Source organism: Diabrotica undecimpunctata, chromosome 9 (assembly GCF_040954645.1).
Source record: "Diabrotica undecimpunctata isolate CICGRU chromosome 9, icDiaUnde3, whole genome shotgun sequence".
Taxonomy (NCBI): domain Eukaryota; kingdom Metazoa; phylum Arthropoda; class Insecta; order Coleoptera; family Chrysomelidae; genus Diabrotica; species Diabrotica undecimpunctata.
In genome coordinates, this window is record NC_092811.1 from 135,098,582 (window position 1) to 135,379,683 (window position 281,102).

Genomic DNA, 281,102 nt, shown 5'->3' on the forward strand with positions numbered 1-281,102 from the left:
AAAATTTGAATTCGGTTTCGCTAGGTAGAAATCGTTTGATTTCTCTTTTTGTTTAATAAAATTATTATATACAAAACACTGCTGGGGTTGGTCCTCACATACGGGGCGGAAACATGGACTCTAACGCAGAAGGATGAAAGACTTCTGGGAATATACAAACGATCAAGGGCAGTGACGCAAAAGATTCTATTTCGAATTATATACACTCTAAAAAGACCAGATGTCATAACGTTCATTAAAATACAGCGACTTAGATAGCCGGACACATAATACGAATGTCTGACAATATCATTACTAAAAAGGTAACGACAGGGACCCCTATAAGAAGAAAAAGCAGAAGCCGACTGCAAATTAGGTGGTTAGATGGAGTTAAGATCGACTTAGGGATACTAGAGATCAGAATATGGCAACACGTTGCTAGAAACCGAACAGATTGGCGACTAATCTTGGAGCAGGCCAGGATCCACAGAGAATTGTTGAGCCTAAGAATTTATTGCTGACTATCCCTCACCTAACAGGACAATGTAAGGTGGAGGCCTACGCGGGTATTCACGGCACCTTAAGAAGAAGATTTTCGTATCATTCGAGTATCACTGTATTTTTCTCGTTGACTATTGGATTTTTAAATAGCAAAATACAAACGATATGGAGATCAGAAGAAAAAAAAAATAATTTATATTATTTACCTTGTATTTTTAGAACGATTTCCGAACTGGAAATCGAACCTTCATAATAAATATATTTTCAACTAAAATTTAGTACACGAATAGCTTCAGAATTATATACGTTATTTAAGTGCGGTAAAATTGGAATTATGGTAAAGTTTAAATGTATTTTACACTCATTTCGGTCAAAATAATTTATTAACTACATCTGAAAGCTTCATCATATTATCTTGACAAAGTAAATGCACAGTTAATAATCTAAATGGCGATTCTATACATACAAGCGTCGTGTGCTTTCACTCAAATTACATTATTATTTATATCTACTAGTTTCTTTCTACGATCAATGTCTTGCAGTAAAAATAATAACACAAAATCACACCGATATTAAATAATTACTGTCACTTTATATGATTTAAAAGTTGGAGGAAGTTATTGATAAATTTCTCTGTAGAACTTAATTTGACATACTGGTTAGTAATATATTAAGAGAGAACATGTTTTGTTTGTTAAAGTAGACAACAAGATTATATGAAAACAAAAACATTTAAAAACAAATTAGGTTTTCTTCCTTTACGTTATTTATAAAGAAACCAATTGTGTATTCCTCGCACATATATCTCATAAACAATTCTGTCAAATTGGTTGAATTACATGAAAAAAAAATGTTTGTCATTAATATATCTCTCTGATTTTCTATAAATTTATGCAGTTGCAAGGATATTGTCAGTATGTATTAATATAATAAGATTTATTCAGAATTCTAATTAACTAGAGTTAAAAAGGAAATAACATTTTTTGAATTAAAAGTATAATTTTGTTTTCCGGATTGATTTTCTAATTACCAACATCCTTTGCTTTAAGTAAGAAACAACTTAGTTGTTTGTATTCGTTATTTATTCTGACCTCGTACATGTAGGAAATTGTGTTAGTGGTATAAATAAAATCATACGAATATCATAAAAAAATTAAAAAGCGATAAATACAGCCTTTGTTGCAATTCGAGCGTCATTACTTCTTGTTTTGCCATAAATTGTCTACCATGACTTCCTTGGTCTTTCTTTTTATTTGTCACTTGGAGATACATTTTTAATTTTTCATTGCTAAATTAATAAGAAACAAAGTAAAAAAAGGCTAAGGAAAAGTGAATGATGGAAACATGCATTGAAATGGAGGAATTGCAGAAAAACATGATCATTATAATATACATAAATAAAAAAGTTAGTATGAACTAAATATATTACAGATCTTTTCATGGACACAATAATGGAACCATCAAAAATTGATAGCGAGGAAGCTCCATTAATATTAAAATCTGTAGTTCAACATGCTATGAACAACTTAAAATCTGACAGAGCCCCTGGGCCAGATAAAGTTTACATCGAGCTGACTAAGCTTATAAATAAAGACAATTTAAGCGCAATAACTATCCTCTTTAGCAACATAATACAAATCTGGTAATATACCTACAAAAGTCTAGTATTGACCTTTGTTAAGCTACCAAAAACCAAGAATCCCAAACATTGTAATGCTTATAGAGTAATCAGCTTAATGTCACAACTATTGAAAACATTTTTAAAGGTGATACTTGCAAGAATATTCAGAAACTGTGAAGCGGATATGAGTAATAGACAGTTTGGCTTTTTTTCAATGTAGTTAATGTATGTGGTTCTCTATAGTAAAGCAACAATTTTAATATTTTCCTGGGCATGATATCTCAAGACTATCATAGAACAAATTCAGGAGGAACCGCTATCCTAGTGAGAAAGGAATAAATCATATCCAGTAAATAACACTATGAAAGCAACGTCAATAAAAGTTCGAATGAGACAAGAAAGAATAAAAATCAGTTCAGCACGTCTAAGGCCCAGAGATCCTCTAAAGACAACGGCCTAGATGCGTTCCTGAACATAGAAGAACCGTCCATAATTATAGGAGACCTAAATTTCGGATCCCTAACTGGAATTATTGAGCTACGAACAAAAATGGAAGATTACTTAATAATTTTCTAGTTCAGTGGCAATTTGACTCATCAAACCAACTTATTTTCAGGAGGAGATGCTCTAGCCACACATCTGGATATAGTAGTAGCTAAAAACCTTGGACTACGCACAGAAATCTAAATTGTTATGAAGTATTAGGAGACCACAACCCAGAAATAGATACATGAAAAGAAGATCAAACAACAGCAAAAAAAAAGAGAGAAACAAAGTGTTTCAGAAAAGAGTTCAAAGAGTTCAAAATCATCATAAACTTATATACACAACTTATATGCAAGGGTTAAGAGATATCAACTAGGAATTAGGAGAAATGATAAGGAAAAATAACAGAGCCAGAAGAACAAGAAGCCTGGAAAACATAAATAGACAAACCAACTAAATTAACTTAAGTCAAATAGACACTAATTGGGGCCAGGATATGCAAGAAATCTGGAGGCTCTAAAGTATATTAAGAGCTGATAGGAGAAAATGGAATCGTTACTTCGTAGAAGAAAAAGAGAAGCGACGATGAGGACTCCCTCTCGAGAGAGAGTGCACACTGAACTATCACCAAGAAAAAGATATCGACTTTAACGAAGAAGAAATGTTCGAAGATCAAGAGGAAATAGTCACTTTCACGTCATCAAGAGAGATAACTGAGCTAATCAGAAAAGCTCACAAAAAAAAGCACCTGGATCAAATAAAATAACAGAAAGAGCTCTGAAGTATCTCTCAACGAAAGCTATTGTATATCTAACAAATATCACAAAGCAATAGTGAGATAAAGGCTCTTCCCAAACCGATGAAAAGCAGTCCACATAATCATAATAGACAAGCCTGGAAAACAACATATTCCCACAGAAATACGGGTTTAATCAGATTGCCTCCAGCAGTTAGCAAGATAGCAGAAAGAGTTATCCAAACCGGAACTACCAGAAATAGTGGTAATCATTGAAGGACAATTCGGTTTCAGAGTGATACATTTCACCGATCAATGCATTTCATCTGTAGCCCGCGATAAGAAAGCTATTCCTCTTCTTATTATAGTGCCTATGCGTTTTGGATGTTGGCGACTATCATGGCAATCTGTATTTTGCAAACTGCTGTTTTGAAAATACCGAACACATACCGAAGGCCTCAATTTTCTTTCAGGTAGCGTCTGTGAGAGTTCACGACTTAACTCCGTACAACAGTATAGGAAAGATATAATATCGGAGTAACCTGATTTTTATGGGTTTTGATAAATCGTGGCATTTGAATAGCTTAGCCATTGTTTTAAATGCAGATCTTGCTTCCTCTATTCTAGATTTTATTTCTAGGGAATGGTCCCAATTTTCATTGACGTTGGTACCAAGATAAGTGTATGTTTTAACTTTTTCTATCGGTTGACAATTCACACTAATTCTTTCAATTTGCTGTTCTTTCATAAAGATCATCATACATTTTGTTTTTATAATCTTCAGTAAAAGTCCATATCTCTGACGTACTTCTATTTATTAACCCCTGGAGGGCTCCATAGCTGTCAGCGAATACCAACGTGACATCCGCGTATCTGATGTTATTGATACATTCTCCTTTAATTCGAATGCCGGTATCAACATCCTCTACTACTTCTTGAAAGAGTTCCTCAGAGTATATCTTAAACAGCAAGGGTGATAGTGTACATCCCTTTCGGACCCCACGTTTGATTTTGATATCATCGGATTCTCCTGCCTCTGTACTGATACACGATGTTTGATTCCAGTAAAGATTGTTAATAAGACTTAGATCAGAGGTGTTTATTCTATTCCAATATTTTTTAATATCTCCATCAGTTTGTCGAGTTTTACTGTATCAAATACTTTATGGTAATCAATGAAGCATGCATAAATTTCTCAATTAACATCTCCACATCGTTGAAATAGCACTTGTATGCTAAAGAGAGCCTCTCTCGTACCCACTGCGTCCCTAAAACCCAACTGTGTACGGCTGATTTTTTCTTCGCATAGTTTATCCTTCAAAGTATGATTTTTAGAAATAACTTTAAAATATGGCTCATTAAGCTGATGGTCCGGAAATCATTGCAGGATACGGATTTTGTTTTCTTTGGTAGAGGAATAAACGTTGACTTCAGCCATGATCTTAGTATTACTCCGTTTAAATATTATGTCATTGAATATTTTTGTTAGTCATTGAGTACCGTCGGGGTTAAATAGCTTTATGAATTCAGCATATGCATTGTCAGGTCCAGGAGCTTTGCCATCTTTTTGTTGTGATATTGCTTTTTCCACTTCATCTGATGTGATTGGTAAGTGGCATAACTATACAGGACGGAGGTTGTCCGTGGAGAAAGATATGCTTCCAAAAAATAGCCACAAAAACCAAAATAAGACGTGTTAACAGCATTACATCACCCACAAACACAATAAGAGAATTTTAGAGAAAATAGAGAATCATATAAAGATAAAATTCTTGGACGAGCCCTAATGCTAGTTTAATATGCGGTATAATGATGTAGAACTTAAAAAATAAAATAAGGAATTAGAAAGTAAACACAGTCTTCGTTAGAATGACATTTATTTGATCAGCTGAACCAAACAATATTTGATTTTTTTTCATGCAAAAGTGCCTCCTTTCATTCGATTATCATTGAACATGATTGACACACATACCGGTTAACACATTGATTGTAAGATATATAATTCTAGTATTATAATTATCGTCTGTGGGAAACAGTGAAGCAAACGGGCGGTATTATTAGCCAAATTCTCTCACTCTTATTTCTTAATCTCTTCATTTTTCTCGAATTAGAAAGTTACTATCAATCTAATAATAAACATAATCTTGGGAACTGTACGACTTGTATTGTTCGCTTGATTTTCTTTATTATAATAAATAAACAAGGTTTGTTGTATTGCAAGATCTAATTAGATGGATTTTACCTTTTGTTGGAGTACATGCAGGTATGTTAGTTTATTGTAGTTCCCTTTCGGAATGAAAGTAACAATATCATTGTTAATATCGTTTAAATAACATTGATTAATAATAGGAATACGACCGGATGTGACGATATAGAGGATTTAAATAAGAGTTAGGACGTAATTAGATGCTATAAAAATATTTAATTATCAAATATAGTGTATTTTCTCTTCCAATTCATTAGATGGAGATAATATAAAATACTATTGCACAATAAGATCGCTAAAAGAAACACGCTGATGACTTTTATTAAAAGAAGAATTTTAGTGAGAACTAATTGAATCAGCGAGGACAGAAATAGCGAACAAAATAAAAAATCCAGGAAGGTATTCGAATACTACAAAGATAAAAGCACAATAAAAATTGGATATCTCTAAGGCAGAACAAAAAAAAACTCCACAAGGAATCTACGTTCCTGTATTTGGCTGTATACCATATATTAAAAAAATTTAATTAAAAATCCTTTGTAAAAGGAAAAAAAAAAAAAAAAAAAAAAAAAATATATACCTTTTACAAAGAATTTTTAATTAAATTTTTTTAAAAAAAAACTGGTACAGTAGGCGGTACTGTAGACTAGCGTGAACTAGCTTTTCATACTATATTTTGTATTTTAAATATTTAAATAATGTGTTTAAAATTGAAAAAGTAATTTTATTATTTATTTAATATTTTTATAGATTTTAATAAAATTGAAAAAGTTTACATGTTGTACAACGATCACTCCTCGTCACGTAAATGGACTCTTCCAATTGTTTACTGTGACTCTTATTTTCATAAAAAACCATATTTAATATGTACTAATTTAGAAATCTTTTCCAAAGTATAACTATGAAAGTTTAACTTGTTTTACTAAAGATATTAGTAAAATGTTTTACTAATATTTCTTTTTGTCAAACTTTAATACAATTTTTGAAATGATAATTGTAAAAATCCTTATTTTTCTTATTGTATGTTAATTTTTTCTTAAAAGAAGAAGTAGTTCTTTAAATTTCACATAAAGAGTAACATTTACTTATTAAGAAAGTATCCAAATATGAATCAATTATTGAAATCAAGAAAAAATATTAACGAAAACTTAATTAAGTTTTAAATGAAGAAAATGATAGGTAAAAGGACAAAGAAGAGAGATAAGGCCAATGATGAAAGATATTAAGAAACAATAATTAAAAACCAAACTATTAAAAATTGAATTATAATTAAAAAATTTGCTCAAGAAAATTTATACTGTACAAAAAGTGTTTTCTTTTAATGTCGTTTATCATTGATTGAAACATGGACAATGACGACCACAGATGAAGAATTACTACGAATCTTTAAAAGGAAAGTATTGAAGACCATATATGGCGGAGTTAACGAACAAGGTCTGTCGAGAAGACGATTTAATTTCGAATTCTATAGACTTTTTGGTGATGGAGATATCGTGAAAACCATCAAAACAAACTGTCTAAAATGGGTGGCCACTATTCAACTGACTAACATGTTACAGGAATATCAGATAGTGGACAGTTTTGTCTATCTCGGGTCTAGTACAACTAACGATGGAACTGTGAAGAAGAAGTTCGAAGATGTATTGGTATAGCAAAAATGCGATTAGTCGCCTAACTAAAGTTTGGAAAGACAGATCTATCTCTCCAAATATCAAGATGAGACTGGTGAATGGCCTTGTATTCTCAATATTTCTATACGAGGCAGAGACTTGGACTCTTTGCGGACGGAAGTGCCAAAAAATTGATGCCTTTGAGATGTGGTGCTGGAGAAGAATGCTGAGCATACCTTGGACAACTCATAGGATAAACGTTTCTGCAATTTTTTGGTCACGTAGTTCGCAGATCACCAACTAGATGGTCTGACTAATTAATAATTCAGCTGGAAACTCATTCTGCGAAGCTCTCAGAGGAGCTGAAGACAGAGAGCAATGGAGAAAAATTATTAGGAGTAGTGGAAGAAATCAGTATTCTCAGTAATGAGGAAACAACCAGAGAGAGAGAGAGAGAGAGAGAGAGAGAGAGAGAGAGAGAGAGAGAGAGAGAGAGAGAGAGAGAGAGAGAGAGAGAGAGAGAGAGAGAGAGAGAGAGAGAGAGAGAGAGAGAGAGAGAGGGAGAGAGAGAGAGGGAGAGAGAGAGAGAGAGAGAGAGAGAAGAGAGGAGAGAGAGAGAGAGAGAGAGAGAGAGAGAGAGAGAGAGAGAGAGAGAGAGAGAGAGAGAGAGAGAGAGAGGAGAGAGAGAGAGAGAAGGAAGATGAGTAGGGTCAAAGTGATCCTGCTAAAATAACCATGCTAAATACTACGCCGGTCAGAAGAAGGCGACTAAAACTCAGATATCTAGACGATCTGCAGGAGGATTTAAGGCATATTGGTGTAAGGGTAATTAGAAGACAGACCCTTGACAGTGAGGACAGAAGAATGTTTTGAGGCAGGCCAGGGCTCACGAAGTGCTGTAGCCAAACTGATGATAATGAAAGCCCAAATAGCATATACCGAAACAAGAATACATGTTTAAAATAAATAAAGCTTAACCAAACTTTACATGGACATGTTGTAAACTCAAAATGTCACCTCATTCAGCATGATGTCTATGCTACTACTGACACGTAAAAATAGACGATTCTATGGCCTCCTTCAATTATGTTTACTTTTCTTGGATGGCTCTATACGTATTTCATGAAAGGAACCGTTTAAAAATCATTTACATATTAAAACACTTACGTACAACTTTGGTAATGAGATTAAACCGGCTAATAAATATTTATTTAAACTAATTGTTACATAACGCCAAGAATGCGATCCATACTAATAAGTACACTTCCGGTGTTTTGATTGTTATTGGTATACGTGCAAGATTATTGCTATCGTTTGATTATTGTTCATATAAATCTATTGAATTATTCACAAACGCACTCCCTTTACGCCGAATCCATCGTTTAATTATTCGAATATTTGCATTGTCAGATGGCACATTATACCATAAGGCCGTGCTTTATATGGCAACCAGCCTTCGTTTGAGAAAAGTACATGTGCATGAAGGTGGCAATTGAGTAAGCATCATAAATTCTAATGATATTAGAAGACAAATATATATAAATTTTGTGTAAGGTTAATTTGGAAGGGAAAAAACACGAATTGAAAGTGGTAAATATATACGAGGATCAATTAAATTAAAAAAAAAAACAGTGAAAATGAATTAAACAAAAAAAATATGCAACAGAAAACAAAGCAAATATGCGCATATATATGCACAAAATTGGAGCAAATATGCAACAATTTTTAGAGAATATGCATAATATATGCAAATATGTCGTCGTTAATTATTATCTTGTTCGTAAATTTTGCGTTTAAAGACTAATTCATATGATAATAATAATCTAACATGTCTTCCTGCTAGTGTGTATTTAAAAATTTAAATGTGTCGTATTTTTTATATAGATTAAAACTCCAGTAAGATATTTTAAGAAAACTATACGTACTTATAGTAACTATACATACCTATAGTAGATCATCTTGATGAACTTTGTCAACTTTTTCCAAAATAGAATCTCCTGAGTATTTGTTTAAAATAGATTGCAATTTATTTTTTACAGGTATTCCTAAGTTTCCTTTAATCATACGAAAAGATTCCCTTACAAGATTTATCAAATCCATTGATTCACTAAGAGTCAAGTTTTTTTATGTCTTCCACGAGAAATTTAAAATTTAAGCTTATGTGTGCTAGATTCTGAGGTAAATTAGGTAATTGAACAAGGCGTTTACATTCCTCCAGAGCTACTGAAGTGGAATCTGTTTTGTTTTTGTTGCTTCTAAATCTCCCAATTGTTTCTAACCAACTCCCTCATCTCGTGATAACAGTTAAAGAGGGTAATGGAATATTTCCCAGCTTCTTTGTTAAATTGAATTCGTTAAGACGGTTTTATAAAAACTTTTTTGACATTATTTATCAAATACTTAACATGTGGAAAATTTCGTCTTATTTCTTCCACAATTAGGTTAAGCACATAAGCGAGACATGTTACATGAATTAAATTGTAATAGAATTTTTAGAATCTTTAAAAACATCGCATGGTATGTATACTTTCCGGTAGAATAAAAACGGGACAATTCATCTTGAACAAAACGTGCTATGGTCAAATTGTTGGTTTTCTCCAATTGCTTTGACGCAATAAGGTAAGATTAATTTTTTACATCTTAGTGTAAAACCCCTATCATTAAATGCGCCGTATAGTGCCCACATGAATCAGTACCTTCGTCAACTTTAAAATAAATCGAATTATTTACAACAATTTTTTAAAATTTTCTTATTGTAGCGAATTTTTCAAATTTTTCAGTATTTTTATAGGGAATGTTAAATTCTGCAAAAAGTCTCTAAGCACTGAGCTATTGTAAATTGCCCTTTTGAGTTGCGCCCTTCAAGAATTTTTTTTACACTTTTTATGGTGAGAAGGTGTCTTTGCGTGCTGATCAATTAAAAATTTTCAATCCGAAGAAATCTGAAACAAAATCCCAACGCGTTTTTTACTGAAAGATGTGTTGACAATGGCTTGAACTGCTCTTAAAATGAAAATCATTATCATTAACTAGTCAATATTTGTCCACTGCTGAACGTAAGTCTCCTGTGAAAATTTTCAGCTATTTCTATCTTGAGCTTCTTGCAGCTTAATTTTATAAAAAACATGTATATACGTCATAGAGCTTTAAGATGTGAGTATTTCGTCGTATGCTGAAAATTCCATGGACCGACCGCGTTAGAAATAAAGAAGTTTTAAGGCGTATGAATAGAGAACGTGAACTCACAGAAATTGTTAAGAAGCGTAAAACGTCTTATCTTGGACACATATTTAGACACGACAGGTATAACTTCCTTCAGCTTATTATAGAAGGGAAAATAGAAGGCAGGCGCGGCCCGGGTAGACGACAAATGACCTGGCTGCGCAACATCAAAGATTGGACAGAATTAGACTTTCAAAGTTTAATAAGGAAAGCCCAAAATAGAGAAGACTTTGCAGAGGTCATCGGCAACCTTCGCTAAGAAGACGGCACCTAAAGAAGAAGAATATATGTCATGATCAGCGTATTTTATTTAAAAAATACAATCCTGTAAATCCACCGCTCGAATAATCAACAGCATGCTAGCCGACTGAACGATTTAAGTAGTCATGAGAACTGATATCAGCACCCCAAGAAAACTGAAGAATGGACTGCCTCAGTGATCCGTCTAAGCTCCTATTCTTTTTTAGCCTGTACTTAGCTGATATACCAGAAAAAAGATCAAGGAAGTTTGGTTACGCCGACAACTGGGTCCTTGCACCAAGGTGTAAGTCAATTGAAGAAACAGAAAGAAGAAAGTTACACACAGTGGGAAAGTATTTCCGCAAATGGAGACTTCAACCAAACGCTACCAAAACAGAGGTTTTCAGTTTCCACCTAAATAATAAGCTTACAGGAATAACACTCAACATCAAATTCGAAAACACCACACTCGTCTACAATAAAACACCAGAGTACCTTGGAGTGACTCTTGACAGAATCCTATCTTTCAACGAACATTTGTTAAAAACAACGTAAAAACTTAAATCCATAAACAACATCATCCAGAAGCTGCGCGGCACAACATGGAAAGCATCGGCTTCCACCTTGCGATCATCTGCCCTTGTCTTCTCAACCGCGGAATACTGCTCTTCAGTCTGGATTGACAGCCGACATATACAAAAACTAGATGTCTAATTGAACAATACAATGAGAAGGATTACTGGCGTTACCAAATCCACGCCTACGCAATGGATCCCAGTACTGAGCCACATTCCATCACCCAAACTACGGCGCATACATTCCCTCACTAGTAAATATATAGTATATCCCTCACAGAAAGGTACTTAGTAACGAGATCCTGTCAATCCATCAAGATATAGATGCTGCCAACGGTAACCGTCTACGCTCCAGACGACCGCCAATAAAAACAGCATAGACTGCTGCGGAAAATGCGTTCAACTTAACGACCACTTGGACTTGAGAATGGATGGAACAAAAAAATAGCAGCTTACCCTGCATCACAAAAAAAACCACCAGGTTTTGACTTACCACTCAACACATGGACTATGCTGAACCGAATCAGAACTTACCACGGCAGATGCGGTTACATAATGCACAAATAAGTTAAACGTCCATCCCCATTCTGTGACTGCGGACAACCACAAACCATCTGTCATATCACAGAACAGTGTCCCATAAGATCCTATCATGGCAGGTCAGAGGATTTCCAAATGGCGACTCCAGAGTCGATAGACTATATAAATAAGTTAGAGGTTCGCTTGTAAACATAATGTATTATGTTTCAAGTTTCAAATGTGTCAAGTGTAATACGATAAATAAAATATTTAAAAAATAAATGAACGAAATAAAAGTTTTGTTCAAAAATTAATTACCGTTAATTGAATTAAAAATATTTGCGGCCACTTTTTGACTGGCAACCTGTTATCAATGTATTCTCGTATTCTTAAATGTAAGTAAAAATGTGGGGGATTAACTACGTTACAAACGTAGTGATCTTGCAGCGGGATCTTAGACTATACATGGTTGGACATTGTTTTGTTTAGATTATAATATTTTGTCGTTTATTCTTATTTGACAGGTATTATATAATGATACAAAATGCCTCGCCCATCGGTTAATTATATCTTACTTATTTGTTAATACTTTCCCGTTTATGCGTCTACAGTGAGTTTGTAAATGGTAATACTACTGAAGTTAGAGAGATATTCAGAAATATAAGTAGGATATCCCGGCTATCTGTATTAGAAACTAAGTAAAAAGAATTTTGATGACTGTAAAGAATATTGTTATGTCTTCTGATAAATAAATATTACAAATTGGTGATAAAGACTTTAGACTTCAGGGTCCACGTTTCAATAAGTATCAATTTTCTTAAAGGCTCATTTACGTACCACTTATCCCCGTATATTTTTATTTAAAAGGACATTTGACATAAGTATTATAAACTAAAAAATCCTTGAATGTTGTTGTTTGTACAATTATTTTCGTAAAAGTGTTAATAAATGTTAATCCTTTGGTTTTACGACGTCGTTAAGATATACAATCACGAATTTGTTTGGGAAATAAAAAACATCCATCAAAACATTTTTTGTGTATTTCATATAATTAAATACTTATTTGTGTTCAGTTTGAGAACTTCAAGAAAGTACTTGACTCGGTAACAAGAGATAAATCGTAGAAAGAGTGATGAAATAGTTGGAAATGCCCCTGAAGAGTATAAGAAAATTACCGAAAGAAGTTATCTGGAGTTTAAACGGGGCTTCTAGTGTCGACAATATCATAAAGAGGAACACAGGGAATTCACTCGTATTCTTTTGTTTATTTTTTATGATACAAAAATTAAATTAAAAGATTTGAAAGCAACTAACATTGAAATTTACATTAGTATAGTTAATATTGTATCATATTCTACAACCACAACCATACGACAAATTTAAAAAACATAAAATGATGGTAAACAAAACGTACTTTAAAAACTTAATTATCATTCTTCTATTTTTTTTACTCTATAACAACAAAATAAATTACCCACCATTTAAACGACATGCTACATCAGTTTTGTCTGTCTTAATCGTATAGTAGCTTTTTTTCCTTACCAAATTACTAAAATTAGTGTTATTATATCATGATACACAGTATGTAACTGTATTTTTTAGTGACATTGAATAGGATATACCGTTAGAGCTTGTATTTTGAGTATACATCTTCTATTTTTAGATAATTTATAAATTTTACTACATTATTTATATAACTCGTTCTGTTTTAAATGGAAACTAAACACGTACCAAAAACTACTGAGAAAATCAAGGACAAAGTAGATCAGTTACATATACCTCCCAGTATATCTGTGAAAAAATCATCGATTTAATGTAAAAATCTAATACAGGTTTTTGAAGGTTAGTAGTTCAAGCTGTAGGGACAAAAATGAATGATTTTGAGCAATAATTAGTGGATTTTTGAAACCAGAAAAGCGGTATGAAGGGCAATGCCTGGAATAACCTCCCAAGTATTTGCAACTTAAAACTGTTGGTTATAATTTTTTATGGCACTTTTAAGATGCAAAAACGGTGTTTTTTGATTATTTTTATTTTTATTGTATTCAATCAATATCTTAGGATAAAATGAGCAGAATATTCAATGAAAGTAAATAAACAAGAGCTTTAATTTGCGCGATATTACATTTAACCCAATAATTTATGCAAAATAAGCTAATTGAAAGGGTAAAAATGTGAATATTTTACCATTTTTAATTTTTGAAATAACTTTTGTAAAAATTATTTTCTTTTATTCAAAAAGCATATACTGAAGCCCTTTTAATTACAAATCGAATGAGCCTTTGTAAGCTCCGGTCGGTCAATTTCTTTTCGGGAAACAAATTCTTAAATACTTAAATTTTTATAAATTTTACAGAACCAAAACTTTTTTCCGAAATAGACAGAGATCTAACTTTAAACAGATTCTCTTTTTTATTTACAAAAAAAACCCGCTTCAACCTAATAAGGTTATTAGCAGAACGGTAACAATTAATTAAACTTTGCTTGGTAAATTAAAGTCTTTTAAAAACAAAAGTAGGTTATCTATAGTGTTTTTTGAATTTAAAATGTCTTAAATCGTTTGGTAAATGGTATTTAATTCTGTGACGATTGAACTTTTCGCACTCTTCTACTAGCACATGTTTGACCGTAAGGGGTGAACCGCACTCGTTATAAATTGGGCGTTCTTCTTTCTTAAACAGATGTTCATGCGAAAATTGGGTATGTCCAAGTCGTAAACGGGAAATAATTATTGGTCCAATCTTGTTTTTTATCTCCTGAAGCTTTGATAGTGTGAATTTCTATTTATTGTTCCAGTTATTGAACAGGTGCTTTATGAAGTAGCTTTTTAGATTCATAATTACAGATTGGGGTGATATGAGGATACTGTTGTCGTTTATAGCTTCATTGGCATTTTTGTCTGCTGCTTCGTTAACTGCTATTCCAACATATGATGGGACCGAGAGAAACTTGATGCTTGTATCTTTAGTATGCAATTTATTCAGTCCTTCCTTTATTAGTAGAGCTAATGTAGCCTGCCTGTATATTTTCCTGATTATTTGTAGTGATGACATAGAATCTGTCACAATTTCGTTCATCTTATTTGGCATTTGCGTGTAATATCGCTTGGTAAATTGCATAGTTCTCCTGTTAATATAGTTGTAGTATGTGAAATTCTGTGTTTGAAAATCTCTGTGTTGTTAATTATTGCCACTCCGACTCCATTTTCAGTTTTAGACGCGTCTGTATAGTATACTGTGTAATCGGAATGGGAGTTAATTAGATCTCTGAAGAGTTGTATGATAAGATTAGGGTTGGTGCTATTTTTCTAAATTTGTAATAAACTGCAATTGTCAGTTGGAAATTTAAAATCCAAGGTGAAGATGAAGATATATTTTTGTAGGTGGAAATTGCTTCCAGTTTGGTGGAAGTGAAGAGTCGTTAGCCATGGATATGTCTAAAATGTTTTTATTGGAATTCTTTTACTAAGACTTATACTAGAAGTGTAATTCAGGGTTAATAGCTGCCTACGAAGCTCTAGCGTGGATTCACCTATTTCGGCTTGTATGCTATTTATTTGAGTTGTTCTGTAGAATAGCACTGTACAGCGCTCCCTATACATTACACACGTTTTTAACTTACGATTTAAAAAATATTTAAAAAAAAAGTTTTCTACGACAAATGGAAATTTAGATGGCTTAATTTTTTTTTAAATCACAGCTGCTGTGTTTATAACAATTAAGAATTAAAATTCTTATATCTAAAAAATAACAATTAAGAAAAAAACAATTAGGGGATCATTTTAAAAAAATATATAGGATAAGACTTAACAGGATATATTATAAACTACGACTTTTATTTTAGAATGGACAATATGAATGTGTCGTTAAATAGACCAACACATTATGTTGAAATAGATAAATTAATCATTTTAGGTAGGTACTACCGAAAGTCACGATCATTTTTTAGCGCTCTACATTAATCTTTGTAGTATATAGAAAGCCGAAATAGTTTGATGTGAGACGCCAAGCCATAAGAGGCTGTGAAATGCTTTTTCTATAGGAATTCAAAGAAGAAGTTTAAAATGACTGAAGTGATTAATGAAGACCATCAGCAACGAAACCATAATTTCTCTATATATAATTTATGGTCAGTTCTTTAAGTAATAGCCCATTGATAGAGTTATAATTAGTCTCAGAATTGTATGAAGTATATAAAAAGTTATTTATATTTCTACACGAGCAATCAAATGTTTTTAAAAACTAGTTTTGCAATATTAGATATAAGTAACTTGTACACATTTGACATCGAAATTGCTTAATACAAACATGTTGTTTAATAACTATATTTTCCCTATTTAATAACTTCTTAACACTCAATTCTAATATTTGCTTTTATAACTCACGTTCAATTTTAATTAAAATGAAATTGGCAGTTCAGGAGATTTTATACAACTTCCTTTACGATTGTGCGAGATCAAATGCTTGTCTTTACGACTGTGAGGATATTACCCTCATATTGCTCTGTAAATTCCAAATCATGTGCACTTTTGCCAAAAACTATATATGTAAACAAAGTACTATTGTTAGTTTCCACTATTACAAACAACCTGCATGCAATTTTTTTTGCTCTGAACTACTACATTTTTTGTCAAATATTGTCCTAAAGTTATTTTCTTGTGCCATCTTAATGCAATTTATTATTTTTGTTGGGAATAAGCTACAATTTTACTTCAAAATTACGTTTATTTGACGTTTCGATTTCCACTTCGGAATTCATTCTCAAAATACAAAACATAATAAATTAAACAAATTTTCATTTTTTTGCTTGGTAAAAAGTCTTCTAATAATTTAATTTCATCTGACTTATTCTATGCACCAGAGAACAACAGAGATATCACCACAAGTGAAAACTTCTACGAATACCTTCAGACTGTAATAAACGAGACCCCAAATGATGAATATGATCATTATGGGTAATTTTAACGCCCGTGTTGGCAATGATATAGTTCCAGGAATACAAAAGCGATATAATGAAATTATCAGAAATGAAAACGGAGACGTTCTGACGAACCTCTGCAGCATAAACGAAATACGTATTAATAATACATTTTACCCTAACAAAAAACAATAAAAATACACTTTTGAAAACAGTAGAGGACAAAAATCTATGACTATATTCTGTCGAATAGAGAGTTACACCCTTCTCAAATCTTGGAGGTAAGAGCACTAACATCAGCAGAAATAATAAGCGATCATAAATTGGTATTGGGCAAAATCCGAATGAAAACAGATATATATGATAACAAAACACCAAAATACACCACAAAGATAAAAGTCAAAAGCTTACAGGATGACTCCACAAGACACCTCTTCCAAAAAAAGAATAACGAAAAAAAGCAGAATTAACCTCGTCCAAGAAGTTCTTGGTGATAGAAATATAAATAAAAATAAATCGTTCCCAAGGAGAACTCCATAGTTTTGTACAGAAGTAAAGGAAAAATGTAAAGAAAAGAAAAAAGCTTACCCAAAATACATATCAACCAAAATGAAACGCATGCCCTTGTAAGAAAAATAAAAAATTATCACTGGGAACGCTTTTCGAAAGAAATAGAACATGATTTTTACGGTCTACAAAAGGAAATATGGCGCTTTATAAGAGGTCAAAGAAAGGAGGTAAAGGAACTAATAGAACCAAAACACATAGAAAAGAATACATGGATTACCTAGAAGAAGAAACGATGCTAGAACCCGAAACACCAGAAATTACCACAAATGAAGAACTTAATATAAATTTACAGAAAGTTTGGAGAATACTTAAAAACCTGAAGAACAGAAAAGTAGCAGGTAAAGACGGGATACAAACGAATTACCGAAATATTGTGTAGCAGCAATGACAGAACAATTAACAACACCAATTAATAAAATTATAAAACACAATAAAATACCGGAAGAATGGAGAACGAGCGAACTAATTCTACTATTCAAAAAAGGAGATAAAAACAGCCAAAAAACTACAAAGGTCTAAAAAGCTCTAAAAGGTCAAAAAACTACAAAAACTACTTGTTAAATAGTACCCTAAAACTTATAAATAAAATTTTAAAAATGCTAATAAATCAGAGGATAAGTTAAGCAGATGAACAACAAAGTTTTCGTAATGGAAAATAGTATACAGATGCAATATTCGTTATAAAGCACATTACTGAGAGATCACTAGATTATAATAGACCAGCATTTCTGTGTCTGATTGACCTAAAGAAAGCGTTTGATAGAGTAAGACAAATATGTTATCCATCTTCTATATAATAGAGAAGTTCTCCTAAAAAATTATAAAAACTATCGAAAACATCTATCAAAACAACAAAATGGAAGTTAGAATAGACGGACAACTTACAGAATCTATAGAAATAGGCAGCGGAATAAGACAGAGGGATTCGTTGAGCCCCATGCTCTTTAATTTAATCATGGATGAAATCATTAAAAACGTTAACAAAGGAAAAGGATAAATAATGGGAAACAAAGAAATAAAAATACTTTGTTACGCAAACGACGAATATTGACAACCCAAGATGAAGATAGTCTGCAAAGAATGATCCACAGATTTAACCTAAGATCAAAAGAATTTAATATGACAATCTCATCTCAGAAAACTAAAACAATAGTAGTCAGCAAAGAACCAACCAGATATAAAATAGAAATTGATGGCATCAGTATTGAACAAGTAATGAAAATAAAATACCTGTGAATTACATTGTCTAGCTATGGAGATCTGGATAAAGAAGTGAGAGATCAAATACAAAAAGCAAATAGACTGGCACGATGTCTTAATAACACTATATGGCGAAGCAAACACATTAACACTGAGATGAAGTCAAGAATTTATAAAGCCAGTGTAAGACCAATAATGACATATGCCTCAGAAACAAGACCCGAGACAGCCACAACGCAAAGACTACTGGAAACGGCAGAGATGAGAGTACAGAAAAGAATTATAGCAAATACACTGAGAGATTGAATCGAAAGATAAGTGAAGACATTAGAAGAAAGTGTAACGTATCGTGTATAAATGAATGGACACAAAATAGAAAAAAAGAATGGAATATCCACATAAGCAGAATGAAGGAGACCCGTGTCGCCAAAATAGTAACACATAATTCACCAATCGGCAAAAGAAGTATCAACTAAGTCAGATAAAATTAAATTGTTAGAAGAATTTTTTACCAAGCAACAAAATCAGAATTTCTTTAATTTATTATTGTTTTGTACTTTGAGAACAATTTCCGAAATGTAAATCAAAACGTTAAATAAACTTAATTTTAAAGTAAAATTAGGGCTTATTTCCAGCAAAAATAGTAAATCTAATGTCAAAATAAACATATTTTTATCAAATTTTGATTGGTTACCTTTAAATAAAGTAGATAACACTTTTTCTGTTGTCTTGACATATATTTATTTTCAGAGTACTATCTCGTATTTAGGAATTGTATTTAAACGAAAGCGACTGAAAGTTTATAATTTTAATTTTAAACTTTAGAATTACAAATTTCAAAAGATCGATATAAAACGTAACTATTATATAAAATACAGTCATTATTGTATATTACATATCATTATATGGCATAGAAGAAAATAAAAACGAGCAGATTGTTTAGATCTTATCAAAAAACTATTAGATATGTAAAGATCTTAATTTATTGTCGAATTGGAAAGTTGGGGCTGTTAAAAATAGACATATTAAGGTTATTGAAAACGAATAAAGATGAAAATATTTATTTATAGCATAAATTGATTTATGTTTTTGTGAAAATAGTCTATCAAAAATTTAATCACTTTCGTGATGTTGATATTATAATAAATTGAGGTGTGCAACCAGAAAAAAATTATGAAATGACTATATATAAGAAATGTAGATTTAATTGTGATTTTTATGAGGTATTTAATAAAAAAGATATGCTTTTAAAGCAAATTGGTTTTTTTCGAATATTTTATTGGAAATATTAGCATACATCATAACTGATCTTATGGCAATTCTATATAATTTTGGTTTCAGTTTCATTGGAATTTTTCTCAAGCACAATACACTCGCTTTCTTCCAATTCATTCACTCTGCCCCAACTTACATCTTCATCTATTTTCTCATTCCTCTGACATTCTAGATGGGGAAACTACGGCCTGCTAAGCGTTAAAATCATACCCTGTGTAGTGTGTGGGTGTGTCATGAGACTAAATAGCTCATGAATGTAAAGTCCTGACATAACTATGACATGGGGTACAAATAGAGTTTAGGCACTTTAGAATAGATTATCATCATACTGTATTACTGAAAGTTATAATAATTGAAGCCCGCTGCTTCCATACTTAAATGAAAATAAGAAGTTGTTAAAATTATAACAATATGGAGTTTAGAATACCTCAACCATTATCATTTGAAGGTAACGTGACTGAAAACTTTTAGCGATTCAAACAACCATTTGAAATTTACCTCTTGGCCAGTGGCAAGGCCGAAAAGGAAGACACAGTAAAAATTGCTCTACTATTAAATTTTTTGGGAGATGAAGGACTTGATGTGTCAACCACCTTAAGTTAATGGATGCACAGAGAAAATCGTATGATACAGTATTGGGTGAATTAGAGAATTACTTCACCCCTAAAAAGAATGTGATCTACTAAAGATTTTTATTCTACAATAGAAAACAAGGGGGGAAGGAGGAAGGAGAGCTATTTGATACTTACCTAACTGACTTGCGTAAATTGACATAAAATAGAATTGGGAGATATTCTAGACTCAATGATCAGGGATAGACTGGTTTCAGGAACAATCAATAAAGATCTATAAGAAGAAATGTTGCAGAATCATGAGTTAACCTTACCAAAGGCAATAGACATGTGTAGAGCATATGAAATTTAAAAAATACAGTTTAAAGAAGTTCAAGCAAGTCTAACACTTCATATTTATTCTTAAAAGGGGGGAAATGGTAATCAAACGGCAACGGGAAAAGCTTCAAATAATAACTTTAATACTAGAAGAAGCAAAAGATGAGAACAGGAGGAAAACTCAAGGAAAAGTGGTCAGTGCAGAAAATGGGGTCGTGCTCTTGAGTTCCGAAGGTATCCAGTATTTGGAAAAATGTGCAATAAGTGTGTATATTACAAACATTTTGAGAAAATGTGTAACAACAGGATCGTAAGAGAAATTCAGGAGATTTAAGAAGTAGATATAAACAGTGAACAGAAAGAATTTAGGGTAACATCAATTAAGGTAAATGAAATAAGGAATGGTCTGAAAAGTTAATAATTAAGCAATATGAAATAGAATTTTAAAATAGAGATAGGTTCACAGGCTAATATTATATCAATCTACTTTTTGAATAAAATGAATGAAAATTATGAGATAAATTAGTGCAAAATAAGGTTAGAAGCTTATGGGGTATTTAAAATACAACTATAACTACTAAAATACTACGCTAAAATGTTTATTTAAAGGCAAAGTATTTCAACTAGAATTTAGGTTTAAAATCATGTTTAGATTTACAATTGATACAAAGAGTAGATAATATAGATTTAAATATAAGAAAAGATGACTTAATTAAACTAAATATTGATGTATTCACTGGATTAGGTAAATGTCTTCAAAAATGTAAATTAAAACTCGAAGAGAATTTTGTTCCCGTGACTAAAACCCCGCGAAGGGCCCCTTTAACCATTAAAGAGAGATTAAAAAAAAAACGTGGCATTATATCTAAATGTGAAGGTCCTACAGAGTGGTTGAGCAATTTGGTTATCGTTGAAAAACCTGATAAAACATTAAGAATCTGTTTGAATGTTAGAGATTTAAACCAAGCACTTAAAAAGGAATATCGTTTAATACCTTCTGTTGAAGAGATATGCAGTAAGTTAAAAAACAAATGTTATTTTTCTGTTTTAGACTTTAAAGAGGGATTTTATCAAGTTCAGCTTGATGAGAGGTCTAGTAAACCTCATTCAGAGTAGTGTCTTTTTGTCTTCTTTTTATTCTCCTAAATTATATCCTCAGGAAATAGTTCCAAAAACACATCTCTGAGGTTCTCTGCAGACTTTGGAATGTTCGGGCCTGTAGTTTCAATAAATTGACTTGTTTGTGTTATATAACTTTCATTTTGAGTCCAAAACATTGAGTTATCTCACATTGCTAGCCATACTGCTAGCGGTACATCGTCTTCACTATTCGATTCCGATTCTTGATTATTTGGAGTATTGTTTGTTTCATCTTGATTGTTAATTTGGTCGTCAAACACGATGTCCATATTTCCAATGTCAACATCAGATGGTTGCCAACATTAGAAACAAATAGGTATTTCAAGAAGAAGAAGCAGATGGAGATGTGCGAAGGATGGGCAAAATAAGAATTCTGCTGAGAACTTGGAAATGAAAACCAAATCGACTGAGGAAAAGAAAACGACCTAGAATATAGTGGAACGGAGAAATAAAAACAGCAATGGAAAAAAGAGACCTCATTGAAAAATATATATATATGCTGTGTAAAACCACGGACAAGCAAATAAATAAAACAAGTCAAGATAATAGGGTGTCTTAAAAATCTACATCGTCTGGAGTAACACTTTGAAATCTAAAGTCTTCAGCAAAATAGTCTTGACAGTAATTTCGTTGTTATTTCGTGAAAAAATATCCGAAACTCCACACGACACGAAATCTTACTTTATTTAGCACTTCACGTAAAATTATTAAGTTAAAAGTAAATTTCTTTAGAAAATTATTTTTCCTAACAAATAATAATATTTTGTATACTTTTCAAACACAAATAATAATTAAAGACATTGCCTGCCCAGCCTTGGGTAATTTGTATCTACCTAAAACATCAATCTCTCGATTTCCTCGAAGATTTTACACAAACCATGAGCCATAACTCTATCTCGTGTGTAATTATTTGTAATGAAATATAATAAATAAGCCTCTTATTGTGATCTTATCAATAAAACGTTAGATATATGTGTATTTAGATTTATTGCCGAATTGGAAAGTGCAAGATCACAATTACTGTACATAATAAGCTGAAGGAAAACACATTAAAGCGAAAACCTAAGGTGTATATTAAAATTGATTTATATTTAACGTTTATGGGATATCAAATTCATTGACACGTTCGAAAACATTGACGCAACTGGGCAACAAATAGTTGTTTACGTATCAAGGCAATACGGTAGGCGTTTACGGTCGGAGGCATGAGCCTAGAGCCCAGGGTTTAAATCGCTACAGGCCAATACACAGCAAAATTGTTAAAACTCTTAAATATGCAATTAGTGACACACAATTTGGCTTTAGAAATGGTATGAGTACAAGAGATGCTTTGTTTGGCTTGAATGTGCTGGCTCAGAGATGCATGGACATGAATCAGGACATGTACTTATGTTTTGTAGACTTTGAAAAGGCATTTGATAAGATTCAACATAAAAAGCTTATAGATATATTAAAAAGCAAAAATATTGACAGTCGTGGTATGAAAATTATATCCAATCTACATTGGAATCAAACTGCCAAGGTACGAGTTGACAACTAGAACACTTGAGATATCAAAATACAGAGAGGGGTCCGCCAGGGTTCTCTTTCATGTCTACAGTGAAGCGGTATTTAAAGAATCGCTCTCAGATTCAATAGAAGGTATATCTATCAACGGAGAAGTTTTAAATAACTTGCGTTTTGGAGACGATACATGACGACCCAAAACAATGATTTACAGAACGTAATGCAACGACTTAATGAATGCTGTCATAAATACTTACTAAGGATGAATTTGGAAAAAACTAAATGCATGATTTAGTTTTAATATGCAAGGCAAAATTCGAGAAAAGCGAAATGTGGGAAGACGAAGAATATTGTGGCTTAAGAACTTGAGGGGATGGTTTGAATGCAGGAGTGCAAAAGTATTTAGAGCGGCAGTCACCAGGATCAACATAGCCATGATGATTCTTTGATAGAATATGGAACTTAAAGAAAAAGAAGGCCAACAATACTAATTAGCTTTGCAGAGATTTGCTGAAGGGTTTCTCATCACCCTTCTGCTAATATGGTAGAGCGCCAGAATAGCGATCTAAATCCGAGACTTGCTATGCTTGTAGGAACTGAGCATAACACTTGGCTTTAGAAGAAGATTAGATTTGCCATGAAACAGTATAGGGCGAATCAACAGGACAAACCGTTACCTACTTAATTTTGGACCTGAGCTGTAAACTCTAGATCAAGTTAATCGAGATATCTGCCAAGTTGGATAATCTGAGAATTTTATATCTCAGATTACCCCATACCTAAGCGAATGGCTGAAACATGGCATGAATCAAGGATGAAGCATCACAACTATCAAGATAAACAAAGGAATATGCTGATCGACGTTTGAGGGAACCCAGTCTATTCAAAGAAGGAGATTTAGTATGGGCCAAAATAACCGCTCCCAGTAACAGGTCGAAAGTTTAAAAAGCTAAATTTTATCCGAAGATAGATGCATACTATAGAATCAAGCGAGTGGTATCGCCGGTGCTTTTACGAGCTTTATGTCTTCTCTCTGTGTTTCTAGGAGTTTTGTTTTTAGTGCCATTCAATTCTCCTCGATTTCTGTGCTTGACTCGATATTTTGCATTCTTCCCTCTAGGTTTTGCTTTACTGTTGCCTTCATCAACGGGTTCTTGACTTTTATTACGTCTAATTTTGATTTTACCGACTTCTGGAATGTCGTGTTTATTAATAGTCGATTTGATTTTTTACTCGATGTCTTTCACAATCGGCAGTATACAGTATTTCCAAGTATATGGACGGTGAGGGTGTAGTTTAAAAAATATGTTCATAATAGATAGTTGACAGAAAGATGCTCTTTTCTAAAAAACGGCTGTTTGCATAACTTTTATTATTAAAAAAGTCTTCTTGTTCTTCCCTTTTTCTTCTAAATTTCAATTTTTAACTTGTTCGTCGAATAAACTAATTTATTTGTTAAAATTGGCTGAACATAGACTGTTAGCAGGATGTAATAGTTTCTGTTAGTCATTACTGATCGAGTCCGATAACTGGTTTTAAAACATTTTATTTAAACCCAAGTAGGTGAACTCTATCGACGATCTACAAACAAGCGACACTTTGGCTAAAACTTAATTCTAATTAAAATGTTTACCTACATGATCGTCATCAATTAAAATTGTGAAAGGATTTGTATAATGTGTATCTATAATGTGGCACTTAACATATAACTTGACTATTAAAGAAAAAATTATTAATTTTATTAAAAAAGACACTTAAATTAACCGAAATGGTTTGTATGTTTCATGTTTTTGTGATTGTTCTTACCATGTACCGAATACTCGTGCTACATTACTTATGTCTTTTTCAGTTTTATTTTTCCACTATTTTAACATTCGTCATGACGCTGCATAACATGGCTGTAGGGTAGATCGGGGCTAGTTGTGACAGGGGCATGTTGTGACAAATAGTTTTATAGACTAACCATAGGTAGCAGCGTCGCCCGGTTACCCAGAATTCCACGTCCGCATGTCCTCAGTCTGTTTGTGTAGTTTGGTTGTGATGCTATGCGTTTCTGCCGCTTTATAAAATTATATGTCATTTCGTTGTAACGAAGTAAAATTTTGCTGTTGTCTTTGAATTGTTATTTCACTTTCAAACCACAAGGTAAGAAACTTATTCTAGTTGTAGTAGATAGTTTGTTTATTTCTCTCTAGTAAGACACAGTTTGGTTTCTATACGACGTGTCAAGGTCTGTGCAAGTGGCTTTATGTAAAATGGCGTACGGTGGGGCTAGTTGTGACAAAAGGCTTGGGGCAGATTGTGACAGTGTCACAACATGCCCCTACTAATTTTAATGCATGTTTATGGGTTTGTTACAGATAATGGTGAGAAATTATAAAAGGAAAACGGAACGTGGTCGGAGTAATATAAACAGTTACGAGTCGGCTTCGTTAGATGTTAAGTCTGGATCGTGTAGTTTAAGGCAAGCAGCTGAAAAATATGGCGTTAACCGGATGTCCTTACTTAGATATATAAAAAAACAACAAACCAATCCAGATGGAGTGGTAGAAGTGGGTTACAAAAGACCTCGAATGATATTTTCACAACAACAAGAAGAAGAGCTCTGTGAATATGCTGTTCAGGCAGCGAAAATATTTTATGGTATTAGCCCAAAAGAAATGAAAAGTTTAGCTTTTGAATTTGCTATAGCGAACAAAGTTCTTGTGCCTGAGAATTTTGTAGCAACAAAACACGCCAGTAATGATTGGTTTACAAAGTTCATGCAACGTAACAATAATGTGTCTATTCGTGTTCCTGAGGCTACCAGCTTAAGTCGGAGTACAAGTTTCAACAAGCACAATGTCGGACTCTTTTTTGATAACCTCGAATTAGTATTAAGTCAAAACCATTTTACAGCTAATGATATTTGGAATATAGACGAGACAGGGACTGGGACTGTCCAAAAACCGGTAAAAATCATAGCGAAGAAAGGCGAGAAAAGAGTTGGTGGTGTCACTTCAGCTGAGAGGGGGACCAATGTTACTATGGTTCTTGCTATTAACGCAGAGGGTAACTCAGTTCCTCCTATGTTCGTTTTTCCACGTAAGTTTTACAAGGAGCATTTTGTACGTGATGGGCCAGTAGGTTGTTGTGGTACTGCTAACCCAAGTGGCTGGATAACAGGCCCGGACTTTTTGTTTTTTATGAAGCATTTTGTAAAAAAAGTAAGGTGCTCAAAGAAATCACCGGTTTTAGTTCTGTTAGACAACCACAGTGCTCACCTATATATCGAAGTCCTTGACTATTGTACAGAGCACGGTATTACTCTCTTATCGTTCCCTCCCCATACAACAAATAGACTTCAACCACTGGATGTTTCCGTTTTTGGTCCATTTAAGAAGTTTTTAAACGACGCCATGTGTGGATGGATGAAATCTCATCCTGGAAACACAGTCTCAATTTATGACATCCCAAGTATAGTGAAAACAGCATTACCTAAAGCTGTAACACCAACAAATGTTCAGGCAGGATTTCGTTCTACAGGAATATGGGAATTCAATAGAAACATTTTTAATGAAGAAGACTTTCTGTGTTCTTCGGTGACCGACCGACCTTTGAATAGGCCTATTGACATCGTAGATGGTAATGAGGAAGCCAGTGCTGGGCAGCTTAAAGAGTTTCAGCATCTCGATGAACCTGAACCGTCGTCATATTATGCTAACCAGCCAGGACCCTCCCATACCTATCAACCAGGACCATATCAACAAGGATCATCGCAGGCCAACCTACCAGGATCATTCCATGCCGAAGTTCTGCCTGTCAGCCCTATGGATATAAGACCTCTGCCAAAAGCTGGTCCTCGAAAAAATAAAAAACGCAAGAGCTTAACATCTGCAATTTTGACTAGCACACCTGTCAAGGAGACAATTCGCAGTGAAGAGTTAAAGAGGAAGGAAACAATAAAGTGCAAAGAGGATAAAATAAAGAAAAAATTATTTGACTCAAAACAACTGTTGCCTAAGAAAAAAGCAGCGCCAAAGAAAGAGACCGCAACAAGAAAAAGAGAAGACAGCTCAGAAGAAGAGGAAGAAGATTACTTTTGCTTAGTTTGTATGGGACCATATAAAAAGTCTAGGTTAGGAGAAGACTGGGTGCAATGTATGGAATGCAAGAGGTGGGCTCATGTAAAGTGCACAAAAGATGATCTTTATTATGTTTGTATAAACTGCCACTCTTCAGAACTACAAGTAGAATCAGCACAAATTGACGATAGCGATTAAGTTTTTTATTTTACTTTAAATTCACTAGATGTTTTTCTACACATTTGTTTCTTACATAAACATTTATGTATCTATACTTAACTATAAAATAAATTTATTATGGAAACTTTGTTATTATTCTCCAACTAAAGTTTATTATATTTAAAAATATTTACTGTCACAACCTGCCCCAAGTTCGTCACAACTTACCCCATATTGGGGCAAATTGTGACAATATGTGCATTTTGTAAAACTATTTACATACTGTAAGGTATTGCTTAAAAATTGCTGATGTTCCCAAATAATGATTCCCAATTAAAAATAGTACCTCATTAAAGTAATCTAACAGCCCTAAAAATTACGAAAAAAATGTTAAAAATTATTTTGTCCAAAGTGGCACAACTAGCCCCAGTCTACCCTACTTATAAGAACTGAGCGGTGACATAAAATAGATCAGCTGAAAGAGATGCACGTAAACGAAATAAGCAACAAGACTTTTGAATTCTTAATATAACCAAATTTAAAGACAAAGCGAACCAAAGGCAAAATATTTTCTAGGTTTACTAGTTTAGTAAACGTTGTTGTCATAAATTGATTATGAGTGTGCAAATACAGTACCGTAAAATTGGGTGAAATTGATCCAAAGGGGCCAAATTGATAATTGCAAATGATTCTGAATATTTTAATTTTCCCTGAAATCTAAGAAACTTAACAAGCGGTCAAAGAAGGAGTTTTTCTGTTAGTAAAGGTATTGGGAGGAAGAAGGAAAAAACAATACTACCGCAATGTTGCTAAAATTCAAAAAGTCAATGAAAAGGACCTAGACATTATAGGATATAAATCTACGGATGATGTAAAAGAAACGTACGGAAGGCCTTTAAGCTGGTCAAAAATAAAAAATTTTCGGTTGAAGTGAGTGATATTATCATTTTGCCCTATCCTGAATTCCTTAATTCAATAGAAACTTAATTCAATTTTGTGGAAATTTTGAAAACAAAGTTTTCAGTGTTTTATTGTTACATAAAATGAATTTCCATCAAGTAACGGTCGAATCCATCAATTATTCAATAGAAACAGCTTGTATGTTTAAAAACCGGGTTGATGTAATGGAGGTGTAGAATATCACTTTAAACTTAATATACATAAATGTTCAAAAATGTTTAAAATTATGTTTTTTTTGGTATTCTACATTGCAGTACTAGCCCAACTTTGTCATTCTTTGGTTTAAGCATATTAAAGTTTACTTTTAATGACCTCTTTCATACGATTACAATTTTTAGCAAATATTAGTTTTTAATGAATATGGCTCTTTGGTTCAGTTTTTTTAATATCATTGATAACTTTTGTTTGTAAAACAATCAACGGTAAAACCTAATTTACGGCGTATTATCATATTTTTGATTTTTGTGTGAATAAAATAAATCTGTAGACAAGCAAATTGTTGTTTAAATTGCAATGATCAATTTTACCCTAGTATACATTTTTTAGAATGCTTACATTTTTTGAAAAATATGTATAACGTGGGGTGAACACGATCGGCTGGCATTACAAATGCTATTTTTATTCACTTAAAAAGAAGTGATCAATTTCGCCCCATTCACGGTATGAAATTGTTCATCCAGCTGTTTGCATTTTTTAGTCAAAATCTTAATCAAAATAATATTTTTTATGGAGAAATATTTAATACAGATCTTGATGAAATATGTTAGTAAAAAATATGTAGTGATTTTTTTAATTTTCTATCATATTTTTGGATGAATAATTTGGTAACTGTTTTGGTAGTTCTTTAGATTGTAGGAATATTTTTTTCAGCAGATTAATTTGAGGACGAAAATAGATCATAAACAGATTACATTTTATGACCTTATGTAACATTTCAATAACCACATGAATGATGTATCGTCATCCAGAAGAATATGCTGTGTAAAACCATAGATAAGTAAGTAAGTACTTTCTTCTGGTACCTTATCAATCCATCTACAAATCTTAACTTTACCAATTTAAACACCAAAAAATTAATTTTTAATTAGGAGTATGTATTAACAATGGCTTTTCTTGTATTGCCTACTGATGGATTAAAATTCTTAATAACTCTTAATGATAACCGAAAACGATTTAACTAAGTTTATTAAAATAAGCCAGATACTCAAACCAATTACAAAAGAATCATTTTTACTAAAATTTTTAAATTTAAAGCAACAAAAACTTTATTGCTGACTATAATTTAGTCTTGTATTTCGATAGTTTCTGCCTCATTAATTCTTATCGATTTATTTATCTACTTTGATGAGAATCTATTGTTTTCTTTAATTGCTCTTTCGAGATATTTCCTTTGACCGTTTTCGGTTCGAAATGTGTAAAAAAGCACCTTTTTTATTATTTAATATCCCAGTGCTTGCGAAATGCGAAGTTAACAAAGGTAGGTGTCAAGTAACAGTTTTAATTAAAATTTAATCGTAAATTCTTTAGTTTATGATATTTAAAACGGTTGTTCCGTTTAATAAACATTCTATTGTACCAGTATTGTTATAACAAATAAATAATTTTACGACAACGGTGGCAAACCACAACATAAAATTTAAATGGTTTATAGTTCCCTATTCTATAACAATAATAATTTTCGACCGCAATATGCAATTTATTACGTACCGCCAGCGTTTGCAGAAATTGAAATACTATTAAATAAATTAATAAATTATAAAGTGCTATTTCAATACTGCCTTAATCAAAGTTTATTCTTCTGTTTCTTATCTCAAGCTTCTTGATTCTTGATACGTTTATTTCATAAATCAATTCAAAAATATTTTTAATTCTTTCTTTTTTACTGATTCATCAAACTTATTGACGACCTTTTAATTGCAATATATGTTCATAAGAGAGGAAATGACAATTAAAATAAACTCAAACAAAACGTCATTAGTCGTAACTAGGGATTTAAAATTTCCGGAAAAACTGGTGGCCGGAAAAATACTTGTTTTTCTCCGGAAAAAAAAAACCGAAAACAAAAATACAAAAAATTAAAATTTTTTATAAACATGATAAACGTGTTTTAGTTATTGAATTATTTATTAATATAATTTAAACAGAAGTACAGTAGAGCATCCACTATCCGAACTAATTGGGGGACATAGGTGTTCGGAAAACCGATTTGTTCGGTTCGGATTAACTATATTGATTACAGTCATACATATTTATTCACAATTGAAAGAAAGCCATATTTATATATACTTCATTCACAATTATAAGAACTGACTTATGCAGAATTTAAATTTAAATTTTAATTAAATACAATTAAATACAGAATTTAAAAGTATCCCGCTGATAAAGTCGAAGCCATAAAGGGATTTGCCTCTTCAGGTAAATAGTAAAAAGGGTCGGCTTAACGAATTTTATATTTTATTTGTCATTTACATTACATATTTAATTTAAATAAATATCTAGATAATTAAGGGAAAAAATACATAAACTGATGGAGTATTAGAATTAATTAATTATTATATTTTCTGTCTCGATTCTTTATTAAATATGTCCAAATTTTGAAAGTCATAAACAATTTTTGTTTTGTTAAAAAAATTGCAAGTGAAATAATAAAATGGTGAAGTGAAAATTAAAATGAATTAATGTAGATATATACATATAGCTAAATATGATTATATTTTATACTTCATATAAGGAAAGAAGTGTTTTAATTGTTAGTAAGGTATAAAGTATGTCTGAAAAAGTTGGCAACAAATGGGAAATTTCTTTATTAGTAAATTCATGAAAAAAACTATTCTTCATAAACATTTCTGCATTTCATAGAAATCAATAATCAATAATCAAATTTATAAAAGTTTAAGTGGTATACACCGAAAATCAAAAATATTGATTTATGCTTAAAAGTGAAGTGCTTTTAAATTTAGGTGCAGCATCAAATGTTATTTTAATTTGGTTGTAGGATTTAAAAATTATTTTTAAATTTAGATTCATGGCTTTTTAATGATGTATCAGTAGGTGCATTAATTTTTAATTTTATTTCTAATTTACCTTATTTAATATACAAAATCAACAAATGTAAAAGTATTTTTTTATTTACTTTTTACTTTAAATGTATTATTTAATTATTAGAAGGCCATGAATCTAAACTTGGACATAATTTTTAATAGCTACAAACATTTTAAAATTACATTTTTTTGCATATCTAAATTTAAAATCACTTTCCTCTTCAGTATTAATTAATATTAATTAATATAATATTAATTATATATATATATATATATATATATATATATATATATATATATATATATAATATATAATATATAAATATATTAATTAATATAATATTTTATAAGATTATCTGTTAATGATTTCTATGTGATGCATAACCTTTAATGAAGAATAATTTTCTTTCGTAAAATTATTAATAAAGAATAGTTCCCATTTTTTGCCAACTTTTTCAGACATGAAACGGAAAACTTAAACATAACAAGACAACATGAATAAATATGAACCTTTTAAAACGAGTAAATCGGTACTCACCGAAGGGACCTCAGACGTTCAGATACAATTAGCGTCTCTTTGTAAAGTCAATGAAGTCGACTTTACTAAAGTAACAAGACATTTACTTAACACAGACACTACACAGTACTCCCCTGAGTTAGTGATAAGTTATAGTCTAAAAAAATCATTATGGAATTGACTGGCCAGTGTGAAAACTAATGCCAATAAAACACAAAACACACACAAAACATTTTCTTCGTTGAGACTTAAAATAATGATTAATAACAATAATTATGGGAAATTTGTATGTTTATAAAAAGGGTTTTTTGACATTATGCTTGAATGATAATATTTGATCTGATTATATATACCTATATACAGTCGTGCTATGCTTGGCTATTATGCCGGTATTTACAAGGGATTATTCAGTTTTACAGCTGTTATTAAAATAACTTTTATAATGAGACACTAAATTTCTGGATACAGTATACCTACATATTTATTTATATCTTTAATGACAAAGAGGAAAAACAAAAAGTAACATATTTTTAGATACAATATTGAAGAAAATTAAAGATATTTTAAGCGTTAATTACTAAAACATAAAAAAATCTTCAATTTTTGTCTGCTAAAGCAAGTCTATCCATTTACGAGGGGCTTTAAGGATAGTTATTTGACACTTTCAGCTTGTGTTTCAAACCAAGGCCATATCTAAGAAAGCAAAAGCTTCTGAAGCACCAATTATGTTTTCACCTTCATTATCTGAACTTGCAGTTGATGAGGTGCTAGATGTGGTGTCAGTCTTATTATTCATTTGCTATATAATTTCACTATCTTGCATAATTTGGTACCCGGGATCATCATCGTCGAAATCCATCCATTGTTAAACTTCTTCTTCATCACATCCGTCGCAATTAAGTTTTTTCAGCATATCTATAATTTCAGACTTATCTTCCTGTGTTTCTTTTGCATATTCTCTTTTTTTACTCCATTTCACGATTTTCCAGTAAACACAAAACTTTATTTCACGCTTTTTTCAAGTTCTGCTCTTTTACACTGTTACATGCTGCTCCGATCATGTAAGACGCGTCCTTCAAATCAACTTTTCCATGATTTCTTATCAAGCTTTCTTCTCCCTTCTCTTCGTTTTCCAAAAGTAACTTACGTACCAATTATTTCATAAATACATTTTCAATCACTCATGATTACTTTGCAACATTTTATTCTGTTATGTCTTAATTTGTCTATAAAAAGCGACGTATCAGTATAAAATTGGCACCATCAAAGTATGATAATTGATTTATCGTTAAAATTATTTCATTAAATATTAAATAAGTGCGTTCGAAATATAAAGTGTTGTGGTGTTATTAGAGCAATTTTCCGCAATAAAATATGATTACTAGCTAATTTTACTCTTTAATTATTGTGGTCTATTAGTTTTATAGACATCGATTAGAAAATAGACGTTTTTTGAAACGGCAGTTATGGAAAATTATACAAAAAAGCAAATATAATATGTCTCAAAAGCATTGGTTTGTGATAAATTTAGTTTTATATTTTGCATACTATTTATACTTAGTGAAAAGAATAGAAATATGCTTTATAGTCACTGAAAATTGTACAAATTTATGAAGAAAGAGTACAAAAGTCAGAGAAGTAACAATAACAATTTAAAATTCACTGAAATTATATAAATCGTCCATATCACAAAATAAAAGATAATAAAATACACAATCCATTGCAAAATTTAAATCGCAAATTTCATAATAAAACCTTACGGACTAACATGTTTAAGTTGCTGCATATGATACCCAAATATATTATAAAAATTCTTTAGTTGTACATAAACGTCCTGAAACTCTTCCACTGAATAATCTGGTTTTTCAGATAGATAGGCTTTTGTCAATTTACGGAACTTAAGGAAAAAAAGTTGTAGATTTAAGTTGCAAAGGGAGATGGCTGTATAATTTTTTTGTAAAATATAATTTTTTTCGATTTTTTTATTAAGTCAGTGGACGGAAGAAGCCCTAAAGAAGACATCAGAGAGGTTATCGAAAGCTCGGCGCAGTGATAATCGACGCGGTCACGAATAAAGTAATAAGAATAAATCGCTGTTGGCCCTAATATTGTAAAGACCTTCTCTTCCAATATAATAAAAATTATACTGAAATGTTAATAATCTTCTGACAAGTTTCCTATTACGAAACAATAATTTTAAAAAAGACAGGCAAAAACAAATATTAACCATCAAAATAACAATTTGAAGTGTAAAGTCCACCATTTTTATACTAAATTCATAAGTATAGATCTCGAGTGTATGATTTTTTTTAGTTCCTTCGAGAGACAATTAGTATTCTAAGTGATGTTTTTAACTAATTTGCAAAATGTTGATTTAATAACTATTATTTTCATTTAATACGACAAGAACCACACTTATAATGTTTACGGTTGATTTTTTTGTAACTATTACTCAAGAAGACACGTGTGATGCAAGTGCTTTATTATTTTTAAGTTGTTTTCATAAATAACATCCTTGAACGGGTAGACAAGAGTCCACAGAATTAAAAAAATAATAATAAGCTAAGTAGGTAGATATTTATTAATATCTTTAAAATCATATGACGTAAGGACATGAAGCGAAACGTAAAAAAATATCGAAAAAAACTACAAAAGATCAAATGATGCACATTAAAAGATAAAGGATAATGTGCATTCTTGGTAAAATTAGAAAAAAATTGGTACACAAGGGTAGTGCCTACTAATATAAGTTGGAACAGCATTACGACACTGCAATAATTGGAATATTTGGAACAACTTAAGTAAAGAAATTTTAAAACAGGTCAAACAAAGTCCAAGAATAAGTAAAAATAATAAGAAAACTATATATCAGGAAATTTTAAGATGTCAAAGAAACATAACTGAACAAAAAGAACAAACTACCATGTTTATTAATATAGTCCAGAAAACGATTCTTAGAAAACGTTGGAGAAAGTCAAATGTTATGGTTCCGAAATCTTTGAATGGTTGAAACTCTCAAATGGGGTGAAAAAATGTTAAAAATTTCATCGCCAGCAAAATAATGCCAAACATTAGATCACCTAATATTAGATTTTGCTATGTGTGTATTATTTCCAAAAATAATGAATAATAATAACAGATAGAGGATCAATCAATCATGCCAATCAGAGATAACTAAAGAAAGAAAATGATAGGAAGAGAATGTCAATCACTTTTATTAAATAGAAAAATAAATGCAAAATAAAACAGATAGATGAAATAAGGGAATCAAAACTAAAATAAACTCCTACCAAACAACAATAAAACTCTTCGTACACACTTTGTTTCGCAGGTAATCAGATGGTATTACCATGGCACTGAAGAATACAGTAAATGGTGACTGGAGAAAAAAGGAAACGATGTGCGAAGGATGACCCAATAGCTGTGCTAAACAGAGTAAAACAGGGTTGTGATTTATCCCCCGTACTACTTAATACTATACTCGACTCCGTACTATCAAAGGTAAACTCTAATAGAGGAATGATTTAGTGAGGATTAGCAAACAGACTGAAAGATCTAGATTTTAGATTACGCCGATGATATATGCCTCTCAGCACATATAAAACGGGACATGAAATTCCAAGTAAAAAGATTACAAAAAGAATCAAAGGAGGTTGGCATAGAGTAAGTCTAGATCAACAAAGCCAAAGAAATGTAATTGGGCACCAGACACAACCAGCATATTGTGATCAACAATCAGGAAATTGAGATAGTGATGGAATTTGTATATTTAGGCAGCATAATTAACTGTAACGGTGGTACAAAGTACGATGTGTAGAAAAGAATTAATAAGACATTTAATACCTACAGTATGCTTAATAATATACGAAAATCCAAGATTTATCCAACGAAAACGAAATTCTCAAATCCTTCAAGGCCAAAACGACCAATAGTCAGAAATACGTATATACGGTTGCCTTCCATCTTACATACATATGTTTTTATTATATTTTTTTTCTTTGTTGAGAGCTGTGCCGATAATTACTAACTTTATTTTGCTACTAACCCGCATTAACCTTTTCTTGTTGTTTTGAAACGCTCTAAACGTTTGGCATTGCTTTCTTCAGGTAGCTTAACTTCCTCTGTGGGTGTGTTGTTGCTCTGGAATCCTCAGAGTCTTCTAACATTATTCACATTGTATATATATATATATATATATATATATATATATATACAGTGCATTCTTATGTCCACAAAGGTGTGGAAATTATGTGGTATATTATTTTATGACTTGATTATTTTCAGAGTTAAGCTCTAACAGGTCGATTTTTATTTTCGCTTTTTAACCTTTTTGTAAAAAAAATTACTTTTACCCCCAATACCTTAGCAGATGTGACGTCAAAAATAATTTTTCTAAATAGAAAGGGCATATGTTTATCTAAAAAATTAAAAGCCGATATTTTTCTGAATAGAACCGTACCAAACTCATCATATTCAAACTTCAGTACACGAAGTGTTAAGGAAACTAGTGCTTGTATTTCTTAAAATTTAATTTATTTATTTTACAAAGAAAATTATTAAAGTAGTCATTTCATATTAAAGACGAACAAATAACATAATTACAACAAACACTCAAATTGAGTTCCTTGAGCTCCTTGACGTCCAATGAATTCTTGGGTTATGTTTGACAACATCACTGGTGTAATTTGTTGCATTTCAGTACGAATTCTCTGTTTAAGGTCTATCAAATTGGTAGGTCGGTTTACATATACCTTACTTTTCAAATAACCCCAAATAGAAAAGTCTATGGGATTCAAATCTTTTCTAAAGTTGCATTTAGCAAATTTATAACCACTACAGCATAATGTAGACTTGCTCCATTCTGATGAAACCAAATGATCGGATCTATTTGACCAGTATAATTGATATCTGGAAATACTGCGGTTAAAAATGAAACTACGTAGGTTTGCAACATCTCTAAATACCTTTCACCCATCACAGTACCGTTAAAAAAAATACGGACCTACAATGGCATGCCTAATAATCCCAGCCCGTACATTTACTTTTTGGGGATTATGGGTATAAGCTTTTATTGTCTAATTGGGATTTTCTGTTGACGAATAACGACAATTTTGCCTATTCATTTAAACAAAAAGTAGACTCATCCACTCGTCTGAACAAAAAGATACTAGTGCAGACTTATAAATCGATGAGACACAACAAAATCAGATTAATATTGACATATCAAAAGGTAACTACGACTTACTGTCTGGGTGCTAAGGAATTTGACATGTCTTCACGGCCTACTTGATTTTTGGCAATATACTGTGTACAGTCGTTACCACTTTATTTTATTGTATTGTTGATCTACAGCCCATTATAAAGTCATTATTACTTGAGTGGAATTGGTTATCTTTAATAAATAAACAATCTACCTTCTCCATTGTACAACAATAGGCCACTCCATTCGAGCATTTGTTCTAATTATTATGTTATTTTTTTTCTTTAATATGAAATGACTTCTTTAATAATTTTCTTTGTAAAATAAATTTTGAAATAAATTTTAAGCGTACAACGAGCACTGGTTTCCTTTACAATCTGTATACTGAAGTTTTAATGTGATGAGTTTGGTACTGTTGTACTTAGAAAAATATGGGCTTTTAATTTTTTAAATAAAAATATGCCCTTTCTATTTAAAAAAAAATATTCATGACGTCACTCTGTTAAGATAGTAGGGGTAAAAGATATTTTGTTTCAAAACGTTTAAAAACCAAAAATTAAAATCAACCTGTCAGAGCTTTAACTCTGAAAATAATTAAGTCATGAGATAATAGACCGTTTCCACACTGTATGAACACACTGTATCGGAATTTTCTACAATCTGTGTCGACAAAATTACGTCTTTTATCGCTGGCAGTGTATTACTTAGATCAGTGAGGATTTTCCGTCGTTTCTAATTTATTTAAGCTAGGTAATTGTCTGTGCATCTTTGTACGTTCAAATGGTCGCCGAAGAAAGTTGTCTGTACTAGATCTAACAAATCGGTGTAACATGAACTCCATATGGATATTCAACAAGAAAGCGAAACCAGCATAACAAGTCAGAAAAAATAAAAGACATAATATATATTTAAAAGTCACTAAAGTACGTTTGAGAGTTTTTACATAAAACGTTTGTAAATACTTTATTTCGACGGTATTTTTGGAGATATTAACCGAGACTCATAGACGGTACAAAATAGCGATTTAATGAAGACAAATTACAGAATACCTCACACAAACCTTAATACAAGTGCACTTGCCCAATACACAAGTCAACAGTCAACGACAGACTATATAATAACAAATTGGACAAAAGTATCAAAAAAAATTTTGGACCTATACTTTGTCCTCTTAATTATAATTAATTTGGATAATATTCACAAGTCGGATACAGGGTAAGTCAAATAGCATTGGCAATTTTAAATGGATCACCCAGTATTTTACAACACTTTCGAAAAGTAATATTACTACTCGTCAATTTAAAGATTTAAATAAGATTTCCACTTCGGACATCAATCTTAAAATACAAACATTAATAAACTAAACAAATTTTGTTTTTTGTTCTGTTTAAATAATTTTAAAAAACATTGTTTAATTTATTAATGTTTTTATTTTGAGAACGATTCAGTATTTAACAATACTAAATATAGATAAAGGTTCTCGTCCTGTTTTTTTTTCTAAAATTCTCCCGTAGTTTATTAATGCATATTGCTTCCTGTGCAAATCAAAGAATAGCAGCACTTCCAAAAAACAGAAATATAAAATTAAACACGAAAAAAACAGATGTGTACAAAATGATGACAGTGATTGGTTGTAATATGGTTATGTGTTACAATAAAGTACCATCTATCTCACACTACTGGTCACAAAACGAACCACTTTCGAATTTCCTAAAAAAAGGTATTTCAAGAGAGAGCTGTTTATTTCTTCTATCTAAGTCCTACTATAATAATCCTGAAAGAAATGGTAATACATACTACATCGATGAAGTGGTTTCTTGTTTGAAACAAACTTTTGTAAAGGCGAGGACTGACGACTAAGTTCAAAGAAAGATCTGTCCTGAAGCAGTAAAATGGTTTCCTATGAAGCCAGTAAAAAGAGGTATAAAAATGTGGCAACGAAGTGATTCTTTCACAGGATATATGTACGATTTCAATATTTACTTGGGAAAAGAATTCACACCAACTACTGGAACTCTAGGAGAATGAGTTGTTGAAACTCTAGCCACCACCAGAGGGTCACCAGAGGTAGCCAAATTTGAAAATGTCAAAATGTTAAGTAGTGATATGAAGTTATTAGTTTTATCCGAAGAAATTTTAGCGACTAAATGGAAAGAGACGAAAGGAGTGATGCTGATGTCCAATTATCACAGTACGACTGTTGGAATTATCAACGGAATGCTGAAAACTGGAGAAAAAGCTGAGTTCACTTGTTCAGAAGCAATTATTTTTTACAATAATTTTATGGGAGGAATACATCTTTCCACTTTCCACAAAACGTGATATGATATGGACTGAAAACCTGCGAAATGGTGGAGAAAAGTTTTTTATAGATCAGTTATGTGTGCTATTGTAAATGCTTGGATTCTTTACAAGAATTTGCATAAAAGAAGGGAACAACAAGATAATACAAAATTTTCGCTTTTGAATTTTATGGTGGCACTAGCAGAGCAGCTAATTGAATTAAGAAGATCAAAATCAACTGTGAAAAGACGAATATGCTACAACAAATGCCTACTAGGAGAAGGTGCTTTAAATGTTCACAAAATAAATCAGAAACTCGAACTACGACTATTTTTACAGCTTGCAATGTGCCTGTATGCAAAAATTGTTTTTTACCACATCATTCATAAGAAGTAAGGTTTTTTTGTGTAATGTATTTTTTTTTAATTTTAAATATAAGTTTGTTTCTTTACTGATGCGATTTATTTATCCCACCATTCAACACTAATGGGACATATACGTCTCATGTGCTTTCTAAGGATACAAGGCCACGCAACAATGTCAAACAATCGCTTTATTAGATCTCTAGGTATCAACGAATATCAATAAAGTCATTTTAAACAGTTTTATTTAGCTATAAAGAAATCAGTAATGATCGGGTTAAAAAACAAGGCAAAATCAAACTATACGTCTTCAAAACTTTTTCATTAACTATCCTTCTTTTACAATTTAGAACCTTCAAAAACCTGTATAAGATTTTTTAAGCTGTTTTTTTATTTACTGGCCTATAGGATCCGATCAAAAACTAATACTGGGCAAATTTCTAATAAAAAACCACTTAATATTAAATACCCTGACAAACAAACAAGAAGTCTCTAGAGACCAGAATTTAAACCTATTTAATAGAAAAACAAAAATATTAAAGCTATGGCTCAACAATAAATTAGAGATTTGGCATAAAAGAAGAGGAAAGCATACATACTGCAACACTGTAGCAATAAAAAAATAATATCTTTCAGCAATACAAATATACAGTATCAATTAACTAAAATACTAAGTATAAAAAGTCTATTAAACACGATTTACCAAAGATATGGGATCGACAACTATATGGAGAGCAGACAAAAGTTTGGAAAATGTATAAAGGTTAAATAAATTCATTAGTGAATATAAAAATCTTAATAAAACTGAAACAGCTTATATCTTATAGAAAAAACTTTATAATGGAGACAGTATTAGACCTAAAGAAACAAAAGAAGAAAAAGAAAATGATGATAGTTTTAGTTTAGCCTATAAGATCATAAACAAACAAATGGGGAACATTTTAAAAATAAAAAATATCACTAAAAGAAACGCGAGACTAATATGGAAATAATCAGAGCGATGAGTAGTGGAGCAGAAACATTATATAATGGAAACTACTATACAAAAGAAAAGAACTTTTTAAGGAGAAATAGAAAGGAAATAAACAAAAAACATATATATGTATATTTAATAGAAATATATCAAAGAGAAAATGAAGAACGTGCTTGGGACCAAATGTAACAAATTTCAATCACGTAAATTTGCCATAACTAAAAAACCTAGTAGACAAATAACTGCATATTTATATCTATGTAAATTTATTAATTAAATGTTTATATCAATATTTTGCAACTAAATTTACAAAAACTAAACTCTAAAATCTGAATTGTGTGTCAATTTTTTTCCGGTTCAAATATATCTTTATAATCTTATTTGCATATTAAAACGTCAGTGACTTAACAAGAATCCAAATGCATCAAGTCGACAGTTAATTGGGATTCCGTAAAATGATACATTGCAGAATCCCATTTGCAATGGTGGCCGAAAGTTCGCCGATGGCGCGCCATATTGTCGCTGGGTAATTATTCTTCGAGACTGAGATCAAAGCGATGCGGGGAGATAAGAGTTATAGATTGGAGATAGATTCGCTAATAGGCCAAGCTCCCATGACATAAATCCTAGGTGCATAATATAAACCGAAAGTTTCATAAGTTACTACGACAATTTCTTCTCTTACAAAATGTGCTAGCGTTTTGCAAAGTTGTACTAGCCATCAAAGAGGCAAAAAATTAACTAAAACTAAAATAACAAAAAATTTTCAGACAAGAATGGCAGAAATTAAAGAAAAATTATAAAATACCAGATGCTGGTATTGCAAAAATAATGCCAAAATAGCAAAATTAAAACAGAAACAAACTTGACAGACTTTTTCAACTGCACTAATTATGTCTAGTTTAGGAACTGATGAGCATGTTACACTGTAAAGTAGATATAATTAGTACAGTTAAAAAAGTCTGTCAAGAACAAACAATACACAAAAAGAAAGACTATAGAGTACTGTGCAAAAGGAACCTAAAGAAAAGCACAAAATCAAAAGCAGCAGTAAAGAGGAAATCAAAGCGAACACTGCTCTAAAAGATGATGAGTCAACAATATTATTACCAGCTTACAAGGACAACGTAACTGTGATTATGGACAAGTCAACATCAGTAACTGGAAAACAAAATATATAAAGCACTATACAAATTTAACCCGGCATCCGACACGTGGGGTGTGAAAAACCCCAGAGTTCAGAGAGTAACCGTTATAGGTTCAAATTTCACTCCAAACGCCAACAGCGCTTTAGTAGCTTTCGAATACATATTTGTCTACAATCTGATGCAGTTAGGTCACGTTGTTTTGGTCACATGTCGGAACTTTCAAGTTCGTTTTTTCCGTTTTTATTTCGTACTTTGACGTAATTTTCAGAGGTAAGCCATGTTATACATACTATTTACATTGAGTTATTCATAATTTCATTCTCGTAGATTTGAAAATAATGGGCGATTATGAAAAAGAGCAAGCTCATCTCATGCGTATGTGGGAATAGTGTGAAAATAAAGACGAATTTATTTATCAAGATGATTCAGAGACAAAAGACAATATTGGCAATGTAAGTATCAATAGCGATTATCCCGATATGGAACAAGAACCCGAAGAAGAAAATGGAAATCAGCAAGCTGTTGTAGAAAGTATCAGACAAGGTTGTTATTATTCCGGAAAGAATGGAATGGAATGGAATGGAGTAAAAAACCCAATAACCGGAATTTTGAACAAGAGCAGAAAACTTAATTACACATTTGCCGGGAGTAAAAGTCACGCAAAGGATACCAAGAGACCAATTGAGTACTTCCTGCTATTTATTAATGGACAAATGAATACTCACTTGGTTAAGCATACTAACCAACGAATTGCAGAAAAATCTGAAAGTTGGAAGAACTCATCACATTATGGGAACACATCTATGATAGAAATCAAGGCTGTGTTGGGGCTTTTTTACCTGTCTGGTGTATTCAGAAATCGCCATCGTCATTTATATGAATTGTGGTACACTGACTTAACCGGAATGGACGTTTTACGTTGCACAATGAGCCAAGGTCGATTCGAATTTTTAATTTCATATTTAAAATTCGGTAACACAAAACCATGAAGAAAGAGTCAAGTTCGATAAACAAGCTCATTACAGAGCTTTCTTCGACAAGTTTGTGGAACATTGCAAATCTGCATATTCTATCTCTGAATTTTTAACAATTGACGAGAAGCTTGAATCGTTCAGAGGGAACTATGCTTTCAGGCAACATATGCCAAATCAGCCATCGAAATATGGAATCAAGATACCTGCATTAGTTGATGCACGTACGAACTACCTATTCAATATAGAGGTGTATGTGATACAACAGCCGGAAGGTTCATTCCAACTTATCAATTCCCAGAAAGACATTGTAGAAAGATATGAATTGATTGATTTGAAGAATTGATTATAAAAAGTAGCACTTTCAAGTATATAATATTCTCTATTACAGAGTAATGACAAAATCAGTGGATATATATGCAGTAAAGTTAGAGCAGGATGGAGCATCATGTAAAAGTCTAGATTAAGGAAAATAAAAATATAGATAAAAACAAAAGTGGAGTTTCATGTGAAGAGAGAAGAAAAAGGAAAGCATAACTATTAAACCGATATGAAACAAATTAGAATATGTCTACAATTTATAAGTGAAAAAATTTGCAAATTTACAAAAAGACAAGAAGACGTTCAGAACATTTTTAAACATACAAAAAACCAAAGAAGGGAGCCTATCCGCAAGAGTTTATTATGTGTGGTGAAACATAAGAAGTACCTACTACAAATCAAAGAAAATGGGAATGATGCTTGTAACTTGCAAACAGGCAGTTTGTACTAGGTGAAGAAGGATACTATCTATTTGGTAAGAAGTTTTTATTAAATTAAACAAATTTAAATAACGAATGGTAATATCTGAAAAGAAAGATAAGATTTAAACATCGCTGGAAAAGTTGTCAAAAAAATTAAAGTCTTAAGATATTTTGAAGTAACATTGACTGAAGACGAAAACGAAGGAAAAATATATCAAATTTTCTTTTCTCCTTTTTTTAAGTCTCAGGATCTTGGACTATAACACTGGAGTGGAGCAGTGGGACAATTTTTATAGCATTCAAGATTTTAAGACCCTCTTCAGCAATTATCCCCTTATTATTACCCTGTCACTGTATTTTCCCCTTTATTTATAGCGAAAAATTCCTTAAGACAAAACGGAAATAGTGATTGCGTCTATGATTGATATTATTTTGTTTTAAATACTACTTATAAGCACATTGATTGATTTTGTAATTACGGTATATGCTGTGGACGATCTTTCATTGAATATCGGTCAAATATGTCAACTAGTTTTAGTAGAAGAAATGTCGTCGCAATATTTTTATTCTATGACTGACTACGAAGAATATTTTAGAGAATGCAATGACACTCAAAAATGAATTACATAGATTTTGGCGCACACAATTTCACATTTTAATTTATTAAAATCAGATAATGCTGCAACAGAGATGAAATTTCTATAAACAATGTTAGGAAAAAGAATGTGGGATAGATAGACAAATGAAATTATTAGAAGAATTCAATTGATATTGTAAAAATGGATGAAAATAAGTTACTGAAGATAGAGGCTAAATCTAAAAAAAAAACAATAAAAAAAAGGCAGACATAGGAAGACTGGAAACATAGAATAAGAGCCCTGGGAGTAAAAACAAGTGAAAATTTAAGACCAAATGGAACATTTAAATCAGATGTAACATCACAAAGCATAAAGAAGGTATTATGAGCTAAAATGGATCAATCATACACCTGCAATGCATATAAGAATAGACGACCAGAAAGTTAACTGAATGACGAAACATTAAATATCAGTGTTAAAATGATTCTAGTAAGAGCGCAATATTAAAGAAAAAATGGCGAAACCATTAATCGAGATCTGTCGTTACAGATATTGGTATGTCCTAAGATAGAAATATGTGGCACAATTTCAAATTTTTTAGTATTCGGTTTATAGCGTTCTTTGTCCCGAGGTCGTAGATCTTTCTCTGATATTGCCTTTTAGACTCTATCAAGCCATGTTGTTTTTTCTTTACTCAGGTGGCTTTAATATTACCTTCAGTAGGCAATGTTCTATCATGACTGTACCAAATAAGCTATTTTGGTGCATTTTTTCCATGATAGTGGTTGTTCTGTCCATTAATTGCCTTTTTCTTTCATTAGCTACGAACATCATTCTGGATGCTGATCTGTGTAGATGATCCTGTTAATTCCCCTTGTTTGTTTGTGGACAAAAAAATTGTGAACGAAATAGTTAGTGTACAAATAAAGAAAAGTCCTGGTGATAGAGAACTGGAAATATTGCGACTCTACAGAGCTATATGCCTTTATTGGACTACTATTAACTGCAGGGCACCTGGGTGCCAACATCCATAATGTAGATATACTTTGGAGTAAGTTTTATGGACCTACTATATTTAAAGCTACCATGGGATTCAAACGATTCAAAAATTTGCTAAGATTTGGTCGATTTGACGATAAGGACACCAGGTCTGAACGAAGAAGTAACAACAAATTAACAGCAACACGCGATGTGTGGAATTAAGTCAACCAAAACTTTCAGAAATTCTATTCACCAGGAAAAAACATAACGGTAGATGAGCAACTTGTTCCGTATCGAAATAGGTGTTTTTTCAAGCAGTATATGCCTTTAAAGCCAGATAAGTATGACATGAAAATATGGTGGGCCTGTGACTCGGAAAAATATTACCCTTTATCATATGGAATATCATATACAGAAAAAACGGAAATAGAGTAGCCAAAGTTCTTGCATCTCAAGTTGTAAAGCAACTCGTTGAGCCTTATTATAATTCGAAGAGAAATGTGACTTGCGATAACTATTTTTCACTGATCTTGCTCTTGCACATGATTTATTGCAATAAAAAAAAAAAAGATTAATCTATGCTTTTTTATTTTTTAACCTAATACTTAATATTCATTTAATTATTATTAATAGTCTAACCAAGTCTAACCCTTGGTCTTGCGATCTTCGTAACCACCATGTACTTGGTCTTGTCCTCGTTGACCTTCAGACCAACTTCCTTGGCTCCGTTTTCGAATAGGGTGAAAGCTTCTTTTGCATCTCTGGTGTATTGTGCAATTATGTCGACGTCATCCGCAAACGCCAATAGTATTTTTGATCTTTGGGCGGCAAATCCGTTTGTCAGTTGTGGTTGAGCTTTTCTTACCGCATGTTCCAGTGCAAAATTAAATAGCAGGGGGCAAGAGGATCTCCTTGTCTAAGCCCGGTGTCAATGAGGAATTCCTCCGACGTGGTGCTGCCAATTCAGATCCGTGCGGAAGCGTTCTCTGTGCTCACCTGTGGTAATCGTACCAGCTTTCCAGGTACTCCCATTTTTACCATGGTATCTCACAATGCTTCTCTGCTAACAGAATCGTAAGCTTGTTTAGAGTCCACGAAGATTTGGTGTACATTGCGGTTGAATTCCCAGTTTTTTTTTTCAACACCTGGCGTAGGACCAATATCTGCTCTATGGTCGACCTGGTCGATTTAGGCTATGGTCCAAATGTTATTAGTTGTGAATAAATATTTTTTCTATAAAAGTTTTCTTGAATTTCATTATTTTGTGCAAATCCTTCAGGTAGATCGCACCCTAGAGGTAGACCGTATACTATAGTAAGTAGCATCTTTGTTAATCTAGACAATTTAAATTTAACTTTAATAAAAAATCAAAAAAGAATATTAGAAATATATGGGTAAATATGAATAGTACATTCAAGAACAGTGGTGGGCCCAATGGACCCAAGTTCTCTGTTACGTAAGTAAAATGTGTTGCCCGGATAAGAGTTAAACACCTTCGTTAGTATTCTGTTATTGTTCACATACTCAATTACTAGAAGAAATTTATTTTTGAAATCTTAAGAAAAATATTAATAACCGTATTGAGAAAATATTTAAAATCAACACGTATTAGAGTGCATTTTATAATTCATATAAATTACAATGTAGGATCAGAAATTCAGTGGAAGTCCGAGTTACGTGGTGTGCATTCTTGTAGATCGACTCTGTCATTTCAGCCGACTGGATCTCCCCATATACGAACGGTTTGTGGTCGGTCAGTCCATCTCTTTTCAGCCTTTCAGCCTCAGGCGAGGATCGCGAGGACGTAGAGTAAAGTAGAGAGTTTAGCCGTGTTTCAGCTTAACGTTAACACAACATACAAGTCCACCAGTCTCCAGTCGCTGTCGACTTGCGTTCGTTGGCCGATGTATGTGCGTTTTGTTGTGGGAGTCGGGCTATGTGAAGTGCAGAAGAACAAGTGTGTGTTAGGGACACGGCAATTGTGAATGTGGATTTCTAGTGCATTTTATTTCCTTCGTGAAATTACTGAAAGGACTGCAGTCGATATGCGGACCGGACACGAATTCAAAAAGGGATAGAGCGAATTTTGCGGTGAGTATGTTACTTAACTTATATCTGCATTAAATTAAGACAAATACTTTCAACGATGATATTTTAAACACCATTTAATAAAGATGAATAATTGTATGTTACATTGAAAAAAATTGGAGATCTAATGTATTTTTATCGGTTCATATGCATTTAATCCAAATGTTCTTTCATTGATAATACTCTGTTAAATTCTTGTCATGTTTCTTTATCTCTAGTTTTGTCACCTAACTTGTTTCTAATCATATATGTTTTAAAACTTTATTTTAAATCCTGTACGTATATTCGGTATGTTTTCAGCACTTTTTGCTTTTTACCAGGTTTATATTTTCACAATAGAAGTTTTAATTTGTCAGGAAGGAAGGAATGTCCAACAATAGCAAAAACGGCGAAAACTGAAAGTACCTAAAGTGTGTTATGGAATACTATGCGTTTATTTCTTCTCCGGACTAACTCTTTGTTTTGGAATTAAACAGAATATATTGACATGTATAAATTTATTATATTAGAGGATGAAAATTACACTCTGCTTGTTATTTCTTAAAACTATGAATATATAAGTTCTGTTATCTACAATTATTTAACGATGTTTCTGGATGGATTTGAGTACAAGAGATTGGACTCAAATATTAATATTAAAATAGCAAATACGGATAGCTTATCGAACAAAGAAATAAGAGAAATAAATTATTATTATTCCATAGATACGAAGTATTAGGTGAATAAACTAGCGAAACTTATTTATTCTAAATAGGAAAATATTTATGAAGAGTATTGATTCTGATTTCTAACAGCAAATAATTATTAGTGATTATACATGAGAACTTTTCATAATTGTAAATAACATATACCAGGTGACTAAAAACTATATAGAAATACATAGATACTTTAATTATCTTACATGTGAGTAGGTAGGTACATTACACCTCCTTTTGTAAGAATGAAAATAATTGTAAAATGAATTTTCATTTAAATGGTATAAAACATTTGTATACATTATTATTTTATTTTAACACATTTAAATAGTTTCTTTTAGTCTCGATAGTCTTTCACTTCGTCTTATCGGTGTAGTCTCTGTGAAACTAGTCTCTTCACACTTTTTGGATTCACTATAATTATTGTCTTTATTATGTTTACAATCTATACTTAAATCTGTCTCATGTACATGTTTTCGTTTACTTTGACATATATTTAGTGTTAAACAATTTGTAATTTGTTGACAACTATGTGACGGATTTCTACGAAATCGTCGGTAAAAATATTTAATTATCCTGTATAAAATATAAAGTAACATACATTTTATCAAAAATAAGATTGCATAAGTGAAATAAGAACTATTTTTTATTGTGTCTGAAAAATTAATATTTGTTTCTGAGGTCATTTTCTCTAAATTATCTAGTTTATGGCTTGCTAAATTTAATGCATCTCGATCGAGATTATTTAATTGTAAGGGAACAAGGTGTAATTTGGTTTCATTATTTATCTTAATATCATCACAACAGACTTCTGGAAGGGATAAATCTGGAATGATAGACTGAAAATTACTTTCTTTTGGATTTGAGACAGATATCAAAATAGTTGATCCGGTGTAAGTTTTGCAATTATTCGAAGTAGAAAAAATACCTGTGTTTGAAAGAACAATAGATATTGGCGTACTAGTCTGACAGCTTAAAGTTAAATCTGTTGGTTTGGGTAAAACATATATCCAAGAATTTGGTTTGTTTAATTTATGCCAAATTTCATATTCTGTTTGAATTATACGAGTATCGCAACTAGATGGTATGTTTGTTATTGAAGTTAACAATTCAGTTTCACAAATTGGATTAGTGTGTGTAAATCGGAAAGTATCAGGATTTTTGCAAATAAGTTTTTCTTCATCTAATGAATAACAGTCTTCTAATGTATCAATAGTAACATAAATGTTTCTATTTTCTGAAAGAACAAGATATTTGACAGATGGAAGAATAAAGGTAAGTCTCTTTAATGTTGGATGAATTATAGGAAGAGATATTAGTTTAAAAAGAGAATAAGGAGTATTACTAACCAAAGGTATACTAACCGTAATTAAAATCTTGTTATCAAAATATATATATTTAAGTAAAATGATATCGAAATATTTATGAGCATAATCGATAGTCAATGGAAATGGATAAGTCGATGTACTAGGTAAATGCGTTACCGTTTTAGATAATTCTTGAATTAGTTGCTCAGGTGTTATAACAGAAGGATGAAGGTTATTATTTCTTGCAAATAGAATAACGTTTATTAAAGTAGAATATTCTTGTTGTAATTCTGTTATAAAGAAAGTTAGTAAAGTAAAATGTTCTTCAATTTTTTGTTTTAAATCTAAATTAAAATATTTATTATTCATTTTATCTGTGTAATTGGTAATTGATTCAAAATTTTTATCAAAAATCACTTTGTTTCGGTCTAGATTTGTAATAGAGTTATTAAAATTTGCAATCGTGGCTTTTACTACATGAATTTGTTGTTTTAGTAAATCAAGAAGATGATTTTCGTTACTTTCAGCTTTGTTAATAGCATTATTGAAATTTTCAGCATCATCACTGTCTAAGGTACCGAATAAGGTCCTGAAAACAGATCCAATTGCATTAAATAGAGCGCGTTTTGGTCTAAAACGTTCATGCAGAATTATGTTTTTTAAAGTTTGTTCATCTTGAAAGAGTCTAGGTATGATTTGTCCTAAGAGTTTTAGTGAAGTATCGCATAATCGTAATTCAATAAGAACTGGTTTGTTTTGACACAGTCTTAATGTTTTTTGATAGGTGAGATCTACAAAATTTAATTTGTCTGTAAAAGGTTGTAAAGGAATATGACTTAATATGTTCCAATGAGTTTCAATAAATTGAACATTTTTTATGTGTTCGTAATAGATTCCAGGTGATTTGTTGATAGGAGTATTGGTATATTTCTTGTGAATTTGTTCACTATTTGTCAGCCATATTATTGCATACCTGAAACAAAAGCATGTTTCAATCTATTCATGTGAACTTTTATTGGTTTTTTATTTACTAAAATTGTGCAATTGACAGGAGAATTTATCTCTAGAATTTTATAAGGTCCATTATAATTTTTGTGTAAGTTTTTTGGTTTGACCCTTCTTTGTTTGCTCATTTTGGAGATATACTAATTGTCCTTCTAAGAAAACGGTGTCATTAATCTTTTGGTCATAATATTTTTTACTGACTACTTTAGATTCTAATAGATTCGTTTTTGCTAACTCATGAGATTTTCTAAGCTTAAGTGTTAAATTATCTAAATAATCTTCATATGTATATTTGAGTTCTACTGGTCGTATTATACTGCTAGGTAGATTAGGTGTATATCCAAATATTAGTTCATATGGTGTGAATTTGGTTGAAGTATGATTAGTTGTATTATATGAAAACATAGCAAAATCTAGCCATTCGTCCCAATCGGATTGATCAGCTTTAATATAATGTTTAAGGTAGTCTGCTAAAGTAGCGTGACTCCTTTCTAATGCAGCATTTGATTCTGGATGATAAGCAGTACAATTTATATGTCTGATTTTAAAAAGCTTGGCGATTTGAGAAAATAATTTGGAAGTAAAATCTCGGCCTTGATCAGTAACTATTATATCGGGTTTTCCAAACTTGCAAATAAATCCACGAACCAGATTTTCAGCGATAGTCTTGGTTTCATGATTCGGAATTGCATAAGCTTGAGAAAATTTTGTTAAGTCATCTTGTAATGTTAATATGAACTTATTACCTGACTCGGTTAAAGGTAAAGGACCTACTATATCTAAAAATATTTTTTCTAATGGATTTGAGCTTGTTGTTGTTATCTCCATGGGCTTTACGAATTTTTTTCTAACGAGTTTATTTTTCTGACAAGATTCACAGGTTTTTATAAAGTTTTTAATATCATTTTTCATATTATTCCATTTGAAATGTTTTTTTATACGATTGTATGTCCGATGAAAACCAGAGTGTCCAGCCGTAGGACTAGTGTGATTCTCTTGTAATATTGTAGTTATTTCCTCAGGTTCAGGATTTGTTAGTATATCATGATAAATGATAATAGATATATCAGTTTTTCTAAAAATAAATCTAATCATAGATCTAATTTTTCCCCAACTTAATTTATCGTAGCTAAAAGTTATTCTGGGTAGGCAAATTTTTAATATTTTATCGTTTAATAACCAGTCTCTTAATTTTATTAGGGAATTAAATATATCTTCATAAGAGGTATTGTCCCAATAATTATTTTTTATAAATATGTAATAAAAGTTTTTATTTTGATCAGAAATATATATAATGTCATTTAGTCTTGGATTTTTGGCTTTCAATTTTTCTATATGACTGAATTGTTTATTTATTTGTTTCTGAACGATCTCATTAAAATTTAAATCTACGGAAACAAACAATGCTAAATTTTGTGAAAATGATGTAATCTTTTCATTTGTTTCTTTTATATTATCATTTGTTATTAATATAGTTTCGGATTTAGATAAGAACTGTGAATAAGTGTCATTATTTTCTTTACTCATTTTGTTTATTTGTAAGGTGATTGTTGCCGGGTTTTTGTTTTCTTCGCAAATATTTGTTTCAGATATGGTTAAAGGAGGACGACTTAAACAATCAGCATTTTGATTTAATTTACCTGGTTTATAAATAATTTCATAGCTATATTCTTCTAATGCTAATCTCCACCTAACGAGTCTTGATCCGGGATCTTTTACATTAAATAGCCATGTGAGTGGTTTATGATCCGTATAAATGAAAAATTTATTTCCGTACAAATATGGTCTAAAGTGTTTAACACTCCATACAATTGCAAGTAATTCTTTTTCTGTTGTGCTATAGTTTGATTCCGCTTTGTTCAAGGTACGACTAGCATAAGCAATAGGTAAATCATCTGGTACTTTACCTTGAGAAAGTATGGACCCTATTGCATAATTACTAGCATCCGTTGTTAAGACAAAGGGTTTGGTAAAATCTGGATACTGAAGTATTGGTTCTGAACAAAGTATTGATTTCAGGTTCTCAAATGACTGTTGTTGAATGCTTGTCCAATTAAATTCAACATTTTTCCTCAGCAGTTTTGTTAAAGGTTGTGTTAAAGCACTGAAATTTTTTATAAAGCGTCTATAATAACCAGTGAGACCCAAAAAGCTCTTAATATCTTTTTGTGTTCTGGGTATAGGAAAATCTGTAACAGCACATACCTTTTTTTCGTCCGGTTTGACACCAAATTCAGTTATTAAATGTCCTAAATACATTACTTCGCGACGAAAAAATTCGCACTTATCTGGTTGTATTTTTAAGTTGAATGTAGACAATTTTTCGAATACTTCTTTTAATCTTTTATTATGATTTTCTAATGTATCGGCATGAATGACTATATCGTCGAGATAGACAAAACATCTGTAATTTTGTATTCCTGAGAGGACAGTATTCATTAGCCTTTGAAAAATACTGGGAGCATTTTTTAATCCAAATGGCATTCGTGAATATTGATAATGTCCAGACGGAGTTGAGAAAGCAGTCTTTGGAGAATCCTCAGGATCCATTTTGATCTGGTGAAATCCTGATGTTAAATCTATTGTTGAAAAATATTTTGAATGACCCAATTGGTCTAATATATCGACTATATTCGGAAGTGGAAATGAATCTCCTATAGTAATATCATTTAGTCGTCGATAGTCTATAACAATTCGCCATTTCTTCTTTGCTGAAGCATCGGCCTTTTTTGGCACAACCCAAAGGGGCGAATTCCATGGCGAAGTTGATTCTTCGATAATACCTTGATCTAGCATACCTTTTATTTGAGTTTCGACTTCATGTTTGTGTACTTCAGGATACCTGTATGATTTAGTGCTAATAGGTACATTAGAATTTAAAGGAATTTTGCAAGTTATGGCATTTGTACTGGTAAGTTGATCTCCTTCCAGATAAAAGATATGATTGTACTCCTTGCAAATAGAAATTAAAGATGATTTTTCTTCACTATTTAAATGATCTGTTCTCAAGGCATTTTTTAATTTAGCAATTCTGTTAGAATTCGTATTATCTTTATAAGAAGACATTTTTCGTATATTTGCATTGTTTTGTAAATTTGGAATTTTTTCTATTGCTACTTGAATATCGTTTAATTCAACATCCGTTTCAGTAGTGTTTACGATTGAGGTTAAAAAGAAATCATTTTTTACTTTAACAACACTAGGACATAAAAATACACCTTTAAAGATTTCGCGTTCGGGACATAATCCTTCGCTTAATTCATTATTTATTACTTTAATTTGAACAATTGTTTCAGTTCTTGCGGATAGAATAGTTTTATTACTTCTTGAGTTAGAATTAGAGTTTTGATTTAGTATAAGATCGTCTGAACAGGATTTTTCTTCTGAACAGGATTTTGATTTATGATTTCGTGAAGAGTTACAAGTTTTATTTGTGCATATCTCAGTGGATTTTACACATTTTGGACTTGAATTTTCTTTGGATTTAGAGTTAGATTTAGATTGAATTGGATTGGATAGTAGTTCTTCACTACTTAAGGTTATTTGGATATCATTGGTTTCTAAATAAGAATGATCCTCTATGGATTTAGCATCATAAGGAAATATTTCATCGATATTAGAACTTGTCTCGATATTTTGATCTCTCAGAAATTCGTCATTGTCATTGTTTAATGGAGATTTTATATATTCGATTGGAATAGAACAATTTTTAAAGTTTAATTTATTTTCTTTATAATCAATTTGGCATTTATTTATTTCAAAAAAATCGCTACCTAATATACCGTCGAAATGAAGAGGAAAATCGTCTTCTACGACATAGAAAACATGAGTTTGGACAAAATCTTTTATCTTGAAATTTACGTTACAACTACATATAGTTTTATTTGGATTTAAGACATTTTTATCAATGCCTCGTAGAGTAATAGACTTAGAATAAATTTTTGGAATGTTTAGTATTTTTGAATATTTAATTAAAGAAATATCTGCGCCTGTATCGATTAGAAACTTGCAAGAGGATGGATTAGAATTATTTACTAAGGGTAAATCTATATAGGAAGTGACTGAGAAGTTGATGGTTGTGATACGGCCTGAACTGAACGAACTCCTCGAGAATCGACCGTTGGTTGTCGAGGATTTTGGAAGTTTAAAGAATTTGTTGGATTTTTGTTTTTATTGTTAAATTCGCGTTTTCTACATTCTTCTATAACGTGACCTGGTTTTTTGCAGTATCTGCAAAAACGTTGGGAAGTGTTGGTATTTTCTTTTCTTAAGTTTGGAGGAAAATCAGAATTGGAATTTGAATTTGAAGGTTTATAATTTTGATTTTGAGAATTTGACCTTTGAAGATTTGAATTAGGATATTTTGGGTTTTGAAAACTAGAATTTTGAAGATGTCTAACATTTCTATCTGAATTGTTTTTATATCGACAGTTATTTGAGGAATGGTTATTTCGTTTGCAAATATTACAGAATGGTCTGAAAATTTCTTGTCTTGATAACTGTTCTTGTTCTTCGGCAATTGCTATAGCAACAGCTCTTTCTAAGGAATCTGGATTTCGGGCTTTGATTAAAATAGAGAGGTCTTTGTTTAATCCTCTAATAAAGACATTTAGTGCTTGAGTTTTTAAGAGTTTAGTACATGCATTTCTTGCATCTGGAGATAAGTCTGGATCAAGTGTATTTATTAATTTTATATAGCAATTTTCAACTTTATTTGCAAATGACATTACATTTTCACTGGGCATCTGACGTAAGGAATGTAATTCCAATTGCCACTGACCTTCAGTTCGGCGTTCAGAATAAGCATCTAATAAGAAGTCTTTTAAATCTTTCCATTCGTCAAATGTTCTGTTTCTAGTTATGGCCCTAGCTTTATCGGTTAATTTAGTTTCTATAATGGCTAATAAGATGGGTTTGGATTGCGGATTTACTAAATTGTATGCTTTATCACAATTGTCTATGAATTCGTATAATTTTGATTTTGTACCATCAAATCGAATGAGAAGTTTTTCAGCTATTTCAATTGATACTGACATTTTATTTGAATTAGAAGTAGAAGAATTTGAAAGAGAATTTGAGTCGGGAGAAGGTATTTGTTCGTCAAATAAGTTACTTATATCAGGATATAAAGTAGACATACGTTTACAAGATTTTTTAAAATATGAGACAGAATTTAAGATAGAATGTACTTACAAGTAGAATATTGTTGTTGGTCGCATAGTCTATTATTCCACGGGTTCACCTCTACTTCCGATGGAACTACAATTGGGTTATGACTGGAACTGGATTTCGAACTGGATGTACTGGACCCCAATGTAATTAGTTGTAGTGGCGATTTTTCCACACTGACAGTTTTTTTGAATGATTCCTCGAAGGAAACAAGTCAATTCAAAAATTCCTCAGCTCTCCTTCTATCAGCAATCAGAGGAACTCTGCTACTAATATCCCACGTTCTGACACCAAATTTTGTTATGGAATACTATGCGTTTATTTCTTCTCCGGACTAACTCTTTGTTTTGGAATTAAACAGAATATATTGACATGTATAAATTTATTATATTAGAGGATGAAAATTACACTCTGCTTGTTATTTCTTAAAACTATGAATATATAAGTTCTGTTATCTACAATTATTTAACGATGTTTCTGGATGGATTTGAGTACAAGAGATTGGACTCAAATATTAATATTAAAATAGCAAATACGGATAGCTTATCGAACAAAGAAATAAGAGAAATAAATTATTATTATTCCATAGATACGAAGTATTAGGTGAATAAACTAGCGAAACTTATTTATTCTAAATAGGAAAATATTTATGAAGAGTATTGATTCTGATTTCTAACAGCAAATAATTATTAGTGATTATACATGAGAACTTTTCATAATTGTAAATAACATATACCAGGTGACTAAAAACTATATAGAAATACATAGATACTTTAATTATCTTACATGTGAGTAGGTAGGTACATTACAAGTGAAAATATACAAAAGTGACGTGAGGGAGAAGTTTTATGATAACTGAGATAAAAGTTTCTTCTATGAAGTATAAACAAGTCTGAACAGATATGTATTCCACAAGATTGGTTAAAATTGGTTGTTGAAATTGTAGAACGCTATGAATATCGTTGAAGATGATACCATAAGAAGGATAACTAGGAAGTGTTTGGACTTCAGTTCTTCTTGTAAAACAATCTCTTCCATTGGAGCTTGGGAATCTCCAAGATAAACAAATTTCTCTCTACCATTTGTAATTCTATGAGGCAAAGTGCAAAAAATTTAAAATTAATTAGCATCTCTGGCTTTTCATTAGCTAATTTCTTTTGTAGGGTAAAAAAGAAACAAGGTGGAGTTGCAATTTATGTAGAAGAAAATCTTATGTATTTTTCTCTTAATCTAAATCAATATAATGTAGAACAAAGTTCAGAGTTTTGTGCAATTTATGTACCTTTAATAAAAACCAATATTTTAACTGTATATAGATCGGGTAAGGGTGATTTTGACTTGTTTTTGGTGAATTTTGAGAATGTCATAACGTCCTTGCTTAGTAAAGCAGACAAACTGATCTTAGTTGATGATTTTAATATAATTTTAATATTTTAAAATTGAATCTGATCCTTCTTTAGATATTCAAAATGTATTAACATCTTTTGGTCTAATAATAACTTTAAACGGTTATACTATAAGCATAGAATCACATCCCAGTCCAGTAGATGCATCGACAGCATTCTGACAAATTTTTCTGAAAATATTTACAGAGTGGGCGTATTTGAACCTTGTTTTTTGACCATCGAGCTCAATTTTTATGTATTGACTCTGAGTATACAGTTGTTGACACTAACATGTCAACGGTTTATAACTTCTTCTGGTTTACAGAAGTTTAAACATGCGCTACCTAGTCACAGAAAAAGTCCTAGATGGACTATTTCTATGACATTAATAATGATCCTGATTTTTTGACAGTCTTCCTTACCGAAGCTTATAATAACTTGATATTAAAGCATTTTTCACCAAAAAAGTATGACAAATTGCTGAAAAAACACCCGTGCAATGGTTAAATAATTAATTAAGGTCTTACAGATCTAATCTTTCTCTTATTAAACACATTGGAGATGCCACTAAGGATCCCGATTTGATCAAAGTATATAAACAACAAAAATTTGAATATAATCTGTAATTATAAATTGTTAAAAAGTCAGCTTACTGTAATTTTATTACAAATTCCAATGATAAACCTAGAGACTGCTGGAAAATAGTAAATTTCAAAAGAAACAATAGTTTGGTACAACCTGATCTACCTCCAGACGAAATAAATCAATTTTTTACTACAATTGTAGAGAATATAATTACATCTCTTCCCACTATTAATGTCGATGTCCTCTTCAATTATAGAAATTATCCTTCTCCGAGCAAGTCCTTTTTTTTCGTCCCGTTGTGAAAGAAGAGGTCTCTCAAATAATAAAGTCTTTTAGTAATTCTAATTGTAGGGACGTTTACGAAATTAATAGCAAAATTTTAAAAGAAATCTACCAAATAGTTTTAACAACTTTTTCACTTATATTATTAATTTAATTCGATTAACTGGAGTATATCCAGAAGTACTAAAATACTCAAAAGTATGTACTACCTATCTATAAAAAAAGGTGATTCCTCAAAAACTTGACAATTACAGACCCATAAGCATTGTTTCTATTTTTGGAAAAGTGGTTAAAAAGTTTATCAAACAACAATTTTATTCCTATTTTGAGTCAAATAATTACTTTAGCTACTTTATTTTAACTCACGATATGGATTTTATGTTGTGAGCAATGTAATTGCGGGGGATGAACGCGGCAATCGCATAGCAATTTCTCTTTGCGACTTGTTCTGCGTTTCACACGACATTTTGCTCCACAAATTAAATTACTATGGAATCTGAGGTATCTCTCTTAAGCTTATAACTTCTTCTAATAGCTTCATCTATGTGGCAGACACCAGGCGGTGAAGTCTAAAGATTGTCTCTCCGATTTTCTATACGTAAAACATGGAGTCCCACAAGGTTCTGTCTTAGGACCTCTTTTGTTTATTATTTATGTCAACGATTTGCCTAAATTCATATCTTCCGTACAAATCCATACAAATCCATATAATTTGCAGATGATACGACATATCAGGGAAAATAATGATGATTTAAACATGTCTCATGAGGAAGTTTCTACTAAATCTAGCACATGGTTGGCTGCAAACAAACTAAAACTTAACTCTGACAAAACGCACAATTTGGTTATACCTGCAAGTAATTTATAGAATAATCCAGATAACAAAAAGACTGTTAAACTATTGGGAATAACCATAGATAATCGACTGAACTGGTCGGCTCATATCTCACAACTAAAGAAAAAGATATCAAGTTCATTATTTGTTATTCACCAACTAGCAAGGGTTGTCAACTTTAAAACAATAAAAATGACATATTTTTCTATATTTCACTCTCACCTAAAGTATGGTGTAATCATATGTGGCAATTCAACAAATGCATGGATCAGGATTTTAGCAGGGGTTAGTTATCTAGAACACTGCCAACCTTTTTTATCAAATTCAAAATTATGCCGCTACCTACTCTGTTCATATTTTAAGTTCTAACTGAAATTCTCAGGAAATGTGCCCATTTAATAAAACAGTCTGACGTCCACGTCCAGAATACGCGTAACTGTCACTATAATATATTATAGTGACACTATTTATACCTAGGAACAAATCGCTGTAGATTACATCTCTCAGATAAAAATTGCTTTAATTATAACTATTACAATATTTTAGCAAAAAGTATTAAACAGCTAAGCAAGCAAGCAATTTAAGTAAACCCAGCCTATGAGACATGTTCACCCCTAAGAATTACGTTTGGGTGTAACAATTCATTGGAGCGAGCTGTATTAACTCAAGTTAAAAACAGGAGTCACTCCACCGCGCTACAATGCTCCAGGCCATCCCTTTCCCCCCTATAGCACTCTGATGCGCGATAGGGACACAACTATCAGCCAAATGCTTTTCGTGTGAAAGTCCTGGGTATAAGAACTTCAACACGATATCCTAACCCGATCAATGCAGGCTAGCGCGACGCGCTCTTTTCCTGGTTTCTATAGTGACGTATCATCGAACTGAAATTGCTTAACCGAGGATGTGGGCCCTTCGTGCCCAGGTTTTGGGGTTTTGTTAATTTTTTTTTTGATGGCTATCGCCTTTTTGTTAGTATTGTTTGATTTGTTTGGTGGAAAAGCCTTTATTTATTTATTTTTATTATTTTTTTAAGGTGGTCCTGAAAAAAACATCAATTAATAAAATTTCCAGTACTACGTGCTGGGACTTCTGTTGGTAGAGCTACGAATTATCTAAAGTTTATGAGTTGGCCAGGATTTGTTGTTTTGGTCTTTTGTGCTTCCATCGATGGAACGCATCATATCTTATTATCTCTCGCAGGATCGGGCTTGGATAATTCTCTAACTCTTCAAACCTAATTCTGGTTTTTTCTGCCATTTTCTCTATCACGCTTACTTGTTGCAGTTCTCTAAACAGAAAGCGTTCAGCGACGTATCTGGGTACATTTGCCGAGGTTGTGGGCTGCTTGTATTTTCTTTTTATTTGAATTGCTTATGTGTCCCCATGCTAGAGATGCATATGTGATTATTGGAAGTATGATGCTGTTTATCAGTCTCATTTACCTCTTTATACGCAGTTTGCTTCTTCTACCTACGAGTCCTCTTATTGCGGCGCTGGCTGTTGTTGTTTTTTGGATGGTTGTGTCCACGTGTTGCGTGAAGGTTAAGCCTTGGTCCATAGTGACTCCTAATTCGTTTATCTTTTCCATTCGATGGGATTATCTTGCGTTCCTCCGGAGTTTCTCTTTTCTTTTTGAATATGATTGCTTGTGTCTTTTCTGAATTGATTGCTATTTTCCATTGGATACACCATTCTTCAATTTTATCCAATGCTGTCTGTAGATCGTTGACCGCTACTTCTAAGTTTCGGTGTTTGGCCGCAATCACTGGGTCGTCTGCATAAAGGCTGAGTAGTGTTCCTGGTGTTCTTGGAACATCTGCAGTGTATATTGTGTACAGTAGGGGTGACAGGACTGCTCCCTGTGGCACTTCAGCCTCCGGAGCTCCATGCTCGGATAGTACTTGTCCTATTCGTACCCTGAAGCTTCGGTTGCTCAAGTACGAAGAAATCAGTCTCGTCATGGCCTCACTGTATCCGTAGCCTCTCATTTTGTTTATTAGGCCTTTATGCCAGACTCTGTCGAAGGCTTTGCTTACATTTTTTACTTTGCTTTTTCGTTAAATCCAGCTGTTATATATATTCTGTCAGTCTGACTACTTGTAATTCGCTAAAATGTTCTGCTCTAAATCCGAACTGAGCTTCTGGAATTAGTCTTATTTTGTATGTTTCAGCTTGTAGTCTTCTTAGTATTACTCTTTCTACGAGCTTGCTGACTGCTGGCAGTAAGCTTATTGGCCTCATCGATTTGGGAATATTTTGTATTTAAAGATCGCGTTTATTATGTTGGCTAAAAGTACTATTGCTTTTGCTGGTATTCAGAGCTCTATTTGAGATTTCATTATTAGTTATCCCATTGTCGGCTTCCGTGTTCTGCTAGTGCTGTTTTCACTTGTCTGTTTAGCCGATTTGCTCTGTTTTTGTCCTGGTTTCTTGTTCTTCTAGCTCTCTTTTTGGCTCTGTTCTTTTCCCTTATCATCTATTTGATTTCCTGGTTTATGTCTTTAAACCTTCCCATGTGTATGTACATTTCTTCTTCAGTAATACTATTTCTGAGTGCTTCTTGTACGATGTTTTTGAACTCTAGGACTCTTTCTTCTATTTCTTGTGGATTGTGTATCACTGGGGCGTTGTTGATTCCAATACTCACAAGTCTTGTAATTTGTACACTTTATTTTCTTTCTTTTTCTTGTTGTTGTGTTGTTTTCTTCCTATGTTCCTATTTCTAGTAGTATGGAGTTGTGGTATTGTGATCCTTCGTTTAATGTTCTGATCTCGGTCTGTAATCCTAGATTTTTAAGTACCACTATGTCTAGATGGGTGGGTTGAGCATTTCGTGGGAAATGTTTTGGTTCGATGGGCCCTATTACCATTATGTCTTCATTGTTTGCTAGATAGATGTTCAGTAATCTTCCGTTTCTATTCGTAGCTCTATCGTTCCAGTTTGGTGATCTCGCATTTAGGTCTCCTATTATTATGGTAATATAATAATAAGATAAGGGAGTTGATAGATAATCAACAATTTTTCAACAACGAAGAGAAATAAAAATTATACGTTGACTGAATACGTTGATATACGTTGACGAAAAAGACAACTCTGTCGTATCAACAAAGCTAAACACAGCATCACAATAGTTCTAAGGGAAAACAAACAAAACTCTACAAAAAATACAAGAATATGAGGAAGTAATCTCTACTCACCCGAGTCACTAAACCTTCTTCTCCAATGATTGAATTTCTAAATTTCTTACCTGTAAACAACAAAAAACCGTTTTAGTAAATATTAAATTCGTGAAAACACTAAATTTATTTTTTGTATTGAACCTTAAATATGTGCATGTATGTTTTTAAATAAAATACAAGATGAAAATATCATACAAAATGCACGTTTATCGTGTAATAGAAGTGAAAACAACAAATAAATTAGAAAAATCCTATGATGACATGAGAAAAAATATCATTTAAACTTTTTTAATTATAATCAGTATTGATAAATCTTTTTTTAGTAAAAAGAACAACTTAAGAAGTATCAATTATCATTGATTATTAGAATTGCAATATCAGACCATCAAAGAATATAAAAGCAACTACAGCAGACCAAATTTTTTGTTTAATAACTTTCCAATGTATTTACAATCTGTAACATAATTATTATACAAGGGAAAATACAGGGCAAGAGAAATGTAGGAAGAAGAAGAATCTCAAGGTTGCATAACTTGAGGGAATAGTACGGGCACATCAATCGAACTATTCAGAGCGGCAGCATAAGATCAGCATAGCTATGATCATTGCCAACCTCCGTCGCGGATATGGCATGTCAAGAAGAAGAAGAACATAATTATAATAAGTAAATTGTCTGTAAAATATTTCACAAGTAGTTTAAAGAAAATTGCCTATTTACTATTTCCTATATATTATTGGTACTGGAACAGTATTACTTATGTCTTTGGATTTGGCTGGACTTCTTGAACTTCTGCTCATTCATTCGACTAGGTGTGTCATTCAATTTTGAGCTAGATTTTTGGGATGGTCTGCGTGTCTCTGTCCATACCATTGGCTGAGTTTAGTGACTTCTTCCTTAACAGTTGTCAATGTAAGGTCTTTGTGATCGTCTTGTTTGGAACATACCACGGAGCATTTGTTATTATTTAGTGGACTTTAAATTAGAATCTTTCTAGAATGTCGATATATCTAGTAGCTGTTTCCCATAGTTGCTTTCTATTATTCCAGATGGATTTTAGGATCAGTTTATATATCAAAACTTTGTTTAAGACTCAGCTGTTTTCAATTGATAAATATAGTATATTTCCTCTATGTATGTCTACGATCTAAATATATTCCCAGTAAACCAAAAACACTTGGAACCTTTAAGATATGGAGGCCTCCTGCTACACTTATGAATGGCTACATCTGATAAACCAATGCTATTTGATATCCAATATACCTAAACCTGGCTTGTTTAAAAAAGGTGACTGTTACAATTGAGGAAACTACAGATATATCATTCTATTCCAGCACGAGAGATCCCGTACGTACGTACATTGTACGTACTTGCTACTGATTTTTTAAGTGGCGAAAGTGGTTTGAAACAACGTCAACCCAACTATTTAGTAGCTCAATAAACAAAGTCCATATTCTATTGATGATTAAGTAATTTTTTATGTCAATTGCATCAGTAATGGTTTAAGGTATCTCAGTCATCCGGTATTCAGTCATCCGGATAAGGTTCAACTCTGTAGAACAATTGACGCGGATTAAAAGAGAAAAAGAAAGAAATATACAGGCAAAACAGAATCAATATTTAATAGAGACATTACTTCGTTGATATTGTTGACAACCTTTAATAGAAGATGGTAGAAGAACTGTACGAAAAAAAATCAAACAGCTAAACTTGTTGATTAGACAAAATACGCACTGTTGTAAAAAATTAAATTTTAAAAAATTTCACGAAAAAAATTATGCAGCAGAACAATCCCGTTTATAAGTCAAACAAAAAAATCTAGTAAGTGGTTTAAAAAAATAAGAGTAATTTCTAAATAAAACCAAAGTAAAACGCATTTGACAAGTAAATCATTTACTTTTCTCCAATTACTTAGAAACTATAGACCTAAACAAGCCGATTACTAATTAGTTTATCTTGTTCAAACTTCTACACAATTCATTAGTAACATTTTGATAGGGAATTTGCACACAAACATGAAAAATCAATCTTAGCTATAAACGTTAAAACATAAAAAGACAATGGACAGAAATTAGTCGACTATTCGTTCGATTTCACTAATAGATCTTGTTTTACATAAATCTCATAAAAGCTTTCTGTATCGTTGCTGTAGGTTATTTCACCTTCCTTGATTCTATCATAAATGCTAGAAGATTTTACATCTTTATGAGGTGTTTCTAATTTCATGGTTAATAAACAGCGAAATAGGTCGGTAATTTTTTCGTGTTGCAGTTTAGGGGATTGGACAATGTATCAAAAGTTCGTTACTTGTTTTGTTTTTAAGAATAATTGCTTCGATAACAGTTTGCTTCAATATTTTTGAATTAATTACTCAGAGATATCCACGGTAGAACATTTACAACAATTGTTAATTCGTAGAAGAATTTTAACATTAGTTTTTAATACAGATTTTAGTCCTGTTTAAATAGTATTTTATGGCTAATTTTTAATCGGTGTATAGTGTTTTTTCGGTTGACTTCTAAAATAACATCGACAGATTAAAACTTAAAAAAATCACAATGAAAGTAACACAAGCAACAAAACAATTTGGGTTGAAAATAGTCTGTAACAAAACAAGGTTGATATTATAAATACACAATACCCAATCGGAAAGAGGTACCAACACAGAAATCGGGTATAAAACGCGGCAAACTAAAAAACAGATTAGAATTGTAAAAAACCTAGCGATCATTAAAAACGATAGATTTATTAGATATAATACTCAAAGATTCTAAAGCAAAAAATTATATGATTTAGAAGTACTAAACAGGAAACTCTTATCTCCAACCCTGATCAACTTAGTTTTGAAAGATATTCTAAGCAAAAAGATCCTTAAAAATAATCATAAAGAGCAGAATGGATAAAATATATAAGGAGAATATCACCAATAGAAATGAATAATGAATGAGGATCGTCAAAATCACTAACTAGTACCAGCTCGTATTGTCTATTTAATTTTTTTTATTGCTATATTGTTACACCAAGTCATTTCTCTTAAGATTAATAATAAAGGAGTCTTGTGAACAAAAACTATCCACAAATTTATTAAAATGTAACAAAAATTAAATTGATAAAACCCAATAATCTTTTTACATATAAATATAAAGTCAAATGGATAAATCAAACGAACGCTATACCCAGTTTCTAATTTAATTTCTTTTTCGTCTGAAACACTGCGCGAATTTCTATTGTTTAATTTATTATTCACCAAAAATGATATTAGTTTTTTAACACCATAAAAGCATTATAAATATGAAGTGATATAAATTGATCAAAACTATCGAAAGTATAAGATTCGCTTTCGTTTATAAATATTTATCTTTTGGTTATGACTGTTGGGGACGTTTCTTTGACCTCATGAGAAGATTTTTATAATTCTGTATAAAATTAGATGTGGACAATTTATACATTACTGCAACAAAATTTTTAATTTGTTTCGAAAGCTCTTCTATTGTGTTGTCACGTTTGTTTCTTTTTCATATATATTTCTATGTTTTAGAATGCACAAAATTAAAATTAGAATTTTGTTGCCATATGAAAAACAAAATATGAACTGTTTTTATCATTCTGGCATTAAAACTCTACGTAGTAGCCTCTTCTAAAATTTTCTTTCAGTCTCTTTATCGGAAAGACGAAAGTACAAGAGCAACGATTAAGAAAGGTACACAAAAATATATATATATATAGGTATAGTTCGTATAAGTCAGAGAATAAGTTAAGCAGATGAATAACAGGGTTTTCGTAGTGGAAGATCGTAGGTATATACAGTATAGCCCAAAATAAACAATACTGAACTTGTAATTATTTTATTGTTTTAAAAAATACATATTATTGACACTTTATAATATGTTCTAAATGAGCTTCTCCTCTCTCAAGACAGACTTCATACCGATATTCCAGATTCCTCGTAATGTTATGGAATAAAGGTTGTCTCAAGTCCACGAAGAAGGCTCTAACGGCATTCTTTAACTCATTGATGGTTTGTGATGCCCGTTTAAAAACGACAGTTTTATTCATGCCCCAAATGTATGCGTCTGAAGATGTTAAGTCTGGAGAATTTGCAGGATAGGGGAAGTCAGTAAATCGTGAAATGAATTTTTTTGGAAAATGTCCCTGAAGAAATTGACGAACTACGACAGCAGTATGGCAAGTTGCCCCATCCTGCTGGAAAAATTGGTCTCGAAATGCCAAATTACGTACACGACAAAACTGACGTAGATCAGGGATAAAGCGTGGTAAAATTTGTATGTACCTCTGTTGATTAAGTGTGACTTGCCTACCAATTTCTTCGATAAAGTATGGACCAATGATTCCGTGTCCCGAAACTGCACACCAGACACTCACTTTTGCGCTATATAAAGGAACTTCTTGAACTTCATCTGGTTTGGCAAAGCCCAGAAATCGATTTGTGCGACGATTTAAATGGCCTGACAAATGAAAATGTGCTTCGTCTGAAAACCATACATTTTTTAAAAATTCAGGATTTTCATACTGTAATGCAAGAGTTCTGGCACAATATTCCACTCTACTGTGATAATCCCTGATGTACCTGAATCACATACGAACATGCACCCAGCTCCTTCAAGATTCTTTGCAAGGAAGTTCGTTTTAAGCCAAGATGCAACGCTGTTCTTGTCTGGCCGACTTTCGATTTTCCAAGATTCGCTCAAAAACACGTTCATGGTTATCGTTGTTGTTAACTGTCCTGGGACGCTCTGAGTTTCCTTTTCGTTGGCACAATACATTACCCGTATTTCTTAACTTTTCAACAACCTTCAAAATTACAGCATTATTTGAAGAACGTTTATTTAACCGTTGTGTGAATTGATCACGCACGTATTGCAGACTTGCACTATTACGTCGGCCGATTCCGTATGAGCCAAAATAATGCTCCACAAGAAACACTTTCTCCTCTGTACTTAACACAATTTTTAACAATTAGGCCTTAATAATTAATTGTTTAAGGATTACTTAATAGGTCTATACTAGTTAATATGAAAGCGCGCACAAAGAGACATCTATGTTTCAGTTTCAGTACTGTTTATTTTGGGCAATACTGTAGATGCAATATTCGTTATAAAGCAAATTACTGAGAGATCACTAGAGTATAATAGACAAACATTTCTGTGTCTGACTGATCTAAATTGATTGCTAAATAAAGCGTTTGACAGAGTAAGTCTCAAAAATGTAATCCATCTTCTGTATAATAGAGAAGTTCTCCTAAATATTATAGAAGGGAAGAGGATACACAATGGGAAATGAAGAAATAAAAATACTCTGTTACGCAGACGATGCAATATTGATAGCCCAAGATGAAGATAGTCTGCAAAGACTGGTCCACAGATTTAAAATAATAGCAAAACAATTTAATACGTCAATCTCATCTCAGAAACTAAAACAATAGTAGTCAGCAATGAACCAACCAGATGTAAAATAGAAATTGATGGCATCCGTATTGAACAGGTAATGGAAATAAAATACCTGGGAATTAAACTGTCCAGCTATGGAGACCTGGACAAAGAAATAAGAGATAAAGTACAAAAATCAAATAGACTGACAGAATGCCTTAATAACACTATATGGCAAAACAGACACCTATGAGATGAAGTCAAGCATTTATAAAGCCAGTGTAAGACCAGTAATGAGACATGCCTCAGAAACAAGACCCGGCACAGCCACAACGCAAAGGCTACAGGAAACGACAGAGATGGGAGTACTGAAAAGAATTACAGGAAATACGCTGAGAGATCGAATCGAAAGATAAGTGAAGACATTAGAAGAAAATGTAACGTATAGTGTATAGATGAATGGACACAAAAGAGAAAAAAAGAATTGAATAACCACATAAGCAGAATGGAGGAGACCCGTGTCGTCAAAATAGCAAGAGATAAGTCACCAATCGGCACAAGAAGTATCAAACCATCGTGCAAAAGACGGAGTGACAACCATAGAGATATTAATCCGCCAATGAACAAGCAGAATTGCTTATAAAGAAAAAGAAGAAAAATCAAGTTAAAAGGAAACCTGAATGAAAATTAAACATCTGCAAACTACACAAGATGATTTTAATTTGCACAAAAAGTTTTAGAGAACATTAAGGGTTATACACGAACAAAAAAGTATCTTCTTTTTATTTCTGAGGAAGAGTAGAATCTACCCGTGTGGGCTACGGGCCACTAAAGAAGAATATCCTCACAGTTTCTTCTGCTTGTCGTAAAATGTTGTTGTCTTAAACACTAATTCCTATTTCCCAACCCCTGATCGAACATGGGCGGTATAACCCTAATCTAACACATAACAAACATCATTTTTACAAAATTACTGCCGGAAGACAATGGTGGTGACCCCACAAACTTAAACTGCCTCTTCTAAGAAATGCTTCTTTACACTCTTTATGCTGAAATTACACTCTTTATGCTAAGGCATAAAAAATGTAACATTTCAATAAACTAATAATATATTTTTGAACGTCCTAATGTATACAGAACCGTTAGAAGAATATTTGTATTCATTACAACAAATCAAACACGTGGTATAGTTTATTAATAGTCTTTATTATCTTCTAAGTGTTTAATAGAAAATTATTGCACTGAACTGTAGTTAACCTTTACTTAATTTGATCTTGTTAATTTAATTAAATTGTTTATACAAACATATGCAGATAATATATTGGCTATTGGAATAACAAACATCTATGAACGATATAATCCATTTAAACCAGGACATATCTGGAGAGATATGAAATTAGATTAAACAATTAACTCAATTAATATTTGTTTTTTTTTATTTGCTTAATCTCAGGGGACCTGAGGGTTTTTTTTATCACAGAAGTAGTTGAGCGTACTTATAGAGTGTAGAATATTAAATACATGAACAGAATAAAAAAAAAACTTTTATTATATATTATGTCATATCTAAAATCTCCTCTGTATCTAAAAAATACACTCCGTATTGTAGCAAATCCATATTGTAGTATAAAAATTAGCGAACTTTTTATGCTGGTATTGGCAAGTTATTGCACAAATCGTATATATTAATATTGGATGGCATTTTACCGAAAGTAAAATGCCAACTCTCTATTATTGGAAAGATAATGGACATTTCACGACCGGGATATGATGGTTCGGTTCAATTTTAATAAACTATTACATGGGAAACGGAACGAGGTGGGTACTTACAATACACTTTCAAATGATTTGAGATTGAGAGTAATACGTTCGTATCATATTGTTTATTATATTATTCTCGATTTTACAGTACCTATATTCTGAAAACCACAAAGATATACAGGTGTAGCATTTTCAGAGTACATATCACAGGTTTTATTTTTCTTTTCAGTTTCATCTACTTCTTTCAAAGTTTGCAAGAGCTTTCTCAGACCTTTAACAGAAATACAGCTTTTCCCAGATAAGAAATTCAAAGCAAATAAAAATATAACCTAACTTTTAGACACAATTATTTGACTTGTTTAAAGCACAAATTCAAAAGAAAATAAAATAATTTAAATCACGTTTAAATTCCTTTTGTTACTTTTGTAACATATACTGAGGATCTGTTTGTAAGAAATGCAATAAAACCCATAAAAAAGGTGATGATTCCTATATAATGGTCTTCTACGATGTGTAATGTGAGAATATATAAAATGCTCACATTATTTTTTTTCTCTAAGCATCTTCTATTGCATTAACTTGCTTTTGTCCAGCTTTCTTTATCATTTTTAGATTTAAATAATAGAAAAAAAAACAACTTTTCATTGTAAGAGGAATATTTTTGTCAGACTCCGTCGAAAGATATGTGGCTAAAAAGTATGTGCGGAAGAGGGTATTGAAATTAAAAAGCTATAGAAAACTTAGTGGCAGTTACAAAGTCACAAGACTTAAATATTATGAACTATTATTTCAACATGTTCTTCGCACTACGAATTAAGTAACTATCAAACAAACTTCCCAAAATTATTCACCTGCATTTCTATTTCATTCGAGATTTTATTTTTAAATAAATTTATTATACGCACTTCTAAAAATATCTTTATTTCCTGCCTTGAAATTTTAATAACCTTTTAAATTAAAATGTCAATTTCGGAATCTAAATAAAGCCCACAGGTGTCAGGAAAACATAAACCCAAATTCTTTATTTGAAAATATGTCACAAATTCAAGCTTCCGGTTTAAATATGTTGTATTTAATAGGACTATTACATCAAAAAATTTAAAAAATAGCTTTGTGTATGATAAAGGATTTAAATGATTTACTACGAATATCACTATCATCGTAATCAATGAAACTATAGGGCTAGTTCAGCAACGCTATAGTACAGCTTTACCTTCCCTAATTTGTCCCGTCAGTCGTTTTGGTCCATTGCTAACCCTTGCCAATTTGTCGCGGCAATCCTGCTGTTGCCCTCGTCGATACATTCCCGACGTTAATATTGTCCCTACGCCTATTTTCCACAAAGGGTCATAATAGGATTCGATCGGAGGCCTGGAATAATAGTTTTAGTATATTCCTCACAGGTGATCTTGTCGATCATTACAAAAGTAATAAAATAGTTCGTGTCCGCCTTCAATTCCTCATTTTGTGAATTCTTTCGTTATATTAATTAATTGTCTTTACTTTGGATGTCGTATCGTAAGGGTTTCAAGTAGATTTATATTTTTTCTGATCTTCAATTACATACTTATTGTGTATAAAATAACAATACAATATCCAGGAAATAAAAAGAGCAATGTGAAAAAGTAAATAACGGGATGCTATGCTCTACGGAAAACAAGTCGCATAAGATAAGGTATAACACAACACCAAAAAAGGTACGATTAAAAAAAGAAAGAAATGAGTGATTTAGAGGGAATCTAAGCAAGCAATAACAACGCAAGCAAGGCAACTTAGCAAGACAAATAAGGAAAAAAGTGGTACAGTAGACCGCATTGTAGACTAATGCAAAGCTTAATACTATGTTTTCTGTATTTTTAAAATTTCCCACCTGTAAGGATGGAAAATGTAAGAATACCAACAGTAACAGATGCTAGATACCTCGGCCTCCATCTTGTCCAACGTATCATTTGGAAGAAACATATCCAGACCAAAAGAAGGCAGCTCGACTTAAAAGTCCGGCAGATGTATTGGCTTCTTGGACGTAAATCAAAACTTAACATATAAAACAAAATTCTTCTATACAAAGCCATACTCAAACCTATCTGGTTCTACGGACTATACACTTATGGGGTTGTGCAAAGCCAACGTCGCTGAATATTATCCAAAGATTTCAGTCTAAAGTGCTAAGATCGATAGTGGATGCACCATGGTACGTAAGTAATCAAACACTTCACTACGACTTAAAGATTCCTTTCATCAGAGAAGAAATCCGTCGAGCCACGGAGTCAAAAAATGAACGTACTATTCACCATAAAAATGAGCTAGTAAGAGAATTATTCCACAATGGTCCAAGGAAAACATCAGGTATACTGATGTAGAAGTTGATTTGAAAAAATAAAGCTATGCAACTTAGAAAAGTGATAGATAGAAACGAATTTAGGAAAACGGTGGCAAAAGTGAAAATACCCACGATTATAAAAGAAAGATTATCCCTATCCAAAGAGAGTGAAAAACAGCTAAACTTCTCTACGGCCGTCTGCAGTTTATGTATTATAATTATATTGTGTTGTTATTTATAACTGTTTATAATATAAAGCTTCCATACTATCTATTATCTCAACTCTTATATAAGTAATCTAATATAAATAATGCATTCTGCATATTTTTATTTACACTCTTACATAACGGTACTAAGTGAAACAGTATAATTTACAACCATCAGATAAAAATAAAACAGAAGTGACTATATTACATCTTTTGCATTGGTGAAGCACTCGTTTCTCGATTAAGAATGTTGTCAGTCACTTGACATTCCGAATAAAAAGTGTATTATGTACATTATACTTGATGCTAAGTAGTAGACCGTTAAAAGATACAAAACTATTCGGTTCAGGAAATGCATTAAATATTAGAATCCTTCCATCAATTTAATCTTTTACGATTTTAAGCTCGTTATTTTCTTCGATTGGTTGTAATATATAAATAATAGTAGGGTAATTGTAATTAACCACAAACTAAGCAACCCATTTCAATAAAAATTAGATAAAAAAACTCAAAAAAAAATGTATCTCTTCTTCTTTACTCAAGAGTTGGCACCAAACTTATAACATTAACTTATAACTTATAATATAATCGCATTAACAACGAAGGTCATTAGTGGGGTAAGAAAAATACAATAGATGTACAAAGTATGAATGTCGGTACATAATATGTTACTTGCTAAGCTACATTTGTAAAGGAATTGAAAAAGGTGTACAGTCAGTTTCACTACATTTTGTTAGCACATTATTATATTATACTTGTTTAGTGTTAAGTTAGTTATAGCTGGAGATGATTGGTAACATTGTCATGGTAACAATTGACAGAAGACACAGTCGTAACTTTCGAGTAAGGGTTAAGTAAGCTAAAAAGTAGTGAACGTTGTATTCGACCATATTGAGTTAATTGTAGTACTGTATGTTTAATATAATTGTTTGATCGAACCAACTATCTTTATTTATTAAGTAATATACGTAACATTTGGCGACGAGGTCGGTCTTAAGCAATTTAAAGTTCTATAAAAATGTTTCGTTTTAAGATTATGGTCAAGATCCGCGAGATAACTACAGTTAAAATATTGTACAGTCTGTCAGCGATCGGTGACAAGTGATCGTGGTGAGACTTATGTGTCAATAAGGTTAGGTTAACATAACCTTGTATAATTTGCCCATACATTGGAATCCAAGCAGAAAGTCATGGCACTAATAGGAAATATCTAGCAATTTAAGGAAACAGTCGAGAAAGATTTCCTTTCCTATTTAGAAAGCGTAGAACACCTATTCACAGTAAATATTGTAAATGAAAATAAAATACAAAACAAGGGAATTTAACATTATGCGCCACCTGTGTCTGAAATATATGAGAGGTTTGTATTTTATAATTGCCATCAAAAAGTTAATCAGTCCACCAGTGATAACATGGTGGAACTTAGAAGTTATCAAGCACATGTAATTTTGGACAATTATCAGATGATGCACTGGGGAATAGGTTTTTTAGTAGCATTAGAGATGAAAACATTCAGAAAAAGTTGATTGCAGAAGTAGGTCTTACGTTTGCTAATGCATGTCAGATAGCCCAAAAACAAGTTAGGGATTTAGCTGACACAAGCGGTAATGGTGTCAATATTTTTAGCAGTTTATCAGTGATAAGGTAAAATGCCCTAAGGCAGAATGAGAAAGGAGATTGTCCAGCTTCTAGGTGGAAATGTTATAATTGTTCCAAGGTGGGACATGTTAAGAAATTATGTCCAAACAAGAACCGGAATTCATCTACCATAGGTGTTGTAAAAGAGTGAAAATAACATTTTGTTTCAGTTTAAAGTCAGTGAAGACTTGTGGAAGTTAAATAATTTAAAAGGTAAAGCTTCAGCACAAATTAAAACTTTTAATAAATGGTGAGTTGATTTCGAGGTAGATACTGCTACTACGAGCATGTAAGTCATTAATATTTGAAGATAGCTATAAACTATAATTTTAGGAAATCAGGTATGAGTCTCAGTGAATTGAGTAGGTCAGATATTATTAAAGTGTTTGGTTTGTGCTCTGGAAATGTATTTTAACGCTTGTAATATGGCCTACTTTTCTCCATTTAAGATAATGAATAAACTGGGAAGCTTAAATAATTCAGTTAAGATGTAGGTGCAGTTTTTGTAACTCAAGACTATTTGAGATATATATATGAAATCTTATTATTAATATAAATCGTATTATATATTTCATATATATATGAATACTTATATGAAAATCCGGATACGGATATTCAATCAAAGTTGATATGTAGCGGTGAACTACAATCTCGAATAGTAACTCGGTGGGAAGGAGCAGGAATTGACGGAACCGCTGCTACTGTTGAGGCATATGCAACACATCCGTAATCAGTTTTCGAACGAATAAGATTTTTGTATACTTTTAGTAGCATCAGACCATCAGATCCCCAAGGCTTATTTGCTAAATAAAGAGATTATTGGCAATAAAAAGTTAGTCTTTAAAAATAATTTTTTCTATGATAGACGTTTGTCGAATATCATACGCAGAAAATTTATATGTGAAGTATAGTTTAGTTTCTGGTTGTATAGAAATATTAATGGTAATTACAGTTCTGTTTGGTTCTTTTCGAGAATAATATGTAGTTTATATTGACCGACATTCAAAGGATGTTTTGCATTGCCGAAGAGGCACCAAACTTTGTTTCATCTTTTCAAGAGCCGTTGCACACTTTATCTTTTTAATGTCACGTCAATATGTCGTGATAATTTTCATTTTGCAATTTATACCATTTTGTCACTAGCTGTTATAAACAGCTTAAATCTATATAGCAGAAATTCAAACATAAAGAGTTACATAAATATATTAATATTTATGAGAGTAGCAGAAGACAATAACAAAATATCAATAACAGACTATTTTCTGGTGAGCGCTAATAAATGAAAAACAGTACAAGACAAACGTAAAAGGAGAGACAGAGACACAACTTGGTTTTCATGAGACTGAACACAATAAATAAAACAAAGAAAATAGAAAAAAAATGTAAATAAACAAATAAAAAGTTAGATACAAACTATAAAAGAATGATACAGAAAATATACCAGGAAAAATAAAAAAATGGAAAACTCTGAAATTTCTGCGGTTGATACAATTAAACCTAGGGCTAAGATTAATAATATTACAAGAATTAATATTAAATTCAACAGTCTTCCGGGTTGATCGGCGTTGATTTTTATTGCGGCGAGCTTTCGGCATCCTCTTTGATGACCTTTTCAGGGCTTTCGAGGTTTCAGTGTCCCGAGCCCTCAGACACTACTACAGTGATCACTTATCAATGCATTACTGCCACTGGGAATTAAGGAAGGTTCATTTATACCGTCGATGGTAGATTAGAGCATCTAACCGCCAAACAAATTTCAAAAACCATAACGCCGACACTCCCACACCGACCACCGCCGCTCAATCTCCAGCAAAAGGCCTCAAACCTGCTAAACCGAAGAAGCCATCTCCAGCTTACCCCACGAAGACGCCGAAACAGCTAGACAAGACATTGCCAGAGTTCCCGGAAACCGAAAGGCTCCCGTTCCGAACACTTTCTCGGAACGGGGTCTCAAAACAATTTTTTGTTAGTTAACTAAATGTTCTTAATGTTAATAAAAATCAGACTGCCGTTATCCTCTAAAATATAAAATAACAAATAATTATCAAATTGCACTATGTTTTAAATGATTGTAGGTCTCATCTGATGATGCCAATAAAAATATAATGTGAAATATAATGAACTTTTAAACAGAGTACACTTGTTTATAAGCTTATATAGAATTATATAGAAAATATATGCATATAAAAAACAGTTTAAAAAACAAAAAAAAATGGATTAAAAACTCACATTTAACAAAATCTAGGTGGACCTTGATCTTCCATTCAGCTACTCGGCAATTGCATCCATAATAGATACCATTAATACTAAGTAGATTTTTCTCTGCACCCTTCTCAACCCCCGATTGAGCGAATCACTCCGGACATCTTCTGATCCCGGCGGCGACCAACTTATTCTGACATATATTCATGCCATCACAAAATAGTTCCTCTAAGCACACCGCCAGGTTGTCTAAAGAAAGAATTTTGATGATTCCTAACCATCTAAATTAAACTTGCTTGCACTTTAGTGCTCCTTCTCTTCTTATCTTTATTATTGATTATTGATCACTTTTCTTCATTTCGTTCATCTCCGCTTCGTTCTTCATATCAAAATTCCTTGTTTAGACAACCTTTAGGAAATACTCGGATCAGCCTTGAACAACTTACATAAGAGTCTCGAAAGACTCCCAGATTAGTCGCGCTTATTGACCCAGAAACTATCAGTGATCCCATTTAACAATCACATAATATATTACACTCACTCTTTCTCTGTGGAGTCCCTAACTAGAATCAATATTTCTATATTTCGTCTTAAATTTCCAAATAAGTAATTTTGTATTTCATTTTACAATATTATTTTAATTATTGCATTTTAAATTAAAAATATATCTTAAATCTCCACCAGAAATATACTCTTACCTTTGCCGAATATGACGACCCCGTAGTTATAACACGACACTGGATGCTGAAACAAAAAGAAGTTTAAGGTTATTACACAAATAGCTTTATAGGTATGTAAAATTTGCAAAGCTTTAATATATACATTAATTCTATGGGGTAAAGTCAACAGAATAAATAGGGAAGTTTAAATAATTCATTTAAAAGCGGACCCGACAGACTTCATTCTGTCAAATAGATTTGGAATGTAGTAGTTTATTTCTTTAATGCTGTTGAACAGAAAAGAAAACATTTAGTGAAGAAAACATTTTAATTGTGTTATATTATTTCCCATATTCGTTATAATATTTACATAATAAAATAATTCAGTCAATAATTTATTTCAATAATCAATCATGATGAATAATCATATTTTAAGCCTTGTATTTGTTGGTAGTTCTAGAAAACTAAGTTTTTTCGCCGATGAATGTAATTAAATAAACATTTTATGTAGGTACGAAAAATAAGAAAACTACGAATGAGAAGACAGAAAAAAAATATATGTTAAAATAGCTGATAGTATTGCAAAATAAAGAAGTTTACAGGAATAACATAACCACGATATAAATAAAACTAATACTATCTAGCCAATTAGGCGAAAAAACGTGTTTTACCTACATATTCATATATTTTCAGACAAAGAGTTCTATGAAATGAGAACAATCTCCAATTAAGTAGCAGGCTATGATGTTACTACATGTATATAAAAAATAAAAGAATTTTAGAACTTACCATTGTATCTGCTTTTCTGGAGCCAAACACCAATAACAATATTCATATACAACCGATTTTTTCTACACTATCGAAACTTGATAGCACAATTTATATCCACTTATCCATATTTACTTTTTTCTTTCGGCAAATAACATCAAAATGGCTCCTATAATAAACAAAAAACCTGTCACAGCATAACTAAATTAAATAAAACAATGAAATAAACTGGGGAAATAAAAGAGCTACAAAAAAGATACATATCGCATAAATTAAAAACACTTCAAAAATATGTATATATCTCTGATAAAAATCTTCCATTAAAACTCAAAATTGCTCAAAAAGAAAATTCCAAGAATATAAAAATATTTTTTACATTTACTAACAAAATCTGCAAAGAATTTTCACTTTAATAATGTAAAATGATTTATTATGTGCCAAATACAGTTCTATATTGTTAATAATTTATTATTATTATTATTATATTAAAATTTTTACGCACCTGACCTGATTATAGACCACCATGATAGACGCTATAATGTGAGGTTAAGAAATTTATGCGTGAAACAATAACTTTGCAGAAATGCAGTAGTCAGGCGTTTTTGCGCAAAAAAACTTTTTACGACATAGGGCACCAAACTAGTTTTGAGTCGAAAGACCTATCACTAAAAATTGACCTTTGAAATGTTTTTACATGGTGCAGATTTGAATAATAATATTGTTTAAAATTATTTTTTATATATTTAATTAGTTTTAATGGACAAATTGTTCCCAAGTATAAAAATAATTTTACTTCAATGTGGGCTACATGTTATCAAATATTAAGTTAAAACTAGTTGGCGATTTGGTTGTCAAAATAAATTGTTTTTTAATAAAGAAACTTTTGTAGACTGTTAAACATTTAAAAACGTCATTATCCAACAGCGCAAGAAGTATATGGCACTTATAGAACTGACAAAGAAAATAAATAAATAGATTTAGATTAAATAAATAAAGATTTGAATAAATAAATGGTTTGGTGAACAAATTAAATACTGACAAAAATATTGAAGCAGAAGTACAAAATATGTCATGGACCGAAATAAAAAGCGAAAACCAAAAATTTTGTAAATAGTACATGTAATAGAAGTTCAAAAGGGCATTCTTTCTTCTATCGTCCTTCAATTATTCGAAATCCTAATATATTAACTCTTCCAAACAGTTCTCAATGTAATTTGTTTCATTTATAAACTGACTACTTTATATAATATAATAATTTTTCTTTTTTATTCTCCTTTTCATTCGGCATTATGTCGTCTTTCAATTCCAATTCCATATGATTTCATAATGATAACCTAAACTAAACCTTAACTAATGTTCACTTTAGAGTACACTTTACTGTCATACCCAGTTTCATAATACCTACAGCTCTTTTTATTCTCAAAAGTAAACTTATGTGTTTAAATTAGTAGGTTGGTAATTGCATTTTTATCAATTTTGCTTTATTTTTGTCGAAATAATCTTATTTTTTTTTGTCGTAAGTATGTTAATTTGTGTGTAAAATTGTTAATTGTTATTAAATATGTCCGTATCAAATAGAACTAGTTCTTTAAATTTTACAAAAAGGGGAGCTCACTTATTGAGGAAGTATCCAAATATAATAAATCAATTAAGTATAGAAACCAAGAAAAAATATTAACGAACTAGAAGTTTTAAATGAAGAGAATGATCGATACCAGGACAAAGAAGAGAGAGAAGGGCCAATCGTGACAGATATTAAGGAACTTCTTCTTCTTCCTCTTCTTCCTTCTTGTATGTAGAGAGCTTGTTTCTTTTTTAATATTAGCCTCCTAAAATGTTTAAAAAATCTCACCATTTTTTTCTTGGTCTGCCAATAATTCTTCGTCTATTTGGTGACTTATTTCGTGCTATTCGTACTATCCTATCCTCTGTCATTCTACTAATGTGTTCGTTCCACTGCTGTTTCCGTTTTGTCGCCCATCCATTTATGTCTTCTATTTTGCATGCTCTTCTTATGTTTTCGCTTCTCTTCCTATCCAACAGATTTTTCCCTGATATTCGTCGAAGTATTTTTATCTCCGCCGTGTAGGTATATTATTATAGGTCTAATTGCTGCTTTATAGATTCTTATTTTTGTGTCTTGTCTTAGGTGTTTGTTCTTCCAGATTTTGTCATTAAGAGATCCCGCCGATTTACTTGGTTTTAAGCTTTGTTGTCGTACTTCTTTAACATCTTCGTAACTAGTTATATCTATTCCCAGATATCTAAACCTTGATTCCTGCTTTATTATTTTCCCATCAATTTCGATTTTACATCTTAGAGGGTATTTAGATATTATCAAACATTTGGTTTTTTCTGCTGATATTACCATATTGTATTTCTTGTATTATAGATGTGTGATAATCTTTGGAGCTCGTCTTCTGTCTCTGCGATTATTGCGGGATCATCTGCATAACATAATATTTGGATTTCTTTGTTCCTCATTCTGTAACCACGACCTTTACGTACTGCTTTTATTATTTCGTTCATTATTATATTAAAGAGAAGAGGGCTTAACGAGTCACCCTGTCTGACTCCGCTTTGTACTGGTATACACTGTGTTAGTTTTCCATTTATAACGTTTGTCCTGTCCGTTTGTAACTTTGGTTACAATTTCTGCAAGGCTCTATTTGGAAAACCATTAGTAAATCTTTTTTTTTAATTTACTAGACAAATGGCCATGTCTCATTTGTCTAACTGCCAACAAAACGTTAAAGTATTTAAAAGTGTTAATATTTCATTCCAACTTTTATCTGCATTTGTTAAAAAATCGATATCCACGGAAATCCAAGCATCGTCGTCACATCAACAACTCACAAACTTTTTCATTAGAAAACTTTAGCGAGAGTAAAGTTTCTTTATATAAAAGTTGAATAAAGCTGTCAGGAAAATTCCCGATAATTGTATGTTTACTCGCATTGTCGGGAAGAGAACTGCCACAAACACGTCAATAAAATAAACAACTCAATTGAGAAAATTAGACGACTTTACTCTACTTATCCTAATACAATTAACATTTTTTCTTTTAAATGTATCGTCCGGCGTGTCCGAAAAGTACTTTAAATATTGGGATTTATTATTAACTTTCTCATCCCAGCAGACCAAAGGTTGCATCCCTTTCCGTTTCGCGTTTATTTTCAATAAATATGAAAAATTGACATTCACTCTTTAAAAAAAAGTCAACTAACTAGTCAAATTTCGAGACAAATATTAAGATTATTTATACAATTTATTGACTATGGATTCACGGTGTTGAGGTATGATTGTGGAATGTCGGGAGTTGGAAGCTACTGTGTTAAATTCGATTTAATAAACCAGCACTCAATATCTGGCTATTATTCAGGTGTACATCAATCTTTTGTAAATGATTACAAAAAACTATTGTAACGAAAGTTCCGTAAGATTTATCCCACATAGAAAAAATCCCCTGACGAAAAATAAGTAATTCGAGAACATTCAAGATGACATCGAAAAATCATGAGATGTTATATATGATATATATATATATATATATATATATATATATATATATATATATATATATATCTACGGCATAAAGTGGACTCCGCCCATGTTAAAATTCAGGTTCAATCGAGCTCCGTGGTCAAGTGGGTACCGATATACGGAGCTCACTTGACCATTCCATAATATTGGTTCTGTCGATTCATCAACATGTAGAGTTTAATAATTTATAAAAAAATTTTGGAGCCCGTAAATACCCCTGTATCATAAATGTATATCGGTTAGTTCACGTGTATATATTATAGGGGTCGTTGAGATCTTCTTCAATGTATAATTGAACCATAGGTTTATCGGTTTAAGTAAGCTCTGAGAGTTTGGCAACTGTGCGATTATACCTTATATTTTCAACATATATCCCGAGCGGTTTATATGGGCTCCTTATTTTTATCTACTGTTCGTAGACAGTGTAATGTCATACGCATTACACTGAGTAACAAAGGATATCTTATTACATGGTATAACTACGTACTAAGAGGTAACTGGTTCTTTAAAAACAGGTATATAGATACAGAAGGATTTGGGCTTATTATTTAATGGAATGTTCGCTTGCATAGGAAATTTTATTTTTTCTGCATTTTTAAAAATGTTGTTTTTTTATTGAATATAATTTTATTAGTTAAATGCCGAACTCAATGTTTTTTTTTAATTACAGAAATTTCGTAATATATTTTGTTTACGTGAGTATGTCTTTGTACGTTTTATGTAAGCATCCGATTAATAAAAACTACTTTTATTTCATCCAATCTTCTGCGATATCTTGTATAAAGCTTTTTTATTATTTTAGTTCTGGTCTTATTTGTGTACTATATATGATATCTCGATAAAAGGTTATCTCAAAATAAATATGGTTAAGAGCTACAATAGATATTTTTGTGTTAAAATGGGTAGTACTACACAAAACTGCACAAAAAGAAAGAATTTGTCTAACAAGGTATATTCGGCAGCAGATGCATATAGTGCAAGCGTCTATGTTTTAAGGGCGGAAGGACGCGCACCTCATTTTTAGCTGACAAGCATGCGAAAAATATTATTTCTGGTCCTCAATTTACCTTTTTGTTTTAAACAATGATCTGTGACTGACCCCGTGCGATACAAATTATTTTCAAGGAATTTATATGAAGTCTACGTTCAACAATTTCATGACATTATTGGATGTTCAGTTTTGTGAAAGCGTCTATGTTAGGGAGATTAATGGAGCACACATGAGTTGTTCAGGGATTTTGGCTGAAAATTGATTCATTGTTTATTTTTATTGTGTAATAATAGGTGTATCGTCTATATAATATAAGTTCTAGTATCTACCGGTATGGATCGTTCATTTGTGTAAATGTTATACAGTGTAGGGGCCTTTATGCTACCCCAAGCGAGACCGTTCTTCATCTGCTATTCTTATCATTGAGTGATACAAAAAATATTCTATTGTGGAGGCATACGCAGACAATATAAGTGAGTTTGTTATCTAAGGGGATATCATATAGTTTTTGGAGAAATATTCTGTAATTTAAGGTGTCGTAAGCGGCATTTAGATTGAAAAATACCACCCCTGATACCCGATATTTTTCGTACCCGTCTTTGATTTAGTATTTGTGATGTACGTGATCTTCCCTGTCTACAGCCACTTTTGTCTTTTAATTTAAGTTTTTCTTCTAATATCGGTGATATCATATTAACGATATTGTGCAAAAGTATTTTGAATAGCTGACAAAATAAAGATATTAGCCGATAGTTTTTGTGGTCGTTGGAGTGTTTGCCAGGCTTAAGTAAGGTAACAACTTTGGCTTGTCTCTATTTTTTGGGTATCTCCTAATTTGAATACAGTTGTTCATCATCTGGATAAGTCATTGTAGTGTTTTTGGTCCAGATTGCGTAATAAGCTTTGTGCTCAGATCCTCAAGGTCGGTAGTTGTGTTATTTTTCATTAAATATGTAGATGGTGGATCCAAGCTCCACATCATTAAAAGGTTCTCTCAGCTGACTGGTTTTGTCCTTTCTTACTTTCCGACAGAAATAGTATGTCTATATCTATAATGTGGTTTTCAGCGATCAGATATATACCAAATACCCTAGGTTAGTCCCTATATGTGTTTCCTGTACTAGAAATTAGTCAGATTCGTGTTAACTCATATGTCTAATAAATTTAAGTAAAGTAAAGTTTATTGATTTTTAGATATACCCTTAACAGTTATAGACATATGTTATTAGAATAGTTGGTCCTAAAAAGGACCAATTTGACAAAATCATATTAAAGGGGTGACTGAAGAATTAGCCAATTAATTAATTAATCATTACCCGGGGTATGACCGATTGCGGTGGTTTTATTAGTACTCCAATCTTCCTAAAGGCTTGTTCTTTAAACCCCATAAGTAATGCGTAATCTTTTTGTTAAAAATTTAAATTTTACATGCCGTGTATTACTTTTTGACGATATGTCGAATCAGATTTGTATAGTAATAATTTTAGGTTCTAAAGAGCCTCTTTGTGGAAAATAAATAAGTTTGTTGGCGCCACTGTTCAGATGATGGGTTTATCACATATGTCAAAGTTTACATTTTAATTCAATGTTCTATTTACGTATCTTCAATATTAAAAAAGTAGGAAAAGACATGGTTATGCTTTTATTTTTTTAAATCTATTCTGTTTTCTTTCTAGAGTTCCGTCTTTTTTGAACGACCTGTGTTCTTTTTTCAATTGGGCACTTGTCGAAAGCTATGACAAGTACTCTGTCCTCTGCTATTCTACATTAATATGACATTCATTATTTTCTCTAAACACTTTGTCCTCTGCTGTTCTACATTAATATGGCTGACTTATTTTATCTTTCTTGCAGCTATTTTAATGTTTATCCTGTGTATCTTCTTCTTCTTCTTCTTTTTCTTTTTATATAGACATAACTCTGTCTGTTTTTCATTGTGCTTCCAGTAAGTTGCGTTTCCATCGTTTTCGTGGTCTTCCTACTGATCGTCTTCCTATGGGTTTACCGTCTCTTGCCGTCTTTATTGTTTTATTTGTTGTCATTCGGCTTATATGATCGTTCCGTTCTACTCTTCTATTTCTTAACCAGTTCTTGATGTTCTTCACCTTGCATCTACGTCGTATATCTGTACTTCTAGCTCTGTCTCATAGTGTCTTACCATCAATTTTTCTAAGTGTTTTCATCTCTGCTGTTTCACATCGTTTTTGTCCTCTCTGTATCAGGTCTTGTTTCTGCCGCGTATATCATTATTGGTCTGATGACTGTTTTGTAAATTATGCCTTTCGTTTCTTTTCCGATATTTTTATTTCTTCATGTTTCATTTAGGCAGCCTGTGGCTCTGTTTGCTCTATTCACTGGATCTTTCACTTCAGTTTCGAGCTTTCCCTAGCTAGATAATGTGATGCCTAGATATTTAAGCTCCAACCCTTGTTCTATTATCTGACCTTTTAGCTCCAATTAACATCTTAGTAAATTTGCGGTAGTAACCATGCATTTTGTCTCTTTTGGGGAAATTAACATGTTAAATTTTCTGGCGGTTGTATGAAATTGAAGCAGCGTACGTTGTAAATCATCTTCACTTTGAAAGAGTAGTATTGCGTCGTCTGCACAGCAGATTAATATTATATTATATATTATTTGTTTTTCTTCCATTTGGTATCCTTTTTTAGTTCTTACTTTTTTATTATTTCATCCATAATCAGGTTGAATAATAGAGGACTCAGGGAATATTCCTGTCTCAACCCATTGTCAGCTTCAATAGGGTCGGTTAGTTCTTCTTTTACTTTTACTTTGATTGTGTTTTTTTGGTATAAATTCTCGATCATTTTGATTTTTTTAATTTGTGTATCTTCTGTATATTAGTATTTCTTCTGCGTATTAAAAGTTAAATTTTGGTTATTATTTCTTAAGATTCTATTAACGTGTTTATTAATTGTCTTGTTTCATGTGTATCAAGATATGTGTATCATGATAGATTGTAATGCATATTTCATTTAATGTAATTATAGTGCTCTTTGCGTTTGCCAATTACTATCTCACTTCCTCAGTGATAGGTCTTTTTTTTCCTCATCAATAACCTTATCCTCGCGCGATATAGCTATATAGCCCCTCTATAGCCCCGTGTGTACTCAAGGCAACAAAGGAGTTTTTGATGCAGAAAACTTTTTTAAAACAATTTCCGACTCTAAGATGCCCTCTGTTAATTTCAGGCAACATTTGGTTATACATTTTAATACACTCTATGAACCTATGACGAAACCTATATGGAAATGTTTAACAGTATGTCAAATGGACATGGCTGCCTTATTAGTTTGTATTTTCGATAGTGATTTATTGTTATAAATTGTGTACAATTGATATAAAAATATATACCGAGGCATTATATCAGCATTTATATATTGATTACCGTTGAAATTTGTTTATTTTATTGTGTTGTTTCAGTACTGTGATAAAAAACAGGTATGTTATTTTGAATCCACACTGGACCATATTATTTTAAATTATTTTTTAGGATGGATACAAAAACGTTCTACGGGAAAAGCAGTAAATATCCGAGGAATCCAAAGACTCTGACTTTGACAGTGATAATAAGAGAGTGATAATGAATTTTCCATAGGTACTCAGATATCAATCGATCCAGGATCAAATAAAATGGAAAATGAAGATGATTTGTACGAAGCAAATTTAGACCAGCTCAAATAGTTGACACTATATCTAGGAATCGCTGGGAAGAAATAGAAACTAAAATTCATTTCAATAATAACGAAAATATGCTCAACAATAATGATAAATTATACAAAATTAGACCATTCATCAACGGTCCATTTCAAAATTTTCAGAGTATTCCTAGGAGTGAAAAATTGTGTATTGATGAACAAATGATACCATTCAAAGGGGCACATTCTTTAAAACAATATATGAAGAATAAACCCAAAAAATGGGGATACAAGGCATTTGTTTTGCGTGATAGCAATGGTATTGTTTATAACTGGGAATTATATACAGGAACTGTTGAACATTCTCTTCATTAACTAATGTAGACACCAGCGGTAATGTAGTAATAAGATTGTGTGAGATAGTCGAACCAAACAAATACTATAAAGTATATTTTGACAACTGGTTTAATAGCATTCAATTGCAGAATGAAATGGAAAAACGTGGACTGCAATGTTTGGGAAATGTTCGTCCAAACAGACTGCCTAATTGCCATTTTTCTGATGAAAAGAATATGAAGAAACAGGGTAGAGGTACTGTAGAAGAAAAGCACGCTACAGCAGATGGCATAAGACAACAGCATTAAAGTGGTACGATAATAAACCGGTTCATTTGCTTAGTACATTTGTTGGTTCTGAGCCTACTTCGTTAGTCAAGAGGTGGGATAAGAAACAAAAATCAAGAATTATTGTATGCTGTCCAAATTCAGTGCAATTTTATAATAAATTTATGAGAGGTGTCGATCTTATGGATTCACTAATTGCTCTTTACCGAACAGACATAAAATCTAAAAAGTGGTATCTAAAAATATTTTTTCACCTTCTGGATTTAGCTGTTGTTAACAGCTGGTTGTTGTATTGTCGTGGTTGCGATTACTTTGAAAGAAAAATCAGTTGCCTTTGTTACAGTTTAAGTCCCACTTATGTAGCGTACTGTTAGCAAGAACTGACCAGATCAAAAACAAAGGACGTCCCAGGCTCAGTGAAATTGAGAACGAAATTGTAAAAAAACGGAAGAGAGGACCTACTGCTATTGTACCACCGAAGGAAGTTAGGCTTGACCAAACCTTCGACTGGCCCGTATTTTCAAGAAAAGGGAAGATGCAAAAAACCAGGATGCTGTAATACTTCCAAAGTAATGTGCGATAAATGTAAAGTTGCTTTATCTTTTACAACTACAAATATTTGTTTTTTTGATTGGCATAATAAATAAGTATATAACTTAATTCGTTAGTTTTTGCTGCCCACAGTTGCCTGAAGGCAATACTCCCAAAACTCTCCCCAAACAAAATTTAAAAAATCTAAAAAAAATACTAGTTGTAAATGGATGGATATTTGAGCACATATACAAATTAAAACATTTTCTCTTAAGTTTACAAAAAAAGTCGGGCAATAGAGGGCTAAGATATTTATATTTCACTATATGCTCTATCATTTGGTTTTCATTTCAAATTAGCACCTATGACGAAATTTATAATATCTAAGATCTAGTGCTTTCATATGAAACTGGAATAAAACACTTGGTAGATAATATTTATTCGTTTTGAGTACACTTTTTTTAGAACCTAGTATATAAAAGAATAAATATTTGTCTGTTCAGTGTTGTCCAAGTCTGTAAAACATAAACAGGCTTAAATATTAGATTATACATTTATTAAGAATGTTCAATTTCTAAATTGAAGATTTTATATTTAAAAATATGAATAGGTTTTTACATTTTATTTGACGTTTTAATCTTTTAATCGGAGTTCATTTTTCGAAAAACTATAAAATTGTAAGAACAAATTGCTATGTAAAAGTACAAGGCACTATTCTCATGCTGTGAGCTTTGCTGCTCTGTTACTTTTATAACGCTTAAACTATTTTTAATTTATTGTCAATGTTTTTGAGGCGGGTTTCCTTAAATGACCATTTTTAAGGTTAGTACGTTTGATTAAATGAAATTGACATTAATTTGATAGTTTCCATTTTATTAGTACTGATGGTATATGACTATCATCTGTTGGTTCTATATATCAATTTGAACGTGGAAGTAAGAGCACTCTCTTGTTAGTAATTTCAGTGTAAATTGTGACGAAACCAGAAATAACCCATAATATTCTCCCCGTGTGATCTTAGTATTTCCGTTGATTGAATAGTATAGGGTATCCAATATTTTAATCAACGGTATGTCAGAGTTTTATTAATTTTTATATATATTTGCAAAATAAGAAAGAAAGTTCAGTACAGGCAGTTAAACAGCTGATCTGTCAATTTAGAAGTAAGAGCAAGTAACAAAACTGTCGACTTATTTTCAAATGTACTGCAAAGTTATTTAAAAAATGTGACCGAATTAGCGTAACACCTGTTTTGAAAACTAAATATTATGAGACGAATTGGGGATATTATATTACACAAACTAAACCGCTTGCCTACAAAAAATATCATGAAAATACGATACGGTGAGAAAGACAGCTAATTGCCACATAAGTATCAATGTAACTATAGCTCACAAAATGGGTTCAATTACATTGCAATTTTTAAATTTTTCATGATAAAATAAAGTGATTGATTGTTGTTTTGAAAAGGTAAGTTGTTTTTTTATTTTTGTATTCCTATCATCTGATATTGTAATATCAACAACATTTTTCATAATATATTCTAAAATAACGAAATTACTAATAACGAACAAAAGTTTTATTAATTTCTTGTTAATATAATTATGTAGAAATTTAGAGTTTTATCTTGTTCTTACTATAGTGCTAAAGCACAAATGTAGTCATAGTCTACCGTATTTTTTTCATAGTGGTCATAGTTTTTAATTGTAATATAGCTTATGTGTTTATAATAACTAGCGCATAGAAAATAATAAAATTTTGTACCCTGTGCTTTATGTTTATTATCCTTTATTGTATTGGAACATCTAGAAGTATAGCAATACATTTTAATTGTTGAACAAAAGAGAAAATAAAAACACTTTTTGTGGTGTGCCACTTAACCATACACAAAATCGTACACAAATAGTCAAATGGTAGTAAAAGTCGATAAAGGCCGCCAGACGGCAGAGGCATCGCCGCGCTCGATGTCTATAAGTACTATGAAATGTTTTTCATACAGTTTTCGGATCAGATTTTTCAAAACATCAAATTACATCTTCTTTTTGCCTTTCTTTATTTAGGCTAACCGCTACTGTTTTTTTCTTCAGCGTTTCTTCTTAATCTACATTAATGTTATATTACAATTCTTTCTGGAACGAGCTATAATTTTTCTCAAATAACCATTTTGTGTGGTTTAGTCGCCTTAAGATTTAGCATGCTTTGTCAGATGCTCTTTAAACTCCCTTTTAATATTAATATCGTTTGAGAAATTTTTCCCAGATACTTATATTTCGTTTTGATTTTCAATCTTCTTTTAATGTTAGTTTAAATGGTCTAGTAGTGTGTTCGTACAGTTCAGTTATAAGCAAAATTAGGTGTTGTACACCGAATTCTTTTAGTATCAGTCATAAGTGTATTCATTTGACTCTGTGGAACGCTTTACGATAGTCTATAAAATAAATCCATAGTGGGATATTGAATTCCCTAGACTTTATACTTTTCTTGGACTTTTATTATAATAATTTTAAAATTAAATGTTTAATGAAAATCTCTACGCGACTTTAATGCATTAAATATTTTAATTAAAAATCGACATATCTATTGAAATTAGACAGTAAAAAAGTATGTTATTAAAGATTGATTTATAAATTATTGTAGTTTAAATTTAACTACGCTATGAAACAAATATTGCATGTCATAAACTGCAGTAATCCAAAAATTATAAAGATCTCCCTGTTGTTTGAGTTTTCTTTAATTAGTAGGGTAACAAACATTATAATCCTACCGAAGGAGCCTCTAATTTCATAAACTCTTACACGATTACTCTATCCGATCTACGTACATTTATGAACTAAATGTTTTAGTGACAATGCCTTTTAATAAAAAATACTAATTAATAAAAATGGAAACTTAACTTTTCCAAGTTTATAATAGACACTTTCTTATGTTTAAAAATATATAAAATAAGTAATATAAATTACCGCCTTGTTTATTAAAACTAAAAAGTAAAATAAAGTTATGTGTCGGTTAACAATTTATATTTAACTACATTAGCGAAATATTCCTGAAATTCCTTCACGACTAAATTGATGGATATTTAAATAAATTTCCTGCTGCCTTAAGTGTTAAAATGTACCTGCTGTAAAATTTAAAAATCTACTACTAATACAATTATTGGCAACATCTCAGGAGTTTAGAAATGTATGCAACATGGTAAATACGGATCCCAAAAATGGTTTATCCTATTGTGGAGTCCACTTAATGCTACATGTTGGTCGGAGTCTACATAAAGCGCTACTTAGATAATAATATACACGGTGTATATTCTACTGGAGTTAGTATAATACCGTTTTAGAACGGAGCTTACATTAACCGCTAGATGTATATATATATATATATATATACTATGGTTTATTTACTGAAACAATAACCTGAAGGTCTAGATTTCGGCTTTATGGAAATCGAGGAACTCATTAGTGAACTAAGGAATTTTGATAGCCAAGTGCCTCGTTAATGTAGATGAGATAATTGCAGTAAGGAATCCTAATTTGTTTAAAAAGCCTTTTAAATTAAAGAAAGAAGCTGAGTGCTCCATCTAAAACACTGTTTGAAATCCGAAATTTTTAATATGAGTTATAAAGACGACGTAAAATACGCGGCGTTAACAGTATATACATATTCTCTATAAGTACATACATGCTAATGTAAACTCTTTATTCAGCCTATTAACCAAACATAACTGAATTAAACTAGCAATAAAAGAAATACCTCCGAGTTGGGAAAAAGTGAAAACACCATCACTGTCAACGGCGATTCGATTTGGTAAATAAGATTGCATAGAATCCAGCCTGAAAGGAAACAGATAAAAACCGAAGGTGTTCATCAATCATTTCTAAGAAAAACGTAATTGAAAAGCAACAAGCTGTTTACCCATAATTAAGCAGGCACAAAAAAATGCGCTAATGTTTATTGAGTAAGAATAACTAGGTTTCTCTTTTAACAGAATAAAAGTCATTGCGGCGTTTTTAATGCCAGTATTTGTTCGGTTAATTCATCTTTTGTTGTAAATTTGTTTGCTTTAAAGAACGTTCTTGATGAAGTTTATTGTTAAGGATAAGGAAATCTTGTAGGTTACATGACAAGGTCTACGTATATCTATGTATATGGCTAGTTTTTTTTTATAATTTTATAATTTGCAGATTTGCCAATTTACTGAAATTTATGATTTGGGAACATCCATAAACTACATTGTAAAAAATGTTGACTTTTAACAATCCCCTCTCTTCGTCGTAAAGAGCCGTTTATAATCGAGGCCCACCCTCATGTCGACGTCACAATTTCAACTCATCACACTCTCTTCAACTCAATTTTTTTTTAAATTCAATGTTATTTTTGAATTTTTTAAAAAATTATAAAATGTATATTTTGTAATAAAAGTTTATAAAATTTATAAAAAACTAATTTCGCAACTTTCTAAGCAACAAATAGAGATTAAAATATTTAAAAAACGCCATTTTGAAGGTTTTTATATGACCTATACGTTTCTTACTCTCAAAGTTGTTTAATGCTTCAATTGTTGCTGATAGACGAAAAACGCAAAACTTTTCTGTTTTTTGACCTTAATTTGTTAATAACTATTTAAGTTTCCAAAATCGACTTCGTGAAACATACGGTTCTTGTTATAGAGGTCTACACTACTCAAAACAACTATCGTTTGGCTGGAGTAGTCATTATCGTAAACAGGGTACTTTTGTTTGCTTATTTACCTGTATAATATAATATAAGTTACTACAGTCACCTAAAAAAATAAACAAATATGTTGAGAAAACATGATTAAAAATAAAGTCAATTACCTAGGAGCCGGGAAATCAATGCATTAAGTATGACAAAGCCATTTTACAATGTATAGATTTCACTAAAAATTGCACTAAATTCCAATCTCTTTATAGCCTCTCATAAAACTGACATATACGTTCAAAAAAATCAAATTCTTTTGGCACAGTAATAAAATTTTTCATTTGAAAACGACTAAAACATTGTCATTTTTACGAGAACTATAATCTAACTTTCTATTTCTCACTTTTCTGTGCGATAATGAAAATAGGTAATAAAACGGCATTAACTGCGGAATTGGAATGTATTAAAACTTTACGATCCACAGCTAAACTCTAAAATGTTCAAAACGTTATTGGCAAAAGTGTATGAAGTTTCAATGTTTTCACTTTAAAACGATAATAACATACATAAGCTGTACACTTCCGTAGAAATTGTAGTTGTTTTAGTACTTAAAAATCCTTGTTATATTTACTTTCTGTTTCCCAAAACCCATTTAAACTTTTCGCTAAGATTTTATTTAGATAAATATTTTAGACATCTCATTTTAACTGGGCCGGATATGTATCCTATAATAAGATACAATTCACAAGATTTATTTGATTAAACCTACATATTACTGACCGACTAATTAATGTAGGAAAGATATCACATACATATTGTTGAGACCAGAAGATCAAAAACGATTATAAAACAATGCGTGATATTTTAATCTGATCGTTTTCTACTGTATTAAGCACCGTTAAAATGGGTACCACTACTTTAAATTAAAATTATATAGTAGTACAAACTTCGTGAGAATAGAATAACTAAAACGATGTTGAGACTGAAATTGGCGTTCTGTGTTATGTGAGGATAAAAAAAACCTAGTTTAAAACAATTTTCATAACCTTCGGATTTCCGGTTACAATTACTTTTCGTCCATCTCTGAAATTAAAACCAAAAATCGGAAATTTTCTACAGAAAATCTATAATAAATGAACCAAAATGATATAGTGATTTATTAACTCTGTCTATATTGTTCAATGATGAATTAAGCATATCTACATTCAAAATTGTGATATGAGAAGACTAAAAGAAAAAAAGAAAACAAAGGAGACAGTCGCACGGATTCTTTCAGAAAAGCTAAGTAACATGAAACAAACATATGATCCAGAAGAATTACTCCAGAAGATATGTGAAACCTTTAACAAGATCAAAGAAGAACACCTAACAGAAAATAAAGGAAAAGGAAAACGTTGGATGAATGACAATATACTGCAACTTATGGAAGAAAGAAGAAAATCAAAGAATAACAAAAGAATGTACAAAAATATTCAGAGACAAAAGAACCGAAACACGAAAGGCTAAAAAAAATTGGTTAACAACACGGTGTGAAAAGATAGAGTTGTTGGAAAAAAACACGATATATTTAATATGCTTAAAATGGTAAAACAAGCAGCTTGTCTTCAAAACTCCAACACAGGTAGCAAACTGCAATATCAACAGGAGAACATCGTCACAGATAAAAATCAAGAAATATGCATATGGACCAAATACATACAAGAACTCTTTGATGATCACAGCAGATGAAGTGGAATAAGTAATATCACAATTAAAAGATAGCAAAGCTCCTGAACCTGACAATGCATATGCTGAACTCATAAAGCTATTTACTTCGACGGTACTTAATGACTAACAAAAATATTCAATGACATATATTGAAACGGAGTAATACCAAGATCAAGACCAAGAGGAAGAAGAGATTGGGATAAAAGTTAACGGCCAACCAATTAATAATATTAGATACGCAGATGATACGGTTTTAATGGAGGAGACAGTAGAAGACCTGTAATCCATTTTAAACAAGGTAGTCACAGCTAGTGAAGAGAAAGAGTTAACAATGAACGTCAAGAAGACGAAATTCATAATTATTTCAACAAATCAAAGATTGAATGCAAACCTGTACAATAACGAAATCGAATGGGTGCACAAATATAAACATTTGGGAACAAGCGTTAATAACAACAATGACAACACAGAAGAAATAAAAACTAGAATTCGAAAGGCTCGAGCTGCTTTTGTTAATATGAAGGACATTATGGTAAGTCATAACATTAACTTAAACCTGAAAATGAGATTGGTTAGATGCTACATCTTCTCGATACTACTGTACGGAGTAGAGACTTGGACTTTAAACAAGAGCAATATTGATAAACTAGAGGCCTTCGAAATGTGGATATACAGAAGAATTTTGAAAATACCTTGGACAGACAAAATAACAAATAGTGTAGTTCTTCGAAGAATGAACAAAGAACGGGAGCTGTGTGACGGGAACACCATCAAGAGAAGAAAGTTGGAATATCTTGGTTTTGTGATGAGAGAGAAAAAGTACCGATTGCTCCAGTTACTTATCCAAGGAAAGATTCAGGGCAAACGAAGCGTGGAGAGACGACGTATATCTTGGCTGCGCAATTTAAGAGACTGGTTCCAGTGCACATCTACCAATTATTTAGAGCAACAGTTTCAAAGATACGAATAGCAATGATGATTGCCAAACTCCGTAGCGGAGAGGGCACTTGAAGAAGAATACCAAGATCATGGCTGAAGTCGACGTTTATTGCTCTATCATAGAAAACAAAATCCATGATTTCCCGACCATCAGCTTAATGAGTCACATTTTAAACCTATTTCTAAAAATCATACATCGAAGGATATATAAACTATGCGAAGAAAAAAATCAGCCGTGGGCTGCAGTGGGTAAGAGAGAGGCTCTCTTTAGCATACGAGCGCTATTTCAACGATGTAGAGATGTAAATTGCGATATATAAACCTGGTTAAAAGTAATGTGCAACTTCCAGTAAACATAACCCACCTACTATCACTGAATCAAAAATCAATATACGAACTCATATGTAATCACTTATATGCATCCGGATATATAATATAAATTTGGTACAATCAAGTTTTAATTCATAAACATAACATAAATCATTTAAAAATCTGTGGCAAAAGGACTAGTTTCCATGCCAAACACACTATCATTATCATACATACAGAATCAAATCATTTAAAAATCTGTGGCAACAGGACTAGTTTCCATGCCAAACACACTATCATTATCATACATACAGAAAGTAGGATCTGCATTTCAAAAATTGGCTATTCAAATGCCATGATTTATCAGTTCCCATAAAAATCATTTTACTACGATGTTATATCTTTTCTATACTGTTATACGGAGTTGAGTCGTGGACTCTCACAGACGCTACCTGCAAAAAAATTGAGGCTTTCGAAATGTGACTTTATCGTTAAATCCTCAAGATATCCTATACCGACCACGTTACTAACCAGGACGTTTTATTAAGAATGCAAAAAGGAAAAGAGCTGTTAACCACAATAAAAACAGCCAAAATCGAATACTTCAGTTACATCACGAGGAACAGCGAAAGATATTGGTTGTTGCAATATTAATTGATATTCGGTGGTTTGTTTTATTTACACATGTAGTCTTTCGTGACCATTTAAATCAAAAATTTAGTAATATAAAGTTAAAATGTTGAGATGAAAATCATTCCTTTGTCACCTGTAAAAGATCATACGTTGATAGTATTTTTTTGTTGTATTTTTTCAATCTGTGTATACAGGCAATCAAAACAGTTTGTACCCTCTTGAAAGTAAAGTTATAAATATTAGTAAAAAAATTAAGTGCGCAGAAATTTCAAAGCTCGAAATCTTTAAGGAGATTGCGGCTCTTCCAAATAAGCTTACAAATGGTCCTGATGATATTAAGACCATGTTGCTAAAAAATGTGTGTGCACAATTGTATTGCCATTGTATTTACTGTTTAATAAGTCTTTGTCATCTTCAACTTTTGCTAACATTTGGAAAGAAAGCTATGTTGTTCCAATTTTTAAAACTGGACAAAAAATAACATTGGAAAGTATCGCAGCATCTGTATCCAATCTGCAATATCAAAATTATTTTATTGTCTAGTTAGCCAGCAAATTTCTTGGATATCAAGTGTCTTATATGTCAGGAGCAACATGGCGTCTTCAAAAACAAACTTTGACTAATCTATTGACCTATTAACTTGATATTCTAAACAACATTTAATGCAGAATGCAGACTGATTCAATTTACACAGATTTTTCTAAGGCGTTTGATAACGTTGATCAGAAAATACTGTATACTAAGTTGGTTTCGAAAGGGCTCGACCAAGCATTATTTCTAGGTGGAGAAGCTCTTTCACTGGTCTTATTCAAATAGTTAAAATAGGTTGTTATTTTTCTAAGGAAATTGTGGTCACATCTGGTGTTCCACAGGGAGGCCATTCTCCTCTCCCATTTAATATTTTCGTCGGTGATAGTTTCACCTTTTTTATAATGCAGCTGTTCGAAATTTGCTGATGATCTCAAACTTTGGAGACCGTTGAAAGTATTTCAGACCAGTAACTGCTTCAGGACTCAAATAGTTTGTCGAAGTGGTGCCAAAAAAATAAGCTGTATTTGAATATTAACAAATACAATTTTTATAAGTTTCTCTAGAAAAACTATTAGGTTTGACTCAAGTTACTTTATTGATAAGGAGCCACTAAAATATACATCTACAGTAACAAATCTGACTGTAATTTTCTATGAGAAATGAACTTTTGTCGAAAATATATTAATTCTATATTAATTAGGAGGTCAAAGATGCTGGGCTTTATTAGTAGAAATTTTAGTTTTTTCTCCATTGCAACCACAAGAATGGTCTTTTCTTCTTTGGTCATGGTCAGGTCTATGCTAGACTACTGTTCAGCCATATGGTCTCCTTATTTCCGGATACATTCTGATTTTTTAGAGACGGTTCAGCATAAATTCCTACGGGTATGCTCCTTTCAAAGTGGGATTATAATAGCAGACTATGACTACACTATCATGGAGAGGTCTATAAGCTTGTCTGCTTTAAGTGTGAGAAGAGATCTGTTTGGTTTAATTTTGATTTTTAAATTAATAAATGGAAAAATTGATTGTCCCTTGCAAGAGAGAAAGACAATTTAAATAAGAATTCATATTTTTAGAAACTAAACATCTACCAAACCTTTCCCACATTAGTCGATTCGTAAATTACATTATTAAAAACTTACACGATTTATTTCGATCTTCATCAACCATGAAATTAAAACATCTCATAACGATGTAAATGCTTATAACGTTTACGATGAAATTGAGGAAGTTATAAAAATCATCATATAAAACATCATCATTATAGAAGGTTTCTATCAGGTTTATGCAAAACAAAAGCTATTAGTGACATCTAATGAATAGTCAAGTCGTTTCTGTTTATTGTTCTTTTTTTGGTTTTTAATATCAACATCTTAAATTAGTTGTTTTTTAAGTGCAAGTCCTTATCAAAATACTAATGGAATGTGTAAAAGTTTTAAAAATAATTTCTCGCCATTCCGGTACATGGTTGTTCAATAACTTGATGAAAACTTGTAAAGTTTCATGTCAATTCATTCATAGGGCATGCTTGTATATTTTGCGATAAAAAAAATGAAATATGTTGCTGTACATATTTTTATAATTACGTTAACATGCAGGATATCGCCGTTTATGAATAAAAAGACCCTTTGTCTTTACTCCAAGTTTACAGTCAATCGTTGTATGTGAATCGATTTTGAAATCACTCCAAATAATTAAATATATGTTAGGGTTGACCTTCTTCTTTTTCTTATAGTGCCTTGCACCTATAGTGTTTTGGCGAATTATCTTAAGACCAGACGTCCATAGGTTTGACCATCTTCTCTAAAACCGCCTCTAACCAATTTAAAGAAAGTGGCATTGTCAGAAGGAGATCATCAGTAATTTAATATACATACTTACTTTTTATTTACATTTACTCTTATTGAAATACAATTTATTATAAAGTGCTTATTGATACAAGATTTTTCAAGGTTTATTACATTACAAGACAAAGTGCATATTACCCAAATTGCCGTAATAACTCCAATGCCTGAGTGACTAATTTTCTGCTAGATAAAAACCAAAAGTTTACAATAATCAATGTATTCTTTACACAGAGTTTACCTTCTGTGACTACATTACAAGACTAAATTAACTATGAAGCTAGAAAAAAGTTCAAAAAATGTATATTGCAGCTTGTATGTAGTTTTGAACATTTAGTGTGCTGCTCCACTTCTTATATCACCCATTTGTGTAATACAAAAGGCTTAGTTTGTTTGGAAAGTCGTCTTCCTTTCTCATTATTGGTAATAGATGATTTATAAAACATATTTTATACTTTCTGTCAACACCATAAAGGGACACTAACTCTGCCGCCTATCGTTCGTAAAACAGCCCACCTAGTAACATCAATATCCATTAAGAAACACTTTAAAGTTGATCGAATCCGATCACGATTCAAATAAAGTTTCAACAACAACAATCTCATGTAACTGTTAAATTTAATATAAGTCGCTATGGACAAGATTAGATTATTATCTGCACTCGTGATTGTACTGCGAAGTTTTTATGTTATACAAATAGGTCGATTATTGCTTAATTAAACACCGAATTATATCGATCGGTGTCGTTGAGCCAAAGATCCTGGATGTGTTGCATATTAGAAGACGCACATCTTTAATTGATAAACTTTTATAAAAGACTATTGACTTCTATTAAATAGCTATGAGATGTAGAGGGTTAAACATCTGAAAGAAAACATTTAAAAAAATAAAAACTCATTCTATATTTTAGTTAATTATAATAATACATAAAACACAAAAATACAGTTATGGAAAACAAGCACAGTAGATGGCAATTAAATACACTCTAGGATATACAGTGATGAGTGCCTTAAGAACCGGCAAAATAACGCAAAAGATAGAAAACATAATACGTTGTGAAATAAAAAGAGATGAAAGTAGTAGAGGTGGGACATTATCGATAGAAACCTCTAATTTACATTAAATTGCATTAGAACTATCGATAGTTTCCCACCTTTAGACGTTAGCTTATGAGCTAGTTGACTTCAGTCATAATATTACAAGTATGACGTCGCACATTTACATTTTTTAAATTTCGCATAAAGTAAAAACTGATTGAAGGCAATAAAGCAAATGTAAGTAAACAGTTTAATTAGTAGTAATTTGATAATTAATTCTGTGTTGACGAATACAGAATAACAAGCTATGATAATTCTGTATTGAGACGAGTGTATGCGACGTCTCAAATCATAGTTTATTATTATTCAATACTTTAATTTTGGATAAAAAAATACTCCTACTTAAACTGTTTTTACGTACATTACGTGATACGTATTACTATGACTGAAATCAACCAGCTCATAAGTTAACGTCTAAAGGTGGGAAATTTTCGATAATTCTAATGTAATGTAAAGTAAATTATAGGTTTATATCGATAATTTCTCACTTCTACTACTTTCATCTCTTTTTATTTCACAACGTAGTATGTTTTCTATCTTTTGCGTTATTTTTGCGTATCCATTAAAATGGGAACAAGAATCATAGGAGACTTCACCACAACAAAAGGGCTCCTGCAGGGTTGTTCCACATCTCCAACCCTATTCAAAATATACTTAGAGAAAGCCTTGACTACATGGAAAAGAAAATGCGAAGGCATGGGAGTACCGGTACGGAACGAATACCTATATACATTAAGTTTTGCAGACGATCAAGTAGTGATTGCACAAGACCAAGACGACCTCAGCTACATGATGAAGAAACTACAAGAAGAATATACCAAGGCTGGCCTAGATATTAATCTCGCGAAAACAGAGTACCTCTCTACAAGTGAAGAAGACATAGAAGATCTACAGATTGATGACAACGTAACAATCAAAGGAAAGGATAAATTCAAATACCTGGGGTTTATAATCACGAAAAAGGCAACAACAGAGGAAGAAATTACACAAAGATTTGAACAGAGAGGACAAACAAGAACAGCAATCCGACAACTTAACTCAGTATGGTGGGATAGACACCTAAATATGAAGACAAAAACGCAGATTTATAAAACATTAGTGCGAAGTATTATGACATATGGGGCTGAAAATTGGATCATAAACAAGAAAACCAGCAGTAAGATAGTAGCAACAGAGATGGAATGCCTGCGAAGATGCTGCAGAGTAACAAGAATGGATAGGAGAAGTAATGACGAAATAAAGCAAAGAACATCAATAGAAACAGACATACTAACATATATCGAACAAAAAAGACTAAAGTGGTATGGACAAGTAAGAAGAACTAGCGACAGCAGATGGATAAAGAAAATAACCGAATGGAGCCCCATAGGAAGGAGGAAAAGAGGACGACCCCGAAAATCCTGGAGGAACGAAGTAGACGACGCCATGAGTAAGAGAGGACTAAACGATGGAGAATGGAACAACAGAGAGAGATGGAAACGGTTGAGCGAGGGAAGGCAGTGAATACTGTAGAATCCCTAAATATATATGCGTTATTTTGCCGGTTCTTAAGGCACTCATCCCTGTATATATTACGGTTAAACTTCGAAAGTGGTTATTCTTGACATTAAGCAGTTAATCTTGACTTTAACCGAAATGTAATGTTAATGTCGTACGAAATTCAGATATATTGACATTAGCAGGTTAATATCGAGTTTAACTATTCTCCTTGGTTAATGTTAAATAATGTGTTAGAAAATAATACAACGTTACCAATTGTATCACAAATACCTGCAATTTATTCAAACATGGCAAATTCCGTGACACTTACAGTTGCATAAAATATTAGCTGCCTTACAGTAGCACTTTTTTGAACCACATTTGGTTGTGCACGAGCATCTTTTGTATCCTTGACCACCACATAGAGATGAAGTCGCTGCAATCTCATGAAGAGATTTTTCAACAACTGAAACTTTTTCGGTAGCAATAAGGGAAGCCGGACATACACTGAACTGATTTATTGTAAATAACTGTGGGAATGTGCCCTTTTCTGTCCCGATTTTGTAATACATGTTATCTTTACATATCGTAACAACGCCTAATATATTTCTTGCCTCAGCTCGCCCTTTATCAACATCGGGGACAGGTAATCTAACAGTATCACCAATTTTTGCAGATGGTCATAACTTATTGGAATTTAGTTTCATTTTATTTTTGCTTGTTGAAGCAAACCATCTTTTTTGAAATCTATTTTCGATAATAGATTTCTTTCGGCAATATATTAGGCACCTTAAATCATTTTTATTATTTTCGTTAATTTCAGCACAACAGTCTGTATGAATAAACATATTACACGAGATACATACGCAACTGTTCGAACATTGGAACTCTGTCAAGTTCTGTCGTAACTAGGGGAATAATATTTACAGATGTCTTGGAATGGTTGGTGTCGTTTGTTACTTCATATATGTCAGCGACTTTGGTGATAGCTGGAGGAATAATATTTACAGAAGAGCTAAATTTGTCATTTTCATTTGATATGTTTGAACTGGTTATAAAAGTTGTACCTTTAAGTAAGAAAAAATCGAATAAATAATAACAATATTTATTTACTACCCATAGCTTTTCAATATGTATGTAGTAGTTCTCTAATCATTGTTATGAGAGTCCGATGAATTTGTTCCAGCAACTTTTCTATTATTATTGCCACCTTCTGCATTATTTACTTCATCTAATAAATTTTGAAGATATTTTTTTGTATATATTTTATTAATACAGTCCTTTGGAAAGATAGAATCCGATAGACCAACTTTTATTTTCGACCCAAACATTGCTACGTAGGTAGACTTTTATTCCTACTTAAAAGGCCCTGTTTTTTATTAATTAAATAAATTTAAGGCCTTCAGACCTTTTAGTTGTATTATTTGTTTGCATCCAGTTATTAGCATATTCTGAATGTCACGATTAGCCCCTTGCCCCTTCGACGCTTCCTTGTAACTAACTATGCCGAGGCTTTCCATGAACAATTTTTAAATCCGGCAACATATTTTTCAGTTCATTTATTATTGTGTTAACGAACTCACGGCAATTATCCGATTGGAGTATTAAAGGTGCTTCAAAAATGCAGAAAATTTTTACCAAAGGTTTGCACGAATTTTTGTCAGGTGATCCTGATATACAAAGATAAAACGAAATGGTCCATCAGTTTCGGATTGCATGTCGATCAAATAAACTTGACACCGACTATTCCTTTCAGAAAATATCATAGGTTTTACAATAAGTTTTACAATAAGGACTTTTCGTTTTGAACTGAGTTTTTGCTGACAGGGTATGCAAAATTTAAAAAAAAGTGTTGCTACTTCTTGTGCTATATTTTTGTATTTATCATTTAAAAAATTTAACATTCTTGTTCTTCCTCCATGGCCAATAGTTACATGTGCTTCATACAACAGTGGGATCACAGAAAACCGATTCCTCCCTATCCGTGTGCAAAAGTAAAGTGAGCTATTTACCTGGGTGTACGGTAAAAAAGAGATTTTAGCTCCAGAATATCGAGGTATTCGTCAACAAGTTCTTTGCTGGCAGAGATAAGCAGTTTTGTGGGTAGGAAGGGGAGTTTCTTTTTAGATTTGGCGTTTTGGCCTCTGATGATTTGTAGGGTGTAACTCTTGCTCAGAGACTCGAGTAAAACGTATTAGATAACGCTTAGACATTTTAGCGAAACTACCCTGATACGAGCTAACGACTATCTGACGCGATCTATTAATATATGTTTCGCTAGATGTCCAGAATAATTCTTAGCTTTTCTTGATGTTCTTACCAATATACTAACAGCTGTAGAGAAATAGGAAAACAGAGAAAGATGCGTGCTGTACATTTAAATGCAGGATTAATGAAATAGATGCAGATGAGTAATGTATTGTATTGTATAGCAGAATAATTCCAATGAAACCGAATGGCAAATTTTATAAAAATATTACTCCAGAATTTCTGGCTAACTAAGTTCTTATTAGAAAATGTATTCCGAATAAGGTTAAAAACTAATAAAACGATAATAATGATCTTCACAAAAGTTTACCTTCTAACTTGTTCAAATTACCTTTAATCTCTTGTATATCAATTAAATCCTTGACACCTGCGGTCAAACTATTTAAACTTTTTATAAAATTGTATGTCATATCGAATGGCTTGACTTCCGCCACTAAAACTAATTAGAATATTTAATGAGTATAAAAACTGAGGTGACATTTCTATATTTATAGATTTAATTTACAAGGTTATGCTTTTTTAGATATCATCTTTATTTTGGGAACAATTTTAAAAATAGATTTTCCTTCTGTTCATCAAAAAAATTATCATTATTATATTGAATGTTCCTTTTGTAATATTAAATTATGTATATATTTAATAATAAGGGCAAAGAAACAGAGTAGCGTAATCGTTAAAATAGTAATAACCGTTAAAATGATTCCTAGGTAAACCTCAAAACAATTTCAGTTTATTACTGTGTTGTAAATATGATAACTCGTAAATTTTGCCTTAAAAACTGACATACTTGCTGCGACACAAATGGAATAAGGTAAGGATTACACCAAAACGTACATATTTTATGCTTTGTAGTAATAATGTAGAATATACTCGTACATTAATTGTTGAATGGTCCATCACTACTACCTTGAAGTCAATAATAGATATTTTAAACGATTCTATACTTTTTTTGTGGAAAATAGTCCAAATGAATACTTCTTCAAATGTATTTTACCTTTTATTTACTTTTCTATCAATTTCTTCTACTTTTTATTGTACAAGGTAGAATAGTCAAATGGAATAAATTCGATTATTAATAAATGAGAACGTGTTCAAAAAAACGTTTAAACACGACGATTGGTATTTTTAGTTTCGCATATTTTGCAACAAAACTTTTTATACAGGGTATGTCATGTAACAGTGGTTAATACTAACTTTGCAATAATATAAAATTTCTAAGAAAAGCTCTAAGAATCGGTTATTACTATAAATCAGATTGCTCTTTTTCACAGGTTTCATGTAACTTACCCTTGTTTACAAGCCTGTCCATTATTTTCTCTGTTTATAATATAGTTCTTTTCGGTTTCTTTCCTCCCCTTATTTGAATGCTTTCAATATCTTAGTCCTCTTATCTTTCATTGGGTCTTCTTCTCAGTCTCTCAGTCTGTTTCTATCTTCCAATTGGTAACTTCCATGGTCGGCTACTTGGATTTTCTTTGTCTTCCATCCATCTCAGTTTTGTGCTTTCATGAATCTGGCTTTTCATCTTAGTTGTGTCACTTACCTTATCATTCTTATAAGTTTTCCATTGTTTTTATTCATATTTATTTCTTTAAAGAACTAACCCATGATTCATCATCTTCATTATCCAGCCTCAAGAGTCCACTGCTGAACATAGGCCTCTTCCTCATGTTTCCAACCCCGTCTATCTTGCGCCGCTCTCATCCAGTTTTTATTGAGTCTTCTTAAATCGTCAGTCCATCTTGTAGGTGGTCGACCGACGCTTCTCTTGTCTTCCCTTGGCCTCCATTCCAATAACCTCCTTGTCCATCGCCCATCTGTCATTCTGGCTATGTGTCCTGCCTATCTCCATTTTAGTCTGGCTATCTTCTCGATGATGTCAGTCACTCCGGTTCTTCTCCTGATGTCTTCGTTGGTTATTCTGTCTCGCAGAGTTATTCCTAACATGGACCGCTCCATTCTTCTCTGCGTGACTCTCAGTTTGGTAGCTGCTGCTTTTGTTAAGGTAAGTGTTTCTGCTCCGTACGTCAAGACTGGGAGGACGCACTGATCAAATACCTTTCTCTTTAGGCATGTGAGCAGCTCACTTTTAAAAGTTTCTCTCAGTTTTCCAAATGCTGCCCACCCAAGGCCGATTCTTCTCTTCAGTTCATGAGTCTGGTTATCCCTGCCAATCATAATTTCATGTCCCAGGTATTTATATCTATCTACGAGTTCTATTTCTTTCCCACCAATACTGATGTTCTGGTTGGGTACCAAATTGGTCATGATTTTTGTTTTCGAGCCCATGATTGCTACAGAATAATTACTATGATCTTCAATGCTATGTTAAGTCTGCACTACTTCCCGTTGCAATGGAAAGTGGCACAGATTAGACTTATTTAAAAACCTGGTGAAGACCCAAAAGATGTCAACTCATACCGACCGATTAGTTTATTAGTCATTTCTAAGGTTTTTGAAAAACTTCTATTGAGAAAAATCAAACCAATATTGGACAAAATGAGTCTTATACCTAACCGTAACCATCAGTTCGGATTTCGTAACCAACACGCTACAATAGAACAAGTTCACAGATTATACACAACAATAAGAACTAGTCTCTTATTTCTTAAAATGAATAGATGCATTAAACATTTAAAAACAAATTGTGGTTCTGAAAAGAATCTTTTTGTTATAATCTAAATAAAAGGACAGTTTTATTAAGACGAAAATATCAAAAAGCACATTTCAACTAAACCTTTTATAACAAAAGTTCAATGTGAAGCACATTTATCATAAAAAGCTTATGAATAGTTTCGTTAAAGGATATTCAAACTTTAAAAAATATGTTTGGCTGATTGATAAAAAAATTATCCTAATTTATTATTTGCTGCTATAGTGATTGACGATTATTTAATTCTTGTGAATATAACAGTGATTTCATACTCCCAGAAATAAAATTCTAAAGAATTACATCGGTTGGTCTAGGTGGTCACAGAACTTCAATACCTCTGCTAATCCAACGATGACGAAATCGCTGATATAGATAGTTCCGTACTATTAAAGGACAATAAGGCAGATCTCCATCCAGCATGAACCACATATATCTTCTTTGATTATGTGGCAAATCTTCTAGATCGTCGAAAAGTGTAGTTTTTAGAAACTGTAAATACGAGTTACCATTCAAATTTGCTGATAATTCATAAGGACTCAACAAACTATCTCCAAATATACGGCACTATACATTAATCTTAAATTCATGTTGAAAATGTATCTCTCGAAATAGATGGGGATTTTCAATATCCCAACTGTGGCATACTTCCTCTAAATGTAAATGTAGACTCGTCAGTAAAAAGATTTTTTTTTAATAAAATTATGATTTTGATTTTTTTTATTTATCATCTACAATGTTTTTTAATAGCGATTAAAATTTTATTTGCGTAAAAAATGCCATCCTATATCCCAAAAACACCAACATAATAATATATATATGAAAATAACTGTGCCGTTTGAATTTTAACTTCCAATATCTCGAAAAATATTGACTTTATCGTTACAAATGAAGAGTATATTATTTACATATTATAAAGAATACAAAATGGTCAACAATAATCGAGAAAGTTTTAGATGATCAGTCACAAACATAATTTTTTTTCTAAAACTACATTGTAAAAACATTTATTATTTTCGTTTAATTACAGTGCATTATATTACATTTAAAAAACATGGCTTTCTTTAAAGCTCTTCAAATATCTTAACAAATATGTATGGTTTCCGATAATAACATAAATAATCGAAAGGGGAAAGTGAATTTTCTGCCTGTTATCCATTCTTTGTTCCTAATTGGCCGGTCAGTATTTTATCCTCGTGAGCAGTTAAATTTTTGTCTACGTATTTGTTTAGATCACGAGATCGCATATGTCCTAGAAAAACGGAATATATATCTAGTTTCACTCTATTGTGAATGGTTTAATGTCCATATTTGGAAACGATTGATTTTAATTGTAAATCAGAATAAGATTTGGATGGTTGAAGAACATTATATGTATTATAATGAGTGGTATATTAATTAATAAGGAAATTAATGCAATGACAAAATGGACATCAAGCTAAGAAAAGTCAATAAATGTCAGAAAAAATTTAACACAGAAGTACAAAAAGTCTAATATAGGATCATTGGCAGGGTATCCTCAAGTTTGTCGACGCACAAAGAAGTTTATCTATTACTCATCTTGTATCTATTACTCGTGTACGAAGTAGCTAGTGACATTTTCTTGAAAGTTAACCTATTTACAGCTTTTTCATTAAATTCTCTTTTGAATATTTTCTGTAGAGTGTTGGTAAATGTCCTTTCCATATCTAGGTTACAGGATAGCTAGGATATAAAAATATTCTATAACGATTTATAAAGAGTATTAAAATCTACAAGAAATCACGAGAGATTTTAATGCGAAGACTGTGGCAAAATAACGAGAAGATAATATCAATATTTAGGTAGAAAATATCAGACTGAGATTAAAAAATGTATCAAAGGATGAACAAGCAAACAGTTACGATTCATAGAGAAAAGATGGCAAACGATAACGTAAAAAAGAAATAAACGGCATACTAGAAGAAAAAAGAAAGTAGGCATCAATCACGGAGAAAGATATTGAAGAAAACTGTAGAGAATAAAAAATATTTTACAAAACGTTTGGAAAACAAAATTTGATGCATAAAAAGAGAAGAAAACGGGGGTTGATGATAGAGGAAATGCTGAATCTTATGGACCAAAGAAGACAAGTCGGAAATAAAGATAAAACCGACAATATAGTAATACATATAACCATATCACGCAACTGAAACGTGGGTATACAGACTACTACTAAAGATGAGCTGAGACGATTAAGTCAAAAATGAGGAGGTTTTTAGACGGTTGAATTAAACATCATAACTGGTCGATATAATAAAAATATGCAAACTGGATTAATTCGTCCAAATTATGAGGGTACCTGAAAAATTTATATCTTTGCATCTCATCATGTAGTAAAAGATACAAGGTAAACATAGTTCTAACAGAAGAAAAGAATTATGGCTTAAAAACTTTAGACAGTGGTACGGAAAATCGTCTATATCATTATTTAGAGTGGCTATGAATAAGGCCATGATAACGATATAGCTAATACGGTAGCTTACAGGATATCAGATGATTGATAATGGTCGTATAATTAGAAGAAGAAAAAATATGTAGGAAGGCACATATTCCTTTTCTGCTATCTTCTACTCCAGTGTTTTTTAATCTGTGGGTCACGAATCCTTACTCGAGGGGTCGCCGACTGAAAGAAAAAATGAGGAAAAAAAACCAAAAAAAAAACTTTAGTGGTAAGGATTTGTCTGTTTATTTTTCAAAAGTTTATCAACTTGTGTTTATTAAGTATAAAGTGGCGAATTGCACTAATAATAATTTAAGAGGTTTCCTTGGCAGCTTTATATATTTGTGTTTTTTTTTTTCACCCAAAATACGTCGACACTTTGCAAATAAAATTTTATTTTAAGCATGCCATCAGCAGCTAAATCTAAAAGACATTCTTTCATTTTAGTGATGATATCAGTCATATCTATTGATTTGCTCCAAAAAGGTTTAAAATCCATATATGCCCATTGTCAGCTTTAGAGTGCAAGTCAACACATAAAAAAGACTCAAGACATTTTGTTTTGCAGAAAGGTTGACCATCAACGAAGTTTTGCGTGAAATGATTTTATTTTATCTTTAGCTGTTAAAATATTTTCTTCTCTTCCTTAAAGGTTCTTGTTCAAATTGTTAAGGCGACTAAAAAGATCTGCCAATAATGGTAATTTTAAGAGCTAAATAGGGTCAGAAGAACGAGAAGCATATTTAAATTTTGCATCTTGTAAGAACATTAACAATCCAGCTCTGGGTTCCAGAACTCCTGTCAATACCATTCCTTTCGATAACCACCTGACCTCTGCGTGACAAAGGAGATTTTGATGAAGCGAGCCCATATCTTCACAAAAGATTCTGAATAGCCGGCTTTGTAAAGCTTTTCCTTTGATAGAATTTACAATTTTTATTACCTCCTTGAGTACGTCGTTTAAATTCAAAGGTACTTATAATGTTGATGAAGAAAACAGTGTGGTGTGACCAGAATATGTTTGGCATTATCGATTTTAATTTTGCAATGAGTCCGCTATTTTTACTAGTCATAGCTTTAGCGCCATCGCTACAAATAGGGATACATTTTTTCCAATCGATATTGTAGTCGCAAGTACTTTCTAAAAACATATCGTACAAATACTGGAAAGTACTGTTTGCGGGAAGTGCTTTGCAAAATAAGATCCTTCAGTGATACGGTCATCTACTTCAAGGCGCACAAATACTACAAACTGTGCACAGTCCAAAACATCTGGAAATTCGTCAAACTGAAAAACAAAATGTTGGATGTTCTTTTATTTTTCGATTACTTGTTCTTAAACATATTGGCCATATCGTTTATTCTACGTGAAATAGTATTGTCACAAGGTGGTATGTTTTTTAATCTGCTTGCCATGCTTACTGACCATAATTTCAACCATATTAAGTGCTGCTGCTAAAATAATATTTTTGGCAGTTGTATGTGGTTGCCCTGCTATAGCAGCTCGATATGCGACTTTGTAGCTATATGATACTGTTGACTGGTTGACACTGGATGCTCCTAAAAATATACAATACAATATAAAAGTGAATAGACTAAGTGAATAGTGAAACTATCGGAAATCTTGCAAAATTAAACTAAACTAAACATTGATTATCAAGTTTAAATAATATCAAGATTATTGGGGTAAAACGGCAAGAATAAAACTCGAAGGCTCTCTGTCAGAGGAAATAAATATTCAGAAGGGTGTACGACAGGGATGTAGTCTATTGCCAATGTTATTTAATTTAATCTCAGAAAATATTTTCTGTGAAGCATTGGAAGAGAGTCAGCTGGAATAGCGATTAATGGAGTTCTTGTCAACAACATCAGTTATGCTGACGATACGGCTATAATGGCCAAAAGTTTGGGAGACCTCCAGAGACTCTTCGATATATGGTTAGTATGACACATGGTTTACATATCAACATCAAGAAAACCAAAATAATCGTTATCTCAAAAAAGTTAACAATTGCCAACAGTTAGTATCTAATGAACAGGTCGTATTAAGTTAATTTCTAATAAGCTGCTTCTCTATTAAGTTAATCTAAATATGTTGGAGCTGTCGTCAACGAGAAAAACCAAAATTTTGAAGAAATTCGCTTACGTATTGAACGGGCACGTTTTGCGTTCGTCAAAATGAACAAACTGTTGACATCACCATCTATCTCTATGACTCTAAGGAGCAGAATGGTTAGTGTTTTTTTTTAATGTGGGTCTACAGACGAATTCTTAGAGTGTCCTGGATAAATAGAGTCACAAATCAGGCAGTGCTAGAAAGGCTCAATATTGAACCTGAAATTGTATTTAGAAGTACTATAGAAAGTACTATAAAGAAGAAAAAACTTGAGTTCCTTGATCACGTCTCTAGAGGCACAAGATATGAATTCTATGAACGAAAATAGGAAAAAAATCATAACCTAACGTATGTATTCTTTTAATTAAATTATTTCGTTGGCTCTCTATGACACAAGTGGATCGCCAGAATATTTCAACCTGTAAAGGGGTCACGAAATCAATAAGATTTAAAAACACTGTTCTATTTCATTCTTTAACTGTATGATAATGTTATTTATTGAAGAGAATTCTTTTAAAAAACATGAGAATGCATTAGACTTTTATCAAAATGATCGATTTCTTGATAGATATTCATCACTCTTACCATTTTGTTTAGAATAACAGACAATTACAAAGAAGTTGAGCTATCGTTAGTGCGTTTCTCGCTGTCCCGATTCCTTTGCATAACAGCAATGTTAGAAAGTTAATTCCCATATTTTACACGTTAAAGCTTGTCACGATGAAATGATAAAACAACAGCAAATCTCATTACATATCAGTAAATTAACTGTTCGTTCGTCTTACCCTTACCTAATATGGCACCAAACATCTTACGTAATCCACCGAACATACCACGAATATGAAGAAGTTTTTTTATCACAGGAACGGAGCCAAATCATTACGTTTAATAACTTTCAGTTCCGTCTTCGTACCTGCAATTACAATTACGAAAAGGTAGTAACAGTGTAATTGCGAATCATCCGCCAAATTAAAATTAAATGATTGTTATCTGAAGACTAACTAAAACTCAATGTGGTGGATGTGTACAGAAGAAAGTGAGCAAGCTTTTTAGTGGTAATAAAGTATACCCGTGTAATTTTTTAATTTATTTCCTTATTATTTGGCAATTATTCTTATTTGTACAAAGATAATAGCCAGCCATGTGAAGACAACGTTAAAAATAGATAGCCCGTAAGAATTTCTCTTGGATTGAATATCTGTGTACAAAAAATGAAGAGTGAACATAAACTCAGCAACGAAATCAAGAATGCTTGAAGAAGAAGACAACTTTCGTTGAAAACTATCACATCATTATTTGATGCTCTTTTTTAAGATGAATGTCGAGAGAAAATAAATAATATAATAAGATAAATAAGTAGGAAGGAAGGAAATTATGACGAGCAAATTCAAAAAGTTCTTAGTCGAAACTAATTTAACCCCTTAACGTCCAAATTTATAAAAAATAAATACATAAAAATTAAAATTTACTAATGTTATTAAAAATGTCCAAATCAAGAAGTTGTAGTAATGAAACATTAAAAAAAATGTTATTTGGATACTTTAGAGCGATTCATGCAAATTCGATACTATCGGCATTAAAGCTTTGAATTTATTTATCAAAATATTTAGTTTTATCTCTGTTCATTATTCTGTATAAAATTGTTTAGAACAATTTGAATTTTTATTTAGACATAGTTTCACATTACACTTTTCACAAGACACATTGGTTTGGCCTCTACAATTTGGTTTCTCGCATCTTTGATGACAGGCCAATGAGAAACTCTATCTGTTCCCATATTTTGCAAAGGAAGTAGTGAAGTTGGACCCCTCTTCTTTTCATAATCTTTTTGTAACGTTTCAGTAGATGTTCGACGTCTTTTGCCAATACCTATACCTTTTCCCTCGCAACACAACGATTCTGCTATTTTAGTGCGGATTTGAGCTGATCCATTTGTTGCTTTTCTTCCACTCCCAAAGAACACACTCTTCCCTGACACTCTTTTAAGCCTTTCAGAGTTCTTGTTCAATTCATTTTGATTTACTTGACATCTCTTTCTTCGGCCTCTGCTTTCAATAATTATTACTTCAGTCCCTTGAATTTCACTTTCAGCGGCTCTAGGCATAAGGACGTTACTTTCTTCAGTATTAGTTCAGTTTTTAAAACACTTTTACTTTTTGCCATTTAATTTAAACTAAGTTTTAGGGAGTTATTGTAAATGTCTATAAGCTTAAAAAGTGCCATTTATTGTTAAATCATTTTGTGTATATAAATATAATTCTTTTAAAACTTTTCTTCGATAGGTTCTTATACGTCTTAAAAAAGAAAATAAGCTAGGTTTATTGAGATTATCTGAACTGACCTTAGAAGTTTTCTCCTTTTTCAAAAAATCTCATAAACAAATTAAATATTGCAATAACGATTCAACGGACCTTTTGTAAACAGTTCAAACATGATAGTTCAAGTTCAGGTACATTGAAACAAATTTTAATTAATCATAAAAATCTTATTAACAATATTCAAAAACAGCGATTTTGTTATTCATTTTAAATAACTTTTCGAAAAGTTATTTAAAATGAATAACAAGGTTTCGAAAGAGCATATATTTTCCAATAAAAATAAATCCACGTTTTTAAAAATGTCCTACACTATGTCGGATCAACGAATCGTGAGTTTCAAAAGGACTGCTTATCTTATTAATGAGTCCAGCCTACAAACCTCAAGGCTTATTTTGTTTTTTACTGAATCGAGAATTGCTTCTTTACCAAGTCAGAGGTCAAATCGAGAAAATTTCTCTCCATTTTAGTAAAAACAGCAACAAATATTCTCTATGTATAGTATATGTATCAGGATGGTACGAGAAGTATGAAAACTAAAACAGAAAATAACAGATAATTTGGCGAAAACCAAATTTTTTTACGGTTTTTTTCCACGAATGTTTAAAAGAGGAAAAGGGCTCTAATATAACAAAATTATGCAAACAAAATAATAAAATAGAACAATTTAATAATAAAAAAATAAACCAATAAAATGATTGAAGAAATTGGTGCTGGGAAAGTAATAACGAATTTTTATTATTTTTGATGCGCTTATTTAAAAAATGTGTCTTTTTTCGTAGCAGCTTAAGTTTTTTTTATAATTCAATGTATAGTTTAAATAAAAATAAATATAACAAAAAAAATTTTTACAGAATAAATATCAGTTTGTGTTTATTGACTGCTTCTTCTTCTTTATTCTTGGCTATACAATTCTAAGTGAGCTTTGGTCACGTTTACGATTTTCCTCCAATCTTGCCGGCCTTGTGCAGCAATCTCCCATTGTTGTACCTCATCTTACGTCGATCACTCGTTACTGCATCCTTCCATCTTTTTCTTGGGTGACCAACTGACCTTCTGCCATCGAGTCTATCCCAGAAGGTTGTATTTAGTAATCTTTCTTCATTCGATCTCATGTCCTGCCCATCTCAAAGTTTGCTTGGAGTATTTCTACTCTTCTGTTATCTCGTCTCTACAAGGCCTAAAGATCGCCCGGAAGATCTTTTGTTCTAACACTAATAATTTTTATGTTTTACGCTGGTTTAGTGCCCACGTATTTAAAGACTTTGATAAGAAATGTTTTGTCTAATTCTTGGTCTTAAATTTTTGGTAACTACCATGAACTTGGTCTTATCTTCTTCTTAAGGCTTATTTCCCTGGCCCCTCTTTCAACATGGGCGACAAAAATCCAGCAGAGATGCCAAACTTCTTTCGCATCTCTGCTGGATTCTGCAATTGTCTGCGACATCCTTACCAAAAGCTAACAGTACCTTCGATCCCTAGACAGCATAACCTAGGATCTACAACCAGACTTTGTTACTTTAATCATTGTTACTTTAGACATTGTTTTGTGAATATATTTTAAAAGAACATAGAAATCTGTTTTCGATATTGGGAAAAGAGTTACTATAGCCTATTTTGGCGCTCACTTGAGAGACCATGATAAATCTTGGGCTTATTTGGTATGTAAAACATGCATTGAACATATACAGCAATGGTTGATGAGAAAGGGGAATGTGTTAAATTTAAAGTACCAACAATTTGGCTCAAACCAAGAAACCATCACAAAGATTGATATTTTTGTATTGCAGATATTAAAATCACAACATTGAACTTAAATTTTTAGACAATGGCAAAAAACATCAATCTTTGATTAATTTGAGTATTTGCGATCGGTTTTCTTAGAAAATTTTAATATATGTTTTGTTGCTACGTTACAGATCTGATCATGTTCTAAAAAGATCTGCCCTGGTATTTTTAGGTGGTATTCTTATCTGGTCAAATTGGGAATTTCCCATATATAGCCGGCTTTTTTTAGATTCTCTACAGATGTAGGAACCATTGGGAGAGTCACTTTTGCTTTAGGATTCTAACTTTACTACAGTTTTTAATTGAATTAGATTAAAGTTAGTGTTATGGACCTCTAAGAATCGGAGACCGAATAAACCGCAAACCAAATGGACATGGATATCTCCGGATGAAAGAACACGTAATGAAATAGATTTTATTCTCAGTAATAAAACAGATGTGGAAGACGTAAAAATAATTATTACAATTTCTCTATGAAGTGATCATCGAATAGTTAGAGACAAATTAAAGATAAATTACAATAGACAGAGATATCATTACAAGTGTTGCAGAACCAACATGAAAAATTCTAGCAGGGGAAAGCGAAGTATGGAAGGAAATGGAACATGCCTATATTCGAACAAAAATTAAATTAAAAAAAGGGTTAAAAAAATAATCCAAGAATTTTTTCTGTGAGATTGTTCAGATTATCAAGTCAAAAATATCTGGGAGTAGGGAATGTTACTACTTTCTTGGAATCTAAGTAAGTTATCCTACTGAGGCTGCAGCTCCTAAATAATGGTGATTATAGTACCTACTCTGTTTTTTTTTTATTTATTTCGTCTAGTTTGTGCAGTATCTTCTTTTTTGTGGTAAAAAATCTTCCACTGGAAGAGAAGTCCATGGTTATTATATAGATAGACATGGATTACGTGATGAAACCGTTAAATTTTAATCGATTTATTAAAAACGTCCCGGGTATATACTTTTAAGTGTGCCCTCGTAATGCTTTAGTGATTCAATTAGGATTAGCCACACAATTATTAGGTTAGATAATTTAGCTGTTTTAAAGGTGATAAACACGGGCAATTGACTGCGTCTCATTAATAAAACGTAGTCAGCCGAATCTGATATACAAGCATGAGAAAATAAGTAATGAAATAACATATAAATGCGTGAAACCTGATCGTCGACTCCCCCACATTAGAAAGTAAGATGAATCGTAATGATCGTGTTTTTAGAGTAATTTCTCCTTTGTACACAGCCTGTCTCTTATCCTTGAAGGCCATTCTTTTGCCTACAATATCAAAAAATCAGGGGCGGACTCAGGTTTTTTGCAATAATTGCACTTGCCTAAAATACACCAACCTCTAAAAAAAGTTCAGTTTTGTCGCATATTATTTTCCTTCGAGTAATGTTTCCATTTAGAGAATTAAGGTCAGCAGACTTATTTAATCTAGTAATAGAAAAAATAATTCGAGGAGCACAGATGCACGATTCTGAACAAAACACAAGAGTGCATAGGTTACATAGACTTTTGTATTTCTGACACGTACAAGAATGAAACTTCGAAAAATGTTCTTTAAATTTGCTAGAAAATATGGACTGACTATAAATCAAGAAAAAAACAAATACCTATATGGAACTGGAAGGGAAAAATGCTAGAGAATATTAATGGATCACTCTAAAGACGAATGAGAGAGAAGACAAATTTACCTTGGAGTAACAGTTATAAATAGAGGAGATAAAGAGAGATAAATGGTTGTTGAAAAGTAGCAAAGCAGTGGGACTGGGACAGTGAAAATGAATCAGAAAGAAAAATAAAACTAGAGGTTTAGGAAAGAAAAATCTTAAGAAAAGTTTTTGGTGGTATAAAGGAGGCTAACATGGAATGGCGCCGAAGAACGAACCAGGAGCTGAAGGAGATGTATGAGACTCAAAATAACAGAGAAAATTAAGGATACAGAGAGTTAGATGGTTGGATAGGCCTGTAATGATCTATGTCCCTTTGTCACAGCATACAACTGCCCTACACAACCAAAACTCTACAACCTCTCGTCAAAAAAATTTTTTCATTTCATCGAACTTCTTAAACAATACCCTATCTAACCGTCAGACAATCTAGTAATTTTCGATATCGTTTCACTCTTTACAAACATTCCTATAGACAAAACTCTAAACATTCTGAAAACTAAATACAGTATCCAGCAAGACCACTTATCTCTCATGTCTAACACTTATTTCATCTTTCAAAATAAATTCTACAGACAAATAAATGGTGCTCCAATGGCCTGGAGGCTTTTTGGTGTCTTTTCAAATTCATCTGAATGGTATACATCCTAGTATCCAGTTCACGTTGGAGGTGGAAACTGATTTATCCTTACCGTTTCATGACGTTATCATAAAGAAAAATCAATCACATCACATCACATCAATAGGAGCATCCACAGACACCAATCTCCCACTCAATCTCAACCCAAAGACACAGACCCTCATCATACGAAAGCTTTTCTTCCTTACATCAAAGGTGTCACTGACAAAATCGACAAAATTCTTAAATCAAGAGGAATAAAGACAATATTTACCCCCAACAAAATCTTTCATCTCTTGTCCGATCAATCAAAGACAACATTCCAAATGAACTACACAGAGTTTCTGAAATTTCTTGTGCAGACTGCCTAGGGTTAATTATTTGGAGATTTCTAGGGTATATTTTGAGATTTTATATTGGCTCTCATTATTAGTGGGATTTTTATTATTTCGAGTAAAACCTGTTCATTATACATTTCTTGCTTTTTGTAGGTTGAATGTCCGCTACGGATATTGGCCATCATCACCACGACCATATTTACTTTGTTTGCTGCTGCTCTAAAGAGTCCAGTGGTAGATAGTGAATACCACTTTCTAAAATTATAGAGCAAGGCATTTTTTCGTCCACTTAGATCTTTTCTGTTCTGCCTTGTAGTTATCCTTATATAACTGTAATAGATCATCATTAGTGTTTTTTGATAACTAAAACAATTTCACTATTACATTCGAGTTTTCTCAAGCGTTTTTGCAGTCATTCGTTGGAGTATTTCGTTATTTCTCAAGCGTACTGCTCAGGATTAAGGCCCATTTATAGTTATTGCTTTTACAGCCAACGTTTCTAATGTGAAAAGCACATTCAATCAAAATTCTGGCATTTACATATTTTTCTCGGGTTCAACTTGTAATTATATCAGGATTCTAAGTACTTAAATTTGTATTTAGTAGTAAACTTGTTTCAATAAGTTATTGGTTGTTGTAGTGTGTAATGAAACATTTTGTTTTCTTTATCTAGTCAAAGTTTTGGTCTTTTTAACTATGATTTTTATTCCGGTAGCCTCACAAGAATTTTCCAATCGATTAAAAATGCTTTTTCAATGAGTTTGAGTTTACTATAAGTTCAGTATTATCAGCATATCTGATAGTGGTTAGAAGGACACCATTTAGACACCATTTGTTGAATAGCTTGCTATAAACTAAAACATCTTCTTAAATAACATTGGTAATTTGAAATTTCTGTTAAATTTATAATTTTTACAAGAAAGTTTTTTTATTTGACTAACAGATTTTTTTTTTCAGAAACTTTTAACGAAAATAATGTACCATCCAATTTTGCTTTCTTGGTAAGTAGTTTTTAACGGAGTACTAATTTATTTATTAATTTATATTTTTTTTAATTTCTCTTTATCAAATGTTTGTTTCTGTTCAAATTAATTATTATCATCATCATTCTGGTTTTACAATCCTGCGTGGGTCCTAGCCTCCAAGAATTTGTCTCCAGTCATCCCTATCCAGCGGCTTCTTCCGCCAAGCACGTATTTCCATATTTCTCATGTCTTCATCGATGTTATCAAGGCACCTTGTTCTGGGTCTTCCTCTTCTTCTCTGACCAGTGGGTCTATCAAGGAATGTTTTTCTAGCTGGGTCATTTTGTTTCATCCGCATTACATGCCCTATCCGCCTCAGACGTTCTGTTTTAATTTGTTTTACGATATCACAGGTTTCTGGTATATTCTATAAAGTTCGAAGTTCTTTCGTTTTCTCCACAGTCCATTATCATTCACTGCTCCATAGATTCGCCTTAGTACTTTTCTTTCGAAACATCCTAACATGTTTTCATTATTATTTGTTAGAGTCGAGGTCTCTGAACCATATGTTAGGACTGAACGTATTATTGTTTTGTAGAGTTTTATTTTTGTATTTCTCGATATAATTGTGGATTTCAGGAGGAGATTGAACCCAAAATAGCATCTGTTGGCCGTGCATATTCTGCGGTTTATCTCTGCGGTAGTATTATTTTCAGTGTTACGGAGCGCTCCCAGGTATACAAATTCGTTCACTGCTTCGATGACGTCGTTTTCTATAACAAGTGTATGTAGGATTTGTGGTTGCATGCTTATTTTCATGTACGTCGTTTAGTTGGTGTTTATTATTAAACCCATTTTTGCAGCTGATTCTTTTAATGCTACATACGCCTGGTACAGCGTTTTCCGTTCTCCCAACAATATTGATATTATTAGTATATGCCAGGATTTGCACTGATATATTATATATCGAAACGGTTTTTGTGATTTGTGACATACGTATTACTTTTTCCTGAGCCAAATTGAATAGTATACAGGAGAGAGGGTTTCTCTGGTGCAGCCCGTTATTTTTTTTAAAGGTTCAGACAGTTCCCTCTGAATTCGTACTCTACATTCAACTTTTTCAAGAGTTAGTTTTGTTAAATTTACCAACTGATTTGGTATTGATAGCTCTTTCATTGCTTTGAACATTTTTTTCCTATTCACAGAGTCGTAGGCTGCTTTGTAGTCTATAAATATGTATGTGATAAGTATCAATGCCATATTCCAGTGTTTTTTTCCAAAATTTGTTTCAGGGTTGCAATCTGATGAATTGTCGATTTACCATCTCTGAAACCAGACTGGTATTTTCCTACTATCCGTTCCGCATATGGTGTCATACGGTGACATAGTACTGTGGAAAATATTTTATACGCTGCATTTAGAAGTTTAATTCCTCTGTGGTTAGAGCATTCAAAGATATCTTCTTTATTCCAATATTCCAATTCTTGGGGAGGGATTTCTGTGTCCACATTTCTTTTATAGACTGCTCTAATGCCATTATGATATCATGGCCACCTTCTTTATATAGTTCAGCTAGGAGATTATCTATTCCGGGTGATTGGTTTCTGGATTTGAAATTCTGGTCCTCAATGTTTAATTCACTAGGCAATGATCTGAGTCTATGTTTGCGCCTCTATAACTTATGCACATGCAGTTTATTACGTCTCTTTCATGCCTTGAATCTATTAAGGTTGTAATCAACCTGACTCGTTGTTCTTTTATCAGAAGAGGTCCAGGTTTCCTTCTGTATGTTCTCGTGTTCAAAATAGATGTTAGCGACTGTCATATTGAGTGCTGCTGCTAAGTTTATTAATCGTAATCCATTATCGCTACTGATGTTGTGTAGGCTATGCTTTCCTATCCTGGGCATGAAAACTCGCTCTCGTCATATTCTTGCATTCATGTCACCTAATAAAATCCTAGTGTTATTTCTGGGACATCTCCTGTAGGCTTGCTCTAGGTCTTCGAAGAACTTTTTCTTCGAAAAAACTTAAACTTCGAAGAATTTTATTTCCTCTGGTTTGTCATCAGTTGGGGCATGTGTATTGATCAAACTGTATTTAAAGAATTTTAGTAGGCTTTAAAGTCAATAGCCTTTTGTTCTTTGGTTTACAATAAAACCCATCTGTGTGGTAGTTTTTATTGCAGCTGTTATATAGAATGGATTCTCTTGTCAAGAGTGCCAGTTCCCGTCGTCCACCGCATTTCCCGCAGTGCTAAAACATCTACTTTGTACGTGTTTATAGTAAAGATGTGAGTACTCCAGTTCGGTACAGGGTTCGGGTATTGCTAATCTTAATTCCATTTTTCGTTTGCAGAGTCGTCGTCGTGAGTTTCGTCCAGCAAATAGTTTCTGTATATTATTATGAAAATATACGAGATATAGGAATGAGTATATTTTCAACTTAGAGTTTGTCGCACCCCACGTGTCGAACAGCGTTATAAAATTTCACCGGTCGGATGCCGGATTAACTGAAAAGAAGTATTGTCAGAACTTCAGCTGTAAATTACAACTGACATATTCAGTTTTGTTCTGATTGCCAATGTATCGTCTTTCTCTAGTTTAATTAAAGCTTGTTTCCGAGAGTATTTATAATATTTTTTTGTTATTAGCAACCAGTTCATACAATATTGCTATTAACTAAACTGTTAAAAATGGCGACCGTTGTAATCAATTAGTTAGCTGGATTTTATCAAGATGTAACCATTTTTCCTGATTCGAATTTGATTATATCTCCAAATGTCATAAACTCGAGTTACTTCAATATGTATGTCGATTTATTTTTAATACAACTCGTGAACGAGGCATCGAAGCGTTTATGATCTGAAAGTATTGCTTTTGACCTTCAAATTACACTGCTTTCAAACTCTGTGACATCGTAAATGGTGTATCGAGTCATCGAAAAAACCAAGATGCAGGTAGATTATTTGCGTAGCCTTTTCACAGTTTACAGTGTTAATTGTTGGCAATAAAACCATCGAAAATTAAGTATATATTCGATTGGTAATGACCGAGACCACAGTTTGGTGTCAGAAGATTTCAACGGTCTTTTAGAAAAGATCGTTCAAAGCAAAACAAAAATTAATATAGTTTTCTTTACTATCATCATCGATTAGGCAATATTTGTCCACTGCTGAACGTAGGCCTCCTATAAATGTTTCCACCTATCCCTATGTTCAGCTTCTTGCATCCAATGTGTGGTGATGCGCTTATATTATCTTCTACAATAATACATATGCTCATCGATTCTTCTGTGAGTTCTATACGTCAATCATCTCAAACTAGACAACAATTTATCATTGAAGTCTATTCCCATTTTACTTAAGATCGTTAAACGTAATTTTTCTATTTACATCGCCGCATAGGGTCCCCTTAACGATAATTCCAACCATCTGTGATCTGCTATTGATTTTCACTTTTAATGTATGAGCGAAAGTGAGATTAAAAATTTATAAGCAGCAATTGCCGAAGAAAAATAACTGCCCAGTGGGATATCGACAGTTTAATTACAATTTTTCCGACCGTAATTAGTGCGATTGTAATTTGCGTTAAGTAGGTTTATGTTTTAAAAAGGACTCTTATTATTTGTATTGCTTTGCTTTGTTTTGTGTCCTACGCAAATTTCACTTTTATCGCCAATGCTTTTATCAGAACATTAATCTATGTCGACTAACTAAACTAAAATTATATGAAATGTAACATGCTGATAATGAAAACGATTTTATTCATCTGTATGTATATTCGTGATCTGTATGTATTCTTAATATCCAATGTTTGCAGATTATGTTTTCTCTACTCTATTCAATTTTAAACATATTAAAATTTAAAAAATACTGAAAACATAGTTTTAAGCTTCGCTCTAGTCTACATTACCGCCTACTGTACCACTTTTTTCATATGGAAACTATCTTTTTTGTTAAATTTTCCTAGAAATTTAGATTTTCTATGCGAACCATGAAGGCCCTAAACTAAATGGTTGAAAAACATTGAATAATAAAAAGCTTCTGCATAAAAGGTTCTGCAAAACGATGTTTTAGTTCTGACCATTTAGTTCTTGGTATTGCTTCTGCTCAATTTGCTCTGGCGTTATGTTTCATTTATCTACTTTGTCTCTGATGGTGTTTTTGTCTGTGATGTCTGTTTTGTTTATTTTGTCGCTTTTGGGTCCTTTTCAAATTTACTTAACCAGGGTGTTGATTGTTTGAGTTGGGTCATATACTCCAGTATTTTTTTGTAAGCTTATTTCTTGGTAGTCTTTTCAGATGTCCGAAAAATTTCATTTTTGCTTATCTAGCGCCAATAATTTTTCTGATTATTTTTCTTTTTTTTTATATCTTTCGGTTCGTATTTGTTAAGGATTAGTGTCTCTCTTGCATATAGGAAGAAGATAACGATGTTGTAGTCTTCTGCAGTCAGCAAATTTTGCGATGTCCCTTCTTTCCCTGTTAGTTCTATAAATTTCCCAAGGTATTTAAAATGCCTTAAGGAATACCCTAAATTATTGGTATTGTTCCTATTCCTAATAAATTCAGTCTTTTAGAAGGGTATTTGTAGGTCCACTGGCTCCGCACATTATTTTAGTGTCTCAGTTTGTATGATTGTGGTGGGTTTGTATGATTGAGTATACTTAATTGATTTTTGGTGGTTATATTCGCGTAATTTATTTTACCAGTTTTTTACAACTTTGTCCAACACAATATTAAACAGCAATGATGACAGTCTTCTGTATTGTGTTCTTTTTCAGGGGCAGACAGAGACTTTTGTATGTTACTGCTAAAATAGAAATTCCTTTGTAGTAATTGATGTCTCTTTTGTCATCCTTTTTACTCAGTGGGTGGATCAAAGTAGTTCTCCAGTTATCTGTGATTTTTTCTCTTTTTCATATTTCTTGTGTAATTTTTGTTATTTCTTCTAGTGATTTAGGTCCTAAATGTTTTGAGAATTTGGCACTATCCCGGCTTCTTCTGATATTTTTTTATTTTTGAATTTTTGTATGGATGATCACATTTCTTCTTTGGATGGTAGGGGGATTTTTCTTCTATATTTTAAGTCTGAATTTTCTAAAACAGCTTTTCTGATTTTGGGCAGTATAATAGTTGTTCAAAATATGTGGCTGGTTCTTTATAATTTTATTTGTTCTTTAATTGGCGAAGATTTTGTAGAAATCGTGCATGTTGTAATTCTTCAATTTTTCGTCAATTGATTCCAGCTGTTCGATATCGTTGCTCCATCAAGTATACAAACCGTTTATGAGAATTATTAACAATCAGTTGACTCACAAAAAGGATAATTACCAACCGGTTGAACAGGCTGGCTTTCGCAAAGGATATAGTACATCAGATCATCTGCTGAAAATAAGAACACTGATAGATAAGGCAAATGATTACCAACAACTTGTATTTTTTGCTTTCATAGACTATGAAAAGCATTTGATAGTATCGAGATGTGGGCTACAGAATAAGCTATTAATAATTGTAGAATCGATTCGAGATATGGGCAACTAATACATAATATATATGAAAACGCAACTACGATAGTACAACTAGACGAAAATACAACTCCCATCACCATTAAAACAGGAATTAGACAAGGCAACGTAATATCTCCAAAGCTTTTTAATCTAGCCCTAGAAGATGTCTTGAAAACTACAAATTGGTCAACATATGGCATCAACGATAATGGCAACAAGTTAAACCACCTCAGATTCGCTGACGATATCGTGATTATAGCGAGCACATTCGAGGAATTACAAATTATGATGAAGGAACTCGCAGACAGCTCCCAATACGTCGGCCTTAAAATGAATATGACAAAAACAAAAATAATGACCAACACAGACGATCCCAGACGTATAACTATAGATGGCAGTGAGATAGAACAAGTCCAGAAATATATCCACCTAGGCCAAATTATATATTTATTATTTATTAGTATTGTCCATTAAATTTATGTATTTAAATTCTCCAGTAGACAATTGTATAATGGGACCTATTAAACCAACATATCTCTGGAGTATGGATTTATTACATTTAGGTAAAACTGCCGCAGCCTAGCTGCCTAGTGCGCGGGGCCTTAAAGAAGAAGATTCATTCTACGAACTTGCAGTTAACAATTTTTTCAACTCAAGGTTTTTCTATGATCTCTAAACCTCTAATCTAAGATGATTATTTCTGTGTTTTTTGTCACATTCCCATTCTTATTGATAGTATTTTATACCTGGCCCGATTATGTAGGTACCCACAATCTTGATTTATTAAAATTACTGCAACTTATGAGACGATAAAATATCAAATGATCTTGAAATTCTTCGTCATTGGTTTGTAACATTATCAGCTGTTATACACACTGTGTTGTCAATAATTTTTAAACCGAGTATATCAAAATTACATGATTAGATGATTCATCCATTCTTATTTTATTAATAACTCGTTTTTTAATAAAAATTGTACGAAAAATGATTATCTCACGGTTAAATATGCTTAAAATCTATCCATTATTCATCTGGCGTGTATCAAATCAAGTAATTCAACCATTTTCAAGGTTCAAATATTTTTATGTTTTAATCCATCAACGATCAATAAAACCTCTTTTACAAATCAGTAACTGTGATAAATGGAATTATAATCGAAGATAATTATTACGTGAAATTCATTTGAGATATGTATTTATTTTAGATATTAGTATGTAATTAATTTTTAAGACAAAATGAGCAAACAACTTGATTTTTCGTAATTATTTTTTTATTTAATGATCTCAAATTAGTGTCAACGTTTGGAAGTCGACATAATAGTATGCTGGGGCTTTTTTGATAGCAATTATTTTAATTTCTCAGGACATAATTTATCAGGTTTGATTGGAGGGTAAGAGGATTATATGTTCTCTCTTTAATGTTTCTTCACTATTTTTAAGCAATGGCTTTTGTCCTAAGATAAATGCAATTTTTTCGGTTTTCAAATGCACATGATTTCAGGCCCAAGCAATCACTTACTCTAAAATCTAACTTCGGTTGCTTTTTGCTATTTTTAGAACCATATTTGTTGTTTCTTTTCCTTGTTGCCTAGAACAAAAGTCAAACAATATTGTTGATACAAAAACGTTTGTCTCAAAAAGACTTCGGATTTACGTAGTTTATATGAACTTCATTTTTGATATCTTTCAAAGTCGTATTTGCCATTATTATTAACTTCAGAGGAATGTCTGAAGTTTTTAATCCAAAATACTTTTGTAATATAAGAATTTTTAAGTAGATTCTTATTCTACATCTTTTCTCATTCAGTCAAGACTATGTCCTATTAGATTTCTACAATATTGGCCTTTACGTAATATTCTGCCATATCGATAACTTGTCTTCTGTTTCTTATTCTGATCCAGACTTGAGGAGTTTTCTGACCAGAACGTGTTGTCTTTGTTTTAATTTTAACAACTCTCTTCACTTCTTCTTACTTACTTTACTTTATCGTGTCCGGACATGTCATTCATAAAATTTAGGCCCAGTATCGGGCTACGTTGGTTCTATCTTTGTTGGCGGGCCACAAATCTTCGAGGGTACATCGATAAGGACAGTTGCTGCATGTAAGAAGATGTTCCATATTCTGTGTTTCTCCACAGTCACAGTTCACATCATCTTGGTCGATTTTTCCCCATTTTGCCATGTTTGATTTTATTGGAGCGACCCCCATTCTTATCCGATTCATAGTTTTCCACGTTTTAAAGTCTAGAGACTGGCCGGTCCATTGAACCTGGGGAAGAGGAAAATACTCAGGACGTTCATCCTGCACTGTTCCAAGGAAGCTTTTCCTAGATTTTAGTCGCTTTCGTCGTGTTCGAGCTTTGTATAGGGCATGCCGCTCGTCCGCGATCTGTTTAATTTTCTCTATGTGCTCTGCAACGCCTCTGCGTGTTGAGGGTTCTGCAAAACCCGCTGCTTTATATAGACTTGAGAGTGGCGTTGGTTTCATGCAACCCGTTACTATCCTGCATGTCTCATTTAGCGCAGTATCAACTTGTTTGGTGTGGGCAGATCTGCCCCAAACTTTCTTTCTTCCTACTTTCCTTCTACTTTCCTACTTACTTCAAATAATTTAGTTATGTGTTCGCTTAATTTCTTCATTTTCTCTGATAAGTCTACAATAATCTGTCTTCCCTGTTATTAACATTTAGAATTTTACATTAACCTAAATATAATAATCTGTATTTCCATCAAATATATTAATTGTTTAATTTACAGAAACAAAGCACATGCAAAATTTAAAAATAGCTGCTTACATCACATATTTATTTGTCAACCAACAGGATCGTATCCTTTGATAACCCAACACAATAGTTTGTAAACTACTCGCAACCGCTTATATTTTTACGACATATTCATTAGTTTGGAACAATTTTTTCTCTTTCAGTTCATACCGCTGAAGATGCAAGTTTTGTCATAGTTGTTTCTTCAGATTGACCTTGAACGACTACCTACAATTTGAATGTAATATTGCTAATTACGGTGATATAGTAGGTAAATGGGTAATTTGATAGGAACTAAGATATTTCTTAATGAATGTCTAATTTTAATTACAGCTTTTATTATTTTATAGTATTTAATTTAACTTAGTATGTAACACACTGTTTTAATTAGTTTTTTAGTTCTTAAAACTTAATCAAATATATAATTTCCATTGCCTTTCTTATACTCAGTTTGAAAATAATTGAGATTACAGTTTTTCTGATACAACTGATGTAGATATTTTGCTCAATTTGCTGTTCAATTAATTGTGCTGTCCGATAAGAGAGAGTCAAAATTTGTTGGTCTGCCCTATATGAAGATATGTGAAGTGTTTCAATCTGTTAATTAATTTTTTTTTACAAGCCATTTAGTATCGACGTGTCACAGTATTTTTTTACAATCGAGCAAATCAAGTATCGTGCAGTGATTGAGTTTTTATTTTAAGCAAAGGAAATTTATGAACGAATGTTGAAAGTGTATAAGGACTCTTTGCATTTAATTAGTACAGTAAAAAGAAGGGTTGCTGAATTTAAACGTGGTCGTAGAAGCCTCGAAGGCGATCTACATCAAGAACGTCCAAAAATAGCAACAACTTTAGAAATTGTAAAAAAATACAGAATATCGTATTGGAAAATCATCTAGTGACTGAAAAAGGTTTAGTAGAAGATATAGACACCTCATTGGACAGTGTAAGCAATATTTTAACTGGAGCATTGGGTTTCAGAAAGCTGTGTTAACAATGGGTGCTGCATTCGCTAACAATGAAATAAAAACACATAATGCGACTTTTCAGCAACACTTAGAGCGTTTTTAAAAGGATAAAGTAGGTTTTGTGCATCTATTCATCACTATGGGTACAACTTAGGTGTATTACTATAATTCGAATTAAAATAAGAGGCTAAAGAGTGGTGTGAACAGATTCTTTGGCTCTAAGACGAGTTCGTGTTCAGAAATCAGTCTAGAAGGTGGTAGCATCAGTTTTTTGCTATGAGAAAGGAATTTTGTTTGTGAATTACTTCCAAGCTAGTAAAAAAATGTCTTTTATAAAAGAAAATCCTAAGATATTACATTTTCTTCATACACAAACTTGCACTACAAAGTGAATCCCAGCTCTAAGGGACATGAGGCTTGTCATGACCGAAGTTCAAAGAGAAGGTACCTCTCTGACCCTCCAAGCTACAACTACCTCTTCATAATAGTAGATGTTGGGGAGGCTTTAGTTGTTTTTTGATCTTGGCTGGCATAAGAATAGGGCGTTCTGCGGTAATGCCGTTTTAATAGGGGTGGCATTAGGCGCCGTTCTCACTCTTTCTTTTTATGAAACCAGTAGAACTGCCTCTTCTCTGTCCTCTGTGATCCTGTCCAGAGGAACAGAGACCTTGGTTTTTGGCCTTTTTCGTTTTATTGTTGTCGTGATATCACGCTAGTGGAAAATGATAAAAATATTACGAGAAAATACTTAAAGAGTAGATAGGGTAAAAACAAAGAATAAGATCAAACATTTAGAAAAATATAAATATCTTGACTAGGAATAACAACAAAGAAAATGGATATTAAATTAAATTATGTAAGAAAAATTTAATAACGAATAATATTATACATGTACCTATTTTTTCACTAACACTAAAATATTATATAAGGTTTATATAAGCTCAAACATCATCAACTTCAAAAAGTTTAATAATGTCTTCATTTAGCAATTTATCTTTACAATTGCCTTCATTTTGATCTCTCGCTAGGTTATAGAATGTTGCTGTAGATTAAAACTGTTCAATCTTTTCAACTTTACAGCCACTTCTAGATGATTAAATAGTAACTAAACCTTCTCTTTTATACATAAAAAGTTCTGTTCTGAAATTTTCTTCATGGATTGTCGAAGTAACAACTCATTTCTATTATCTCTACTTAAACTTCTTATCAATAATACAGAATTATTTATACGTATGTATTTTCATTTTGGGGTCCTATACTGCTTTTATTTAACCAATAGCACTAATATCTCTTGGAAAACGTTAATTAATCTATTTTTTGAATTATCCAGATTATGAAAGCATTGAATGCCTAAACTAGTTAGTAGTTCGAATTTCTTTACTAGATGGTGTCTTATATAGAATACTAAATCAATATTTTTGGCAATTTTGCTAAAAAATTAATAGTATTAATTATAATATGTAATTAATATTATTGTGTTATTAATTAAACGTATCGTTTCAAGAGCAAAATATCATTGAAATGTCAGACTTTGGTAGTTTCTGATTTCTTTTCTAGGTGGTAGAATTATCCTACCGGACAAACAGTGTAACTTGTCGTCCTAGCCTTTTATATAAATGGATAGAGAAATTATTTTTTTCTAATGGTGTGAGTAATTACTACTATTCTATTTCCAATGGTGTTGTTCTCTGTTTCTTTCACACGGAATTCTGGATAATCTATCTATCTATCTATCTATATGTTAAAAAACCAGGTCTTTCAACCCTGTGTAAATAAGTCCCTTTAAATTGCTTCTAACGCGTTTTTGGAAGTCGTAAACTTATTTAGTAGATAATAATTAATTCATTGTATCTAACCAATGATATATTACACTATAATTAACAAATACCTGCAAAAACTTAAGCAATTTTCTTTCGCCGTCAAAAGTAAGCAAACGGTTAAATTCGTTGACCTCTCGCGTATGTTCTAACGGCATTTTACGGATATTCAAATATTCTTCGATGTTTCATAGGTGAGATAAATATGCGACCATCGCAATATTAAAGCAGTTAATGGAACGGCAACGCAAGCCATTTAAATAGTAGTTAGACCATAAAAACATAATACAATCTCGTATAGTTTGTAAATATTTCTATCTGCTTGTCGACCGTTGAATGGTGTTAAAAATATACAAAATAACAGAAATGTGGAATATTTTGAGACAACTTGGCGTCACAATACACTTAATCCAACTGTTAAATAAACAAAGTGGAGTTTTATATAATTTGATTTTTTTTTTGAAAGTTTTTTGTTATTTCATTTGAATGTGAGCTTATATAGAAGGTTTTACGGAGGAGTCGCTATCGAGCTGAGTTTTTAGTTGTCTAGTTATTGAATTAATTATTTTAGTACATCACGATTTTATTCTTTTATAATGTGGGGATAGATTTCTTTTAACAAATTAAGGAATCCTAATGTGTCTTGTGTATAAGTTTCAGATAGACTCAATTTATCTGGAGATCCTAAAGTATTTTTAAAAAATCTGTTAGTTGTTCAAAATTTAGTATCGCTGTTATAAGTTTATAATAAAATATTTTACGGGTTCTATACGGTCATCAATAGTCTTAGAATTATCAATAGTTTTGCATTTAAGTTTTTGTATTGGTTTTGTAAAATTTTCTTTAGGTTCTTTTAAAGGTGCGGCTAGAATTTATTTATAAGGTGTATTATTTATTTAAAGTATATCAATAGTATCTACTAATATGCTATTGACAGGGTATGCAAGTGTTGAGGAAGAGTTTGGTATTGATGTATGTGGATGTGAAACATTAGGTAATGTTGATAACTGGGTAGTTGTTATGGTTGTATCTGTGTATGTCGTTTGATAACTTGGGAATGATGTTAAGGAAGAAGCTAAAGTTATCATAAAGGGTTCGATACAATGAAACACGACAAGCTGATGGAGATAATAACAAGTATTGGAATAAACACATGTGGTCTAAGAATGATTAGCAATTTTAACTGAAATCAAACAACGTCTATCCCTACAGAGGCAGGAGAATCCAAAGATATCAAAATCAAACGTGGGTCCGACACGGATGTATACTATCACCCTTGCTGTTTAACCTATACTCTGAGAAAATCTTTTAAGAAGCAATAGCGGGTGTTGAAGTAGGAATTCGAATTAACGGAGAATGTATCATTACATCAGATACGCGGATGACACGGTGATATTCGCTGACAGTTATGAAGTCCTCCAGGAGTTAATGGATAGAATCACAGAAGTGAGTCAGAGATATGGACTGTCACTGAACATTAAGAAAACAAAATGTATGATGATCTCTAAGAAGGAACAGCAAATTAAAAGAATCAGTGTAAATGGTCAACCAATAGAAAGAGTAAAAACATACACCTACCTTGGTACGAACGTCAAAGAAAATTTGGACCATTTCCTAGAAATAAAATGTAGGATAGAGAAAGCAAGATCTGCATTTAAAAAAAATGGCTAAGCTATTGAAATGTCACGATTTATCAGTACTCATAAAAATCAGGTTACTACGATGTTATATCTTTGCTACACTGATTTACGGAGTTCAGTCGTGGACTCTCACAGACGTTACCTGCAAGAAAATTAAGGATTTCGAAATGTGGCTTTATCGTCGAATCCTAAAGATGTTCTATACCGACCACGTTACTAACCAGGACGTTTTATTAAGAATGCAAAAAGGAAAAGACTTGTTAACCACAATAAAAACAGCCAAAATCGAATACTTCAGTTACATCACGAGGAACAGCGAAAGATATGGGTTGCTGCAATTAATTCTTCAAGGAAAAGTAGAAGGAAAAGTGAAGCTGGAAGGCGAAGGATTTCTTGGCTGAAAAATCTACGTACGTGGTTCAACACGACAACCTCAAATCTTTTCAGAGCAGCAGTTTGCAAAATACGGATTGCCATGGTGGTCGCTAACATCCGAAACGGATATACACTACAAGAAGAAGAAGAAGAAAGAAGGTATAGTTGAGGATTGTAATGAAGGCGAGTTCACTGAAGCTGCTGATGTGATTAGTACGTCATGTGGAAGAGTATTAACTACTGTATTTATAGTATTAGTTGGTACTGTTGTTGTTAAATTTTAATTTGGATTTGTACAGAATTTGCTACAAAATTTTCATTTTTCCTTTTATTTTGTAGGATCACTGGGACGACGTCTCCATTTTCCTTGTTCCACGGGTAAACAACATGATCCGTTATTGTCTATACTGTTATTAAATATTTTTTTTTGTCAAAGAAGTGTTTAAATGTAAACAGAACAAAACGTTTACAAGTCTATAGTGTGATGAATATAGTAATTGTTGAGTGAGGCGTACGAAATACAAATTCTGAGTTTCTATTGGTCGCTGTGACAAGATGCGTTTCAGGAATGATAGACGCGATGGATAAAGCAAGTTATGGAATGATGCTTGGATTTTCTTATGTTTTAACGCAGAATAAAAGGAGTTTTGGCCAGATTTAAGTGACTTAACGTATAAGGTAGTTATTAATAGATGCCATAGTCACTCATATCTTATTTTTTTTAAAATTGGATAAGACCAGTCTTGGAACGGAACTCCTCATTAATCCTAAATGACTTTAAATAAAATTGCTTATACTATAAATTTTCCAGCATTTTACCATATTATGTTTTATATTACAAAGTTTACATGTAAAGTAGTTAACAAATAGTTAGTTATAAAGCAAGGCTCCGGGAAAATACCTCAACTATAACACTTATTTTTTAAATTAAACAAACAAAAGTACTCTGCGAATTGCCGACAAGAAATAAAAGTAGAAGCTACGTATAATCTTAACGATCACGTACAGGCTTATTGTTATATAAAATAGTTTCCCATGGAATCACAATACCATATCTCCACTTACGAAGTCATTATACTATTGTGTCTACGACATGCAGAAGGCAACGTCTGCGATTTTGTTCCAAAATTCATTTTGAGAACGTCTTTGCAACAATTTTAATAAGAAAATTGCGGTTACTGTTATACACAACAAGAATACCTAATAAAGATAAGACTCGCAAAGTGGGACTTTGGCAAAATTAAAAGTACGGTTTACTCTATGAACAAAATATTTTATCGAGTTGGTGTTTGTGGGAATTTTTATGAAGGAAAATATAACGTTTTGTTTGACTGCTGTTATAACAGTTATAAAATTGTAGAAAATCAGATTTTTTTAAGAAATTAGAAAATAAAAAGTAAAATAATGACAAGTGAAAACATCTATTTTGTTGGTATCACAAATTTTAGGCGGTTTATATCAAGCCAAAACTTTTACTTCTTTTCTCTTAACATAGCATCAGAACCTTTTGCGAGTTTTTGCCTCCACCTACTTTAATCAATCATATCTTCTCACTGGTTGTCTATGTATGCCTCTCTATGTTGTCACTGGTTGTCTATGTATGTATGGGTCTCCTGCTTATCGGATTTTCCCATCATATCTGTTTGTTGAGCCGTTCTTTATTCATTAGCTCTATGCACATGTCCTACCCACCTCATTCTCTTGGCTCTTAGCTCGTTGATGATGTTTGGCTGGTTATTTAAGGTTCCAAGTTCTTTATTTGTCTTAATTCGATAGAAAATTTTATTTAAAAAATTCGTTTATAAAAGGTATAATAATGTAAAAAAACTCTTTCAGACTACATCACAGAACGATTTTGGAATGACTATTCCACCATCAGTGCTTTTTCTAGATTGCGAAGCCACTATATAAACGGGTAACAATCCTTTAAATACAGTTCAATTAATTTGAAGTTACACTGTTCCTGATAATATATTTAAGATGTTTAAGTTTTAGACGGAATATACTTCATGGCAACAATACTGGGGTTGATGGCCCTGACTCAAAGTCTCTATACGAGTACTAGTTGATAGCAAACAGTTGCTATTATTGTAGATGGGATAAAAAACTAGACATGTACCAAACCAGAGATCAAGCGGGCAAATTTGGAGACAAAGACCACCTGCAAACGATAAAAAAACTGATTGAAAAATCCATAGAATACAACAGACCTCTGGTATTTGTGTTTATACATTACCACAAAGTGTTAATCGACAGCAGCGACCTCGTGCCCAGTAACAATTTAAAAATTCAGAAAGACAAAGTAGAACTTGTTGATAAATGCAAATATCTGGTTTGTCGTCAGGGGCAAAAAACATTTAAATTAATTAAAAACTCATAACATAATTTGAATTTAGATGTTTACTTTTGTTGTAAGTTGGTCAATATGACACACGCTAGTTTACATTCGTAATTTTATAAGTTTTAAACATGATACACTCACGCGTTATAATGTTATATAAACTATTTGTAAACTGACCCGGTTGAATGATATAAAAAGCCTACCGATTTTCAAAGGAAAGAGAAATGTATTAAGAACTATTTGCTGACTCGGGTTATGTTACCTGACTATCTAAACTTATCACAATGCCAATGCATCAGAAACATCTTAAAGTGCAAATAGCAATCGCGGTGATTTTCTTGGTGAATAATAGTGAATTAGAACCCCGTCGAATTCCAATAAGAGAGACGAATTTTACATGGACGATCCTGCCAGGATTTGTTATTTGAGCTACTTTTTCCATCGTCAATACACCATCCACTATTCCGCTATTCCCAACACCTCCAAAATCGATATATTTTCTGCACATCATAAACGCTGGATTCGAAAAATTGCTACTGCAGATTTTTTTTATGCATTTGTCCCTCTAATTATGTGGCTGTGGCTTTAAGGACGAAATTAGAAGAGGCAAGGACAACTAAACAGGTTAGGTATCAAAAAGAATAGCAAATGGATAAACAAAGTATTGACATCTTAAAAACATATTTAATGACGGTAACATACCGATTAATCTGAAGCGGAAAGTCTTCGATCAGTGTCAATAATAACCTACGGTGCGGAAATACTGTTTCTAACAAAAAACAATGCTTTAAAACTAAGAGTAGTACAAGGAACAATAAAGCGTTCAATAGTAGGAGTAACAATTAAAGACATGATTACAAACGAGGACCTACGAAAAAGAACCAAAGTTACAGATGTTGTAAAGAGAGCTTGCAGCTTGGAGATGTGCTGGCCACGTGCTAAAGATAAAGAATGGAAGGTGGACACGCAAGTTAACCGAATGTAGACCAATGACCGATAAATAAAACAGTGGAAGACCACCTACACGATGGGAAAATGATCTGCCAAAGATGACGAAAAATTGAATCCATACTGCACAAGACTGTGCACTCTAAATACAAACACGGGAGATATATGTCCTGCATTGGAGTTAAAATGGGTTGATGATGACAGATTCTTAATAAATCGATTTTTTCCGTTTTCTCCCTATGAGAGGGGGTTTTAGGGCGAAGCCCAGAAGTAGGAGTGGCAAACTTTTTAGCATCTTTTTAGGATCCCAAAATTGACATTCTCAGCAAAATTCAGCTTGTTCGTTTGTATGATTTTTAGAGATTCACTGGCATTTTTGTCTCGAACAACTGGAGTAACCTGGATGTTTGGTGATCTCAACAGCATATTTGACTTCACTATGTCTTGTAATGCGTAGAAATCTGTTACTTTTTTCTATTACGCTTATTTCGCTCTCCATATCGTTGTTGTAAATTATAGTAGTACCTAGATAATGGATACATAGATAACTTTTACTTGGTTTGATTAATTCTCATATGGTTCATATGGTTCATATGGTTCCTATTTATATATAGTAGATCTTTGGATCCCCTCTTTAAAGGTTTATGTATAAAAGCTTTCGAATGTTTGAGACCCATTCATTCGTACCAGACAAATGTAAACTACATAGATACTCGACTTATAAATGCATGAGCATAGTTTTTATTATATGTACTATTAAGATGTTGTAAAACTGATGCTGTAATTTGTCAATCTGTCAGTCCATGACATCCTTAAAATTCTACGGTAAGCCCACATCCCAAACCTCTCGATTATTTTAAACATTGTTTCAGTGATAGTCATTTACATATCAAGAAACAAATTTTTCAATAGAAATAGAAGTTACTAAACTACAAAAAATATCATATTGTATCTTTTTAAATAACCGAGAGGTAAATCATTGTGTAGTATCGTCCTCAACGATTTAATTTTCACATTTTATGCTTTGTAATTTGGTTGATGTCCTCGCAACTACATGGAGCAATTTATTTCTCTTTCGGTCACAGATCACGCGATGGTATTAAATCGCTGGTACCGTACTTCCTAAAAATAATGATATATGATATAATTATAAAGTAATTCGGTTTTAGGCCGTCGTATTAGAATATCTTCTTTACAGAGAGTATACGGGTAGAGTAGGTTTAAAAATTGGTCTCGAATATATCGTAGATTTTGAGAAGAAGTTTAATTTTTTAAGTTTCTGTTTTGTTCTATTTGTGCAAATATTGTAAAAAAATGTGCCCTTTTAAATAGTTCACACAGAACAATAAAAACCCATTTTTTAAAATGGTTTTCAATTTGATTCCTATTTAATTTGTGTTTCCTTCTAACTAATCCTTACAGTATCTACCTAGAATCAGTGATGCTCTTCAGTTCATCAGGGCACCCCATTTTTATATTCTTTAAAGATATATCAACCTTCGTTAACAATTCCTTTTCCTTATTCCAGGGATTAAGCATTTTTTAATTGTTTTGAGAGTGTATTAAAGGTGTACAACAAGACGTACCAAGAAGTTCAAAAAGTGATCAACAATGACCAGAGGATTGTAATAAATGGTCGTGCGTATCTCTCGATGTCTTCTTATTTTCCACAAAATAATACAGGGCAGGTCAAAGTGCGTGACTGTTAATGACCAGACGGTAGATGAAGAAGTACGAGAAGTGATCAATATTGATTAGGGTATATACTCTATATATAATATAATAAACGGGTCTTCTACAGTTGGCACCGTTTTTCTCATTCTAGTTTCCAGCGTTTTCTGTTGAAGCAATCTTCAGTTTTTAAATCTCTGGCGGTCATTGCATCTTTGACATCTTCTGTTCATGACCGTCTTGGTCTACCTCGTTTTCTTCTAGTGGGCCGAGTCCATTTTTCTATCTTTTTTAGCCATCTATTTTCAGGAATTCTCTGCAGGTGTCCATACCAGTTTAGTCTTTTGGCTTCGATAGTATCTATTATGTCTGGGTAAATTTCCATTTATACCCAATACTTTCTATTATTGTTTTATAAATTCTTTTTTTATATTCTTTGGTTATTTTAATATTCCACAATAGTTCATATTGCTGTCTAGTAGTTGATCTTGCTTGGCCAAACCTACTCCCTGCTTTTGATGTTATTTGGACTCCCAAGTATCTGAATGCTAGAATGGCTTGGACGTCAGCGCAGCATTGTCTTCTCCGGGCTTAGAGCGTCTCATTCAGATATAGTTTAAAGAGATGTAGATGCTATGCAGCAGCCTTGCTTAAAGCCATTCACTCACGTTCCAACGCCGCAGTACGATTTTATCGAATGCTACAAAATTTAACGTAATTTGATCGTGTATTTGCACCATTCGACCAAATCGGCGCGATTTGACGGCAGACAAACAAGTCAGTCTGCAGCAGTACGACAGAGTTGGTTGGGTCGTAAATTTGATCGTGTATATTGTGACAACGACAAAATCGTAGGACTGCAAAAAAAAAATCATTTGAAGTCAATTGCATTCTATTCCAATTCCAAAAAAATGGCACCAACTCTAATATTATCATCTTCAGAGATCTCATTAACTCCCATTCCGATTTCACAATATACTATACAGACGCATCTAAAACTGAAAATGGAGTCGGAGTAGCAGTAACTAATAGCACAGAGATTCTCAAACATAGAATTCCAGATACTGCAACTATATTAACAAGAGAACTCTATGCAATTTACTAAACGATACTTCACACAAATGTAAATAAGATGAACAAAGTATTCATGGTGACAAATTCTATTTTATCACTACAAATTATAATCGCGAAAATATATACGCAGCATCTATTAGCTTTACTCATAATGAAAGGAATAAATAAGCTGCATACTGAAGATCATCAAGTTTCTCTGGGTCCCATCATATGTTGGAATAGCAGGTAACGAAGCAGTAGACAAAAATGCCAAAGAAGCTATAAACGGCAGCAGTATTCCCATATCACCCCAATCTGTAAGTATGGATCTAAAAAGCTACTTCATAAAGCACCTGTTCGAGAACTGGAACAAAAAATGGAAATCCACACCATCATAGCTTCAGGAGATAAAAAATAAGATTGGATCATGGCAACCACCAGAGGTATCCAGGCGAAAGCAAATAATTATTTCCTGTATACGATTTGGAAATACCCAGTTTTCTTATGAACATTTGATTAAAAACGAAGAATGCCCAATTTGTGACGAGTGCGATTTACCCCTTACGGTAAAACATATGCTAGTGAAAAGGTGAGAAAAGTTCAATCGTCACAGAATTAAATACCATTTACCAAACAATCTTAAAGACATTTTAAACTCTAAAAACACTCAATTATAGATAACCTACTTTTGTTTTTAAAAGACTTTAATTTACTAAGCAAATTATAATTAACTGGTATCGTTCCGCTAATAACCTTATTTAGGTTAAAGCGGATTTTTTGTGAATAAAAAAATTATATAAGGATGGGAAAAATTTGTTATTATAATAATCGTACTATTTGGTGTAGTGCGAAATGAGAAAAGAAAAATATTAAAAATCGATTTGTGGAACAATGAAAATATTGAAGAAAATATCATTCAGATATCATATAAAATCGATGTAATTGATAAACCGACACTATTTACATATAGAAATTTAATACAGCTATGTGCTAGTACTTCATCTTAATTACAGCTCAACTCGGAAGTACATATAAATCTCCGATTTTTAAAAGATCACGCGGAAATGCAAATTTTGTAAAATGGATCCGTTTACTTCTTTGCGGCTATATGAAACTTTCTAATGCAAATGATATAATTGCACGCTAGATATGTGGGAGTCGAATATGATGTACGGTAGTGTTAGTTAAAGCTGCAATTTGTTTAAGTAAAAGTCGCATATACAGACAAGTGTAATTTCACACAGAGCCTCAAGTGTGTAATCATTTAATGGATGCAAAATTAAATTGTGATGATGTTTAACGGAATTGCTTCAAGTGTTTTCGTATAGACTGTATAAAAATGTGCATTCATTAAAATAGGGAAACAATTGATAGTACTGTTCGAAAGTTGTACCAAACATACAAAGTATTCCACTTTACTACGTACTTCTACTACTACTCATGCGGTTAGAGCACAGATCCTAGATAGATAGATAGATAGACAGTTTATTTAACTATAAGTTACAGTTATAAGTCAAAAGTACACATTATAACTATAAAACATTACAAAAAATGGAAAAATACATTAAACATATTTCAAACAGTAAAATACATATAAAGCGTAAAATATAGACAGAGGAATATAATTAAAATAATATTAAATTTGGTTATGTTACAGCTTGGGCATTCACAGATACATTCTTTTAATATTCACCCAGTTACGGACACATGGTCACTAGGTACTCTTTAACTTGATTTTTAAAAGCTGTACTTGAATTAATATTTTGAAATTTTTGAGAAAGTTTATTATACAGTAGTAAACCACAATCAGTAGATGACTTCCTATTTATTTCTAAATGTCGAGAGGGTACTACAAACTGTGTCTTATCCCTTGTGTTGTGTGAGTGAATATCACTGTTACATAAAAAAGTTCTTTGATTTTATGAATAAGTATCAATAATACCAAAATGTAAATTTCATACGCTGTTAATAAGATACGGAACACCTGCAATACATCTCATAATACACTTTTCAAGCAAGCAAGCAATTTAATTAAACCCACCCCTAAGAATATTAACTCGAGTTAAAAACAGCGATAAAATCATCCCTATCCCCCTATAGCGCGATAGGGGCACAACAATCAGCCAAATGCTCTTTATGTGGGAGTCCTGGATAATAGAACTCCAAGATGGTTTCCTAACCGACTCAAATTCAGGACAGCGTTAGTCGCTTTATTCCTGTTATCTTCATGTGACTTACCCGCGAATCTAATCTTGCTTACTTGGGCCTCAAGTCTCCGTTCTGGGCTAGGCTCAGTTCGAAGACTTGACGCTCAAAGGGTTGGGCGCTACTTGTCCGAGTGTTTTAAGGTTTTTATTAATATTTTTTTATGACTTTCGCCGGTTTTTGTTAGTAGTTTTTAAATTTTTTTGGTAGCTCAAGCCGTTTTTTGTGTTTTTTGTAGTTGTTTTTTTGTAGGATGTCTTGAAACATAAAATCATAAAATCTATATAAAACTATCCGCTTTTGTGTGTTGTTGTTTTTGTTTTTTGTTTTATTTTCTCTCCGGTGACTTTTGTTTTCTCTGGTATTTTGTTTGCTTTCTCTCTGGTTTTATTTAATTTTATTCTACTATCTGTTGTTTAGGTCTTTTTGTGCTTCCATCGGTGGAAAACGTCGTATCTCATGGTCTCTCGCATTATGTGACTTAGATGGTTCTCTAGTTCCGCGAACTTTGTCCTGGCTTTATCTTTCATAATTTCAGTCACTCTAATTTGCTGTAGTTCTCTAAGTAGGAATCTTTCTGCTACGTATCTCGGTACGTTGACTGCTTCTCTTAGGCTGCTGTTATGTGCCGCTTGTATTTTCTTTTTTGTTGTATTGCATATGTGTCCTCATGCGAGAGATGCATATGTTAGCTTATTAGGAATTATACTATTTATTAATCTTATTTTTGTTTTCAATCTCAGTTTGCTTTTTCTTCCTGCTAGTACTCTTAGCTTTTGCTATGTTATCTTTTTGTATTGTGGCGTCTACGTGTTTATTAAATGTTAAGCCTTTATCCATAATTACTCCTAGATATTTTTCTTCGCTTTTCCCCTCGATGGGATTGTTTTGCACTGTCACTTGTTTCTCTGGTTGTTGGTGCCTCTTTTTGAAGAGTACTGCCTGCGTTTTTTCGGAGTTTAATCGTTTCATCGGCATATAGACTTAGTAAAGTTCCTGGTGTTCTAGGTACGTCGGCTGTGTATATTGTGTATAGCAGAGAAGACAGGACCGCTCCCTGTGGTACTCCAGCCTCCGGGTTTCCTGGTTCGGACAGGCCTTGTCCTATACAAACTCTGGAACTACGGTTGCACAAATAAGAGATTAGTCTCGTCATTGGCCTGCTGTAACTGTATCTTCTCATTTTATTAGTCCTTTATGCCAAACACTGTCGAAAGCTTTGCTTACAACTCGGAAGGCAGCTCCTGTATATTGTTTATCGTTAAACCCAGCTGCTATGTACTCTGTTAATCTGAGTACTTGTAGCTCGCTGAAGTGCTCTGATCTGAATTGTGCTTCTGGTATTATGTCTAGTCTGTCTGTTTCGACTTGAAGTCTGCTGAGTATGACTCTCTCTACAGTATTACTGATTGCAGGTAGTAAGCTTATTGGCCTGTAATTTTGCGGGAATGTGCTATCTTTTTATGGTTTTCGTATCATAGTGACATGGGCAATACGCTTTTGGACCTTGAAAACGTCCTTTGTACTAGGAGAGCCACCCCAGACAGTTATACCGTAACTCATTGTCAACTGTACTTCAGCAAAATAAAAAAAAACGAAGATGGTGCAGATTAAGAAATTCTATCCAAATTTTTCAATTGATAACACTTAAAGTTGAGTTTTTTACACACATTCCAACAATGAGTCTTAAAATATAAATAAGAGTCGAAAGTTACTCCTAAAAACTTCACATCTCAACCATAGACATGGGGTTGGAGTTCTGATAGGAGAAAATTTGAGCATCTCCGTGAAGAATTGTTCCGGTCTCCGAAAGAGTCATACTCATTCAGTTGCTTGAAAATGGTAATAAAAATTTAAAGCAAGCCTTCGTTCCTATAGAAGAGAGGATTTGAAAAATAACTAGAGCAGTTTAAAGTCTTAAATGACTATGTATCACCAAATTAACATCGTATTGGGAGATTTTAACGCCAAAGAGAAGATCACGTAGATAACGTAGTTGGAAAATATGCTCTTTGTAAATAACAGAGGGGATAGATTGATACAGTACTGCTAAGACAACGATCAAGTCATAATGACTACTTGGTATAAATTACCGCCTAGAAGGATTTACACATGGACGTCATCTTTAGACGAACCATACATAATTATGGTTATGTGACAATTAATAGAAGGTCCAGTAATACTATTACTAAGGTTTCTACATTATCTGGAGCAGACATAGGCTCTAACCACAATTTTTTAGTTGTAAATGTTAAACTGAGGCTCCTTGCAGCCAAAAGAAAGAACCAGAAGGTATAATTAAACACTAAAAAACTAAAAAACGATAGGATGAACTCAGGAAATAAACTATAACTTCTCTGATATTGCAACTGTAAATGATGTTAAAAAATCGTGAACCACCATAAAAGAATCATTTGACGATGTGAACAAAACTTTTCTACTCCAAAATAAACCAACTACCAAGAATGAGTGGATGACATAAGAAATGTTAGAAGTGATGGAACCACGCAGACAGTGTAAGATCAGTCAGGACCAAGTAGGGTACCGAAGCTGAAAACCTACATAAACTCTAGGATCTTCAACAAAAATCAATAAAATTATAGATAAAAATAATTACCTAACGATAAAAATTGCTATAACTGTTTTACTATTCAATTTAGATCCATGAAACTTTATAGAAAACTTGTAAAAAATTTAAGTTTTAATGTAAAATTTGTTAAAAGAGGGACTGAAAAATTTGTTACACAAACATTTTTAATTAAAAAAATTGAAAATTTGACGAGTAGCATACGAATTTTTCTAAATATTGCCATTATGTTTATAATTACTATTATATATTATATACATTAATTATATATATTATATACATTAAATAATAATATTACAAGAATTATTATTAAACTCAACAGTCTTCCGGGTTGAACCGCGTCGATTATCTTGCGTCGAGCTTTCGACATCCTCTGTAATATCTTCTTCAGGGCTTCTGAGGTATCAGTCTCCCAAGCTTCCAGACACTATTACACTGATGAATCTACTACACTAACCAATGCATTACTGCCAGTGGGAACAGAGGACGGTTCATTTGTACCGTCGATAGTGACGTGGTTTGGGTGGAGGTTGATGGGTGGGGATTGACGCGGGAGTTGGCGCAAACATTTCTGACACAGTAGGATTTTGATTGGTGGGTGAAGCGGACGATATTTTCTTTATGAGAGGTCTCCATGTCAAAGGTAACCGTATGCCGTCTCCTTCGGTTGTTTTGACTCTTGCTGATGACTCCTTTATAGTTATTCTAGTCAGTCTTATTAACTTTGCTGGTATTTCCATCCTTTTCATTTATTTTAATAATTGTCTGTATATGCTATCGAAGGGCTGTTGAAACTCGATGAACAATATGTGTAGTTCTATGTCATATTCGTAGTTTTTTTCGATAGTTTGCGTTATTACGTGTATTGCGTCTATTGTAGATCTCCCTTTTTTAAATCCCTATTGATTATTATTATTATCCTTGGCTCAACAATCCTCTGTGGATCTTGGCCTGCTCTAAGATTCGTCGCCATTCTGTTCGGTTTCTGCCATCTTCTGATTTTTAATATCCGTAAGTCGGTTTCAACTCCATCTAACCACCTAATTCGCGGTCGGCCTTTGCTTCTTCTTCATACAGGTGTTCCTGTGGTTAGCTTTTAAGCAATCGTATTTTCTGGCATTCGTATTATGTGTCCAGCCCATCTAAGTCGCTGTGTTTTAATGAACGTTATGACATCTGGCTCATCAAAGAGCTGATACAATTCAAAATTATATCTTCTGCGCCACTGCCCTTGGTCGTTTATAGCTCCAAATATTTTGCGGAGTATTTTACGCTCAAATATTCCCAAAAGTCTTTCATCTTTCTGCGTTAGAGTCCATGTTTCTGCTCCATATGTGAGGACCGGCCTCAGCAATGTTTTGTATATAATAATTTTAGTTCTTCTTTGAATGTTTCTTGAGTGGAAATGCTTTTGGAGTCCATAGTATGCCCTATTTGTAAGATTTATTCGTCTTTTGATTTCTTCGCTTGTTTTATTGGTAGCAGTCAATAGCGACCCAAGGTATGTGAAGTTGTCAACACGTCCAAAGGTATGACTTCCAAAGACTGTTTCTCGTTCCTCATTTGCTATCGGATCCTTTGTAATCAACATGTACTTGGTTTTGTCTTTGTTGATGACTAGACCGACCTGTTTCGCCGCTGTTTCCAATTCTAGGAGATATTGCTCAACATCTCGCTTGCTACGCCCTATTATGTCAATGTCATCAGCATATGCTAAGACTTGTATCCATCTATTGTAAATAGTACCGCCGTCCCTAATTCGTGTATCTCGGACTGCCTTTTCTAAGGCAATATTAAATAGGAGGCAAGCCAGAGCATCCCCTTGTCTGAGTCCATCCTTTATCTCAAAGGATCTAGAATTCTCTCCCTGTATTCTAACAGTGGCTTCTAAGTTAGACATTGTCATTCTCGTTAGTCGGAAAAGGTAAATCCCTGTTGATAGTGTCCTATATTTTTTCTACGTAACAATTTAGTCATATCATAATATGATAAAGAGAATAGATGAGAGAAGCAATTCATTGAACAAAACTTAAAAAAAATCTCTTAACAAGCTAAATAATACAAAGCATAATAAACTTAAGACGTACAGGGGTAAGAAACCTAAAAATAAGAAGGATTCATCACTTAAAGATCTACCATATAAGTAATATAAAACCAAAAAATTACTCTCTAACTGACATATTGAAGACAAAGTATTTATTGAAAATACCACTTCTTTAAATCTGAAACAAAATTCATTCTACAAAGCAAATCTCGAACATTCAGCTACACGAGTAGTACCGTCGTGAATGAAACCAAATCATTATAAAACCTACTTAGATTCTTCGCGTCGTGTAGTGTATACCGAACCCATCTCGGCAAATTGCATTACCTAGCACTTCAATTAATGATAACGTAGACTAGTTTAAGTCAAAAAAATTCTCGTGTATAATACGGGATTATTGCCACACCCAGTTGAGCATTCAACACATGCATGAAATGAATGTCGGGTGTAATATACACCGAATTGTAAGCTTAAGCTGAAGTTGTTACGCTAAACTGCATTGTATAGCTTTGTTATCTTGCATTACATCATTTTATTGTAGAAAGTCAGAAATACAACATTCCTACCACGAAAACATTCGAAAAAAGAATCAAATTTAACTTTTTTTATATTCTTTCGTTCTGACATGATATATTTGACTTGCCTGAGATAAGCTGGTTGTAAAACCATTTATTAGTCAAATTAAAAATGATTTACATAAAATATGTAAAAGTTCTCTTTTTTCTTCTTCTCTCCAAACAATTACAGACCTGTTACCATAGTACCAATAATAAGTAAAATTTTTTAAATCTTAATTACAGTTCGTATAACAAATTATTTGGATAACAAATCAATTATATCTAGCTCTCAATTTGATTTTAGAAAAAAATAGTCAACAACTAAAGCTTTATTAGAAGTAATAGAATATATTGTTTACGTTCTTAATGTACGTTTTCCACGTACTAATAAATTAATGTGTGACCTTACAAAAGCTTTTGATTGTGTGTGGATATTCAAACACTATTGATTAAATTGGAGTACTATGGAATAAGGCGTACCATACACGACTTTTTAAAATCATATCTTACAGGAAGAACACAGATTGTTGCATTTAATAATCAAGAATCTAATACTATACCATTTTCAACCTGAGTACCACAAGGATCAGTTTTGGGACCTCTACTATTCTCCACATATATAAATGATTTACCAAGTGCGTTGGAAAACACCAACTGTGTTCTTTTTGCAGATGACACAAACCTTATTATGTAGAGGTAAAACTGACTACAGTCAGGAAATATTAGAAAAATCTAAATCCTGGTTTAACTGTAACAAACTTAAGTTAAACGAGCAGAAAACTCAGACAATAGTATTTAGTTCCGATAGATGGGTTAAACCCATTGAAAGATTGTGTAAGAAGCTCGCCTCACAGATTTTTGCCATGCACAGATTGGCTACTTCTGTGAGTCGAGATATTCTTAGGTCAGTTTATTTTGGAATGGTTCATAGTATACCTGACATATTGCATAATTCTTTGGGGAAACTCATCCTATGCATATAAAGTTTTTAAAAAAACCTTGTTTATAATTATAGCATTTTTCCTTGGCCTTCAATATAGATATAGGTATATTTGAAAGTTTGTTAACTATTGATAATAATATACAAGATGTTAAAACACATGCTAATAAACATCAGTACAATACAAGAAATAAAAGTCATATCATTATACCGTATTCCTGATTGTGTGTTACACAACTTAATACAATAGATTATAATCTGTATAATTGTTTTTTAAATCTGAACAAAAATATTGATATTGAGGCAATGAATTCTAATCAATTTTATAAATTAGCAAAACACTTCTTGCTGGAACACTGTTTCTATAGTATACAGCAATTTGTTTGTTTAAGCTCCTAGTGTGGTCGTTTTTTTTTATTTTTATATTTCTATTTTTCACTGTATATTTCTTGTATTATTTCTTAGTTCTTTCCTATGTATATATAAGTGAGTTAGACTCAGAAACTTGGGGAATGGTTCTAAATATTAGAACCAGCAACCATGACATATGCGTCAAAAAACAGAGAAACACATCGCTTGATGGACGCCAATCTTCGTGAATAGACGGCAATTACAGACGAAGATTTTTCTACTACTTTAGCATTGGAGTAGATATTAGCGTTGAAGGAAAATACGCCAAAAGTGAAACAATACAAATACAACCTTAATATACATGTCTACTATTGCTTAATTTTTTATAAACATTATAACGCAACAATTTAAGATATTGTAAAATTCGTTTTGAAACTAAGTATGTAGGTATATGTAAATTTTGCGTACTATCAGCTCTAGTTCAATGATCTACTGTGACTAAATATATATGTAATGAACGGTTTCACTTCGATAATATCGAAAGTACCAACACAACCGCCAATTATTCCATTTTTGACTGGAGGAATTTACATTAAAGAACATATATAAGAGAAGTACTTTCCATCAGATAAACGTATATAACTTTAATAAAAATTTACAATCTTTTTGTTTTGGTAATCATATAATTTTGTAGCTATAATAAAACCTATTACAAAATGTTAAACGTGGTTTGGAATATTTAATGTTTTATAGACATTTTCGTCAAATCTATTTTACATATCATTTACATACGGAGTTTTCTACAGTTACCGGATAATAAGTTATCAATGTCAAGGGTGAGAGCAGAAATACGACATTTAAATACAATTTGTCGTCTCATTTTAAATATCTTTTTCCTTTAAAAACATTTATTAAAACATTATAGACCATACACAATTGTTTAAAATGACTTTATCATTAACATTGATATCATAAAATTATGTTCAACCTTGTTTTGCAATTATCAATACAAGGTTACTTCTATATTGGAAGCTGTAATTGCGGCGACTAGACAGATTTTGATTATCTATCAGAAGTTGCCGGAAATGGTCATTAAATACCAGTTATATTCATAGCCAAGTAACTATACCATTTAGGACTAATGGGTTATTAAAACGATAAGAAAGGAAATGTGCTCGTGTTATAATGAAATACTAGTTTAGACGGACAAAAAAAAGAAAGTTTGTGAAACATTACATACAGTCATAAACATTTGTATCAGTAATTTGATCCGAGAGATTAAACGATTTAGAATGAATATTGTTGGCATAAGTGAACTGAGATGGTCTGGATCAGAAACATGTGAACAGGATGAAGGCACACTGTACTACTTTGGGAATGAGGAAAACAACACATATTACTGGTTCCAATCAAATAACAGACCATTTAATGTAAATATTATTTGGGTATATGCCTTGTTCACGCCTCTATCTAATTCAAATTTATTTTATGCATTTTTACAATCCGGCAACATAGTGGCGTAGGGAGATATATTATGCCATATGTGAAGATAAGGCGAGTCCCTTAAGGCACCCCAAAGACGACAGACGGCACTCAAGTACGAGACGGGATCGGTGACACACCATTCAGAGCGAGCGGACATAATACTTAATAAGCGTTTATATATTCATGTATTGTGTAATTCAAAATAAAGCCAGTTTTGTTTTCGCACGGAGTTTGATTATTAACCAGCGGCACAAGCGAAGTGCATATCAAGCAAATTCATGGTCTATTCGAGCCGAATCATCAAATTCTTGTGTTGAAACAGTGTAAATTCACCGAATTCCGAACTCATATTTGTGTCATCAAATTAGCGGGCGAAATAGTGCATTCATAGTGGCCCGAGCGCGTTATAGACTGTCGAACGTTGTTCTTAAGACAGTTACATAATTGGACAACTGTGGGTTTAAAATCTGTGAATACGAATTGAGGCAGATCCTTGGCGCCAGGAGGCTAGAGCTGTTAGAATAAACATACAAATATTTTGGTGAGCATATCCATTTCACATTTCCTTTTATTTATCAGTCTTTGTACCTTTATTCTGCACATGTGATAATTCTGAGAACGTTAGGGTCGAACATCAAGCGATTTATAATCTGTTTCTGTTTACTGTTTAATTCATTATAAAATTATGGAGAATTTAAAGCGAAAAAGGGGCGGTTTTAAATGCAAACTCACAATATTTTCGAAATTTATATTAGCGTTAAATGATAAAATAACTAAGGGTGAAACGATTTCAGATTTAGAAGTATTACAGGCTATTGAAATGGTAAATAATATAGAACATTTACAGGGCGAATTCGATGAAGTTCAGGGGCAAATAGAAAATACGGTTCAATTTGAATTATTAGAGGATGAATATACGGAACGCGAAGAATTCTATAACAAATATTATTCACAATTAGCGGTAGCGCGAAAAATCATTCGCGATAATCAACAAGTAGCTTGTATAGAAAGCGATAAAGCAAGTGAGCGCTCTAAGAATTCATATACAGGGCATTGTATTGAGCTTAAACCTATCGAGTTACCAAAATTTGATGGTAATTATAATAATTGGTTAGATTTTGCAGATCTTTTTGAATCTTTAGTTAACAGAAATGAGTACTTAGACAATATAAGGCGTTTTCATTATTTACGAAGTTCATTACAGGGCGGTGCGGCGCAGGTCATACGAACATTAGAGTTTACCGCCGAAAACTATGCAGTTGCGTGGAAATTAATTAGGGAAAGGTACGATAATAAGAGATTATTAATTTCCAATCATGTTAATGCCTTATTTAATATAGAGCCAATACATAAAGAGTCATCTAATAGATTGCGGCAATTAGTTGACATTTTTTCGAAACATTTATACGCGTTAAAGCAGCTAGGGCTACCTACTGATTCGTGGGACATACTCCTTATTCATATTATTTCTTGTAAGTTCGATACATCGACTTTACGCGCATGGGAGAATAGCAAGACACATAATGAAATTCCTAGTTTTGATGATTTTAAAACGTTTTTAAAATCAAGGGCGGACCTCTTAGAATCTCTTGAGGTAAATCAAGCTGAAAAACAAAATACACGGAATATTTCTCAGGCGGGCGCATATTCACGGAATACGAAATATTCACATAACATTCGCGGTCTATATTCATCACAGGGAACTTTAAATAAATCGGATAATACACAGTGTTGCCCTATTTGCAAAAGGGAACACACCATTTATCAATGCGGCGAATTTTCAAAACTTTCATCTAGGGACAGGTTTGATAAAGTAAGACAGGTCAATCTTTGCACGAATTGTCTTAAACCTGGACATTTCTATAAGCGGTGTAGACAATCAACATGCAAGAAATGTGCGTCAAAACACCATACGTTATTGCATCCAGATAGATCAAGCGAACAGAACGCAGCTTTAGTTCATCAACCGGTAGAAAACGCGAGCGATATACGATCTGCAGATAATATACAAGGTAGTTTAAACACTACCAATTTGTCAGTTTCGGCAGTTAGCGCTGCAGATCAAACTATACTGTCCACAGTATTAGTTAATATTTTTGACGGCCAAGGTAAGGCATACATAGTGCGAGCTTTGTTAGATTGCGGTTCACAAAGCTCATTCATAACCGAAAATTTATGCGATAAACTTAGATTAAAAACGACAAGCGCGAACATATCAGTCATGGGCATAAATAATATTGCATCTCCCGTTAGATTCAAATGCGAAACAAATATACAGTCGCGTAGCGATATAACTTTTCATAAAACTTTAAATTGTTTCGTAATACCAGAAATTACGGGGTGCGTGCCGGCATCTGAAATGAACATTAGCGATTTGCAGATACCTAAACATTTAAAATTAGCGGATAATTATTTTCATAAACCACAAAGGGTCGAATTGTTGATAGGAAGTGATCTATTTTGGCAAATACTGGGCGCAAACAGAATTAGTTTAGGTAAAAATAAACCATTCATGCAAGAAACAATGTTTGGCTGGATCATAGCAGGGTCGTATATCAGCCAAAACAAAGCATCAGAAAAGCGAATAACTAAGTGTAATTTCACAAACACAATCGAAGTTACAGAACAGCTAAGTAAGTTCTGGGAACTTGAAGAGGTTTTCAATGGAAAACCTGCACTCTCGGGCGAAGAAATTGCATGCGAAAAACATTTCGAAGATACGGTGAAACGCGACGCGACAGGCAAATTCATAGTATCATTGCCATTCAAAGAACCGATAAGTTCACTCGGTGATTCATTTTGTCAAGCAAAAAATAGATTTTTAAATCTCGAGCGTAAGTTGAATAAAGATGCCAATCTTAAAACTCTTTATAGCGAATTCATCCAGGAATATAAAGAGTTAGGACATATGAAAGGTTTATGCAGAATTACGGAAGCGGCAACAGACTTTAGGGTAAATACTACATTTTATTTTATGCCACATCATCCAGTATTAAAAGAAAATTCTTTGACGACACGTTTGCGCGTTGTGTTCGATTGTAGTGCGCCAACTACAAACGGCATTTCATTAAATAGTATTCAAATGGCCGGACCAACCTTACAAAATGATTTACTCTCCATTTTATTGCGTTTTAGAACACACTTATATGTAGTTATTGCGGATATAGAAAAAATGTACCGTCAGGTATTGGTTGCAGATGATCAAAAATCCTTACAATGTATCTTATGGCGAAATAATCCGGAAGAACCGATTGAAATATTTCAGTTACAAACAGTTACGTACGGTATGAAATGCTCTTCTTACTTAGCGATTAAATGTCTAATGACATTGGCAGAGGAGCAAGAAGCTAAAAATCCTAACATTGCTAGCATTATTAAATCCGATTTTTATGTGGACGACCTTTTGACAGGTTTTGATTCAAAACAGAAAGCGCGCGAAGCATGTAAACAACTTTTTGAGGTCCTCAAAGGCGGAGGATTTACATTGCGTAAATTCTATTCAAATGATCCTGAAATATTAAGAGATATACCGGATAATTCAACTACGGGTTCCGTTATTCAATTCGGTGAAAACGAGAAGGCGAAAACTTTGGGATTATTGTACTCACCGCAATCAGATACTATGTTTTATAGCATAAGTTCATCTCTAGGCCATATAATCACAAAGCGAACTTTATTATCGGACATAGCTCAAATTTTTGATCCCTTGGGTCTATTAAGTGCGTGTACCATCATAGCGAAAATTATGTTACAACAACTATGGCTCGAGCGTCTTTCATGGGATGATCCCATACCGGAGCATTTAGCAAATAATTATTTACAGTTTAGGAATAAATTAGGAAGCTTAAACAATTTAAAAATACCTCGGCATGTAATATGTTCTAGTAAGGTCAAACTAGAACTTCATGGATTTTGCGACTCCTCAGAAAAGGCGTACGGTGCTTGCATATTCATTAAATCTACCGATTCGTTAGGCAGGTCGTATTCATTCTTATTATGTGCAAAAAGCAAGGTTGCGCCCTTAAAGCCAGTTACCTTGCCGCGTTTAGAGCTCTGTGGAGCAGTAATTTTATCGCGTTTGACCAATAAGGTCAAAAATTCATTAAATGTGCAATTTGATACGTGTTACCTCTGGACAGATTCATCGATAGTACTTAGTTGGTTGAAAACAGCAGCCAATGCATTGAAGACGTTTGTTAGTAACCGCGTAGCAGAGATCCAGGAAACCACTTCGTTTGCGCAGTGGCGTCATGTGCCAGGCAAGGATAATCCTGCAGATCTAGTGTCCAGAGGCGTGGAACCAGATAAAATAATGGAGTGCAACTTATGGTGGCATGGACCGGAGTGGATCATGCAAGATTCAGATAAATGGCCAAATTTACAAGTTGTCCCCACTGAAACAAGCGAAACGAGGAAAAACATAAAGGTTTTTACGAATAAACTTGATGAAACACAGAATACGGAAGTATTTTCATTTGAGCGCTTCTCTAATATTTTACGTTTAAAAAGAACCGCTGCATATGTGTTCAGATTCATCCGCATGTGTAAAAATAAGGAAAGAACTTCTGAACCCCTTTCTTTGGATGAAATACATTCTGCATTTAATCGTATTCTAAAACTGTGTCAATCACAGTCATTTTCTAATGAAATAAAGCATTTGAACCAAAAGGGATCTTTAGATAAAAACAGCAAACTCATAAATTTATCTCCATTTCTTGATGATCAGGGCATCATGAGAGTAGGCGGGCGTTTAAAGCATTCCGAGTTTACGTATGACAAAAAACATCCCATCATTTTAGCGGCAGATCATATAGTTACGTCGTTAATATTTAATCATTTTCACAAGGATCTTATGCATGCTGGTCCTCAGCTTTTACTTGCAACTATAAGAGAAACTTTCTGGCCGTTATCAGGAAGAAATTTAGCGCGACGTACCGTACACAAATGTGTAAAATGTTTTAGATTAAAATCTAAATCCATTCAGCCAATAATGGGTGACCTACCTGCCCAGCGTCTCGCAGGTGGCCCACCATTTATTGTAACAGGTGTAGATTATGCGGGCCCTTTCTTAATTCGCGATAGAAAGGGTCGAGGTTGTAAACTAATAAAGAGTTACATGTGTCTTTTTATTTGTTTTTGTACGAAGGCCATACATTTAGAATTAGTTACAGAACTGTCTAAGGAATCATTTCTGTTGGCCTTTAAAAGATTTATTGCGCGAAGAGGCAAGCCTCAAAAGATGGTTTCCGACAATGGAACCAATTTTATAGCAGCTAGTTCGGAGTTAAAATTGTTAAGAAAATTTTTAGAGCAGCACACTCCCGCGATAAGAGAATCCTTGCTAAAGAATAATATTTCGTGGTCCTTCATACCTCCCTATTCTCCACATTTTGGCGGACTGTGGGAAAGCGGAGTAAGAACAGTTAAGCATCATTTGCATAGGGTTTTGGGAAACGCGCACTTAACGTTCGAGGAATTTTATTCGTTGCTTGTGCAGATTGAAGCTATAATAAATTCCCGACCGATTCATCCTTTATCCTGTGATCCAAATGATCTCTCCCCATTAACCCCTGCACATTTTCTCATCGGAAGACCACTTATTACCAATCCAGATCCAGATTTGCGTCATGTTCCAGTTAATCGGCTCTCAAAATTCCAGCATATTCAGCAGCTTTCTCAGCATATATGGGAACGATGGAACAAAGAATACATCTCCGAACTACAAAAACGCACGAAATGGACTACTACTAACGGTGAAGTTGCGGAAAACACGTTAGTGCTCATAAAAGAGGACAATTTACCTCCATTAAGGTGGAAGTTAGGTCGCGTGATCGAACTTTTACGCGGCAGTGATGGTGTAGCCAGAGTTTTTAGGATAAAGACAGACAATGGTATCATAACTCGTTCTTTTTCCAAGGTGTGTCCGCTACCCGTTTCGGAATAAGTGTAGTTTGAACATTTGAACATTTAGCATTAGCAGACGATTTTGTTGGCAGTGTTTGCCAAGGCGGGGGCCATGTTCACGCCTCTATCTAATTCAAATTTATTTTATGCATTTTTACAATCCGGCATCATAGTGGCGTAGGGAGATATATTATGCCATATGTGAAGATAAGGCGAGTCCCTTAAGGCACCCCAAAGACGACAGACGGCACTCAAGTACGAGACGGGATCGGTGACACACCATTCAGAGCGAGCGGACATAATACTTAATAAGCGTTTATATATTCATGTATTGTGTAATTCAAAATAAAGCCAGTTTTGTTTTCGCACGGAGTTTGATTATTAACCAGCGGCACAAGCGAAGTGCATATCAAGCAAATTCATGCCTCTACTGCAGAAAAGAAATGCGACAATGAAGTAAAATATGTTTATGGTCAGTTAAAACAAACACGTAAAAGCCTAAAAGGAAAAGTAGTTAGCTATATCCTTGATACCCACAACAAACAACAGCTAATGCCAAGCTTCAAAAGTGCAGCGGCTAGCTTGTCTGGAATCTGGAATCTTCTACAGAAGAAATGTCAACATGTTATTCTGCAGCTCTAAAGGCGATGCTGAACCTTCCTCTCTTGCAGTTTTACATATGGATGGAGGTAGTAACTATCGTCTTAAAACTGAGACATACACAAATAATGAAACATGGAGATCTAGTTGGCTGCCTAAAAATCTTGGAACAAATTCCATTGGATTCTAAGGACAGGTGGACAGGTGACACGCCAGTCAAATCTGACTTCGAAATACCCTTTGAAGTAGCCATAAAAAGGAGTTAAACTGAAACTGAAAGAAGGTTCACTCGTATTTTACACGGATGGATCTAGGATAGATGAAAGGGCAGGACTGGGCCTAATTTCAGATTATCTAAATCTCTTGGAAACGCCCCATCTATCTTTCAGGCAGAAATACATGCTATAGACATTAGTGCCCAAGAATATCTCAACCGCGACACTCTTAGAGCAAAAGTCTTTATTTTATTTGATTAAGTGGTGGCCAAGTTACCTTAAAGGCTCCAAAGTCATTTACTTGTGAGTCAAAGTTGGTTTGGGACTGTAAATAATCCCTCAATGCAACCAAGTAACTTTGATGTGGGTGTCAGATCACAAGGGCATTGCAGCAAATGAGGAAGCTGACAGCCTCGAATATCGAAAAGCCATATCAAAAAGAAACTCTGAACCTAGGAACTTAATCAACTAAGATTACATTGGTCTAACACACCAGGACAAAGACAATCAAAAATGCTCATCACAGTATCACCGACTGTAACAAACCGACTTCTCGAAATAAGTAAAAAAAAAAGATATCAAAATGGTCACTGGCCTTCTCACTGGTTACTGCCCTATTAGATATAATCTCAAAAAATATGGCAAATCAGATAATGAGAACTGTCGTTTCTGTGACTACGAAAAAGAAACAGCAGAACATAATACTATGCAACTGCGTAGCACTGTTCTGCAAACGACTAAAATTCCTAGGAAAGGTCAATCTAGTGTCTTCTGACATAAGAAACAAGTCACCTAGGAAGCTAATCAACTTCAGAAGATTGGTAGGCTTAATTCTTCGTTGCTTCATCTATACTATTTATTTCTATAGGAGACTATTTTACACTTAAGGACCCATCTGTGTAACGGGTATAACTGGGTTGTATTTTTTTTCCTCTATCTCATCCGTCTCTTGACCTGATGTTTACTTGGAAAGATACTTTAGGATTGTATATGGGTCCACATGGTCAGAAGTAATCATTCGTACGGTATCATCTGAGCGATACATCAGAAGTATTGGCAGTCTAGAGTTCAAGTCTAGGTATTAGTATAGATTAGGCTGCATGGCCTTAACAATTACACATAATCTAATCTAATCTATGTCGTTGATAATGGACTAGGAAAGAGTAATGAACGGGGCAAAATGTTTTACCAGTTCTGTCAATAACACACTATGATAAAAACAAATACTTGGTAAATTACGCAAATAAAGAGAGGCTTTAAACATGGAAGGCACCAGAAGATAATCAACATCACATATTCAGAAATCAAGTAGATATATATATATATATATATATATATATATATATATATACATATATTTATATATATATATATTTAAAATTTAAAAATTTAAAGATCTTCAAAAATTCAAAAAAAAACAATAGTAAGTGATCAACAGAATTCTTCAACTGATAGAGTCATAGATTCAGAGACATAAGTAGGCTTCTCTAGACTCCGCCGAAAATGCACCGTCTGCCACCCATAATATGCCATAGAGGCCGATCACTAACCAATTAGACAAAACAGTGGATGAACTACTAGATAGAGTACTAGCAACCCAAAATAATGAAAAAAGGACAACCGTCGTCAAAATAGCACAAATAAACCTGAATTACATCTAGTCACTACATACATGCACTATAAATAACTGGACCTTCTAGTCTAGGATCCCACTGCAAAATAACTACGTTCATAACGTAGTTAAACAAACTCAAATTTTTACATACATTCAAAATTAGAAAACTGACTTCCAGACACTTGTAACATTCATACTGCAGAAATATACGGAATCCTTAAAGCTCTTGAATGGACTATACTTAATACCAAATCTCTAGCAATATTTACTGATTCTCTTTCTTCAATTCAGTCCATTACTCACATATACTCATTAAATTCGAGAGTCCAAATAATTCTATATATCTGTCATCATCATTATACAAGAGGGACATCAATAACTACTCTTTGGACACCATCTTATGTGGGGATCAGTGAAAATGCGATTCGCAGACATCGCAGCAAGAAAAGCAAGCTGTTTTGACTAACGCCTAGAAAAAATTCAACTTCATCACGATCGAATAACAAATATAAAACAAAACATTCTGAAAACATAGCAAACTCACTGCAATGGGCAAAACACAAAACAGCGTACGATCCAGTCTACTGTTTACATATATTTCACACCAGCCTCACTCACGGATAATTCATGACTTCCAAAAATCCACCTGGTTGGATTGTAAATAAATGGGTAAATGTAAATAATAAATAAAGTTAAAAAAATACAAATGCAAGATGCACAAAATAGAATAATGTAGCACATTATATTACCAAATAACACTATAAAACAAATTTAAATATTTGGTAATCTTTAAGAAGAATATATTATCTTTCTTCTAAACTCTTACAAAACATCTTTACTTCATTAATTATTTTATAGTTACCTTCGGTTTTGCGGTTAAACTATCTAGTAAAATAGAATTTTATATCTCTATCATTACTGGCGTAATTATGTAAGGAAACACGACAAATAAAATGTCTAATTAGTTTCATTCATATTGTTATATCTACTGTTTCAACAATACAAATGTTCTATTTCAGTTGAGTGAGTATCCTTTCTGCGTTTTGTAACCATGACCTTCATGGTCCACTTCAGTTTCACCTGTTTAGAAGAGAAGCGATTTGGTTCGTAAACAGGGGTTAAAAATAGTTATGATAATTTTCTTCTGTTTATTTGTTTTAATAATAATTTTATTATCATAAGTTTCAAAAATAAGTTAATAAGAATTGACAAAGAGGCAAAATGAAGAGCGACTCGACAGATCGAACAGGTAACAAAAGAAGAAGAAGCATGAATCTTGATGACGATCAACTTGGAAAAATAAGAGGTCAAAATACACCCAAAAGAAGATTAAATAGATACATTTCGGGAACTGGTGCAACGAGTGAAAACGAAGATAAATTTATAAAAGAAATAGTAAAAGAACAAAAATATATAAAAGCTGAAATAAGAAAACCTTATGCTAAAGAAAAATTAAGAAATAGTAATAAAAGAAAGCCAAGAAATTAGACAAAAAATAAAAGATGTGCAAAAGAACATAGAATGGATAGAGAAACCGAATAGTGAAAATGAAAAACATAATACCAATTTCATTACACAGCATCTAGAGATTCAGATATAAATTAATATTTGCTTCGAATTTAATATCATAGTATCAATTTTATCGCTTTCGCTTGCTGTCTTTGTTTTCTTCATTGCTTCTTCCAATTCCAATTATTCTAAATTAATTCGTTCAATAGATTTTTCTTCGTCATTCGTTTCTCCTCTATTTATATTTTCAGCACATAAGATAGCTGATAAACTGTTTTACAAAATATGAAGATTATATAATTATAATTTTCTATAAATAAATACATTACACTTGAAGCAAAATGGTTAAATAGATTCATTGTAATGTAGAAATAAATATTCTGAAGGAACACTATCTTTTCAAAAATTAGATTGCTATTTTATAAATAAAAAAAAATACTTCAATTACAAACTTACGATGTGTTTACTCAAAAATAACGGCAAAAAAATGAAAAAAAAAAGACAATTAAGAGTACTTAAAATTATGAGTCTAATATCCACATATGTACTTATTTTCAACAAACTAGCTATTTCTAATAGTTCTTCCATATCGTAAGAGGCGCATTATAGATTTCTTAAAATAACAATTCAATTAAATTCAACGTTTTACTCCTTTCATTAATCTTATTTTAAGTTTTGATCTAGGATTAGGTATATAAGTAACATCTTATACGCATTTATGGGTTATTTTTATATTATACAAAAAAATATTTACTACTCTCCTTCTTACTTTACTATCACTCCATCTGTTTCTTCAGAATTCCTTTCTCAAGTGATCTATTTTTGGTATGTGTTTACACTTTATAGTCTTTAATTGAATATATTGAGGAGGGAAGAACTGTTTGTCTTAGGTTTTAATTTACTAATTTCCATAGATTTTAATAAAGATAGCTTAAGGCGTTTATTTTGGATGTCCAGAATTTGAAATTCGTTATTAAAAGAATGATTATGATCTAGAAGGTGAAGTGAGTATGTAGAAATTGTTTTTCTATTATTGAAAGCCCTTTTATGTTCTGCTATATGTTTGTTAAAAGTTCTATCAGTTTGACAGATATAAGTTTATGAGCAGTAAAAATAAGGTAGAAAAATGCAAAAGAAAAACTTCCACTATCCAATACAAGAGAAATACAAACAACATGGAAGGGTGTTCATTATCAGCAGAAAACTAACACATGATTTTAGAGTAGTCAATGGATTACTTGGCCTAAATTAATCAATAAAAGCAATCAATGCAAGCACCTGTTACAGAAAAATTAAGAACAAATGAATAAATTATGTAACTAAAAAAAATAAAATTAAAACTAAGTATGCGGAAAAGCTTATGAAATAAAAAGGTTTTAAAAATATGCTAGAAGTCTGATTTTGTTATTTTCCTTAATACCTATTTACTTTACTTATATACTTTACGTTATAAAAATCGTGTGTGTTCATCAAATCAAGTGTACAATCCTTTTACAAAAGTTTCTCCTATACCGCGGTGATATTCCAAAACGATATTTAACTGTAACGAAGAAATTATGTACTACTTATTACAAATTGAACCCAATAATATCCACGACAGCGCTTATTACCACTTCATTCATCTACTAATAGTAACTAATACAGTCTCAACGGTGAAAATCCAGTATTGCGTGTTTTATAATTGTTTTTAGGTACGTACTACAAAACCAATGCTATAATTTCAATCTATATATAACATTAGTGCTCTAACAAACAAAAACGTACCAGAATTTCCTCCGGAAGAAGTAGAATTGACAATCACAAAAATTAAAACCATTAAAGCAGCTGGAATAGATGGTGTTACAGTAGAACTGCTTAAATACGCTGGTAAAAAAACCTGGCAAATATTAGCAAGTATATTTACTAACTGTCTAAGAACAAGATGCATATCAAACCAATGGAAACTTATAAAATAATACTCATTCTTAAGAAAGTTGGCAAAGACAATATAAAAACTAAAGAGTCATAAGTCTACTACCAATCATATACAAGATATTTACAAAGATCATCAATAGCAGATTAACAAACGCATTAGATGCTGCACAGCCGAGAGAATTAGGTGACGTCAGAATAAATTGGATTCCATACTCTGGATCATATCCATATACTTTAAGAACTAATGAGTACAGCCAAAAAATATGACATACATACGTATATAAATAAATTATCGCAAGCCAGTTATAGAAACTTTGGCCAACCAAGGCTTTACATAGAGACCTAAGCAAATGCTTTTGTGGTTGTCTGGGTTTGACTCCGAGTTAAATAATTATGGTTTTGAGAAAAAACATTGTTCTGACGACATTTCGGCAAGGTCTCACTTACCATTGTCAAGTAAGGTAGTTCCGCTTCTCGCTAGTGCTTGAAGTATATGCAAGCAATTTGTAAGTTAACCCCTTAGAATAACATTCGGGTGTAACAATTTATTGGAGCGAGGTGTATTAATTCTTGTTTAAAATAGGAATCACTCCACCGTGCTCCAATGCTCCGTTCCATCCTTTTTCCCCCTATAGCACTTTGAGATGCGCGATAGGGGCACACTATCAGCCGAATGCTCTTCATTTGAGAGACCTGGGTAATATAACTCCAAGGTAAATCCCTAACTGATTCAAAATTCAGGCTAGCGTGAGACACTTTATTCCTGTTGTCCTCTAAAAGTGACTCTCGGTCGAAGCGGTTACTTATATAGTCGATCTTGGGGCGCTACCCTCGAACAGTTTTTGGCAGAGCTTCTTGTGATTGGCCTTAGGTACGACATATGTCGTACTCGTTGGTCTTGTTTGATTTATTTCTATCCATGTTGTTGGAAGTCTTTGAGCTTCACCTCTTTGGTTTAGACTGTTAGGACTTTTTCTATTTCTATTGATTCTCTGATCCCCCATTTTTATCTCAATGTTGACTAGCGTCGTCGTTTGATTTAGGTTTATTATATGTATTCTGTGACAAATAAACTGGCTTGGGCGTCTTTTGCTAGAAATGCTGTAATATGCAAATCCAGAATACTACACTACCTTAAGAAAAGAACATTCGATCAGTGTAGTCTGTCAATCATAACACACGTCTACGAAACTTGGACAATAAGAAATAATAGCGAAACACGAAAGCACTTAAAGCTCAGTGGAGCAATGCATGTTGGGCCTAACAAAGAGAGATCGTAAAAGAATGGACTGAATCAGACAGAAAACCCAGATCACTGATTTGATCCACGTAATCAAATCTCACGTATCTGACTGAAACTCTATCTGAAACTGTCCACTGCCGTATAATGGCAGTAGGCGGGACATTTAGCGAAAAGTACTATAGATGGTTCATTATAATTACTCTGTGCTATCCAAGAGGCATCAAGATACCAACAGGACGTCCAAACTTAAGCTGCTATAACATAAAGAAACAAGCAGAAGTGAAGAAATGAAGAACGACTATGTATGGGGGGCTGCCCCTAATCGGTAGAGTACGCTGAGAATGATGACATGCCCTGCTCCTGCATTCTGGAAATTACTAGTTTGAGTTGCTATTTACTTTTAAATTTATATGATAGTAATATTGTATTATAATTTTTGCTTGTTCTGTTTGGAGTACTATTTTTAATTATTTTCCCAAAAAAAAAATTATGTATAACATTTTTATGACTTTATCTGACTTTAGGATTTTAGGTTGTAACTCCAAATTAACAAATCTCTTATTTGTCTCACTGATTTATACAAAGCTTGAAGGTCCAGAGTGTTAATAAAATTAGTGTGATAAAGCGTAAAAATTTGGCTACACATAATACTTTATTTAACCTATCTATTTTTAACCTGTTGTAGCATGTGGTTGCACCTTTAGCATATGACTCAACATATTTCTGCGAGCTGAAGAATGTTTTCTTAACCTTCATCGATACCGGGTATTGTTAGCTTTGAGCACATTAAACAAATACCTGTGATATTAATATCTTAAACTGATGTGTATTTAAGTCATGAATCCGCCCACAGATTTTTTCTACGAATAACCGATTACTTTGCATTTCCTTTCTAGTTTTGACATATGGATTGATTTAAATTCATTTTGTGTTTTATTAAAAGAAAAAATGTTCTGCATAAAAAACCTGTTACTCTCAACAAAAAAAAACTATAGGTATATCAACAAACAATAGTTTCTATATTGTTTTGTGTGCGAAAACTTTTTAAATACAAAAACAATTAACCCAGTCTACTGATTCTCATTCTATCTAATAACTATACTCCGACGAATACTTCGTATTATCATACACGCATAAATAAACAATTTCCGCTTCATGCAAGCATTACGTTTCCCTAAAGGCAACATCTTTGTGCACTCCAATTCAACAAGAAACCTTTAAACCGTCAAAATCAACCATGTACGTTAAATCGCTGAGAGCTAAATTTCTACACAAGATCTTGACTTTCAAACAATAATAGCCTAGGGAATATTTGCTTGAGAATTATTGTCGTTATGAAATCTGTAAAGGTATATCTAACCAGGCAACCGAATACTAGTATTAAAGCATTGATATCAATTTAGCGTTGCGTAACTTTCTTCCTACTAATTAAATAAAAAAGATTCGAATAAAAATAGGTTTAATACACTTATACCAGAAGAACCAGCAATACCAGATAAATAAAATAACAATATATTGTAAAATAAATTAAAAAGCCATACACCCCTTTTGTCAGGCTTGGACTATATTGTTCATTAAAAAAAACCGGCCCCAAGCTTGGGTTGATCTACAGCGAACGATAGAGGAATTACTCTTGTAAGAGTAATCAAAAATGATAATCATGTATCATGAAACCAAGTTCGGACAAAATTCTAATGTAAACGAATCCCATATTTCTTGAAATTTTTCCTTCAATTCGTTGATGGACCTGGCAGGACGTTTTCTCAAAGCTTTTTTTCATTTCGCGCCACAAAGTCTCTATCGTGGAGAAGTCGGAACTGTTAGAAACACGGCGGAGACGAGACCCGACACATACAAAACTAAATAACTACTGATGACGATAGAAACGACGAAAACGAATATATCAGAGAAAATCCCACTGGAGAGAGAGAGAGAGAGAGAGAGAGAGAGAGAGAGAGAGAAGAGAAGCGAAAACATAAAAAGGGCATGTAATGTAATGTAATGGATATAAATGCGTAATAATCAACAAAACAGAAACAGGAATGTAACGATCACATTTACAGAGTGGTTGAATAAGTGTTTTAAGTCCAAATAAGAGATGGTATGATAATTTAAACAATGCAGGATGCTAACATCGAAGGAAAAATAGGCCTTATGATTCTAATATACGAAAGAAGAAAAAAAAATTAAAATCATATTTTCTCTTTTCACGCCATTTTTTCAACAGAGGATTCAAACTGACTTCCCTTTTAGTTTTGTCACGTTTTTGCATTCTAAACATTACCAATTTACGTACTTATTCTTTAGCCTATGTTTGTCCACTGCTGGACATAGGCTCCTTCTATCCATTGCTGTTTAATCTTAACAATTCGCATCCGCTGCTTGTCCACGTTATGTTTACATACTGACCAATTTACGTACAATACAAATTATATCCACAAAATTACTAGCTATATTTAAGCCATTTGCTTTATATTTGGATAATATGCTTACGGCAAATTTTTGGTAAAATGAACACAACAGTTATAAATTTAATAAGAAAGCTGCTTAAAACACAAATCTCTACTAAAAACAGTAGTCGTATTTATATAAATTTCTTTCAAGTAATCAAGTCGTGTTTATTTTCTTCAATTAAACTATTTGTAATATTTCTATTATACTAGGTGGCATCAATTGTAAGGAAGTAGCATTGCAAAATCAAAGGATGGAATATCAACAAAATAGTATCTCGATTCATCACCTTCATAATACTTGTAATAATATCAGTAATGATATTTTAATAAGATCTACAAGGAAGTTGAATAACATATTCGGCATTTAATAACATGTACTGGGAATATACTATGACGTGCTATGTGCCAGGGGGGTTAGTACTAATAGCGAAATATTACGTGTTGGTTCTAACAAAACATTCCAAACCAATTCTAGGAAGTTTTTTATTAAGTAACGTTCAGAAGATTTATTATCAAAATATATAATTGCATAATACATTATTTTATTGAAGATCAGTATATTTCACTGAAACTATTTCTTTAATTGCCGAATAAGTCGTTTTAGTAAGTCAATGAGTTAAAATCAGTACATCAATGAGATGTCACTAAATGGCTAATACTTTTCGTAGATTTTCTATAATGTTTAAACGTTTCGGAAAATTGCCATGTTGAATATTTATTTTATTTATTTATTTTTATTTCATTCAATATTGTAAGTCGCCGAAACGTTTGATCAATTATAAAGTGTTTTATGAATCGCAAAACACAAAATTCACATTTACATTCCGAGACTCAAGAAAATTCTCATTCACACTAATAAAAATTGCCACTTGATTAATTACATTTACAAACAATTGATTATATATGTTAATTCATAAATTGTAACAATTATAAGGTCTAAATTTTGATATTATTTTGACTTCCTGTATTTTATAAAGAGTATATAAATGATAGTTTTTACACAATAAAGGGTTGTTGATATTATTTTTATTATTATTAAGGAATAAAACAAAGGACAACTCAACAATATATTAAAGCAAGAATTGTAACCAAATTAAAAAATAACTGGGCACTATCAGAGGCAAAACATTTTAACAGTGAGGGTCTGACAGACCAAAACTAGATTAAATTTAGGTATGTAAAAATAAACAGAAAAGCTGGGAAGAATACGGAAACAATATGGAAGAAGACTACTACACTAACGAAAAGTTATTCTTTAAAACTCTGAAAAATTTAAGAACCGAAAAGGTTCCACAAACATCAAAGCAAATAAGGGACAAAGAAGGACACTTACTGCATGACAATGACCACATCCTAGATAGATGGAAGCAATATTTCGAGGATTTACTGAATATCCAAAACGATGTAGACATTATCACAGAAGAACCAGAAGAGGTACCAGAGGAACCAGAGCAAGAAGACCAAATTCAAGACGAAATGACTATAGCAGAAACAAAAGAAATCATACAAAAGCTTAAGAAAGGTAAGGCGGCTGGATTTGATAAAATCACAGCAGAAATGCTTAAAAACATGGGCGACAAGGGCATTGAACTACTAACAATTGTATGTAATAGGGCATGGAGTGAGAATCAAATACCAAAAGATTGGGAAGTGGGAGTAATTCTACCCATTTTCAAAAAGGGAGACAGACGCGAATGTAGTAACTACAGAGGAATAACACTACTGAGCATCCCATCCAAAGTATATGAGAGAATACTAGAAAAACATCTTTTACAACAAGTTGATTCTAAAATGGAACAATCACAGAGTGGATTTAGAAAAGGCAGAAGCATCCAAGATAACATTTTTACTATCAAGAAAATCAAACCATTATGCCATATAACCAGGTATGCCATTATGAGTATATACAGACATACAAGGAACAGAATCAGAACCGATAATATGGAATCCGAAGAGTTCATAGTAAATGAGGGTCTACGTCAAGGAGGAGTCCTAGGCCCCATAAGGTTCAACATTGTCTTAGATCACATAATTAAAGAAACTAGAGCAGAAACATTAAAATTATATGCCGGACATGGAAATCTAGAAGCAGTGTGGATCTCGAGTGTGCATACGCAGACGATATTGTGATATTTGGGATAAATGAAGAAGCATTCAATCGAAATTTACAAATATGGAACGCTGCACTAATTAAACGAAATTTGGGGATCAATAATGAGAAGACGAACGTAATGGTATGTGGAAAAAATAGAAAACAAACAAAGATAACGGAAATACACTTGAACAAGTCGATACTTACGAATACTTGGAAGTACAAATAGAGAACAGAGAACTGAAGAAACTGAAATAAGTTCCAGAATAGAAAGTGCTGCTCGGATGTACCACGCAATAAAAAGTACGTTATTGTCGAAAAAAGAAGTATCCCAAAAAGCCAAAGTGACATATACAAGACGGTGTTTGTGCCAATTTTAACTTTTGGTAGTGAAAGTTGGACGCTTACTGATAAATTAAAATCGAAAATACAGAGCATAAAAATGATGTTTCTTAGAAGAATAATGGGTATAATCAGGTTAGACAGGATTAGAAATGAGGCAGTTAGAGAACATCTTAAGGTCCAACCAATTATTAAGAAAATTGAAGAGGCCCAACTGAGATGGTATGGACACATGGTTAGAACGAATCAAGAAAGACCAGTTAAAAAAGTATGGGAAGCCAGAAGACAAACCAAGAGACCAAGGGGTAGGCCAATGAAGACATGAGATGATAATGTAACCTTAATCCTAGAGACACGAGGAATCAGCAAAGAACAAGCGAGAAACCAAGCAAAGAATAAGAGGTAATGGAGAAAAATTGTACATGCAACTAACTAAAGACATTACACCCGACACCTTAGGGTAAACGGGTTTAGGATTATATATATTTAAAAATAAAATTAATATTTTGGAATATCTTCATCAGCACTGATAAGTCTTAGGTCCATCTGCGTGAAAAGAACTATGAAATTGTCTTCTTCCGAGAGCTCTTCCCAAATCTGTTGTATACCGTGCTATATATGTTCAGCATTTTGAGGTATAAAATTACGCCGATACAACCGTTTTATAATAATCCCCCACACATTCTCGATTGGGTTTAAATCTGGACTGTAGGTGGGCCATGGTAAGGTTTCAATGTTGTTATTCTAAAGCCACTGGTTTATTATATTTGCGGTGTGAACATAACAATTATCTTGTTTGAATATAAAATTATTTTCTGGATACAACTGTTTTACACTTCGAAACATAATGTTTTCTAGAATATTCGGATAAGTCTGCCCAACAAACCTGCCATCAATACGCCATATCATGCCCGTTCCTCTAGATGAAATCCATCCCCATACATTTGCGCTAAAATGACGAGCTGCTCGATATCTATCAACATAATAGAGGATTAAATCTATTATTATCTGGTCTATAAACTCTAATTTTTTGCTCTTTTTAAAAGATTGAAAAATTTTCCCATCTGTATATTACCCTGTCCCAAAAATATTGATTTTGTAGCTGATGGTTTAAAACAAATATATTTTGATTGCGTCTGTTGTGGTGTAACAGCTTTTTTTGCTGCAGTTCGGTACCTAACACGCGATACTTTAATTCTTCGCCAAGTTGTTGTCTTTCTTCCCGGAAACTGTGAAATAATTCTTGCAGTTTTCGCATCTTCGAAAGGATTCTCTTCTAATCTCTCCAAAAGCGCACGATCTTTATGAGCGGTAGATATTTTTGGTCTTCCAGAACCTTACTTACTTTCGAGAGTTTCTTGTTCTTTCCATCTTTTATTATTATTAAAAACTGTTGTTCTGCTTACGTTAAAATGGTTCGTTACGGCAGATAGTGACCAACCATCTTCTAATTTCGGTACAATTCTTGCTTTTAGTTATCTATTAGCACGTGGAGCCATTTTTTGAGGTTGAACAGAATAAGTTGTGTGACAAATTTTAAGATTTGGCAGTGACAGTGATATTATGTAAATAATAAGTATTTATCCTTCAAAATACACTGCTTATTTTTCTGCAAAATACGCTTTAAGAGTCGTATCAATTTTTTTAGGAACCAGCTATACATGACGTGAAATAATTTACAGATAATAAAGATGATTAACAGTTTATTGTATACATGTAAAGTGTACTACAAATATTTAACGAAAGGTTGTTACCCTAAAATATGAGTGTGTGTGTGTGATAAAATAATAAAAAATTTAGATAAAGAGGCATTACAGTATCGTTAAGAACTTGTATAAGAAATAAGTTTAAAGGCTGAAAGGTTGATCGTTTGACCACTTGATAATTACTCTAAAAATGTGTACGCAAAAACTATTCATTCACTATTGTATATCATTTTTTGCTATTCTCTGAATCAACTACTTCCCATTTAAAAACTCCAATACTTCATAAACTCTTAAAGGCATTTTTATAACGTTTTTTTTTTATTGAAAGTTTTTCCGACTCCCTTTCTTCTCTATAGTCTAAATATAGTCAATTTCAAAATAAAAATTGTTTATTTTGAAAAAATAAACAAAATGGCGTTTGGTAGACTCTCATTCGATTGTTAGAACCGGAGTTCTAACTTCACGAAATTTTTCTAAAAAAAATTCGTGAAAAAATAATTGAAACTAGCAACCAATTAACTTTCAAAACCCCTCATTTTAAAGGTTTATGTTTCAGCTTTAAAAAAGACTTGGCAGAATTACTTTAGCTATATTAATAAAAAAATTATAACAATTAAACTTTAAAAATCTACTTAATGGAAGTTATAGAACAACTAAAAACGAACAGTTTGAGTTTTGAACAGAAACCGCTCGCATAATTCAATTTTTAATATCTCGGCAAAAAATTAACGTAGAAATATTCACCAAAGCTTAAAATATTTGTTTTGAATTGTTCTATATCTTCCATTAACCAAACTGCCAATGTGTATGGCTCAATTTTGTTTAAAACTCTTGTTTTGTTTACATGTTTACATGGATTTTACGTATGTATTCGTGTTTATTCGCTGCGAGCTAACCGTGCGTCTCAGAACTCCTTATTAACACTTCCATATCTTGGTCAAAAATTAACATAGAAACATTAGCTAAAGCTTAAAAATGTCTGATTTAAGTTATTTTATAACTTCCATTGACAGTGGCGTAACTACAATTCAGGAGGCCCGGGGCGGAAGTAACCAAACCCCTTCCCCAATATAAGAAAAAACTAAGATTCTTCTCCATATAGGAACTACACAAATACATGTTTGAAATTTAAATATTAAATATAATAAAATTTATAACTACACTATGCTAAAAATTACTTTTACTTAAATTAATCTGGTTGGGTTTTATTCATTATCCAAATATTAAAGCAAGCTTTTTATGAGTTTAAATTTTAAAAAACTCCTTTCATTAGAAGCACTACAGACACATACTGTTAAAAACAGTTTAAAAATATTTTAAGTTTAAGAATAAACTGTGCTATTTTCAATATAGTCCAAGTTCTGGCCTTTATATGGTGGCGAAGTCTTCATTTCATTAACAATTTCTTGCTTATCGAAGGATTCACAAAATTTCTCATCGAAAACACAAAGTGTTACAATCATTGAGTAAATACTCAACCTGAACGATTTTGAATTTTTCGAATACAGTCTTTATTCTTTGCATAGCAGTTTGAAGCTCTTGGTGTAGCTTGTCTAAACATTCAAGCATAGATCTTTTAGTTTTATCTTCGAGCGATAGTCCGGCATCTTCCGCTGCTTCGCCAGACATTATCTTTTTTAAACGTCTTCTACTTTTTTTCCAAGGGAGATTCCCATTTCATCACATTTCTCTGAAGCAAACTGGAGAGCCTTCGTGACCAATTCATATCGACTGTCTTTCAAAAAGACTTAAACTTCGAAGATTTATTACGACGTTTTCAAGGCTTAAACCTTCCGTAGAAAGACAATAGAATACTTATTGTTTCATATAGTAATTGTTCATGCGTATAAGAGTTTCTTTATTTGTAACAAAATGAAAATGAAACCACTCAGTGTGCGCTGGATAATTTCTTAATTTGGGAAAATGGTCCGGTTAAGAAACAATCGTTTTACTATTTGAGAAATTATACAGCCAGATATGAGTATATACTATACCGTATTCGAATAAGCTTTTTATGTGGGTGCAACGTGTCAATGCCTACTAATTTTTTATAAAAAAATACTTGAAATGTGACAAACGCCTTATTAGGACACTTCTCCGATTTCACACAACTGGGGAATCTCAATCTTTCAATGTTACTGCATTTTCTTCTAAAGACTTTGAAAAAAAAACTGCTGAAATATCAAAAAATCTGGTAGTAATCTGGAGACTGTGCAGTACAAAGTAAGTGTTACAGATCATTTCATAAACAGATCTCAAAGCAAAAATTTTGGTCTATCATTGTAGAGAAAATATCTGTGTTTAAAATGAATAGTTCATCAGTTTAATGGGTTCAGTATCTACAACCAAAATTGTCTAATAAATGAAGAAAATTTATGCTGTTGCAATATTATAAGATGTTTAACTTATAATTTGTTTTGCAACGACTTGTAAATGATTTGTAATCGATCACAGATCACGTAAAGTTTGAGCACCCTTGATACAGTCTTTACCGCCACTATGACTATTATATAATAATGGTTTTTTTTCTTTTAGTGCCGACTCCAATAATGAAGGTTGGCTATAACTATTACAAATTCATTTTTATTTTCTGCTTTTCTTAAAAGCTTATGTGTGTTTAAGCCGATCCAGTTGTCAATGTTTTTCAGCCAGGATATTTGTACCTTCATAATTAGCTGCCACAATTCGTACTTCTCATTTCTAAGTATGTGCCCCAAACATGCTGTCTTTCTTTTTTTAATGGGGTCAAAAGTTCTTTGTCTCTTCTCATTGTGCGCAACACCATTTCATTCATAGTATTTTCAAAATTCTTCTAAAAGACCGTATCTAAAAAGCTTTCAGCTTTCTCATCAAGTCAGCATTAACAGTTCAAGCTTCGGCACCATAAAGAAGAATAGAGTGGATACAACATAATAATAATAGTTAACAAAGAAATATCCAATTTGCTGATAATAAAATTGTTTTTTTTTTTCAGGATGATTACCTGAAGATGAACAGCAACCGAAAGGAGGTGGATGGTGATTATAATTGCCGGGTTAAACTAAACCAAGCTTTGGCTATTATAATACGAAAAGATGGCTGCAGGGGGGACCCGGGAGACTTTTGGATGTATGAAAATGGATACTTATTATTTCAGGTAAGTTAAATTGTCCGATAAGATTGACCGATGTTATTTTCCTCTTGTATCGTCATCTCCTCTTATGTGTTTTTATCTTTCCTATTCATTCCAGGAGCTTCACACTACTTATTAATTTTGCTTATTAAATGATTAAAATTTCGTACCCTAATTTTCAGTTAATTTTTAACATTAATTCCAGAAATGTATACTGCATTTTTATATTTTGAAAAAGCCTTTGACCGGGTCGATAGATATAAATTATTATATGCAAAACAATGTGGATGGCTGGAGAAACAAAACAGGATAAACAATATTGTAATGACAGGTTTAGCAATTGACACAACAGACACAAACGAACTAAAAAAGACCAACATCTAAGGATTAAAATAGAAGTAAAAACCGTAAAAAACTAGGGGAAAGATTTGACTAATTTAGCTAATTTAACATGAGTCAAAAGAAAAAATAATGGAAATTAAACGAGAAGTGAAGAATATAAAAAATTAAAAAATGTATATAAATCATGATCTGAGAATCTAAAAAGGAAAGATAATTACAATAAAGTATGAAACAGAGATCAAACGAAGACATGCAAAATACAAAACACGGTTAAAATATGTTTTTATTGTAGCAATCTTGTTGGTAAGAGTAAAGTCAATTTCGTTCTTATTAGTTCAATTTAATGCTACCCTTATCCATTTTCTGTTCGAGTTTTTCTTATAGAATGTATTGGCAATAGGCATGTTTTAGTAGTGTGCAAACTGAACCAGTCTCTCTTTCATTAAGCTAGCTACTCTATCCAGGATACTAGTTAGTTCTACTACTCTTTGTCTTGTTGACTGGGAATCCAATGCCGTCTGGTCTACCTGTTAATATTTTTCGGTAGTAAAAGGTATTTCCTGACACTAATTTCTATAGCGCTTCATCTTTCCGTCTTACTTTACTGATTTCTATGACGTCTCATTTGTTTTCAGTTTCTTTTTCCAGTTCTGCAAGTCTGAATTGATCTGATAGCGAGCGGCAGTTATATGTCGCTATATAAAGCGTTGTTGTTTCATTTGAGTAGCGATTTAGACTTCTCAAATTCTTAGCAGCTTCTGCCCTGCTGGCTTGACCCCGAAAGCTACCCAGTTCAGCGCCATTTGGACCTACGGAGGGCCATGACATTTGGACCTCTGGTTTCGATATGTGACCCTTGGCGTGTCTTTCGTATTAGAGGTTGTGAGGCGTACCTTACCATGCTGCCTCAGTGTGGGTTGGTAGTGAAGGCACGTGAAGTAAAAGTCGGTGTGATATTAAACAGATTTAATTAGCACAAATGTAGATAATTAAATGAGTTACCTGTAGTTACTGTATAATAATTAATTACTAAAATACCTAGATCTGTACTGTGAACAAGAGCGACCACAGTTACTTAATCTTAAGAAGAAAATTAATTTGAAATAATTCCTTCTTAAAAAACTCTTATATGGCCGGCTGTCATTTACGTCTTAAATTCGTCTAAAATTCGTCTAAAAAATACGATTTGCAACTTCTTTCGTTAAAATCCTCTTGTCAGTTGCTGTATTTAGTTTTACAACAAAATCCCTATTCTACACCAACCACTTGACATATTTATAACATTTCCATAGCAAGAATTTAAAGAGTTTGCATTACACAATCCTAGCGCACCTGCCTTTATTACTCTTGTTAAATATTTATCACAAACAATAGACGTAACGTGCTTAAGAAGTGGTATACACAATAAATTAGTGTTAATATTGAACGACCTACGTTTTCTATGATAATACTTAAACCCCATGTCACATTAATCTGTAAATTATTTCATCGCAGGTGATACATAATTGTAAATATTGGTGTTGAACCGCTTAGTCACAAACCAATAAATATTTTCTTAATATGTATGTGTATGTATGTAAAATATTGAGGTAAAACTTGAGCAATGTATGTAATCATTGTTTTGTAGTCAAGAATAAACATTGATGATATAATTTAAAAAGTCAACGAGTTTGTTTAACTATTACATCTAATCTAACTGTAGTCTATGGGAGGATTTACAAGACTTATTTCTACACCATTAAAAATCAAACTACAATCGACATATGAATATAAATTTTCGTTGTTTGTTACGAAACTAAAGAATACAAACCCCAACAACGGGATAATTACATGTAATTTCTTGACTTTCTCCAGTCTGATAAAAATAAAGACCTCACGGTTTTAATATAGTTCAAAATAGAAGATATCAATGTAGCGGATACAAATTTAGTCTTATCTCAGAACAATTCTGATGTGGAATTCCACAATATCCTCGAGGCAAAGGTAACAAATTGACTTCCATTAGGGAAAGTAACGCCCAGCTTTCTCATAAATAAATAAGGTAGTTATTTTATTGTAAGATTTATAACCAGAATAAAATAGCATTTCATGTTTCATGCGAAGAGTTGCCAACATCACGTTTAGAGTATTGTAGCAATGACATAATGATGTAAGCTATTATTGAAAGATGACTTAGAGGTAAAAGTGCAAACTCGTTATGTGTTTGTTACAATAAAATTTTCAAGAATTATTGTTCGTGATAGTTTAATTATGTGAGATAAAGTAATAAGATGGACGTTGCTACATACGAGTTTGTTGAACTCACAACAATTCGTTATAGAAATAATTGTTTTCTATGTAACAATAAAACACTGAAAACTTTGTTTTCAAAACTTCCACAAAATTTATTATAATATCTTATCACTAAAGCTGTTTCGGCAGAATGCCTTTCTCCTGTGATCTAATTTTGGTGTATTTTTACACTTTATAGTCTTTAACTGAATAGGTTGAGGAAGGGACAACTGTTTGTCTCAAGTTGGCCATTCAGAATTATGTATGTGTTGTTAATTTGTTAATTTCTATAAATTCTAATAAAGTTAGATTAAAACCTTTATTTTGGATGTGAAGAATTTGAAATTCGTCACTAAAGGATGATTATGATCTAAAAGATTATGAAGTGCGTATGTAGAATCTGTTTTTCTATTATTGAAAACCCTTTTATATTCGTTTATTAAAATTTCTACCAGTTCGACCGATGTAAGTTTTTGGGCAGTCGCCACATTTAAGTTTGTATAAACTGTGTAAGTGCTTTTTATTTTGGCTCTTGTTGTTTTTAATATTTTTGGCTAAGTTGTTGTTTGTTCTAAAACTGTTGTTATTCCTTTCTTTTTTATGTGTTTGGCTATTTTTGTTGATATCTTGCCTGTATGTAATCGAGCTGGGTTTTTTCTCTGGTAATGGAAATACTAATTTCACGGCTTTCTTGTGTAGTTTTTGATTTAAAATTTTATTAATTGTTTGTTATGCTGTAAATAAATGTTGTGTATGATGGGATGATGAGTTGTTTATAGTCGTATCAGTATGGGTAGGTTTATTAAATATGGAGAAGTTATGTTTGTTTTTAAGTCTTATAATTTTTAAATATAAAAAAATTATGGATTGATTTTGTTCTGTTTCTCTTGTAAATTCAATATGACTATGGAGTGAATTAATATACGATAAAAATTGGTCAAGTTGCCTGTTAGTTCCTGTAAAAAATACCAGTACATCGTCTACGTATCTCCACCAATATAAAAATTGTTTGAATACCAGGATATTTTAAAATCTTTGTCTCTAGATAATTCATAAAAATAGCTGATAGTTATGGGCTTAGAGGATTACCCATTATAAGTCCCGCAATGTTATTTGCATATATTTAATTAATGAATTTGAATTCATTATGTATTCAGTAGATTTATGCCAATTTCAAGAAGATGTAAAATTTCAGATGTAGTGATTGAATTTGTAATATTATGATCTAAAACCTTTTTTACTAGAATAATTATTTTCTATTTAGGACATTTCTCAAAATATTGGTTCATATCCTCAGTGCTGTAGTTCAAATAGTTTGTACATAAATGGGACGTTTTATCTTGCGACCTGAAATATATTGTTTGGATACCCTACTCTATGTGTTAGTTCAGCAGTTTTGGTTCATCTTCTGGCATCTTTATATTATTACCAAGGCATTCATGACTGAAAGGAATAGACTAAAATAATTAGAGTTGGACAAAATGCATGCTGAGAAGTTATGTGCAGAAGAAATACTTACTTATCTCCTGTCCTGTGGAAACTGGTCATGTTTGAGTTAATAGCTAGTCTTTTTAGCTTTAACTGTAGTTACAGAATGAAACTCAAATTTAGGGCTTCACATAAGCCCCATAAGTATTCTTTATTTCTTGTACTTCTCACATTGTTTTGCCTTATCAGGTAACAGATTGGGATTCCGATTCTTCTTTGCCCATTTTTTTCTTGCATTTTTATTTTTGGCCATCGTTTTTAATTTTTCACTAGTTTTCCCTTTATTCCTTTTATTTTTCGCTTTATTTGGTATCGGAGTTATTTGTTTTGCTGTTGTTCTTCCAGTAATGGTGTGGAACGTCCATGGGCCGTGATCACTTTGACGTATCAAGGATGCTTTTTTTTTGGTTTTAGATTCTTTAAAAATAAATCCTTAAAACTTTTGTCCATAAGAAACTAGACAGTTTCTTTCCCAGCATTAATCAGTTTAAATGGAGAAGGTTTAGACCTTGACTACTAAATAAGATCACTCCATTCTTCTGGGACATCAAAAACTACTTTTTTGCACGAGAAATGAGACTAAAGTCAAGTTAGGCAAGGTAGGTATCAATATTCTCGTATTGAGTAGGTATATGTATGTTATCTTTAATGCTAATTGAGCAGGATGCACCAGGATATATGAAAAGCGGATAAAGATGTAGTTTTTGTTCTGACCCGGGCAGCCACCAGAGAAAACCATATTTCATCAATTTTACCGACTATATGATCTTTTAGATAATGAAATATCATGGAAGTTACTTTATTTTGGCCACGTTTAGCCATTCCTTAGTGACAGGTGTATATATATGGACATCATTGCCTCCAATGTCGTGTATACCAAATACATAGTACCAAAGTTGTCTACCTTTGTTTTAGCGTGATGAAGGTTTCTCACTTGAAACAGTTCCTTTTTTGTTGATTAATCGATATTCGGTAGTTTGAGTTGGTTTTCAGTTTCATCACATAATGTACAAGTGTCACATCTGGGGTAAGAAAAAGATATATTAAATCGGGTTTGAAATATGTTATAATAAACAAAGTAAGAAACCTTGGAGTGTGGGTGAAGTTCTTTAAAGGCTCTGTACATATTTTTTACATTTGACTCTGATGTATAATGACTTTGGCGGCCTTTGAATGAAGAAATGTGAGCTATTATGTTTTCTATATCAGCAGGGTGTGTCTTCTTAGGCCTACTTGTATGCTTGCCCCGGACATCTTTTTAAGAACATCCACTCATTGCTAAGCTATTTTAATAATACTTACGTCTTATCCCGGTAATCGAATTTTATACATAAAAGAAGCTACATAATATGGTAGACCTTGTTGATGTCGAGCTTTGTTTGTATGTTCATTTTCACTGTCACTAGTAGTACTGTGGTTAGGTAAAGCAGTTTGTGCAATATGATTGCATCGTCTCTGTACAAGAATAACGCTAATGAGGCTTGATGAATATGAATCCTGCTCATCTTTGGTCTTCATATTACTAAACATATTCAGTAAGTCAGAACGTTGTTCCTGTGTTACTACATAGAAGCATCGGTAACGTTTACACTTACAACCAAGATTGAAATCATAAGCATTGAGAAAACAACTTGTTATTATCGAAAAACTTACCTACAGTCATTTCCTGTTGTTCGGGCTAAAACATACTTATCACCTTTATGCGTTTTGTGAATAACTTCATGAATTTTAGCTTGCTTTATTGTTTCCTTTCGATAAACTTTTCTTTTTCGTTTTCGTGGTTGTTCTGTAGTTCGAATTTCACAAATGCTATATCTATATTATTAGAGGTATTGTGTTGAACAGTTTCCTCTATGCTGAACTATTTTTCTAATACAAAAGAAACAAACATCACCTGTTATTAGCAAAGAACGCACACAACTGATAAATTTATAGACAAGATCATTCACGCTTATCGATGACACTTGACTAAGGTGGGACAAGTGTTGCTTTTACAACAAACCACATGGACATACGTTGTTTTTCTAAAACTATCCAAATTTTCTATGTAGTTTCGATCGATAAAGAAACTACTATTCTATGCGAACAACATATTTATAAAGTCAAATTTGCAAAAAATGGACATGTGTATTTTTCAAATAAACGCTTCAATTAATTTACTAATAAAGAAGACCTTACGGTTTTTAGATAAATTTGAGGAAAAATAAAAGAGTTTGTTCAAAGGCCAAGTCAGTGCTTTAAATTAACACTATCAACATAAATTTCATCCATATTTGGACGCATAATTTATTAAATAAATCATTATCGAGAGGCCAACGAGGCTGTACCTATAGTGTAGAATCTTGGCCTGAATATTATCTGAAATATATACCTACATACTCAGCACCAATTAATTTTTCTTGTTACATTCAAATAGTTTTTTGTCGCATTTACGAAACAGTCTTGAAATGTCAATGACAATTCGAGTATGTGAAATATGTACGTGGTATCTGCAACAAATCAAAAGCAGACCTTGTCAAGAAGTGGGCAACAGATGGACATAAATAATGTGAACTTATTAGTGCTAGATTTATTTTTCTTGGCAATTTTCTCGTTTTTTAACAAATTTGCTTTTAATTTGATTAAAATTAAACCATTGAAAAGCTTGCAGTGACAAATATTCGCTTTTATAATATCTTTACATATATCTGTATAGAACGTTTAAATATTGCTGTATACAGTATGATGCAAATGTATGGAATAAATTCATTATTTCAGAAACAAACGACTTTTAAAAAAATCTTAAAAGACGTCAATTTTAATTTTTGAATGGTCATCAACTGCTATATATGTGTTAGACATTACGTCATCATTGTTGGCGTAATGACGTAATCGACGATTTTTTTAAATACAAACCGAGGTCACGCGACAGCTCATTTGAAAGGTCTCCTTATCGCCTTTTTTATTAAGTTTTTATTAATTTGAATACTAAAGGAGTCCTTAATAAAATTATGACTACAACATAGTACAATATATGCTTCTCATTGATTTAAAAGTAACGTACCTATCACTCGGTGGGAACAACAACTCTTGCTAGGACCTTAAAAAATAGAAATAGCAAAAAAAATAACCCAAATTGGAAAAGAATAAAAAATTACCGAAATAAATTCCCGTTTTTATACTATAAAAATAAAGTAATTCGTATCTAGCAAGGAAGTGAAATTGATTCTTTTCTGTAATACTAAAACGAGATAATTTCATCAAAGCGCTTTACGTTTGATTACGTGAAATGATTTGCATGTATGGTTTATATATAGCAGACAATTTAATTAGACTACAAAAAGTTAATTGCTTATTGTATAACTTGTAAATCGCTTGGCTAACGACCCTAATTGTTATATTTAATTTTGGTGTATAAGCTGTTAAATGAACTGGTAAATTTCACACTCAGGCGAATGACTTTCGTTTTTAAATGCCTTCAATGGAAAAGAGCCAAAACCGTAGGTAATTTGTTGCGAAGATTTTTCGAGTTTGGAATTCACTCTTTCTTTATCTGAACTACGTGTCCATACCATTTGAGGTCATTAGTTTCAAAACTTGCTATTTGCTCGAAAGCCATTTTTTGGGAAATCGAAAAAAAAAAACGATTAGTGTTTAGCTCACCACGTAAAGAATTTTTTTACGTTGCTTAGAGTTTTTAGCAATGGAAATTAGTAGTTTCTAGCCTCACATTTTTAAAAAATTTTAGAAAAAAAAATGTTTATTGCAAAGAACTAGTTTTGGAAAGTGTTTGGAAAACACAAACAACGTTTGTGTTCTCCGATCAAAGACATTTTTCTGATTAAATCGACGTAGCTCGTAGCCACCAATTTCCACGATAACGGGCATTTTTAATGTCTTTTCTATAAGGCCAAAGATGCGATGAGGCGGAATAATAGAATGACCGACGATCGGAAAATTCAATTCAATTTGTTTAATATGTTTCGGCGATTCTTCTAGAAGCCAGTAAGCCAATATTGCCATCATATTCGTATTTTTGTTTTGTCCTCCGCAACCATTAGCGAACAAACGTACTGTGTCTATGCTGACATCAAAATCAAAATTCTTTAGAGCCAGTTTCAAAGCTGATGCTATTTTATTAGAATCTTTTACTTTTACTAGAATCGAAAGTCAATTTCTGTCAACAAGTACACATTTTTTGGTATTAGTTTATCTGTAGAAGTTCCAGCAAGAACTGTAAAATATTATAGCTTATTTGCTGGCTGAAATATGCTGCTTGATCAGGCAGTCTAGGCAATGCCAAGTTTTTTGGCAGTCGAATGAAAAGTAAGTTGTTTGTTTTTGCAATACGAACACGATGCTCAGTGGCTAACTTTTGCCGAACAGCTGAATAAGTTGCTACTTTCGACTACTCCTTTGTTGTCAAGCAAATGGAGCAACAGTAAGTCAGCAGAGTTCCAAAAGCGATGTTGTACTTAACATACACGTACTTTTAAAAATAACAAAGCTTCACATGCACGGCTTAAGGCACTTCTTCTTCTTCTTAACATGCCATACACCAAAGTGCGTAGGCGACTATCTCATTACTAGAATTCTGGGCTTGGCGGCGTGACACAGCTCGCCTGTATTGTGTATTCCTGTCCATTCTTTAATATTTCTTAACCAGGATAATTGTTTGCGGCCGGCTCCTCTCCTACCTTCGATCTTCCCTTGTAGGATTAACTGTGGTATTTCATATTTTGCTCCTTTCAATATGTGCCCAAGGTAACCAATCTTGCGTTTTTTAATTATTAATTTAAAGAGTTCTCTTTCCACGCCGTCTCTCTTAAGTACGTCATCGTTTCGAACTGTATCCACCCAAGGTATGCGCATCATTCTTCTTAATGACCACATTTCAAATGCTTCAAGTTTGTTGATAGATGTTTTTTTCAAAGTCCACGTTTCCATGCCATAAAGCAAGATGGACCATATGTAGCACTTGACCATTCTGTAGCGTATTTCGAAATGTAGGTTTTGATTACATAGGAGCGGTCTGAATTTCACAAAAGCTTGTCTTGCCATTTGTATTCGGGTTTTTATCTCTTGTTGTGGATCCGATTGGTCATTGATTGGTGCCAAGGTATTTAAAAGTTTTCACGCGTTTTATGCGATCGTCACCTATGCATATTATCGGGTTTTCTGGAGGGTTTCTGCTAATGACCATATATTTCGTTTTCAAAATGTTGATTTTGAGGCCATATTTTTTACCTATGCTATTCACCCTATCAAGTAATAACTGCTGATCTTCCAATTTATCAGTTATAATCACTGTGTCGTCCGCATAGCGTAGGTTGCTAATTGGTATGCCGTTCACCTTAATGCCTAATTCCGTGTCTTCTAATGCTTCCGCAAATATATTTTCAACATATAAATTAAAAAGCATCGGAGAGAGTATGCAGCCTTGGCGGACACCTTTCCGGATTTCAAATTCATCCGTATATTGGTCTTGATCAATCCTCTAGACTCCCGTTGGAAGCGCCTCAAAGGCAGGCGCTATTGAAAATGCCATCGATTGTGTATTCGAGAATCATCCTTCCATCCAAGACTTGTGACACGTACCCCGCACCGGAGATGGACTATTTCGTTACACTACTAAAAATCCATTTCCTCAAAACAGCTGTTGTAATAGTGTGTTCGTCACGTGAATCAATGGGCAAATTTTATTGGTGGTATAGCAAGCAGCGAGTTTTGCAAGTAAAGAGCGAGTTCTGCATATAACTGTAATGTTCTCGAGAGCATTTACATAATAAAGAATGAGTTTTGGAAAATTTTGATTTTATGGTTCGATTCCTATTTAAAATTGAAATAAAATTAACCGAAAAATGTTTCCAAGATTAGAGAGTTTTGTAAATTGGCTTCATTTCAACTCTTGTTTTTCCACGTTCTCTATAATTGTTTCTTTTACTCTAATGATTTTTTTTACGGTTTTATGTTTAACTTTATTGATGTTAAAAATCCTATTTTTTGACTATTTTTGAGCTCTATCCAAGCTAAGAGTCCTTTCAGGGTGCCATCATCCGAGCCAGATGGATTCTTGTTTGTTATAGAAGTTTTACTTCCCTTTCCCTCTTTCCTTTTTAATACTTGCGTGATGAGACTTCAGGCTTGGAACTATTCTAGCGGTAATTAAAAAAGAATATATAAAGATGGTAAATATTTCGACTTTTTTTCCACTTCTACAATTAAAAACCAAATATCTTAAGCAAGATTGCGTAACAATTACAGCCTCAACTTCACAATCTTTATTTTAATCTCAGTACTTTCATGAATAATAATTTTAGTTGCAGCATGTGTTGATAAATCTTTTAAAAGTCTTGACAACTCCAAGAACGAACCTGATTAAACGGAATGCAAAATTCTACATTCCAGTCTGATATTAAGGTCGTCTTAGCGGGCATTAAATTCGAGATTTCTGAACAGACCACTTTTAAAGCCCACGCAAATACCTGCTGTATTTATGGTTTTTTATGCTCACAAATGAACGTTGCGATCTGCTGGTATTTAAAGGGCGTAAGAGTACCTGTAATGCTATACTAGCTAATATATATGCTAAACAAGAATTATAAATATTAACTAAAAGAAGAAAAAAACTATAAAAAATATTAAAAGTTGTTTAAAACTTGTTTAACAAATCTAAAAGGCTTGAAGAAGATATTATAGGCATGCAATATACAAATTTACTATTTTGTAACTACAAATTATGGGGATACAATATTTAATAAAGAATAAGAAGAAAAAACTAAATAAGACACAACAAGCAACAAATATATTGGAAAAAATATTTGATAATAAATCTTTTTCTTTATTTAAGAAGCAGTATCTTCCAATTACTTGGCAGTAAATTCGTAGGCGGGGAGACTGGAATGCGAAACACACACACACTGGGACTCAAGACTCACAACAACAAGAGGTCGTAATCTTTTAAAATCAATTACCGACAATAACTACGATTGCCACACTCACGGAATCCCTACATACTGGCCGATTGATGCCAGAATCCTTCCATATCTACTGGACTACTACATAAACAAATAAGTATACAAAAACAACTGTCTAATAGAATCCAGCTATGATCTCTCATCGGATCATACACCGGTTATAACTAACACATACCACAAATGTTCAACTGCACATTAGTCAACTTATTGCTGAAAAACGTCGTGCGAGGAGAACCTGGCCAATATCTAAAAACAACATTATTCAATAAACTATATAGACAACTTGGAGTAGCCACCAAAGCCGCAAGCAACGAAACCTTTGACCGTTACATTACAAACCTTACAGAAAATGACTAGGCGTTATGAAAGGCGACTAATAAGCTTAAGAAACCATACACAACTATTCCTCCCATCCGTAAACCAAATGGCGAATGGGTCCGTTCCAACAAAGGAAAAGCGGACGTCTTTGCTGAACATGTTACAAACGAATTTCAAATAGAGCCAGCAAACTCAGATGAAGTGGAAGAACTAATAAGCGCAGCAGGTCAAATGTCCAGCACGATCAAAAGTTTGACTCCTATAGAAGTCAAGAAAGATATAAACAAACTCAACTCATGAAAAGCTCCAGGTTATGATATAATCTCGGTACAAGTACTAAAACAACTTCCTCGTAGGACCATTACTATACTAACAGTTAAGCTAACCGGATGCTAAGCTTATCATACTTTCCAAAAATAATACAGTTCTCTGAAATCATTATGATTCTTAAGCTTATCGACTCATCAGCCTACTCCCAACCCTAAGCAAAGTTTTTGAAACATTGCTGCTAAAATTAATATATGAAGATCATGAACTCCCAACATTACTACCAAAATATCAGTTTGGTTTTAAGGAAAATCACTCCACTACCCAACAAGTCCATCGAATGATAAATGAAATATCAAAAAGTCTTGAAGAAAAGAAATACTGCAACGCCATATTTCTAGACATCTCACAAGCATTTCTATTCTTCCTTCCATTTCCTCTTACTCAAATCCTACATATCAAGTAGATATGTAGGATCTCTGTAAAATTCAATGACCAACAATCCAACCTCTATTCTTTACAACCGTTTAGTGTTTTTTCTTCCAATATTTACTTTTTTTTATAGGGATTACTGTCATCTAACTCAATATGTTGGTGGAACAACGGCTTGAATGGAGCAACAAGAAATCTGGTTTACTACGGTTACGTCAATCCGGGTGCCTTGCTCGTAGCAGCTGAGCCATGCGCCTTGGAAATATTGAGGAACGCTTGGTCTAGACGAGTTTTACAACCACCTCCAGGATACCAAATAGTAGCTTTAGGTATGTGTATCTTTAGACATTTTTATATACGTCTTTTGTAATAGTTTTAGACTAAATTAAGAGTTAGATAAGGTGAGATGACTAACATCATCACTATTTAACATTATCAATGATACTTTCCTTAGTTATAAAATACAAGCTCAAAATGCAAATTTGACAGAAAGCAAGACAGAAGCCAATTCACTTAACCTGCCTGTTACTTTTAAAGAACTGAATAATGCCCTAATGGAATTAAAAAACACTAATCATCAATTTAATTTGGCTAAACAACAAATTCCTAACAGCTTGATCAAAAGTTCCTCTTTTTAAAGAGGTGGATGATAAACACGTCTAATCACTTAATATCGGAACAAAACGGATTTCGACCTAATCGCTCTGGAATTGATAATATCGTGGACTTCTTCTTCTTCTTCTTGTGCCACTCCTATCGGAGATTGGAAATCATCAAGGCTATCCTGACCTTGAAGAATATAGAAAACTAAATAAAAGAATTTCAGCGGATATTAGAAGAGATATAAGAAGATATAATACTAATGTAATTACTCAAACAGTAGAAAAGAACAAAGGTTTAAAGATAATGAAAAGAGAACTCACACAAAGTAAAAAAGAAATATACAAGCTAGAAGATAAAGACGGAAAGGCAACAACAGATAAACAAAACATTCTGAAAATAACTAGAGAGTTTTATAAAGACCTCTATACCAGCCAAAGATCACAAGAAAATTTACCGACACGAGTAAAGACTCTCATAAATCAGGGATCGGAAATACTTTTACCCATTACTGTGTCAGAAGTAAGATCAGCTTTAAAGGAAATGAAGAACCATCGATCGCCTGGTGACGATGGACTCGTTATTGAGGCAATAAAAGCAGGAGGAGAAATTCTATTAAAATCAGTAAGCGAACTGTTTAATAAATGCTTACATGCGGGTACGATTCCTAAAGACTGGAACAATGCAGTGATAGTCTTGTTACACAAAAAAGGTGATATTACTAAATTAGAAAATTATAGACCCATTAACCTCTTGACACATATGTATAAACTCTTTATGAAAATCTTAACAAAGAGACTAACACCTAAACTAGATTTCTATCAGCCCAAAGAACAGGCAGGCTTTAGGAGAGGATATGGCACAAATGACCATTTGCACACCATAAAGATCTTAATTGAAAAATGCATCGAGTACAACATACCACTGGTTCTTGCATTTGTCGATTACGAGAAGGCTTTTGATACTGTAGAGTTTGAAACCGTACTGGAAGCCCTAAATCAAAGCCGAATAGATTACAGGTACACGTCACTAATCAAAAACATCTACGAGAACGCTACATCAAGTATACGACTACACGAAGACACAGAAAAATTCAGCTTAGGTCGAGGAGTAAGACAAGGAGACAATATTTCACCAAAATTGTTCACGGCAGCTCTAGAGTCAATATTTAAGAACACCCAATGGCAAGATATGGGCATCAATATAGATGGAGAAAGATTAAATGATCTGAGGTTTGCAGATGATGTCGTATTAATCGCAGATAACTTACAGGATGCGGTTTCTATGCTACATTCGCTTAAAAGTCTGTCTGAAAGAGCAGGATTAAAGATAAACTTTGAGAAAACTAAACTTATGACAAATCTCGTAATGAGTGGAAATATAACTATCGACAATAATACCATACAACAAACAGACACTTACAAATATCTGGGACACGAGATCAAAATAAACAGAGACAATCAAACAAATGAAATACAGAGGCGAATAGGCCTGACATGGGCAGCATTTGGCAAACTAAGCCATATTCTAAAAAGTTCAATTCCCATGTGTCTCAAGCGAAAAGTTTATAACCAATGTGTTTTGCCTGTACAAACTTATGGAGCAGAGACTTTAACACTCACGCAGAAATCTGCGAATAAACTAAGAGTTACACAACGAGCCATGGAACGTGCAATGCTGAATGTGAGCCTCCGAGACCACATAACAAACCGACAAATCAGGCAAAGATCAGGAGTTCAAGACGTCATCGAAAGAACCACGAGACTTAAGTGGAACTGGGCAGGACACTTAGCCAGAACACAAGATGGACGATGGACAAGACGAATTATGGAATGGAGGCCCAGAAATTATAAAAGAAGCCGAGGACGACCACCGACTAGATGGACCGACGACATAAAAAGAGTAGCGGGAAACTGGCTACAAGCGGCCCAGTGTAGAGAACACTGGAAAGAACTGAGGGAGGCCTATGTCCAGCAGTGGACGGGATTGGCTGATTGATGATGATGATCCTGACCTTGTTTACAGCTGACCTAAAGAGTTGTTCATTAGTGGTACAGCCAAACCACTCTCTCAAATAACGCAGGCATGACATTCTTCTACGGTCTTGATTCCTTTTTCCTTCTATTTTTCCTTGCATTATATTTTGAAGTAATGGTCTTTTCCTATCCGTCTCATTACTTCAAAGTTTGTAACTCTTTCAACCCAACTTATCTTCAGCATTCGACGGTAGCACCACATCTCGAAACTTTCAATATTTTTTATATTGTTCTGCTTGAGAGTCCAGGCCTCTACACCGTATAATAGCGTATTAAATACGTAGCCCCTTAGTATTCTTAATCGGAGAGGGATGCTTATATCTCTGTTGCAGAAGAATTTCCTCATCTTTATGAAAGTGGCCCTGGCAATTTCGATACGTCTTTTTATTTCATTGTTTTGGTCTCCAGTTTCGTTTATCGTGGACTTAGAAAGTGACATCCACGAAGCGCTAGCCATAGAAGAATGGTTAGCCATTACTGGTTTCGAATTTTTAGTAACAAAAACTTCAGCAGTATTCTTTACCAAAAAACCTCCACAAAGGAGGTTTGATCAAAAACCATCGTAACAGGAGCATATAATACAGACTGTATCCGAATATCATAAAAAACTAAACCTATTAAAAACACTGGCTAATACAAATTGGGGATCAGATCAAACAACCCTATGGAGAGTATATCGAACGTTAATAAGGTCTAAGATTACGGGTCAATTGCATATGCCTCAGCTTCAACAACAACTCTTAAAAAGCTTGACACTGTACAAAATATTGGCATTAGAATTGCTTTTGGAGCATTAAGGACAACTCCTATTGAAAGCTTACTAAGTAAAGCCGGTGAGCCACCTCTACTTTACCAAACAATATATTTAACACTATTAACACTTAACCTTACTATAAAAGAATTCTAATGTACTATTCTGAATTAAATATTCAATTTCCAAAAGTTTTTCTAGTAAACTCTGACAACTGGCCTCCATCCATAATTAAATAAAATTATATAACATTTAATAAATTTTGCATTGCAGAAGACATCGAACAGTCTACGATAATTCCAGTGCCACAAACCCAATGGACGCCTCTTCCGGAGGCTGTCTGCTCTGTTGTTTTAAGGCTTTCTAGTCAAGGCAGGCCTGCGGGCATAGAAACTATCAGGGAATCGTTAATCCTTGCATTTCCACACGTTTCGCCACCGACCGAACATGCCCTGTACGACACCTTGGTGCAACTAACAAAAGAGAAAAAGCTTTACAATACATCCAGCGGCTACTATATAGTAACTCCAGAGTAAGTATTTAATTTGTTGTGTATTCTGCATGTATTTTTGGATTTTTTTTTTTTCATTTGTATATTTGGGTGAGTCACTACTTACTGCCACTGGTACTTTGCTCTTGTTTTTCCTATTATCCAAATATACCTACAATATTACTGTTTAGATAATTTTCCTATTCGACTGTGTACGTCAACCATAGACCTTCTCTAGAGTTCTCAATTTTTATACCCAACAGTTTTATTCTTCTTCTTAACGAACCCCATCCCTAAGGACATTGGCGATCATCATGGCCCATTTAACTCTATCTACATATTTAGTTTTATTAAGGATCTCAAAGGATTACTTTTTTGAATGGAGTTTCATATTCACTGTTAGATATGTTCGCAATTTGTAATAATTTTAATTTTTAGTGGTGATTGTTATTAAAATGGAATACTTAGCTTTTTCCTCGTGCTTCTTTTGGTAGTCTGCTAGATATGTATTTACCAATTCGTTCAGTACCACTACCTCTTTTCTCTGTTTCGGTAAGGATCACCACATCCATTTTAAGCTTTTCTATTTCCGATATAAGGGTGTTGATTTTTTGTTTTACTTCCTGTATATTCCATCTCTTATTTTCATTAACTGTTGTCGTTTATTATCTTTTATTTATATAGAACCCTGTGAATACTTCCAAGCAGTATCATATGCTTTGTGTACGTCTAGGAATGTTAGATGTAGGCTTATTCCTATATTTAATTTGAACAAATTACAAAGTTTGACACTAGTACTAAATATTATTTGTCTGTCCAGACGACGCCGATCAAGGAGCCAATCTAGAGGTAGAAAAAGGGATGATGTCGGGATCGAATCCTTAACGAATAAAACGATGTTACTATCAACAGAAGAAGCAGTTGCTATGGTTCATGGAGATATGGCCACCATAAGGGATGGAAATGTTACACATCAATGTATACAGACAAATCTTGCGGATGTTATATGTGGAGGTTAGTTTTATTAATTTTTTTTTCATTACGTTAATGTTTTTAAACTTTTTTTATTTTTTGGACACATCAAGCGTACTTGTCACATTATTTCTATATTTCTGTTTTTGTGTATGATTAATTTTAAGTATACCAGGTGGTAAATTGTCAAACGGGCCATAGGAAACTCAATGGGAAATTCTAAACTGTTGAATTCCTGTTTTCCTAATTATTTTACATCAAAAGTCATGTAGAGGACTGTATATATTGAAATCAAAAAATATAAAAATTGTTCTACAATCTCTTCTTCTCCTGAAAAGTAGGTGGTAGTGAGGCAAATACTGTAGAATTCCACCATATCCTTGGAAACTAGTCCCTCGATTAAATTTAGAACGTCTTCTAAGGGAACTCTTGTAAATAGCGAAACAACATCAATTCATGTTAGCTTTGATGTTCAAGGACTGTTTAAGATCGGTGAAGACCCATTAGCAACGGCCGGAGTATACCGAATACCATGCACACGTGGCATGGTATATGTGGGAATTACGAAAAGACACACAAACACAAGGATAAACGAACATAAAAGCCATTGTCGTTTAGGACATATCGATAAATCTGCTGTTGCCGAACACGCTTTGGGAAGCGGAGAACATCGGATACTGTTTGAAGAAATGCAGATGCTGGATAAAACATCGCAGTACTACCCACGGTTGTATCGAGAAGCGGTGGAGATATATAAACACCCAAATAATTTTAATCGGATAGAAGGACTAAAAATCAACAAAACATGGATACCAATACTAAAATCCACAAAAACCCTTCCCGCAAAACACGAAAAAAGAAAAGCTACTACAAACGACGATACACCCCCTCACGCGGAAACCAGTGGAGGGAAAGCGAGTAGAAAATATAAATATATAATATACAAGCGAAGCAGTAACATCTCCAGAAGATGCCAACTCCTAGTGGTGGCGAAACGTCGAGAAGTAATCCCAGAAGACAACGGCCTAACAGCCCGAACAAACAGTTTAACAAATAATAAAGATGTTGTATTCAGGCAATAGTGCACGCACTGCCAGTTCTTTATTTGGCGTATGATATCCCAATAGACCAATTCTAAATCATTTAACAATTCAAACTGTACAAACAATATTGCTGAGGTACCAAGAAATTTAGAAAATCAAAACGAAATCAATGTGTTAACAGCAGTAGTTGAAAATCCTACAATAAGTTCTCGAACCAATACAGACCAGTTTGACATTTATAATTCCATATCCTTAAAAATTTTTAAACGCAATAAAATACGTTCGTATAAATTTCAATGTCATCAAAAACTAAGAGAATGAGATGGTGAGGGACGAGGGGAATTTTGTAATGAAATTGTAGAGAGGGCTAATGCAGGCAGAATATCTAACTTGATTGTATACAAACACAACCCTTTATACACATAGTGCACTACGTAACTTTTACAACAATATTCTGGTAAATGTAGTATATTTTGCAAAATTTTGTAATGTGTTTAATTCATAGAATAATTGTGTTTTCAAAATAGATTTCAGTTCTCTACAAGTAGTTTGTCATGACTTTTAATGTAAATTAGGGAAGAAGAAATTCAACATTTTATAATTTCTCATTAAATTTCCTATGACACGCATGCATTTCACTAAAATATATAAGGATGCCTTTTATATACCAACTAATTTGCATCTGTATTTTGGCATTCTTCTTCTTATTGCGCCTTCTCCTTTCGAAGGTTGGCGATCCAAATGGCAATTGTAGCTGTGGAAACTGCTTCACGAGAGATTTCTGAGGATTAGCGTTCAAACCATCTCCACAGGTCTTTCAGCCACGAGTTCTGGCGTCTTCCAACTGATCTTTTGCCCTGCACTTTAATTCCCAATATGATTTGGAGTAATTCATATCTTTCACCTCTTAACACATGAGCCAAGTATTTTATTTTTCTCTCTTTGATTATCCTGATTAATTATTTTTGCTTACTCATGCGTCGAATACCTCACCATTAGTAACTTTTTTTATTCATCAATAACCTTTTTTCTATTTAAGAGTCCATTGTCCAACTTTCACAGCCATAAACAGAGAAAATGTAACATCTGATCATTCGAATTCTGAGCTCTAGACTAACGTGTGATCTTGTAAAAAATGTTTTCATGTTCATGAGTGTTTTCCTCGCTGGTTCTTAACAGGATTTCTTTTTTTTTTAGGTTACACTGGCTGTTGATATTTGCTCCCAAATATTTTACGGAAGTTACCTGTTCTATTATTTGTCACTTGGCATACGTTTTACATATGTACACTTGTTGGTAACTTTGAAATGGCATTGAATCCACATTATTTTTCACCACAATTTAGTTTAAGTTCTCTTCTTCGATATTTAAAGTAATATATTTGACACTTTTGTATTTTAGGTAATGCTAGCGATAAAATTCTATATCCACGAAGCAAACGACGATCATCGTCTTTTCCCTCTCCTAGAAGTCCAGACAGGCGAGGATCTTTCCGGCTCTGGAATTCTAGTAGACGTCTTCGACGTTCCGCTTCTACGAGGACTATTGCTAAACATTATGTCGACACTAGCAGTAGTACAGAATGTCCCAATAGCGGAGACTCTACTCCAATACTCAGTGAGTATATGCAATACGACAAATGGCATATGTGATAAAAATACATTCATTTATCATCCTCTAATTAAAAATAAGTATATACATATATATATATATATATATATATATATATATATATATATATATATATATATATATATATATATATATATATATATATAAATGAGTAAACTTAAAAAACGTAAAGAAAAAAGATCTAAAAAAGACTATCTTAAGACTTAATATTTAGTTAAGTTAAGTCTTTTATTATGTTTTAGAAAAGACGTCACTCCTTTCTAGACTGTTTCGCAGATCTAAACGTTCCCAATGCCAAATAGGAACCTTCGGAGCACAGTTTCCACCAACGGAATGGTTTAATTCCAAAGCTGTCCATTTGCACAACGTGGGAACACAAACCATTACTGCGGATAAGGTAAATAAATGCCTCTATCTTCCTTACTACTGTCTTTCATTTCTTTTTATTTTTCAAACTTCAAACCGTTTCTTTATTCTGCTTCCTTTCTATATACCATCTTTCGCTACAACAGACTCTATCTGTTTTCTCATTTCGTTTTTAGTCCTTTTATAATCATTTATAAAGAACCACTGTAACTGCTAGAGACAGATGATTGTTTGCTTAGACTAAAGAAATATTGTGGGTGCTGGGAAAGTATCAAACGAAACGGTGGAGCTTCTCTTGCCGGTTTCAAGGTGTATCCTTAAATCTGGAACAGGTTAACAGTGAACTTCCATTCTTGGAAAAAAAATGGAAGTTAAAAAACAAAAACCAATCCTTGGTGGAAATACCAAAAAAAACCAGAAAATCCAACCCCAATTTAAATAAACGTCTTCTCCTAGGTCACTTGGTGGATTTGAACCTCTTCTCCTAGGTGACTTTTGGTGGATTTGACGATATGTTTGGGGAGTCGGCAAAAAATATAGCTCCTATTAATTTACGTTCTCGTTGTAGGGAAAAAGGAACGAGAAAAAAAAAGTAAGATTTTTACATTTGTAGAGAGATATGAACATTGTTGTCACTCAATTAATCTTCAAAAACTTTTTATTTTATGCTAACACAATTATTTTCTTTCTAGGACAACAGTATCAATATAGAAGCGTATCTGGAAACTTGTGAGCTGGGTTCGTCGAGATCAGCAACATTACCAAGAAATCATCGAAGGCAGCTGTCATCAGATTTGACATTTACCACTCCTCTTAACGGATCCAGAGAAAACTCGCCGATTTCTAGCTACATTAACTCATCCTATGCTACAAGTACTCTACCGAGAAAATATGTAGGAAGAAGTAGGGAGAGCTGTAAAAAGGCTAGTCGCAGTAGTTTGAACAAGGCTGTAGCAAATCATGAAGCCAAACTGGAAAAACCTCAAGAGTTTAGTGAACAAAATATGGTCAACGAAAGACTGTGTTCGCCATCTTTAGAATCACGGTCTGGTACAAATTTGAGTTTTGAAGATAATTCTAGTTCAATAGCTGATTCGCCTGTGAAAAACTTATCGAATATAGACAATAGTGGCCCTAGTAGTATAGAATCTCATAAAAGTAGCAAAACAGGTAGCTCTTTAACCAGCGGACCTTCCAGTTTAGAGTCTCATAAAACAGTAATAAAAAGGAATTTAACAGATTCTCCCAAAACAGATCTTCGAAGTGCAAGAAAGCACAAAAAAGATGCCGTTAAAAGTAAAACTTCTTTAAAACCTACTGTTATTACAACACCCAAACCTCCCATATCACATAGCAACTCATTTACTCTACAAGTGACTACTAATCAGAGTGGCACATCATTCAATGGAGCTCCTGGAGGCAATACGAAAATTTTTGTACAGAATTCCCCTGTCAGGTCAGTAATTACGTTCGAAAATGGGCAGATCGAGAAAAATCCAAATGTCGTGATCATAAACAACGAAAACGATGAATCGGTTTTGAATTCCACCGAGAAATCAGAAAACAAACCTGCCAAGAACACTAATCAACAGAGTTTAAACAACTCAAGAGATACCATTAGCAACGAACAGAAATTTGAAGCAATGAATAATAGTAGAAAGCTTTCATTACAATTACCTTCAAAGGATGGTCTGAACTACCATAATGTTATTAAAAACGTTTCCCATAATAACGTCAACTCAAATTCTAACCCAGATTCACCAATAGCTAATACGTTCAGGGAATTTTCGAAGTCAAATTCATTTACAAGCACACCACCAAGTCCAACTAAGAGCTACGAAGGAATACCCATGTTCTCTTCAATCAAGTACCAGAAAAACACAGTAGGTTCCAAAACATCTCTAGAAAAGTCTTTTAGTTGTTTAGAAAATGGAAAAACGCTTGAAAAAAACGTAGTTGGTTCTGAACCAAACATCTGTTACAAAGAGATCTCCCTGTCCAGAGAAAACAGTAACCAACAGTTTCCCAGTTTAAGTGACCTTAGTTTTAACTTCACGAGCCTTGCGGCTCAAAAAATCTTAAAAGGTGTCAGTATAAATAGTGTAGATACTCTGGTAGAGCTTAACATGGCGGCTAATTTGGAAAAACCAAATAACTGCGACGTGGTTCACACAGATTTTGGGTTAGTATAACTTGTGCAGACTTTTTTACTGAAAGTTTGTATTAATGTTATTAAAAATTAGATTTTGTGCACAAAAAATGCCAAAAGATGTGTTCAAGGAATCTGGCGATTCAGTTTCGGTGTTTTGGAACATATCTTTTGGTTAATCAAGTTTTTTTTCCAATTGGTTATAGCAGATACCGATAATAATGTAACTTTGACCTATATATCTCACCACGATTTAACCAACAAATAGCAATAGGAGGAATACCAAACCAACTGATTCAAAATGGTTCCAGCAAGACGAAGCAATAAACAAACAATATCGGCGGAATTACACTAGAAAATCTCCCTCTACGTGAGAGTGATAATAAAACATTTTGCCACAAGCAAAATTTGAATTATTACTCTGAATAGTAGCGGTATAACTATTATATGTATGTTAAAAATTAAATAAGAATTATTATTAAGCAGTTGATTCTAAATCTACTAAGAATATATTCAATCTTGACATTATGTACTCAAGATACTTTCGTTAAAAAGCATATTTCCTCAATTGTCCCCGATTTAGAAAGTTTCGAACAGAAATCAGATACATTGAGGTAAATTGGAGTACATAATATAGTAAAATGGATACGCAGCAAGTAGAGAGATCATGTCAACATGAAAGACACCACATTTTAAAAGTAGTATCTCGGCAATCCTTTAAATTTTAGAAATAATCAATCAATATTCCTAAGCTAAGAAACACAATCATGGATTTCAGAGTAATTAGTTCATAGATTAAATTCAAGAACACCCAAGCCAATATGTCAATAATAAACAGAAGATGCAAGTAGTGTAGAGCCACAAGAAGAGTATTTTGAAAACATATCCAGAAACGATATTCTGATGATAATAGAAGCCTTCAATACCAAGATTGGAAAAGAGGAGAATGATAGGGAAGCTGCGAGGAAAAAACAATTCACGAAGGAACGACTGATAATGGAACAAAACTATGCAACTTAGCTTAGCCTATACTAATACACACATTGCCAGTCCAAAATTCCGACATAACACACAACATAAAATAACATGGCTCCTTAAAGGCCGAAGAGAAGATCACCAGATAGATCATGTAATTATTGCAAAAAAATGGCTAAGACTAACAGAAGCTGTCAGATCATACAGGGGAGCAAACGCTGATTCAGAGAGCATATTAAATAGCAAAATTATAAATGAAAATAAGAACACAAGCTCAACGAAATAAAAAAAAAATCCAATTTTGACAAATTAAAAACGGAAGTAGGAAGTAGTAAATAATAAATACACAGAAGATATAGGAAAAATCTACAACTGGTCGAAACTGAAGATATAGAAACTGACTGCAACACCATTAAAACAAACGTAAGAAACAGCAGAGGAAACAATAGGACAAAGGCAAAAGAGTGAATCGAAAGAGAGGTTTGATGAAGTATTCAAAACCAGAAACATAGAGAAAAAGCGAACATGTATGATATAGATAAAAATTGGAACAGATGAAAAACTAAACTAATAAACAATCAGACGTGTGTCAATCTATGACAAGTTGTTCAACACTTAGACAAGGAAAGAGAGCGGACGCGTAATCGTATGGAATTGACTGAAGCCAAATCGGCACCAGAAAGGTTGCCAGGTTCTTCAGCAGATTAAGAATAATGGATATATATCAATAAATAGATCTTTTTAATTTATAATTAAACACTGACATGATGATCACTTTTTGAGCATGATTTTATCATTATATATTTTTTAGTACATCAATATAGTGTTTCAGTAAATCAGGAAATTCAAGTTGAAATCAGTAGACCTGGTAACACTGTAAGACGCAGTATTGGGCAAGGTAAAGGCATCATTTGTGTTGTAGCTGTGTTGTGTCTTGTTTCTGAGGCATATATGTCATCATTGGTCTTACACTGACTTTATAAATTCTTGGCTTATATAGTGTTATTAAGGCATTCTGACAGTCTATTTGCTTTTTGTACTTGATCTCTCACTTTTTTGTCCAGGTCTCCATAGCTAGACAGTGTAATTCTCAGGTATTTTATTTCCATTACTTGTTCAATACTAATACCATTAATTTCTATTTTACATCTGGTTGATTCTTTGCTGGTTACTATTGTTTTAGTTTTCTGAGATGAGATTGCCATATTAAATTCTTTTGCTCTAATGCAAATCTGTGAACCAGTCTTTGCAGAGTATTTTAATTTCTTTGTACCCATTCTGTATCCACTTCCTTTGTTAACGCTTTTGACGATTTCATCCATGATTTTATCAGCACTATCATTTACCTTCAAGCTGGCGGTATCTATCTGAATACTTTGTGACTGAGACTGAATATCAGGGTACAACTCGGGTTCTAAAATGAGTTCTTTTTAAAGTGTTCTGGTGCATGAATGATGAATTTGGTGTGAATTCCGTCTAATAATTTTATTGTTATCTTGATCACCTTGATCTAGGTTCATTTTCCTTTTCTAACACAATTGCTTTACGCCAATAATTGTTCTCTTGAACTTCTTATTACTACGCTATCTCCCGTTCTGATATCTACTAGTTTTCTTCGTGATGTGTTATCACAATGTAATTGTAATTTTTTTTTCTTTGCATAAATTCTCATATAGGTACTTATTACTGGATTTTATGTTCTAATTTATTAGCTGTATTTATAAATTGTGCTCTCAGGATCCTGCTGTCAAATTTGAGCTGAAAATGCATCGAGATGTATTATGCAGGTATTATGCCATTACAATATGTCTAAAACCGTTATTTTTCTCATCATTTTTTTTTTTAATTTGCTTGCTTATATTGACTGTCTTTTCTGCAAGTCTATTACTCTGGTGGTAATCTGGGGTGCATGTCATAATTGTCATGTCTTTTTCTCTATAATAATTATTACATATAGCCGAGGTCAAATTATCTGCAATTAAAATTTCTGGATATCCAAATCTACTAAAATTATCTTGAAATGAGTTGATTACTAAATTGGGGGTTTTATCTTTTAATACTGAAATGTTCAACCAATGCGAAAAATAGTCTACAATTACTAAATATGACTTTGAAACATACTCTAAAATGTTTGTACTAACTTTATTAAATCTTAGTCTAGGAATATCATGAGGCATCATTGGTTCTTTAAAATTATTTGGTCTGTATTTCTCACATATCCTGCATTTTTTATATAGTTGGTTGCATCGCCATCATTGGCACGTCCTGGCCAATAAAATATACTCCTGGTTTTTTATAGTTTTACGGACTCCTATATGGCCTTTATGAATCAATTCTATTATGTCAAGCTTAACTTTTCTCGGAATAATTATTTTGTAACAATGAATGCAATAACAGCTTCAAAATACAGTGAATCTCTTACAGCGTAGTACTTTTTACATACTTTAGGAGCATTTTTTCCTTTTGGAAGCTTCTTCTAAGTTTCTTTAGGACCCTACTGTAATAAAAATCAAAAACTACTGCCAATGCTTCATCTTGATTAGTTGAGCTAGTTTTAACTTAAATTGCTTTTTAAAATTGTATCTTTCAAACGATTCATTCATCCTTGGATTAACATATTTGTCGATTAGTGGCATCATCAAGTCGTACTTATTAGTTTCGGCTTCTGGGATGGCGAATATGGACATAATTTTGGCAGACTCAGTCCCAATTATATTTCTTAAAATTGACAGTTTGATTTTATCTGCTGACTGGTCTTGTAAAGTTGCTAGTAAATAATCTTCGAAACTGTTTTTTCAGAACTTCCATTTACTTGACGCATTTTTACCCTGTAGGTCAAAATCTGGTGGTAGTTTTACACTTAATCAAATGGCAAATATTATCAAATATCTCCAAAAATCAGACATGTTAAAAACAAATTAAAAAAAAACAAAAGTTATACGGATATGATAAAAAACAATCTAACAGTAATAAAATAACAGTAAAACCTAAAATCTGTAAAGAAAGCATCTCTCTAACTTGTACAAAATCACGTAAAACAGAAATATTGGGGAACTAAGGATAACGGATAAACGAGACGAAGATGATAAAGATTTAAGGAAGAAAATCTGTTGGGCGAAGATAGAATTCTTGGTTGAAGAATCTACGTGACCGGTATCAATGCAGATCGATTCATTTTTTTAGAACAGCAAGTTCAAAAATAAAAATAGCCATTACGATTACCAACCTCCGTTTGGTGTTGGCACTCTTTGAAGAAGATGCTCAAGGTAATATTCAAAGATATTTTCGTATTCAAGATAAAAATAAAAGCCTTGTTGTACATTTGATCCAATAATTTAAACTATACCATCAGAAAACGTTTTTAAATTCGGATACAATTAAATCGATCTAACTAACTAGAACATTAGTTTTTTTTCATTAACGCGTGAATTGAGTAACGCAATTTTTAAACTATTGTAGTGATATGATTATCTATAATTTCGTATAATATGTAAATCCGTCTTGCTGAATGTTTTTCAGAATTGTATGAAAATTATTTATTGTATGCAATAACAATAAAAGATGAAGGTCCAAAAACTTCATAATAATTGAGGTAAAAGATATTTTATGTCAAGTTGCCATGTTTTGTGTAATTAACGTACTAGGTGATTAAAGAAACATTTAATGTATTTGTATTTAATACTATAATCCATAGGGTGCGTTATGATGTTTACAGTAAATGTTAAAATTTAAAAGGTGGTAAATATTTTAGGATTTTAGTGGAATTTTTGAAGAATTTACAAATTTTTGATACGTTGAAAAAAAAAACAAGATTTTGACCATCATTGGAACCGGATTTGTGTCTTCCTTACGTCTCGTTCCCAATTATTGTTGATAATGTTTGTCGCAGTGGCAGACTAAACATTGGGAACGAACAAATCTAAATCACGATATAAAAACCGACAATAATGTTCCTTTAAAAAATAAAAACTGTTTATCCTCATAACGATTCCATCCATCTCCAGTAAATTTTCGTAGGTATTAAAATGTATATTTCCACTAATAAATATTGAAAAAACGTTTGTGTGGCCTAAAATGTCCTAAAAGTATTTTTGTTATACATACATATATTGAAAGTTATTTAATGTAAGGAATTTGTAACAATTGTATAATAGTTTGTTAGATGTCAGTAAATTAATTTTTAGGTTTTGTACAGCTTTAATAATAAAACTTAGTTATTAAAGATCGTTGATTATTTCTTAGTTCTTAAATATTTGGTGTTTTTTTGGGTCTTTTAATAAACATATTTCGATGCATTCACGAAATTGTTCGAAGATCTTCCCGAAGGAACATTCCTAGAGGCTGTAGACAACGATATGTTTCGGGGGCCTTAACGGCGATGAACGCGATCTACTAAGTAAATATCAAAGAATATTCTAAACCGACATTTTTAGTGAAGAAACTATAGAATATGGGGACAAACTTTAATCAATAAACAAACTAGCCGAAAATCACGTCCAGAAAGGTCAAAAAATGCTGCCGTGCTAACTGGTAAGTATAGGTTGGTACAATAGTGTAAGTTGGCTTTAGTCAACGACTATAATAATTGTAAGCAAGACAAGATGGTTGTCATATGTTGTTCTAAATAATAAAGAAATAATCCATACTTATTTTGTCATTTATAAATATTGAAAACATGTTGCCAAAAATTTCTATGTTGTTTTTATAATAAATAAGCTCAATGGAATAGGCGCAATGGAATTTGTCTGCTTTTGTACAGCAAATAGTATCTACTTCTATTTCATTTTTTGCTAATTTCCATTTTTGTCGGATCTTCAATGATTAAATATTTTCGATTTCACTTTTGTTGCATTTAAGTAAAGTAATTTGTCTCTTTTCAAAGTTCCCTTACTTTGAAACATACACGTCTAGGCAGAACTAGAGTGGGATCCTCTTGCGTTTCTCACCTCCCTGGCCTTGGGACCGTTTCTGCCAGATATAAATTCTAAAAAATTATATTCCACAGTGTCATCCCAAAAGGTGACACAACCCGAAAATGCACATGCTTTATTCAATATTAGTTGGATTGATAGGTTAGCCAGGGATATATATTTATTAATATTAGATAACAATAAATTAATAATAATACGGATACAAACGATAATACTTGTATTATGGTTATATTTCTATGAGACCAAGTAGTTATAAAGTAATTTTCAGCAAATGACAGAGAGAACTGTATCAAAACAAGAATGACAACAGAATGTCCTCATGAAGAGATGAATAAAACTGTTACAACTAGTTATTACAAGAAAAAAGATATCTATATACTCCCTTAACTTACTAAATAAGAGACAGACAAACACAAGTTATCTATATATCTGAACAAGAAATAAGCTAGACAGGATGAAATATAACAGAGCGACTGGCTCTGGAGACACCTGCACGATTGGTAAAACACACCCCTTTGACCTTAATACAAGAATTAAAACAAATAATGCTTATTTGATGGAAAAATACCAAATGAACGGAAAAATGACTATTTAATCTCCTTACATAAAAAGAGAAACAAGACCCCAACAATTGTAGGAATAAGCGGTTTCAGCTTCTGTGGGTAGGTTGTACGGAAAAATCATTAATACGAGGATGGAAAAATAGCTGTGACCTTGAAAAGAACAGAGTAGTTTTCGTCCAGAACATCTCAATTTTTGATGCGTTTGAATAGCCCTTCACTTGCCGATTTGTGTTTGGCTGGCCTCTCTTATAAAAGTTGGTTTGTTGATATCGAGTACTTGGAGACCAGCCATTCGTTTCATAGCTCTCCCTTTTCATCATTTACGGAAGAGCTCCATTTGCTTTGTGAACTTAAATAGAACAGAGTAGTTTCGTCCTGGACAAGTTTTAATAGGCTCTGACATCTTTTCTTTCATTCTATCTTTATTGTTTTATTGACTTATCGAGAACATCTCAATTTTTGCGAAAGTTATATCGATGTATGTTTGGCTTGCCCCTCATATGAATGTTGATATCGAGTACTTGGAGACCAGCCTGGGCTATCTATTCGTTTCATGGCTCTCCCTTCTCATCATTTATGGGAGAGCCCCATTGTCCCTACTTTACATTTATGTGCCCGGCAATCATAATTGGTTTTTCTCTTGTGGTGGTGTTCATTATCTGATATACTATCTCTTTGTTTTCTCTAAACGTAATGGAGATACTTATGAGTATATAATTTTCACCCCTGACTATGCTACGCACTCCATGGTCTTTGTTTCTGAAATACACTTATAAAAAGACTTTTTTTTATGTCCTGCATCTAACCACCGACCGATGTTATTTTCTTATTGCTCTACTTTGACTTTGGTTAATCTCCTTGGTTTTGTTAGATATTTGGTGTTGGATATAAAGGGACTTAATTCCTTGACCTCTGTCTCTATCTCCCCCTTGTTCCGAGGATACTTAACAGCTCTGCGAGTTTCCTGTCTGTTCCTTTTTTGGGGTTTCCCCTTTATATTTAATACTATTCTTTACTACTCTTTTTTCTTTTTTTGTTGTCTCTTAACCTCGCGACTGTCCCTTTTTTTCCCTTTTATGGCCGTTCCTGTCCTCCTCATCTAATAAGATTAAAACCAGTATACTTGTATATATATTTTCTTCCCCCGTCTTTTAGTTTTCTTTCAACTCGTTGGAGTCTTGTTCCTAATCTTCTTCCCCAGTAATTTATAAAATTTGCTCTCCTACTAATGTCGACTGTGTTCATTTTTGTCGCTTCAAAATTCGTATCTCTTCCCAGTTTTTTTCTTCAAAGCTGCCCAGCAGCTGTTCCTCCCTAATCTTCTCTTTTTCTCCTGTTTTTGTACAGTAATTATCTTTTATTTCTTCCCTGCTCTGTTTTGTTTCATCTTGTTTTTGACTTTGTTTGGTAATAGGTTCCATCTAGTTCCCACGAGTAGGGACGATCTATACTTCCAACACGGCAGTACCCTCTTACCCCGTCAAGGATTACTACTCCGGGGGTCGCCAGAGGATCGTTTGTGGTGCTATAACCCTCACACCTCAAGAAATGTAAATAGAAGGGAGTAAAAATTGACGACAAAACACCGCAGATTGAACTGGAGATAAATAACTCGATAAAACAAACAAATTAATATAAATACTTGGAGGTAACTAACAAATACAGGATCGGATGAAACAGATATAATAAATAAAATAAACGTGGGTGACAAACAAATGGAAATGATGATTTGGAGAAGAAGCTGCAGATTAACAATACTGGACAAAGTGAGAAATGAACGAAAAAAAAAAAGATTACTCTGGTATGGACACATGAGAAGGATGAACGAGATAAGAATACCGCTGCGAATTTGGAAATGGAAATCAAAAACAGGAGGAAAGAATGACACCCTAGATTACCGTGGAACGGATGAATAAAATCAGCAGTGAAAAATGAAGACCTCACTGAAGAAGATACACTGCTCCAAGAAATTAACGTACCATTTTAAAACTTACCATATAACAGGAAAATATTAACTGAAATAAAAAGCATTTTATTTCGTATTACTTTACTTTGTAAAACAAACATATTTAGTGATGTTGTCGCTAACCATCTTCAATATTCATAAACTTACCACAATCTGAAAACAATTAACAACAAAATCTCTAATTCTAAAAATAGAAATTGTTTAATTTTTTTGCTTAACAAGACGTATTTCCACCCCTTCTACGAATGACAGCTTGACATCGACGATTCATACTTAAAATAAACGGTCTTAAAGTATTCTGATCCAGTTCATTCAAAATTTAGACAAGACGTTGTTCCAGTTCCTGCAGAGTGTTTGGTTGATTAGGAAAATTCCGTAGACTTCTACCAAGCAAGTACCAAACATTCTCTATAGGATTGAGATCGGCACTATTTGCTGGCCATTCCATAACGCCGATTCCAACTTCCTCTAGATAATATTGCACTATATTTGCAATGTGCGGTCGTGCATTATCGTGCGTAAGAACAAAATTTTCGCCAATATAAGGAGCAAATGGCACAACGTGGTCTTGAAGAACGTCAACGATATATCGGTGAGCGTTGATGGTACCGTTATTCAACACCACCAAGTCTGTACGACCCGTTAAAGAAACGCCACCCCAGACCCTATTCACCGAATAACGTCGTTCCTCGCATGTTACACTGTGCATACCGTTCGTTCTGACGTCGGTACATGCGAATACGCCTATCACAATTGTAAAGACAGAATCTGCTCTCATCTGTAAACAGAACTTTATTCCAATCAGCCTCCAACCAATGGATATGGATATAAGGCTGGCCCTCTGGCAGGTATACGATTTACCAAATTACCTTCTTTGAGACGTTGGCGAACAGTTTCACAGCTGATTCGGACATTAGGAACATCTTTAGGTTGAGATTGTAAGCTTTTGGTAGTTACAAATCGTTGTCTTAGGGTGCGAAGTCATAAAAAACGGTCTTGAACGGACGTTGTTACACGATGTCGACCTTGTCCTGGACGCCTAGAGTGACTACCGGTCTCTCTGTACCGTTCCATCATTCGTGAGACCGATGTATGGTGTACGCCGAACCGTTCCCCTAAATGTCTGTAACTCCAACCTTCTTCGTGTAAAACCACTATTTGAGCACACTTTTCATTAGCCAAATTTCTCGACTCGCGTTGCGTTTTGATTAAAACAATAGCAAAATGTTACCACCAAACAGCAATAGTTCACACAACGACTGAAAAATGACACTGACCTCTTATCGACATTAAAAAATTTACAGCACCTTTGTTTTGTGTTCCTAGAAATTGGTTGAAACAAAAAACAATACAAGTAACCTGATAAAAACATTCCAAATACATGGTATATTCCATACAAAAATTAATACAATTAAATTTAAAACACCAACGAATCGCTTTTTTGTTTTTGTAAATGGTGCGTTAATTTTTTGGAGTAGTGTATATACGACAAAAAAAATTTGGATGTGGTAAATGACAAACAGAAAGAATATGCTGTGTGCAGCCAAACACAAGTAAGTTGTAAGTGATATTAAATGTAACCATCAGATTAAAAATCAATCCAATTTATATTGAATAAAGCGTTCTATTTTAGTCGGTTTCTATGGCGTTAGCAGACACAAAATTACTTTGGTGAAAAGAAAATAATAGTAAAGTGGTCTATCATACCCCATTACCGATTATTATTAGATTATATTCAACTAAATAATCAGAAGAATCATAGTGATAAAATCTAATAAAAAATATAATGTTGTACTATGAATTTACCAGTAATTTACAATCATTTGTATGCCATTAGTAGACAAATGAAAAGAGAAAAGAATAATTATATTTTATTTTAAATGTATTTAGAATAATTCTGAAATGGTCTGCCATATCGTAGTGCTAATTATGACTGATGAAATTCAACAAAGTTGTATCAAGATCTATCTAACGCCACAATCTAGAAAAAAAAATAATGATACTGTATCAAACGTAAAATGACCCGTTATTCATTTAACAAGTAGTTTAACCCCCAGTGTTTTAAAAGGAGCTGAAAAAATATGGCATCCTTATATAATTTGAAAGTATAAAATAATAAATGGTGTACTATAATTAAAATAATACTAAGGAAATTGTGACGAACAAAAAAACTGTTCTTAAAAGTACCATTGGTAAGTAAATACTAAATAATATCCGACTTTTATAGGTCAAAGGCTAAAGTTACAATAGAAAATTTGTATTTTACATGAGACTAAGGGTTAAAATCATTTCTACTGATATTAGAGATAAAATATAGAATTATTATAACCTACTGCTTTAACCACAGGTGGAAAGCAGCTTACAGCACGAAAAAGTATACAATTGGAGAAATACAGAGGTTAAACAAAAATGAGAACTCTGCAGTAATTGGTATATCAATATAGGTAAAATATTAATAGAGATTATATAAAATACATGATTTTTGTATATTTTATTCTCCAATGATGTGTTTGTAATTTTGTCTATAGTCCATTTGTAACTAATTCTTCAATTTTCTCCTGGTATTGAATTTTATGCATGATTACCTTGTCTGCTGATAAAATTATTTGGACTCAATGTCTTTTAGAGCTTGTTTGAACTTAAAAAAGCACAAAATCGAAAGCAAATGTAAGTAGAGAGAAGAAATTATCAAAGGTATATGAGTTGACAAGGACAATGCAAATGTACCTAATCATAGACATAATTTAATACCACGAGAAAATCCAATAATTAGTTACAAATTGACCATACACACATACAGGATTTTTTACTTTATAAGTACAAAATATAAATTATAATTTTTTACGTTCTAATAAATATTTCATAACACTATTAACCCTTTCGCTCACGGCGTCCACAAATGTGGACATTTACGCGCTCAGTTGTACGATATTCTAATAGTATGACTGTTTGTACATGTTGTCCATGTTAGAGGACCTCTAAATATTCCATATTCATGCACTAGCCCCCATCTGTGGGCAAGTAGAAGAAACAATCGGAAAAGTTTTAGTAAGATTCTGGCCACTATGCAGACATCTATACCGTGCAAAGAACAAAAATTTATTTTTAGACTATAATCCAAATTCAATAGGATTGTCAGGGTATCGCTTTAAAATGATAGACTCAGGAGGGACACGAAACGAGAGACGAGTGTAGTTCAATGGTGGCGAGTACATTTTTAAAATAAGGGAAATCATTGTGAGGACTAAATCGAAAGGAACCTTTTACATTAGACTTCTTTAAATGTACTGATATTGGAATAATGATCTTATGTACCTATTGATATTTTTAAAATAAAATTGATATTCAAATATAAACAACAACTGCTTTACAGAAAATAATAATAATAATAGTCCCAGCAGCCTAATGTATACCTTAATTTTGAGAAACAAATTTACCATAATAATAATAATAAAGTTATTAGGTAAGTACTTCCAATAATATAACCTCGTAGGAGAAGGAAATGACAAAACAACAACAGCAACAAAGAACAAATTCATTAGAATTAAGTATATTAGTTGTTATTAAAAATAAATCTTTTTATGCTGATTCACTTTACCAGATGTTAATTCACCATCACTACTGTCTTCTCCTGGAGTAATAATAATGGGCTCGATAATTACATCAACACGCGTGTCTACGTCCCACATTTTATCTTCTTCTTTCTGTGCATGTTTAATGCATGACTGCCAGTTGGAAGCGGTTATATTTTGTATGGTTTGTTCTAATAATAATTTGACATCTTTTAATTTGAAGGGTATATTTTTTTGCGCTTAACACGGCGATGCCGAATCCTTAACACGGCGATGCCATGCTCACGTGACATTTCGTCTACTGCAAATCGGATGTAGGAAGTCTTATGTTTCCGCACTACATCAAGTAATTGAACTTTTTTTCATGTATTCATCAAAATCTATATTTTTGCTTTTTTGTCAATCTACTATATCTGCCTTTCAAGACACCTGAATCACTTCCTATGTGCATAATATTGAGGCATCTTTCTTTGCCCGAAGGTGCTTTTAAGCCGGTTGAAAGTCCCTCATGAAAAGCCTGTCATGAACTTTTAATATTTAAGTCTTGCCATACTTAGGATTTCGTATGACCCTCATTTAACCACGTCTCGTCCAGATAATAAATTTTACGTTCCAAGACATCTAGAATCACGAATTTTTTGTAAATATTGTCTCCACCATATCACCAGTTCGTCTCTCTCGATTAACAAACTTTTCCGACTTCTCTTTACATACCGAAAATCGATTTCACATAATGTTCTTTGTAATATCTGCATGGATATTTTATTTAAAGTATTATCTGCGTCTGCATTAATTTCTCGTTGAATAGCATTGAACGTGGGCATTTCGTTCCTAAGATAAAATCCATTAACTTTTCTTCGGATTATACTTTTCGTAATATCGTCCTATATAATTTTTGTACGTTCTTTATGAATAGGTTTTTGAAGTGGTTAATTACCTTGAATTATTCGAAAAACCGTACGAGCCGATACTTTCGTTAAATCACCACACAATGCCGCGACGTCCTCTATAAACATATCTTGATTTCTTCTACGTAATCCCTTATAAACCGATTTGATCATTTGTTTTTCTTTCACAGATAACCACCTCCTTTTATCCGCTTTATCAACAGATGTACTGCATGTTGGTTTTGATGCCATATTACCCGACTGTGCGCTCATGTAATAATTCTGACTAACCGATTTTAATATTTATTTTTACTATTTGCCGTCGAGTTTTAACAATGTTGCCGTATTGCAATAAGAATATTATTTTCGAAAAAGATAACAATGTCCGCCTGTACCTTTATGACATTTAGGGACACCTCAACGACACCGATAAGCTGCACGCGGTACTAAATAATAAATTTCGCAACAAAGCGAGTATACTTTACCCAGTTCGGACTTATATCAGATGTAACCGGCAAAAATGATAATTGAAAAGTAAATTTGTGTGCTAATAAATAAATTAATATATAGCCGCTTACTATCAAGTGTTTACGAACTACAAAATGTCTGCCAATCCTATTGAATTTGGAGTATAGGCGACTCACCCACACTCTGTAAAAATTATTATATGTTTGAAAAGGTGCTAGTGACATCCTCACATATGGACTGTGTGAATAAACAAGTTCTTCTAGAGTAGGTACATATAACCTAGCCCATTCATACTACTTGTTCAAATAAACATATTTGTAATATTTCAGTAGCCAGCATGAACTTAAAGCGACCTTGGAGCCATGAGCAGCTACTTAATATAATAGAGAATCTTTCAGATATTGAATATATGTCAGACGATAGTGATGACATTGTTGCTTCAGAGCAGCAATTTGAAGATTTGAAAGGTAAAAATATTTATTTTGAACTAATATAAACAACTACTAATTATATTCATTTTCAGAAGAAGACTCACAAACAGGAAATGGTGATCCAAATAAACCAAATATTGAAGATGAACCTCTCGCAATAGAAGTGGAGCCTGTGGTCGCTGCAGGACCAAGCACTTCTCAGGCATTTTCTGAAGATCAGACAAAACAAGACCGATATAGAAATAAATGGGCCACAGGTAACAAAGGTTTACAATTTGTCAATGGGAGGTATTGACAAATTCAATTTCTTACTAACATTGTACAGGAACCTTTATTAAATCACACAAATGGACGTTTGTGAATGTTCACACATGGTATAGATTCAACCTGTACGAACACCTGGCTAGAATATAGAGGCAAGCAACAAATTTGCAAATACCAAAGAAAATAATCTTTTTCACACAGAAATTGCTCAAGTTTTTGGCTATAGAAAAAATAGTCAATAAAAACAGAGAACGACCCCTTTCGATAATGCCTGAGCCAAAAACACCTAAAAGAAAAAACATTGAAGTATGACTATTAAAAGAAGTAAGATTGAACAATGTAGGGCATTTATCTACCGTTGTTAAATCGAAACATGCTTAGCGTTGCAAGAAACCCAGATGCAAGGGAAAATTTTGTATATCTTGCCTCAAATGTAAAGTTTATTCAGTCATAAAGTCAAATAACCAATATTCAAAATTTCAAATTTTTAGGCCGAGTTTAAAAAAAAATATGAGCGAAAGGGTTAACATCACTGTACAATATTTCAATACTAAATTTCTGGATATGGCCATCTCCTTTTCCACAAATTTCAATGCTGCACTAACTCTGGATTGGTTCTAACTAAAAATTAAAAAACAAGTCAGTAAAGTCATATATTGTTAAAAAACTACTTTTTTAAAAAGAAACTTAATTCTTTTATTTTTTTGTAAACTATTGCCTTCATTTGCGAAAAAATTGAAAAATCCAAAAAATTAAAATCGGACTTCTTTGTGGTCAAGCAAACTCACTCCACAGTCAATCCATCAATGTGAAAACTGTTAATTTAACTATTGATAAAGATATTCACAATTATACCCAAATCGAAAGCAACCCAACTGCAAAATATTTGAAATCTTTACAACTGCCTAGGTGTTATGGGCTCTTTAGGTCCTGAAAGTCAACAAAGAGCTATAAAAACTATTACTGTGAATGAAGATGAAATTTTAATTCCTGAGAATCCAGATATCAGTACTCAGATCATAATCTGGCAATAGGGATAAGCCAATCGTCTGTTTTTAGAATATTAAAGAGGGAAAAATTGCATCCGTATCATATCATTACACTCCTGTTCAGAATTTACTACCTCAAGATTTACCTGTGCATCTACAATTTGCTCAATTTTTACAAGATAAACAAAATATTAACCAAGATTTGTTGGACACAATTATTTTTATAGATGAGGCAACAGTTACCAGATGAGGAATATTTAAATGGAGAAATACTCACTTGTGAGATTCTAAAAATGGTCAGACTAAGAAACAAACCCATTTTCAGCACAGCTTTAAGGTTAACATTTGGTGTGGTGTAATCTGTGACTACTTAATAGGTCCTTTTGAACTACCAACCAATTTAAATGGACCTCTATTTAGATTTTCTTCAAGAACATTTACAAGAATTACTAGAGGATACACCTCTCGCCTAAACATGTGGTTTTTGCATGACAGGGCACCACCACATTATACTTAAGAATTTCATTAATACTTAAATCAACAGTTTTCAAGTGATATCATGAAATCCTGATATTTTGAGGTCTAGAATCTGCAACTCAGAGATTGGACATTCTTAATGAATCACCCCATATAATTATTCTTTCAGCAAAGGTATAAAATCTAATGAAGAGACAAAAACGCAAATATAAATGAGTGCCATATAACAGTTAAGAGGCGTAACTAAAGTGAACAAAATAAAAAGATAAGAAAATGACAACTATGTGGGGTCATTTACAATAAATAAAAGGTACAAGACCAGTGAAAAAATATGGCAAGCAAAAATAAAAAAAGAAATGAAATGGAGAAAGCCAGGACAAACATAGGAATAAACACTTGGCAATTTCATCAAATGTCTTACAAAATAAACTGCTCAAATAAAAAATGCATGACAAATGATATTAATACATTAAAAAGTAACATACTCATTTTTATTAAAATTTGTAAGAAATAATGTATTTAATTTACCTTATCTTTATCATCTGCTGTGTCAACTAATGAAACAAAATCAACTAATCTTCAAGATGGACATCATTTCAAATTACCCATTCCCTTGTTGCTTCTCTGCAGTTTACTCTTTGGCTTCAATGTCTAGATCAATACAGGTTCTCTCAAAATATCTTGATTCCTCTCAGTCTAGTGAGCCAGCAAACTCCCAGAGTTCAGCGCAGTAATAGTTATGTTTTTTCATTATGCCAATTATTCTTTTTGTGCCATATTACCTAAAACAGCATTAATACAATAATCAATATTGTTTTCACAGTTAAATTTTAATTTTTTGCTCAAAAGAAAAAACCCTACAAAGAATTTTATTTCAAATCTTTAGTAAAAGGTATAAATAAAATACCCAAACGGGCTATATCACAAATACAGAACATTTTCGGAATGTAAATTCCATCATCAGTGTAACCTGAAAGTAATTAACCACTTTAATTAAAAAGAACTTAATATTGAAAATGTTGACTAAAGTTATGCAAAATGTGCTTAATACTTACAAAGTATACATGCTATGAGCCACTAAAATATATGGGTGAAAACCCTTTAAATGTTATTAATTTATAAATATGGTACATTATATATGTTATTAAAAATTAGGATGTTTATCCGACACCCTGATAGGGTAAAAGGAAGGGGAGGAAGAAAGAAAAGTTATCGTTGGAATTGGTAACATGGCAAAGCATAATCTTTTATTCAAGGCAAGTTTTTTATGGCTCCAAGCACGAAAAAATAGTGTTAGAAAATTATGAAAGTACCGTGAAGCAGCAGCAACAGAATCTAACTATTAGGTCGACAAGATTTTTTACTTCCAAAAATTATCCTGATTTTGGTGCTTCACCTGATGCATTAGTGCTGCGTAACTATGGTAGACAAGGTTGTGTTGAAGTGAAATGTCCTTATTTATTAAAAATCATATTGAAAATTTTGCTTTGCTAAAAAATACATGCCTTATCTTGATCAATCAAAACATTACCTTAGACAAAAAACATGTTTATTATTGCCAATGCCAGTTACCAATGTTTGTTACAAAAAGTACATTTTTCATTGTGTGGTCAAAAGGCAGTATTTTCATTGAAAGAATTTTTCACAACAATTCATTTTGTTTAGAAAATGTACAAAAACCTTCATAAAAAAAGTTTCATAACTTAATTACATTGTATCAAACTTAATTGTATCAAACCTGAGTTATTTACTACTTACTGCTAATTTTAGGCGTTTCGTTCTATTCATTGATCTGTAGTACTTGGTAGTACCTTTTCATTTACACATTTAGCCGAAGTGTATCCCATATATGCCCATATTCTGGCTAGGGCTAGGCTAGTTTTATCACACAGATCTGCTGGAGAATCTGCCAAAACGGCAAAAGTATAGAGAAAGTGCCGATGAAGTTAGCTACAAACATGCCCGGGTATCTCTTATGGGAGTGATAGTCCTCTGAAATTTGTATTTCCTAAGGACACCAGAGGGCGTAGCATAAGACAGTGACTGCGCAACAGGGTTGCCAGGTCTGTTTTTATTTTTTCAGTAGCTTTGCTTTCAAAAAATCAGTAGAAATCAGTAGATTTTTTTATGACATGTATAATAGCATATATATATATATATATATATATATATATATATATATATATATATATATATATATATATATATATATATATATATATATATATATATATATATATATATATATATATATATATATATATATATATATAGTTAATTTTCGTTATCTTATCGACCCTCTTATAAGTAAACTAGTAAAAGGAATATCAGGTTTTTCGGTCAAATATAAAATGATTATATTGTCTCATCAAACTAAATATTTTGCTAACATTTATTAGCTTCATCAGTAGTGCACTAAAATTATTATTAAAAACAAATAATACATACAACATACTTACAAACAAAGAAAAACTCAGTTACCTACTTAACTACTAATACGATATTTTAAATTTTAAATACAATAATTATATATATATATATATATATATATATATATATATATATATATATATATATATATATATGTATATATATATATATATATATATATATATATGTATATATATATAGTTATGACATGTAATGGCATGTCTCGTAACAGAAAACCAAAGAAGATATGTCGATGGATGGAAACAACCGTATATACGTATTTCTGACTGTTGGTCGTCGTCAGTACGGTGCAGCCAAGTTAGAAAAATCTATCAGCCAGCCAAGTTAAAAAAATTTCTATATATATATATATATATATATATATATATATATATATATATATATATATATATATATATATATATATATGTATGTAATTATATACATCATACTATCATTTTCGCATCGATACATTATGCTTTTACCATCAATTTAGCATCGACTTGCAAAGTAGCATCTGTATATCGACGCTACTTTACAAGACCTTAATAACTTTTTTCCTGTACTTGTTACAAGAATTTTAACCATCTCATTGATTAGAGTGTTGATACCGTGTTGATATTTTAAAATATCCGCTTTCTCTTTTTATCCCTTACTGAGTTATACAAGTTTATTCCAGAAAATGTTTGAGTCTAAAATGATGGTACAGTGAAAATATTATATATATTTAGTTCAGGGTTTTACCGTTTACTCGCTGCCATTATATACATGAAAATGTATATCCCACTTTCATTATCAATCATTTTAGCATCAGAAATTTGGCATCGCTGTTGAATATAATATTACCCACAATGAAATAGTAAATTTAAGAATATATATATATATATATATATATATATATATATATATATATATATATATATATATATATATATATATATATATATATATATATATATATATATATATATATATATATATATATATATATAAATATATATATTCTTTTCATCCACAAATCATTCTGGCATCATGGTTGGTTAAAAGTAACGGGATATGATATATTGCAACTACCTATGGTATCTTCGCTCCAATTGGTCCAGTCGCGACGTACAGCCCCTCAAATGATAGGATTTAACCAATAAAATACAATAAGACAGAAAAATTAAATACAGCAACATGTCAAAAGGGCCGTAGTCACGTATCTTCGGTCCTATTAGTCCAATCGTGACGTATAGTACCTCTAATGATAGGATTTAACATAGAGAATACAATGGGATACAAAAATCAAATACAGAACAATGTCAAAAGGGCCTTAGTTGTGTATCTTTAGTTCTATTAGTCCAATCATGACGTACAGTACCTCAAATGAAAGGATTTAACAAATAAAATACAATGAGGTATAAAAATTAAATAAAGTAGCATGTCAAAATGGCCTTAGTTATGTATCTTCGGTCCTATTAGTCCAATCGTGACGTACGATACCTCAAATGATAGAATTTAACTAATAGAATACAATGAGATAGAAATCAAATACAGCAAAATATTAAAAGGGCCTTAGTTACGTATCTTCGTTTTTATTAGCCCAATCGTGACGTACAGTACCTCAAATGATAGGATTTAACCAATCGAATACAATAAGATAGAAAAATAAAATACATCAGTTTATCAAAAGGGCCTTAGTTATGTATCTGCGGTCCTATTAGTCCAATCGTGACGTACAGTACCTCAAATGGTAACATTTAACCAATAGAATACTACGACGTAGAAATCAAATACATCAACACGTCAAAAGGACCTTAGGTATATATCTTTGCTCCTATATATGTTATGTCAAAAGAGCCTTAGTTGCGTATCTCAGGTCCTATAGGTCTAATCAGGATATATGGAGCCTAAAATGATAGGATTTAACGAAGATAATACGATAGTGGAGAGAAATTCAACATGGCTGCATCTAATAACACCTTAAACTGGCAGCAATAAAACGAATTTACGCACAGAGGTATGTGGCATATGACGTGACAGAATTTATCAAATACCGTACGATTACGTCATACATCTCTTTGCATACGTCCACTTTTAGTTAACTACTTAAAGAGGACGATGTGGATTAAATGAATGGTGGAAGTGACTGACAAAATACTTGCACAAAGTCGTTCAGAAAAATCGAGGATTGCGTTTTGGAAAGAGACAACACAAACAGAATTTAAGACTTTTCTCGAGCTTAAGTTCCATATAGGGACAATTAAAATGAACCGTCTGCATGACTACTGGAAAAGTATAGGTAACTATAATAGTGTTGACTTGACTAGACAATTGTTCATAGCCCATATGAAGAAATAACCTAATCCTCACTTGTCAAAGAAACTAAAAAAACGTTAAGTGGTCTAAAAACTAAAAAGTCCCCTATTCAAACTGGTTTTTAATAAAAAATTTAAAAATATGTTAAAAGTTTTTTTAATATACCCTAAAACTGAAAGCGCAAATAATCGATTGCAAGTTACAAAATACTTATAGTCATACGAGTTTGGACAAGTACAGTTGTTTAAATAATTGCTTTCTGTGATAAACAAATTGAATAAATTGTAAAATATTTTTTGATCTGCTTGATATTTAGCACACTTTAATAACTCATCAATTGCCATGATTTCAAGTAGCTATATTATCTGTCGTTAGTCACAAAACAAAGTTATTAACATTTATAAATTACTACAAACATATAATATCTTAGAGTTTATGGTTTTTTGGAATTATCTCAATTATTTATGTATTTAAATTTGGTATTTCTCTACATAGAAAACTTTTTATGGTCTACAACTTTTATTTAAATTATTTTTCTTTAGAATGTATACAAAACGTTTTATAAGCAAAATTTTTTATTTTGCCTTTTAAGATTGTTTAAGAAAACAAAGCAAAATCAACTGTACGTCTTTTTCAAAATTACATTTTTAATTAACTAATATTTAACGATACGATTTCCAATATTTAACCTTGTTTATTGTACAAATTATGTAAAAATGTGTATACACATTTTGTACAAAAAACGTTTTTTGAGAACAATTTCCTGAATTGAAATCAAAATGTTAAACATTAAATAATTAAAAATGTGATTCTCATCCCAATCACAACCAATATTTTTGACCTAATCCCATAAAAATCTAATATTTATCTTAAACTATTCACTGATAGCTTCGATTAAACAGCTTGGAAATATGTAAAATATTCCCCTACACAACTCTCTGGGAAAAAATATCTAAATTGAATAAATATAACAACTGAACATTGATATAAAAAAACTAGTTGGTTGACCCCAGCCGGTCGGCAGGTAGTTTCAATGTCTGCATTTGAACTTGACCCAAAACCGATCGATATTTTTATGTTTTCATATATCATTTAAGTATTAACACTGGCAACATCTATTGGCTTTAAAATGATACCAAATACAGTAATTTTACCTCCCAATGTTAAAATGATGGTTTGATGTAAAAAATTTAATTTATAAAAAAATCGGATTATTGAAAAACCGACAACGGTGCCAAGCCTACAAAGGTGCACTAAACGAACATACACGACTTATAAATAGAAAATGATAGCATTTCTTGGTGATGCTAAATGACTGCAACGTGAAAAGAGCTTAAAACGATAGTGGGATGTATATATATATATATATATATATATATATATATATATATATATATATATATATATATATATATCTATATATATTATATATATATATATAATTACATACATATATATATATATATAAATATATATATATATATATATATATATATATATATATATATATATATATATATATATATATATATTTATATATATATATATATATATATGTATGTATATATATGTATATGTATAAATAAATATATCTTGCATGAAAATATTTATTCAGAGTCTGTTAAATAACTAATTTCTGTTACTGTTTTTTTATACATATCATTATTATGTAAATTTAGAACTTCTTTTGGAAAAACAACGTTGTAGCAACATGATTTTCTGGTTTTAAGGAAATTTTTAGTATGCAGATGACCCACGATACTAGCTGACGAAAGTTTATTTCTTTCATCAGTTTTCATTAAATTTATATCGGAAAATACTCTTTCCACATTCGCTGATGAATGAGGTAAAACTAACAAATTAAAGACAAATCTGCTTAAAACCGGAAACATTGAGGTTCCATCGCCATATCGCATATTTTCAATATTTGTCCAAAAGTGTTCAATATCTACATTTTCATCGGAATCGATATCGGTATTTCTAAGAAGCCGCCACTCATTATCCACAAGTTGTAATTCATTTTCCGATACTAAATTTGGGAAATGTCTCACAAGTGGCACTATACTGTGACTTTTTTTCTCTAATACATTCTTTACACTTATTAAATTAATATTGATCAAAACAGGATCGTCAAAATCAAACCTTTGTGTAATTTGTTTAGCAGCTTCTACAAAAAATTCCAGGCACCGTTTTCTAAAAATAAGTCTATCTGAATCATTTAGCCTTTCTAAAGATAGTTGAACTTTAGCTCCTAAATATAATTCTTCTAAAGGAAGAACATTATTTGGATTGTTGAAATCTATTTGGTGAAGTGCAGTCTTTATCAATATATCTCTTTTTATGAAGCATTCCAAAAAGGATTTATAAACAGCACTGACACATTTATACAATTGTGCAACTTCTGGTTTTTCAGATTGCATGTGCCGGTTTAAATTAGTGAAAAATGGTAAAGAAAATTCTAGGAATTCTAGATATATTTTTGTGAATTGATCATTTAACTTAATTAAAATATTTTCTGAGGCCAACGTCCGGTCATTTAAAGAAGCATCCGTGAAGTACAAAATTAATGCACCATATTGTTCTAGAATTCTAGAAACAACGGATTCAACGGAGAGCCATCTTGTCTGTGCAGGATGTAACATTTTATGTATTTTTACATTACAAAAATGTTGGAATTCTTTTAAAGTTTCAACTCTTTTTGGACAGTTCGAGAAATAAGTGTATATGTCACGTGCCAAATCTTCAATACCTCTAGGTAATTTTAAACATGCATAAGAAGCGCATAAGTGAAAACTGTGACATATACACTTTATTACATAAACATTTGGTACATCCGCTTTTAGCCTGGAAACAACTGAATTATGTTTACCGACCATAACATTGGCTCCATCAGATGCAAATCCTATTAGATTTCGTTGGTATGGAATTTTCTTTTTATTAAAGAAGTTTGTGACTTCTTTGTACAGATCCTCTGCTTTAGCCTCTTTGAGCGGCAGTAGGGCTAGGAAACTATCTTGAATTCTGTAAGAATAATGATTGTTAGACTTAAACTTGAAGTACCGACATTTAATGCTAGTAAAAGCTTCAAGCTTCAATCATTATTTATACGTACCTATTATTGTGGCGGTATCGACAAACAAGACACAGATGTTTTGTGCATGAACGATCTGTTGATTCGTCAATGATAAGTGAAAATTTAGCATGGTTTAATATTTCGCAAATTTCTTGTTCACTTCTTTTTCCAATTACATTTTTGACAAGAGAAGAGCATTTAGTGCGACCACATTTAATTTGTTTTGCCATATCTGAATCCGGACAAACTTTTTTTATAAGTTCAGGTAAATGTTCCATTAAATTATACGACAAATTATGCTCAGTGATAAACGCTGCAATATGCAAATCTGATGTTTTTATGGCAGTCTGTTGGTTAGAGACTCCTTTAAAAATTGCCATATCTTTTAAAGTACTCTGCATTTTTGTAGATTTACAATGTTGAACATGCATCGCACTATCCTGATGACGCACTAATGCAATTCTTCCCGTTGACTTAACTGAAATGTCTTTGTTGCAAAGTCGGCACACTGCAAAGTATTCATTTTTGCCCTGTTTAATCCAATTTTTAAATTGTTCATCTTCAAGCCACGATTTTTTAAATGTCTGACAATATTTTTTTTTTCGATATGAGCTACCCTCTCCTTTAGTAGCTTTAAAACTCTCGTCACTTGAACTAAAAACAAAAAGAATTGTAAACCGCCAAATAAATATTGTTCTGAAGCTATTTTGTTGAGGCATCTTAATTCAATTTACTATTTTTTTACTAAAGGCGTCATACACTTATAATTATTTTTAAACATATTGTTTAGAGTATATAATGATTAAATTTACTATTTAATATATTAATTTATATTTATAATTTATATTAATATTTGGTCTGAATTTGACAGGTTTGTCATAAGTAAACGACGTATGCTCTTTACGAGCAAACAATAATTTATTGAATTTGTTTAAAATATAAAAAATAATTAAATATTAAAATTACTTTATTCAATTCGTAGTAATAAGTAAACAACGTATGCTTTTTACGAGCAAACACAATAATTTATTGAATTTGTTTAAAACATAAAAAATAATTAAATATTAAAATTACTTTATTCAATTCGTAGTAATAAGTAAACAACGTATGCTTTTTACGAGCAAACACAATAATTTATTGAATTTGTTTAAAACATAAAAAATAATTAAATATTAAAATTACTTTATTCAATTTTAAATATATTATTTAAATTTTAAAATACAGAAAACAGTATGATGCTCCGCGCTAGTCTATACTACCGCCGACTGTTCCACTTTTTTAAGAATACGCCACAATTTTACTTTATAATAAGTTTATTTTTTATTTATTTATTTATTTAAAATAAACTTATTTTAAAGTAACATTGTGGCTTATTCCCAACAAAATTAATAATATATTTCTAACTAATAAATTAAAAAGAACGTAATGCTTACCTCATTATTTAATTATTCAATTATTAAACTCAAAAAACGTAGTCTAAATCTCTAATAATATCACAACAACTCACACACTTCACTCTGCACTTGTCGGAAACAAAATACTTTCTAACTAAACATAAAAATTTAAAAATGCCAACTAGTCAGATAGTGTAAAACAAACCCTATAAATTAAAATCGGAGACAGGAGGGTCCCGAATTTTGAGTGGATTATTATGTTATTCCTTAAGTGGAAACACTTGTTGGTGTATTCCAGCATTCGAGAATTGATGCGTTGTTGCATTGTGTATAATAATGAATGAGAAATGGATTTTTTTCGAAAATTTATATTTCAGCAATGAATGTAACAAATTTTTTAACATGATTTTACCATTACAGATTTTTCAGTAGATGGATATAGTATTTCAGTAGATCAGTAGATTGGAGTTAAAATCAGTAGATCTACTGAAAAATCAGTAGACCTGGTAACCCTGCTGCGCAATACCGCAACCAACAAAACAAGTACGCCATTTTTATTGTGGTTTCGACACAGTGTTTCGAGTTGTATTATTTGCGATTAATAATTGTTTGCTTTTTTGCCATCATATTTAAATAATTACGGTTTTTAACTGTTGCGTTAATGGTTGTGATAATTACAATAAGGATGCTCAAATGCATATTTTTCCAAAAGATAGGGCGGTAAGTAGAAAATGCTGATATAAGATTTTATTTATTTTTTAATAATTGCCTTAAAATGTCCGATGTTGTCCCAAACTTCTTTCTTTCACGTTATGATGTGTATTAGAATTGTTGCCGATATAGAATTAGGTAAAAGTTTTTTAGGAATTAAAATTATCGCCATTAAAAATGTGACAATTCTTCAATGTTTTAAGAACTTTTTCTACAAAACTTTTGTTTATTTGTCCTTTTGTAAAGCACCTCTAGAAATATACTATGTAACAATATTTCACAGAAAATATTAAAAACAAACTATTTATTTTTTAGCTTTATGATATTTGGATTAACAAAATTGGCAGAGAAGACTTGCACAATTCATTTTGGACCAGAAGCCCGCTATATTGGATTGAGATATAAGTCCACCTTGAAATGTGATGCTATTCCTTCTCTGTTTCTGTGTTGTAATTTATAGAAACTACAGAATAGCCACTGTTTAACCAACTACATTTAAATACATGTAATTAATGTTTATATAAAAACGTAAAAAAGAAAATAAAATAGAAAAAGAACCAATGTTTGTTTTATTTTTGTAATCAAACCCTCAATATTAATCTTTATATTTGAAGAATTACGAGAAGATTTTTTAAAAAGATGTTGCTTTCCTAAGGCCGCCAGATGGCGCATTGTCCAGAAATAACCTACACAGTTTCCTATCTATTCAGTAATATATATTCTTTATCTATGGCTACAAATGAGGGACAGATTTGTATTTGGCAGTATTGCCATATCACACATAAATCTCGAAAGAGCATGCGATATAATATTAATTAATGTTACTTAACATTCTTTTTTTTAAGTTTTTAAAAGAAGTTTAATTAATTTAAATTTAATTTATTATAATTTAAATTAACTTTAACTTTTTAAGCTTTTAAATTCTTAAGTTTTTAAGGTATTCAGGTACCATTTCATCCCAAAATTATAAGAAAATAGTCATAAAATTGAAATCTGCTGAACATCTGCTGCAATCTGGCAACTAGAGTTTTCAAAGTTTTGACAATATTGCCAAGTTTATTTGCTAATCTACCAAAGGCCAATTATAAAATTTTTTTTCTAATAAATAAATGCAATTAATATCAAAAGAAACAAATATTTATTCGATCGTGTTTTATATAAGGGTAAAATTTTTTAAAAAATACCCGATTTCATAAAATAATATAATAAAAATGAAAATGTACTGTTTCAAAGCATATTTGAGGCATAAAACATATACATAATAATGACATGGCAATACAACAAACACAAATTTGACGGATCATTTGTAGCTAACTTCATCGGCACTTTCTCCGTTCTCTATTGGCGATGTCAAACGAAAGAGGCGGCACGGTGCGGTAAAAATTTGAACTAGTGCACGTAGGATAACAAAACATTTTGTATTTATTTATACACACATAACATAGTTATAAACATTTTAAATATTATTAAATAAAGTACAATAAGGTAACAAAATGTTAAAAAGTAAATGTAAACAGTATTGTTCTGCACCACAATGCAGTAATTATCGATCGGAAGGAATAAGTATGCACTTTTTTCCTCGTGACAAAAATCTACAAAATCGTATGTTCTTCTTTTATTTTATTTTGAAGTGTTACAATTTTAGTTTCTTAATTTGTTGAACTAGTCTTAAATGTATTAATATTTGTTTTACCAATGTTCATATTAAAGTTAAGTTCTCCTATTGTATAGAAGTGATCAGTAGTAAAATGTAAATATAATATTGTATAATTTAGTTACTATTAGGACATTTACAATATGTAAATAATATATTAAATGTGATAATAGTAACTAAAGACAAACTGCTAAGTAAGACTTTAGATTAGAAAAAGTTAGTTAGTTTAGGTTAGAAATAAATTACTTATTATTCGATCAGTAAACAAATCGTAATATTGCTTGTTTTTTATGCTAATCAAACAAAAAAATTGTACCATTTTGGAATAATAATGATATAAAAACAACCAAGTGTTTTATTTATATGTATTTAGGAAATAATATATCATATTATATTTGCCACACAACAAAACGTGGCCAGCCGTTAACAAGGCCTCGCCTTCTTTTAAAGGTCTTTTTGTGTCTCCTGTATATTTCAAAATATCGAGCAGACTAACTTCAATTTCTTTATTTGCCATTGCGTTAACAAAAAAAAAATAAATGGAAAATAATAAATACGGATAATTTTTACACACAACAATTATTCACCTACAAAGATTATGGAAGCTCTGTTTTGTTTTCCTACGTGCGTGATCAGCTGATCATCTGTCAAAGCGCCCCCTATAGTTCGTTGACATCGCCAATACTTTTGCAATCTATTCTGTGGTTCTACCAACCTAACCTAACTTTATTTGAATGTCAAAAATACATTTAAGCCTAACGTTTTGTTTAATTAATTACGATTACGATTACGAACAATATTATGGTCTTTAAATGCCAAGAAGACTCTTTCCTTAAAGAGTTCACTTCCAAAGTAGTTACTTGTGATAAAGTTCAGATCCAAGAAGTAGTAAATGGAACAACTCATACTGTAGATAGTTATGAAGTAATCCTGGAAGACACCATATTATTTCCAGAAGGAGGTGGTCAGCCTTGTGATTATGGTTTTTTGAATAATTTGCCTGTTAAGAAAATCGTAAGGAAGGAAGACAAAGCTGTTCACTATGTATCTCAAGAATTAGCCCAAGGTACCACTGTAGAACAAAAGATTGATTGGGAAAGACGTTTTGATCACATGCAACAACATTCTGGTCAACATTTATTATCGGCAATACTTGAACAACACTTTAAGGCTGACACAGTGTCCTGGTGGTTAGGGGAAGAAGACTCTTATGTGGAGCTAGATGTAGCTGTTATTTCAGAAAAAGATGTACAGGCAGCTGAAGAGATGGTAAATGGTTTAATTAGACAGGGAAAACCGGTAACAGTTACCATTTTTCCAGAAAACACACCTGAAGAATTACTTGAAAAAGTGAGGAGTGTTAAAGGACTACCAGATGACCATAAAGGTGATATAAGAGTTATAAACATTGCCGATATTGATAGTAATATGTGTTGTGGAACACATGTAACAAATTTAAGTCAGTTGCAAGCTATTAAGTTGTTGCACACTGAAAAAAGCAAACGTAAAGATAAAATTTTGCTGCATTTCTTAGTTGGTAATAGGGTTTTAAAAAGATTAGCCACTTGTATAGAACGTGAAAAGAAATTAACCACCATTTTGAATAATGGGCCACAGCAGCATGTTGAACTGGTTAAAAAATTACAGAAGAATGTTAAAATCATTAACAAAAATCTACAAAGTATCCTTAAAGACTTAGCTATCTTTAATGCTGGAAAATTAAAATCCATGCAACCACCACCAAAATATTTTTCTTTGCATAAAAAAGAAGCTGAACCTGATTTTATGAACATATTAATCAGAGAGTTGGGTACAACAGAAATATTCTTATTTTTGTCAGTTGGAGATGAAAAGAAAGATGGGAGTGTAGTTATACAAGGAAAAGAAAATGATGTTGGTGTACTGGGTCCAAAAATTTCTGAAATATTACAAGGTAAGGGTAGTGGTAAAGGCAATATATACAGAGCAAAAGTCACCAATATGTCCAGGAGAAAGGAAGCTGAGAATTGTATTAAAGAGTATTTTGATAAGTAGTTTTCTACTATTTATAGTGGATACTTTAATTAATAAATATTTGAAATATGTTGTTATCTTTCGTTCCTTTATTTTGTTTTTCCTTTTTAGTAGACATAGTAAATGTCAGATTGTAGATTAAAACTCCCAAACTCTGTTCCTTAGATTTATTTATTTAATACTCAATATTCAATACTCAATATACTACTTAGACATTGCATATTTTTACCACATGCTTCAGCACCATAACATATAATATATCTTAACTTGGTGTCTTAACCTCTATTTCTAATTAACTGTCATTCTAATTTACTAAATGACACAGAACATCACCAAGAGGATTAAGGGAAGATAGTAAGTATATCTCTCTTAATACTTTCCTTAACTCTGCGCATACAGTACAAAATAAGAAGCAAACTATTCAACAATAAAACAAACTTAAAATTATTTCTCTCTAAATCACTACTTTAAGCTCCCCTCTTTGAACTAATACAATCCTAAATTATCACTATTATTGTACAAAACTGTACTTTGTTAAGCGCTTTTGTTAACATATCTGCCAATTGCAATTTTTGTATTTACATAAAAAAGTTCCATGATATTTGAATTTAAAGTATGACAAACAAAATTATATTTAAGATCTATATGTTTAATTGTTTGGTTATTTTCTGGGTTTTTAATGAGAGATATACACCCTTGATTGTCTTCATATACAGTGAAATTTTGAACTTTTATCTTCATATCAATAAGCAATTTTTTAATCCATAATCACCCTTGAACTGCTGCACATAAAGCTACTAATTCTGCTTCTGAACTTGAAAGGCTGACACAATTTTGTTTTTGAGTTACCCATGTAATTGTATTTCCAAAAATTTTAATTAAGTAACCTGTAACCGATTTTCTATCTGTTACATCTTCAGCCCAGTCAGAATCTACCTATATAACAAAAAGTTTTCCTTGTATATTTCTTTTAAAAGTCAAATTTATATTTAATAGTCCCCATCAAATATCTTCAGAATTCTTTTAAGACTTATCCATAGCTCACTTCTGTTTTTATCTTGAAATCTGCTTAAATAATTTATTTCATAGCTAATATCAGGTCTGGATTCTAACATTAGATACATGAAGCATCCTATCAGCTATTACACTGGATAATTATTACTATTATTGTCTTTTGATATTTTGTCAAAATCTTCAGTTTTTGGATCTATCAGGGTAGGTTTCAATTTTCAAAATTGAATTTCTTAAGTATTCCTGTCAAGTATCTCCTTTGGTTTATATTTAAAATATCATTTTCCCTATCATAATCTATTTCTAATCCAATAAAGTTTTTTATTTCTCCTTTATCTTTAATTTCAAATTCTTTAATTTCCTTGTCTATTTCAATTCTGTTCAAATTTGGTCCTGTTATTACAATCTCATTTACATATATTAACAAATGCATAATCTGCCCATCTTCAAAAACTTTTGTGTACAAACAGTAATCAGCCTCTGATCTTTTTTAACCCATTGTAAGTACAGCTTCATTTATTCTAATATTCCAACACTTTGATGCTTGCTTTAGTCCATAAAGTGATTTATTTAATTTCAATACTTTATTTGGTTTACAATTTGTTTTGTCTGGTGGATAAATATATACATTTTCTTTTATCTCTCTATTAAGGAATACTGTTTTTACACTAACTGTTTAAAGTAGTATTTATATTAATTTCCAACTGTCAGAAGTGTTCTAGTTATAATCATTTTTGCCACTCGTGAGTACAAATCTTCATAATCAAAACTCTCCCTTTGTGCAAAACCTCTGACAACTAGTCTTGCCTTGTATCTATCTTCTTCCTTGTCTTCCAATGGTTTACTTGCATATACCCCCTTTATGTTCAAAATATCTTTTCTGGTATTTTCTTCACTTCTGTCCATTATTATTTTTCTCAATTGATTCTATTTCCTTCTCCATTGATTTTATCCATAAATTCTTATCTTCTCTACTTTCTAACGCTTCTACTGTCTCTGAAACCCTTTCTATAAAAGACATGGCATCAAAAGCAATATATAACTCATAGCCATTGTACTTATTTCTCTGGTATTTTTACCTTTCTTTTGTGCCCTTCAGCTAAAATTACATTTTCTCTGTTTTGTTTACTTGTACTCTCATATTCTTCTATTAAATCATCACTATTATCATATTTTTAATATCAGGTTTCCTATCATTCCATACTTCAGCAGGTGGTGTCACATTATTTAAATGATTGTTTTGAGTTCAGTTTAAAATGCTGCAACCCTTATTACTTCATTCCAGAGTTTTTTTGACATTTTAGCTTCTTCTATCATTACTCTTGACTTCTAATGAATCGTTCTGCTTTTCCATTATGTTTTAGGGTATAATGGTGTGGTATAATCTATCCATGTTCTATTCTCCTGCATAACTGTCTAATTTCATTTGAAATATATTCTTCCCCATTATCACATCTTAAAAGTCGCAATCCTTTTATTGAATTTTAATTGTACCATATTCATATATTCTTTAAAACATTTTACAGTCTTATTTTTACCTTTAATAATATAAACAACACAAAAACTCGAAAAAAAAATCAATAAAAGTTACAAAATATTTTCCTCCATCATAACTTCATGGACATCATGTCCATTCTTCAATCAAATGAGTTGCTTCCATAATTTGAATTTTCTATGGTCTCTTTTTTTCGTGGATATTGTATCACTTTGTTTTTCTTTTGTTATGAGATTAATAATTCTATGTGCTGGAGACATGTCTGGTATTAACTTTTATTACTATTATTAAACTTTAATTCATTAATGAAATTAATTTGCCACGCGAGGAGCTTGTCTCTTCACCAAGTACTCTGTCGTTATTGATAGCTACACGAACACTCGAATGCATACGATTGTATACTTGAAGGTATACTTGGTATCCAAGAGGAGTCAAGAGATCAAGAAGACGTCCAAATTTAAGATGGGATTATGACATAAGGAATCAAGTCGGTATAACATGGCACAGAAAAGCGAATTTTAGACAATCGTGGGCAGATATGAAGATTGAATATGTAAGGGAGGCTACACCATAATTGGTAGAATATGCTGCTAATAGATATAAAGATTAAGAGGAAGATATAGATTAAAGTTTCAATGTAAACTTTGTCTATTTTAAATCGTTCTCATTTGACGTTTTGTGACGTCGCCATATAATTGACACAAGATTTCGAAATTGAAATGGTTAAAATGGTAGTGAGAGTAATGAATAAAGACAAATACCTTAAAAATATTTATTTCGGTTCATTTGCAGAATACCTGAGAGTGTCCAATTTGCTGGGTGGAAAGATAAAAGAACAAAGTATTTTAGTAAATACGTTATTTAAACTGGAATTAAATTTGGTATTTATGTTACAGAAATACAAAAAACCGATACATATACAAGAAGAAGACACATTTTTCGCACCTATAGCAAAACAAATAAGTCTAATCAAGCAGCATTATAAAGAAAATGAAGACTTTTACTATTTAAAATATATAATAAATACTGTGGACATTTTTTGGTGGATGAAAGAAGTTGAAGTAACAAAATTTGTAGGTAGGTTTTGTGACATAATTCTGAGTTTTAAAGAAGCTTTCGAACGTTCTTCAATATATTCAGAATGGCTTGAGGCGTGGATTAAAACTATTGAAGAGTTTTCCGAATTTATTTTAACTTGTTTCCAACAAGGAGAAACATGGTACGGAAGTGAAAAATTACCTGTTCAAGCTGTACTTGGAGATAAAGGAGAATTTAGAGATTTTGATAAAAAAGCTCTCTTTAAAGAAATTAATCAAGGTGAAAATATTATCCGTATTTTAAATCGTAGAGATGACTACCCTAGTTCCTCTACAGAAAGAAATTGAAATATCTTAACTTTATTTTGGGATCTTTTTGAAAAATTTGTAACTAAATACACTGTCGTAACAAATATGATTGTTCTTCATGTTCTACAATGTAGTAGGTTTCTTATTTTTAATAGGTACATAGAAAAGTAAATTGATGACATTAACAAAAACATAAATAAAAACGTTTTCAAAACTAGACTACAGATCTAAAAAATATTTGAACTAAAGAAGACAAAATAAGCAACTAAACTAAGCAACTAATAAAGGAAAGAAGACAACTTCTTCTTCCTCAGCTTTTCCCTTTTCAAGTGTCACTGTTTCTTACTCTTCGTCGCCACTTATTTCTGTCCGTAGGGTCTTCTTCACCTAAACCTTGCCCACTTAGGTCCTCTGTCACATATTCCTTTCATCTTCTCCTCGATTTTCGTCTACCTTTATCCCACATAGTTTTCATCTCTACGTCTGACATGACCAAACCATTATTCTTGAATCTTTATTGAGACTATAGGCTCTTTCCCTAATTAAATCCTTTTTGATTGTGTAGCTTCTAGTCTTATCCAACATTCACCGGAATATTTTTATTTCAGCTACCTCCATCTTCTTTTCCTGGATTTTCTTCATAGGCCACACTTTACCGCCGTACACAAACGCAGGTCTCACCACACTCTTGTGCATCTTTCCTTCAGTTTTCTCAGATTTTTCGATCACAAAGTACCCCGCTTATTCGTTTCCAGTTAAACTAAGCAGCCTGTATCCTGTGCGGAATTTTTCGATCTAGTGTCCTATGTTCTGTAGGTGCCAAGGTATTTAAATTCTCCTACCTGTCCTAGTTTTTCCAAGCAATTTTATGTCCCCAACCATTTCTCTTCATCCCAGCCACGTATACTCCGTTTTCGACACCTTAAATCTATTTACTAGCCCTTCCCCAACACTCTAACTTCTCCTCTAACATTTTTTTGCTTTCCTCTACTAACACGATATCGTCAGCAAAAAGCATTTACCGAGATGCTCCCTGCTTTACTTTCTCTATCAGTACATCCGTAAAAAGATTAAACAGGTAACTCAACCGTGACTGGAAAATTCCTATCCCCAAACCTTCATAAACTCTTTCTATTCCGCTTTTTCTATACCAATATATCCATTCAAATCACCTCCAAAATTCTTTCCGTTCCCGTTCTTCACACCCTACTTGTGGGGCGTAGGCACATATATGATATTCACACTGGTATTGCCTATATTGATTTGGACACTTATTAGTCTATCACTTCTTCTGGTTACCCTTACAAGATTACTTCCATTCTGGTGGAGAGGATAAATTTATTACCAAACTTTCCACATTTTAGAGAGGCGTAGTTCAACACTTAATTGTTTCAAAATATTTATTAAGGACCACTGAAGCAATAAAACACGTATACGTAAAGACGTATTTTTCCTTCGATTTGTTTAATTACTATTTAAATGGGAATAAGCCACAATTAAAGGTTAAAATACGTTTATTGACGTTTCAATTTCCACTTCGGAAATCGTTCTCTTTTTTTCCGACAACGTCTTTTTCTCGGTAGAATATTTATTGATATGAATATTATTAAATTGCACAATAGGAACAAGGAATTGCCGCTATAAACTCAGTTTCTCAACTTTTGTGTCAATCTAACAATTAATCAATCAATCATAGTTTACGATAATGAAATATTAGTGTACAATTATTTACCTTTATTGTTGTAGTTGTTGTAAATGACGAATCTACTCACGAATTGAAGACAAATCTCACGATCTCACGATTAAGGTCTTACATCTTACGATTTTTAAATTTTTTTTAAATTTCAAGTGTTTCTAATAAAATGCATGGGAGGAAATCAGCATTTTTTAGATTGTCACCTTGAAATATCCATAAATTGACTGTATTTTTGTATCAAAGTGGGTTACTCCAATTAACTCAATTAATATACACAAAATAATATAAACAAAGCTTAAAAGGTTCTTTATGCTTTGAAAGTGGTTTATAAACAACTGAATTGTAATGTATATTTTACCGCCTTTAATAAATATGAAGTATAGACTAAATTTTGTGTAAAGAACAAACATTCAACAGACCTAATAGTAAAAACATATTGATTTAAGTGTGAATTTGAGATAATGTGCTGACAAAATGTTAAATCCTAAGAAAACAAAATTATGTTTTTATGTATATTCATTATACTTAATACTCTTGGGTAAAATACCTCATATCATATATGTCTTTAGACACAGTTAATAATTTTCATTGAAGTTTAAACTATAAAGAATGTTTACAATCATTGCTCAATATTAAATGGATAAATCCATAGCAATATTATAAAAGAATATAGGTCCCTAGGTAATTTCCTAAAATTATATCTGATACTGGTGGTTCCCCGTAAAATAGGACACTGTAAGCACTCCACATTTTCACTACAGACACAGCTGACGATACTTTCAACGATTTTCAACTTTAGCGATTCAACGCGCCTAATTCTCTAGTGCCGCGCGCAGCGGACCGATCATGTTTGAGTGGGAGAGAGACGCAAGGCATTCGCCGGTCCGGCGGGCCTCTCTCTCGTTCGGTGACTCACTGTAACAGACGTGAGCGGGCGTTACACTTTTTCTTAAATGACTCCGAGCCACAACCTAATTTAAGACGTTGTCACGTCAAAACTCATTTTTATGTATCAGTTATAAAACGAGCTCACTATTCCAAGAAAATTTTTAAAAAATCAACCTCGATCGGCCAAACAACTAGTGCAACTAGTAATAACAGATAACAGTGAAAATTAAACTAATGCTCGGCGACAGTGTTGCCATATATAAGTTGTATACAATCAGGCGATATAGAAATCATACAAATGTGATTTATTTTCGAATTTTACGAATTTTTTAAAATTTATTTGGGTAACCGTGCACTGTTTGCAATTGTGTTGTTTGTTTAAAGATATGTTACAATTATAGATTATGTTACATATTTTTTTATCATAATTTAAAAGAAAATTTATATTACAATTCGATAATTACGTTACAAGTGACAACGATGGTCAGCGTAGGCCCGATCGTCTGGTGCCTAAGCAGCAAGCATAAACACGACAATATAAATCGTTGTCTGGCAAGCTGCTTAACTTCAAACGCTTTTTGTACGGGGATCTTATGTGAGCTGGGTCGGTCAGTTCCGATCGGACCTATTAATGACATTTAAAATGTCTGAATACGATTCGATGCTTTCTGTGGTAATATAATAACATAGTTGTTTTAACAGTCGCTGTTGTTTCAGTTTTAAGTGATTTGGTACATTTAAAAGTTATTTACACCCATTAACATAATTTTTGAATATATGTTTTTCAATTTTAAAGCTCTTAAAATTATTGGGTAGGCCCGGCCTATCCTGCCTACCCTCAATAGCCGCCACTCAAACCCTATTCAAAATTTTCCTATGGTAACATGATAAATCTTTTTTTCCGATTGTAGCGCCGTTTATCAACTATTTGAAAAAAATTTTCATATGAAGTTACTTATTTTTTTATGAGGAAAGATAATCTGTAACAAAAAATAGGGATTCCCATTTAAAATTTCAAAGTTGCACCCCCTCTCACCCCAGGAGGTGATGGCGGGTGGTAGTTTTTGGTGTCTTTCGATAGAGCTTTAAAAATTATTACACAAGTGTTTTATCGGTTTTTTCATTTGGAAGTGTATTTCTCGAGATATCAAACCCTATTCATAATTTTTAAAGTCCAAAGCCGATCACATTCGGCAAATATCGGTTTTAAAAACTAATTTATAATATCAGATTATTTCCAATTCGATGTTTCTTTTTTGTAATTGAGACGTTATTTATAAACAATTTGAAAAAAAGTTTCGTACAAAAATCAATTATTTTTGATGAGGAATTAAAGTAGGCAATAAAAAATAGGGGTTGCTATTTAAAATTTGAAAGTTGCACCCCATTTCACCCCTAGGGGGTGGGGGTGGGGAATAGTTTTTAATGGCATTTGATAGATTTTTAAACAATATTAAATACGTGTTTTTTGGTTGTTTATTGGGAAGTGTATTTCTCCAGATTTTAATCCCTATTTATACTTTTCTTATGGTAACAGGATAAATCTTTTTGGTTCGTTTATTTAAAATTACAAACACTCACTGTTGTCTAAACAATGTAGGTGTGTTCCTAACGTCGAAGATTCAATTTGCGCTTTATTGTTGCTGCACAAAATTCAAATTCAACCAAATGTATATGTGGGCGCGTTCGTGTGTGTGCCCGTTCGTGTGTGTGCGTGTTCGCGTTGGAGGATCTAATGCGTGATTTGATTGGCCTCGCATTATTCTTTCTTTAGTTTTAGTTTCGGAACGCGACATAAATTGCATCAGTTTTCACGTCGTTGCATCTGTCAAACAAACCGATGTTTGTGTCTAGAAGTTGCTCAAAATTACAGAAACCATTATTCGTTGAGCGAACGGGCTATATTGGCTGCAAAAAACAGATGTAAATGAATTAAATGTCAAAATTTGAGAACAAATTACAGGCGAATTGAGGATATATTAGTTGATATATATACAGTTGATTCGGCTACTAACCAAGATGATGCCGTCAACTATCCACCTGAATGTTTAAAATCGCTGGATTTACCAGGAGTGCCTCCTCACAATCTTCAATTAAAGGTTGGATCGGTAGTTATAATGTTGAAAAATATCAACCAATCGCGTCTTTGCAACGGCACACGGTTAGCGATAAAAAAATTATTGAAAACGTGATAGAAGCAACTATACTGAAAGGAAAGTGTAAAGGAGAAGACGTTTTGATACCACGCATCCCAATAATTCCGACTGATGTACCATTTAAATTTAAACGACTACAGTTTCCATTGCGGCTTGCTTTTGCTATGACCATTAATAAGTCCCAGGGGTAACCATTAGGTCTTTGTGGTATTAATCTAGAAAACCCATGTTTCTCACATGGTCAATTGTATGTTGCCTGTTCCCGTGTTGGAAAACTATCAGATGTGTTTATATATTCACCAGGTAATCAAACAAAAACACTGTATATCATAAAGCACTACAATAAAAATGAAACAGATTTTTGTTAATAATTATGATTCACTTGATTTACAATAAAGCGATTGCTGAAAAACTTATATACGTTTTATTTCATTATTCTTTATTACATCGGTTATTAACCCTACGTTAATATTGATAATAATAAATAATTAATTATCTCTATGTTTTGTCATTGAAGCACCCACTTTATAAATGTTTTTCACCTTTAGGTTCCCACTATCCCTTTAGATTATTTTTCAATCAGGTTTGAACCTTAAGTTCCCCCCTTAGTTTGAAGCCCTCCGGCAGACATCCGAGTCGGGGTTTTTAGTGGGTCCAAAAGGTCCAAAGTTCGTGGAAGCGAAGATACTTAGGTCACCGAGCTGACCCTTACATACCGCCTTATCATCGTGGTGACGGTTCTGTTCAGGAGAATTAAAGAAATAAACTGCCACATTCCAAATCTATTTGACAGAATAAAATCTGTCGGGTCCGCTAGTATTTTTATAAATGGAACAAATTACATTGAGAACTGTTTGGAATAATTAATGCATCATGATTTGGAATTTAAAGACGATAGAAAGAAGAACGCGCTTTTGAACTACTATTACATGTACTATTTTTGTTTTTCGTTTTTTTATTTCGGCCCATATCATATTTTGTACTTCTGCTTTAATATATTTGTCATTATTTAATTGTCCACCAAACCAAATAGGATAAATATTTATTCAAATATTTATTTATTTAATCTAAATCTATTTATTTATTGTTTTTGTTAGTTCTATAAGTGCCACATACTTCTTGCGCTGTTGGATAATGACGTTTTTAAATATTTAACACTCTACAAACGTTTCTTGTTAAACAAAAATTTATTTTGACAACCAAATAGTCATCTAATTTTAACTTAATATTTAATAACATGTAGCCCATATTGAAGCAAAATTATTTTTATACTTGGGCAGAATTTGTCCATTAAAATTAATTAAATAAATAAAAAATAATTGTAAACAATAAATTATTCAAATCTGCATCCTGTAAAAACATTTCAAAGGTCAATTTTTAGTGATAGCGTCGGTCGAGTGTTATAATGTTCTATCAGAAGAGCATCCAAATATTGAAACCATAACCCAAAAGTTTTGTGAACCTGAACATAGTTAAATCCAGAAAATAGATAATATACATAGCCAGATTGAGCGACAACTTAGGCATATTAGGTCTTTTAAGATTGCTACCTACAGTAAATAGGATAAATCCTTTTAAAGTATCTTATATGAGACCAGATAATTTTAAACATTTTCAAAAAGCTGCTCAAATGCCTAATTTTAAAAATATACCTTTTACTTCTGTAAAGCAGTTGAGATACTCTTCTTCCAGAATACATTATATTGAGCTGAAATCCCAGCATGATGGACCCTTCACTGAAGTTTCAATTATGCAAGCCTCCAGTACGAAAAACAAATGGATCTTGTCTAACCCTCATTTCAATATCTTTACCATCAATAAAATCTTGTGAAGAACCCAGGGAACGCTTACTACATTTTTATAAAGTAATGCATTTAAAAAAACTTTTTCAGTTTTTGCCGTCTGTGGACTCCCAGTTCGTATCAACTTTTTTTAAACAATATAATGATGCGAAAGTTTTTGCAGCGCAATTATCCAAACAATAGAAAGGTCGTTTAACTAAAAATGACAATATAGACAATGAAATGTCCTCAACATCAAAATGCAATTCTTCCAATAATCCAAAGCAGTAGTAAATTTAGCCAAATTGTTGTAAAAACTTATTTAACAACTTGTTTCTTTTGTTTACTTGAAAAGTTTTCCTTAATTTATAAGTTTATTAGAATATTACAGGACACGATGTTGTTAGTTAGAACAATGTCGTTACGTTTTTGTAAAAGTTGATGTTTCAATAAAATCATAATGTTCTATCAACATTTTATAATTTTTTTCAAAATACTTTTTGTTTGTTAAATAAAAAATAAATAAATAAAGCGTTATAAATAACTCTTGATTACTTTATTATGCATATAAAAATTAAAAATTTCTATAACCAAAAGTTTCAAAATAAAAATACAGTGACCATTTTTTTAAATTGTTTTTCCTGCCAAACTGTAAAATATGCTAATTCAACATTATAACACTCTCGACTCAAAACTAGTTTGGTGCCCTATGTCGTAAAAAGTTTTTTTACGCAAAAACGCCTGACTACTGCATTTCTACACAGTTATTGTTTCACGCATAAATTTCTTAACCTCACATTATAGCGTTAATAATGGTGGTCTATAATAATCAAGTCAGGTGAGTAAAAATATTAATATAATAATAACAATAATTAATTATTAACAATATAGAACTGTATTTGGCACATAATAAATCATTTTACATTATTAAAGTGAAGATTCTTTGCATATTTTGTTAACAAATGTAAACAATATAAAAAATATTTTTATATTCTTGGAATTTTGTTTTTGAGCATTTTTGAGTTTTAATGAATGATTTTTTTCAGAGATGTATTATATATTTTGAAGTGTTTTTAATTTATGCGATATGTATCTTTTTGTAGCTTCTTTTACTTTCCCAGCTTATTTCATTATTTTATTTAATTTAGTTATGCTGTGACAGGTTTTTTTGTTTATTATAGGAGCCATTTTGATGTCATTTGTCATAAGAAAAAGGTAAATATGGATAAGTGGATATAAATTGTGCTATCAAGTTTCGATAGTGTAGTAAAAATCGGTTGTATATGAATATTGTTATTGGTGTTTGGCTCCAGAAAAGCAGATACAATGGTAAGTTCTAAAATTCTTTTATTTTTTATATACACGTAATAACATCATAGCCTGCTGCTTGATTGGAGATTGTTCTTATTTCATAGAACTCTTTGTCTAAAAATATATGAATTTGTAGGTAAAATACGTTTTTTCGCCTAATTGGCTAGATAGTATTAGTCTTATTTATATCATGTTTTTCTTATTCCTTTAAACTTCTTTATTTTGTAATACTATCAGCTATTTTAACATATATTGCTTTTTCTGTCTTGTCATTCGTAGTTTTCTTATTTTTCGTACATAAAATGTTTATTCAATTACATTGATCCGCGAAAAAACTCAGTTTTCTAGAACTACCAACAAATATTACCAGGCTTAAATAATATGATTATTGATCATGATTGATTATTGAAATAAATTATTGACTGAATTATTTTATTATGTAAATAATATAGCTAATATGGGAAATGTAATATAATTAAAATGTTTTCTTTTTATTTCACTTTATTTGTTTGGAGAAAATTTTCTAAAAGCTTTATACATATGATTCCCTTGCTGACAGGAAAACCCTCATTGAATTTGGCATCAACAAGTCTTCTTTTTCTTTTCAGTTTTATGCCTTTGCTTTTTGTTTGAAAATAAAGCCATAGAGTCTTGAAATTGTGTACATGGGACCCCTTTGTATCTGAAATAATCCTATTGAATTTTACATCAAGAGATTTATATGCCTTGCTTTTCATCTTCCTATACCTTTTTTTTTTCTTAAAGGAATAGTTTTATTTGAAATTTATCACGTAGATTCGTCTTGATGTAAGGAATAAGCATACTTATATAATTTGGGATCAACATACCTTCTTTTTCTTTTTATATTGTCATGTCTTTTTCTTTTTCTTTGAAACGAAAGTCTCAGATTCTTGAAATTTTATACATGGAATCCTCTTTCAATCTTTTCGTCCCCTTATTTTTATATCCTAATCATTTAGCTTTTTTGCTTAAAGGGAAAGCTCTAAAAGCTTAATACATAATCTTTTCTTGCTGCTAGAAAGAACCTCATTGGATTTGGGATCAACAGGTCTTCTTTTTTAATCATATTGTCCTTTCTTTTTGTTTAAAAAGAAAGTCCCAGAGTCTTTTTTTTTGTACATGGAATCCTCTTTCTATCTTTTCATCCCCTAATATTTATATCCTAATCATTTAGCGTTTTTGCTTAAAGGGAAAGCTCTAAAATCTTGATACAAAATCTCTTATTGCTGCTAGAAAGAACTTCATTGAATTTTGGATTAATAGGTCTTCTTTTTTGTTCATATTGTCATGGCTTTTCTTTTTATTTAAAAAAAGGTCCCAGAGTCTTGAAATTTTGTACACAAGGGATCTTTTTGTATCTCAAAGAATCCCATTGGATTTTAAATAAGAAGGTTTTTATCCCCTTCTTTTCATATCCTTACACCTATTCTTTTTTTAAAGAATAGTCTTACAGTCTTGTAACTTGATATATGTTATATTTAGAGATTTGTAACTGAAATTCATAGAAAAAGAGTTGTTATAAATTTAACAAAAATATTGTTGAAAACTTGGGACGTTTTGCTTATTTTAAAATTATTTATGCTTCTTTATTTCTAACTTCCTTATTTATTCTGTAAAATTCACCACATAGAATTGATGTACATATTAAAACTTTGCAAATTTTACATACCTATAAATATGCTATGAATCAACACCTTTTTGTTTCAGCATCCAGTGTCGAGTTGTTACTACGGGGTCGTTATAATCGGCAAAGGTAAGAGTATACTTCTGGTGGAGATTTAAGATAGATTTTTAATTTAAATGCAATAATTAAAATAATATAAAATGTAATACAAAATTACTTATTTGATAATGTAAGACGAAATATTGAAATATTGATTCTAGTTAGGGACTTCACAGAGAAAGAGTGAGTGTAATATATTATGTGATTGTTAAATGGGATCACTGATAGTTTCTGGGTCAATAAGCGCGACTAATCTGGGAGTCTTTCGAGACTCTTATGTAAGTTGTTCAAGGCTGATCCGAGTATTTCCTAAAGGTTGTCTAAACAAGGAATTTTGATATGAAGAACGAAGTGGAGATGAACAAAATGAAGAAAAGTGATCAATAATAAAGATAAGAAGAGAAGGAGCACTAAAGTGCAAGTAAATTTAATTTAGATGGTTAGAAATCATCAAAATTCTTTCTTTAGACAACCTGGCGGTGTGCTTATAGGAACTCTTTTGTGATGGCGTGAATATATGTCAGAATAAGTTGGTCGCCGCCGGGATCAGAAGATGTCCGGAGTGATTCGCTAAATCGGGGGTCGAGAACGATGCAGAGAAAAATCTACTTAGTAAAAATGGTATATATTATGGATGCAATTGCCGAGTAGCTGAATGGGAGATCAAGGTCCACCCAGATTTTGTTAAAGGTGAGTTTTTAATCCATATTTTTTGTATTTTAAACTGTTTTTATATACAAGCAATAATTTCTGTATAATTCTCTCTCTCTCTCTCTCTCTCTCTCTCTCTCTCTCTATATATATATATATATATATATATATATATATATATATATATATATGGTTTCAGTTGTTTTCCGGGTTTGACTCCGCGTTAAATATTTTTGGTTTTTAGAAAAACCATTGTTTTGACGACGTTTCGGCAAGGTCACACTTGCCATTGTCAAGTCAGATTCTGCTTCGTCTTGATGTTACAGGCGAACTGATTTGACGTAACATCAAGACGAAGCAGAATCTGACTTGACAATGGCAAGTGTGACCTTGCCGAAACGTCGTCAAAACAATGGTTTTTCTAAAAACCAAAAATATTTAACGCGGAGTCAAACCCGGAAAACAACTGAAACCACATATAGCTCCCGCGGAAATTTCAAATTCAATATATATATATATATATATATTATATATATGTCCGATTTGAGTGATTTTTTAGTATGTTGTAGTAAATTATTTAAGAATATTGATGTAATAATATTGTTGCTAGACAGGTCAGTGTCATTTTATACCGGGTGTAACAATCATACTGTGTTTTTTCCTTAAAGTTCGGAACGCCCTGTGGGATATTCTAGCATATATCTTCTTCCTATGCCGTCCCCATTAACGGAGGTTGGCGACCACATTTCAAAAAGCTTCTCTGTCTTTTGCAACGTGGAATAATTCGTCTACAGTCATGTTTGTCCAGTCTCGAATATTTGGCAGCCATGACTTCCTCTTTCTAACTATTCCCTTTTTGCCATCGACTCTACCCTGCATGATGACCTGCAGAAGACTTAAAGAACATTAAAATTATTTTAATTTTCCTCCTTTTCAATTAAGAATATGAATGTGTTAAGATTTGACCAATATGAACTGTCGAAAATGCCACATTCGCAATTTTGAAACATTGCACCAAATGAATGTGTTAAAATTATACCACTATAAACTGTTGAAAATGCCACATTCGCAATTTTGAAACATTGGATCAAATGAATGTGTTAAAAATATACCAATATAAACTGTTGAAAATGCCACATTCGCAATTTTGAAACATTGGATCAAAACAAATCGTTGATTAACACAAAAAGCAATGTAACAAATGTGATTTTTTGGAAAGACAAAAACGGTAAGCAGTTTAATTTTTTTTATCAATCTAACAAGAACAATATAACATTACATATAAAAAACATAAAAAAATTTCCATATGTCAAGGCGCTGATTTAGGATCCTCTAAAAAAGAGTTATCTTCCTCTCCTGAACAGTACCACTTTTCACGTTCGATAGTTGGAAATGGTAGGGACGATATTTCGCATTTATTACCATCAAGAACATTTAGTTTAAAAAGGTTGTATATATTAAACCTAGAGCTAAGATTAATACTATTATAAGAGTTAATATTAAACTCCACAGTCTTCCGGGTTTAACTGCGTCGATTATCATTGCGTCAAGCTTTCCACATCCTCTTCGATGTCATCTTCAGGACTTCCGAGGTCTCAGTTTCACGAGCCCCAGACCCTTCTACACTGATCAATAATATTCAATGAATTACTAGTACTGAAAGCAGAGACGGTTCATTTATAACATTAATGGTGAATTAGCGCAAATAACCGCTAAACAAAGTCCAAACACCAGCCAATCCAAAAAATTGTTTCGAGACCCCGTTCCGAGAAGGTGTTCGGAAAGGGGGGCTTTGGGTTTCCGGGAACTCTGGCAATGTCTTGTCTAGCTGCTTCGGCGTCTTCGGGGGATGAGCTGAAGATGACTTCTTCGGTTTAGCAGGTAATTGTTTCAGTTGGAGTGTGGCTTGGGGTGGCAGAGTGGTTGAGGCCTTTTGCTGAAGATTGAGCGGCGGTGGTCGGTGTGGAAGTGTCGGCGTTATGGCTTTTGAAATTTGTTTGACGGTTAGATTCTCTAATTTACCATCGATTGTATAAATGAACCGTCCTTTATTCCCAGTGGCAGTAATGCATTTATTAGTGATCAGTGTAGTAGTGTCTGAGGGCTCGGGAGACTGAGACCACGAAAGTATTGAAAAGGTCATCAAAGAGGATGGCGAAAGCTCGCCGCAATGAGTATCGACGCAGATCAACCCGGAAGACTGTTGAGTTATAATTGTACTAACCGCGGAAATCTTTCGGAACATTATATCTTCTTCTTCTCATTGCGTCGTCTCCTTTCGAAGATTGGCGATCCAAATGGCAATTGTAGTTTTGAAAACTGCTGCGCGAAAGATCTCTGCGGATGAGCGAACCATCTCCTCAGGTCTTTCAGCGACGAGTTCTGGCGTCTTCTTACTGATCTTTTGCCCTGTACTTTTCCCTCCAGTATAACTTGAAGTAATTCATATCTTTCGCCTCTCAACACATGACCCAAGTATTGCATTTTCCTCTCTTTGATTATTATAATTTGTATCTTGTATTATGTTTGTATCTAACTTTTTATTTGTTTATTTACATATTTTTCTATTTTCTTTCTTTTATGTATTGTTTTCAGTCTCATGAGAACCAAGTAGTTGTGTCTCTGTTTCTCTTTTTACGTTTGTCTTGTAATGTTTTTCATTTATTAGCGCTCACCAGAAAATAGTCTGTTATTGATATTTTGTTACCGTCTTCTGCTACTCTCATAAATATTATATATTCATATAAGTTTTTTGGCAGACTACCTGACTACCTAAAATTATTTTATAGCTATTTTCAGATATTACCGACTTACATGCTCGTAGTAGTAGTATCTACCTCGAAATCAATAAACAACTCACCATTTATTAAAAGTTTTAATTTGTGCTGAAGCTTTACCTTTTAAATTATTTAACTTCCACAAGTCGTCACTGACTTTGTAACCTCGGAAACCTTTTTTGGATGGTGCTAGATAGGTTACCAATGGAGACACTGCGGACGGCAGCCAGATGGTTGGTGGAGAGTGAGTCGTGAGTCAGAATTACCTCCACCTACCTAAGACCACAAGACCTACTGATTAAAGACGACTTAAATACGTTCCTAAACGACGGCGGTGATGGTGGGTGGTAGTTTTTGGTGTATTTCGATAGAGCTTTAAAAATCATCACTTAAGTGTTTTATCGGTTATTTCATTTGGAAGTGTATTTCTCAAGATATCAAACCCTATTCATAATTTTTAAAGTTCAATGCCGACCACATGCAGATAGATTTTTAAACAATATTAAACACTTGTTTTTTGGTTTTTTATTGGGAAGTGTATTTTTCCAGATTTTAAACCCTATTCATACTTTTCTAATGGTAACAGGATAAATCTTTTTTTTTTCGATTGTAGCTCCGTTTATCAACGATTTGAAAAAATTTTTTGTATGAAGTTACTTACTTTTTTATGAGGAAATATAATATGTAACAAAAAATAGGGGTTCCCATTTAAAATTTCAAAGTTGCACCCCACTCACTCCCAGGGGGTGATGGTGGGTGGTAGTTTTTAATGGCATTTGATAGATTTTTAAACAATATTAAATAAGTGTTTTTTGGTGTTTTATTTGGAAGTGTTTCTCCAGATTTTATACCCTATTCAAAATTTTCCTATGGTAACATGATAAATCTTTTATTTCCGATTGTAGCGCCGTTTGTCAACTGTTTGAAAAAATTTTTTGAATGAAGTTACTTAAATTTTTATGGGAAAAGATAATTTGTAACAAAAAATAGGGGATCCCATTTAAAATTTCAAAGTTGCACCCCTTCTCACCCCAGGGGTGATGGTGGGTGGTAGTTTTTGGTGTCATTCGATAGAGCTTTAAAAATCATTAGACAAGTGTTTTATCGGTTTTTTCATTTGGAAGTGTATTTCTCAAGATATCAAACCCTATTAATAATTTTTAAAGTTCAATGCGGACCACATGCAGCAAAATATCGGTTTTAAAAACTAAATTATAATATCAGATTATTTCCAATTCGATGTTTGTTTTTTGTAATCGAGACGTTATTTAATAACAATTTGAAAAAAAGTTTCGTACAAAAGTCAATTATTTTTTGATATATAATAATAGTCTCCCGTTTTATACCGCTGTCGCGGCTTTGGGAGTATAGCAGGGTAGTCTGCTATATCTAGGGCCTACGGTATACAAGGAAGGTAACATGGCCAGTGCTACGCTTCAACCGTCTATTAGAGGAATTAAAATCTGAAATAAAAAATAGGGGTTGCAATTTAAAATTTCAAAGTTGCACCCCATTTGACCCTTATGGGGTTGGGGTAGGGGGTAGTTTTTTTGTCATTCGATAGAGTTTTAAACAATATTAAAAAAGTCTTTTTTGGTTTTTTTTTGGAAGTGCATTTCTTCAGATTTCAATCCCTATTCATAATTTTCCTATGGTAACACGATCAATTGTTTTTTCCGATTGTAGCGCTGTTTATCAACGGTTTGAAAAAAATTTTTGTACGAAGTTGCTTATTTTTATATGAGGAAAGAAAATCTACAACAAAAAATGGGGGTTCCTATTTAAAATTTCAAAGTTGCACCCCCTCTCACCCCCAGGGGGGGTAGTGGGTGGTAGTTTTTGCTGCCATCCAATAGAGCTTTAAAAATTATTACACAAGTGTTTTAATAGTTTTTTCATTTAGAAGTGTATTTCTCGAGATATCAAACCCTATTCATAATTTTTAAACTCCAATGCCGATCACCTTCGACAAATATCGGTTTTAAAAACTAAATTATAATATCAGATTATTACCAATTCGATGTTAGTTTTTCGTAATTGAGACGTTATTTATTAACAATTTAAAAAAAAGTTTCATACAAAAGTTACTTATTTTTTGATGAGAAATTAAAATCTGAAATAAAAAATAGGGGTTGCAATTTAAAATTTCAAAGTTGCACCCCATTTCACTCCCATGGGGTTGCGGTTGGGGATAGTTTTTATCGTCATTCGATAGACTTTTAAACAATATTACAAAAGTCTTTTTTGGTTTTTTTTGGAAGTGCATTTCTTCAGATTTCAATCCCTATTCATAATTTTCCTATGGTAACACGATCAATTGTTTTTTCCGATTGTAGCGCTGTTTATCAACGGTTTGAAAAAATTTTTTGTATGAAGTTACTTATTTTTATATAAGGAAAGAAAATCTACAACAAAAAATAGGGGTTCCCATTTAAAATTTGAAAGTTGCACCCCCTCTCACCACCAGTGGGTGATAGTGGGTGGTAGTTTTTGCTGCCAACCAATAGAGCTTTAAAAACTATTACACAAGTGTTTTAATAGTTTTTTTATTTAGAAGTGTATTTCTCGAGATATCAAACCTTATTCATAATTTTTAAACTCCAATGCCGATCACCTTCGACAAATATCGGTTTTAAAAACTAAATTATAATAAGATATTATTTCCAATTCGATGTTAGTTTTTCGTAATTGAGACGTTATTTATTAACAATTTGAAAAAAAGTTTCTTACAAAAGTTACTTATTTTTTGATGAGAAATTAAAATCTGAAATAAAAAATAGGGGTTGCAATTTAAAATTTCAAAGTTGCACCCCATTTCATCCCCATGGGGTTGGTGTAGGGGGTAGTTTTTATCGTCAGTCGATAGAGTTTTAAACAATATTAAAAAAGCATTTTTTGGTTTTTTATTTGGAAGTGTATTTCTTCAGATTTCAATCCCTATTCATAATTTTCCTGTGGTAACACGATCAATTGTTTTTTCCGATTGTAGCGCTGTTTATCAACTATTTGAAAAAAATTTTTGTATGAAGTTACTTATTTTTATACGAGGAAAGAAAATCTACATTAAAAAATAGGTGTTCCTATTTAAAATTTCAAAGTTGCACCCCCTCTCACCCCCAGGGGGTGATAGTGGGTGGTAGTTTTTGCTGCCATCCAATAGAGCTTTAAAAACTATTACACAAGTGTTTTAATAGTTTTTTCATTTAGAAGTGTATTTCTCGAGATATCAAACCTTATTCATAATTTTTAAACTCCAATGCCGATCACCTTCGACAAATATCGGTTTTAAAAACTAAATTATAATAACAGATTATTTCCAATACGATGTTAGTTTTTCGTAATTGAGACGTTATTTATTAACAATTTAAAAAAAAGTTTCGTACAAAAGTTACTTATTTTTTGATGAGAAATTAAAATCTGAAATAAAAAATAGGGGTTGCAATTTAAAATTTCAAAGTTGCACCCCATTTCATCCCCATGGGGTTGGTGTAGGGGGTAGTTTTTATCGTCAGTCGATGGAGTTTTAAACAATATTAAAAAAGCATTTTTTGGTTTTTTATTTGGAAGTGTATTTCTTCAGATTTCAATCCCTATTAATAATTTTCCTGTGGTAACACGATCAATTGTTTTTTCCGATTGTAGCGCTGTTTATCAACTATTTGAAAAAAATTTTTGTATGAAGTTACTTATTTTTATACGAGGAAAGAAAATCTACAACAAAAAATAGGTGTTCCTATTTAAAATTTCAAAGTTGCACCCCCTCTCACCCCCAGGGGGTGATAGCGGGTGGTGGTTTTTGCTGTCATCCAATAGAGCTTTAAAAACTATTACACAAGTGTTTTAATAGTTTTTTCATTTAGAAGTGTATTTCTCGAGATATCAAACCCTATTCATAATTTTTAAACTCCAATGCCGATCACCTTCGACAAATATCGGTTTTAAAAACTAAATTATAATATCAGATTATTACCAATTCGATGTTAGTTTTTCGTAATTGAGACGTTATTTATTAACAATTTAAAAAAAAGTTTCATACAAAAGTTACTTATTTTTTGATGAGAAATTAAAATCTGAAATAAAAAATAGGGGTTGCAATTTAAAATTTCAAAGTTGCACCCCATTTCACCCCCATGGGGTTGCGGTTGGGGGTAGTTTTTATCGACATTCGATAGAGTTTTAAACAATATTACAAAAGTCTTTTTTGGTTTTTTATTTGGAAGTGTATTTCTTCAGATTTCAATCCCTATTCATAATTTTCCTATGGTAACACGATCAATTGTTTTTTCCGATTGTAGCGCTGTTTATCAACGGTTTGAAAAAAATTTTTGTACGAAGTTGCTTATTTTTATATGAGGAAAGAAAATCTACAACAAAAAATGGGGGTTCCTATTTAAAATTTCAAAGTTGCACCCCCTCTCACCCCCAGGGTGGGTAGTGGGTGGTAGTTTTTGCTGCCATCCAATAGAGCTTTAAAAATTATTACACAAGTGTTTTAATAGTTTTTTCATTTAGAAGTGTATTTCTCGAGATATCAAACCCTATTCATAATTTTTAATCTCCAATGCCGATCACCTTCGACAAGTATCGGTATTAAAAACTAAATTATAATATCAGATTATTACCAATTCGATGTTAGTTTTTCGTAATTGAGACGTTATTTATTAACAATTTAAAAAAAAGTTTCATACAAAAGTTACTTATTTTTTGATGAGAAATTAAAATCTGAAATAAAAAATAGGGGTTGCAATTTAAAATTTCAAAGTTGCACCCCATTTCACCCCCATTAGGTTGCGGTTAGGGGTAGTTTTTATCGTCATTCGATAGAGTTTTAAACAATATTACAAAAGTCTTTTTTGGTTTTTTTTTGGAAGTGCATTTCTTCAGATTTCAATCCCTATTCATAATTTTCCTATGGTAACACGATCAATTGTTTTTTCCGATTGTAGCGCTGTTTATCAACGGTTTGAAAAAAATTTTTGTATGAAGTTACTTATTTTTATACGAGGAAAGAAAATCTATAACAAAAAATAGGTGTTCCTATTTAAAATTTGAAAGTTGCACCCCCTCTCACCCCCAGGGGGTGATAGTGGGTGGTAGTTTTTGCTGCCATCCAATAGAGCTTTAAAAACTATTACACAAGTGTTTTAATAGTTTTTTCATTTAGAAGTGTATTTCTCGAGATATCAAACCTTATTCATAATTTTTAAACTCCAATGCCGATCACCTTCGACAAGTATCGGTTTTAAAAACTAAATTATAATAACAGATTATTTCCAATACGATGTTAGTTTTTCGTAATTGAGACGTTATTTATTAACAATTTAAAAAAAAGTTTCGTACAAAAGTTACTTATTTTTTGATGAGAAATTAAAATCTGAAATAAAAAATAGGGGTTGCAATTTAAAATTTTAAAGTTGCACCCCATTTCACCCCCATGGGGTTGGGGTAGGGGGTAGTTTTTATCGTCATCCGATAGAGTTTTAAACAATATTAAAAAAGTGTTTTTTGGTTTTTTATTTGGAAGTGTATTTCTTCAGATTTCAATCCCTATTCATAATTTTCCTATGGTAACACGATCAATTGTTTTTTTCGATTGTAGCCCTGTTTATCAACGGTTTGAAAAAAATTTTTGTATGAAGTTACTTATTTTTATACGAGGAAAGAAAATCTACAACAAAAAATAGGGGTTCCTATTTAAAATTTGAAAGTTGCACCCCCTCTCACCCCCAGGGGGTGGTAGTTTTTGCTGCCATCCAATAGAGCTTTAAAAACTATTACACAAGTGTTTTAATAGTTTTTTCATTTAGAAGTGTATTTCTCGAGATATCAAACCTTATTCATAATTTTTAAACTGCAATGCCGATCACCTTCGACAAATACCGGTTTTAAAAACTAAATTATAATAACAGATTATTTCCAATTCGATGTTAGTTTTTCGTAATTGAGACGTTATTTATTAACAATTTGAAAAAAAGTTTCGTACAAAAGTTACTTATTTTTTGATGAGAAATTAAAATCTGAAATAAAAAATAGGGGTTGCGGTTGGGGGTAGTTTTTATCGTCATTCGATAGAGTTTTAAACAATATTACAAAAGTCTTTTTTGGTTTTTTTTTGGAAGTGCATTTCTTCAGATTTCAATCCCTATTCATAATTTTCCTATGGTAACACTATCAATTGTTTTTTCCGATTGTAGCGCTGTTTATCAACGGTTCGAAAAAATTTTTTGTATGAAGTTACTTATTTTTATATAAGGAAAGAAAATCTACAACAAAAAATAGGGGTTCCCATTTAAAATTTGAAAGTTGCACCCCCTCTCACCCCCAGGGGGTGATAGTGGGTGGTAGTTTTTGCTGCCAACCAATAGAGCTTTAAAAACTATTACACAAATGTTTTAATAGTTTTTTTATTTAGAAGTGTATTTCTCGAGATATCAAACCTTATTCATAATTTTTAAACTCCAATGCCGATCACCTTCGACAAATATCGGTTTTAAAAACTAAATTATAATAACAGATTATTTCCAATTCGATGTTAGTTTTTCGTAATTGAGACGTTATTTATTAACAATTTGAAAAAAAGTTTCGTACAAAAGTTACTTATTTTTTGATGAGAAATTAAAATCTGAAATAAAAAATAGGGGTTGCAATTTAAAATTTCAAAGTTGCACCCCTTTTCATCCCCATGGGGTTGGTGTAGGGGGTAGTTTTTATCGTCAGTCGATAGAGTTTTAAACAATATTAAAAAAGCATTTTTTGGTTTTTTATTTGGAAGTGTATTTCTTCAGATTTCAATCCCTATTCATAATTTTCCTGTGGTAACACGATCAATTGTTTTTTCCGATTGTAGCGCTGTTTATCAACTATTTGAAAAAAATTTTTGGATGAAGTTACTTATTTTTATACGAGGAAAGAAAATCTACAACAAAAAATAGGTGTTCCTATTTAAAATTTCAAAGTTGCACCCCCTCTCACCCCCAGGGGGTGATAGTGGGTGGTAGTTTTTGCTGCCATCCAATAGAGCTTTAAAAACTATTTCACAAGTGTTTTTAGTTTTTTCATTTAGAAGTGTAATTCTCGAGATATCAAACCTTATTCATAATTTTTAAACTCCAATGCCGATCACCTTCGACAAATATCGGTTTTAAAAACTAAATTATATCAGATTATTTCCAATTCGATGTTAGTTTTTCGTAATTGAGACGTTATTTATTAACAATTTGAATAAAAGTTTCGTACAAAAGTTACTTATTTTTTTATGAGAAATTAAAATCTGAAATAAAAAATAGGGGTTGCAATTTAAAATTTCAAAGTTGCACCCCCTCTCACCCCCAGGGTGGGTAGTGGGTGGTAGTTTTTGCTGCCATCCAATAGAGCTTTAAAAATTATTACACAAGTGTTTTAATAGTTTTTTCATTTAGAAGTGTATTTCTCGAGATATCAAACCCTATTCATAATTTTTAAACTCCAATGCCGATCACCTTCGACAAATATCGGTTTTAAAAACTAAATTATAATATCAGATTATTACCAATTCGATGTTAGTTTTTCGTAATTGAGACGTTATTTATTAACAATTTAAAAAAAAGTTTCATACAAAAGTTACTTATTTTTTGATGAGAAATTAAAATCTGAAATAAAAAATAGGGGTTGCAATTTAAAATTTCAAAGTTGCACCCCATTTCACCCCCATGGGGTTGGTGTAGGGGGTAGTTTTTATCGTCAGTCGATAGAGTTTTAAACAATATTAAAAAAGCATTTTTTGGTTTTTTATTTGGAAGTGTATTTCTTCAGATTTCAATCCCTATTCATAATTTTCCTGTGGTAACACGATCAATTGTTTTTTCCGATTGTAGCGCTGTTTATCAACTATTTGAAAAAAAATTTTGGATGAAGTTACTTATTTTTATACGAGGAAAGAAAATCTATAACAAAAAATAGGTGTTCCTATTTAAAATTTGAAAGTTGCACCCCCTCTCACCCCCAGGGGGTGTTAGTGGGTGGTAGTTTTTGCTGCCATCCAATAGAGCTTTAAAAACTATTACACAAGTGTTTTAATAGTTTTTTCATTTAGAAGTGTATTTCTCGAGATATCAAACCTTATTCATAATTTTTAAACTCCAATGCCGATCACCTTCGACAAGTATCGGTTTTAAAAACTAAATTATAATAACAGATTATTTCCAATACGATGTTAGTTTTTCGTAATTGAGACGTTATTTATTAACAATTTAAAAAAAAGTTTCGTACAAAAGTTACTTATTTTTTGATGAGAAATTAAAATCTGAAATAAAAAATAGGGGTTGCAATTTAAAATTTCAAAGTTGCACCCCATTTCACCCCCATGGGGTTGGGGTAGGGGGTAGTTTTTATCGTCATCCGATAGAGTTTTAAACAATATTAAAAAAGTGTTTTTTGGTTTTTTATTTGGAAGTGTATTTCTTCAGATTTCAATCCCTATTCATAATTTTCCTATGGTAACACGATCAATTGTTTTTTTCGATTGTAGCCCTGTTTATCAACGGTTTGAAAAAAATTTTTGTATGAAGTTACTTATTTTTATACGAGGAAAGAAAATCTACAACAAAAAATAGGGGTTCCTATTTAAAATTTGAAAGTTGCACCCCCTCTCACCCCCAGGGGGTGGTAGTTTTTGCTGCCATCCAATAGAGCTTTAAAAACTATTACACAAGTGTTTTAATAGTTTTTTCATTTAGAAGTGTATTTCTCGAGATATCAAACCGTATTCATAATTTTTAAACTGCAATGCCGATCACCTTCGACAAATACCGGTTTTAAAAACTAAATTATAATAACAGATTATTTCCAATTCGATGTTAGTTTTTCGTAATTGAGACGTTATTTATTAACAATTTGAAAAAAAGTTTCGTACAAAAGTTACTTATTTTTTGATGAGAAATTAAAATCTGAAATAAAAAATAGGGGTTGCGGTTGGGGGTAGTTTTTATCGTCATTCGATAGAGTTTTAAACAATATTACAAAAGTCTTTTTTGGTTTTTTTTTGGAAGTGCATTTCTTCAGATTTCAATCCCTATTCATAATTTTCCTATGGTAACACTATCAATTGTTTTTTCCGATTGTAGCGCTGTTTATCAACGGTTCGAAAAAATTTTTTGTATGAAGTTACTTATTTTTATATAAGGAAAGAAAATCTACAACAAAAAATAGGGGTTCCCATTTAAAATTTGAAAGTTGCACCCCCTCTCACCCCCAGGGGGTGATAGTGGGTGGTAGTTTTTGCTGCCAACCAATAGAGCTTTAAAAACTATTACACAAATGTTTTAATAGTTTTTTTATTTAGAAGTGTATTTCTCGAGATATCAAACCTTATTCATAATTTTTAAACTCCAATGCCGATCACCTTCGACAAATATCGGTTTTAAAAACTAAATTATAATAACAGATTATTTCCAATTCGATGTTAGTTTTTCGTAATTGAGACGTTATTTATTAACAATTTGAAAAAAAGTTTCGTACAAAAGTTACTTATTTTTTGATGAGAAATTAAAATCTGAAATAAAAAATAGGGGTTGCAATTTAAAATTTCAAAGTTGCACCCCTTTTCATCCCCATGGGGTTGGTGTAGGGGGTAGTTTTTATCGTCAGTCGATAGAGTTTTAAACAATATTAAAAAAGCATTTTTTGGTTTTTTATTTGGAAGTGTATTTCTTCAGATTTCAATCCCTATTCATAATTTTCCTGTGGTAACACGATCAATTGTTTTTTCCGATTGTAGCGCTGTTTATCAACTATTTGAAAAAAAATTTTGGATGAAGTTACTTATTTTTATACGAGGAAAGAAAATCTATAACAAAAAATAGGTGTTCCTATTTAAAATTTGAAAGTTGCACCCCCTCTCACCCCCAGGGGGTGTTAGTGGGTGGTAGTTTTTGCTGCCATCCAATAGAGCTTTAAAAACTATTACACAAGTGTTTTAATAGTTTTTTCATTTAGAAGTGTATTTCTCGAGATATCAAACCTTATTCATAATTTTTAAACTCCAATGCCGATCACCTTCGACAAGTATCGGTTTTAAAAACTAAATTATAATAACAGATTATTTCCAATACGATGTTAGTTTTTCGTAATTGAGACGTTATTTATTAACAATTTAAAAAAAAGTTTCGTACAAAAGTTACTTATTTTTTGATGAGAAATTAAAATCTGAAATAAAAAATAGGGGTTGCAATTTAAAATTTCAAAGTTGCACCCCATTTCACCCCCATGGGGTTGGGGTAGGGGGTAGTTTTTATCGTCATCCGATAGAGTTTTAAACAATATTAAAAAAGTGTTTTTTGGTTTTTTATTTGGAAGTGTATTTCTTCAGATTTCAATCCCTATTCATAATTTTCCTATGGTAACACGATCAATTGTTTTTTTCGATTGTAGCCCTGTTTATCAACGGTTTGAAAAAAATTTTTGTATGAAGTTACTTATTTTTATACGAGGAAAGAAAATCTACAACAAAAAATAGGGGTTCCTATTTAAAATTTGAAAGTTGCACCCCCTCTCACCCCCAGGGGGTGGTAGTTTTTGCTGCCATCCAATAGAGCTTTAAAAACTATTACACAAGTGTTTTAATAGTTTTTTCATTTAGAAGTGTATTTCTCGAGATATCAAACCGTATTCATAATTTTTAAACTGCAATGCCGATCACCTTCGACAAATACCGGTTTTAAAAACTAAATTATAATAACAGATTATTTCCAATTCGATGTTAGTTTTTCGTAATTGAGACGTTATTTATTAACAATTTGAAAAAAAGTTTCGTACAAAAGTTACTTATTTTTTGATGAGAAATTAAAATCTGAAATAAAAAATAGGGGTTGCGGTTGGGGGTAGTTTTTATCGTCATTCGATAGAGTTTTAAACAATATTACAAAAGTCTTTTTTGGTTTTTTTTTGGAAGTGCATTTCTTCAGATTTCAATCCCTATTCATAATTTTCCTATGGTAACACTATCAATTGTTTTTTCCGATTGTAGCGCTGTTTATCAACGGTTCGAAAAAATTTTTTGTATGAAGTTACTTATTTTTATATAAGGAAAGAAAATCTACAACAAAAAATAGGGGTTCCCATTTAAAATTTGAAAGTTGCACCCCCTCTCACCCCCAGGGGGTGATAGTGGGTGGTAGTTTTTGCTGCCAACCAATAGAGCTTTAAAAACTATTACACAAATGTTTTAATAGTTTTTTTATTTAGAAGTGTATTTCTCGAGATATCAAACCTTATTCATAATTTTTAAACTCCAATGCCGATCACCTTCGACAAATATCGGTTTTAAAAACTAAATTATAATAACAGATTATTTCCAATTCGATGTTAGTTTTTCGTAATTGAGACGTTATTTATTAACAATTTGAAAAAAAGTTTCGTACAAAAGTTACTTATTTTTTGATGAGAAATTAAAATCTGAAATAAAAAATAGGGGTTGCAATTTAAAATTTCAAAGTTGCACCCCTTTTCATCCCCATGGGGTTGGTGTAGGGGGTAGTTTTTATCGTCAGTCGATAGAGTTTTAAACAATATTAAAAAAGCATTTTTTGGTTTTTTATTTGGAAGTGTATTTCTTCAGATTTCAATCCCTATTCATAATTTTCCTGTGGTAACACGATCAATAGTTTTTTCCGATTGTAGCGCTGTTTATCAACTATTTGAAAAAAATTTTTGGATGAAGTTACTTATTTTTATACGAGGAAAGAAAATCTACAACAAAAAATAGGTGTTCCTATTTAAAATTTCAAAGTTGCACCCCCTCTCACCCCCAGGGGGTGGTAGTGGGTGGTAGTTTTTGCTGCCATCCAATAGAGCTTTAAAAACTATTACACAAGTGTTTTAATAGTTTTTTCATTTAGAAGTGTATTTCTCGAGATATCAAACCTTATTCATAATTTTTAAACTCCAATGCCGATCACCTTCGACACATATCGGTTTTAAAAACTAAATTATAATATCAGATTATTACCAATTCGATGTTAGTTTTTCGTAATTGAGACGTTACTTATTAGCAATTTGAAAAAAAGTTTCCTACAAAAGTTACTTATTTTTTGATGAGAAATTAATATCTGAAATAAAAAATAGGGGTTGTAATTTAAAATTTTAAAGTTGCACCCCATTTCACCCCCATGGGGTTGGCGTTGGAGGTCGTTTTTATCGTCATTCGATAGAGTTTTAAACAGTATTAAAAATGTGTTTTTTGGTTTTTTATTTGGAATCGTATTTCTTCAGATTTTAATCCCTATTCGTAATGTTCCTATGGTAATACGATCAATTGTTTTTTCTTATTGTAGCGCTGTTTATCAACGGTTTGAAAAAAATTTTTGTATTAAGTTACTTATTTTTATACGAGGAAAGAAAATCTACAACAAAAAATAGGGGTTCCTATTTAAAATTTCAAAGTTGCACCCCCTCTCACCCCCAGGGGGTGATAGTGGATGGTAGGTTTTGCTGCCATCCAATAGAGCTTTAAAAACTATTTCACAAGTGTTTTTAGTTTTTTCATTTAGAAGTGTAATTCTCGAGATATCAAACCTTATTCATAATTTGTAAACTCCAATGCCGATCACCTTCGACAAATATCGGTTTTAAAAACTAAATTATATCAGATTATTTCCAATGCGATGTTAGTTTTTCGTAATTGAGACGTTATTTATTAACAATTTGAATAAAAGTTTCGTACAAAAGTTACTTATTTTTTTATGAGAAATTAAAATCTGAAATAAAAAATAGGGGTTGCAATTTAAAATTTCAAAGTTGCACCCCCTCTCACCCCCAGGGTGGGTAGTGGGTGGTAGTTTTTGCTGCCATCCAATAGAGCTTTAAAAATTATTACACAAGTGTTTTAATAGTTTTTTCATTTAGAAGTGTATTTCTCGAGATATCAAACCCTATTCATAATTTTTAAACTCCAATGCCGATCACCTTCGACAAATATCGGTTTTAAAAACTAAATTATAATATCAGATTATTACCAATTCGATGTTAGTTTTTCGTAATTGAGACGTTATTTATTAACAATTTAAAAAAAAGTTTCATACAAAAGTTACTTATTTTTTGATGAGAAATTAAAATCTGAAATAAAAAATAGGGGTTGCAATTTAAAATTTCAAAGTTGCACCCCATTTCACCCCCATGGGGTTGGTGTAGGGGGTAGTTTTTATCGTCAGTCGATAGAGTTTTAAACAATATTAAAAAAGCATTTTTTGGTTTTTTATTTGGAAGTGTATTTCTTCAGATTTCAATCCCTATTCATAATTTTCCTGTGGTAACACGATCAATTGTTTTTTCCGATTGTAGCGCTGTTTATCAACGATTTGAAAAAAAATTTTGGATGAAGTTACTTATTTTTATACGAGGAAAGAAAATCTACAACAAAAAATAGGGGTTCCTATTTAAAATTTTAAAGTTGCACCCCCTCCCACCCCCAGGGGGTGATAGTGGGTGGTAGTTTTTGCTGCCATCCAATAGAGCTTTAAAAACTATTCCACAAGTGTTTTTAGTTTTTTCATTTAGAAGTGTAATTCTCGAGATATCAAACCTTATTCATAATTTTTAAACTCCAATACCGATCACCTTCGACAAATATCGGTTTTAAAAACTAAATTATAATAACAGATTATTTCCAATTCGATGTTAGTTTTTCGTAATTGAGACGTTATTTATTAACAATTTGAAAAAAAGTTTCGTACAAAATTTACTTATTTTTTGATGAGAAATTAAAATCTGAAATAAAAAATAGGGGTTGCAATTTAAAATTTCAAAGTTGCACCCCATTTTACCCCCATGGGGTTGGGGTAGGGGGTAGTTTTTATCGTCATTCGATAGAGTTTTAAACAGTATTAAAAAGTGTTTTTTGGTTTTTTATTTGGAAGTGTATTTCTTCAGATTTCAATCCCTATTCATAATTTTCCTATGGTAACACGATCAATTGTTTTTTTCCATTCTAGCCCTGTTTATCAACGGTTTGAAAAAAATTTTTGTATCAAGTTACTTATTTTTATACGAGGAAAGAAAATCTACAACAAAAAATAGGGGTTCCTATTTAAAATTTCAAAGTTGCACCCCCTCCCACCCCCAGGGGGTGATAGTGGGTGGTAGTTTTTGCTGCCATCCAATAGAGCTTTAAAAACTATTCCACAAGTGTTTTTAGTTTTTTCATTTAGAAGTGTAATTCTCGAGATATCAAACCTTATTCATAATTTTTAAAATCCAATGCCGATCACCTTCGACAAATATCGGTTTTAAAAACTAAATTATAATAACAGATTATTTCCAATTCGATGTTAGTTTTTCGTAATTGAGACGTTATTTATTAACAATTTGAAATAAAGTTTCGTATAAAAGTTACTTATTTTTTGATGAGAAATTAAAATAGGTTAGGTTAGGTTAGGTTAGGTTAGGTTAGGTTAGGTTAGGTTAGGTTAGGTTAGGTTAGGTTAGGTTAGGTTAGGTTAGGTTAGGTTAGGTTAGGTTAGGTTAGGTTAGGTTAGGTTAGGTTAGGTTAGGTTAGGTTAGGTTAGGTTCCGTGCCCTGGAGAGTTCGTGCGGTGGAGGCAGGACTTGGTTCAGCCCAAATCCACCTTTCGGCCTTTCCAGGATGGGTTAAATCCTACCCGACACGGCGCGTCCTGATGGCTGATAAGGTGTCTCCATAGGAGTTGGCCTGTCTCGCGACTCATGTCCCTTGTGGGATTGTAAGAGTGGCGAGACCGACCAAACCTTATGGATAGGCAATGAATAAGGGAGTCATATACCCCCGAATAGTTGCCCGCGGATCAAAGGGATATGACGGTGTGGGGGAGGCAGCCATGCTGATCATTGGACTCGAGGGATTACGCGCCACGCAACTCACAGCGGTTGCGGGGGCGGAATTCGTCGTAGTCACTGCGTCCGACTCTACTGTGCGATAGAGTCGTGTATTGGGTCGCTCGGGTGCGCCCCCTAGAGGCTTGGCGAAAGCCGGCCCTCTGTGGGGCGCGCGCGAGCGACTTAGCATAGTAGAGGAATAAACCTCAATAAAAAATTCCCAACCGTATGGTGTTATGCGAACCGTGCCAAGGGGTGAAAGGCCAGAGGGTTAGATGGTCTCGAACGGTGCCCCTAGTCGGTCAGGCAACCTTCTGGGGTAACTTAGCCACCCTCACGGTAAGGGCGCACTGCCGTGGGGCGTTAGTTGTTTCGGCCCTACTCGTGGGATTAGTAATGGAAAAAAATGCTAATGTAAAGGTAGTAAGTGAGATGAAACAGGCGGAGGAACTGGCAGCGTTTTCGAGGTCTACCAAGACCCCGAATTCACCCAGGAAAGAATCAGCTGTAGAGGGCGCGTTCGGAGGAGCGCCCCTTGCGTTTGACCACACCTCCACTCTGGAGGTAGCTGAGGCCACTGCCCTCGATAAAGAGTGGCAGGTGGCTGGCACAAAAAAGAGAAAGAAGGCGACGAGCTCGGGGGGGGAAACAACACCTTCGCCTCCGAAGAAGAAAGCGGGACTTCGGTCCTTAGAGGAGGAAGTTAAGGCAATGAGGGAGAAGGTTGCTCGGCTTGCACGTTTAGTGCAAGCCAACGCAAACACAAAAAAGGAGATCAAGATGATCTCCAGGGAGCTGGAAAGGAGCGCTGACCGTGTTCAGCGCTCCTTGAAGGAGGAAAAGAAGAGGGAGGCTATGCCAGCCGCTGAGTCGACATTCCCCCCAAGGAAAGTGCTAGGCTGCACCGTCAGTACACAGACGGCAGCAGTGCAATGTGGGCCCTCGGTCGGCGTCCAGGTTGGCCTGGACACAGAACGGGAGGCCAAAGAGAGGGCTGCCTGCATTCGTGAACGAATGCTGGCAGCAGTTACCGGCACGGCGGAGGAGGTCATGGACCTCATCTCCGAAGACTGGCCCGAAGAGCTCTTCACGGTGTCGAAGGGGAGCGATGTCGGGCTCTATGATTCACCCGGGGACGTAGCGGTCCTTATTACTAAGGACGCTGCCGACGCGGAGGTGGTGGCGAGGCTAAGGGAGAAATACCCAGATCTGCCTGGTGCCGCCGCTCCCGCTCGCGAAGGGGGAGCCGTGGGGTCTGTCATCGCCAGGTTCGACGCCGTCGAAGAGGACGGTAGACGGGAGTGCGCCGAGAGGTGGGCCCACAAGCTCATCCCCTCGGAAAGCGATGAACCTGCGGCAGTCAGGTTTTTGAAAGTTGTTTCAATGCTTGTCTGCCGCATGGAGAAACATGGGCGCAAGAACGTGGGGCTGCATGCTCCGGCAGTTCTTGGTGCAGAGGTCACCAGGAAGCTGGTGGAGTGTGCGGCCCTGGGCAAAGACGTGACAGTTACTGTCCACGGCAACAGTGGGAAGACGGCCACGGAGGGACCGCTCCGGTCCACAAAGGGGATTGTCCTCATACACAAAGAGCAGGGTAGGTCATATGCCGATCTGCTTAAGGGGCTGTCGAATGACTTAAATGGCAAGACTGAATGTGTGGTCACTCGTGTGAGGAGAACGAGAGAGGAAGGAGTCGTCCTCGAAGTAGAGGGCGGCAGAGAGATGGCTGAGAAGGTCAGGAAAGCCATCTCCACCGGCGGCTCTGGCGCGGTCAAATCGGCCGTCGCGAAGGGCGGCAGCCGGATGAGGGAGGTTCTCCTGACCGGTCTGAATCAGATCACCACGCCGGAGGACGTGGTGAAGAGCGTAAATGAATTTGCAGGTAACAGTGTTGCCTGCGAATTAAGAGGGCTTCGGCTTTCACGTGGGGGCGGCTTCGTCACCGTGGAAGTTGAAGAGAGAGTGGCCACACGGCTGATTGAGTGTGGCAAGCTCCGGGTGGGTTTTGTTACCTGCCGAGCTAGAGAGAAAGTACAGCTCGATCGGTGCTACAGATGCCAAGCATTTGGGCATCGAAAGAGCGAATGCAAGATGGACGCGAGAAAGGGTTGTAGGAGATGCGGCAAAGATGGCCATGTCTCCTACGATTGCAAAGAAAAAGAAAAATTCTGTGTGACGTGTATGCGGGGGGGCCACTCGAGCGACAGTCGAGCGTGTCCAGTGTTTAGACGTCTGGTGGATGAGGCTAGGGGTACGTCCGTTGGGGCGGCCCGGAGACCAGCGTGACTCTCTGTTCGAGATGGCGACCACACGTCTTCCCCGACTGAGGGTCCTCCAAACCAACGTGGGCACGGCGAGATTGGCACACGATCTCGCTGTGGGCTTCGCTGCGACAGGTGAATACGACGTCCTTGTCGCGGCGGAGCCGAATCCCACGTTGGTGAGGAGCCGAGGCTGGTTCGTTGATAGCCTGGGCGGTGTCGGTGTGTTTATCCGGAACCGTCAATTGAGAGTACATGGTATCGAATCCCACTGGGGTTTCGTGAATATAAGGTTTGAGAACTTGAGTCTCCTTTGTTGCTATATCTCGCCGAATATAACAACAGAGGAATATGGAAGAAGGCTGGATGAGATAGTCGGCGTGATTATTGGTGAGAGGCCGAGAGAGGTGTTAGTGATAGGGGACCTAAACGCGAAATCGGCGGCGTGGGGATCCCCGGTCACTGATGACCGAGGGCAAATGTGGATGGACTGCCTGGGGGCCCTGGATCTGGTAGTATTAAATACTGGCCAGGAGCCCACGTTTGTGAGAGGCGGTTCTGGTACGCACATTGACGTCTCCTGTGGCTCCCACGAGGTAGCTCGGCACGTAAGTGACTGGGCGGTCTTAGCGGAGTACACTGGCACCAATCATAGGTACATCGCCTTCACGGTGGACGGCACTCCTGATAAGGATATGTCTACCCGGCGGGGGGGATGCAGGTATGATTGGAGCGTGTATAAGGGTGTTACGCAATGGGAAATAGCGATGGCTCGAGCCCTACCACCATCAGTGGAGGGACTCGAGCGTGTGGTGAAAGCCGGCTTGAGAGAGAGCAGGTACAGTACCTTGGGTGCTGACCGTCGTGTGCCTTATTGGTGGAATGACTGCATTGCCCGAATGAGGAAAGAATGCCTGGCCCTGCGTCGCAGAATGACCAGAGCAAGAGTGAGAGAGAGCGAACGAGTGTATCTGGAGTTGCTTGCCGAACACCGAGCTCGAAAGAGGGCAATGAAGGATCTTATCCGAAGGGAGAAGAAGAGATGCTGGAGGGATCTGGAGGACAAACTAAACGACGACCTCTATGGAGATGGGTACAAAATCGTCATGAAGCACTTCGATGCCTACCCTCTCTACACTATGCCACTCGCGGACAAGATGGCTCTGGTAACAGAGCTGTTTCCGTCCGGCGGCTGGCATGGGGTGGAGTGGGAGGCCGAAGATGCGGGACGGATTGTTCCCTTCTCCCTTGAGGAACTCGCTGTTGCCAGTGGGGCCCTTAAGGCCGGAAAGGCTCCCGGGCCAGATGCGATACCGCCTGAGGCGGTCAAGCACCTGGAACGATTGGAGCCTGACTGGCTTTTGGGCCACATGAACGCATTGCTTGTCCGCCAGATTTTTCCGGCTTCCTGGAAGCTCTCAAAGCTGGTGTTGATTCCCAAAACCGGGGGGAAACACCGGCCGATTTGCCTTCTTTCGTGCCTCGGAAAGTTGTACGAGAGATTGCTGAGAGCAAGAATCGAAGAGGTGATAGAGAGGTCTGGAGGGTTGTCCCCAGACCAGTATGGCTTCGTCGCGGGTAAAAGTACGACTGAGTGTGTGTTGGCGGTGTTTCGGGCCTTGGAGGGTAGCGGCAGCAAGTGGGCTGCTTTGCTTCTCTTCGACGTCAGGAACGCCTTCAACAGCATAAAGTGGTCCCACGTGATGAGCTCCTTGAGCGGACGGAATTGTCCAAAATATCTGAGGAATATCGTCGCTGACTACCTGTCGGAGCGAAAGCTCGTGGTCGAGGGTCCAGTTGTAACCGACGTTACGGCCGGGGTCCCCCAGGGGTCTGTCCTTGGTCCGACGCTGTGGAATCTGGCATATGACGGGGTCATGCGCCGCGAATATGGTGAGGGGTGTACCCCTTTCGCATTCGCGGATGACCTCGCTGTGCTGGTCACGGCCCGGGACAAGGACGAACTCCTGCATAGGGGATATATGGCCTCAAACGTCGTGAGCGACTGGATGGGCGACCATGACCTGGAACTTGCGACGGGGAAGACCGAGGCGATCGTCCTCAGAGGCCCTAGGGACAGGACGGGAGTGGTCTTTCGCTGCGCCGGGGTTGATGTGGTCCCCAAAGCCTCTGTCAGGTATTTGGGGGTGAATATCCACTCCAACGGACGGTGGGGGGAGCACGTCCGTGTGGTCGCACACAAGGCCGCTCAGAGAGTGGCTGCGCTGAGCCGGTTGATGCCCAACATCGGTGGTCCTAAACCCGAAAGGAGGAGGGTACTACATGGTGTTGTGCATTCGACCGTCCTCTATGCAGCCCCAGTCTGGTATAGGGCGATGGAAACATCGTCCTACCGAGAGTGCTTGATACGCGTGGATAGGACTAGCCTGCTACGTGTAGCATGTGCCTATAGGACTGTGTCTGCGGCGGCCCTGTGGGCGATCACGGGATGTGTTCCCCTGCACCTGATGGTACTAGAGAGGGAGCGGCTACATCGGAGTCGCCCTGACGAGGCCGAAGAGCGAGCCCACACGTTGCTCATGTGGCAGCGGGAGTGGGATGCAACGGTGGATGTTGCACAGTGGACGAAGTCCCTGATACCGAACCTTAGCAGGTGGCTGACCTGTAAGCACCGGCGTCTAGATTATTATCTGACGCAGGTGCTTACGGGACACGGTTGCTTCCGCAGCTACCTGCACAGGTTCGGGAGAGCAGCCTCTGAGGCCTGCCCTTACGGGGATGGCTCGGACAGTGTGTCGCATACACTGTTGGATTGCGTCCGTTTCACGCGGGAACGTAATCGCCTGGAACTGGAGCTGGGTCATCGCCTCGAGTCCGTGACCAGTCTTGTGGACTTTATGCTCTCGGACTCGAGGCGATGGAACAGCATTCACGGTTTCGTCAGGGCGATTCTGCGGAAAAAAGAAGAAGAGGAGAGATTGCCCCCCGGGGGGGGATGAGCGTCGGCGAAAAAGTTATATATATGTATCTGTTTTATCTTGTTCTTATATTTTGTTTACTTTTGTTATTTTATTTATACACATAGTTTTAGGAATTTTTATTCATTTTATCTTTACACACATCTCTTTTATTTATTCATTTACTTATTTTATTACTTTTACCTTTTACTTTAATTTTTTACCCAATATATTATACAATAATTTTATTCTATTTATTTATTTATACATTTTATTTCTTTATATTATATATTTACACCTACAGATATATGTTGTGCTGTACGAATATGTATGTGTGTTGTATATGTATGTTGTATATGTGCGTGTTGTATATGTAACCTAAGAGGGGTATTGCCCAGTTAAATCTGGGCATATACCCAGAGAGTTTGAAGGAGGAATTACTTCGAGCGTGCGTGGTCTTTTCCAGAACGTCGAGTGATCCCTCCATAGTAAAGACAGGTGATATGTACCCGTCAGGGGTACACCTTATTGATACCTTGCAGACTGTGTGTTAGAGTGAGTAATTTTCTGCATAGAGGTGACATAAGTCTGGGAGGCGCCAAAGAGAGAAAAGTCCCAACAGGGTGGTCCCATTTGGCGTTCTCTGGAGAATATGGGGTGGTGGTTTTAGCTGGTAACGAGCCTGTCATTGGACCCTGTGGCTCGAGTCCCGCACTGTTCTGCGGAGCCTTCAGCTCTGCAGTTCGGACATAAAGTCTTTCCACCACTTTGAGCAAGCAAAAAAAAAAAAAAAAAAAAGGTTAGGTTAGGTTAGGTTAGGTTAGGTTAGGTTAGGTTAGGTTAGGTTAGGTTAGGTTAGGTTAGGTTAGGTTAGGTTAGGTTAGGTTAGGTTAGGTTAGGTTAGGTTAGGTTAGGTTAGGTTAGGTTAGGTTAGGTTAGGTTAGGTTAGGTTAGGTTAGGTTAGGTTAGGTTAGGTTAGGTTAGGTTAGGTTAGGTTAGGTTAGGTTAGGTTAGGTTAGGTTAGGTTAGGTTAGGTTAGGTTAGGTTAGGTTAGGTTAGGTTAGGTTAGGTTAGGTTAGGTTAGGTTAGGTTAGGTTAGGTTAGGTTAGGTTAGGTTAGGTTAGGTTAGGTTAGGTTAGGTTAGGTTAGGTTAGGTTAGGTTAGGTTAGGTTAGGTTAGGTTAGGTTAGGTTAGGTTAGGTTAGGTTAGGTTAGGTTAGGTTAGGTTAGGTTAGGTTAGGTTAGGTTAGGTTAGGTTAGGTTAGGTTAGGTTAGGTTAGGTTAGGTTAGGTTAGGTTAGGTTAGGTTAGGTTAGGTTAGCTCAGATTTTTTTAATTTTTTTTTTTTTTTTTTTCTTTTTTAGGTTTTTAGGTTAAGGTTTAGGTTAGGTTTTTTTTCTTTTTTTAGGTTTTTTTCTTTTTTTTTAGTTTAGGTTAGGTTAGGTTTTTTAGGTTTAGGTTTTTTTTTAGGTTTAGGTTTAAGTTAGGTTAGGTTAGGTTTTTTCTGTTTTTTAAGGTTTTTTAGGTTTTTTTTTTCTTTTTTTAGGTTAGGTTAGGTTTTTTCTTGTTTTTTTTTTAGTTTAAGTTAGGTTAGGTTAGGTTACGTTGTTTTTTAAATTTAGGTTTTTTTAGGTTTAGGTTTTTTTTTAAGCTTAGGTTTTTTTAAGTTTAGGTTTAAGTTAGGTTAGGTTGGGTTACGTTTTTTTTTTCAGGTTTAGGTTTTTTTAGGTTTAGGTTTAAGTTAGGTTAGGTTAGGTTTTTTTTTGTTTTTTTTTTAAGTTTTTTTGGTTTTTTTTCTTTTTTTTAGGTGTTTTTAGGTTTAGGTTTGTTAGGTTAGGTTAGGTTTTTTTTTGTTTTTTTTTCTTTTTTTAGGTTTTTTTAGGTTTAGGTTAGGTTTTTTTTCTTGTTTTTTTTCTTTTTTTAGTTTAAGTTAGGTTAGGTTAGGTTACGTTGTTTTTCTTTTTTTAGGTTTTTTTTGGTTAAGGTTTTTTTTAAGTTTCGGTTTTTTTAGGTTTAGGTTTAAGTTAGGTTAGGTTAGGTTTTTTTTGGTTTTTTTTTCTTTTTTTAGGTTTTTTTAGGTTTAGGTTTGTTAGGTTAGGTTAGGTTTTTTTTTGTTTTTTTTTCTTTTTTTAGGTTTTTTTTGGTTTAGGTTAGGTTTTTTTCTTGTTTTTTTTTTCTTTTTTTAGTTTAAGTTAGGTTAGGTTAGGTTACGTTGTTTTTCTTTTTTTAGGTTTTTTTAGGTTTAGGTTTTTTTTAAGTTTAGGATTTTTTAGGTTTATGTTTAAGTTAAGTTAGGTTAGGTTACGTTGTTTTTTCAGGTTTAGGGTTTTTCTAGGTTTAGTTTTTTTTAAGTTTAGGTTTTTTTAGGTTTAGGTTTAAGTTAGGTTAGGTTAGGTTTTTTTTTTTTTTAAGTTTTTTAGGTTTTTTTCTTTTTTCAGGTTTTTTTAGGTTTAGGTTGAAGTTAGGTTAGGTTAAGTTTTTTCTGTTTTTTAAGGTTTAATAGGTTTTTTTTTTCTTTTTTTAGGTTTAGGTTAGGTTAGGTTTTTTTTCTTTTTTTTAGGTTAGGTTAGGTTAGGTTAGGTTTGTTTTAGGTTTAGATTTTTTTCAGGTTTAGGTTTTTTTAGGTTTAGGTTTGTTAGGTTAGGTTAGGTTTTTTTCTGTTTTTTAGGTTTATTAGGTTTTTTTTTCTTTTTTTAGTTTAAGTTAGGTTAGGTTAATTTACGTAGTTTTTTTAAGTTTAGGTTTTTTTAGGTTTAGGTTTAGGTTTAAGTTAGGTTAGGTTAGGTTATTTTTTGTTTTTTTTAAGTTTGTTTTTTTTTGGTTTTTTAGTTTTTTTTTCTTTTTTTAGGTTTTTTTAGGTTTAGGTTTAAGTTAGGTTAGGTTAAGTTTTTTCTGTTTTTTAAGGTTTATTAGGTTTTTTTTCTTTTTTTAGGTTTAGGTTAGGTTAGGTTTTTTTTTTTCCTTTGTTTTTTCTTATTTTAGTTTAAGTTAGGTTAGGTTAGGTTACGTTGTTTTTTTAGGTTTAGGTTTTTTTTTAAGTTTAGGTTTTTTTAGATTTAGGTTTAAGTTAGGTTAGGTTAGGTTTTTTTTCTTTTTTTAGGTTTTTTTCCTTTTTTTTTAGGTTTTTTTCCTTTTTTTTTTAGGTTATATTAGGTTAGGTTAGGTTTGTTTTAGGTTTAGATTTTTTTCAGGTTTAGGTTTTTTTAGGTTTAGGTTTGTTAGGTTAGGTTAGGTTTTTTTTCTGTTTTTTAGGTTTATTAGGTTTTTTTTTCTTTTTTTAGTTTAAGTTAGGTTAGGTTAGGTTACGTAGTTTTTTTAAGTTTAGGTTTTTTTAGGTTTAGGTTTAGGTATAAGTTAGGTTAGGTTAGGTTTTTTTTCTTTTTTTAAAGTTTATTTTTTGGGTTTTTTAGGTTTAGGTTAGGTTAGGTTTTTTAGGTTTAGGTTTACGTTTTTTTTATTTTTAGGTTTAGGTTAGGTTAGGTTAGGTTTTTTTGTTTTTTAAGGTTTATTATGTTTTTTTTCTTTTTTTAAATTTAGGTTAGGTTAGGTTTTTTTTTGGTTTTTTTTTTTCTTTTTTAGTTTAAGTTAGGTTACGTTACTTTTTAGGTTAAGGTTTTTTTTAGGTTTAGGTTTTTTTAAGTTTAGGTTTTTTTTAGGTTAAGGTTTAAGTTAGGTTAGGTTAGGTTACGTTGTTTTTTGGGTTTAGGTTTTTTTTTTTTGAGTTTAGGTTTTTTTTTAGGTTTAGGTTTGTTAGGTTAGGTTAGGTTACGTTCATTTTTAGGTTTAGGTTTTTTAGGTTAGGTTAGGTTTTTTTTTGTTAAGGTTTTTTTAGGTTTAGGTTAGGTTTTTTTTCTTTTTTTTTTTCCTTTTTTTTAGGTTAGGTTTTTTAGGTTTAAGTTTGGGTTTTTTAGGTTTAGGTTTAAGTTAAGTTAGGTTAGGTTTTTTTTGTTTTTTAAGGTTTATTAGGTTTTTTTTTCTTTTTTTAGTTTAAGTTAGGTTAGGTTAGGTTACGTAATTTTTTTAGGTTTAGGTTTTTTTAGGTTTAGGTTTAAGTTAGGTTAGGTTAGGTTTTTTTCTTTATTTTAAGTTTGTTATTTTTTTTGTTTTTTTGGGATTAGGTTAGGTTTTTTTTTTCTTTTTTTAGGTTTTTTTAGGTTTAGGTTAGGTTAGGTTAGGATTTGTTTTCTTCTTGTTTTCATTTTTTAGTTTAAGTTAGGTTAGGTTAGGTTACGTAGCTTGCTTAGATTTAGGTTAGGTTTTCTTTTCTTATTTTAGGTTTTTTTCTTTTTTTCTTGTTTTTTTTTTCTTTTTTTTTAGTTTAGATTAGGTTAGGTTAGGTTACGTAGCTTTTTTTAGGTTTAGGTTTGGGTTAGGTTTTTTTTTTTTTCCTTTTTTTAGGTTTTTTTAGGTTTAGGTTTTTAGGTTCAGGTTTAAATTAGGTTAGGTTAGGTTTTTTTCTTTTTTTAGGTTTGAAATTTTTTGTTTTTTTAGGTTTTTTTATGTTAAGGTTAGGTTAGGTTGTTTTTTTTTTTTCTTGTTTTTTTTTTATTTTTTAGTTTAAGTTAGGTTAGGTTAGGTTTTTTTCTTTTTTTAGGTTTGTAATTTTTTTGTTTTTTTAGGTTAAGGTTAGGTTAGGTTGTTTTTTTTTTCTTGTTTTTTTTAATTTTTTAGTTTAAGTTAGGTTAGGTTAGGTTACGTAGTTTATTTATGTTTAGGTTTTTTTAGGTTTAGGTTTAAGTTAGGTTAGGTTATTTTTTTTTAAGTTTATTATTTTTTTTGTTTTTTTAGGTTTTGTTAGGTTTAGGTTAGGTTAGGTTAGGTTTTTCTTTTGTTTTTTAGGTTTAGGTTAAGTTAGGTTAGGTTACGTAGTTTATTTATGTTTAGGTTTTTTAGGTTTAACTTAGGTTAGGTTATTTTTTTTTCTTTTTTTCAAGTTTATTATTTTTTTTGTTTTTTTAGGTTTTTTTAGGTTAAGGTTAAGTTGGGTGTTTTTTTATTTTTTCTTTTTTTATTTTTTAGTTTTAGTTTAGGTTAGGTTAGGTTAGGTTTTTTTTGTTTACGTTAGGTTTTTTTAGGTTTAGGTTAGGTTAGGTTAGGTTGGTTTTTAGGTTGAGATTAGGATTTTTTTTCTTTTTTTTGTGTTTAGGTTAGGTTAGGTTAGGTTATTTTTATTTTTTTTATTTTTTTAGGTTTAGGTTAGGTTATTTTTTTAGGTTTACGTTAGGTTAAATTAGGTTTTTGTTTTTTTTTCTTTTTTTGTTTTAGTTTAGGTTAGGTAAGGTTGGTTTTTTTTGTTTAGGTTATGTTTTTGTTTAGGTTAGTTTAGGTTAGGTTTTTTCTTTTTTTTAGGTTTAGGATAGGTTAGGTTTTAAAGCAAATAAATTATTTATATCAGATTATTTCCAATTCGATGTTTGTTTTTGTAATTGAGAGGTTATTTATTAACAATATAAAAAAAAGTTTCGTACAAAAGTCAATTATTTTTAGATGAGGAATTAAAATATACAATAAAAAATAGGGATTGTATGTTAAAATTTTACAGTTGCAGCCCATTGCACCCCTGGGAGTGGCGGTGGAAAATAGTTTTTTATGGCATTCGATACATTTTTAAACAGTATTAAATTCGTGTTTTTTGGATTATTATTGTGAAGTCTATTTCTCCAGATTTCAAACCCTATTCGAAATTTTCCTATGCTAACAGGATAAATCTTTTATTTCCGATTATAGCTCCGTTTACCAAGTGTTTGAAAAAATTTTTTGTGTGAATTGACTTATTTTTTATGAGGAATTATAATCTGTAACAAGAAATACGTGTTCTTATTTAAAATTTAAAAGTTGCAGCCTCTCTCACCCCCAGGGAATGATGGTGGGTGATAGTTTTTGGTGTCTTTCGATAGTTTTAAAAATTATTACACTAGTGTATTCTTGGTTTTTTCATTTGGAAGTGTATTGCTCGAAATATCAAACCCTATTCATAATTTTTAAAGTCTCATGCCGACCACATGCAGCAAATACCGGTTTTAAAAAGTAATTCTCAAACACTGGAAGCACTGGAAGAACTGACGAGCAGTGGTGATAAATTGACGCCAATATCAAACGATTTACAGATTTTTAAATGCGATCAAGGTAAAAATTTTTTTTTTCTCACATTTGATGAACTGTATATCGGTATATGTAACTCTATGTGTATATTATTATACATCATTGGAAAGGTCTTTTAATTGTCTGTTTAACCGTGGTAAAAATTTTTTTTTTCGCTTAAAAATTTTCTCTTAAATAAATATTTTTCAAATTGGGTATTTTTTAGTATTCTTTTATGCACTGTACATCGTACGGGTAAGCTATGTTATATTGCCATATATCATTTGAAAGGTCTTTTTATTGTCTATTCAACCGTGGTAAACTTTTTCTTCTACTAAACATACCTTTTTTAAAGCAATCGGTTTTAAAATTTTTAATTTTTTTTTTCTTCTTTTTTGCACTGCACCTCGTACACATACGCCATGTTATAGTGTTATATATCATTTGAAAGGTATTTTTATGGTCCTTCCGACCGCGTAAAAATTTTTTAGATTTTCCCAAAAAAAAAATTTTTTAGTGCCGTAGGGTCCACACCGAGGGCGCGAAAAAAAAACGGAAAATTGCTTTGTACTCGTACTTGCTAACCTAATAGATGTGTGAAGCGCTCCCCTAAGTCTAGCCGTTTCCGAGATCTCCGTTTTCAGTTTTCTTTTTTCTTGTGTAATTTTTACACTCCACCCCGTAAAAATTATATTTTTGTAGTGGTTCATTCATTTTTGTGCCCTGCGTCGCCCTGTGAAAGAATTTTTGCCCTGAGTCCAGTAGTTTCCAAAATATCGAATTTTTAATTTTATTTTTGGTCCCTCCGATGTTTTTTCTGCTTTTCCAAGGTTTTTCCGAATTACGGAACAACTTTTGTATACCATTATGTAATCAATTTGATTCCTTGTTATGTTACCTAGTAGACTAATCCATAGTTTTTCCAAAAACAGCGTTGTTCGTAAGTTTCTATAAGTTTTTCTCAAAAGTTTGTTTAATTCTGCTGCCATTCATTATTTATCGAAAATAACGCAACTCTAAGGCTTCGGGCTAGCTAGAAATCAAATTTCCAGCACCTATGCACCCCTCCCATTCATTTACCAATGCTTTCTAAGCTTTTCCATGGTTTTTCCGAACACAGCATTGTTCATTAATTTATATAAGTTTTTCTTAAAAGCTTCTTTAATTCTACTGTAAATAATGATTTAGCAATCAAATTTCGAGTACCTACGCGCCCCTCCCAGTTATTTACTAATACTTTCTATGCTTCTCCATAGTTTTTCCAAATACAGCTTTGTTCATTAGTTTGTATAAGTTTTTCTCAAAAGTTTCTTTTATTCTACTGCAATTGATGATTTATCGAAAATAACGCGACTATAAGGCTTCGGGCTAGCTAGAAATCAAATTTCGAGCAACTACGCACCCCTCCCATTCATTTACCAATGCTTTCTATGCTTTTCCATGGTTTTTCCGAACACAGCATTGTTCATTAATTTATATAAGTTTTTCTTAAAAGCTTCTTTAATTCTACTGTAAATAATGATTTAGCAATCAAATTTCGAGTACCTACGCGCCCCTCCCAGTTATTTACTAATACTTTCTATGCTTCTCCATAGTTTTTCCAAATACAGCTTTGTTCATTAGTTTGTATAAGTTTTTCTCAAAAGTTTCTTTTATTCTACTGCAATTGATGATTTATCGAAAATACCGCGACTATAAGGCTTCGGGCTAGCTAGAAATCAAATTTCGAGCAACTACGCACCCCTCCCATTCATTTACCAATGCTTTCTATGCTTTTCCATGGTTTTTCCGAACACAGCATTGTTCATTAATTTGTATAAGTTTGTCTCAAAAGTTTCTTTGATTCTACTGTAAATAATGATTTAGCAATCAAATTTCGAGTACCTACGCGCCCCTCCCAGTTATTTACTAATACTTTCTATGCTTCTCCATAGTTTTTCCAAATACAGCTTTGTTCATTAGTTTGTATAAGTTTTTCTTAAAGCTTGTTTAATTCTACTCTAATTAATGATTTATCGAATATAACGCAACTATAAGGCTTCGGGCTAGCTAGAAATCAAATTTCGAGCACCTACGCACCCCTCCATCTATTCACTAATACTTTCTCTGCTTTTCCATGGTTTTACCGAATACAGCGTTGTTCATAAGTTTGTATAAGTTTTTCTCAAAGTTTCTTTAATTCTACTGCCATTACTGATTTATCTAAAATAACGCGACTATAACACTTCGGGCTATCTAACAATCAAATTTCGAGCACCTACGATCACCTCCCATCCATTTACTAATGCTTTCTCTGCTTTTCCATGGTTTTTCCTAATACAGCGTTGTTCATAAGTTTGTATAAGTTTTTCTCAGTTTATTTAATTTTACTGCCATTAATGATTTAGCAATCAGATTTCGAGTACCTACGCGCCCCTCCCAGTTATTTACTAATACTTTTTATGCTTCTCCATAGTTTTTCCAAATACAGCTTTATTCATTAGTTTGTATAAGTTTTTCTCAAAAGTTTCTTTAATTCTACTGCCATTCATAATTTATCGAAAATAACGCTACTATAAGGCTTTGGGATAGCTAGAAATCAAATTTCCAGCAACTACGCACCCCTCCCATTCATTTACTAATGCTTTCTCTGCTTTTCCATGGTTTTTCCTAATACAGCGTTGTTCATAAGTTTGTATAAGTTTTTCTCAGTTTATTTAATTTTACTGCCATTAATGATTTAGCAATCAGATTTCGAGTACCTACGCGCCCCTCCCAATTATTTACTAATACTTTTTATGCTTCTCCATAGTTTTTCCAAATACAGCTTTATTCATTAGTTTGTATAAGTTTTTCTCAAAAGTTTCTTTAATTCTACTGCCATTCATAATTTATCGAAAATAACGCTACTATAAGGCTTTGGGATAGCTAGAAATCAAATTGCCAGCAACTACGCACCCCTCCCATTCATTTACTAATGCTTTCTCTGCTTTTCCATGGTTTTTCCAAATACAGCGTTGTTCATAAGTTTGTATAAGTTTTTCTTAAAGCTTGTTTAATTCTACTGTAATTAATGATTTATCGGTAATAACGCGACTACAAGGCTTCGGGCTAGCTACAAATTAAATTTCGAACACCTACGCCCACCTCCCATTTATTTACCAATGCTTTCTCTGCTTTTCCATGGTTTTTCCAAAAACAGCATTGTTCATTAGTTTGTATTGGTTTTTCTCAAAAGTTTCTTTAATTTTATTGCCATTCATTATTTATCGAAAATAACGCGACTATGTCCTCCGGAGGCGTGACAGCCGTGCCGGAGGCATCAAGGAATTTGGATATCGGTCAAAATACTTGGGAATTCCAAGGTTGGCCAAATCCAAATTTCTAATTTATTCGATGCAGGGAAATCCACTTTCGCTACGTAAAACAAAGGATTTGTTTTACATAAAAGCAGGTAGATTTTCTCTTATCGATCAGTCGAGCTTGCCTCTTCTACTGTAGACCTAGTCGGTGCTATTATTGTTCCTACTAAGTTATTGTTTTATTTCTGATTTCTTATATACCATTTTTATTTTAGCATTATTGTATATTCAGACCTTTTCAGGTTAGAATATTACTTTGATCTATATTTGTTCATGTACTGATTGTTTGATATTTTATTTGATTATTTTGATTGTTTATTTTTCTTGTATTTTGTGTCTAAGTTGTTCTTCCGTAAGTTAAGAACACTTAGAAATATTTATCTTGCTTTTTCTATTTTATATTTTGATTTGTACTTTGTCTAAGTAGTTCTTTCCGGTAAGTCAAAGAACTCTTAGAAATATTTCTCTGAATATTTGACTTGTTATTTTAATTGTGCGTCTAAGCAATTCATTTCCGGTAAGTCAAAAGAACACTTAGAAATATTTTCATAATCATTGTTGCATTATTATTTCCGATATTTTATTTAAGATATTTTCTTCCTTAAGTTAAGAAAATACTTAATACATTTGTCTCTTTCATTTTCTATTTTATGCTAAGTTATTCCTTCCGTAAGTCAAGGAATACTTAGACTATTTTACCTGTTCTGTTTTCTATGGACGATGAACAAAATAGAATATTAACAAAAAAAGGACTTGACTACACACAACACTTAGCTTGCACTTTCGAGGCCGGATGTTTTTTGCATCTCCTTCTGTGGCAGACTCCATCTGCGGTCGGTGTACCATTTCTCTCGGCAAGACCATCTTCTTCTCTGCAATCAGGTTGTACATGGATACATCCAGCCGGTAGTAGCTTGCTCCCTATGTTGCGTTCCATTAAAAATTAAGCACGGCGTGCTACTCCGGGGGCATTCCGGTAACTTCCGGGGCTGACACTTGAAAGAAGGCTGGCTCGTCGAGACATCTGGCACACGTAAGGCATCCTGACTGCTACAGAGCTCAATGAAGTGAATTGTGTGTTGTCCTGTGTGCGTCGAGCTGGGTTGTGGTCCGGAAAATAAGCCCCACGTTGGACGCCAAGTCGTCTGAAAATAAGCCCCACGTTGGGCGCCATGTCGTCGGAAAATAAGCCCCACGTTGGGCGCCATGTCGTCTGAAAATAAGCCCCACGTTGGGCGCCATGTCGTCGGAAAATAAGCCCCACGTTGGGCGCCATGTCGTCGGAAAATAAGCCCCACGTTGGGCGCCATGTCGTCTTAACTGGAATAAGACTTACAAAATTTTCAACTCCGGCATACGCTCTGCACTAGGGTATTCGTGTGTAATGTACGATATACCCTAGGCACTTATCCAAATCAGAGCTGGACGTCTCCTTTAGTCGGACTATGTCTTGAAAAGACAAGTCGATATTTCTTACATGAGAAATAAAATGCGAAGTTTTCTTATGTGCACTTGCACCGAAGAATAAATAAAACACAGATTTGTAGAGCACAAAACAAATCTCAGAGTCTAAGGTTACAATGTAGAGGCAGAGCCCCGGTGATCGGCTCCCTAAAGTTTAGGGCTCTAGAAGAGAAAGATTTAAAATGTGGACTGTCTTTGACTTGGAATTCAACTAATATTTATACATAATATTTTACAATATTCCTAACCAATAGACCTATGGAATATTAGAAAAATTTACTAATACTTTCTATGATTTTCCATAGTTTTGCCGAAAACAGCGTTGTTCATAAGTTTGTATAAGTTTTTCTCAACAGTTTCTTTAATTCAACTGCGATTAATGATTTATCGAAAATAACGCGACTATGAATCTTCGGGCTAGCTAGCAATCCAATTTCAAGCACCTACGCGCCCCTCCCATTCATTTACTAGTGCTTTCTCTGCTTTTCCATGGTTTTTCCAAAAACAGCGTTGTTCATAAGTTTCTATAAGTTTTTCTCAGTTTCTTTAATTGTACTGACATTAATGATTTATCGAAAATAAAGCAACTTTAAGCCTCCAGGCTAGCTAGAAATCAAATTTCGAGCACCTACGCGCCCCTCCCATCTATTTACTAATGCTTTCTCTGCTTTTCCATGGTCTTTCCAAATACAGCGTTGTTCATTAATTTCAATAAGTTTTCCTTAAAAGTTTCTTTAATTATACTGCCATTCATTATTTATCGAAAATAACGCGTCTATAAGGCTTCTGGCTAGCTAGAAATCAAATTTCGAGCACCTACGCGCCCCTCCCATCTATTTACTAATGCTCTCTCTGCTTTTCCATGGTCTTTCCAAATACAGCGTTGTTCATTAATTTCAATAAGTTTTCCTCAAAAGTTTCTTTAATTATACTGCCATTCATTATTTATCGAAAATAACGCGTCTATAAGGCTTCTGGCTAGCTAGAAATCAAATTTCGAGCACCTACGCGCCCCTCCCATCTATTTACTAATGCTCTCTCTGCTTTTCCATGGTCTTTCCAAATACAGCGTTGTTCATTAATTTTAATACGTTTTCCTCAAAAGTTTCTTTAATTATACTGCCATTCATTATTTATCGAAAATAACGCGTCTATAAGGCTTCTGGCTAGCTAGAAATCAAATTTCGAGCACCTACGCGCCCCTCCCATCTATTTACTAATGCTTTCTCTGCTTTTCCATGGTCTTTCCAAATACAGCGTTGTTCATTAATTTCAATAAGTTTTTCTCAAAGTTTCTTTACTTCTACTGCCATTTATGATTATGTGGACTTAGCCGAAAAAGTGAAAAATCTCAAATCCTAATGTGTTCTTTGCTTTAAACTAGAAAAAGTGTCCAAAAAATCGAAAATACAGAAAAAACAATAAAAATCAAAAAATTACACAATAGCAAAGATAAAAAACACTTAACGAAAACATATTAAATATCAGTTTTTTATTGTTCAATTATGAAAAAATGGGTACAGTTGTTTCAAACAATCAAGATTTTTATTTTTTTAAAACAATATGGCGGCCATGCGCAAGAAGTTAAATTTAATGTACTTTTGACATTCTGACGTTTTAACCTTTAAAAGATCTCAACATTTCATGAAAATTGCCTTCATTAAAAAAGGTGGATGTAATCTTAATAACCACGTTCAAAACGAGTACTCGTTAACCATCGTCTTATTATATTATTAAAAACGTAAAAGAATAAACCAAATCTAACCTAATATAAAATCTTAAACCTAACCTAAAACCTAAAACCTAAACCTAAAAACCTAAAAACACAGACCTAAAAACCTAAACCTAACCTAAATCCTAAAACATAACCCTAAAAACCTAAAAATCCTAAACATAAAAACCTAAACATAACCATAAAAACATAAAAACCTAAAAACCTAAACATAACCCTAAAAACCTAAACCTAAAAACCCTAACCTACAACCTAAAAACCCTAACCTACAACCTAAAAACCCAAACCTAAACCTAGAAACCTAAACCTAACCTTACATAAAAACCTAAAACACAAACCTAAAAACCTAAACCTAACCTAAATCCTAAAACATAACCCTAAAAACCTAAAAATCCTAAACCTAAAAACCTAAACATAAACCTAAAAACATAAAAACCTAAAACACAAACCTAAAAACCTAAACCTAACCTAAATCCTAAAACATAACCCTAAAAACCTAAAAATCCTAAACATAAAAACCTAAAAATACTAAACCTAAAAACCTAAAACCCTGAAAACCTCAACCTAAAACTTAAACCTAAACCTTAACCTAAAAACCTAAACCTAAAATACTAAACCTAAAAACCTAAACATAACCCTAAAAACCTAAACCTAAAAACCTAAACCTAAACCTAAAATCCCTAATCTACAACCTAGAAACCCAAACTTGAACCTAAACCTAAAAACCCTAAACCTAAAAACCTAAAAACCTTAACCTAACCTAATGTAAAAGCCTAAAAAACTTAACCTTAAAACTTAAAAACCTAAACCTAGACCTAAAAACCCTAATCTACAACCTAAAAACCCAAACCTAAACCTAAAAACCCTGACCTAAAACCTAAACCCAACCTAACGTAAAAGCCTAAAAAACTTAACCTTAAAACTTAAAAACCTAAAAACCTAAACCTAACCTAATGTAAAAACCTAATCTTAACCTAACCTTAAAACCTAAAATAACCTAGAAACCTAAAATAAACCTAAACCTAAAAACCTAAACCTAAACCTAAAAACCCTAATCTACAACCTAGAAACCCAAACCTAAACTAAAAAACCTAAACCTAAAAACCTAAAAACCCAAAAACCTAAACCTAACCCTAAAAACCTAAAAACCTAAAACCCTTAAAACCTAACCTAACCTTACCTAAAAACCTAAACCTGAACCTAAAAACCTAAACCTAAAACCTAAACCTAAAAACCAAAACCTAAAACCTAAACCTAAAAACCTGAACCTAACCTAAGCTAAAAAACTAAAACTAAACCTAAAAACCTAAACCTAAAAACCTAAAAACCCAAACCTAAAAATCTAAAAAGCTAAACCTAAAATCCTAAAAACCATAACCTAAAGCCTAAACCTAAACCTAAAAACCTAAACCTAACCCAAAACCTAATACTAAACCTAAAAACTTAAACCTAACCCTAAAAACCTAAACCTAAAACCCTAAAACCCTAAAAACCTAAAACCCTAAAAACGTAAACCTAAAACCTAAACCTAGACACCTAAACCTAACCTTACCTAAAAAACCTAACCTAAAAACCCAAACCTAAACCTAAAATCCAAAAACCCTAACAGTAAACTTAAACCTAAACCTAAAAACCTAACCTAACCTAAGCTAAAAAACTAAAACTAAACCTAAAAACCTAACCTAACCTAATGTAAAAGCCTAAAAACTTAAACCTAAAAACCTAAACCTAAAAATCTAAACCTAACCTAAGCTCAAAAACTAAAACTAAACCTAAAAACCTAAACAAAAAACCTAAACCTAAAACCTAAACCTAAACCTAGAAACCCAAACCACCTTACCTAAAAAAACTAAACCTAAAACCCTAAAAGCCTAAACCTACAACCTAAACCTAAACCTAAACCTAGAAACCCAAACCCAACCTTACCTACAAAAACTAAACCTAAAAACCTAAAACTAAAAACCTAAAACCCTAAAAGCCTAAACCTACAACCTAAACCTAAACCTAGAAACCTAAACCTAACCTAAACCTAAAAACCTAAAAAGCCTAACCTAAAACATAAACCTAAACCTAACAACCTAAACCTAACCTAAAACCTAAAAACCTAAAAAGCCTAACCTAAAACATAAACCTAAACCTAACAACCTAAACCTAACCTAAAACCTAAATCCTAAAACCCTTAAAACCTAACCTAACCTTACCTAAAAACCTAAACCTGAACCTAAAAACCTAAACCTAATCTAACCTAAAAACCTAAACCTAAAATCCTAAAAACCCTAACCTAAGCTAAAAAAACTAATCCTAAAAACCCTAACCTAAGCTAAAAAAACTAAACCTAAAAACCTAAACCTTAAAAACTAAAACCCTAAAAACCTAAACATAAAACCTAAACCTAAACCTAGAAACCTAACCTAAACCTTGAAACCTAAACCTAACCTTACCTAAAAACCCTAACCTAAGCCAAAAAACTAAAACTAAACCTACAAACCTAAACCTAATCTAACCTAAAAACCTAAACCTTAAAACCTAAAACCCTAAAAACCTAAACCTAAACCTAAACCTAGAAACCCAAACCTAACCTTACCTAAAAAAACTAAACCTAAAAACCTAAAACCCTAAAAGCCTAAACCTAAAACCTAAAACTAAACCTAGAAACCCCAACCTAAACCTAAAACCTAAACCTAAACCTAGAAACCTAAACCTAACCTTACTTAAAAAACCTAACCTAACCTAAAAATTCAAACCTAAACCTAAAAACCCAAACCTAAACCTAAAAACCCAAACCTAAAAACCTAAACCTAATCTAACCTAAAAACCTAAACCTTAAAACCTAAAACCCTAAAAACCTAAACCTAAAAACCTAAACATAAAATCCTAAAAACCCTAACCTAAGCTAAAAAACTACAACTAAACCTAAAAACCTAAACCTAATCTAACATAAAAACCTAAACCTTAAAACTTAAAACCCTAAAAACCTAAACCTAAAACCTAAACCTAACCTGACCTAACCTAAGCTAAAAAAACTAAACCTAAACCTAGAAACCCAAACCTAACCTTAAATCTACCTAAAAAACTAAACCTAACCTAACCTAAAAACCTACACCTTAAAACCTAAAACCCTAGAAACCTAAACCTAACCTTACCTAAAAACCTAACCTAACCTAAAAACCCAAACCTAAACCTAAAAACCTAAACCTAAAATCCTAAAAACCCTTACCTAAAAACCTAAACCTAACCTAAAAACCTAAAAACCTAAACCTAAAACCTAAACCTAAACCTAGAAACCTAAACCTAGAAACCTTAACCTAACCTTACCTAAAAAACCTAACCTAAATCCCAAACCTAAACCTAAAAACCTAAACCTTAAATCCTAAAAACCCTAACTTAAAACCTAAACCTAAACCTAAAAACCTAAAAACCTAAACCTAAAACCTAAACCTAAACCTAGAAACCTAAACCTAACCTTACCTAAAAAACCTAACCTAAATCCCAAACCTAAACCTAAAAACCTAAACCTTAAATCCTAAAAACCCTAACTTAAAACCTAAACCTAAACCTAAAAACCTAAACCTAACCTAAAAACCTATACCTAACCTAAAAACCTAAAAACTTTAACCTAAAACCTAAACCTAAAAACCTAAAACCCTAAAAACCTAAACCTTAAATCTAAACCTACACCTAGCAACCTAAACCTAACCTAGTTTCTAGTGTTTTACCGAAAATAACAAGTAGCAATTATTACTATGTTTTTGGGTATTTTACATTGTTTTGGCGTAAATACTGTTGAATATAAGCTTAAAATGATGTTGCTGAAGTCACCGTCTCCTTATTTTCAAAATTACGTGTTTTCGGATATTTTCCATAGTTTTGCCGAAAATACCAATTAGCAATTATTTCTATGTTTTCAGGTATTTTCCATTGTTTTGACTTAAATACTGTTGACTATAAGCTTAAAATGATGTTGCTGAAGTCACCGTCTCGTTAATTTCAAAATTCCGTGTTTTCGGATATTTTCCATAGTTTTGCCGTAAATACCAATTAGCAATTACTTCTATGTTTTCGGGTATTTTCCATTGTTTTGACGTAAATACTGTTGACTATAAGCTTAAAATGATGTTGCTGAAGTAACCGTCTGGTTAGTTTCAAAATTCCGTCTTTTCGGATATTTTCTATAGTTTTGCCGAAAATATCAAGTAGCAATTATTTCTATGTTTTCGGGTATTTTCCATTGTTTTGACGTAAATACTGTTGACTATAAGCTTAAAATGATGTTGCTGAAGTCACCGTCTCGTTAATTTCAAAATTCCGTGTTTCCGGATATTTTCCATAGTTTTGCCGAAAATAACAAGTAGCAATTATTTCTATGTTTTCGGGTATTTTCCATTGTTTTGACGTAAATACTGTTGACTATAAGCTTAAAATGATGTTGCTGAAGTCACCGTCTCGTTAATTTCAAAATTCCGTGTTTTCGGATATTTTCCATAGTTTTGCCGTAAATACCAATTAGCAATTATTTCTATGTTTTCGGGTATTTTCCATTGTTTTGACGTAAATACTGTTGACTATAAGCTTAAAATAATGTTGCGGAAGTCACCGTCTCGTTAATTTCAAAATTCCGTGTTTTTCGGTCATCTCTAGTGTTTTGCCGAAAATAACAAGTAGCAATTATTTCTATGTTTTCGGGCATTTTCCATTGTTTTGACGTAAATACTGTTGACTATAAGCTTAAAATGATGTTGCTAAAGTCACCGTCTCGTTAATTTCAAAATTCCGTGTTTTTGGATATTTTCCATAGTTTTGCCGAAACTAACAAGTAGCAATTATTTCTATGTTTTAGGGTATTTTACATTGTTTTGACGTAAATACTGTTGACTATAAGCTTAAAATGATGTTGCTGAAGTAACCGTCTCGTAAATTTCAAAATTCTAATTTTTCGGTCATCTCTAGTGTTTTGCCGAAAATAACAAGTAGCAATTATTTCTATGTTTTCGGGTATTTTCCATTGTTTTGACGTAAATACTGTTGACTATAAGCTAAAAATGATGTTACTGAAGTAACCGTCTCGTTAATTTCAAAATTCCGTGTTTTTCGGTCATCTCTAGTGTTTTGCCGAAAATAACAAGTAGCAATTATTTCTATGTTTTCATGCATTTTCCATTGTTTTGACGTAAATACTGTTGACTATAAGCTTAAAATGATGTTGCTAAAGTCACCGTCTCGTTAATTTCAAAATTCCGTGTTTTTGGATATTTTCCATAGTTTTGCCGAAACTAACAAGTAGCAATTATTTCTATGTTTTTGGGTATTTTCGATTGTTTTGACGTAAATACTGTTAAGTATAAGCTTAAAATGATGTTACTGAAGTAACCGTCTCGTTAATTTCAAAATTCCGTGTTTTCGGAAATTTTCCATAGTTTTGCCGAAAATAACAAGTAGCAATTATTTCTATGTTTTCGGGTATTTTCCATTGTTTTGACGTAAATACTGTTGACTATAAGCTAAAAATGATGTTACTGAAGTAACCGTCTCGTTAATTTCAAAATTCCGTGTTTTCGGAAATTTTCCATAGTTTTGCCGAAAATAACAAGTAGCAATTATTTCTATGTTTTTGGGTATTTTCCATTGTTTTGACGTAAATACTGTTAAGTATAAGCTTAAAATGATGTTACTGAAGTAACCGTCTCGTCAATTTCAAAATTCTAATTTTTCGGTCATCTCCAGTGTTTTCCGAAAATAACAAGTAGCAATTATTTCTATGTTTTCGGGTATTTTCCATTGTTTTGACATAAATACTGTTGACTATAAGCTTAAAATCATGTTGCTGAAGTAACCGTCTCGTCTATTTCAAAATTCTAATTTTTCGGTCATCTCTAGTGTTTTGCCGAAATAACAAGTATTAATTATTTCTATGTTTTCGGGTATTTTCCATTCTTTTGACGTAAATACTGTTGAGTATAAGCTTAAAATGATGTTACTGATGTAACCGTCTCGTCAATTTCAAAATTCTAATTTTTCGGTCATCTCTAGTGTTTTGCCGAAAATAACAAGTAGCAATTATTTCTATGTTTTTGGGTATTTTCCATTGTTTTGACGTAAATACTGTTAAGTATAAGCTTAAAATGATGTTACTGAAGTAACCGTCTCGTTAATTTCAAAATTCCGTGTTTTCGGATATTTTCCATAGTTTTGCCGAAAATAACAAGTAGCAATTATTTCTATGTTTTTGGGTATTTTCCATTGTTTTGACGTAAATACTGTTGAGTATAAGCTTAAAATGATGTTACTGAAGTAACCGTCTCGTCAATTTCAAAATTCTAATTTTTCGGTCATCTCTAGTGTTTTGCCGAAAATAACAAGTAGCAATTATTTCTATGTTTTCGGGTATTTTCCATTGTTTTGACGTAAATACTGTTGACTATAAGCTTAAAATGATGTTACTGAAGTAACCGTCTCGTTTATTTCAAAATTCCGTGTTTTCGGATATTTTCCATAGTTTTGCCGAAAATAACAAGTAGCAATTATTTCTATGTTTTTGGGTATTTTCGATTGTTTTGACGTAAATACTGTTAAGTATAAGCTTAAAATGATGTTACTGAAGTAACCGTCTCGTCAATTTCAAATTCTAATTTTTCGGTCATCTCTAGTGTTTTGCCGAAAATAACAAGTAGCAATTATTTCTATGTTTTCGGGTATTTTCCATTGTTTTGACGTAAATACTGTTGACTATAAGCTAAAAATGATGTTACTGAAGTAACCGTCTCGTTAATTTCAAAATTCCGTGTTTTCGGAAATTTTCCATAGTTTTGCCGAAAATAACAAGTAGCAATTATTTCTATGTTTTTGGGTATTTTCCATTGTTTTGACGTAAATACTGTTAAGTATAAGCTTAAAATGATGTTACTGAAGTAACCGTCTCGTCAATTTCAAAATTCTAATTTTTCGGTCATCTCCAGTGTTTTCCGAAAATAACAAGTAGCAATTATTTCTATGTTTTCGGGTATTTTCCATTGTTTTGACGTAAATACTGTTGACTATAAGCTTAAAATCATGTTGCTGAAGTAACCGTCTCGTCAATTTCAAAATTCTAATTTTTCGGTCATCTCTAGTGTTTTGCCGAAAATAACAAGTAGCAATTATTTCTATGTTTTCGGGTATTTTACATTGTTTTGACGTCAATACTGTTGAGTATAAGCTTAAAATGATGTTACTGAAGTAACCGTCTCGTCAATTTCAAAATTCTAATTTTTCGGTCATCTCTAGTGTTTTGCCGAAAATAACAAGTAGCAATTATTTCTATGTTTTCAGGTATTTTCCATTGCTTTGACGTAAATACTGTTGAATATAAGCTTAAAATGATGTTACTGAAGTCACCGTCTCGTTAATTTCAAAATTCCGTGTTTTCGGATATTTTCCATAGTTTTGCCGAAAATAACAAGTAGCAATTATTTCTATGTTTTTGGGTATTTTCCATTGTATTGACGTAAATACTGTTGAGTATAAGCTTAAATTGATGTTACTGAAGTAACCGTCTCGTCAATTTCAAAATTCTAATTTTTCGGTCATCTCTAGTGTTTTGCCGAAAAGAACAAGTAGCAATTATTTCTATGTTTTCGGGTATTTTCCATTGTTTTGACGTAAATACTGTTGACTATAAGCTTAAAATGATGTTGCTGAAGTAACCGTCTCGTCAATTTCAAAATTCTAATTTTTCGGTCATCTCTAGTGTTTTGCCGAAAATAACAAGTAGCAATTATTTCTATGTTTTCGGGTATTTTACATTGTTTTGGCGTAAATACTGTTGAATATAAGCCTAAAATGATGTTGCCGAAGTCACCGTCTCGTTAATTTCAAAATTCCGTGTTTTCGGATATTTTCCATAGTTTTGCCGAAAATAACAAGTAGCAATTATTTCTATGTTTTTGGGTATTTTCCATTGTTTTGACGTAAATACTGTTGAGTATAAGCTTAAAATGATGTTACTGAAGTAACCGTCTCGTAAATTTCAAAATTCTAATTTTTCGGTCATCTCTAGTGTTTTGCCGAAAATAACAAGTAGCAATTATTTCTATGTTTTCGGGTATTTTCCATTGTTTTGACGTAAATACTGTTGACTATAAGCTAAAAATGATGTTACTGAAGTAACCGTCTCGTTAATTTCAAAATTCCGTGTTTTCGGAAATTTTCCATAGTTTTGCCGAAAATAACAAGTAGCAATTATTTCTATGTTTTTGGGTATTTTCCATTGTTTTGACGTAAATACTGTTAAGTATAAGCTTAAAATGATGTTACTGAAGTAACCGTCTCGTCAATTTCAAAATTCTAATTTTTCGGTCATCTCCAGTGTTTTCCGAAAATAACAAGTAGCAATTATTTCTATGTTTTCGGGTATTTTCCATTGTTTTGACATAAATACTGTTGACTATAAGCTTAAAATCATGTTGCTGAAGTAACCGTCTCGTCTATTTCAAAATTCTAATTTTTCGGTCATCTCTAGTGTTTTGCCGAAAATAACAAGTATTAATTATTTCTATGTTTTCGGGTATTTTCCATTCTTTTGACGTAAATACTGTTGAGTATAAGCTTAAAATGATGTTACTGATGTAACCGTCTCGTCAATTTCAAAATTCTAATTTTTCGGTCATCTCTAGTGTTTTGCCGAAAATAACAAGTAGCAATTATTTCTATGTTTTTGGGTATTTTCCATTGTTTTGACGTAAATACTGTTAAGTATAAGCTTAAAATGATGTTACTGAAGTAACCGTCTCGTTAATTTCAAAATTCCGTGTTTTCGGATATTTTCCATAGTTTTGCCGAAAATAACAAGTAGCAATTATTTCTATGTTTTTGGGTATTTTCCATTGTTTTGACGTAAATACTGTTGAGTATAAGCTTAAAATGATGTTACTGAAGTAACCGTCTCGTCAATTTCAAAATTCTAATTTTTCGGTCATCTCTAGTGTTTTGCCGAAAATAACAAGTAGCAATTATTTCTATGTTTTCGGGTATTTTCCATTGCTTTGACGTAAATACTGTTGACTATAAGCTTAAAATGATGTTACTGAAGTAACCGTCTCGTTTATTTCAAATTCCGTGTTTTCGGATATTTTCCATAGTTTTGCCGAAAATAACAAGTAGCAATTATTTCTATGTTTTTGGGTATTTTCCATTGTTTTGACGTAAATACTGTTAAGTATAAGCTTAAAATGATGTTACTCAAGTAACCGTCTCGTCAATTTCAAAATTCTAATTTTTCGGTCATCTCCAGTGTTTTGCCGAAAATAACAAGTAGCAATTATTTCTATGTTTTTGGGTATTTTCCATTGTATTGACGTAAATACTGTTGAGTATAAGCTTAAAATGATGTTACTGAAGTAACCGTCTCGTCAATTTCAAAATTCTAATTTTTCGGTCATCTCTAGTGTTTTGCCGAAAATAACAAGTAGCAATTATTTCTATGTTTTCGGGTATTTTCCATTGTTTTGACGTAAATACTGTTGACTATAAGCTTAAAATGATGTTGCTGAAGTAACTGTCTCGTCAATTTTAAAATTCTAATTTTTCGGTCATCTCTAGTGTTTTGCCGAAAATAACAAGTAGCAATTATTTCTATGTTTTCGGGTATTTTACATTGTTTTGGCGTAAATACTGTTGAATATAAGCTTAAAATGATGTTGCCGAAGTCACCGTCTCGTTAATTTCAAAATTCCGTGTTTTCGGATATTTTCCATAGTTTTGCCGAAAATAACAAGTAGCAATTATTTCTATGTTTTCGGGTATTTTACATTGTTTTGGCGTAAATACTGTTGAATATAAGCTTAAAATGATGTTGCCGAAGTCACCGTCTCGTTAATTTCAAAATTCCGTGTTTTCGGATATTTTCCATAGTTTTGCCGAAAATAACAAGTAGCAATTATTTCTATGTTTTTGGGTATTTTCCATTGTTTTGACGTAAATACTGTTAAGTATAAGCTTAAAATGATGTTACTGAAGTAACCGTCTCGTTAATTTCAAAATTCCGTGTTTTCGGATATTTTCCATAGTTTTGCCGAAAATAACAAGTAGCAATTATTTCTATGTTTTTGGGTATTTTCCATTGTTTTGACGTAAATACTGTTAAGTATAAGCTTAAAATGATGTTACTGAAGTAACCGTCTCGTCAATTTCAAAATTCTAATTTTTCGGTCATCTCTAGTGTTTTGCCGAAAATAACAAGTAGCAATTATTTCTATGTTTTCGGGTATTTTCCATTGTTTTGACGTAAATACTGTTGACTATAAGCTAAAAATGATGTTACTGAAGTAACCGTCTCGTTAATTTCAAAATTCCGTGTTTTCGGAAATTTTCCATAGTTTTGCCGAAAATAACAAATAGCAATTATTTCTATGTTTTTGGGTATTTTCCATTGTTTTGACGTAAATACTGTTAAGTATAAGCTTAAAATGATGTTACTGAAGTAACCGTCTCGTCAATTTCAAAATTCTAATTTTTCGGTCATCTCCAGTGTTTTCCGAAAATAACAAGTAGCAATTATTTCTATGTTTTCGGGTATTTTCCATTGTTTTGACGTAAATACTGTTGACTATAAGCTTAAAATCATGTTGCTGAAGTAACCGTCTCGTCAATTTCAAAATTCTAATTTTTCGGTCATCTCTAGTGTTTTGCCGAAAATAACAAGTAGCAATTATTTCTATGTTTTCGGGTATTTTACATTGTTTTGACGTCAATACTGTTGAGTATAAGCTTAAAATGATGTTACTGAAGTAACCGTCTCGTCAATTTCAAAATTCTAATTTTTCGGTCATCTCTAGTGTTTTGCCGAAAATAACAAGTAGCAATTATTTCTATGTTTTCAGGTATTTTCCATTGCTTTGACGTAAATACTGTTGAATATAAGCTTAAAATGATGTTACTGAAGTCACCGTCTCGTTAATTTCAAAATTCCGTGTTTTCGGATATTTTCCATAGTTTTGCCGAAAATAACAAGTAGCAATTATTTCTATGTTTTTGGGTATTTTCCATTGTATTGACGTAAATACTGTTGAGTATAAGCTTAAATTGATGTTACTGAAGTAACCGTCTCGTCAATTTCAAAATTCTAATTTTTCGGTCATCTCTAGTGTTTTGCCGAAAAGAACAAGTAGCAATTATTTCTATGTTTTCGGGTATTTTCCATTGTTTTGACGTAAATACTGTTGACTATAAGCTTAAAATGATGTTGCTGAAGTAACCGTCTCGTCAATTTCAAAATTCTAATTTTTCGGTCATCTCTAGTGTTTTGCCGAAAATAACAAGTAGCAATTATTTCTATGTTTTCGGGTATTTTCCATTGTTTTGACGTAAATACTGTTGACTATAAGCTAAAAATGATGTTACTGAAGTAACCGTCTCGTTAATTTCAAAATTCCGTGTTTTCGGAAATTTTCCATAGTTTTGCCGAAAATAACAAGTAGCAATTATTTCTATGTTTTTGGGTATTTTCCATTGTTTTGACGTAAATACTGTTAAGTATAAGCTTAAAATGATGTTACTGAAGTAACCGTCTCGTCAATTTCAAAATTCTAATTTTTCGGTCATCTCCAGTGTTTTCCGAAAATAACAAGTAGCAATTATTTCTATGTTTTCGGGTATTTTCCATTGTTTTGACGTAAATACTGTTGACTATAAGCTTAAAATCATGTTGCTGAAGTAACCGTCTCGTCAATTTCAAAATTCTAATTTTTCGGTCATCTCTAGTGTTTTGCCGAAAATAACAAGTAGCAATTATTTCTATGTTTTCGGGTATTTTACATTGTTTTGACGTCAATACTGTTGAGTATAAGCTTAAAATGATGTTACTGAAGTAACCGTCTCGTCAATTTCAAAATTCTAATTTTTCGGTCATCTCTAGTGTTTTGCCGAAAATAACAAGTAGCAATTATTTCTATGTTTTCAGGTATTTTCCATTGCTTTGACGTAAATACTGTTGAATATAAGCTTAAAATGATGTTACTGAAGTCACCGTCTCGTTAATTTCAAAATTCCGTGTTTTCGGATATTTTCCATAGTTTTGCCGAAAATAACAAGTAGCAATTATTTCTA

At 32.7% G+C, this 281,102-nt stretch overlaps 4 protein-coding genes and 1 long non-coding RNA gene across 6 annotated transcripts; 2 read left to right on the top strand and 3 right to left on the bottom strand.

Annotated features, from left to right (window-relative positions):
* The first annotated feature begins 46,942 nt into the window (after positions 1-46,942).
* Positions 46,943-195,872, top strand: ko (Stork-head domain-containing protein knockout). 2 transcript variants are annotated; one of them, XM_072545407.1, is made up of 9 exons: positions 46,944-47,264; positions 116,371-116,414; positions 168,202-168,363; positions 180,547-180,742; positions 184,074-184,332; positions 185,111-185,304; positions 187,707-187,922; positions 188,180-188,334; positions 188,996-195,872. In XM_072545407.1, exons 3-9 carry the CDS (start codon positions 168,217-168,219, stop codon positions 190,493-190,495), a joined length of 2,667 nt encoding a protein of 888 aa, XP_072401508.1. In that variant the 5' UTR covers positions 46,944-47,264; positions 116,371-116,414; positions 168,202-168,216; the 3' UTR covers positions 190,496-195,872. The 2 variants fall into 2 exon arrangements, with proteins under 2 accessions (XP_072401509.1, XP_072401508.1); XM_072545408.1 differs by lacking the exon at positions 116,371-116,414 and having other exon boundaries at positions 46,943-47,264.
* LOC140451539 (uncharacterized) lies at positions 47,549-56,230 on the bottom strand. The gene is made up of 2 exons (XM_072545405.1): positions 55,462-56,230; positions 47,549-50,236 (listed from the first exon to the last, which is right to left on the bottom strand). The coding sequence occupies exons 1-2, from the start codon at positions 55,485-55,487 to the stop codon at positions 48,280-48,282; spliced, it is 1,983 nt and encodes a 660-aa protein (XP_072401506.1). The 5' UTR covers positions 55,488-56,230; the 3' UTR covers positions 47,549-48,279.
* A 5,477-nt stretch (positions 195,873-201,349) lies between the features above and the next one.
* Positions 201,350-207,936, bottom strand: LOC140451543 (uncharacterized). Its single transcript, XR_011952074.1, has 3 exons — positions 207,734-207,936; positions 206,504-206,757; positions 201,350-205,130 (listed from the first exon to the last, which is right to left on the bottom strand). It is a non-coding gene; the product is annotated as an uncharacterized lncRNA (long non-coding RNA).
* Positions 207,937-212,313: 4,377 nt separating this feature from the next.
* LOC140451341 (protein FAM200C-like) lies at positions 212,314-214,180 on the bottom strand. The gene is made up of 2 exons (XM_072545085.1): positions 213,819-214,180; positions 212,314-213,727 (listed from the first exon to the last, which is right to left on the bottom strand). The coding sequence occupies exons 1-2, from the start codon at positions 214,178-214,180 to the stop codon at positions 212,314-212,316; spliced, it is 1,776 nt and encodes a 591-aa protein (XP_072401186.1).
* Positions 214,181-218,208: 4,028 nt separating this feature from the next.
* Positions 218,209-219,623, top strand: LOC140451544 (alanyl-tRNA editing protein Aarsd1-B). Its single transcript, XM_072545409.1, has one exon. It carries the CDS (start codon positions 218,340-218,342, stop codon positions 219,570-219,572), a length of 1,233 nt encoding a protein of 410 aa, XP_072401510.1. The 5' UTR covers positions 218,209-218,339; the 3' UTR covers positions 219,573-219,623.
* The last annotated feature ends 61,479 nt before the right edge of the window (positions 219,624-281,102 follow it).

What these genes read in the sequence shown, in the direction of transcription:
- ko (XM_072545408.1), top strand. Translation starts at nt 168,217, where the DNA reads ATGAACAGCAACCGAAAGGAGGTGGATGGTGATTATAATTGCCGGGTT. An exon ending in ATGGATACTTATTATTTCAG is followed by an intron (nt 168,364 to 180,546) that starts GTAAGTTAAATT and finishes TTTTTTTTATAG; the next exon opens with GGATTACTGTCATCTAACTC. An exon ending in TACTATATAGTAACTCCAGA is followed by an intron (nt 184,333 to 185,110) that starts GTAAGTATTTAA and finishes TTGTCTGTCCAG; the next exon opens with ACGACGCCGATCAAGGAGCC.
- LOC140451544 (XM_072545409.1), top strand. Translation starts at nt 218,340, where the DNA reads ATGGTCTTTAAATGCCAAGAAGACTCTTTCCTTAAAGAGTTCACTTCC.
- LOC140451539 (XM_072545405.1), bottom strand. Translation starts at nt 55,487, where the DNA reads ATGCGACCAACAACAATATTCTACTT. An exon ending in CCAACAACAATATTCTACTT is followed by an intron (nt 50,237 to 55,461) that starts GTAAGTACATTC and finishes CTTTTGTTTCAG; the next exon opens with GTATGCAATAATATGGCTGA.
- LOC140451341 (XM_072545085.1), bottom strand. Translation starts at nt 214,180, where the DNA reads ATGCAGAGTACTTTAAAAGATATGGCAATTTTTAAAGGAGTCTCTAAC. An exon ending in CGATACCGCCACAATAATAG is followed by an intron (nt 213,728 to 213,818) that starts GTACGTATAAAT and finishes TTATTCTTACAG; the next exon opens with AATTCAAGATAGTTTCCTAG.